We start from the raw sequence: 288,358 nt of genomic DNA, 5'->3' as shown, positions 1-288,358 counted from the left end.
GATGGAATTGAATGCGGTTTTTGACAAAAGCTCAACGCACTCCCTAAGGTGATGCCCTCACCATTGAGAATAATTCTAAATGGTAAGGAGCTTACCATTTTTCTTTTATTATTCTCTCTCTCATATACGTTAGACCCCTTACTCTCTCGACCTCATGTGAACCACTTTCTCTCTCATTCTGTCCCTTACACTTTGGAGAAGCCATGCTGTGGGGTGTGCAAGAAAAGATGAGTTGTTGATTATCAGTCCGGAGAGGAGCAAAAGAAGTGAGGAAGGACATTCGAGCTTCATTCGTCAAAGAGGTAGGGTGCACGATCTCTCTATGCATGTGCATAGTGCTATAGGGGCACATATAGGTGTAGATCATCTCATTAGATGCATAAAAAAAATTGGATGTGGCTACTATCAGCCTTAGTTAGGATTGAAGCAACCTATATTTTTAGTACTTGGTTTTCTATGCATTTGCGTGTGAGATTAAGCATGTAAAGTCTATTACAGCATGTAGATCTATTCATATTGCATGAATACATATTGTCTAGCATGGAAAAATATTTAATTGCATAGATCTACTCACACGACATGTATAAATGTCATATAATATGCAAAATGATATTACAACATGTAGATTTGTTCATATTACATGCATATGTATTGTCTAGCATAAAAAAATATTTAATTGCATAGATCTACTCACACGACATGGATAGATGTCATATAATATATGAAACGATATTGCAGCATGTAGATTTGTTCATATTACAAGCATGCGTATTGTCTAGCATGAAAAAATATTTAATTGCATAGATCTTTTCACACGGCATGTATATATGTCATATAATATGTGAAATAGTATTACAGCATGTAGATATATTCATATTGCAAGCATATTTATCATTTAGAATGAGGAAAAAAATATTCACTTGCATTTTGTATCTCAAAAATCGTGTAAAAAAATTGAAACGGTTTTATAAAATTGCAGAAATTCAAACAGGATAAAAACTTGGTGTGTTACTTCATGAATATATTATTTTTCTATACATGCATTAAATTCAAATATTAAACAACCATAACTGAATTAATGTCTATTACATCTCAAATTAAATTAATAACAGTCTATTTGAAATTAAATCTTATCCTTCACATACAAAGTTAGTTCACTTTCACTCCTTCAAAAATTATTCTTGAGTAAATATGAATCAAGCCAACTATACTAAGCTCATGGAACTTGCTTGAGGCCATATAATGCCTTCTTCAATTTATACACCGTCTATTCCTTTCCTGCAACAACAAAACCTTTAGGTTGCTCTACATATACATCTTCATTTAAATAGCCATTGAGAAGAGCTAATTTGACATCAAACTAAAAAACACTCCATTTCATTTATGTTGTAATAGCTAGAATTATTTGAATAGTTTCAAATCTAGCAACTCGTGAATACATTTCAAAAAAAGCTTTTTCATACTTTTGAACATAACCCTAGCTACTAGTCTTATTTATATTTTTGAATTTTTCCAACAACATCATATCTGATTCTATATACCCATTTCACCCCGGTGGCCTTTTTATCATGTGGCAAGTCCACTAATTTCCAAGTTCTATTCTTTTCTATCTCTGACCTTTCTTATTTCATTGACCTTTTTCATTCATCATTACATGCTTCATCATAATTTGATGGTTCACCAACTAACAGAGCAAAAGCACATTGTTTATAAAGCAACTAATCAGAATCAAATGTACTCTCTGTTGTACCTTGAGCTGGACTTTTCTGTACTTGACAAGTGCACGATAATTCATTCTCTGATGTTGACATTTCTAATTCATCTTCAATAAATGGCACATGTTGAATGTTATCTTCATTCCATTCCCAACAATTGTCTTTATCAAAAAGAACATCTCGCCTAATGATCAGTTTCTTAGAGACATGATTATATAAATGATAACCTTTTGTATCACTACTATAACCAACAAAAATGCATTTCTCACTTTTTCTATCCAACTTTGACCGTTCAAACCTATCAATTAATGCATAAGCTATGCATCCAAAAATACGTAAATTACTTACATTTGGCCTTTTGTTACACCATGCCTCATAAGGTATTCTATTTTGCACTGCTTTTGTTGGGGATATATTAAGAAGATATAAAGATGTTGTCATTGCCTTTGTCCAAAAGTCATTCGTAAGACTTTTTTCAATCAACATACTCCATGCCATCTCAGCAATACCATTTTGCTGAGGCATTTTTCTCACAGAAAATTGTCTGTGATTGCCATTTTTCTTGCAGAAAAGACTAAATTCATCGGATAAAAATGCACCTCCTCTATCCGAACAAAAGAATTTTTAGCATATACCCACTATCTTTTTCAACAAACACTTTAAATTCCTTAAATTTTTCAAAGGCATCTAATTCACGCGTAAGAAAATATACTCAACTCATACGTGTGTAATCATCAATAAATAATAAAAAATATTTACATTTATTCAATGACAATGTTCTCACTGGCCCACAAATATCTGCATGAAAAAGTTCAAGTGGTCTTCTTGCTCTCCATGTCTTTCCAATTAGAAAAGGCAACTTATGTTGTTTTTCATATACACAACCTTCACATACTTTGAGAGACACAAAAATAGATGATAATCCATGTACTGTATTTTTCTAACTTAATAACTTCAAGCCATTAAAATGCAAATGTTCATACCTTAGGTGCCACAACTTGGACTGATCATTAGCATTCACTGCTACAAATGCACAACTATTCATATTCAAAATTTCAATAGAAAACATTTTGTTCTGAAGCATATAAATTTTAGCAAGTAACCTAGTTTTCTTGCTTTTAATCTCACATATACCATAATGAAAATAAACCAGACAATCCTTTTAAATTAATTAGCCTACACTTAATAAATTGTGAGATAAACCAGGCACAAAGTAAACATCATGAATCAATTTCTCCTTACCCAACTTGGTTTTGACTGTAATTATATTGTTGCCTTCTTTTATCTGTATATCATCTCCCAACCATACATGCAACTTCACTGATTCATCGAGGTCTTTGAAAAATTCTTATTTTTACAATTATTTGCATTAATACAAGTAAGAAATAAGTTAGAATCCTCCTCTACAACATTTGCTTGCTGTTTAAGTTTTTCAAAGCAATTTGCTTCAATATGTCTGAATTTCTTACAGTGAAAACATTGTTTTCCTTTATAGCCTTGCTTCTGGTTGTTGTTGTCATCTTGCTTGTAGTAGTTTGGACTAAACCTTAATCGACCTCTTCCATGACCATGAAAATTGCCTCAAAATCTCTTTTGATCACTAGTGACATTACTCACTTTCTCTTTGCTAGAGATTTCTATTTTGGAATGAAATGCATGCTCAAGTGCCTTGTGTTCTGACCTGTTCATTTGAGTCTCATGTGCTAACAGAGATCCCATCAGTTCATTAAGAGAATAAGATATCAAATCTTTGGATTCTTCAGTTGCAATATATATATATATATATATATAATCAAATTTAGTAGTAAGACTTCTCAACACCTTTTCTACAACTTTTTTTATGAGAATTGATTTTTCCAAAAGATTTCATTTGATTAATAGTTACAAAAAGTCTAGAAAAGAAATCTTGCACAGACTCTCTTCCTTCATAGAAAAGGTTTCAAATTCTCGATGAAGAGTTTGTAATTTCATGGTGGTTACCCTCTTGTCTTCGTGAAATTCTTGCTTCACAGTCGTCTAAGCCTCTTTGGACGTAGTTGCATTGGCAGTTGGAAAATTTGCTTCGGTAACAGCTTGTTGCAATACTAGCAGTGCCTTTGCATCCTTCTTATGAGTTTTCTTATATGATTTCTTCACTTCTGTATTCTCAACTAAATCCCATAAATCTTGAGAGATAAAAAATGTTTTCTATCTTAATGCTCTAGAATTCAAAACATTCACCATTGAAAATAGGCACCAAAGTTTGTGAGAGATTAAGAGAGCTAGTACCAGATGACATTACCACTAGTACTGAACAAAGATTCAACTTGTGTTCCACACTCACACCTCTGCTTCAGCAGCAAACTTTCTTGAACGCCCAACCAAATCAAGCCTGGACCTGATGCCACAATCTGTTGGGAAAAACAACTTGAGAGCACACGTTTTTACACACGAAAAAATAGAACAGTCAAAACTTTTTATTTATCTTCATTTCACTCACACATACTACAACGTTCATAACATATTAATAAGACTCAAAACAAAGAATGTGGTTAAGCCACTAACATACGTAACATACCATATTCCAAAAAGCAAAAAAGCTACTACCTAAAACATAGGGAACCAATCCATATTGGATCCCACTACTTCATCAAAAACAGCAACAAACAACTCAGCAAACGGTTCCTTAAAAAATAGAAGCTATTTTTGCTCCACAATTTTTTACTTTCAAACTCCCTGACAAACCATATTGTGAAGCATCAACTTACACTGCTCCCCCTTGATGTGATAATCCAAACATATCAGGCCTAGCAGTTAGAGCGTGTCAATGGGATGTAGGGGTGAGTCAAGATTACCAAGATCCAAAGGGAACGAGTACCCCAAGTCCAAGAGGGCAGGCTGACCCGAATTCCCATGCATATTCTATGTCAGATCCAATACCAGTTCGAGAAGAGCCAACCGTGCGTAGATCTACGAGGAAAATGAGGGGGGAAAGGATGTGCGCTTATAGCCCGTATACTTAGGTTGTGTTATTCGGCGGCCCATACCCGAGATCTAAATGGGTGAAGATCTTATTCGCTCCAGATTCAGGCTTTTCCTATAAACTCAAGAGGGGACTCAGAGAGACCTTAGATTGGTTGTGATCTCTTCTTCTTTTCTCTCAAACACTCGACCCTTTTCCTTTTTCCCTTTAGCTTTCCATGTTACTGCTATTTTCCTTCATTTAATTGAATTAATCGTAGCATCTTTTGCATCCTCGAGTTGAGGGTGCATCAGTCAGGTATAACCCAATCCGAACCCACACCAGATCCACTAAGTTCCATGTTTGGCAATAAAAAAAGAGGTCCAATTAGCTATTCAGGTTGAATATATAAGGTCCCATTGGCAAATTGACTCGAGTATGGTTTACGAAATTTCATACGAGACAGAGTCCCAATTACGATCTACAAATTTTTATGTAAAAGACATGCAACAAACCTAAAAAAATATTATTTTATCAGTATGGTTTATGTTATTCTTGTAGACATTGAGTATTGCTTTGCCTTTGGTAGGTTTGATTAGACCCAATACCATGTTAAAGTAGGATTCTAATGCAGACCAACTCATTTTTGACTTTTCTCCTTTTTTTGTCCTTTAATCATGCTCATAAACGCTTAAGTATTGGATTCCCTAATCACTACTTAAATGTATAAGTATGATAGTTTACTTTTTTTTATTGCATTATATAGAAAATACTTAAATAAAAACTATTGTAGATTATACAATGTAAACACCCAAATTTTTTCAAGATGCCCAAATGATAACATTGTTGGAAAGTGCTTTCTTAGGTCTTAAAGGCAAAAATCCTAAAACCAAGTCATTTTCTATCTTAGTTTACAAAAAACCCTAAAAAGTCAAGTATAACCCTTAGAATTTTAGGAAATTTCTACCAAAATGTCAAAAATACTCAAAATACAACAAAATCCCCAATTTTTAGGGTTTGTCATCCAATAAGTTTTGTTGTTCGATAGGTTTACCGTCTAACAAGTTTTGTCGTCCAGCCAGTCTTATCCAACCTATCTTGTCCCCTTTTTGTCCATAAAGACAGTATTCAAATAATCTCATCAGCTTTAGGGATGGTACACTTAGTGTCATACAGCTTTAGGGATGACACAGTTAGTGTCATCCATCTTGGGGAATGACACAACATAGAAACATCTCATCCCCGTTTCACTCATCCTACTTGGGGGATGACACACCTCGTTTCACCCATCCAGCTTTGGGGATGGCAAAAGACTTTGTCGTCTTGTCTTCGGACTGTAAACTTTTTTGTTGTCCGCTACTCTGAATGTGTGGATAAGTCATTTGGCTTATTTATATCTCATCCCTAAACACCTCAACTTCTTTGTCACATTTCTAAAAAATGAGAAATGTTTTGTATGAGTCGTATCCCCATTTGGGGATAGACATGGACCCATTTGGGATGGATCCAAATCCGAGTCTGATGATCTGAATTCTGCTCGAAAACTCTATAAATAGGAGTTCACCCCTATAGTATGGTCATCTAAAAATTTTACGTTCGAGCACTGACCCTAGAGAGAACGAGCTTTAACCTTCCCATAACCCTCTCTTGAGTTGTCCTACCAGCGCAGAGGTGTTGCAATCAATTTTGTACCTACACAAGAGCATTGTTGGGGCCAAAGAAAAACTTAAAAGTTTAACGGACCCTCTAATTTGTCTATATCATTCACTTAGATTGGTTCTTTCATTCTAATTTTTTATTGTTTTAGAATGGATACATATACACTTTCGATATTTATTGCATATTTGAGCATTTCGATGGCGCAATTCGAGCAACAAAGATCTGGGTAAGTTGATCTTTCCCAACTCAAATTTTTTTATCAATAGTTCTTAGCGATCATGATGGGATGTCATTTTATTTTTCGATTTATCATTGTTAGATTTGCATTATAGGAGAAATGTTGAGCCATAGCAAGCCCAAAATCTCAATTTTTCATATCCATTATTCTGATTAGACGACAAAACCTCATTTTGCCCTCCTCTATATTTTGACATCCGGTGATGGGCTGGCCATCTGTAGACCCCCTTGGCTTAGCTGTCTGCAGGGTTTTCTTTTTGTGGGATTCGTTGTCCCGTAGTGGATTGTCGTCAGACAACATATTGTCTCCTGGTGGGTATTATCTTCCGGTTTTAGTCACCAGACTTTTGACATTTGGTAAACCAGCCATTTGGTAGGTAGTGCCATCCACTCTGTCTAGAGCATTGGCAGAACTCGTCATCCGCCAGACTTCTGTCATCTAGTAGGACAGTCGTCTGGTAAGTAGTGTCGTCCACTATGTATGCAGCCTCAGCAAAACACATTGTCCGCTAGAGTTTTGTTGTCTGGTAAACCAGTCGTCCCATAGATAGTGTCGTTCGCTCTATCTGTAGCATCGGCAAGTCCCGCCATCCACCAAACTTCTACTGTCTGGTAGGTCAGTTGTCCGATAAGTAGTGTCATCTGCTTTGTCTACAGCAGCAGAAGCCAAACTTCTATCGACTGACAGATTGGTTATCTAGTAGCTTTCGCCATCCGAATGACAATGTCATTAGTACTAATATGGTATAGATCTCATTGTTGTCTTCTTTTGCTTCCTTTTGATAGATATTCTATTTAGTTTTTTTTTTTTTCTTTAGTTGTTTCATCCTGAGTATAGGTTTCTCTATATTAAATGCATGTATAAATGATAGGCTTAGGGTTTCTCATATTTTAGATACTCTAATTGGAGAAAATTCATGTCCCCTTAGAAAATAGAAAAATATCACCTCCAACAAGTTAGGAGTCTTGATTGAGACATTGTTTGATTCATTGTGTGCTCCCTCTAGTTTTTATCCCCTTCTCTTTTAAGTTAGAGCCCCTCTTTTATTTGAGTTTTTCAAAAATCTTGTTCCATCATTTGGATCTCCGGATCCCCCCACTAGTACTCTTCAGTTGTTACCTTGGATATATTGATGGTAATGCCATTAGAGCTAGATAATTTTCATCAGTACCCTTAAGTTGTTAGCTTGGGTATAGCGGTGTGGATCCAAGTGGAAATCTCGAACCTTAAAACCCAAAAAGACCTTGCAAATCCATGAATATATCTTTCGAGGAGAACTAGGATACCCATTGTGAACCAATTGCTTGGGGTATAACGAATACATGATCTAAAACCCAAAAACACCAAATTCAATTCATCCTAGAGAAACCACATCTGGAGAATCCCACGTATGGGATGCTACTCCATATAATGTCAAACATCATATTCGATGAAGATCTGAAAGAGAAGATCCATACTAACATTACTGATGAGTCTATGTATAATCGAAAAAGGGGAAAGGGTTTGGTGTACCTTGTGTTCAACTCACGTCGATACCCTCATCGGTCATATAAAGTCCCCCAAGTGGGTTATAAGATGCGTAGTTTCGACATAGATGAGTCTACTAAAAGACGAATCTCAGATACCTCACATTTTAAATTTTGGCCCAAAGAAAGACACCCTCGTCACTCTCATAAAAGTCTTTATGCAGGTTACGAGATAGACAACTCTAGCACAGGTGAGCTCACCAGGAGACAAACCCCTAGGGCCTCCCATTTCAAAGCTTGGTCTAAAGAAAGGGATATGTTAGCACAAGCCAGACAAAACATGGAGAGGATGGAGGAGAAAATGATAGAGATTCAAAAGAAACTAGAACAAGAGTAAGAGTCCAAGAGTCAGAACACGAAGAAGCATGTACCTACAGGAAGGACAGGAGAGCCTAAGAGTCATATTTTGAGAAGGAAACCCACCAACATAGTGAGTCTCAAGTGTCTAACTAGGAGAAAAAAGTTTACAGACTTAGATGGGCTCACCTAGTCCAGACCACATCTCTGGAATCAAATAAGAAAATCAAGTCTCTAGAAGACATGATCTGAAACCTCAAATGTCAAACTAAAATATGTGAATCTGGATCTGAAAGAGTACTTTGTAGAGAATTCCTTGCTCGAGGGGTGTGATGAGGAAGATGAGGACATTCCCCCAAGTTTGTAAAGTTTAGTCGAGAGGAGGATTCAAGAACACACATAGCCTTGTTCATGAAAAGTGTAGTCAAATATCGACACAACGATAGGAAGCTAATCAATTGGTTCCCTAGAAGTCTAAAGGGAGATGCTCTGAAATAGTTCGCTACCATGAACCTTCAACAGATGAAAAATATCAGTGAAATTAAGTGTCATTATCTTAGACCAACCTGAGAGAAGGAAGGTCTAAAGTGTAATAATCAACTTGTTAGGGATGTTCTAATTTTTGAAGAAAGAACAAAAATTTATGCTCTTATATGATCAATCATTTATAGTTGTCATAGGATACCCACTCTATTATAAATGCATAAGTTTCACTGCATATCATAAAAAGTTCATTGCACGCATCAAAGAGTCTAGCCATAGGGATCTGGAGTCTAAGAAGTAAATAGAAAGATTTGCCCTCTCTTCGATGCTACCTAACCGAAGTATGTATGATTCTCCTCATTGGAGCAAAAAGCCTTGCATCTAAATTGATCATCTTAGGAAGGGTATCTCTGCCTTAAGGCCTTATTTGGGCAACTTCACTATATCCATAAACCTGTAAGAGGTGTAGGACTCTTCGGGCTTGCCCCCACAAATTCTCAAAAAGAAAATCGTTTATAAATGCATCAAAAATCAAAATGGGCCTAAAAGGCATGAAAGGGAACCATATTCCTCTTGTGTTATCATTGCCTGAAGCCCAATATCTTCTCTCTCTACTATAAATAAAGTGTTTTTTGAACTAGCCCGACCATGTTCGGAGTGACCCATGACGGTCTTCACATCCCACTTCTTTTTCTTTTCAGATGCTGGCACTGACCTCGTTTAGCGAGACCATTAAAAGGACTTGGCAATTCAATTGTCTCTACACTAGCACTGACATCACTCGACAAGACCATCAAACAGTCTTGAGTGGCCCGTAATGGTCTAAACAGTCTAACTCCTCTCTTCGAATGTTGGCACCAACCTCGTTTGGTAGGACCAATCACGATCTTGACAACTCAGTTTTTTTCCATAGTTGGCTTTGTCGGTGCGTTAATTAGGGACTCAACCGAGTTAACTAGAGATCAGAACAAAATCGAGTCAAAACATTGGGCGACGACATACACCAAAACTCTTGAGTCAACATCAAAACTTGAGTGGCATGTCCAAATCACGAGTCACAGTTTATGTTAAAGACTTAAAATGAAACATTTTGAATGTCGTAACCCCCCATTTTCAGTATCCCTCTCTCACGCGATTGTTTATCCCCTTCTCTGCTTCTCACAGCCCCTCTGCCCTATCTTCTGCAATCATCCCCCTCCAACCTCCACTCCACAGCAGTTTTCAGCACTGGTGACTAGGTTTCTGATGACACACTCACTCAAAGCGTAAAGGAGGTAACCTGGCAGCTCGACCCTCTTTCCCTCTCTCAACTCTCACTGGCCTCTCTCTTGAGGTCCATCCCCTCCTGCCTCCTCTACCACGTTTGTCGATGTCTGTGATTGTGTTTTTAGTAGAAGACACTGAAGGAGGTAACCTAATCTCTCTCTCTCTCTCTCTCTCTCTCTCTCTCTCTCTCTCTCTCTCTCTCTCTCTCTCTCTCTCTCTCTGTGTGTGTGTGTGTGTGTGTGTGTGTGTGGCATATGATTGAAGATCATAATCTCTTTCTCTCTGGCAGACAATCCAAGATCGAGATCTCTCTCTGTTATAAAAAATGAGTTTGCCTCTCTGGCAGGTAACCCAATTTTGCTTGAATTTAAAGGTTGAAAATAAAACTTTTTATCTCCCTTCGATTAGCTCATTACGACCTTGTCATTGGTACCTGAGTCAAGCCCAGATTCAAAGACATCGGTCTAAAAATTGAGCCTCAAACAATTTTTCTCTCTAACTTAGCCAAATTTTTTAAAATCTCATGAAATGATTAAGTATGAAAACACGTGATATTACATCCCTACCCCTTTAAAAGAATTTCGTTCACAAAATTAGAACATACCAAATAGGTGTGGGTATATATTTAAAATATGAAAAGTTATTAGAATTTTATACCTTAATCAATCCTACCCTCTTAGGATTGATCCTGAACACAATGATTCATATAATCACACTAAGACTTTTAAATTCACACCAAAAAGAGAATTGAACCATAAATGCAATCAATTATAAGGAATTCACATGCTTCAAATAAAAATATTAAATAGCCTTACTAGTGAAGAAGATTGCTCTGGAGCACGAGGCACGACTTGCTGACACTTCAGGACAGGACTCCCTTACCAAAATTTAAAAACTTAATGCTAAAAAGATGATAAAAGTATAAGATTTTGTGGTTGCTCTAATGCCAAACTTGTAACGACCCCAACTCATACCCATCAAAAATGCAGAAAAAAAATTAAAACCATTATGGAAATCTTCCCAGAAACCTAGGTCTTTACAGTTCCACTCCCAATTGGAAAAAACAACCAACCACAATAGTGCTTACAGTTATCATTCATACCAAACCAAACCTTCATTGAAATACTGATAAATAAGTCTAGAGACAATTGCATAAATGAAGGATTCAGAGTGCTAAAACAAATAAATAAAATAAAAAGGAAAATAAAAGAAGACTGAGCCACGTTGTTCATCTGTACTTTGTCTACCAAGTGTGTGACACTCGTAACTTTCCCAGAAGCCAGTCGCTTCACTGATTACCTGCAGCTGCAAAAAAACACAAAAAGAGAGAGTCAGAAATTTGAAGAATTTTGCGTACAGATCCCTTTAATGAAATAAATGAGCATAAATAACACAAATAAGATTTCATGCAATAATTTAGAGGAATGCAATTATGACAATTACATAATTCAGGTAAGCATTCATTCAACACAGAGCATTTATTAAGCATGAAGGAACATTAATCAATAACAAAAATTATCATAGTAAGCAAGATATTTAACATGCATTAGAAATTAAGCATCATACATTCACCAACATTTAACAATTAAGGGAATAAGTAAACATGCATCATCTAATGCATAGCAGAAATATGCATGATTTATGTGCAATGTATGAACACTTTATTATCTTTCTTTAAAGTCTTTTTTTCCACATGCATGCCCTATTAAATGCACACAATTTAAGTTCCTCTTTTTAATTACTGTTGCACACGGATATACCAAACGAGTAAGATTTCTCGAGGTCAAGTAGAGTTCTCAGGGTAACTTAGCACATAAATTATATTTTAATTACTGGGCTTCAAACTTAGCCCTTGACCGAATCACCTTCGAAATATTAGACATTCACATCTAATATCGGGACACCAGGGACCCTCCACGCCCATAAGTGTCACTTTCTTGGTATACTAAAACAACAGTTGTGTCGAACACACCACTCTCAAGTAAAGTGGTGGACTCTTCCTAAAACTGTGGCCAAGAGAAAGAACCTCAATATCGGGTTTAGGGGTAAACATTAATGCACACAAAGTTTTTGTATCCTTGTGGTTCCCCAAAACCGAATCTCTAACATTCTCATTCTTCTGATAGGAGATCTTAGAACGTATATTACACTGTTATTATTCATTATCTTTTTATTAAAAGCCAATTATTGAGTTTTGCAATTCAGCATGCAAAAGCAAAGGCAAAAGCTCGCATCTATCCCTGTGAGAACCATCATGAGACCCCGCCCGAGGAAACACATAGAACAGTGCAATCAAAATAAATATGGTTTTTGTGATGTATTTAAAATAAATAAAGGAGCAAAGCACAACTCGAGGCCCATCCAGCCCACGATGATTCATTCTGATCATCAATGCACTATATGCAAAAATTAGAATGATATGCAATACATACAATGATGTTAACATGTTTCCAAATGCACAATCATTCATACCAATTTGATAATGTGCATGAGCCACCATAATCATATGTATGTGTTTACCATCCACGTGCAAGTGTTTAAGTGTAGTCAATTTTGCATATGCTTTTATGCAATTCATATACTTATGATAAGTGCACACATTCACTTAATGCACATATTCATGTCAATGCATTCATTCACCCGTGAACATTCATGCAACTATATACATTTAAACCCACATAATTTCATGTATACTCAAACATTGGAAACCAACTTCATATTAACTTTATACATATGTCATATCCCATCAAGGCAAATGAAAAATCACATTCACAATACAAATGAGATTCAAAGTGCATATTTACCACATAAGCTGAAAGTCTTATGAAGAAGCCAAACTCATTCACTCTAGGTTTGCACATGTATTGATAACAACCTGGAAGTAACATACTATTAAACCATGTCATGTCAAGCTAGAACATGTGAATAAAGCGTTTCCATTTTTGGCATGTGCTCAACTCAAAATGCACACACACTTAGTTAAATCTGAAAAATTTTAAATACATCACAAGTCAAATATATATATATATACATATAAACATAAATATATACTCTTCTTCTTTTTTCTAGGTAATAAATTACAGCCCCAGCCGAGCCCCAATCGGTTGAGACTTGTAGGCCCAAGGCAAGGAGCGGGTGGCCCAGACATACCCCTCTACTAGTCCAGCCACTTGGCTGGACTGAACCCAACAGGGCCCGACCTGCGTGCTCCAGTGATATAATTTTTTTTTTAGCATACCCAGGCCAGCACCCACATTATATTTATCAACCTAAATTAGATTTACTAAGTAAAAACTTCATTTTTTAATCAATTTTGGATCCAGATTTAAGTAATTAAACTCCATATTTAAATCTACAATTAAATTAAACTTGAACTCACTTAATTAAATTCAGATTTTCACTTAATTTAAAACCAGATTTGATAAATCAAGAAAAGCTATGGTTTATTTAAATCCAAAACCAGATGTAGATTAATCAACTAAAAACTCAGGTTTTTATCAACTCTAACTCCAGATTTATTTATCAAATAAAAAATCACTTTTTTTTAAAATTTAATATTAGACTTAACTGATCCAAAAACTCAAATTTTATTAAATCTTCAAAACACAAAGAAAGTTAATCAAGAATACTCATATTTAACTAAACCAAAAATTGGTTTTTAACAAATCAGATAAAAACTCGAATTTTTATAATCAAATACAAACGTAAATCATGTTTTAAGGAAGAATTCAGGTACATGTATTAAATTCATATTTTAAGCCTTAAAATATATTTTTGATTTAAAGCCTATTCAATTTAAATCTAAAATCTAAAATCAAAAATACAAATTTAAGATCAACCTAAAAATCAGATTTAACTTAATCAATTAAAAACTCAAATTTTTAATTAATTCCAAAACTAGATTTAACAAATCAAGATAAACTCAGATTTTCTTAATTAACCACAATAAAAATAATCAACACGCATAGGCTGAGATGGTTCTCTATATTTTCCCTTTTTTGTTCTCAATCGTTTTTATTGATTTGGAGAAGGCATATGATAGAGTGCCTAGGGACGTTCTCTGGTGGACAATGATGAAGAAAGGTGTTTCTCTCAAGTACATTAGTATAATTAAGGATATGTATGAAGGAGTAGTAACCAATGTCCGCACTTGTGGAGGGGTGACAACCACTTTTCCTATAACGGTTGGGTTACATCAAGGATCTGCCTTAAGCCCTTTCCTATTTGTTATAGTGATGGATGAGCTTACGAGATCAATTCAAGAAAATGTGTCGTGGTGTATGTTGTTTGCTGATGATATTGTTTTGATTGATGAGTCTAGAGCTGGGGTTAATGCTAAGTTAGAATTATGGAGACAGACATTGGAAGCAAGAGGTTTTAAGTTGAGTAAGAGTAAGACAGATTATATGGAATGTCGGTTTAGTAAGCAACGAAGTAGTGATGGGAGTGTAGTGAAGCTTGGTGAGCAAGAAATACCGGTGGATGATTGTTTCAAATATTTGGGATATATCATTCAAAAGTATGGAGAAATTGATGCAGATGTACATCATAAGATAAAGGTTGGGTGGATGAAATGGAAAAGTGCAACTGGAGTGTTATGCAATCGTAGAATGACATTGCGGTTGAAGGGAAAGTTTTATAGGACGACTATTAGGCCCGCTTTACTATATGGTACAGAATGTTGGGCTGCCAAGAGACATCATATTCAAAAAATGAGTGTAGCTGAGATGTGTATGCTTAGATGGATGTGTGGAAATACAATAAAAGATAAGATTCGGAATGAAGAGATACGTAAGAAGGTAGGCGTTACACCCATTGAAAATAAGATGAGAGAGAATCGTTTACGGTGGTTTGGACATATTTGGCGAAAGGACTAATGATGCTCCAGTTAGAAGGATGGAGAAATGGGAAAATATATTAGTTAAAAGAGGTTGGGGTAGGCCTAGGAAGACTTGGATGGAGATGATAGGAAAGGATATGAATGCTTTGAACCTCACCGAGGACATGGCATTGGATAGAAATGATTGGAGGAGAAGGATTCATGTGGAAGACCCAGAATGATTTTCTTTGTTGGTTCATATCGCTGACCCCAATTGTTTTGGGATGAAGGCGTAGTTGTTGTTGTTGTTGTTCTCAATCAGTCCAAGATCCAACTTGCAACTGGGTTTCAGCGGATCTTCGGGTTCAATCCTAAACCCAACATCAACATACCCAAATCGATGAGGCTATCAATCCATCCAAAATAACCAATAAAAAGCCCTCAAAATGGATTTGAGATTCGGTCCAACGTGACCCTCAAAACTGACCCGGCTTCAGCTCAAGAAATCCAATCATGAACCATTAAACAAGCAGAACATCTAAAAAAAAATGGTACATAAACATGAGAAAAATGGGTACATAATAAATCCAGAAAAAACAATATGTACTTAACCTAAACAATAAAGATCTGTGTGTGCAACATTAAACTGACACATGAATAACTAATAATTTGTGCATGCATTATCAAACTAATATATGAACAACTAATAATTTGTGCATGCATTGTCAAAAAACAAAAAGATCTATACCGCACACTTGCGAAATTGTACATAAACATAGATTTGCAAAAATTGGTACAAGCTAAATCTGTACCAAAATATAACCTAGCAAAGATCGGTACATAAAAAAAATGATTGAACATGGACATATACTATCAATAAAAATTTGTACATGCTCCAAAAAAAATCCAAAATGCATAAACCAAACCCATTTTTTTTAAAAAATGTATAAAATAAAAAAAAATATGAATCCATGAAAGAGGATCCATAGATCCTCTTTTATGTATTATAGAGTAGACATATAGATCTACTCTTTTTTTTTTAAGGATTTACATCTAATTCTTGCATAGAATCGAACCGGCATTCGATTTCTCACTTGGATTCAAAAGAGGACACCCGTACCTTGTGCTTGAACTGGAGAGAATAAAAAAAATGATGATGAAAAAGGGTTGATGGTTGGAGAAGAAGGCTTCTCCCTCTTATTCTTCTTCCTTCTCTTTCCTCTCCTTCCCTTTTTTCTTCTCTCTCTCTCTCTCTCTCTCTCTCTCTCTCTCTCTCTCTCTCTCTCTCTCTCTCTCTCTCTCTTCCCCTCTTTCTTTCCCTTCTTATTTTTTTTTTATAAATTGAGGGAGAGGGGTGACGTTCCCCTTTTCTCCATCTCTTACAAAAAGGGTTAGAGAGTTCCCAATATGAGAACTCTCTCCCAAGGTGCCAAACTTGTTTTAAAAAAAAAAAAACTTATTGACTTTTTCCTAAAACTTTCCAATTCTTTTAAAACTCTTTCTCAAATCTTTTTAAACCTTCTTAGGTAAGTAGAAAGGCTCTTTTAAGAAGTACTACTTAGCCCTAAAATAAAAATTCAGAATTGATATTATTTAATTCAATAATTATTAATTAATTAAAAATATCTAAAAACTTCCAAAAATAACCAAATTAACCCAAAAGGCTTTTCAACCTTATTAAACTCCAAATTAAGACTTTATATTAAATTTAAAGCTGAAAAAAATGTTGGGTTTGGATTCAGATTTGGATCTGGATCTAAGATTCAAACCCATACCCAAAACAAAAATGGATCAAGAACTGGATCAAATCCAGATTTAAGTAGGACCTAAATATAACTCAAATCCATAACAATTCGGATCCTAGGCCTTGGATCCAAACTAATCCAACTCCGAATCCATTTTGACAAACTGCTCAATTTTCAGAAAAAACGCGAATTCTGGGCAAACCGATATTTAAATTCAGAAGAACAAAATATCATTACGCTCAGAATTTTGAGATGCATCAAACGATATATTACATGAATACTAAATTCTGAATTTTTCCTTAAAATAACTCAAATTTTGCTCAAATTTTGCTTGAATTTAAAGGTCAAAAATAAAAAATTTTATCTCCCTTTGATTGGCTCATTACGACCTTATCGTTGGGACCTGAGCCAAGCCCAGACTCAAAGACATCAGTCTAAAAATCAAGCCTTAAACGATTTTTCTCCCAAATAGCCAAATTTTTTAAAATCTCATGAAATGACTAAGTACAAAAATATGTGATATTACAATAAGGGTGGGCTGAAGAAAGTTACAAGTGACTCAACACTTGTATCAAGACTCAACCAAAGTAAAACAGACTCTAGACACAACTATACAAAGTAGGTCACAGGGGAACAGGCTCCCCCCTTCAAATCATGTGTTGCCCTCGGCAACATTTGTTGCATGGAAGACCCTGACTTCTTCTGGATAGCGGCTCTTCATTCAGAATGCTAGGTCCAATGTCGGTTCCACTGTCTCCTCCCACTACACAAAATACTTCTTCGTTTTGCCAAAGTAGTTGACCTTATGGCGAAGGATCTTGGTGAGATGTTTCTTGGCCCGTTGTGTTGTCGGAGCCCTCTGCAGGATAGGAGCGCATTATGGCACGCTATATTTTGGATCCCCCTCATCCGCATAGAATGGTTTTAGGTTGCACACGTGAAACATCGAGTGCACCTTGAAGTCTGGGGGCAAGTTTAGCTTGTCCTCCAGATTGCCCACTTTCTTGATGATGGTGAATGGTTCCTCGTACTTCTTGATCAGTTCGCAGTGTCGTCCACAGAAGATGCTCATGTGATCTAGGTAAAGCTTCACCAACACCTAATCCCCTACACGAAACTCAACAAGCCGACGATGTTTGTCCAACCATTTCTTCATCCTCTTAACCGCCTTGTGTAGAAACACCTTCGCCAGCTCAGTCTACTCATGTCAGTCTCGAACAAACTGATAAGTGAATGATGGCCTTCCCTTTTCCTATTTGGCTAGAGTATACGGGGTCAGCGGTTGCTGCCCCGTAGCTATCTCGAATGGGTTATGGTCTGAAGACTCACTATTCTGAAGATTATAGCAAAATTAGGCCGCGTCCAGGAGCTTCACCCAGTCTTTCTGATTGTCATTAATAAAGTGCTTGAGGTATTGCTCTAGCAGTCTATTGATGCACTCTATCTGTCCATCCGTCTGTGGGTGGAAACTTGTTAAAACTAGCAGATCAGATTTGAGTAGCCGAAATACTTCATGCCAAAATTTTGCCCGTGAAGCGAGCATCACGATCGCTCATAATGCTTCTTGGTACACTATAGTGCTTTACAACATGCTTGACAAACAGCCCCGCAGTTTTCTCTGTGAAGCACTCCTTCGAAGCTGGGATGAAGGTGGCGTACTTAGAGAAATGTTCCACTACCACCACCAGGATCGAGTTGAAGCTATCTACCTTTGGCAAACTAACAATAAAATAAATAGAAATACTCTCCCAAGGATGTTCTAGAATAGGTAGAGGTTCAAGGAGGCCGGCAGTCTTCTGGTTGGTCCCCTTGTCTTGCTGACAGACGAGGCATGTTTGCGCAAACCCCTCCATATTATCTCTCATTTGCGGCCAATAATAGCCGCGGTCATGGAGTGTTAATGTTTGCTCCTGTCCTGGATGACCGGCCCATAGTGTATCATGGCACTCCTTACGCAGTTTGTGGTGAAGGCTTCACCACTACAACATGAAGATGCATCCCTCTTTAGTCACGAGGAGGTCATCACATAGCCAAAATCATTGAGTATTTCTTGTCTATGCCAAGAAAACAAGGTGTTGTGTTGTCGTGTTTGTGATTGTTGCAAAAAAAATTCTTTCTTTTTGGAAAGAGAAACTCTCGCAAGGTCTACTTGACCTTTTACAGAAAAAAGATTTTGATAATAACTCGCCTCCATTTTTGAAATATGCAAAAAAAATTGGAAGACAAGGCTCACTCGTCGGTACGAGATTCAACTGTTCCTGACGCATTTACCAGAGGCAATTGAACCAAGGACCGAATTTATGTCTTTAACATGCTCAAATTTGCCTAAGAAATTATTCTAAGTCCTAAATGCACATAAAATCATGCTTGTGTTATGATTTTAATTTTGAAAATATGATGCATTCTTCAGAAATCATTTGGTTTTGAAAATACTTTAAAAATATTTCAAATTTGAATTCCAAGTGAATTTCGAAATTGACTTAGAAAATATTTAGAAAATCCTTGTGAAAATGCCATGAAATTGACTTAAAATTTTCCAAAATCATTTTGAAAAATCACATTGAAAATGAATTCAAAAATCACTCTCAAATTGTTTTGAAAATGTTTGGAAAATGAATTGAAAGTAACTTTTGAGAATAATTGAAAATAATTGGAAATGATTTTAAAAATTATATGAAAATTGAATGAAATGATTATTGAAAATATTTTGAAATTGAATTAGAATTAACTTTGAAAATCATTTAGAAATTAAGATTGAACTTGAAAATGAAATTTGAAACTGAAATTGAAATTTCTTGGCAGTTAAAATTGAAAATTGGATTCTGAAATGGAATTTGATATTGAAATTAGAGTTTGAAATTAAAATTTTGAATTGAATTTGAAATTGAAATTAAAAATTGAATTTGAAATTGGAATTTGAAATTAAACCTTGAAATTGAAATCAGAATTGAAGTTGGAGTTTGAATTGAATTTTAAAATTAAAATAGAAATTGAAGTTCAAATTGAAATTGCTTAGGATTTTGAAAATATCTTTGGAAAACACTTTGAATAATTTTGAATTTTGGAAATGATTTTGACAAATAACTTTTAAATTGAAATTCATTTTCAAAAATAACTTCAAATTTACTTTGAAAACCAATTTTGAAAATAGAAAATAATTTTTTAAAATCACTTGGAAAATACTTTGAAATTGAAAATATTTTGAATAATTTTGAAAATAGAAAATATTGAAATAATGTAATTTTATCCTAAATGATGAATGCATTACTTTATAAAAGAGTTTTGAAGGAATTTTAAAAAAATCTTTTATTTAAAACATTATCTCTTTTTTGTTTTTTGAAAAAGAGAATTGTTGTGACTTTACATAATTAAAACAAAATTAATTTTTCATATATCCATGTCTATGGCTACAAATATACTTCAAATTAATCTTTATTTGAATTCTAATAAAGAAAGAAATGCATTTTCTTGAAATATGATGATTTTTTAAAATGACCTAAGAGTGTAGATCAATTTTTGCTTTAATAAAGAATAATAAATTTAAATATTATTTGTATTCTGACTATGGCCATAAATACAAACTTTACTAAGTTTATTAAACTTTATTAAAGTGGTGCATGTGTCATTCGTGTTTCACCATGATGTATTTAAAGAAAAATAAAAAAATACAACAATTAATTATGAAAATTCAAAATTAAACTATATGTCCATTCATTCCTAAACCAAGCATAAAGTAAAATTCTCATTAATTGTTTAATTACAACCCTTGAATTAATAAAATAATTAAAAAAGGAAATAACAAAATGAAAATTCCTACAAAATGAACAAAGTTGTTAAAAATAAATGTAGGCTTTTATGGAATTTCCTTCAATTATTGGAAAATTGAAGAAAAATAGCCAAAATTAGCCTTTTATGTCCCAAAATTAAAGAAAAATTAAACAAAATAAATGTAAATGATGCATGACTTTTCAAAACATTTGAAAACAATGTTTTGGAGTTCAAATTTTTGAAATTGAGTTTTACAATATATAAATTCACTTTAAAATTTGAATTTAAAGTGAATTTAACTTTGAAATTAAGGATTTTATGAAAAAGGTATTGAAAATCATTGAAATAAAAAGCAAATAAACTCCAAAACTTGTTAAAATGAAGCTAGGGCATTTTAAGTTGATGAAAAATATTTTAAATTTGTTAAATATATGAATTATATTTGAAAATAAATTTTAAATTGTTAAAATGCCCAATTTAACTTCATTTTAAAAAAGAAAAAGCTTTTTATAAAATCGGTTTTGGAAAATGCAATGAATGAGAGGTTAAATAACCATAAAATTTATGAAAAATGATATGGAGACTCCTAACAACCTTAGAAATATTCCAGAATTGAAAAATTCAAGAAAATATTGGAGAAAAAACTGAATTAGGGTTTGTTATCCAATTAAAATAGGATTTTACAGAATCAGGATTTACAAGTAGACCTGTCAGAGCATTTTGAATGAATGAAGGCCTAAAACAACTCAAATAATACTCAAAATGAATACATATATTCAGAACACATCATAGAAGCATCTCTTTTTTATAAATCATTAAAATTATTTCTGAATCTTGAGATATGACTAAACCATTAGAGCATTACTTTTAGAAGCAGAAAATTGGATTTTTAACAGACAAGTTTCTATAATTTAGGTGTTTTAGAGGCTAAACCAACTCCATTTCTCTCAACTTTGTGGGAGAAGTTGACCAACACAATCAGAAAATAATTTTAATTTACATAAATGAAAAATAAATCCTGGTTTGGAAATGGTGACTTCATGAAGTCACTATGCCATCTCAGGAAATGGATCCCTTACAGAACTTGAAGAGTTTTGTAATCAGCTCTTGGTTTTAGCAGAATTAAAATACCAAATAAGCATGAAAGTTTAAAAATTTTAACATGGATAAACTAGACACAAAATGGAAGAAAACCTTTTTCACAAATTTCAAAAATGAGTTTTCATTAGAGAGAACAAATTTAAATAAGATGAGGTAAAATTTAAGCAATGCTTAATGATGTAAAGTAACACGTTCTGATTTTTTACCAGAATCAAATATGAAATGTCCATAAAAATTGCTAAAAAATTTAAGAGATAAACTAGATATGCAGAGAAAAAAGATCCATTTTACGGATCTAAAAAATGATCTCCCATTCAGAAGATTTGATCCAAGCAAGTTGGCTTAAAACTTGTGTAAAGTCTGATAAAGAAAAATGATGGGTTTCTGATTTTTTATTCAAATGCAATACGAAAAGGAAATAAAAATTTAACCAAATTATCATACATAAACTAGACATTTTAAGGAATAAATTCCTTTTTACAGATCTAGAAAATGATCTCTCATTAGAGAGATATGAATGCAACAAGTGGGTCAGAGCAATGTTTGTAATTGCAAACATACAGGGTTTCAACTTAAAATGCAAACAAAATAGAAATAAACTATAGAAATTGCTGAAATTTTGCAGAGATAAACTACACATGAAGATGATGAAAAGCCTATTTACAGATCTAAAAATTTATCTCCCATTCAGGAGATATGACTGACAAAATGGGTTAAAAGATGATCCATTAAAATAACATAGTATAATAGGGTTATGCTTTCCGATTAAAATCAGGTATGAAATGACCATAGAAATTGATAAAAATTGGCATGGACAAACTAAATTTAATGCTGGAGACACCAATGTTTACGGATCAGAGAGATCATCTCTGGTTTAGGAAAAATCACTCTGACAAGTCAGGCCTGATTCAAGGACAATTTGAATGGTCCAGAATAATAGGTCCCGAATCCTGATTTTTTATGTGGGTCAAACGACCTCAGAATATAATGAATTTTGGTGAAGATCCCAAAAACACATAAAGAAAGATGCAGTAAAAAATCAGATTAAAATAACATCTAATTATATGTGAATTGATCAATCTAAAATTGAACCATAATTAAAAATATCATCTAAACATGATTCAATAGAATAGAACCTCATTAATGAATTGATCTAATGATCAAGAATGAGATTTATCATTTCATATCATGAATGATGATGAAAATGATGCAAAAACAGAATTAAAATATCTAAAAAAATTTTGAAAGCATTGGGCCATAAATTAAAATTGATTTAGCCAATTGAATATGATATTTGATCTATAGAAGATCAAATTTCATAATTCTAATGGCTTTTGATAAAATAGAAATTATAAAATGCAAATCAAGCAAAGAAAAATTAACATTAGGGAAGAAGAGGTATACCTTACTTCTAGAGGGCTGGAGTTTCCTCTAAGTTGGTGCCAACTCCAAGAGAGGAAGAAGATGAGAGGGAGAGAGAGGGAGAAAGAGAGAATTCCAACTTTCAAGGGAATTCTCTCAATTTCTCAAGTTATGAAAATAGACTCCCCTAATGGGTCTATTTATAGGTTGAGTGAGGGGCACTTTGGGAATGAAAATTTAGATATTTTAGTTGGAATAGGGCTGAGGTGGCACACAAGGGGGAACCCCCTCCCCCCCAAATTTGAAAAGCTCATATGGGCAATGTGGGTATTTTTGCTAAGATTGGACATGTGGCACCCTTTTCAAGGGTGTGCACATGTGGGTTTTTAAAACTAAAGGGAGAGGTTTAAAATCAAGTGAAAATGAGGTTTTCAAAGCTAAAACAAAGGTTTAAAATAAAAATCCATTTTAAAATTTGAAAATTGTCAAATGGTGCCCCCTTTATAAAAGAGATTTTTTTCTTTTTTGATTTAAAAACTAAAAATGAAAGGTTTGAAGAATAAAAGTGAAATAAAAGATGGAAATAAAGGGGATTTGAAAATCAAATAATGGATCTCATTTGGATCTGAGATTCATTTGGATTTTTTTTCAAAATCTAAATTGAATTAAAAATTGGATCCAACTTAATTTTCAAAAGATTTTGTAAAAATGATGAATTTGGATTTGAAATCCGAGAATTGATTTTGAAAATTGAATAAAGATTGGGTTTTGAACTTGGATCTGGATCCAGTTTGATATTTGAAATCCAAATTGAATTGAGGAATTGAATCCAGATGGATTTTCAAAAGTTTTTCTCAAAACATTGGATTTGAATTTTGAAATGCAAGGATTTGGTTTAGAAAATTGGATAGAAATTGGGTTTTGAATCTAGATTTGGATCCATTTTGGTTTTTGAAATCCAAATCAAAGTTCAAAAGTAGATCCAGCTTTGAAATATCATTTTTTGAAAGAAGGAGAATAGTGGATTTATTTTGAAATAAAATGTTTAATTTTTTAAATTAAATTTTGAAAGGTATTTGGATCCGAGGTTTTGAAAAAGATTGGATCTAGATCTTGAAGGAAGATAAAAATAAAGAAAATGGATCCAAATGATGGTTGGATCCTGGATATAATCAAAGAAATGGAAAGTTTGGTCCTGAAATAGAAAATAGACATTAGATCCCACATTGAATCTAGTATCTGATTTGAAATATGGATTGGATCTTGGATATTGATAGAATACCAGATAAAAAACTCGATCTGAGTCTGAATTTGGGACTTGTCCTAGTTTGAAAATTGGTAGAAACGATGTTCTGAAGAACTTTTTTTTTGGTTTTTGCCCTACAGGGGTAGAAACACGGTACTGGACTAGTCTGAACTAACTTGAACTGGACAAAAATGGAATGAACTAAATTAAAAGTTATTTATACTAAGGTGAACTAAATTCGGAGCTAAAACACTAGCTCAACCGACTAAAGTCAGCTCAAATTGGACTGAATTGAGCTCAAACGAGCTAAAATGAGCAGAGATGAGCTAAAATAAAGGTCTGAGGATTAAGAAAGTGATTTTGAACTAGAACCGGACCATTTAAACTCTTGATGAACTCATATTAGACTCATGGGGATGGGATCTACTGGGTTTAACTGACTTAGGAACAGTTTGGCTAAAATTTGAGCTAAAAATAAGCTCATTTCACTTGAAATGAACTAAATTTAGCCAAAATGAACTGACACAGCTCATCGTGAACTCAGGAGAGCTAAAAATGACTAACAATCTAACTCTTCTAAACTTAAGATGAGTTTGGTTAAGTCTGACTGACTAAAGGGCTAAGGATGACTTAGGGGTAAAATTATAATTTTATTGACAAAATGAGGGCAGACTGACCTCTAGACTGGGGTAAACTTAGGGGTGAGACTCGACATTGCCCTGCAGAGGTTTGACATCTGCGAAAGGAATGTCCAGAATGGACCTAAAAAAAAATTGGGTGTTTACAGTGTCATGCTGCATACCTTTGCATATATGGTCCAACAATGGGCCCTTCAAGTGAACTTTAGAAAGCTTCGCCCATGCAACCACCAGTTCTACCTTGCGACTCAGGGTGTCAGCAACAACATTGGTCTTCTCCACCTTATACTCTAAAGCGAAGTCGAACTCAGCCAGGAACATTTGCCATCGAGCTTGCTTGGGCGTCAGCTTCTTCTACGTCTAAAATAGCTTATGGCGACATTGTCTATCTTGACGACAAAGTGGGCACTCAGAAAGTAGTGCCATCATGTTTTGAGGCAGTGCATGATAGCCATCATCTCATGCTCGTGCACAGTGTAGCACCTCTCTCCATCCTTTAACTTTAGACTCTCATAAGCAATCGGATGTCCCTTCTGCATGATAACTCTACCGATGATGAAGTTTAAAGCATTTGTGTGGACTTCAAAGGGTCTTGTGTGGTCTAACAACGGCAACACTAGTTCTCTCACCAGGGTCTTCTTCAAGCCTTCTAAGGCATCTTGGCAGGCTCCTATCTAGAGCCATACTCGATTCTTCTTCAGCAAATCCATGAGGGGCACAACAATGAGCGAGTAGCCTTCGATGAACCATCGATAGTAGTTTGCCAAGCTAAAGAACGACCGCAACTCTGACACTTTGCTTGGCGAACTTCATTCCTGGATGGTTCTTATCTTCTTCCCGTTTATGCACAGCAAACCACACCCCACGACGTAGCCAAGGAAGTTGATCTTCTCCTGGCCGAAGAGACACTTCTCTCGCTTGACACAAAGATGTAAACACCCCAAATTTTTTAGGTCCATTCCGGGCACCCTCCTTTCACAGATGCCAAACCCTTTTTGTTTTACCCCTAAGTCACCCTAAGCCCTTGTCAGTTAGACCCAACCAAGATCATTTTAAGTTCAGAGAAGTTAGAATGTCAATCATTTCTGGTTTCCTTGAGCTCACGATGAGTAGTGTCAATTCATTTTGGCTAAATTTAGTTCATTTTAGGCGAAATGAGCTCATTTCTAGCTCAAATTTTATCCAATTGTCTCTGAGTCAGTCAATTCTAGTAGATCCTATTCTCATGTGTTTAATTTGAGCTCATCAAGAGTTTGAATGGTCCAGTTCCAGTTTAAAGTCACTTCCCACATTCTTAGACCTTCATTTCAGCTCATTTCAGTCAAAATTGAGCTAACTCCAGTTAGCCTAACTAGTGTTTTAGCTCCAGATTTAGTTCACCTCAGTATAATTAACCTCCAATTCAGTTTTGTCCAGTTCAAACCAGTCCAGTACCGTGTCACTCTACACCCTTTAGGGCAAAACAAAAAATAATAATAATTTCTTGGTCATTCGCTCAGAACATCATTTCTATCAATTTTCAAGCTGGGATAATTTCCAATCTGGACTCAAATCAATTTCTTTATCTGATATTTTATCTATATCCGAGATCCAATCCATATTTTAATTTAGATATTAGATCCAATATTGGATCTGATATCCATTCTCTATCTTGGACCAGGATCTTTCATCCAATTTATTTTATTATCTATATCCAGAGTCCAATTTACTTTCTGAACCTAGATTATCTCATTAGATATCCAGGATCCAATCAATCATTTTTTTATCCATTCCTCAATTTTCAGGATGTATGATCCATTTTCATCTTGCTTTGGATCCAATTTATAATTCTATCTTCATATCCAGGATCCAATTTATTATTTTCATCATCTGGGATCCATTTTAAGTGTTTTCATCCTCAATCCAGGATTCTTTCATTATTTTCAAACATGGATTCTGACTTAAGATCCGAGATCCAAATCCATTTATCATTTTCAACTTTGGATCCAGATCGGAATTCAAACTGTCTTCTGATTTTAAATTTGGATTCAAAATAGATCTTTTAAATCCAAAACCCAATACTTTACATCAGATATTTTGAAATGTTTTCAGAAAAATATCTTTTTCAAATATATCAGATCCGGATCGAATTTCTGATTTGGATTTCATCAAGCTTATATTTTGAAAACAAATCTTAGATCCAATTTGATCCAAAAGACCCACTTAAGTGGTGTCACTTTTGAATCACCCCTTTCATATTAGTCTTGTTTTAAAACTTTGTTTTTCACCTTTATTTATTTGTTTTTAACTTTGATTTTAAAACTTTCTTTTAAAAATCCTTTTAAATGCTTTTAAAATCCAATGTGGGCTCACTTAGGTAGCGCCACATTAGGGTTCCTTTTATGGATTTAGTTAGTTTAAATCTAGAAAAAATCAAAACAAAGGTTAGTTAGAAAATCAAGACCAAAATTCCATTAAAAACCAAATTAGGAAAATCGCCCCCCCCCCCTTAACTAAATCCTAATTAGGCTAATTAGTTATGGAACGTCCTAGAAACCCTAGAATTTGCTATAAATAAACCCCTTAGGGTGGCACCATTCCCAAGGAGAAAACCAACCCCTCTTTTAGCATTAGCTCTCTCTCTCTCTCTTCCTTCTTTTTCCCCTAGCTAGCCGCCACCCACCTTTTTTATTTCTTCTTCATTGGAGTTGCAGCCAAAGCTTGGAGGTCTTTTCTAACAGGTAGAACTCTCTCTTTTCTCTTTTATTTTGCTGTTATTTTTGTTATATATTGCTGCAATCTCATTTTATTCCAGCCATCATGAAGATGGAACTCAATTTTTTCATAAAATTGAGTTCCTCTTCAATCGACTATAGCAATTGATTCATGCCTTTTGTTGTTTTGATTTTGGTTTTGTTGATTCTGTATTAGATGTTGTTTTAATCTTAGATTACTATTTTCCTTCATCTAAAATCCAACATTATTGCATCTATGCTTTTATTTTCATTTTATGCATGGTTAGATTAGATATTTTGATTTTGGCCTCATGTTAGTATCATCATTTTGGGGGGTTTTCCTTGTTTTTTTTTGTATTATTTTTTTATGGGTGATTCATGATTGTATCTCCATGAATCTGTAAAAAAATTTACTTTTTTTTGTATCTGATGTCCTATTTTAAAAATCAAGAGTCAGAACCTGTTATTCTGCACCGTCAGAATTTTTAACAAAATCAGTTGCAACTTGCCGAATCGATTTCTCTCTAATCGGAGATGATCTTTCTGATCCGTAAAAAGTGGTGTCTTTGTGATTGAATCTAGTTTATTCATGCAAATTTTTAGCAATTTATATGATAATTTCATATTTAAATTTTATTAAAAACAAGAATCCTATTATTCTACATTATCTAAGTTTGCTTAGACCTTAGTTCATTTTGTGAGAGTCATATCTCCCTAATGGAAGATCATTTTCCAGATCTGTAAAAAAGGTTTTCTTTATTTACATGTTTAGTTTTCCTCTGACAATTTTTAATAATTTATATGGTCGATTTCTATTTTATTTTTATCAAAAACTAGAACTATGTTTGTCTGCAACCTCAGGCGTTGATCAGGTACAGGATCAACTTGTCTGAATCATATCTCCCTAATGAATAATCCTTTTCTATATTTGTAAAAAGGGTTTTCTTCATTTACATTTTTAGTTTATCTCTACCAAGTTTTCGAAATTTCTATGATCATTTGCTATTTCATTTTTATTAAAAATCGTGATTGGTTACAGAACACTATGTTCTATAACTGGTTTATTTCCTGAGATAGAACAGTAACTTTGCAAAGTCACCACGCCCAAACCACAATAGATTTTCCATTTATGTAAATTGGAGTAGTTTTTTTATCTTTTCAAGCAACTTCTTCCACAAATTTTGGAGAAATTGAGTTGGTTTAGCCTCTAAAATACCCAAAAATCATAAAAACCTACTTGTTAAATTCAATCTCTTGTTTCTAAAATTTAATTCTCCAATGTTTTATTAATATCTCAAGATTCAGAAATGATTTTCATATTTTGTAAATAAATATGTTTCTCTGATGTGTCCTGAATTCATGGACTCAATTTGGCCTTGAATTGAGTTCTTTTATTCCTCCTTTAATCCACAACACCCTGATAGGGTTTCCTGTAAATTTTATTTCTGCAAAATCCTGTTTTAATTTGATAGAAGACCCTAATTTGGGTTTTTCTTCAATTATTTCCCAAACTTTCAATGCTAGATTGTTACTAAGGTTGTTAGGGGTCTCCATACCAATTTAAAAAAAAAATCATGGTCATTTAGCATCTCATTCATTGAATTTTTCAAAACCGGTTTTCTAAAAAGTCATAATTTTGCTAAAATAGGGGCAAATTAGGTATTTTCTCATTTAAGTTCTCAATTTTGAATATTATTTTCATGATTTAATATTTTGATAATGTTTTCAATCATGTTAATAAGGTTTCCAATCAATTTCATAAACTTTTGAGCTTCCATGTGATATATATTTCAAAATATCTTTTAGAGAACCCTAATTTTAAGGTCATAGTCTTAATTTAGGGGTATTTTAGTCATTTTGTCCCTAATTTCAAAATTTATTTTTCAAATTTGACTCATTTTGATGGTTTATCAAATCATGCATTCATCCTTTACTTCATTTATGATTTTGATTTTATGAAAATGATGAAAATGCTTATTTTTGGAAAATATTCTTCAATTTATGGATATTATTGGATAAATCTAGAAAATCTTACATTTTTCCACTAACATGTTTGCTATTTTTGCAAAAAAAGCTCAAGATGATATTCTTTTTTTTTATTTAATTATTCAATTATTCGATGTAAATTATAATCAAATATCAAAAATAGTAAAAATTTCTTTTTCTACATTAGATAGATTGCATTTGCATATAGTTTATTTTTCTAATATTAAATGTTATGGTTTGTCAAATGCATATTTCAAACTCTACAATGGTTAACGTGAATAGCATGTGCAGCTTCTTCTAAGAAGTTGATAAACTTAATAGAATTCGTATTTTTGGCCATAGTTAGAATACGAATGAAATTCACATTTATTAATTTCTTTTAAGTTACAAAACCCTACACTCTTAGGCTATTTTCAAAAACCATTTCATGTTTCAAAATTTTTTTATGATATTTTCAATAATATGTATTTAAAACATATTTATGGCCATAGTTATGGATATATGGCAAATTCATCTTTATTAATTTTTTTTAAAGCACAAAAATAAATTTCAAAATAAAGGAAAATTACAAAGGTTTTTCTTTACTCAAACTTTTCAAAAATAAGGAGATATTCCTCAAAATCGATTTTCTCAAAAATCATATAGATTTTTGTTTCTCAAAAATTGATTTTCTCAAAAATATCTCAAAAGCATTTTCAAAATTTTGAATTTTCCAAAATCTTCTTTTCAAAATAATTTTCAAGCAATTTCAATTTCAAGGCAATTTTGATTTCAATTTCAAAGTAAATTCAATTCCAATTTCAATTTCCAAGCAATTCCAATTTTAATTTCAAATCACTTTCAATTTCAAGATTACTTCAAAGCAACCTTAATTCAAGGTGATTTCAAAGTAATTCAAAACAATTTCAACTTCAATCACTTGAATTTTCTTTCTTAAAAGTCGATTTTCTCAAAATCATATGGATTTTTTTCCTCTTCAAAATTGATTTTCCCGAGATATCTCCTTTTTCAAAATATCTTTAAAGTAATTCTAAACATACATCACGATTTTTCAAAGTATCTCTTTTTAAAATAACTTCAAAACAATTTCTAAAATCATTTAAAAGCAAATTCAAAATAAATCTCAAAACAATTTCAGAGCAATCTCAAAGCCATTCTAAGCATGCATCATGATTTTCCTTGAAATTTTTTTCAAAGTCACATGTATGATTTCTTTTCTGCATTTTAGGACTTATAATAATAACTTAAGCATTTAAGCAAAGCAAGGCATACAGTTCAATCCTTGGTTCAATTACCCCTGGTAAAGGCGACAGGAACGGTTGGACCTCATACCGACAGGCGGATCCCATTTCCCAAATTTTCCCACATTTTTTAAAAATGGAGACGAGTTTTTCAAAATCCTTTTTTTTTCAAAAGGTTAAGTGGACTTGCAAAAGTAAAATTTTGCAATGATCACAAAAGGTCATTCTTCTTTAGCACCTAAAACATTGTTCGCAAATACCTGACATGTTCCTCTATGCTATTATTGTAGATCACGTTGTCATTAAGATAGACTACCATAAACTTGTCTAAGTAAGGGTAGAAGATATTGTTCATTAATATCGTGAATGTGGCTGGAGTATTAGTTAACCTAAATGGCATCACTAGAAATTTATACGCACCATAGCAAGTGACACAAGTTGTCTTTGGCTCATCACCATCTGTAATTCTCACTTTCCAAGAACCCGATCATAAATTCAGCTTCAAAAAGACAGAGGCATTGCCTAACTGATTATACAAGTCTGTTATCAGTGGCAACGAATACTTATTTTTCACCGTGACCTTGTTCAATACACGGTAATCTACACATAGCCTCTTGAAACCATCATGTTTCAAATGAAAGAGCACAGAAGCACCAAAGGGTGCTTTTGAAGGACGAACGATGCCTGCTTTTAACATCTCATCCAGCTGCCTGTTCAACTCTTTCAATTCAGTCGGTCTCATGCGATAAGGGACCATGGTAGGGGGCTTTCCTCCCAGAATCAATTCAATCTTGTGGTCAACCTTGGGCCTTGGTGACAGACGCTTCGGCAGTTTTGGGGGCATCACTTCTCAAAACTCCACCAACAGTTAAGCAAGGGTCAGTGGCACGACTGCTTCTACCTTCCCTTCTTTGGTGCACACAACAACTAGAAATGTCTGGTCTCCCCACTTGACACCCCTATTCAATTGCATAGCAGATAGCATTGATGACTTGCCTTCAATAGTAAGGCACTGCACTATGTGTGAAGAGTTTTACCCCATGATTGTCAACGAGTTAAACTTGTAGCATCATTATATTCTGGCTGCGAAGAAACTTCATGCCAAAATCATTCAAAAATCGTCAAGGGTCACCATTGAGAAGTTAACTTTGTCAGCCCAACTCCCAATTTGGATAGCCACATCCTTTGCTTCACCAAGGATGAGATTGGCCTCAAAGTTCATTGTCTTGATGGTCCTCTGCTTTGGCCTAGGCTTCAAGCCCAACCGCTCTGCCTCTTCCCGCGAGATGAAATTATGCATGGCCCCAGAGTCTACCATTGTCATAGTAGATTTTTCATTTGCAATGACTTCTAAATACATGAGTTCTTTGCTAACCGGTATGCTTTCAACTGCACAACTTCTGGCTGCGTTAACTGATTGCATAGCTCCCATCCTTGGTTGCATGACCTCGGTGTCGCTACTCTCTGCCTATACTACATTGGCCTATTCGTCGTCCTTCACGAGGCGCTTAGGACATTGCCTTGTGATATGCCTATCGTCACAGAACCAACAAGTCACAACCTGCCCTTTGTTGTCATTGTTGTAGTTCTTGTAATTCTGCTTCTTATCAAAATGGTGTTGGGTCGACGCCTCACCCTTGTTGTCGCGTTGATTCTCCTTCTTGCCTCTGTGGTCCATCTTCTTCCTAGCCTTTGTTGATGGAGTGAAGGTCTTGCCTTAAGTATCCACTAGGTACTCGGCTATCACATACGTATCTTCCAAAGTCTCGGGGTTGCTCCTTTTCACTTTGGACTGTGCCCATGGTTGTAGTCTCACAATAAACCAGTTGAGTCTGTCTTCATCTGGCATATTGGGTACGTTCAGCATGAACTTCTGGAACGTCCTTATGCAATCTATCAATGCTCTAGTGTGCTTCAATTTTGACACTATCTTATATGCTTGGCGTTGTACATTCTACAACATAAAGTAGTTTCGTAGCTAAATTTTGAAGGCCTCAAAAGTATCAATTACACATTGCCTTCTTTCTATGTCACTACGTTTCCGTCTTCACAGGCTATAGCATCTTCGTCAAGCAGAGTTGTTGCAGCCTTTACCCTGAGGTCCTTGGCCAGTACGTTCTGAATATCCATATAGTCTTCCATCTGGAACAGAAAATTCTCTATGGCCTTATTGTCTCTGGAACTATTGAACTTTGTTGGCCTCGACACATCTATCTTTGATGGCCTATCGCCATTTTTGCCATTTAGGGTCACCATCCGCTGTAAAATATGGTTCTTCAACTGAAGCTCCCTTACTTCAGTCTATAGGATGGTCATTGTCGTAGTCAGCGAAGTAACTTGTCCCATCTATAAGTTCACCTGCTCTCGCAGGCTTGTTATCTCATCGTTCATTACTCTGAACGACTCAACTGTGTGAAATCATTTTCTCATGTGAAGTCACATCAACCACCAGTCTATTGACAGTCTCGATCATCTGTTCATGTCCCCAAGGTGAACTCATCTCCTCGATCTCAGCAACTGCCTTACCTTTGGTGCCTCACAAGTTGTATTGGGGAGCCACGATGTCTCACTCACAAATCATGGCATGTCGGAACCTTTCTTGACACTAACTCTACAGTCCCTTCTTTAGCTCGACAATGGGTTCTGGTACAACTTGTCACGAGACTATTTCTTAAATAGGCTAGTACGGCGCGACGATCCTTCCTTACCGCCGCAAGCCTTTCCGGTCGCTCGCTTGCTACTGCGGAAGACTTGTGTATAGAGAGTGCAAGAGAGTGAAAGAAAAAAAATATAGATAAATTGCAATCACTTAAAGGTAATTACAACAAGGGTCAACAAAGAAAGCTCAACGCATTTGCATTCATTAAAAATTTGCCTGCAGGCTCATTACAGTTCAAATCTATGGGCAAACCCTTCAGGGTATTAATCCACCTAAACCAAAGTACAAGAGTGACCCAAAAAAAGTTACAAGTGACTCGACACTTACATTAAGACTCAACCAAAGCAAAACAGACTCTAGACACAACTGTACAAAGTAGATCACAGGGGAACATAGAGATTGTTTTTTTAAAATCAAAAGAAACAGTGCTTTTTTTATTTAGTTATAGTTGCTTAGATGATTTGTCAGGAGTTCATACAGGTTTGTCATGCTTTAGCACTGAGGACTCAACAAGCAGGTGTTCAATGTTTAGTTCGAAGTCCAGCAACTGGAAAAGTTCATGTTAATGCATAATTTATGTGGGCCATGATTTATAGATTCGGCACAAATAAATTTTATTCTATTTGTAATGAAAAAATATGAGTAAGTGAATGTTTCTCATTGACTTTTATTCCCCAATTCATGTAACCATGCAGTGGTTTTAACAAATATCGAATTTCCTGCTTTTTTAATGGTGGTAGGAAATGTCAAAAACTAATGTTACTCTTTGTCAAGTTGTTCATATAATTTTTCACAACAATGAGGTGGCATACTATTTTTATACTTGTCTAGTTTGCTTATAAGCTTGCGGCATCTTTTTTGTTTTATTCTTTATCGAGGCTATGTTTTTAAGCCTTAACAAAACTCCCTCTCTACCACCCCAGTAAATCTTTTGTGTATATATATACATAGAGTCACTAGAATATAAAGAACTAATGTGTGAACCACAATTTTTATGAATTTTTGTTTTTTTTTTCTTGAATCTAACCGTAGGGATGTGATCTACATGCTTGGTTTCATAAGCACATTCACTTGAATCATTCAATTTTGATGCATAAAAGAGTTTTTTTAAGGCTTTAAAATCAATAGCTCATATTTTTCATAAATATCCAAGCATTCAAAAATCATATTTTTTCATCAAAAATACAAGATCTAATGGTTGATTCATAGCAAATTCATCATACCAAGCACATCCACATGGTTAGATTTGCAAAAAAAAAGTGTTGGAAATGCCCATATATATATATATATATATATATATGTATATATATATATATATATATATATATAGATAGATGGGGGTAACTGAAATATGATTACCAACCAAATATGTTTACTGGTATAAACCAAGAATTTCATAGGGTTTTTTATTTTTTTTAGAAAAATTCACCATCGATGTGATCTTGGCACTTGGTTTTTATAGAAACAGACTCTTGAATCATCTGATTATGATGTATAAGAAGGATCTTTTATGGGGTTCAAAATCAATAGCTTAGAATTTTCATAAATATTCAAGCATAAAAAAATCATATTTCTTGAAAAATCATATTTCTTGATTCAATTACGACAGTCAATTCCTAACAAATTGACCACACCAAATGCATCTGCAGGGTTAGATTTGCAAAAAAAGATATGAAAATCTCAATTCATACCAGCAAACATATTTGGTTGGTAAACATATTTCAGTTTCCCTATATATGTATATACAGAGAGAGTTAAAACCAGTGGCGGAGCCAGGGGTGGGCATGGGTGGGCGGTCGCCCACCCCAGAATTAGAAACCGAGTTGAAATATGATATGACTCGGGTCTTCTTCTTCATTCCCCACGATTTGGAGGTTGCATTCTTTCCTTGCGAATGCTTGTCGAAGAAGATCAGAGCAGGGTCGTGCATGAGTGGAGATCACGCCTCCCTGCGATACAAAGTTGCTCTGCCTCGATGCTGTGGCGAGGACCGTCCCCTCCGAGAGAGAGCTGAGGAGGCACCTCAGTTGGAAGACCTTCGGCTTGCTGCTGGATCACCACCGAGAAGGAGGTGGCTCAACTACCGAAACAGGCTTTCGATCTCGATGTATGATCTTCACCACCATGGAAGCTTCGTGCCACTGCGCCACCGACAGAGGTCGATGATCACCACCCGAAGTCTGCCCACCCAACAAAAAACTTCTGGCTCCGCCACTGGTTAAAACTATCAGATTTTAAAGTTGACTACAGTTTTTTCATTTATTACATAAAGAAACGGCACATGAGATTAGAGAGAGCTAACTATATGTTGGTCATGCCATGGGCTGCTTTACTTTGCAAAAGGGAATGCCCACATAGTAACTCAAACACTGAGTAGGGTGAAACCTCCGTATCCATGCGCCTTAGACCAGGTAAGCGACTCATTGAGGTGTAAGAGTTAACTACAGTTAGGTGAAGGGAAAGTAACCCGAGTGGTTATCCAAACAACCATTAAAAAATTTTAGACATTTTATCTTACGCATTTGAAAGTTGACCACCTATATCTAAATTATTCCAAACACCGTCTTTTACTCTTTTTCAAATGGTATTTTCTTTGTAAATAACTGATGATAAATCAAAGTTTAGATATGCAATTTCTCCCTTGTAATTATTTTGCAGTCTCTGCTTAGTCCATGTTTGGAAGTGGAAAAAGAAATTGAACATTTCTGTAATAAATGTAATAAAATGTGAAAAATAGAATCTTCTCATGCTATTTCAAACAAGTGAAACAAAAAAATCCCATTTTGTCAGCCGTACATGTGAACTTTTCAGCACCTAAAAAGAAGAGAAATTGTAGTGAACTTTTTCTTATACATACGTTTTGTGCATTTCATATGAAAATTCTTACCGACATCACATTGGCTGGCTTCCTGTTGGTAAGACCCTAGAGGTCTCTCCCTGCCCACCGGGGAGAACACCCAGCTTCGACCTTGCATCAAGGGATGCCACTCATGGGTTTCAAACTTGTGATGTCCCATCAACTTGCTGACATTCACAAGTTGCCCCTACTAGGTGAGCGGAGCCCTTGTGGGCTTCACATGAAAATTCTTATTATGCAGATCTATCAAAACTTTTACCATTTCCAAACAGACTTATGGAGGTGCTTGCATGCTGCAGAAACGGTGCCATTTTTTGCCATGACCAAAACAAACACACCCCCACACACCCCTCTTTTCTGCAGAAAAAAATTCCTAACCAGAACAAACAAACACCCCCCACCGGAAGTCCTTGGGCACTCTATCTCAAAGGTCATTCCAACTATCCAGACTAAGATCAAGAATCCTAAGTTCACCCAACCTTTTCAAGAAGAATCACTTTGGTGAACAGTTGCACGGTCACACGCCACGATATCAGTCACACTTGGACAAGTAGACCTGTAAGTGCAACTATAACCTTGAACAAGCATCATGATTCATTGACAAGCTCACATTCTTTTTTACTTGAATTCATTGACCCCCCTCAAGAAATGACCTCACCTGAAACAAGGATCAGGCTGCCTAAATAATATCAATCATAGCCCTGCAGTACTTGCACCAAATAGCATTTTACAATAAGCATAGCTCCAATGCTGTGCACACTGCACATGAGGTAGGAGGCAGTTGCTTTTCTACTATTACATACATATGCTTAGTGCAGGGTTCCTTATACTTGCCTACCATCCAAACCATCAAATATGGAATAGACAACAGTAGAACAGTGAGCTATCACAGGTGATTCCAGTTTTCAGAAGCACTATCATCATGGTCACAGTTACTCCACTTTCTTGCAACTTGGCTACTCAAGGCTTGCTGCATATAAGAAGTGTAAGGTCTCAAGAAAACTAGATCCCATAAGATTAAACGACCTGCATACAGAATCTTACAAGGAAACGTCGTACAATTTCAGGCCCCATTGCTGCAAGATAACAAGTGTAAGCTCTCAAAACTCAAATGGACTATCAGAGGCATCCAATATTTCTGAATTTTCCGCTAGTAATAACATACGTAGAAATGGATAAAATTTCTAGATTTCTCAATTTGCATTAAAAGCACCATAAGGTCAGCTAATTCCAAAGAACAAACTTATGCAAGTCACTCTTCTATGAATGCAAGTGCTGATTAATTGATGCATTAAGTTGAATGTCAGGACCAAGCAGACATATGCTGGGCACAGTTCCAACTCAGTAAAACTTACATGTCTCTCCCCCTCTTCTCTCGGCATGCATGTTTTGATTTACACATTACTGACCGAGCATACATACATGCCTACAGCGTACATATGTTGGCAAACGAGCTTGGCCATGCAGCTTGCCGCATTATGAAACAATTGTCAAATTTTGCAAGAGGTGACCTCCCTCTAACATGCAATACATACAATACATGACAGAGGCAGCTTTGCCTCCGCAGCCTTTTAGGCCTTGACCCGATGAAAAAACGACAAGATAATGGCAAAATGAATAGAAGCCAATTCCATCTGAAAGTGCCAAGTATGCTCCCATTTGCCACTTTGTGCTATGTCTAGTAGAACTCCAATTTCCCTTCAATCTCCTTGCAAATTACCCTTGACTCTGCAGCCAAAGTCTTGCTTTGTGATATTATGTATCCTGTAAGCTGGTGCTTTTCTTTGGGCATATACCTCTGTGCCCCCTCCTTATCACCAAGAAGAACTGCTTCTCTTGCAGGAACCACGCTTTCCCACCAAAACTCCCTGAGAATCTCATGTATCAACTTCCAATAGCTATCATCCTTGAACACTCTAAACACTGTACTAGCTTTAGGCGTCCAGCAATACAAGTCCACCCACTCTCTGCCCATTATCTCAAGCAAGCCCTGCACCTGGGGTATATAGTAGTATGGGGCCTTTGTCCATGGCATGCCAAGTTCTGGCTTCCCATTATTGTAAGGACACTTGACCTCTAGTATCCCCACATCGGTAACAAGCCCATCAGGTGATCCACCCATCCAGCCAAATTCTTCCTCATTGGTATGCGTGGCAAAACCAAGAAGATCTACTTTGTGTCCAATGATGGTTTTGTACCTCTCAATTGCAGCTTCCTCATGAAGGACTCCCCATGTCATGGCAGAGGTGTTGGCCAAACTATTGACATCAGATAAAAATACTTTCTCACACCACAGCTCTGAGCGACAATTTCTCCAAAAGCCAAGGGCTGTACTGAAGGAGCTAGTAGTCAGTTTGTTTTTCCTCAGCTCAAACCACTCAGTCGAGCGTTGGGGGATGTTAACTGCAACTGCAGTGACACCAAAATTCCTAATTTGCAGAACTCGATTTTTGTTTCTTGGCACTGTATGATAGAGGAGCCGAAATGCTAGTTTGTGTGTCTTATTCATGTTCTTGACACTTGGATGAAAGGCCTTGCCGGTCAAGACTGATAGATACAAATAAACTGTGATAAGCTGATGCAAACAGAAATATTAGAAAAAAATCCATAAGCAGGTAACAAATAAATATTTGAAACATTCAACTTGTTTTAAGAAAACATACACATGAAATTTACAAGATAAATGAATTTAAACATGTTCAATGAAGAAGCGAATTTGAGATATGAAGGGAACTTTTTCTGAAATTATCAACAACCTCATGACAATAACTGATCAAGAAACATGAATGGGCTAATAAAAATTTCAGATTAAGTTTTTTGGGAAAACAATACAAAACAGAAGATATTTCCAGGTGGATGAGCAAGAAAGATTTGCAAGTTGAAAACATTTTATAATAATCAATGTGGTATAAAATACCAGAATAATGATCTAATCTGGTAAGAGATAAAATTACAAGAGCAGAAGCAAATGAAACAAAGAAGACAACCAATGCTGGAAGAATTGGGGATTGGAGAAAAGGACTCCTAAATGGAAATTTCCTCTTCAGAAGAGACTTGCAGTCTGGTGTTGATCAAGTGAACAAAAACAAATCCCTCCAAATTATTCCTCAAAGTCCCATGGGAGCTGAACGAAATCCACCTTTAAATCTCCATATCCTTCCAACTGAGTCGTAACAGAGCCTAAGAAGCTCTAACAAGTAGCTCATCAGTTCAAGTAAAGCAATAATCAGTCTTTATAATTGAACTGCTAATTTGTGCTTTAGAGAATAGCACAACTTGCAACTGGAACAACGAAATCTCTCAAATGATGTCACATTAAGTTGTTCTTCAGTTAGAATTTTGATGGTTTATGGTGTTCAAAAACTATAGGTGCTACTTTTAACAAGAAAACAGTGACTCTCGGAGAAGGGAACAAAGAAATAATTTCAATGAGAATGGCTGCTAAACCGTTTTCATGGAATTGTTTGTAATAGTCATTGATTAAAAGAGAAAAAAAACGTAAAAAACAAAAGATGCACAATTGCACACTATAAAGAAAGACCAGTGCATTAGCAGTTGTTAGCATGACATTACAGTTTTGATGCAAACTGGAGTGTAAATCCAGAGACATAGAAAGTAACATATTCTTAAGACTGACTCATGAGGAGCTGAAGGGGGGCGTTGAGGGAATCTGTGTAGGGCTGGTTTCTAAAGAGTCTATAATGACTTTCAGACTGCTATATTCTTCACCATGGCAATCGTTTGAAAAATGTGGCAATGGCCCACAGTATAAAAAATTGCAACAGCAGCCATGCTAGTTGTTGGACATAAATGCATGCATCGGGAATCAGATGAGCAGCAGATCTACTTCTAGACTTGGATCTAACTATAACATGGCCAAATTTAAACATCGTTAGCCATTTAACTCATGCAAACCAAGTCAGATCATGGTCAAATAATACACACCAGTCAACATGTCGGCCTGCCTAGGGTCTAGTCCTTACCTAACACATCTGGCAATCCTATTCTCATTACTTGCTAAGATAGGTTCTGCTTTTGGCTAGAATCTAGCACAATGACAACCCTCTGACATTTTTCATTGCTCTGGAGCAAAATACAGCCTCCAATGCATAAACCTTCTTTAACAAGCCGTGATGCAATAGAAGCCATTTCATTTTTTTTAAAAGCCCAAAAGGAGTAAACAGATAGCTATTAGCATCAAAAGTAAATAAACAGTAAAATAGAGATGATAGTTTGGAAAGACAGGATTTTGGTATACTAAAAGAAACAAGTAAATTAAACTTTATGTGACATCATCATAATAAGAAAAATATTAATAAACATTAGGGAAACAAAAAAATAAAATTGTCAGACACACTTCTTACACTGGAGTGAGCACTATCTAACCCCCACAAACCCGACCCCTTTCCAACAAGCCATTGACTCTATCTATCATGCCAACAATCCAAGAAAGCACATTCTGATACATCACTGTTACGTGTGCAAAGTGGGTGCAAGACAAGTAGTCACACGCTACTGTCCATGTAACAAATGCACAACTAAAGTAGGGGTTCAAGGAAATTTACTGAAATAAAGTTGTAATACATGAGCAAGTTTATATTATTCATGTGAAAAAATCATTATTATTCTATGGCAGTAAGTATACCTCTATTAAGGATATTGTAACTTTGCAATAAAAACAAATTTGGAGTGTACATTAAAGTGTACTAATTTGGATTGAACATAATGTAGGATCCTTTCTCCTTGTTGCTTGATTATCTGATCCCCTCGCAATTCCTCCTTAGTACATAAAGGAGGACCGTGTAAATAACATTTGCATATACTCTTCAGAAAATTAAGGCTGGCCAAAAGTTCATCATCACTAACTCAAGTAATGTTACCTTTCCCTTTTTCGTCCAGAGTTGCTACAGATCTAAATTTTGCACTGGTAGAGTTTGGAACTTTAAATGCATTTGTAAACAATTTATTTTGTCTTTAATTATTTTAAACAGAGTAAACTATTTATTTTTGTTTTTAACTATTTTAAACAGATTTAAATCTGTTTGGTGCATTCTTTATGTTCAACAACATAGAGAAGTTTAAAAATAGGGCTGCACTGAAAATCTATAAACTGTTGATATCAGGCTAAATTGACTTTGACCTTCCTAGCATTGCCCCACTTGGGTCCACCTTAATCTAACTTGCAAAGGGCTAGATGTGAATCAAGCTATGGCACCTTGATCTTATCCAAGTCCACAAAGATGCTACTTAGAGGGGTCAAAACTAACTCTTACACAAACAAGTCTTAGGAGAGCCCATGAGGCTGCGGTCATCTGGCTAGGTTGGCTGGTGACATCCCAAGTTTAAGGGGCGTCACAAGTTTGAAACCCACGGTATCCATCCCTCGCTGCAAGGCTGAAGCTGGGTGTATCACCTGGTGGGTAAGGGGGACCTGGGATTTATGTGTTAAAATGTATTTAATATATATATATACTGTATATTACATCAATACCCGATAGGGGTATTTTTGTAATTTCACATAGTTGTTTTAGAAAACAACTATTTTCTTTTCTTGATAAAATGTAATTTTATTTTTTGTTTTTTTTAATTCTTTTTTATTTCTTTTGAGGACCTAAAAGGGCTCCAACCTTAGAGTCGTTGGAGCCTCCAACAGTCACAAATGTGACCGTTGGGGGCTCCCAACGACTCTATGGGAGTCCCCTTTTGGCTCTCCTTTTGAGGCCTTTTGGCCATCCCTTTGCTCCTCTCCCTTTTGTATAAATAGGGGTGAACCCCTTGTATATTTCTCATTCTAGAGAGCTTTCTCTCTTCTCAATAAGAGGCTTTTTATATTGTTGCCTTCTTAAAGGCTTGTGCTTGTATTGTCCCTTTGTGGACTTGTGATATTGTCTCTTTTATTCATTGTTGTAAGTGCTTGTATGCACTCTTTATATTTCCGCAATATCTCATTACATGGTATCAAAGCCACTCGATTCTTGAAGGAAAGGTGTGGTTCGTGTATCTCATATTTAGTGAATATTTTCTCACTTCTTGGCAACATCATGGAGGCAAAGATTGACCTGTCTTTCAAGCGTGGTTTATGAACAATGATGAGCTTAAGGTATGTGCTAATATAGCTAAATTTCGTAGAGCCAATGAGGCTTGGTCCTTTATGAAGGGTATGTATACCCAAAAGGATCTTGCAAGAGCATACTTCTTGCAAGAAAAGATTAGAACCACCAAGCAAGGTGATTCTAGCATTCAAGACTATTATAGTACCCTAAACCCACTATGGGATGAATTGGCTCTCTTGGAGCCAAAATGGGTTTCTATGGAAGATATTGATTTAAGGCAAAAACAAATGGAACAAGAGCGATTGTTTCAATTCCTTTTTGGGCTACGTCCCGAATTTGAGCAAGTGAGATCTTCACTTCTCCATAGATCTATTTTTCCTCCTATTGAGGATGCTATTGCCGAAATCACTCAAGAGGAGACAAGGCTTGGCATGAGTAAGCATGTTGATGAAGTCCTTGCCGTATCAAAACCGGGTAACAATGTTAGAACCTATAAGCCTCCTCATTTTGGGAAACAAGGAAACTACAATGGAGGAAGAAAAATGATTGTTTGTCATTATTGCAATGAGCCGGGTCACATTAAACCCGCATGTCCAAAGCTTATTGGAACCTTCAAGCCTAAAGTGGCCTCTCTTGAAGAAACCACCACCAAAGAAGATGAAGGCAAGAACAATGACATCAAAGAAACTCTTGGACAAATATCTATGGCTCTCCAACAAATACTAAAAGTTTCTTCCTCCACATCGGATGCGGCTATTGCTTCAACATCATCACTCGGTACGTATTCTTGGATCCTTGACTCTGGAGCTTCTTTTCATATGACCCCTCATGAAAATGCACTTATTGATGTTTGCACCAATTCAAAAGACTCTTGTGTCTCTACGGCCGATGGAACTTTTTTAAAAATTTCAAGTATTGGCTCTTTTAAAGAATCTCAAAATTTTTGTGTTCCAAAAGTAAAAGTTGTTCCCAAACTAAATTTAAACCTATTTTCGGTTTCTCAAATTGCCGACCATGGATGTGAAATATCTTTCTCATCTAATGGTTGTTTTGTGCAGGATCTCCGGTCCGGCAAACGGATTGGGCAAGGGCATAGAAAGGGAGACCTCTATTATATGGACCATCTTGATCTCCCTACAAACTATTTTTGTTCTTATGTCCAAGAAAAAAATATGGAAACTTGGCATAAAAGACTTGGTCATCCAAGTTATTCCAAAATGTATCTCTTTCCTTTTGGAAACAAATTTTGTAAGGAAAAAGAAATTAATTGCAAAGATTGCATTTTTGGAAAAATGAAGTCTATTCCATTTCCAACTAGAACTTTTCTTTCATCAAGGCCTTTGAATTGGTGCATTCGGATGTTTGGGGGCCTTATCTGGTTATGTCTAAAGGGGGCTATTCATATTATGTTACGTTTATTGATGATTTTACTCGGTATGTTTGGATTTATTTCCTTGGTCATAAGTCGGAAGTATTTACTTTCTTTAAAGATTTTCATAAAAAGGTTCAAAATCAATTTCAAAATAACATATCTATTTTAAGATCCAATTCCGGTGGCGAATACTTATCTCACGAATTCCAAAACTATTTCACCCAAAATGGCATTTGCCATCAAAAGTCATGTCCTAGGACTCCCCAACAAAATGGCCTAGCGGAAAGGAAACATAGGCACATTATAGAAACCGCTAGAACATTACTTGTTTCTAAGAATATTCCAAAGAAGTTTTGGGCTGAAGCCGTTCTAACATCAACCTATCTAATCAATAGAATGTCCTCTTCTAAGTTAAAAAATGTTTCTCCCTATGAAAAACTCTTTAAATTTTCACCCGATTTCAATCGTCTTCGTATTTTTGGTTGCAAATGTTTTGTCCTATTACATAAAAGGGATAAGTTATCTCCAAAAGCAATTGAATGTGTTTTTCTAGGATATGGTGAAAATCAAAAAGGGTATAGATGTTATGATTTTAAGAATGATAAACTATATGTTTCAAAAGATGTAACATTTCTAGAAGAAGAAAACGGTTTTGATAAAATAGAAGAAACAAATGAAATTGATTATATATTCTTATATGATCTTATTGATGACATACAAGAAGATTTTCTTGAAAACATAGACGATACTCGTGAGGTATCCCCTCTTGACATAACACCCTCAAATGATAGTGATTCAAATATAAATATTCATGATAGTGATACCAATATAAATGTTTACTCAAGAAGAAATCAAGAAAATCCTATTAGTGCCCTCGAAAAATACTCTCAAATTTCTGAATCCACTGAGGAACCACAAGTTAGGCATTCTTCTAGAATTTCAATACCCCCAAATAGGTTTGTATCCTATGATTCCTTAACTCCCAACTATCGGGCATGTTTAATAACCCTACATTCTTATTTTGAATCGGCTCACTATAATCAAGCTAAATTTATACCTCATTGGGTTGAAGCAATGCAAGTTGAACTAAATGCTTTAAAAAAGGCCAATACTTGGGAAATAGTTAATCTACCCTTACACAAAAAACCTATTGGTTGTCGCTGGGTCTTCAAAGTTAAAACTAAAAGGGATGGCTCTTTAGAATGATACAAAGCTAGATTAGTTGCTAAGGGATACTCCCAAGAATATGACATTGATTACGAAGAAACATTTGCTTCCGTAGCTCGAATGACCAGTGTAAGGACCTTAATAGCTGTCGCATCAACCAAAAAATGGCCTATTTATCAACTTGACGTAAAAAATGTCTTTTTAAATGGAAGTTTAAGTGAAGAAGTTTATATGGATCCGCCACCCGGAATAAATATTAAGCAAGGTCAAACACTTCGGCTTTTGAAGGCATTGTATGGTCTTAAACAAGCTCCTAAGGCTTGGTATGATCGTTTCAGTGATATCATGATAAAGTTAGGATTTCACTCTTGTTATACTGACACTGCTCTTTTTGTTAAACATGCAGGTTCTAGTATCGTAATTTTGTTGCTTTATGTTGATGATATGATTATCACTGAGAATGATCAAAATAGTATTATTAATGTTAAAAATATGTTAAAAAATAATTTGATATGTCTGACTTAGGTTTTCTCAGATATTTTCTTGGAATTGAAGTTGCATATTCTCCTAGAGGATATATTTTATCACAGATGAAGCTTGCTGCAGATATATGTTCTAAGTCTGGGATTTCTGATGATAAGAAAGTAGAGACTCCTGAGGTTATTAATGCCAAATTGCGGTTGGAGGATGGGGTTCTTCTGGAAGATCCCACACCTTACAGACAACTCATTGGGTCTCTTACCTATTTAACCATCACCAGACCAGATATCACTCATGCGGTTCACTCAGTTAGCCAATTTCAGCATGCTCCTACAACTGTGCATATGAGTATTGTTCTCCGAATCATCCGCTACATTCGGAATACCATCAATAAAGGGTTATTTCTATCCTTATCTTCTTCCTTGAATCTTTTTGCTTATACTGATGCAGATTTGGGAGGTAATCCCAATGATCGAGTCTCAATTACTGGTTTTTGTGTCTTTTTAGGGGACTCTTTGATTACCTGGCGATGCAAGAAGCAACAGAAAGTTTCACTATCATCCACTGAAGCTGAGTACCGGGCTATGACAACCACGACAATGGAACTTGTATGGCTTCGCAGTCTGCTTAAAGACATGGGAGTTGATATTACCGAAGCCTCAAAACTATGTTGCGACAACAAGAGTGCCATCTATATTGCGAGCAATCATACTTTTCATGAGCGTACAAAACATATCGAAATGGATTGCCACTATGTTCGTGACGAATTCTTATGAGGAACTATTGCTCTTCCATATGTCACTTCAGAATATCAGTTGGCGGACTTCTTCACTAAAGCTCTTTCGGCTCCTCGCTTCATGTTTCTTCTTAGCAAACTTTCCGTCATTTCCCCGTAAAGTTTGAGGGGGGTGTTAAAATGTATCTAATATATATATATATATATATATATATATATATATATATATATATATATATATATATATATATTACATCAATACCCGATAGGGGTATTTTTGTAATTTCACATAGTTGTTTTATAAAACAACTATTTTCTTTTCTTGATAAAATGTAATTTTATTTTTTGATGAAGAAAGGTGTTTCTCTCAAGTACATTAGTATAATTAAAGATATGTATGAAGGAGTAGTAACCAATGTCCGCACTTGTGGAGGGGCGACAACCAATTTTCCGATAATGGTTGGGTTACATCAAGGATTTGCTTTAAGCCCTTTCCTATTTGCGATAGTAATGGATGAGCTTACGAGATCAATTCAAGAAAATGTACCGTGGTGTATGTTGTTTGCTGATGATATTGTTTTGATTGATGAGTCTAGAGTTGGGGTTAATGCTAAGTTAGAATTATGGAGACAGACATTGGAAGCTAGAGGTTTTAAGTTGAGTAAGAGTAAGACTGAATATATAGAATGTCGGTTTAGTAAGCAACGAAGTAGTGATGGGAGTGTAGCGAAGCTTGGTGAGCAAGAAATACCGGTGAATGATTATTTCAAATATTTGGGATCCATCATTCAAAAGTATGGAGAAATTGATGGAGATGTAAATCATAGGATAAAGGTTGGGTGGATGAAATGGAAAAGTGCAATTGGAGTGTTGTGCGATCGTAGAATGCCATTGCGGTTGAAGGAAAAGTTTTATAGGACGACTATTAGACCCGCTTTACTATATGGTACGGAATGTTGGGCTGCCAAGAGACATCATATTCAAAAAATGAGTGTAGCTGAGATGCGGATGCTTAGATGGATGTGTGGAAATACAATAAAAGATAAGATTCGGAACGAGGAGATACGTAAGAAGGTAGGTGTTGCACCCATTGAAAATAAGATGTGAGAGAATCGTTTATGGTGGTTTGGACATATTCGGCGAAGGCCTAATGATGCTTCAGTTAGAAGGTTGGAGAAATGGGAAAATATATTAGTTAAAAAAGGTCGAGGTAGGCCTAGGAAGACTTGGATGGATATGATAGGAAAGGATATGAATGCTTTGAACATCACCGAGGACATGGCATTGGATAGAAATGATTGGAGGAAAAGGATTTATGTGGAAGACCCAAAATGAATTTCTTTTTTGGTTCATATCGCTGACCCCAATTGTTTTGGGATGAAGGCGTAGTTGTTGTTGTTGTTGTTGTTGTTGTTGTTGTTGTTGTTGTTGTTGTTGTTGTTGTTGTTGTTTTAAATTCTTTTTTTATTTCTTTTGAGGACCTAAAGGGGATCCAACCTTAGAGTCGTTGGAGCCCCCAACGGTCACAAATGTGACCGTTGGGGGCTCCCAACGACTCTATGGGAGCCCCCTTTTGGCTCTCCTTTTGAGGCCTTTTGGTCATCCCTTTTGTATAAATAGGGGTGAAGCCCTTGTATATTTCTCATTCTAGAGAGCTTTCTCTCTTCTCAATAAGAGGCTTTTTATATTGTTGCCTTCTTAAAGGCTTGTGCTTGTATTGTCCCTTTGTGGACTTGTGATATTGTCTCTTTTATTCATTGTTGTAAGTGCTTGTATGCACTCTTTATATTTCCGCAATATCTCATTACATTACGCTGATGGATGGCACTAAGAGGGCACATGTCAACTGATAGTACCTTCAAACAATTAGACAATCGACAGTTTTCTTACTGGCTATCTGCACAAAAAAAGGCTCAGCAAGAACATAATAAAAACAACCTCATATATGACCTCATTGTGTCCTAGATGAGTCCATCTGCTCCCAACAAGGGCACATTTAAGCAAAAAAAAAAAGATTGGACAGACTATCCTAGTTCCGACCTTAAAACAGTCTAGGCATGACCAAGATTGACTTTGATCTGAAGTAGATTACCTATCTCAGAGTCAAACTTATGCGTTCAAGACATGCAATGGAAGCTGCTTGGATCTCACTGACTCTACATCAAAATTGACTTGGACCTGCACAGCTTGAGCTGAGATTAATGGCAGCATGTCAATGGATCAAATTTAAAGAGAAAATAGATGTACAAATGCGAGGGGGCTTTCAAATTTTATTCATTATACTTTGTCTTTTGCCATAGATAAGCCAACAAAGTACAGCCAACAAACAATAAAAATATTACGTAAGTAATGGCAGCAATAACTAGTAAACAGAAACAACAAAGATTAAATCAATAAGGTAAGCTAGTTTCCCAACCTTTATGACATGGGAAAAAATCCAAGCCTGACACTGCAATACCACTTGTCATGGAATTTGCTATTAAATGAATTGAACGGATTAACCCTGTTGAAAGCAACATCAGTGGTAACAAAACACAAAAAATCATTAGTATCATAATGTAGATTGATGACCAAAAGACACACTGCCAAACATGAAGGAGACATGAAAACAACTTTCCATCAGCTTCCCACAATGCAAACATAGATAATATCAGTGTTTTTCTATACATTCAAGCCATGTAACAGAAAACTGAAAGGTTATTATTGACAGCAGTAAAAGTCATGAATTCCAGACACAGCTCTTATATGGCCAAATCCATGTTTTCAAGTAAACAAGAAGCTAAACTTCTGGTCAGAAGATGTTTACATCAATGTTGTATCATAAGTACGATACATATCGTTACTTTTTGGAAATACAATACGATACACTCGTATCGTGATACGAGTGTATCGTACCCGTATCAGGTACAATAAGAAGAAGAACTTATTGGTTTTAATTAGTAAGGTTTTAATTAGTTTATTTTGCTTTTTATATGTTAATCTCATATTTTTTAGTACTTATTTGAGATTTTTTATTGCTTATTGGTTGTTGCTTTATAGGATATTATATTTTTCAATTATATAATTAGTTTTCCAGTTATGTAATCAGTTTTTTAGTTACTTTTATATGTTAATCTTATATTTTTTAGTACTGATTTGAGATTTTCTATTTCTTATTAGTTGTTACTTCATCAATAAAGCATTTCTTTATTTATTTGTATTTTTAGATATATTTTTTTAAAGTTTTCAAAAAAAAATTGAGGTTTACGCCTCGCCTCAGTTTTTGGTGGAGCGCCTCGCTACGCTTCAACGCTTTTCACAATACTGGTTGGGACACATCATAATGTTGTTGCATGCACATCAAGAAAATTGTCGGGTGCCTTGAAATGAAAATATCAGCAATTACTTGATGATCTGAGTGAAAAAAGACAAGAAAAAGATGAATGAAGAAGAAATGGGGTATGTGGAGCCCTTGGAGGATGTGTATTGCGAAGATGAGCTTCGTACTTCTGATCCTGCAACTCCTAACATAGGATAAGAAGTAGGAAGTTCTGCAGCAAAGGGAAAAGGTGTAGTTGGTTCCAACAGTAGTGTCGTCGCGGGTACAAAAAGAAGAGGAGTGTAATGAAATGGTGGTCTTCAACAAATGCACAAATAACTCACAAACAAGTGTCTATTGGAGACACTACAAGCATGACCCTTGAAAGGGGTATAAAGAGAAGAACACTTGAAAAATAAATAATACTTTATTCATGAACAAAATGCTTAAGAAGCATAGTTATTTACATTGAAGGGGTTCACCCCTATATATACAAAACAATGGGAGAGAGAGGAGAGCTCATTTTGAGCTCTCCAAAAAGAGACGTTGGATTCCAACGTCTCTTAATATAGCTGTTGGACTACAGTCCAACAGCATTTATTATTATAGCTGTTGGACTACAGTCCAACCGCTACTTGCTGGATCAAAATATCTAGTTTCTATTGAACTAGATGCTAAAAAAGAAAATAAAAAATAGAAAAAGAAAATATAATAATATTAAATAATATATATATATATATTGCAGTTTACATTTTAACACTCCCCTTCAAACTTACGGTACAATGAGCGAAAGTTTGTCTAAGAGGAAGTGAAATCTGGGAGCAGCGAGAGGCTTGGTGAAGAAGTCTGTTAATTGATATTCTGATGTAACATATGGCAGATCAATGGTTCCATGTAAGTATTCCTCTCTGACATAGTAACAGTCCATCTCAATGTGTTTAGTGCGCTCATGGAATGTCCGGTTGCTTGCAATGTAGATCGTACTTTTGTTGTCACAGCACATCTTTGAAGCTTGTGTTGCTTTAGCTCCCATATCTGCTAGCAATCGTCTGAGCCAAACAACCTCCATAGTGGTGGTTGCCATGGCTCTGTATTCAGCTTCGGTGGAGGAAAGAGAGACTTTCTGCTGCTTCTTGCACCTCCACGAAATTAAGGTTTCACCTAAGAACACACAAAAACCAGTAGTTGAGTGTCTATTATTGGGATCACCTCCCCAGTCAGCATCAGTATATGCAATTAAATTTAATGAAGATGAAGCAGACAAGAAGAGTCCTCGTGAAAGGTAGGATTTTAAGTATCTAATAATACGCAAAATCGCTCCCATGTGCACGGAGGTGGGAGCATGCTGAAACTAACTAACTGTATAAACCGCATGAGTTATATCTGGCCTAGTAATGGAAAGATAAGAAAGAGCTCCAACAAGTTGTCTATAAGGAGTAGGATCATCAAGAAGTTCTCCATCATCAATTTTCATTTTAACATTGACAACTTCTGGAGTGTCTACTTTCTTATCATCTGTAATTCCAGACCTGGAAACGATATCAAGAGCAAATTTAGATTGAGATATCAAATACCCCCGAGGGGAATAAGCAACTTCAATGCCTAAAAAATATCTTAATAAACCTAAGTCAGTCATTTCAAAGTGAGTTTTAAGAAGAGATTTGATATTTGCAACTCCCTGTTTGTCGCCTCCGGTGATGATCATATCGTCCACATAGAGAAGAAGAATAATGATGCATGCATCAGATTTCTTAACAAACAAAGCAGTGTCAGTTAAACAAGGTTGAAAACCAATATCAAGCATAACATGACTAAATCGGTCATACCAGGCTTTTGGAGCCTGTTTAAGACCATAAAGAGCTTTTTCTAGACGAAGAGCTTTACCCTTAGGGATACTAATACCAGGTGAGGCTTCCATGTATACTTCTTCAACGAGATTCCCATTCAAGAAAGCATTTTTGACATCTAATTGAAAGATAGGCCATGTTCTAATGGAGGCCAAGGCTATTAAAGTTCTAACAGTGGTCATACGGGCCACAGGAGCAAATGTTTCTTCATAATCGATGTCATACTCTTGAGCATATCCTTTTGCTACTAAACGGGCCTTATATCTTTTCAGGGTCCCATCACTTTTGGTTTTGACTTTGTATACCCACCTACAACCTATAGGTTTCTTACCCGGAGGAATATCTTGTATCGTCCAAGTATTGGCCTTTTCTAGTGCATCCAATTCTATTTTCATGGCTTCTATCCATTTTATATGATTTTTTGCTTGAGAATAGGATGATGGTTCAACATATGATTGTATTAATGTAATGGCGGCCCTATACGTGGGTGAAAAAGATTCATAAGACACAAATTTTTCTGGAGGTTTAGAGATTCTAGACGTTCTTCTAGGTGAGACTTCAGAGTATTTTTGTAATGCACATGGAAGATTTTGCTCTCTACGTCTTGAATATTGTAGACTAACATCCCTATGGATTTGCTCTTCATTATCATCATTTTCAACAACAATAGGACTTTGATCATTGTCAAGGTCACATCCAACATCACATTCATTGGATTTTGAAGTTGGATCAATTAAAAACGAGTATTCAGTGACATCCTTGGATTTTTCAAATTCAAAGAAACTTTCTTTTTCCAAAAAAGATACATTTCTTGACACATATAATTTGTCATTTTGAAAATCGAAACACCTGTAGCCTTTTTTATTATCAGCATATCCTAAAAAGGCACATGGGATTGCACGAGGAGAGAGTTTGTCATTTCTGTTGGTGAAAACAAAACATTTGCATCCAAAGACTCTTAATCTAGAATAATCTGGAGTTAAATTAACAAGCTTTTCTATTGGAGTTGTATTCTTTAATGAGGAAGATGGCATCCTATTAATGAGGTAGGTGGCAGTTAGGACCGCTTCAGCCCAAAAACTTTTTGGAACTTGATTTGCAATTAGCAATGTCCTAGTAGTTTCCATAATGTGCCGATGTTTGCGTTCGGCTAGGCCATTCTGTTGTGGAGTGTGTGGACATGATCTTTGATGTGTAATACCATGTAAATTGAGATAGTCTTTGAATTCGTTGGACATAAATTCTTCCCCTGAATCAGTGCGAAAAACAGAAATATCATTTTGAAACTTATTTTTAACCATTTTATGAAATATTTGGAAGTTAGCAAAGACATCAGATTTATGTTTAAGAAAATAAATCCAAGTATGTCTAGAAAAGTCATCAACAAAAATGACATAATATGTATAACCACCTTTGGAAATAACTGGTGCGGGGCCCCAAACATCCGAATGTATTAACTCAAGTGGTCGTGAGGAAACAAAAGTTCTACTAAGAAATGGTAACCTTTTCATTTTGCCAAGAATGCAGTCTTTACAAGAAAAATTTTCAGAATTACAAAATTTTTCCAAACTTGGAAAATATTGAATTTTAGACATATGAGGATGGCCAAGCCTTTTGTGCCATAAATCCAATTCTAATTTCTGAATATTATAACAAAATGCATTCTTGGGTAATTCCAAAAAGTCCATGTAATAAAGTCCTCCTTCTCTATGGCCTTCCCCAATCAGCTTCCCTGACTGGCGATCCTGTACCCAACAACCATGAGAAGAGAAGGAGATATTACATCCATAATCAGATATTTGCGAGACAGATAAGAGATTCAAATTAAGTTTAGGGATATATCTAACTTCTGGGATAAAAAATCTTTTGGATTTTTGAAGATTTTCAAAACATCCTATTCCTTTTACTTCGAGAGATGTGCCATCGGCTGTAAAAACCTTTGACACACTTGAGTCATTTTTAAGACATTCGGATAGACTATTAACATTTGGGGTCATATGAAAAGAAGCACCAGAATCTAAAAGCCAAGGAAAGTTACCTGGACCGGAGAAAGATGCAACTGCCGCTCCAGTTGAGGCTTCGGTTGAGGAGGATACCCCTTTGAGAAGAGGTTGAAGGATTTCCATCAGTTGAGCCATAGACACAGGTGCATCTTGATCTTTTGACTCAGATACAACTCTTTTTTCTTCTCTTCTTTTTAACTTTGGACATTGAGGCCTATAGTGCCCCAGTTCATGACAATGATGACAAATAACTTTTCTTTTATCAAAGCCGCCGTTTTGCCTCCAAAATGAGGCGGCTTGTAAGTACGAGTATGATTCCCCGGTCTAGATACAGCTAAAACGGAGTCATCATCAACTTTTGGAGTACTTTTTCTAAGTCTATTTTCCTCCATAGTGAGCTCTTCTATAGTATCAACAATAGAAGGAATTTTTCCACGATGTAAAAGGGCCGATTTGGTGGATTCAAACTCCGGCCTTAGACCATTCACAAATTGATAGAAATGTTCCATATTGAGTTGCTTTTGGCGAAGCTCGTTGTCTTCGGCACAATGCCATTTGGGCTCAAGAAGAGCCAACTCTTCCCAAAGTTCGGACAACTCATTATAATATTCTCGAATAGTTTTATCTTTTTGGGTCATTGTCCGAACTTTATCTTGTAAATTGCATACATGTGCAATATCTTTAAGGGAATACATGTTTTTGAGGTATTCCCAAGCCTTATCGGCATGCTCAAACTTAGCTAGACTAGAGCATTTTTTAATGTCTATGCTATTGATGAGCCATGACATAATTTTTGCATGCCCTATCCTCCATTCTTTCCATTTCTTTTCATAAGTGGCTAACGCCTTACTCTTCATAATCGAAGCCCACATTACATAGTTAGTATCATTTAGCTTCATAGGAATGATGGTGATCTTATCATTGTCATCCATCTTTTACAAGGGTAAGAGAGGAATAAATAGGAGGAGAAAGAGAGAAAAATAAAAAGAAAAGAAAAAGAGTAGACAAAGGAATAAGAGAGGATACAAAACCAATTTTTTTTGTAGCACAAGTTCGCCTTTCTTCAAACAAATCTTCTTGAGCCAAGAACAAGGTGATGAAACACCTTTTGTAAATGTGGCACGAAAATCGAGGCGGAAGCACTTCAAGATCTAAGGATTTCGTAGCTTTGATACAATGTAATGAAATGGTGGTCTTCAACAAATGCACAAATAACTCACAAACAAGTGTCTATTGGAGACACTACAAGCATGACCCTTGAAAGGGTATAAAGAGAAGAACACTTGAAAAATAAATAATATTTTATTCATGAACAAAATGCTTAAGAAGCATAGTTATTTACATTGAAGGGGTTCACCCCTATATATACAAAACAATGGGAGAGAGAGGAGAGCTCATTTTGAGCTCTCCAAAAAGAGACGTTGGATTCCAACGTCTCTTAATATAGCTGTTGGACTACAGTCCAACAGCATTTATTATTATAGCTGTTGGACTATAGTCCAACAGCATTTATTATAGCTGTTGGACTACAGTCCAACAGCTACTTGCACAGTCAAGTTCCAACAGGAACTTGACTGGATCAAAATATCTAGTTTCTATTGAACTAGATGCTAAAAAAGAAAATAAAAAAATAGAAAAAGAAAATAATAAAAGAAAATATAATAATATTAAATAATATATATATATATTGCAGTTTACATTTTAACAAGGAGGAGAAGAGAGTTCTTCGAGAGAAAGTAAAGCTAGAGGCTCTAATAGGAGACTGCCCTTTGGGCGCAACCCAACATTTGTAATACTATGACTCCTCAACATTTAGTCGAGCAGGCGAATATCGCAGTTGGAAGATGGTTCTATGATGACTAAATTCCTTTCAATGCGGTAAATTCCTTTCATTTTCAGGCCATAAAAGATGTCATAATCAGTATCGAGTCTGGATATAAAATGCCTTCATATCATGTTTTGAGAGAAAAAGTTTTAGATATTAATGTAAAAGAAATGAAGGCATATTGTGATGAAATGAGGCAATCATAGAGAGAAATTGAGTGTAGCATAATAGCAGATGAGTGGGCAAACAGAAAGTCAGGGACCTTGATAAATTTTCTTCTCTATTGCCCCCAAAGGAACTATGTTTTTGAAGTCAATTAATCTGTCTGATATGCCTAAGACTCCAGATGTATTGCTCAAAGTTTTAAATGAGGTTGTACAACAGATTGAACCTCAAAATATTATGCAATTTATTATTGATAATACAGTAACTTATAGGACAGCAGGTAAAGAATTGGTAGAAAATTTTGGGTCATTCTTTTGGACCCCGTGTGCCCATTGCATAGACCACTTCCTTGAAGACATCGACAACATGGATGAGATAAAGCAGACAGATGAATAATGCTAAGAAATTACTATATTTATTTATAATCATGCATGGGTTTTGAGCCTAATGAGAAAGTACATTGGTGGTGCTGAGTTGATTCGTAATGCAGTTACTAGATTTGCTACAATTTTTTTATAATGCAAAGTCTAATAAAGAATAGAGTTGCACTAAAAAAAATGTTTTCATCATACAAGTGGAATGCATATCCCCATGCACACCAAAAAAAACACAAAAAAATTGTATATATTGTATTAAGAAGTGAATTTTGGGATTCATGCATAAAGTTGTTAAGAATGATTATACCTACCTTTGGTGAAGGTGCTTCGATTGGTTGACAGTGAAGACAGACCATCTATAGGTTATCTCTATGAGGCCATGGATAAGGCAAAAGAAGTCATTAAAGATAATTTAAGAGAAAAAAAATTATACATACATATATGGAACATCATTGATCATAGGTGGACTGAGCAACTTCATCAACCTCTTCATGCTGCAGCATGTTATTTAAATCTTGCATTTAGATACTCCCCTACGTTTAAAATGGACAGAAAAGCCAACAAAGAAATTTGGATTGCATCAAAGGGTTGAACCCTGATTATAGCATTCAAAATCAAATTCATAAGGAAATAGAAACTTATGATAATGCATTGTATGCCATGTCACATAGGTGCATGTACGATGATACAGCACTTTAAAAAAACTTGGGTGCGGGGGTGCGAGAGTATATATATATATATATATATATATATATATATATATATATATATATATATATATATATATATATTTTCTTCTCAAACAAACTTGGCTCTGAATACCTAGACCGATTCAAACCTGGGTTTACTTTGACCCAGGTCTGAATCCAACTGATTCAAAGTAAACCCAACAGACCCAGGTCCAGATATAGGAGAAGAAAAAAGCAAAAGGTGTAAATTTCAACAAAAGATAACACTTTTCCGCTCTTCACAACAAAAATATTAAAAAAAGGGAAACCTGAGGCGTCAGCTATTATTGATTTAAATTTCAAAAAGAAAAAATATTAAAGGCAGGCAGGTTACAGCTAGTTGAGGATGACAAGTGTCAGTTGATGTGACAATACAAGGGCCATGTATCTTCCTTTGACATTTTTTTTAGATAACTCTATCATTCTCTATCTCTCTATTCCAACGAGATGAAAAAAGAGGAGGACAGCCCCAACCCTCTCTCTCTCTCTCTCTCTCTCTCTCTCTCTCTCTCTCTCTCTCTCTCTCTCTCTCTCTCTCTCTCTCTCGTGATGTGTTTGTCGCACTGGGTGCGGCACCCGCACCCACGTTGCGTCGCGTTGACGCAGGTGTGAGGGCCCTTTTGTCGAGTCCCTGTGACATAGATTGTATGATATGGGAAGACCTATAGCAGTACGAACCTGTGTCACGATGCGTTCAGGTAATTTATTTTGTCTATTTCAATTTTAATTTCATATTGTTATTTAGTTATGATGTTTTGTATTATTGAATTTGTTATCGTTTTATTGATTTCTCATTTTTTCATTTTTTTCATAAGTGGTGGGCTAGGTTTGGAAGTGATGTTCTAAATTGAAGAGATTTTGTCATTCATATTCTTAGTCAAACATGTAGTGCAAGTAAATGCGAGAGAAACTGAAGTGTCTTTAAGCAAATTCATACAAAAATAAAAAATAGATTAGAGCATAAAAGGCTCAATGACCTCATCTACGTTCGGTACAACTTACGACTGAGGCAGAGGTATATAAAATTATAAAGTTTATTTTCATTTTCATGTGTTTATTTAAAGTTTTTTATATCATTCAAAACCCAACTAATTTCAATTTTTCATGACATTCTTTTAGGCAAATCGAAAAGTTATCGTCAAGAGGGTACAAAGAGCAATTCGATCACATCAGTTTGGAACATTTTGATGAATTGGATGCATGGGTTGAAAAAGAAGCAAGGATTTTTTTGAATGAAGAAAACATTTAGTGCATTAACATGGAAGGAGCACAGGAGATAGATGATGAAGACCCCATATATCTTGGAGATGATGTGAATGTCGAAGGAGGAGAAGAAGAAGAAGAAGATAATGATGATGCATGATTACGATTATTGAGGTTTTATATAATATAATTTAAAAAAACTTGGTTATTTAACACTTAATAGTTCATGCACTTGGTTATTTTGTTTTTGTTTATGTAATATGAAAGTATGAGTCTTGTGGAATGTTCTTAATTGCAAGATATTTAATATTTTGCATTATTCTTGTGAGATATGCATGCAATATTATCTATGATTCTATATTAGTCGATGTTTAATGATGTCTTATGCAACTCATAGAGGCATAAATGCTTCATATGTGATTTTATGGTTGTATTTTGTGCAATTCATCATATGTTTTTTTTAGAATTTTTGCTAAATTTTTCTGATTTTTTCTTTTTTTTGGATTTTGTTGAATTCTTTATTAAAAATTTACGATATTTTACGATATGATATGGGCTTAATTTGGGCCCGACCGATACGGGTAACGATACAATACTTACAACCTTGGTTTACATTGCTAAGTTATTCCAAAACATTGAACAAGCTGCTTCAGTCATTGTCTAGTACCTATAAAGAATGAAATAAGTTGATTCTACAATAAGGTCCAGACACAGCTGAAAGAAAATTTATTCATTCATATAAAAAGTTTCAAGACAAAGAACAACAGCATCAGCAACAACAAGAAAAAGTTGTAAAAAACAAGCCTCCATGGTCAAGAAGGAAAAAAATCCCAAGGACATTTTCAGTTCATCATGACTACTGTGAAACAAAAAAATTATCAGATCAAACATGAAAACAATGAAACAAGTAAATAAATGATACTTCTGTAATCTACAGAATGAAAACTAGTATGAAGTTAGAACAAAAGGGTGATTAACAGTCATGATAAGGAAGAATTGGTATAATGACTACACTGTCATATACAAAATGTCCTTTTCCTGGTCTCTCGCATGCATGCACACGAGATGAGGAGATAAAATTTTCCAAATGGACATCCTAAAATTTTTCTTTTCACCAGATGACAACATTTCCTTGTAACTAACAATATCAAAAGAATCACAACCTACACATGCTTCAGTCGAAATTATCATGCTAATACCATATTTTCACGCCAGACATTTTCTTCAAACATTGTTCTCATGTCTACTGAAAAAACAGCAGACTACTTATCAAGTCTATCAGTATGTCACTAGCCCACCTCAAAGAACAAAACACTTTGAAAATTGCGAAAAAAAAGGAAAGAAAAAGGGAAAACATACTAATTTTATTTTACAATATTTGGCAGAGACTGGGGACAGGCCTTGCACTAAAACAACCATTCTTCTTTCACAAAATCACCGTACATTCAAGGTCACAAACCATCATGAATCAGGATTTCTACTTCCTTATCCACTATGTACACTATTCAAAAATCATGTGAAATAAGGAAAGAAAAAATGGAATGTGAACACATGAAATCTAAACTAATCCCACTTTATTATGATCGAGACCCTAGAAAAAAGGCTGAAGCCGCTGAACCAAATACAAGATTCAATTTTTGGAGATATGAAAAAGTAGATGTAAAAGACACATTAATTGAGATAAGAAAACATGAGATAATTTCTCAGTAGAACCCCTAATGGCCCCAATTCCATGTTACAACGATTTGCAAGAAATGGAGCAATAACGCAAAGAAAAATAAAGTTGCAGGAACTTGGAAACCTAGAAATGGAAGCCAAATGACATGAATGCAGCACACAGAGAGAGAAAGAGAGAGAGAAAGGCTTGGCCAAGGAGCGTCTTCTTCTAAGTCTTTGCATGACACACTGAAAAATCTGGTTTTCTAAAGCCTTGATAATAATAAAACTTGGAATAAAACCACTTGGTTTTGTTATTTGGGTGATAGATTGCTAACCTGCAAGTAACCTGGTTATCGAAAAAATGTTGTTTTGATGATAATTAACTTGGTTTTATGAAATTTTCACCAAATAGCATAACACTTTATTTTCTGAACAATCATGATACAATTCGACATATTTTCCCTCTTCTCTATTTCTTTCATACGCATATACACACATTCATATTGATAAAACGACTACAATTCATTCATGTATCCACATAGATTAATTATATTTTTTCATCAACTAAATTGAAACGTTCAACTCTTTTTAGCTCAGGTAAAATCAAAGGTCACATAATTTTCAACTCATTAAACTAAAAAATTATGTGCATTTCCGCTCAAAATAAGTTTTGCAATTGGGCTATGGAAAGCATCATACTTAGGCATAAAGGACTCTAAAATACTTCAACGGTTCAACCTACTCATATTAAGCAATCAGGATTAATTAACTTACAAATAGTCATACAATAGACCAAGGAGTGCCTAGCATGGAAATTTGTGCAATAACCAGGCCTAGCAAACTAACTTCAAAGATTATCCAGAATTTTTCATCAGAATTCAAATGAAGATTGGTATAAAGCACAAAATAATGGTTTGCAGTCATAACCTCATCAAATGCCAGCATGACACTAACGTTCAGGCTCAGGTTTTACTAACCAACATTTTCTACAACAAAAAATAACACTTTGTAGCCAATATTACAAAGAGAGCATAAGGAAACAACAGGAATCTGGAATGAATCCATTATTCCATTGGTGAACTTCCCCTTTTCCAGCCAGCCACAGAGAGAGATGGAGAGAGAGTACCTGCGGGGCTCAAGGAATCTCACCGGCCGGTGCCGGAGGAAGCCGAATTTAGGGCAAGCGGCGGGTGAGCCTCCCCTTTTGACGAACCGTTCTCTATCCGCTGCTCCTCTGCACAAAGAGAGAGAGAGAGAGAGAGAGAGAGAGAGAGAGATTAGGGGCGGAAAACGGGTCGGATCTGGTCTCTGAGATCCACGAGCATGGTATTCTGGTCGGATTTGTCTGAAATTTATGTCACAAGGACACAAACATATGGCCACGACCCGACATTTCGACACGCAACGCAACTTTGCCGCATATCTCATTTTTTTTTTGAAAAACAGGGTACAAGGACACGGTTTTTTTAATTTATTAATTAATAAAAACTATTTTTAATGGTTTAATATACAACAATATGAAAATATTTTTCATGTTTTATTAAAATAATAACTTTACAAGGCAACAAGCACCATGACCTATCAGCTATGTCACCGGGATACGAGAAAGGCCCAACACATGACTTGAATTCGATGCAGGGAATCTTTTTTAATCAATAAAACTATTCTTATAATATTTTAATATATAAAAGATATTTTTGCTAAAATATAATTAAAAAGCATTAACAACATATTTTGAAAATATTAAAATAATATTCACAAATGTCAATCAAGTTTGCGTGTCATGTCAACTCATTTCTACCCATGATACACAACCTAAATGCAGTGTCATGGTGACATTGTCAGCGTGTCACAGTGATGCAGGGGCAGAGCTGGATCAGGATCCATCCACAAAAAAGAAGAAAGGCAAGAAATAGTGAATCCAATATCGGATTTGCATCACATAGTGTGTCTGATTGTGTCATCAGAGACAACTAAAATCAAAATGGCATGCCCTTGTGAAATAGTCTGAAGCATCCCATACGGATTCGAGAATGGATCCAGATTGGATAGAGAGAGTCGTCACCAACCCGACTTGGTTTTCGGCCTAACTGGTTTATATGAACTTTACTCGACCCAAGATCCATTTGTGTGTGGGTGCAAGATGTGTTCAACTAGGTCTTACAATTCACTTTGTGACAATTCGAACTAATGAACCAAAGTGTAGAAACGTATAAAGGTCAAACTCGGTTTTAATCTGGAACCTACTGAATCTGACCTAATCCGATCTTGCTTAATGGATTCGGATTCTAAATCAGATTCAGATGGAAAAAGATACCAATTCTGGATCCAAATTAGCTAATTGGATATGTTTATGTGTAATGGTATGAATTACCCATTGGGTTCAGATCTGATTTAAACTCATACTCGGGTTTGGGTGCAAAGCTCCATGCCAGATCTGGTTGTTAATTAGATGCTAATTTCTTTGCTGAATCTGATTAATAGGATTTGGATTCAATTAGATATCCAATCCAATCTATATTCATTTATATCTCCAACCAAGCGCCTGCTTTTTGGACAAGATGCAAATGAATCGGATTGCTATTGGATTTTTAAGTTGAATCCAACACATTGTTTTAAAAGGTCTATGTTAAAATAAAATTATACATTCGAATTGGATTTGGACTGACTTGATGGAACAATTTTTGGAGTAGATTCAAAATTTAATTGGATATAATGATTGACCTAGGTCTAATTTAATCCATTCACACTTTTTACATGTAAATCCATTGTTTTCATCCCTTATTTATCAGATCCAGTATTATCATTTAAAATTAAACATCTGATTGATTACAACTCTACTACAATGGGTCTAATGCAAATCTTGACCTTGATTCATGTTTATAATACCACTTAACATTCATGGACCAATGGTAAATATTTTTTTTATTGGCAAACTAGAGTTAGGCAGACCCGAACTAGTTACAATGATTCACTAGCAACACAATTGTAATCTAGAAGAAAACCATTCCGGTGGTTTGTCCTTCAAACATTGTTTGTTGTTTGCTACCAATGACTCCTAGCCTTTCTAGCTGGAGAGAAGCATAATTATAACCTCTGTGAGCCCAAACACATCTACAATGATCAAAATGCATAAAAATGTGTAACATTCACTTTTCCTTAGCCATTATTATTGGCCAAACATGGTGTCACATGCACCCACACAGCTAGCTTGGGCTGGGATGGTATGAATATAATAAACGAATGTAATGGGGATAGTTGGGAGCGCAGTCTATATAAGGTCCAGCCCAAGCCTCTTGGTTCATAATTTCATGTATTTGCTTAATGCAAATTGTAATGCATTCACCTGTGAATTCTCTTTGAGAGTATGTCCTATTCTAAAAGGGTTAGTCCAGTGGTTAGACCCTTACAACTTAAAGATTTCACTTGTTTTTTTCTTAATCATCCCTAACCTCCCTAGCCTGTCACTCTAACCAACCCAATTCAGTCCATCTCCTTATCTCTCTCTCCCCGAGATAGCCGACCCCTTATTCCTTCTTCTTTGTTTTCCATGCACTCTAACCACATCGTCTTCTTCATTTTCAGAGTGAATGCATCATTTGGTATCAAAGCAGCAAGATCCAAGGTGTTGGTCTTCACATCAAAAATCACCAAGCAACTCTACTGACTAGAGGAGCTCGCTCGTTGAAGAGATTGGAGAATATCTACATCCAAGAGCTCAAGAACTTGTACCATATCATAATTCATGTGAAGATCAACTTGGGAAGGACTAAAAAATTGGTGAGATAAGATTCTAACTCATCTCTAGTGGAGAAAGCTTCAAGACTTGGATCCTTGGACGATTTTTATAAAAAAAACTTTGGTTCTGATTTCAATATCATTTTCGGTCCTACATATGTTGAACTACAGTAGATTGGGAGTGTATTGAAGTGATTTCTGGAGTTATTAGAGATTTCTCACTCTTGGGTTAAATCTTGGCTCTCTTTACGTGTTTGAATGGCCACCTTTGTTTAGTAGTATAGCTTGGGCTATTTTTTTTAGGAATTCTCGTAGTTCTCAATTGAATTCAATTTTGGGTCCAAGATGTGTAAAAGAGCATAGAAAGAGATTTGAAGCATATTAGAATTGTAAATTGCATGATTGTTGGGTGAAATTCTTGATTAGAGCCAAGTCTTGCTTAGTCACCTTCATGTTGAGCTTCTAAGTGGATTATTTTTATTGGAAATTCATATGCTCTTGTTGGAATTTAATTTTGGGTCTCATATATGTCAAAGTTTACGCCATTACATATTAATTGAACTGTGATTCATGGGTGTCTGATGCTGAAGTGAGATTTGGGTCAAATCTTTATTGAACTCACGTGGTTCTTACAAAACCCACATTTGAGATCTCAAGATCTTGATCTTGTTTTCATAGGATCTGAAGTTTGTTTGAATTTTATGTTGTTATTTTTTGTTTTTTGTTGTCAATTGAAGTATATTTGAGTGTGGAGAAGTTTTGGAACAAAGGAGTTGAATTGTTGATGCCATCAACTATCACAAGCAGTAAGTAAAGTAAAACAAGTAACTAAGCTCGAGAGCAATTAACTATAATAACATCACCAAAGTATATATCTAACTGTAGTGTGAGCAGGTTATATTTTGTTCTGATATTAACTGGTCATGCGGGTATGCATATGACATGAAACATAAAAACAATCGAGATTAATCTGAGGATCTATTATGATATTTGATTTATAATACTTTGGATGACTAACTGAGTCTGCTCCTAAAGGAATGGCTAGTGACCAAGAGAGTAAATCCTCAAAGGCATAAGTGGCCTATGGATGCATTCAACTTTTGCAGAAGTGACAGGCAACTACCATCTAAGATAATTATGGTAGCCCATTTTTTCCTATCTCTGATGACTAGAAAAGTCGAGTCATCTGTCTGTAAGGTGGTCGTTAATGACCTGTCCATCAGAGTTTTTGTATCATCCATCATCTCTCTTGATGAACCATGTAGAACAAGTACAATGAAGGTTTTTTAACCAACACCCTATTCTACATGCTCTGGTCCATTAGACTCACTCGAGCATCTTGCCTGTAAATGCACATAATCAACATTTTGTGAATTCCAACAATTATGCTCATTGCACGTCACGAGGTTCATCAACCTACCGTTCTACTCATCGTAGTGCAACCCAACGTCACTCTCCAAAGTCGCGACTACGATGATAGACAAGGGTTACCCAAAGGCACCCCCAGCATGAAACAAGTAAGTCCAAGCATGTCTTTATTCTCGAGAACTCTAAAATCCCCGTAAGGCACGTTGTCTCGAGATCAAAGCATTGATACCCCCAACATCCTGTTGTTTGGCCTTTGAGAGGTTCTATCGATTATTTAATCGCTCTCTTAGGATTTCAATTTCAGTTTGACGTTTAGGTTAATAAAATACCAAACATAATAAACCCCCGAATGTTCTTTTCTTTTACGGTTGCCTTGGCCTACGAGTACCTGCGAGATAAATCAAGAGAAACTTAAATTAAACTTTTCATGTGTTTTAGTCATATGAAAGATTATGAGATTCTGTATTTGATCATATGATTCCTCATTTCATGCTAATTCATGAGTCAGAAATATAATATGCAATTGATTGGTTTTTTGTTACATGTTTAAATACATTATGCTTTATCTTATGCTTTACTTGTCATTAATGAAAGTGTACTAGGATCGAGGCAACGAGCACTAGAGGGGGGGTGAATAGTGCTTTTAAAAATTGTTTGCGAAATATTGAAGGTTTTTGCAATTTGAAAAATAAACACACAAAGAACGAAAGATTTTATTCTGGTTCGGTCTATCCCGACCTACATCCAGTCCCCAAGCAAAACCCGCTTGAGATTTCCACTATCAACCTTGTTAACTATAAGATCACACAGACCAAAACCGGTTCCACTTTCAGTAACAACCCTACTGAAAGCAAACAACTCCTTTAAACCAAGGAGTCCTTCTTTTTACAGAAAATAAGTAACAACTTACAATACAACCTATGAGCCTTTCTTTTGAATGTAAATGAGATGCAATTGACTTTTGAGGTTATAGAAATACTCTACTCACGAATTCACTATCTCTCAAAGAAATTTGAGTGAAAAACTGAAGTGAAAATATCAAGTGAGTGAGAAAACAAATACTTGAATGAATAGGAGTGAAAAGCAAGAAGTAAATGATTCAAATCGATTGAATTTAAGTTATTTTGAGTGTAAAATGCACTCATATTTATAGTTAAAAGATTTCATACATTGAGAGTATGAAAGAGTGTCAAAATAGTCTATTTTGAATAATCAAAACGTTTGAAAAATGAAAAGACACGCCTTTTTAAAGTTTCAGAAAAACGGCAAAATTAGTCAACTGAAACATCAGTTAGTCGACTAATAGTTAGTTATTAGTAGACTGACGGTTATCATCGGTCGACTGATCTGTTAATCGAGCTGTTTGAAAATCTGAACTTTTGAAACTTAGTCGACTAGAGAAAAATTAGTCGACTGATAATATCATCAGTAGACTAAAAAACCTTTCAGTCGACTGCTGCTAAAATCTTCTGAAAAACAAACATTTTGTCTGGTCGACTGGTAAAAGCATTAGTCGACTGCTGCTAAATTTTTCAGAAAACACATGTTCTGTTCAGTCGACTGATAAAACCATTAGTCGACTGCTGCTAATTTTCTAGAAAACAGACATTCTGTTCAATCGACTGATAAAACCTTCGGTCGACTAATTTGACAAAAATGACTTTTTAGAAAATATGGTGCGAAAGGATTAGTCGACTGGTAAGTCTATTGGTCGACTAATAAACACGAAAATTTAAGAAAAGAGTTTTCTAAAAAGATTTTCATGAGGGGTTCTTTTAGAAAAGTTTTTCTAAAGACTTTTAGGTAAAATGCAACCTAAATATGCACTCTAAGTAAGGCTCTTACAAGAATCTAAGACTTTTAATGAATTAAACATTTGCACACTAGTCTTCAAAGATTCTTCATCGAATTCTTCAATTTCTTCATAGCCTTAGCTGAAATGCAGTTGATTCCACTTGCTCATCATCAAAACCTTGTACTTGAAGTATCATGTATGACTTCATTGTCATAACAATCTCCCCCTTTTTTATGATGACAAACTTAATCAAAGATGAAGCATTTAGATGCATAGATGGAGATTTTACTCCCCCTATCAATATGCTGCAAAACATTAAAAGTTAGTACTTTCAAAGCACATATATCACATATTGATTGGTTTGCATTTTCATTCATCATTACTTCATGCATTTATAAGTGCATTCATTCAAAGCTTACTGTTTCTCTTAATTTGGCATTTCTTTTGCAAGATCTCTTGCAATTTTAATCTAATGTTATCTTTTATCTTTTTCTCCCCCTTTGTCAGAATCAAGAAGAGTAAGGACAGAAATAGCATAAGCAAAATAGAGATATAAGTTTAAAATATTACAACCCATAAAGTATGAAAGTTTAGACAATAAAGATCAGAAAAATGAGTTGATCAAATCTTTGATTGAAGTAATCTCTTTCTGAATCAAAGATAATTGTTGAGTCACATCTTCACGAAAAGTGTGTTGATGCAGCTCCAAAGCTTCCAGTCTCTGCATAACTTCATCATTGTCTTGACTTGTAGAAAAATTCTTTCTTTTTGCATGAGATGAAGGTGTCGCAGAAGGTGAAGGATCAGAAATTGATGGTTCAGTAGGATCAGATGGTTCAGTTTGATCAACATTTAAAGGAGGCAGATATTTAATTTTCATTCTTTTAAAAATTGTTTGATCAAAGAACTTTTTTTGCTCAATATATTTTTCATTTGTTAAGGGAACTTTGAAATGTCTAAAAATATGAGTTAGAAGACATCCATAAGAAAGAAATGGTTTTTGTTTCCACAAATTTGTAAAATACACATTGGCCCAATTTACAGAAATATTTTCAAATAAAACATAAAGAGTCGTAGATAGATCTGTGAAATAGTAATCAAAAGAACCAGTTTTAGGTAGAACATTGTGGGCAAGGATTCGTCCAGCAATGCGTGCACGAGTTTGAAGATTAGTATTTTTGAAAGGAGGGCAGTGAGGTGCACCTGGAAGAAGAATTTGTTCAAAAATTCTTTCATCATTTAGTTCAACAGTGTTGAAAATAGTGTCTGGAGGTGGAATTTCTATAATTTCTCCATCAAACTCGATTTCAACATCATGAACAAGAGAAGAAAGAACTCCAGTTTCATGATCAATTTGTAAATTCGTGTAAAACAAATAAATCAGAAAAGGATAGTGAAGGGTATCTGCATAGGCATCAAAAAAATGTGAAATTACAGGAAATAATTCTCTTATGTTGTAACGAGAAAACAGGTGAAACAGTACATTTCGACCTGGTAAAATAGGTAGTGCAGAAATTGATCTAAAAGTATCATATAAAAGAGGATTTTGGAGTAATCCGAGTGAAAAACCATGTCTTGAAGAAGGTGTAGGAGGAGGAGAACCTAAACCTTTTGCCACAAGGGGATTCCGGCAATGGCTGAAGATACACTATCACAGCAAGAGTGTTCCGGCGTGTTTTGAAGATGCGCCAATTACTGCAAGAGGATTTCGGCATTTTAAGATCACGACCAGAAGATTCCAGTGTCTCCCTGTCACGGCAAGAAAATCCCGGCGAAGATAGGATCGAATGGCACTTCGAGGGTTTTTTGGAAGGGAGAGAGAGGAAAGAAACCAAAAGGGGGTTTTCATTTTAAGGGTTTCATTCCTTTAAAATAAAAACGAAAAGTTGTAAAAATGAAACGATGCCTATTTTTAAAAAAAAAAATGGGTGTTTTTTTTTTTAAAAATCCAAGGGGTATCGGGTCCCTTCATTTAAAACTTTTTTTTTTAAATTTTAGTCGACTAAAACTTTATCGATCGACTAAGAATGTGCGACTCATTCTAAAAACATCAGTCGACTAGAAATATATCGGTCGACTAATATGGTGCGATATATTCTAAAAAATTTAAAGCATCAGTCGACTAAATTTTTATCGGTCGACTAATATAGTGCGATTTTGAGATTTTGTTCAAAAATTAGCATTTTTATAAATCCAAAAATGAGCAATTACCTAGTTCTCTCCTAATTCTCATAAAATCTTCATTTTTAAGAGGTTTAGTGAAGATATCAGCATGTTGTTCTTTAGTGGAAATAAAATTTAACGAAATATCTCTTTTTAACACATGATCTCTTAAGAAATGATGTCTAACTTCAATATGCTTAGTTCTTGAGTGTTGAACAGGATTTTTCGAAAGATTTGTAGCACTAGTGTTATCACAATAAATAGTTGTTGTGGAGTAATTCAAACTAAAATCTTTTAAGGTTTGTTTCATCCATAGTACTTGTAAACATGTTAAACTAGCCGCTATATATTCTGCTTCAGTTGTTGAGAGTGACACTGAATTTTGTTTTTTACTAAACCAAGAGACTAAAGAATTTTCTAAGAAATGACAAGTTCCACTAGTACTCTTGCGATCAGATTTACTTCCTGCAAAATTTGCAACACTATATGAAACTAAATCAAAAAAAGATGATTTTGGGTAAAACAAACTGAAATCTGAAGTATCTTTCAAATAACGAAGAATTTGTTTTACGGCAGTTAAATGAGATTCCTTTGGATTAGCTTGAAATCTTGCACACATACAAACACTAAACATAATATCAGGTCGACTAGAAGTTAAGTATAATAGAGATCCGATCATACCTCTGTAGAGCTTAGTATCTACACTTTTACCATTTTCATCTTTATCAAGAGAAGTAGATGTACTCATAGGATTCCTTCTTGATTTCGATGAGTCCATCCCAAATCTCTTGAGAAGTTCTTTTGTATACTTAGCCTGATTGATGAAAATTCCTTCTTCAGTTTGCTTTATTTGAAGTCCAAGGAAGTAGTTTAATTCGCCCATCAAGCTCATTTCAAACTTTTCCTGCATAGCTTTAGCAAATTCTTTACAAAGAGAATCATTAGTAGAACCAAATATTATGTCATCAACATAAATTTGCACGATAAAAATATCTGAATTAAGATTTTTAATTAATAAAGTGGATTCTACCCGACCAATGGAAAAACCAGATTGTTCTAGAAAATTTCGTAGTCTTTCATACCACGCTCTTGGTGCTTGTTTGAGTCCATACAAAGCCGTTTTCAATTTGTAGAATTTTTTTGGATATTTCTCATTTTCAAAGCCTGGAGGTTGCTCTACATAAACTTTTTCATTGATGTGTCCATTTAAGAATGCACTCTTAACATCAATTTGATATAACTTGAAGTTTATGTAACTAGCAAAAGCAAGCATCATTCGAATTGACTCTAATCGAGCCACTGGTGCATAGGTTTCATCAAAATCCATGCCTTGTTCTTGATTATAGCCTTGTGCTACTAGCCTTGCTTTGTTACGAATGACTTCACCATTTTCGTCCAGCTTATTTCGGAAGACCCATCTTGTTCCAATTACTGGATGATCCTTTGTTCTATCAACTAGATCTCAAACATCATTCCTAGTAAATTGGTTAAGTTCTTCAGACATGGCTGAAAGCCAAAATTCATCATCACAAGCCTCATTGATATTCTTTGATTCTAATTTAGATATAAAAGCAACATTTGCAATATATTTTTCTAATTGACTTCTAGTTTGGACACCACTCTTTATTTCACCAATAACTTGTTCATGTGGATGATTAGGAACTTTTTTCCAAACCGGTTGAAGAGGAATATTTTCTTGAGAAATACTCTCTATCAAGGGTTCTTCTTGAAGTATTACTTCTTCTCCTTCACTTAGAGGTATAATCTGCTCACAATTCTCATCAAATGCAACATGTAAAGATTCTTCAATACAAGATGTTCTTTTATTGAAAATACGATAAGCTTTACTTCTAGAAGAATATCCAAGAAATATTGATTCATCTGATTTTGAATCAAACTTATCAAGATTATCTTTGGTATTTAACAAGAAACATTTACTATAAAAAAATTTGAAATATGAGATCTTTTGTATATGATCATAATACAATTCAAAACATGTTTTATGTAAAATTGGTCGAATAAGAACATGGTTTAAAACATAACATAATGTATTTATTGCTTCAACCCAAAAGTATTTTGGTAAATTTTTATCTTGAAGAATGGTTCTAGCACATTCTTGCAAAGTTCTATTCTTTCTTTCAACAACTCCATTTTGTGGAGCCGCTCTAGGAAAAGCAAAGTTGTGAGATATACCATGTAAATCACAAAACTTTAGAAAAGATTCATTTTCAAATTCACCACCATGATCACTACGAATTTTAATTGTAGATGTAGATTTTTCATTTGTAATTCTTCTACAAAGTTTAGAAAATTCCGAAAAAACATCATTTTTGCTTTTTAGAAAAATCACCCATGTAAACCGATAATAATCATCTACTATAACAAAAGCATACTTGCTACCATTCAAACTTTGAATTTTAGATGGTCCAAATAAATCTAAATGTAAAAGTTCAAGAGGACGTTTTGTTGAAACTATATCTTTTGCTTTAAAAGAACTCTTGATTTGTTTACCCCTTTGGCAAGCATCACATAAGTGATCTTTCTTATATGGTATTCTAGGTAGGCCTCTTACAAGATCATTCTTGTATAACTTTGAAATAATTTTAAAGTTAACATGTCCAAGTCTCTTGTGCCATAACCATTGAATTTTATTTGAAACAATAAGACATTTTTCATTAAAAACGAGTAATTCATCTAGATATAGTTCATACACATTGTTTCTTCTTTTACCTTTAAAAATGATCTTTTTAGATTGAAAATCATAAATTAAGCATAAATCATTTTCAAAAGAAACATGAAAACCTTTATCACATAATTGACTAATAGATAATAAATTATGCATTAAACTATCTACTAAAAGAATATTTTCTATCAAGGGAAATTTTGGATTACCAATATTACCAATACCTATTACTTTTCCCTTATTATTGTCACCAAATGTGACGGTTCCTCCATCCTTATTTTGGAGGGTGGAAAATAACTCTGGCCTTCCAGTCATATGTTTGGAACAACTGTTGTCCAATATCCATTTGCTCCTTATGTTGTGTACCTACAACAAAATTAGAAAATAGAACATTTGACCCCTTTCTATTTTCGGGTCCATGAGAGTTAGTCTTAGGAACTCATATCCATTTGGATTTTGGTTTCCTTTGATAATAAATATTCTTTCTATAAAAGAATTTATCATGTCTAGAATAATCATGTTTAGGCTTATAAGTATTATAGTTTCCATGATTAGATGCATTTCTATTAGAACTAGAAAGTTTAGTTCTATGAACAAATGGTTGAGAATAATGTCTTTGATTTTTCACCACATAGTTTGGTCTATTTTGAGTATCAAAGAAGCTATATCCCAATCCGGTTTTATTAACCGAGCATCTTTGAGAACCAAGAAGTTTTTCTAGATTCTCTTGACCATTTGTGAATTTGGTCACTATGGAAAGAAGATCATTTGGTTTTTCTTTTAGACTAGATATTTTTTTTTTGTAAGAGATTGGTTCTAACTCCAATTTCTTTTATCTCAAATTCTTGGCAAGAGTTTTCCTTCTTGAGATCTTCTATCTCTTGAAGTAACACTTTATTTTGAGAGTCAAGAGTTAAATTTTCAGTTTTTAACTCTTTATTTTTAGAACTTAGACTCTTAAATTTAGCATATAAATCATTGAATGCTTCTAACAAATCATCATAGTCAAATTGACTTACCGAATCTTCTTGTGCTACAAAACACATGTTAGCAACTTCTTTATTTAATTCTTCATCGGAAGAGGAGTCACGATCATCCCAACATGCTTGAAATGCATTTTTCTTCTTGAATTGGTCCTTGGGCTTGATTTTGAGAAGAGGACAATCTTTCTTGATATGTCTTGCCTTTTTGCAGTTAAAGCACTTGACTTCATTGGGATTGGAAGAATCTGCTTTCTTTACCTTTCTTTGAAATCTTCCCTTTTTGATGAATCTTCTGAATTGCCTTGTGATGAGGGCAATATCTTCATCTTCATCTTCTTCTGAATTTTTTGAGTCAGAAGTATCCTTAAAAGCAAGAGATTTCTTCTTGGGCTCTTCTTCTTGTCTGTCTTGAAGTTGGACTTCATATGCCATAAGGTTACCAACCAAATCTTCAAGAGTGAGAGTGTTAAGATCATTTGCTTCTTCAATAGCAGTGGTTTTTCTCTCCCATTCAGGAGTTAAACACCTTAGGATCTTTCTGACTAAATCCACTTGTGAATATTCTTTTCCAAGGTATTTTAAAGTGTTAGTTATATCGGTCATTCTAGTTATCATGTCCGATATAGATTCATTTTGCTTCATTTTGAACAATTCAAATTTATGAACTAAAGAAGCAATTTTAGATTCCTTTACCTTTGACGTACCTTCGCGAGTCACGAGAAGAGTATGCCAGATTTCATTTGTTGTAGAGCATTGAGAGATGCGATTGAACTCTACCTTGTCAACGGCACAATATAATGCACTCATCGCCTTGGCATTCAGTGAAGCAGTTTTTTTTTCTTCATCGGTCCATCGGCTGAAATCGGTTGATGGAGTTTGGTACTTATCTGAAACAACTCTCCAAATATCGAGATCCATGGATTGCAAGAATATTGTCATTCTCACTTTCCAGTATCCATAGTTTGTTCCGTCAAAGAGAGGAGGACGAACAGAGGAGCATCCTTCTTTGTGCTGAGATGTTGTAGTTGTCATGCTAGATGATGATCAAATCAAAATAATAGCAAACCTGGCTCTGATACCAAATAAAAGTGTACTATGATCGAGGCAACGAGCACTAGAGGGGGGTGAATAGTGCTTTTAAAAATTGTCTGCAGATTATTGAAGGATTTTGCAATTTGAAAAGCAAACACACAAAGAACACAAGATTTTATCCTGGTTCAGTCTATCCCGACCTACATTCAGTCCCCAAGCAAAACCCGCTTGAGATTTCCACTATCAACCTTGTTAACTACAAAATCACACAGACCAAAACCAGTCTCACTTTCAGTAACAACCCTACTGAAAGCAAACAACTCCTTTAAACCAAGGAGTCCTTTTTTTTACAGAAAACAAGTAACAACTTACAATACAACCTATGAGCCTTTCTTTTGATTGCAAATGAGATGCAATTGGCTTTTGAGGTTGTTAAAATACTCTACTCACAAATTCACTATCTCTCAAAGGGATTTGAGTGAAAAACTGAAGTGAAAATATCAAGTGAGTGAGAAAACAAATACTTGAATGAATAGGAGTGAAAAGCAAGAAGTAAATGATTCAAATCGATTGAATTCAAGTTATTTTGAGTGTAAAATGCACTCATATTTATAGTTAAAAGATTTCATATGTTGAGAGTATGAAAGAGTGTCAAAACAGTCCATTTTGAATGATCAAAACGTTTAAAAAATGAAAAGACACGCTTTTTTAAAGTTTCAGAAAAACGGCAAAATTAGTCAACTGAAACATCAGTTAGTCGAATAATAGTTAGTTATTAGTAGACTGATGGTTATCGTCGATCGACTGATCTGTTAATCGAGCCGTTTGAAAATCTGAAATTTTGAAACTTAGTCGACTAGAGAAAAATTAGTCGACTGATAATATCATCAGTAGACTGAAAAACCTTTCAGTCGACTGCTGCTAAAATCTTCTGAAAAACAAACATTTTGTCCGGTCGACTGGTAAAAGCATTAGTCGACTGCTGCTAAATTTTTCAAAAAATACATGTTCTGTTCAATCGACTGATAAAACCATTAGTCGACTGCTGCTAATTTTCTAGAAAACATACATTCTGTCTAGTCGACTGATAAAACCTTCGGTCGACGAATTTGACAAAAATGACTTTTTAGAAAATATGGCGCGAAAGGATTAGTTGACTGGTAAGTCTATTGGTCGACTAATAAACACAAAAATTTAAGAAAAGAGTTTTCTAAAAAGATTTTCATGAGGGGTTCTTTTAGAAAAGTTTTTCTAAAGACTTTTAGGTAAAATGCAACCTAAATATGCACTCTAAGTAAGGCTCTTACAAGAATCTAAGACTTTTAATGAATTAAACATTTGCACACTAGTCTTCAAAGATTCTTCATCGAATTCTTCAATTTCTTCATAGCCTTAGCTGAAATGCAGTTGATTCCACTTGCTCATCATCAAAACCTTGTACTTGAAGTATCATGTATGACTTCATTGTCGTAACAATTAAATATTCAATTGCATTGTATACTTGTTACATAGTACATCTACAAAATCATAGTAGCTTCCTACGCAGACTAGTTGTAATCTGATTCAAATTACTTTACTATTTTTCAGGCAAAGAATAAAGAAACTAGAACGGTTGTGGGATGGTGTAAGGGTCATGACACATGATTTATTGTTGTTCCCGGGATGTTTAGAATTACTTGGTTAATTTCAATTATGTTATTATGATGTTCAGAACCCTTGGTTTATATTTTAACTTTTATTATAAATAGAATGGATGGTATATGCTTTGATTTTTCCTGTGACGTGCCTGAGATGCTTAACCTGGTTTAATTGAAAATTTTCTGTTGTTATATATATAATTTCTTAATATTTGAGTTAGATTTTGAGGCATTACAGCTAAAGTATGATCAACTTATTTTAAGTTGGATCATATATTCTTTAATTGAGCCCATCCATACTCAAATTGTGGGTCTCCAATCTGCTTATGTTGTGTGGTCAGCTTTAAAGCGATCTTATGATGCTCAAACTAGATCATTTATCATGCAACTTGTGGTCAGCTTTAAAGAGATCTTATGCTACTCAAACTGGATCTCATATCATGCAACTTAAGTCACAGTTACAAGATTTAAAAAAAGAAAGCAAATCTATTGCAGCAAGCTAGCGCCATTGCTCATCAACTGACTGTTGCTTCCCAACCAGTTGATGAAGAAGGCATGATCCTCCAAATTTTGAGAGGTCTATCTAATGAATAGTTGGCATTTAAGACATCTATAGAAACTCGAAAAGAGTCTATCACTTTGGAGGAGTTACATATCTTACCCCTACTTTATGAAGCTTGAATAAAAGAGTATGATAATGTTACCTATGATACATTTGGATCATCTGCAAACTTCTCTGTCAGACAACCTAGTCGTGGCAGAGGTGGTCATGGAAATAATAGAGGTCATAGTAGGTCTGGTGGTAAGTTTAATAACAATAATCAAAGAGACAAACCTTGACTTGGTGTGATCTGTCAATACTGCAATAAGCTTGGTCATTCAGCCCGTCAGTGTTATCAAATTGCAAATCTATCACAAAATCAACCTACCTCAAATTTCTCTGTTGCTCTTCATGTTGCACCCCATACAAATTCAGTTACATATAATAAGGAACGATGGTATCTAGATACAAGAGCTACTGATCATGTCACCAATGACATCAATAATTTATCCATCTACAATGAATATCATGGCCTTGATTATGTAAAGATTGGTGATGGTTTAGGTTTGTAAATTAAATGTATTGGTTCTTCTAAATTTCAACATGATTTACTTATGAAAGATATATTACATGTGTCGAGCATTATAAAAAATCATTTATCAGTTCAAATATTTTGTAAGGATAATGATGTCTTCTTTGAATTTTCTGCTAATCGGTGTTATGTGAAAGATCTTTTCAACATGAATTGTCTTCTTCAAGTAACAAGTAAAGAGTCTTTACAAGATCAATATTAATAAGGCAACTAAAGAAGCTCATGTTGGTCAGAGGGCATCCGTTGGTCAGTGGCGCAGAAGATTCGAGCACCAAGCTTTACATGTGGTTCAACACATTTTAGCCAAGTTTGATTTGCCGCATGAAAAACTTTATAATAATAATGTTTGTGAGGCATGTGTGAGAGGCAAAATTCATAATTTACCTTTTAATCAAGCCTCTAACATTCGTTTTGGTCCTTTGGATATTATTTATTCTAATGTGTGGGGTCCGGCCCCGGTGACTGGTAATAATGGTTCTAGATATTACATGGTTACTCAAAAATTCACTTGGCTTTATCTACTCAAGTATAAATCTGAAGTTGCTAACATTTAAAAAAAAATTAAATGCTTGTTAAAAATCTTATGGGAAGAAAAATAAAGTATTTTCATATTGATTGGGTGGAGAATATCAGGAACTCTCTAAAATTTTAGTTGAGTAAGGAATAGATCACAAGATATCTTGTACAGATACTCATGAGCAAAATGGAGGTGCTAAATGAAAACATAAACATATTGTCGATACTAGATTGGCCATGATGGCCCAAGCTGAAATACCAACCAAGTACTGGATGTTTGCTTTTAATATTGCAGTCTATCTCATAAATCACATTCCCTCTAAGATTTTTTCTTGTATTTTACCTTTGAAGAAATTGTTCAATCATGATCCTTGTTAGACAAGTCCAGCGCGAGCCAACTAGAATTTGAAATATCAACCAAGTACTCTAGTTGGCTCATTCTTGTGGCTAGCCAACTAGAGTTCGAGCTCATAATAAGCCCTTGTTAAACAAGTCCAGTGCGAGCTGGCTTCTTTATTGAAAAATACATGGTTTCTTTATGGAAGAAATATGATTTCAAAAAAATGCATGTAAAATACTTTTAAAATATATGTTTTACTACCTCATAATCTTATACTAGTCGAATCGATCAGCTTGTCGAGCGTATTTTACAAATTAGAACAAGCTCTTCATGATACGGACATGCGCCAACTATGAGTAGCTGGGCTTGTTTCCCCGCCCTACTTTTCACGTCCAAGTAAGATTCAGGTTGGATCCTTTATCAGTTACAAACATACGTGAATCCATACTAGTCACGTGACCAGATTTTTGTACATCATATACGATAAAAAATCTAATCGGCAATATTATCGATGCCAGAGATGGCGAAACGTGTACCCTGTCCTTGAGGAAGCAATTAAACGAAACCCTTCTCTCTCTGAGTTGTCTTCCGGCAAGATCGTCCCCCCCTTTGATCTTATCCCACTCCGAGCGGAGACGTCCTCCCGCATCGGTGCATGTACGGTCTCTGTGTGTGTGTGCCTCTGACCCAAAAAAATGTCTGAGGTTTGTGATTTTCTGGCCGACTCTCCCAATTTGTCTTCCCTGTCAGAAAAGGGACTCAATATGGTCCTTTTTTTGGCTAGTTCTCTTAGCAGGTTTGACCGACCGAAAAAGGGCTTCGAGCTGGCTCTTTTCCAGTTGGCTCTCTAGAACTGTCTAGCCCAACAGAAAATGCTTGTTTGATCTAGCACAATGCAACCAAATTTAGAGAAGGTGACCAAAAAAAGACCTCGAAATGGCCCTTTTCCGGCTGGCTCTCTCAGTGTCTCCGACTAGATCAGTTTGATTTGGTTGATTAAGTTGGTGGTATCTTGCTGTAGTTATGTTTGGAATCAACCAGATCAGTTTTGAGTTTGTAGGGCTTAGGAGCGGCGGCACCAGGAATCGACCAAGATGTATTTCTTCTTTTCTCATATTAGTCATGTAAGATGTGAGATAATATGAAGCCCTGGATCAAGTTCATTATCGAACTTGTTTTTTGCTTTTCCTATGTGGATGAAGATTGTTGTCTAAGGAATCAGTTACCAACATGATATGAACCACTCCGTGGGTAGAGTGGCACAACTTTAGAAGTGCTGATTCACAACTTTCTTCAATAAGCTGGAGTTGCACCATTTGCATTGCAACGAATATGCTTTAGAACCATGAATTAAATGCATTTTTTTATCAGCTTGGCTCACGATGGCTAGTTGGTTTATGTTAGATTTGGTTATACCACCATTCGCATCGAGTTTGCACAAAGTCAACCTGGATCGAAAGTTACATGGTGCAGTAAATAACTAACTTTTTCTGCTTGACAGGAACTAGACGATGTCTTATCTGCTCTGGGTACAACAATAGGGTACCAGTTGCGCTGAAAAGCCCCTGCCCCATTTTAAACCATCTATTGTTTGTACGTTCTTTTGTAAGTATCATGTTTTTATTTCAAGCTGTGCATACATTACCATATGTAGTGTTTTCCATATGTAAGACTGATCATTTGATGTGTTAAATACTAAGGCCATAAATGAGAAATGTGGATTTTAGTTATCATTTGGTGTTCTTGCCAATTATTCTTCTTTCAGTTGCTTTTCTTTGAATGGAAAGGCATGTCTTGTTAATTCCTATATATTTTGGATATTATGATAGTGTTGGACACAAAAAACACTCATAATTATGCATGTACTGATGCTTACAATGAAAAACTGAAATGCTTATGTGATTGACATAATTGAGTGTTTTTGGGAGAGGGACCCTTCTTTTACACATGATTAATGTTACATGTTATTTTGGTAAAAGAATTTTCAAATCAGGTTACTGTCATCCAAACGGAAACTTTCAGACAATTAGGCTACATATAAGTTAACAACTGACATCCAGACAGCAAAACCAGAATCCTAGTGTGCCCTAATGCAACCTTTTTATAGGTGTGGCACTAAGGAAATGGGTCTTGGTCCTTCTTATTACACGCATTTGGTCCACAATTGGACCTAGATCCAGAATGACACTCGGGCTCCATCTCTCACCTAATTGACCTAAAAGTAGGAACATCATCAGGTTTTCAAGGTCTTTTGTAAACTAGGTTTTACACCAGGTTTTCTCAGCCTGTCATTCAAATGGGGCCTTAAAAGTTTTTTGGCATGGGCTCTCTGTATATGTTACTGAGAGTTTTTCTGGCACCAATCTCTCTCTCTCTCTCTCTCTCACACACACACACACACACACACACACAGGTGCCTGTCTTTAAAGACGAGAAGAGGGATGCCCCTTTTCGTATCCAAGGTCCCATGGAGCTTGTGTGTGGAGGGATATGCTATAATAAACTGTAATCCATTAGTGGGCCCTTATAGGCTTGTTTGATGGCTTGTCCGAGGTGTGATTTGGGATGGCACGATCCCAAATCACTTCCTCGCTAACAACCATTGGGCACGGCCGTGCCTCTGGAATGGTGTTCCACCATTCCACCTCTTGTCAAAACATGATGGGTGAACAGTTGAAAAAAAAATGCAGCGGGTAATACCCCCTCATGTTCTCGCTGCCCTAACTATTGGTCTTCCTCCCCTCACTCTCTCTCAACCCTCCAGGGAGCGTCCCTTTGGCCTGTCTCCGAGGATCCCTTTGGTGTCCTCTCCAAGCTTACTGCCTCTGCCCTAGGCTGCACGTCTCTCTCTCTCAATCCATATTTTGTTTTGGTATTTGGATCCAATTCAAGATCCATATTTGGGGCAAAAATTCATGATTTTTGACATACATTTATAATTGGATCCAATACGATACCAATTCTAACATTTGTATATCAAAAATATGGTTTGTGTATTTGTTTTAGATAGGTTTTATACTTTTTCGTATTTAGATACAATTTGAGATCCATATCCAGGGCTAAATTCCATAATATACATGTTAAAACATGGATAATGGTAGGGCAGATCGGGTTGTACGATCTAAAACAAAGTTATTTGACCCATTATCCATGTGTGTCCATGTTGTCTGCACAATGTAAATCAAACAAACATAAGGAACACAACTTTCGTGTATGGTCAAGCAAACGTTAGAGGGATTATAATCGTTACAAAATAGATATAATATGTGTTCTATCTGTTTTGTTTGTTCACTCCATTGAATCTTGGACAGACCATTAAAAAGCCCTATGATTGCACTCCTGCATCGCCGTATCTAGGGATGACAGTAGACCAGGGCAGAGGTGGGGGACAATGTCTCCACCCTCGCCCCATCTCAAAATTTTGCGCTCCATCCCCACACGTGTTTTGATTTTAACCTCCATCCTCACACAGGTTTTGAGTTTAACCTCCATCCCTGGTCCATTTCTCGTTTCATGTCCTACATCCCCGGTCCAAACGAGACAAGGCGTGCCCCGTTTTCCCAACCCTTTCGCCGCTTCTGCCTTCCACTGTTAGAGGAAGGCGAGGTAGGAGGAGAGAAATGTGCGCTCGTGCAGCTCGTTAGGGAAAGAAGAGGAAGGAGAGAGGAGAGATTCGAGAAAGGGTTTCATGTATATATATATATATATCTATCTATATATATATATATCTCTATATATATATATGTGATCTTATAATATGTATAAAGGTATAATAGTAATTTCCTTAACAGGGATAGGGAATGAGGCGGGGTGGGGCGGGGCGGGAGCAAGAGTAAGTCCATCCCTGCACGGGTTTTGATTTTAAAATCCATCGGCCAGCTTATGCTCCTTCGTAAAGGGCTTGTGAGTGACTTAGGGGATAAAACACTTTATTATACTGTTTTTGTTTATATAAAAGCACACTATTATGAATCTTGTAACTTGTTAGCTTAGTTTTGTTGTTTAATATGTATATTATGTCATAGTTTGCTTTTTTCTTGTGAGATATGCAAGCTATTCATAGCATATTATCTTGATTATTTAATGCTTGAGGTCTTATGCATGCCATTCATTGCATATAATTGTTTTGATATATGATATTGTAGTTTTATCCTATACAATTCATCATTGTTTCTTGTGTAATGACTTTTTTATAGAAAAATTCCTCATTATGTTTTTTTTAGATGTTTTATCTAAAACATACAATTTTTTATGATATGATACGATACATCTCTTATTTTGAGCCCGGCCGATATGGGTTACGGTACTCAATTTACAACCTTGGTCGCTGCTTAATATGGTTGTGAAGCTTGTAGTTTTGTTTCTCTTTAAGAAGCCATAATATATTAAAACAACCTAATGATGACATATTTTTCTCCAAAGCCTATTTTTCAAGGTTTATTCATATGGTGAATGAGGTAAAATGCTTGGCAAAATTTTCCCTTATGTGCAAGCTATACTTTCAGTTTGTGTAATGGTATGTTGAAATTTTAGTTCAGTTGGGTCATGTTATCTAAGCTTGCTTTAGGCATGAATACTTGTATCTTGTTAGATGAAAAGATGACTTTGAATGTACTAAATCTTGTTTTCACTTGTAGTTATGATGCTCACAAGTATATGATGTTTGTTGTTTTTCATAAAATGGCCCTTGTCCTTGCAGAAGATAACAATGGAAGTGGTGAGGGTCATTCTCACATGAAATATGTTATTGATTTGGAGGGTAGTTGTTTGGTTCCAAAAGTTGGTATGGAGTTTGATGATCATGTTCATGCATATGAGTTCTACAATATGTACGCTTGTGGTCAAGGATTCAGTGTTCAGATTGGTTCTTGGGATAAGAATAGTAAGGGATAGATAACACGCAAGGCATTTCTATGTAATAGGCAAGGATATACCCCCAAAAATGGTGGTTCTTTTAGAGTAAGAACAAATGGAAGATGTGGTTGTCTTGCACAAATGATTGTGAATAGAAGACTAAATGGTAAATTACATGTGTCACAGTTTGAAGCTAAGCACAATCATCTCGTTGTTAGTCCTAACAAAGTGAACACATTATGGTCCCATCGAAGAAAAATGCAACCAAAATTGCAGATTCGACTGATAACTCGAGTGTGGGGCTTAAGGATGCACCTATTTATATGAGAAAACAAAATGAAGATGTTAAGGATCCAACACATTTACCATTGGAGTACAAGAACTACTTGAGGAAAAAGCATTCCATTACCCCAAAGTATGGTGATGCAGTATCTACATGACAAGTCTACAAATGACCCTTCATTTTTAATAGGGGTGGCAATCGGGTCGGTTGGTGGGTCGACCCGGCGGGTTGGCGGGTCAGCATACCTCAACCCGAGCCCGACCCGTTTATTAAACGAGTCGGCTGTGGCAAACACGAACCTGACCCGTTTATTAAACGGGTAACCCGACACGACCCGCCAACCTGATTAATAAACGGCTTGAGTAAGGTAAACGGGTTGGTGGGTTAGTGGGCGGGTTGGCAGGTTGACGCACCCGCCTAACCCATTTATTAAACGGGTCAGCCGGGTTGGCGGGTTGGCATACCCCTAACACGAACCCAACCCGTTTAATAAACGGGTTAGGCGGGTCGACCCGTTTATTAAACGGATTAGTTTAAGCCCAATCCGAACCAGCCTAAAAGGCGGGTTGGTGGGTCGTGTCAGGTTTTGCCACCCCTAATTTTTAAGTGCAATACAACTTGATAAAGATGAATCCATAACAAACATATTCTGGGTAGATTCAATGTCAAGGGTAGATTATGATTGCTTTGATACTATGTTGAGAGCCAATAAGTCTGGTTGGCTTTTTGTACTATTTACCGGTGTAGATCATCACAAACAAAGTGTTATCTTTGGTACAACACTGTTATACGATCAAATCACTGAATCTTTTGAGTGGTTGTTCCAAACTTTTAAAGGGACCATGAAAGGAAAACATCCAAAAGTAATATTAACTGATCAAGATCAAGCAATAACAAATGCTCTGCTCAAGGTGTGGCCTAACACATGCCATCGGTTGTGTGTGCGGCATGTCTTTCATAGTGGTGCAAAACACTTGGGTCATGTATTTAATAAGAGAATTGACCTTAGGAATGACTTTAGCAATTGTTTGTTTCATTGTGATGATCATGATAGTTTCTTATCTGCATGGCAGAATATGTTGGATGAACATAATCTTGTGGGCAATGCATGGTTGACAGACTTGTTTAATGAAAAAGAAAAATGGGCAGTAGCTTATGGACAAGACAAGTTTTGTGCTGGCGTGAATATGACTGAAATGAATGAAAGCATTATCAATATTTTGAAAACATACTTTGTAATAACCACGAATTTTATCAGATAAAGAAACTTGAAATTTAAGTACTTAAGTTGAAACAGGGATATCTTTGTTATTTGATTTGTTTATTCATGTTCGGGTCTCAGATATTTTATTGGGATCTTCAATATCGGATCCATAATATCCTGTTTGGATCTTCGATATTCCATTTGAATCTTAGATTGTCGGGTCACTAAATTAATATTTAATGATAGATTGTAGTCAAATGGATCAGATCTCTGGTTTTGGATCCTCAATAACATGGTCAAATTCGATTTGAATCTAGGATAAATTGAGTGAATCCGCAAGGTTTAAACTGGATTTTAATAAGAAAATTTTTATATTGGGCCTGCAATACTTTAGTGGGATTGCTATAAGCTTATGCAATGTTTGGATCCACAATATTTCTTTTTGGACCCTGGACATCGAAGATTTAATATGACAAGGATCCAAGTAAATTTTTTATGTTTAGATCCACATTACTTTAATTGGATCTCGAATACCAAATATTTTGAAATTTTAATAGAGATTGCACATTGGGAACTATATGGCCCAAATAAAAATTTACTTTTGGATCCATGGTACTCTATTCGAAATCGTACCGAAAATTTTATAACGTTTTGATCCCTTGGATGGATCCGGATAAGCCCAAAATTTTGGAATCCAAAAGATTCACGGGTCTCGGGTCAAGAGTTTGGTCAACCCAAACCCGCACATGTATGCGCATTAAAAATACAATGAGGAAGGGATAATAACCTGTGTTAAAAACAATAAGTTAAGTTAAAAAAAATGTAAGGTTAAAAGAGAGGATTATGCAAACCCTAAAAAGGGTTTGCTTTTGAGTTAAATGAGAGAGGGGATGTGTGTTTTCATGTAACCGCTGGAGAAAAATGGGGGTAACTGACCCCTTCTCTCTCTTCCCCACGATCTCTCATCGTTTCCCCGATTTTCCTTCCCATTTCTCTTCTAACTCACTCTTCCTCACCTCTTTAAAATCTCTCTCGTTACCTCATCATTCTTCCTCTCCCTCTATCCCTTCCTTGCACGATTTGGAAGAATGACACCCGGCTTCACCAAAGTGCGATAGTAAAGAGGAAGAACGGCGGTCAAGGTAGGATTTCTCATGATTTTACAGAAGTGTTGTGCGTCAAGTATGTGATATGATGGTTCATCTGAAACTTTAACTGGTTTAAAAAAATCCCTATACTGCGGTTTTTTCTGTTTTTCTGATTTTTTATGTAATGCCCCAAAATTTAACCCAAATTTTTGTGATTTTTTTTTATAACGGTGAAAACCTTCACTTCATTGGGTTAAGCGTTTCAGGCACATCTCAGGAATCATCAAAGCTATAACATTCATTTTATTTATAATAAAATGTAGAATCAGAGTTCTCAATGACAATATTAGCAAGAACCAAAATCTATCCTTAAACCACCCAGAAACACAATAAACCAAACATCCTGATCAGCACCCCATCCCGCAACCTCTCTAGATATTCTACTCTTTACCTGAAAAACTATAAATTAATTAGAATCAGACTAGAACCTGTCTAAGTAGGAAAATATCATGATTTTGTAGGTATAACATGTGACAAATATACAATGTGTGTGAATAGTATGATATTGAGCATAGAAGCAGAAAGTAAATAACTTGAACTAAATTACTGCAATAACAAATTTTAAGTATCTAACTAGCATATATGAATAATAGTAGGCTCAAATCAAACTCACAAATATACATAATTTATTTCATGCTAATTTAAATAACCACATGCTAAAAGTAACTAATAACAGGTTATCATGCAAAACCGCCGACCCCTTGTTCAACTGATGTACACAAGACACTTTTATTTAATATTTTTCTTGAATTATCTTGCGGGTACACACGGGCCAAGGCAACCGTAACAGAAGAGAACATTCAAAGGTTCATTATACATTGGTATTTTATTGACCCAAACGTTTTAACTGAAACTGAAATCCTAAGGGAAGAATTGAATAATCGAGAGAACCTCCTAAAGGCTCAAATAGACAGGATGCATCCCTAACTTTTGCAGAAGAATATGAAGCTACCACCTAGGACAACATTGGTAGTCTGGGTCCCCTAACTCCGAGAATTGGGGACCAACTAGCCATTGCCTCTTGAAGCAAGAAGCACATGTCCCCAGAGTTGTGTACCACTTACCCTTTCCAAGGTAAGCCCAATTCTGAGTGGGTTGCTCTTTTTATTAATTTATATTTTTTAATGTGTCTGGGTTTTCTCTGATCGGAACCCAGTCACTCAAAGACACTGGAGTTCCCTAAAATTTGATTCCTACTACCAGAGTAGTAGATCCCCAACCATTCATACCTTTAAAAGGTATAACAATCAGACTTTGTCCATTTGATTGTATAGACCCATTTGGAGTACTCCGCTACCTTTAAACTATCAAGCATGAATGCCCCGATACCTTTAAATCAGTCAAACAAAAGAGTTAATTTAAGTTTTACTTATGTGCAATTGATATTGCACACGGGCTTAGCAACCCATGTACCCCACCACATTGCCTATAAGGCATAGGGTCCCAAACAACCTGCTCATGGGAGTGGATAAAACATTGTCTTACTTCTTAAATTAACCCATTAAGTAGTCTGATACTATTAAATCAATTAGGTTCAATAGTTTATTTATATGTGTTCAGGTAGTTTAACTTTCTTAGTTGGGTGCACCAATGACACCTTGTTGGTGTATTTTAACCTCGAGCATAGACCTGGGCAACCCAATGTACTCGTATTCTTAAGATATACTACACTAGTACATGTCATGGTTCATCTAGGTGGTTTCAAAGTCAACGAAAAGATAAACCATTCAGTTATGAGATTGAGGATAAATGGATTCACTTAATGAGTGATGGTAGTAATTCTGGAGTATTCAGATGTTATAATGCCTCCCTCGTAATGCATGTATAAGTACCATTTGTTACAACATGATTTCAGTACAATATAAAAGCATATGTTATGCAAAAGAAAAATGGTTAGAAATCCATACTCATAGCTCTAGTTTCTGCAAGGTATTCCAGCTTTTCAGAACTAGGAATTCAACAATTTACATAATATTGATAAACATCCTACAACTTCAGAGATATAGCAGCTCATAAAAAAAATAAACATATGAGTTTTATAAATGCAATAATAAACCGATATAGGAATATATTTTTATGCAACAATTGATATGGAAGTATACAATTCATACGCAGTGTATCATGAATCCCTCATGGTCATTACATAGTATGCATAGGTATCATTAATGTATTAATAGATGTGATTTAACTCAAGCAAAATTTGGTACTTTTTTTTTAATATACACAGAAGATACTAACTAATGTAACACAAAAATTATGTTCTCTCTCTCTCTCTCTCTATATATATATATATATTCTCATTGACTGTAATATAGAAGACACTGACTGCAACAACCACTTTTCTTTGTCAGGGGATTTAACACCAGAACAGGAAATATTTGTAAAAGAACACACATACATGCATTGTCATTATCGATACTTCACAAAGAACTTTTAACAATGTATGCACACAGACCCTGTTTCAAGAGCATACACAACAGTCGGTTTTATTACCATAAATCTCAATACTGAAAATCAACTAATGCAAAAACGTAACCATCTGCTCTTGCTGTCAGTTAACACAAAACAACAAAAAGAATTCACAATAATGACATGTGCTCATCGATGTTAACCCAAGGGATTTTTTTTTTCACTGTATGCACAAATACAACAATTACACATGAGTCATACATAACACAACCCATCCCCTATATTATTTTTTTTGCAATAGCCATAACATTCAAAACACTATCGCATCTACACAGGCTCAATCCATGCCGATGGGCTATTAAAATACAGAAATGCAATTCAAATGAACATCAAAAGAAATAAAGCAACACACAGATGACTGTTAATCATGCAAAACATGGAAACCCTACCTTCTAATCGAAAATCCCCAAAATAAATTTTGATAGCTTTAACAGTAACACATTTCATGCTTGAAAAGAAGATACTCCTACAAAACTCATAAAATCCCTATTATCAGAAATCTGAAATCCCCAAATCGAAGATCTGGGATTTTTTGGCAAACCTAACCCCATTTTTCTTGATTTGGGGCTCACGGCAAGCCCACTACATTCCTAGAATTTAGGGCATCCACTAAAATCACCATGAAAACCCACATTGCATGCTTGAAACGTAGTACACTTGCAAAAGTGCAGTAAAATCCTACCTTTTATTGAATCTTTTTCCTCTTTTGTAGTGCTCTTGAAGAGTCGTGAATCCGAGAAATCCCTTCCTTGAACTGTGAACGAGAGAGAGGGAGAGATAACAAGAGGAAGGGGATGGGGGTCTTATGGTGAGTGTGAGGGTCAGTGAGAGAGAATCAGGGAGGAAATTGTGGGGGAGTGGGGGTCGGTTACCCCAACTCTCTAGCGGCTGCATGAAACCGCAACACCCCTCTTTTGTTTTTTTAAAACCTTTAGGGTTTACTTAAGTAAACCCCTTTTTAACGTACGTCCTTTTTTTATCGTGCTTTCATTTTAACGCACCTATGGATGAAAGTTTTGTTCGCCCGAACCCATGACCCGCGACCTACTTATTGTTTGGGTCCACTCTTGAGCCTATCCGGATCCATGGATGGATCTAGATCTTCTTTTAGATTTTTAAGGTGTTAATATTTAAAATTTTGAATAGGGATCCAGATTGAATTACTATGGATCCATTTACGTTATCCAAAAATTGACATAACTTATTATGGATCTAGGATCCACTTTATTTATAAATCCCTATAAGAGATCCGAATCTAAGGATCCAAGGTTTTTTTATACTATAATTTGGAATTATGGATCCAAATAAATTATTCATGGATCCAAAATACACTATTATAGATTCCAAGTGACTTATAATGGATCCAAGTAACATTTTAATTGGATCCCTACCCTATTTACTTCTACGATATTCAGGATCCAAATGGAGTAATATGGATCCAAACATTGCATAGGCTATTACGGGTCCCAATAAAGTGTTATAGGTCCGATATAGAATTTTTCTTATTAAAAATCTGGTTTAAACTTTGTGGATCCACTCCATTCCTTCTGGATCCAATATCAAATCTGACCATGATATTGAGGATCCGAAACCAAAGATCCGATCAATTTCACTGAAATCTATTAATAAATGTCCATTTAAAATGTTTTTGATCCGATATCTAAGATCTAAATGGAAAAATTGAAATTTTGAACAAGATATTTAGGGATCCAACATTGAAGATCCAAACAAAATATCCAAGATTCAAATACGAATAAACAAATAAAACTACAAAAATATCCCTGTACCAGCTTAAGGACACAATTTCAAGTTTATTTATCTGATAAAAATCACGGGTATTACATTTTATTTGTCTAATAAAGTGTATGAGGTATGAGTTGTTTGGGAATGATGTGAATATATGATCTGCGAGTGTTTTTTGAAACTTAAAAAAAAAATCCTGGGTACGCGTAGGTAATCCGACATAGTAGGTTTATATGAATGTATGTTGTGCTTATCATTTTTTGCTCATGTTTCAAGCTCTTTGGATTCAATAAGGGTAATCAGCCATATTTATAGTATTGGTTAAAATATGATTTTTTGAGTCTTAGTATCTCCATCAGCCATCTTACCGTTTATCATAAAATGAATTTTTCTTTTGGGTGTCGATTTTCCTGTAGGAATATCGAATTTTTGTTTGAGTTTGTTATTATTATTTTCTTGGTTGTAGCATCACCATGTGGTCAAAAGGTAGCATATTGAGTATCTTATGTTGTTATGATGCAAAACAAAAATTATATTTGTCGACTTTCAGGAAATCATGATTTTCTTTCATTACGCTATGGCTTATTCCTTCTCAGTTGCAAAGGAAAACACAGAGCATGAATGCTTATTTAAGTCCGTTTGTTGATGTGTGGCTTCATTGTAACATACGTAAGATTCATATTTTTAATGAGATAGTACAATATTCAAGATTTCTAGACTGAAAATTTATAAGCAGATTCATAGACTCAAACGATCATGCTAGACTGTACATCAACAAACATATGCGTGCATAGGTAAAAAGCTGCCCCAAAAAGTTAACCTTAAATGTTGTCTGCTATCCAATATGGTGCAATATTCATTTGAGGGTATCAACAAAAATGAAAGAACTGAAAATATATTTGTGACCCTAATTGCCTGTATATTTTAAATACTCACTACAATATAGGCAGATAGGTATTTCTGTTAGCAGATTATGTAATTGATTTTAGTGTATTCTATACCAGTATAAGAAGGAGAACTTTTAATTTTAATAAGAACAATACAATGATATAAGGTTCACTGGGTTTACAAGTTCCCATCCTTAGATTGTCAAGTTTCCTTGTGTTTGCCTTGTAATACTACCCTGAAACGACTTATCCTAGACCCAAGTCACAGTTTCAAACTTGCTTAAATATTAAATATGTTCATTTAAAATTCTATAAAGTAGGTTTTGCTATTCTAGTGTTCAACATTTATAAGCACTTCAAGATATTCATGATATGCATAATTCACCTCTAGCATTTTTTTTTGTAAATGGTGCACATGGGACTTTCAATATAATACTGATGACTTAGCGATAGGGGAGTTGTGACATTTGTGATTCTTGCTTTTATTAAACTTTATAATTTCATTAATGCTTAGTGACTATTGAATTAAGTTAACTATGATTCATGAAGGGGGGGGGGGTCTTAATCGAACTGGTAATGTAAGTAAATCATAATGATGACTTGTGAACATCAGTTATACCCTTTTATGTAAACCGATGTCATGGTTGATGTTGGCACATTATGTTCAAGCCTGAAAATTAAAGCTTCTGCATTGGCCCCTCAAGCTTATAAAGCTAATATATAAGTAAAAAAAAAAATAAATATCTTAATTTTTGCCTGACTGGTTTAAAGGTATCAGGGCATTCATGCTTGATGGTTTAAAGGTACCAGAGCACTCTAGGTGAGTCTACACAATTAAATGGATAATGTTTGGTTAATATACCTTTTGAAGGTATAAATGGTTGGGGGCCTACTACTCCGGTAGTAAGAATCAAATTTTAAAGAAACTTCGGGAACACGTTTCTTGCTTCGAGCGACAATGAATCGTTAGTCTCTAATTCTCGGAGTTAGGAGACCCGGACTACCAATGTTGTCCTACGTGGTAGCTCCATATTCTTCTGCAGAAGTTAGAGATTCATCCTGTCTATTTGGGCCTTTGGGAGGTTCTCTTGGTCATTTCAACCGCTCCCTTAGGATTTCAGTTTCAGTTAGACATTTGGGTTAATAAAATATCAATGCATAATAAACTCTTGAATGTTCTTTTCTGTTACGGTTGCCTTGGCCTGCGAGTACTCGCGAGATAATTCAAGAGAAACATTAAATCTTACTTCTTAGTAATAAGATAAAACATTGTGAACTTTATACTTGAACTTGTTAACTTGTGATTAAAAAATTAAACATGTGATTAAGTATTTAAACCAATGTTTACTTATCTGATTAGATGTTAATTCCTGTTATGCTTTTGTGAGTTAGGATTGTGATATGCAATAATTTAGATTCATATTACTTATTTCTTATGCCATGCTTAATATCATGCTTTACTACCTATATTTAATCATACATGTTGCATACTTGTTACACAATACTTCTGCAAAATCATAGTATTCTCTTACGCAGACTGGCTGTAGTCGGACACAAATCACCTTATTATTTTTTTCAGGAGAAGAGTAAAAGATCAACAGTGGTTGCAGGATGATGTGCGAATGAAGATATATAATCTATTGTGTTTCTGGGATGTCAAAAGTTAATTTGGCTATTATTCATTATGCCAATCAGTTATTCAAAAACTCTGACCTTATGTTTAAACTTTTTATTAAAAATTAAATGAATGGTAATCGCTTTGAGGATTCCTGTGACAGTTCTGAAATGCTTAGTGTGTTTAAATTTGATTATTTCTGCTGCCTTGAAAAAAAAAAAAAAAATTGGGTTAAATTTCAGGGTGTTACACACTTAAATTCAAAATTAGATCTTTTAAGTTTTCTTAAGAATTATGAGGAGCTGATAGATGATCAAAGGGATGCTGAATTAAAGGAGGATAATAAAGTGAATGAAACAACTCCAGCGATGTTGTATACACATTTATTAAGAGAAGTTGTAAAAGTTTACACATCGAATATTGTTGAAATGGTTAGAAAAAAGGTATTGAGGGCTTTTGGACTGTGATATTGATTGTTTGAGTGGAGTTGAACAACTTTTCATGTATAAAATCACATCTATGCAGACTGTTATAGAACATGTTGTTAGCTTTGACTCATCCTATTTTACAGTTACTTGCAGCTTCAGAAAGTTTGAGTCCATGGGCATTTTATGTTGTCATGCTTTGAAAGTGCTTGATCATGCCAAAGTTAAACAAATTTCAGAATAGTACATACTGAAAAAGTAAACAAAGCATGCCAAAATTGGTGTAAGAGATCATTCTCTGTTCCAGATAGATAATGATAAGAAGTTAGTAGTAGCAACTCGTTGCAATCTTATTTATGATACTTTGATTAAGATTGCAACAAGGGCTTCAAAAAGTGGGGATCCATGCTAGTACCTTGAAAGTCAATCCATAGTGATTATGAAAGAAGTGGAGAGCATGTTGAAAAAGGATATAGAGTAAGATGCATTTTAGCAACCTCACTCGAGTTTCAATTTATTTATGAATGATGAGTTTCTTCTCTTGCTCAACAGTACAACTGGACAAATATTACACAGACGTGAATATCATAGAGAGATATAGGGAAAAGCTGGTGGAAGAAAAGGAAGGACTCTTGCAATCAAGGCTGCCATAGGATAAGAACATGCTTGAGAGAAGAAAAAGTCAAAAAGAAGAAAATTTTAGTAGATGTGGCATTTGTTAGTGTACAAAGGACATCGCTAATACCTCCAAGGTGTGTGTGTGTGCATGTGAAGTGCAGTGTGTGAAAATCTCTATAAAAAAAGATTTTGTGTATAAACACAATACTAGAAACATAAAGTGCACAAAGGCATAAAAGGGGGCATAAAAGGAGAACTCTCACAAGTGCACAAAGGCATGGATACAAATGCACAAACGTAAAAAAATATCAACTTCAATATCTTTGGTCCTAAAAGGGGGCTTTACAAAAGTGTTATTTAAAAGAGGGTAACACCCCATATTTATAATACAAGGGAGAGAGGGAATGAGGGAGTGTTGGGCTCCCAACGGCTCTAAATAGAGTTGTTGGGAGTCCAACAACTCTCTCTACTTTATGCTTTTTTGACTTTGGTCAAAAAAAGCGTAAAGCCAAATAAGTCCAAAAATAAACTAAAAAAGAAAAAGAAACATAACCTTGTTAAATAAACTAACCTAATCCTAACTAAACTTAAAAGTAAGCTAAAACTATGAGATTACATATTAAATTATGTTACATTATTTAACACCCCCCTCAAACTTAGGGTGACATAACCGAAATTTTGCCAAGAAGGAAGTTAAATCTTGGAGAGCACAGTGCTTTGGTGAAGAGGTCTGCTAGTTGGTATTCTGATGTAACATATGGAAGGTCTATGGTTCTTCTTAAGTATTCTTCATGAACATAGTGGCAGTCCATCAAAATGTGCTTCGTGCGCTCATGAAATGTATGATTTTTGACAATATAAATTGCACTTTTATTATCACCACATAGTTTTGTGGGCTCTTGAACTTGAATATTCATATCTTTCAGCAAGTTGCAAATTCAAACAATCTCCATGGTAGTAGATGTCATGGCTCTATATTCAGCTTTTGTTGATGAAAGTGAGACCTTATGTTATTTTTTGCATCTCCAAGAAATTAAAGATTCCCTTAAAAAAATATAAAAATCAATGGTGAAGTGACGATTATTTGGGTCACCTCCCCAATCAGAGTCGGTATAAGCAATTAAATTCAATTCAGAAGAAGAAGGTAGAAATACCCCATTGTTTATTGTACTCTTTATGTATCTGATGATGCGGAGAATGATGCTCATATGAACTGTAGTAGGTGTATGTTGAAACTGACTATCAACATGTACTGCATGAGAAATATCTGGCCTCGTAATGCTGAGATATGTTAAAGATCCAACCAGTTGCCAGTAAGGTGTGGCATCTTTTAGAAGAATTTCATCATCAATCTTCATCTTTAAACCTACTATTTTAAGAGTTTCACAAACCTTGTCATCTGTGATTTCTGATCTGTCAAGAATCTCACAAGAAAGTTTAGTTTGAGAGAAAAAATAGCCTCTGTGAGAATAGACAACCTCAATTCCCAAAAAATATGTCAGAAATCTTAAGTCTGACATTTCAAATCTTGAAGTCAGGATATATTTAATGCTCTTGATTCCTTTGGCATCATCACCTGTTATTAACATATAATCAACATATAACAGTAATATAACAATTCATGCATCAGATTTCTTAACAAACAATGCAGTGTCATTATAACATAAAGTAAAACCATTTTCAGTCATTACATTGTTAAACCTATCATGTCAAGCCTTGGGAGCTTGTTTCAAGCCATAAAGAGATTTACGAAGACGAAGAACTTTATTTTTAGGAATTTTCATACCAAGTGGAGCATCCATGTAAACTTCTTCATTAAAATCACCATTTAGAAAGGCATTTTGACATCCATTTGGTAAATATTCTATTTTCTAATGAAAGCAATGGTGATTAGACATCTAACAGTAACCATATAAGCTACTGGAGTAAATGTCTCTTCATAGTCAATCCCGTATTCTTGACTATACCTTTTAGCTACTAGACGAGCTTTATACCTCTCAAGAGATCCATCACTCTTGGTTTTGACTTTGAACACCCATCTGCATCCTATAGTTTTCTTTCCACTCGAAAGCGTTTAAATTTTGCAAGTGTTGGCTTTCTTAAGAGCTTTGAGTTCACTCTCCATGGCTTCTCTCCATTCAATACATCGTTTGGCATCTTCAAATTTTTTTGGTTCAAAATATGAGTGAATGACACTTAAGCAAGCCCGATATTTAGGAGATAAAGAATCAAAAGATACGAATCTAGAGGGAGTTCTTCTAGTTCTCTCGGTTCTTCTAGGGTTTGAATCATGTGGGGGGATAGATTCGCTAGGTTCACTATATTGCTCAATAGCACTTCTAAAGGTGCGTCTATCTCTATGAGTATAGGTGATAAGGTCTCTAGTTATTTTTTCTTCTTGAGAGGTAGTAGGGTTAGAGTTATTATTGATTTCAACCACTTTATTGTCACTGTTATATGTTGATTCATCATCACTAGAGATATCATCATCTTTAAATAAAAGATCAAAGAGAAAGGAATAGTCGACATTTTCTAAATGAGATTCATTCTTTTCAAAACCACTATCATTTTCCAAAAATATTACATTCCTTGAGACATATAACTTATCATTTTTAGTATCATAATATCGAAACCCTTTTTGGGTGTCGGAGTAGCCAAGAAAACTACAAGGAATGACTTTATGTGTGAGTTTATCATTCTTATCTGTAAGGACAAAGCACTTACAACCAAAATCTTTCATATAGAGTTTCAAAATGAGAGATTTTATCTAAATTTTTGGATGGAAGATGATTAATAAGATAAACCGAAGCAAGAGCCGCTTCGACCCATTTTTCTTTTTGGAATATTTTGAGAAATAAAAAGGGTTCTAGTGGTTTCAATGATATGCCTATGCTTCCTTTCAGCTAACTCATTTTGTTGTGGGGTCTTAGGACACGATCTTTGATGGACAATACCATAGTCTTCAAGATATTTCTTAAATTCATTAAAAACTTATTCACCTCTGAAATCGGTCTTAAAAATCTTTAAATTACTATTAAATTAATTTTTAATTATCATATGATATGATTTAAAACATGAAAACACTTCGTGCTTATGTTTAAGAAAATATATCCAACAATATCGAGAAAAATTATCTACAAAAATCACATAATAGGCAAAGCCTCCCTTGGATATGATGGGTGTCGGTCCCCAAACATCCGAATGAACAATTTCAAAAGGTTTTGTGGTAAACATAGATCTTTGTTCAAAATGATACTTTTCATTTTTCCAAGAATACAATCATTACAAGAGAAAGTACTTTTATAAAGATTTTTAATAAACTGCAAATAGGATAACTTGGTGATGTTGGGATGACCAAGTCTTTTGTGTCAAACTTTTATGTCTTTATGTTGGGCCACATTACAAAAAGGAGTTTTAGGGATTTAGAGAGAATCCATATAGTACAAGTCTCCCTTCCTAGAGCCTTCCCCAATCAACTTTTCAAACTCGTGATCCTGTATTAAACACTTATTAAATGAAAATTGAATGTCACATCCAAGGTTCGAGAGCTGAGAGACGGAAAGTAAGTTCAAATTCAATTTAGGTATAAATCTAATTTTGAGAATAAAGAAATTTTGAGTTTCAAAGTTTTCGATCCCCTTAATTTCAAGAGAAGTGACATCCGCTGTTGAAACAAAAGATGGTGACAAACTTTTAGAATATTCGAAAAGAGAATAGATGTTTGGAGACATATGAAAAGACACATCTGAATCTAAAAGCCAAGAAGTTTTACCTGGAGAAGAAGGAGTGGATACGACAATACCAAAAATAGCTCCCTTAAGAAGAGGTTGAAGAGCTTCCATAATTTGATTTAGAGAGGGAGAATTCCACTTGTAGATTCTTCTTTTTGTGGTTGAGATGTGTTTGCCATTGCAAGTAGTTTTTTCCATTTAGGATAAACCGGTTTGATGTGACCGGGTTCCTTGCAAAAGTAACACAATTTTGCTATTGTCCCTTCTTTTGCCTTGACCACTATTGTATCCTTGATTTTGGTTTTTAAAGTGAGGGGGTTTATATGTCCTCAAGTTGTTGTCAAGCCTAGACACGACATTAGCTCCATCACATTCATCTTGATTTGTGGGCATTGCAAGAACACTTGGATTTTGCTTGCTAATGCCCACACGAGTTTCTTCTCCACTTAACTTGGTAATAACATATTCAATGAAAGAAGATGTGAAAGAAGATAAAAGAGAGGACCAAATTTGTTCAAATTCGGGTCGAATACAATTTAGGAAGTTAAAAAAGTGATCTTCATCTAATTGCTTGTATCTAAGTTCAATAGCTTCGCCACTCCACTTGGGCTTAAGCATGACAAACTCATCCTAAATAGAGGATAATTCGGCAAAGTACTCACGAATAAACATCTCATTTTGTTGTAGGGTCAAGGCTCTCTTTTCAAGATAGTACTTGTGAGATAAGTCTCGTGAAGTATACATCTTCTCAAGATAATGCCAAGTTTCGGAGGCTTTCTTGAATTTGATGATGTTGGCATTGATCTTAGTTTCAACGGATGAGAAGATCCAAGATAGGATCTTGAAGTTTCTCATTTTTCACTCCTCATGTTTCTTTTAATATTCTTCAAGAGCCTTTTGTCTTTCTTCTCCTTCAAGAATTTTGATTTCTCCTCTTTCAACCATCGTAATTTTTGGTTTGAGTTTCATTATGGAACCTTGAATATATCCTTAAAGCACCTTTCCTTTAATATGAGATTCAATATTTTTTGGCCCATACATGATAATTGAAACCATTGAGCTTAAAGCCAAGAGAGAAATGTGAGTCTTTTTCACCCATTAAAGAGATAAGACAAAGGAGAAAAATATGTACCACAAAGAGATTTTAACTCTTACTTGTTGTAGTAATCTTATAAAATATTTGATGAAGAGAAGCCTTCCGCCAATCTCGAAAAAATTGAAGGCACATTTTTTGAGACACTCGATATTGTGAAGAGTCACAAGATTTTCTTTCCCAAGCAATCCTGCTCTGATACCATGTAAAAATCTCTATAAAAAGAGATTTTGTGTATAAACACAATACTAGAAACACAAAGTGTGCACAAAGGCATAAAATGAGAACTCTCACAAGTGCACAAAGGCACGAATACAAATGCACAAACTTAAACAAATATCAACTTCAATATCTTGGGTCCCAAAAGGGGGCTTTACAAAAGTGTAAGTTAAAAGGGGGTAACACCCCATACTTATAATACAAGGGAGAGAGGGAATGAGGGAGTGTTGGGCTCCCAACGGCTCTAAATAGAGTTGTTGGGAGTCCAACAGCTCTCTCTACTTTATGCTTTTTGACTTTGGTCAAAAAAGCATAAACCCAAATAAGTCCAAAAATAAACTAAAAAAGAAAAAGAAACATAACCTTGTTAAATAAACTAACCTAATCCTAACTAAACTTAAAAGTAAACTAAAACTATGAGATTACATATTAAATTATGTTACATTATTTAACTGGTGGAAGAAAAGGAAGGACTCTTGTAATCAAGGCGGCCATAGGATAAGAACATGCTTGAGAGAAGAAAAAGTCAAAAAGAAGAAAATTTTAGTAGATGTGGCATTTGTTAGTATACAAGGCCATCACTAATACCTCCAAGGTGTGTGTATGTGTGCATGTGAGGTGCAGTTCGTATATTGACTTAAAATTGTTTATTATTGATATTTTCGGATCATATTGCATTTCTCTACTGACATAAAGAGTTATTTTTTCTGTTCCTGCATGTGAAAGGATGCTACGTACAGTCACTTGGTGATCTAGATTTCCACCTAACAAGTAATGCCCTACTGGATATTTAAGCGGTGCACATAGAAATGCAGGTTGATTTTGTGCTAGCCTTTTTCAAAAATGTTGTTTTTCATTTGATGTTTGTTGTTTGTTTTCATAAGAGAGGTGTATGTGATATTGTTGGAGCAAACCTAGAAACCTTAGCTCAATGTGCTCATGCTGTTGACGGATCCACCAAAGCTCATTTGGAGTTTTCCTACCATCTCATGGAAGGCTACTTTAACATAAATGTTTTACTGAATCTAATGGATAACATTATATTTAATCAGTTAATCCATAATTGATCCATATTGTAATATGGTTTTGCAAATTGTGTACAAGAGAAAATTCATAAACAAGCTAGCTGACAATTTGATGCACATATAATAAGTATCATTGTCTAAAATTTTCTATCGTTTCATCATTGAAATTGTTTAGTTTCAACATTCAACTTCTTCTTTTGTCTATTTGTTATTTGAAATCATTGATAACCAAGAACTGGAACTAATTTAGTGATATTTGGTGCATTTCACTATAAATATTGGATAATGATCTCGAATCCATTTTGTTGAAGTCCTTGTTAGATGCTACTGAAAGTTATCTAAATCTGCTGTCAACGAAGGCCTGGGATAAATTTTTGTAGTCAGTAGCGCTTACGTGAGATAAAATTACCTAAGTGGGCTTCATGATATTGGAGAAGATATCTTGGAACCATAACCTGTTTTTCATGGCAGTTAGGGATGTAAGCAATTCGGATTCGGATTGGATGTGGCCAATACCATATTCAACTAAGTGGATGTTGGCTAAATGGATTCATTTATCTGTCAAATATGCATATTTTTCAGATTCAGTTGCAAAAAATGAAAACCATATCTGCATCTGATTATAACTGGATATTGTTTTTGGCTTACCAAGTGCAACTAAATGAAATTGAATTTGGTTAGATATCAAATAAAATCCAGTTCATTGACATCCCTAATCGCAGTCTTTGTGGGGCTTTCTTGTTGCAAGGATTTTTTTTTTTTGATAGGTGGTCATAATTCTGGTGCTCGTTTAGAGTTTGGATTTTGACCTTTATGATTTTATCTATTTCTGTTGCTGTTTTCTAATGCAAGTTTGGATTTCATGTTTTGGTGTTGATGCTGCTGTTCAAGATGGCATTGCCAGGTGATGGTATGTTGATTTACCAGGTGATGGTACGTGATCTGTTCATTAACCTGTAATCATCAATTATCTCTTTGCAGGTTTGCCTGGCCGTTTCTAAGTGCCCAAAATTTCTGATTTCTTAACCATATGCCACAGTTATATCGGTGCTTAAACTCATCTTAATTCTTTCCTGTAAATTTTCTTTTAGTACGATTATTGCCTTAACCAAATAAATTTTTTAGATTGTTCAGACCTCCTACCATTAGGAGGAACCAATCTCTCTCTCTCTCTCTCTCTCTCTATATATATATATATATATATATATATATATATATATATACATCAGTGCTAAATAAAACATGTTAAATGAGTTTTTCAATTTTTTGGTTTTTTTCCGTGCTTCCAACCCGAGAAATGTCTTGGGGATGGTCGATTTGCTAGGAATCAACACCTGGATCACATTTTTTGATAAAAAAAAATGATATTTGGAGCTTTGAAATTTTAGATAGATTTTGGACTGTTGATTTTTTGAACCTTATAAAAAACCGCCCATGTATTGGAATTGAACACTTCAATAGCTGATCCCTATAAAATCAAGTACATAGATCACATCTGAATGGTCATAATTTAAAAATATAGCAAACTCCTACCCCAAAAAACCTATTTTTCAAGGAAATATTACCTTATATATAAGTCTGCATTCTAGTTTTTTAAACGTTTGTTTTTTAAATCTTTAAGTTGCTTTTAGAAGCTTGATTCAAGTGGATTTTGATTCGATTTAGACCAATTTGTTTGTTTGTTTGTTTTTGAAATATGAATTTGGTTGAAAAACCGATTATGATACCATTGGTATGAATGCTAGAGGCTAGTCATATAGTTTCATATCTAAACCCAGATCTAAATGTCGTTAATGTGAATCATACAAGTAAATGTCATCCTAATAAATTGCAAAATGCTCTTCTAGAGCTAGTAAATTGAGTTGAATGAGTCGAACTTGAACGGTTCTAGCTTGGTTCATTCTTGTAATAGTGAGCCAAGCTGAGTTTGCGCTCATACTAAGCCCTCGTTAAACAAGTCTAGTTTGAGCCAGATTCTTTATAGAAAAAATACATTGCTCCACGACCGGAAGAAATAGGATTTCAAAAAAATATCTTTAAAATACATCGGGTTTGATCTAGACTCGACCAGTAACAACCGGGTATAGTTTATCTTATAGTGGATGATATAGGACCCGGTCCAAACCTGGTAGCAACACCTGAAAGACAGATCCAGGTTTGGACTCACTGGATCCGACCCGTTGACAACCGTGACTGGATTTTTTGTGCGTCATATGTGATCGGCAATCTAATCTGGAATCTGATGGATGCAGGAGATAGGGAAACGTGTGCCCCGTCCCTGAAGCAATTAAACACGCACTCTCTCTCTCTCTCGCTGAGTTTGTTCCGTCAGGATCGTCCCTTCCTTCTCTGTGAGACTGTGATCTTCCCGCTCCTCAGATCGCGTGCGACGTGCTCCCGCATCGATGCATGTACGGTCTCTCTCTCTCTCTCTCTCTCTCTCTGGCTGGAAAAGGGACTCGGTATGGTCCTTTTCCAGCCGGCTCTCTCAGCATGTCTGGCCTGCCGGCCAGAAAAGGCTTGATCTGGCCCTTTCCTTCCATTCTCTCGGTCTCTCTTGCCGGCCATAAAAGGACCCCGGGCTGGCCCTTTTCCGGCCCGTTCTCTCAGTGTCTCTGGTTAGATCAGTTTGATTTGGTTGATTAAGTTGGTGGCATCTCGCTGTAGTTATGGTTGGAATCAGCTGGATCAGCTTTCCCCTTGTCCTCATATTAGTCATGTAAGCTGTGAAATAATATGAAACTCCTAATCAAGTTCGTTGTTCAATTTGATTTTTGCTTTTCGTACGTGGATGGAGATGGTTGTCTAAGGAATCAGTTACCAACATGATATGAGACACTGTATGAGTAGAGTGGCACATCTATATGATTTAGAAGTGCCGATTCACTTGTTTTCTTAGATAAGCTGAAGCTGCACCATGTGTATTGTTCCGAATATGCTTTAGAACCGTCAATTAAACATGTTTTTTGATCAGCTTGGCTTAAACATTTGCACGATGGCTAGTTGGTTTGTCTTAGATTTGGTAAACCCACCATTCACATCGAGTTTGCACAAACTTAACCAAGATTGAAAGTTATATGGTGCAGCAACCAACTGAATTTTGACAGGAGCTAGACGATATATTATCTGCTCCGGTTACAACAATAGGATACCAGCTGCGCGGAACAAGCCCTGCACTATTTTAAACCATCTATTGTTTGTGTTCTTTTGTAAGTAGCGTGTTTTAATCTCAAGCTGTGCACACGTTACCATATCTACTGTTTGCCACAATACTGTGCTTGCCATATGTAAGACTTACCATTTGTTGTGTTAAATATTAAGGCCAGATATGTGAATTCTGGTTGTCGTTTTGGTGTTCTTGTTTACTATTCTTCTTTCTAGGTTGGTTTTGTTTGAATGGAAAAGCATGTCCTATTCATTCTTACTTTGGACATGATGATAGTGTTGTGCGCTGAAGTGTTCATAATTGTGCTTGTAGTGATGCTTAAAATGAAAAATTGAAATGCTTATCTTAATAACATAACAAACTCAGTTTTTCTCTGGGTGAAGGACCCTTCTTTTATCCATGATCAGTGTTATCAAAAGCGTGCCTTGAGGCGCAAAAGGCATGCCTCGCCTTGAGGCGCGGCCCTCCTTGCCTCAAGGCGCAAGCCTGAGGCACAAATTTTTTTTTTTTACAACAAGATGTCTGAGACATGATCAACAAGATTTTTGTATGTTAATCTCATATATTTTCCAGTTATTTCAGTTATGTAATTAGTTTCTTAGTATATTACTATATTTTAACTTTTGTTGGTTAATCTCGTATATTTTTCAGTTATTTAAGTTGTGTAATTAGTTTCTTAATATATTTTAACTTTTGTTGGTTAATCTCATATATTTTCCCGTTATGTAATCAGTTTTTTAGTTACTTTTATATGTTAATCTCATATTTTTTAGAATAATCTCATATATTTTAATTTTTGTACGTTAATCTCATATATTTTCCAGTTATTTAATCAGTTTCTTAGTATATTTGAACTTTTGTTGGTTAATCTCATATATTTCTCAGTTATGTAATCAGTTTTTAGTTACTTTTATATTAGTTACTTTTATATGTTAATCTCATATTTTTAGAATAATCTTATATATTTTAACTTTTGTTGGTTAATCTCATATATTTTCCAGTTATGTAATCAATTTCTTAGTATATTTTATCTTTTGTTGGTTAATCTCATATATTTTCCAGTTATGTAATCAGTTTTTTAGTTACTTTTATATGTTAATCTCATATTTTTTAGAATAATCTCATATATTTTAACTTTTGTTGGTTAATCTCATATATTTTTCAGTTATGTAATCAGTTTCTTAGTATATTTTATCTTTTGTTGGTTAATCTCATATATTTTTCAGTTATGTAATCATTTTTTTAGTTACTTTTATATATTAATCTCATATTTTTTAGAATAATCACATATATTTTAACTTTTGTAGGTTAATCTCATATATTTTTCAGTTATTTCAGTTATGTAATCAGTTTCTTAGTATATTTTAACTTTTTTTTGTTAATCTCATATATTTTTCAGTTATGTAATTGGTTTTTAGCTATGTCACATGGGTGTGGGTGTGGGTGTGGGTGTGGGTGCGGGTGCGGGTGCGGGGATGCGGCACTTCCAAAAAACCTGGGTGCGGGGGTACGGCAGGGGCAAAAATGTAAAAAATAAATAAATTATATATATATATAATTTTGAAGTTTTAACAGTTTAACATTTAACAATTAACATTGTCATAATAGCATTCATCATGCATGCAGTATATCAACCTAAATATCAAATTATCAATCAAATAAGTAAAGCAATTATATAAATCAACCTAAATATCAATCAAATAAGTAAAGCATAAAAGAACTAAATTACATACCAAAGTATATCCTGATGAAGTAATGGATGTTAATAATTTTCTTCTTCATCATCAAATGCATCATTAGAAGAAATACTGGACTCAACTAAATCCATGTTTGTTATGTTGAAATCATGCTTTCCCTCGAAGTCATTCTCTTCTGGGTTTACATCCCAAAATTTGGATGTTTCTTGTTTGCGTTATAAACTCAATTTGAAAATGTTAAATTCAATACACGTATATTTAAATGAAAAACTAAGAAATAATCAAATAACTAAGAGAGCAAATTAGTACCTTTATTCATCATTGGTTCGCGAAAGTAATCGAAGATTTAAATGAACATATATTAAATCCTCTGCATGCTTGCTGGTGAGTTTGTTTCTCTTCATGTTGTGGATTTGAGAATATGTGCTCCAATTTCTTTCACAGTAAGATGAACTAGCAAGCTGCGATAGCAATCTTAATGCAAGACGTTGGAGAAGAGGTGTTTTTGATCCAAATGTTGACCACCATGTGATAGGATCTATATTATTTTCTTCTCTCGCGAATAATGCCAATCCATATAATCTCGAAGATGAAAATTTTTCAAGCTCTTGTGTGACTTGATGTAGAAGATATGCTTCTGAAAAAAGTCTTGTCATGCACATATTTCTATGTCTTGATAGCTATGGGTCTAAATTTGGAGGGACGTGACCAATACCACCAGCCTGCCACTTATTTGTATAATATTTTGGATTAAGAGAATGTGTCATGCAATGCAAATGAGTGTTGCTCTTATCCCATCTTCTGACTAAAATTTAATGAATATGATTAAAAAAATTTGAATCATCCAATGCAGATTTTTTTTCTTCATGCTTGAAAACTATAGCTTGTATTTTTTCAATCATATTATCTCACATTTCATAAACGCTGTGAAGCATGAGCTCATCCTTATCAACTTCTCTTAACATTTCCCAAATAGGTTGCGTAAATTGAAGGAAGTATACCACTCTGTCCCAAAATTCATCATCAAGAATGAATTTTTTAATTTCTTGAGCCTTGATATCATCATCAGCACGATAGAATGCCCAATTTTCATCTGTCACCATGTTAATCAAAGCATTCTTCACTCTTTTAATCCTCTTCACCATCACAATGATGGACACAAAAACGTGTTTCAACGACCTTAAACAATTTCAAGTCAGAATGCCTATTAAATATAGCATTAGCACGATGGTGGTTAACAACAAAATTCCTAATGCTTTTGACATTTCTTTCTAAATCTTCAATCTATAAACATAAAGCATATGCTTGTGACTTTTCTTCTTCTTTGGGATTGCAGATGCTCTTTAGGGCTAGATTTAAGCTGACAGGGAGTCCAAAAAATATGAGGATACTAACTCTCCAAACTCAATGCTGCACTTTTACAAACTGGAGCGTTGCCTGTAATGATTTGTACCACTTTCTGATCACCCACTTCTTTTATCACTTCTATAAACAATCCCTTCAAATACTCTGCATTTTTATATTCCCCAGATGCATCAACTGCTTTCAAGAATATTGGGTCACTAAGCGAACAAGCAATGAAATTGATTAATGCCACTTTTGAATATTTGTTCATCCATCAGACACAATAGAAATTCCATTTTGCTTCCATGAATATTTTTTAATCTCCAGCAACCTCTCCACATTGGCAAAGCTTTGGTGAAGAAGTCCGCCAACTGATACTCGGTAGGAACATATGTCAGTTGAATGGTGCCCCGTAAGAACTCATCACGAACATAATGACAATCCATCTCGATGTGCTTTGTTCGTTCATGAAAGGTGTGATTGCTGACAATATAGATTGAACTCTTGTTGTCGCAACACAACTTCGAAAGAGTTGAGAATGAGTCACCCATATCTTTAAGCAAACTTCTTAACTATACAATCTCAGTGGTGGTAGTGGCCATTGCACGATACTCTGCTTCTGTAGAAGAGAGAGAAACTTTCTGTTGCTTCTTACACCTCCATGAAATAAGTGACTCTCCAAGAAACACACAATAACCTGTGGTGGAAATACGATCATCGGGGTTACCCCCCAATCAGAGTCAGTATAGGCAAGTAAAGTAAGAGGTGAAAAAGAGGGTAAGAATAATCCTTTAGTTATGGTGTTTTTTAAATATCTGATAATCCTCATGACTGCGGCCATGTGAATGGTAGAAGGAGCAGTTTGAAATTGGCTTGCACTATGAACCGTATGAGAAATATCAGGCCTAGTGATTGATAAATATGTTAGTGACCCAATCAACTGACGATAAGGCGTGGGATCTGCTAAAGGAGTGCCATCACTGACTTTCATCTTAGTGTTGATCACTTCTGGAGTCTCTACCTTCTTGTCATCTGTCAGCCCAGATCGAGCAATGATGCCGGAGGCAAGCTTCATCTGAGAGAGAACATACCCCTTGGAGGAGTATGCAACTTCAATTCCTAAAAAATACCTTAGAAAACCAAGGTCAGACATATCAAAATTTTCTTTGAGAATATTTTTAATAAGGTCAATACCCTTTTTTATCATTACTTGTGATAATCATGTCATCAACATATAGCAACAAAATTGTTATGTATTCATTAGAAGTTTTAACAAACAAAGTAGTATCAGTATAACATGAGGAAAAACCATTATCGAGAACTACTTTGTTAAAAAGATCATACCAAGCTTTTGGGTCTTGTTTAAGACCATAGAGAGCTTTATTTAACTTCAGAATATTTCCTTTACCAATTTCAAAACCTGGCGGAGGACCTATAAGAACTTTTTCACATAGAGTTCCATTTAAAAACGCATTTTTAACATCAAGTTGATATATCGGCCATTGCTTAATGGAAGCTAAGGCAATTAATGTTCGCACACTAATCATTCTAGCTACTGGAGCAAAGGTTTTTTCATAATCAATCCATATTTTTGGGCGTAGCCTTTTGCAACCAGACGAGCTTTGTATCTTTCTAGAGATCCATCACATTTGGTTTTGACTTTGTACTCATCTACACCCAATTGCATTTTTTCCTAATGGTTGACGAATAATGCTCCAAGTTTGGGCTTTGTTAAGAGCCTCTAATTCAATTTTCATGGCTTCAATCCAATGTGGATGATCTTTAACTTCTTTAAATGAAGTAGGCTCATGATATGAATGTATCAACATGAGACAAGTCCTATAATTATGTGAAAAAGATTCATAAGACACAAATTTTTGTGGTGGCCTACTATTACGAGAAGATCTCCTAGGTTGATTGTCATCAATAGGTTCTTCTAAAAAGAGGTTTTGAGAATATCTTTCAAGGGCAGGTTGATGTTCATTTCCTAACCGCAGGGTATAGACATTTATATCATTAAGGTTCTCATTTTGAGAAACATTACCATGTTGTGGTATATCATTATGATGTGAAATGCCATCACAAGTATTATCACAAATAATTGCATCTGAGGACTCAATTCTAAGCAAGGTTTTAAAACCCGTGACTCGAAACTCGACTCGTTCTTTATTGACTCGTGACTCGGCGGGTCAATTCGGTGACTCGGACCGGGTTTTGTTAACTTTTGATTTTAAAAGAAAAACAATATATAATTTGTCTGAAACCATGTTTTTGAGTAAACATAGTCTCCAAACGTCTGTAAGAATATAAAAACAACTGCAAAGAGCTATAGAGGTTTGCTTGAATAATTGAATTTGATATCTATACAAGCACTTTGACTAATTCATGACTTGAATTAGAGGATTTGGTCACCATGAGTTCAGTCTGCTACTACCTAAGGTTCCTAAAATGGCCAATCATATATGCTAGCTTGTTTTAAAAGTTTTAATTCCCTCTCTAACAAATCCATAAATGTAAAACAGGGATATATGTGCATATTGAAAGTTTACAGAATGCCCAATATCAACATAAATAAGCAATTTTCTCATGTATAAAACTATGCAGAAAATATATTAATGGCACAACTATAAAAAGACTACTAATATTTGAATATGTACAATGCTTATTCACATAACAAATGGATGATGAAACCTAAATGTGACTTCCCATAGGCACAGTTGACCCGCCATATATGGTGAGAATCATTTCTTTAAAATATTTGCTAGAATAAGTTGATAACACAGGGTGAACAGTAGTTCGAACAACATGGTGATTTTATTCTATGGATTTAAATGCTTTTTTATCTTTAAATGATTTTTATTTTCTTTTTTATACAAAATCTGGTGGTAACCCTTGTTAAAATATATGTACTTATATATTTCGAAACTGTAATTTGAAACTCAAAAAACAAATTTCAAACATCCCAAAACTTGCCCAAGTCAGGCCGAGTCAAGCCCGAGTTTTGGCAAACCGAGTTTGCCTTGCCGGGTTGACTCGCTGGAGGGGCGAGCCGAGCCGAGTCAGCCGAGTCAACGAGTTGACTCGGCGAGTTTTAAAACACTGATTCTAAGAGCTAAGTCAAATATGAAGGAATAATCAATGTCTTCTCTAGATGTGTGGATATCAAAACCATTTTGTTCTTCAAGAAAGTTTACATTTCTTGACACATAAAGTTTATTATTTTGAATATCATAGCATCTATAGCCTTTTTTATTTTCACCATAGCCAATGAACACACATTCAAGAACTTTGGGTGATAATTTATCTTGTCCTTGAACAAGCACAAATCCTTTACATCCAAAGATCCTTAGTCTATTAAAACCAGGAGTAATTTAATAGACTTGCCCAATCCGCTTCACGGACCGGAGATCCTGCACATAGCAATGAGTAGGTAAAAAAGTGACATCACATTCAAAATCGGTAATTTGAGAAACGGAAAAAAGATTTAAATTAAGTTTTGGAATAATTCGGATTTTGGGAACAAAAAAATCTTTGTTTTGGTCATAAGTTTTCTCAATGTTTCTAATGTCTTCAACATCCAAGGATGTTCCATCGGTAGTGAAAACATATGATTTGAATTTATTAAGACTTGGTTTTGACAAAAGTGATGCATTTGGAGTCATATGAAAGGAATCACTCAATTCAAGAATCCAAGAGGTCATACTTGAAAAAGAGGAGATGGCGGCATCAGAAGTGGAGGGTGAGGATGATGATGTAGAGGAATTCATCTTTATAAATTGTTGAAGAGTTTCGGTAAGATGAGCGATGGACTCCTTTATGTCTCCATCCTTCTTTAAATCTTCATTTGTGTTTGGAGGAATTTCACCAACGAAAGCCACCTTCTTCTTAAATTTGGGGCAATCCGGATGAATATGACCCGATTCATTACAATTATGACAAATAATTTTTCTTCCTCCACCACCATTATTCTTCCAAAAATGAGGTGGTTTATATGATCTTACATTGTTGTCGGGCTATGTCACATGGGTGCGGGTGCGACACGGGTGCGGCACAATTTTAAAATTTTTGGACACGGGGACTCGGCAAAAAAAAAAAAATATATATATATATAATTTTATTTTATTTTTAAAATGCCACAGCTGACACAGTCTGTGTGTCTGTGCACAGTCACAGGCACAACACTGTGCACAGTCTGTGACTGTGCACAGTCACAATCACGCCGCACAGTCACAGTCTGCACTGTGCCTTTTTTTATATATATTTTTTTAAATAAAAAATATAAAAAATTAGTTTTTTAGGGACATTTTTGGACTCGGTCAAAGTTGACCGAGTCCAAAATGTGGACGGACTCAGCCTGGACTCGTTGATCGAGTCCGACTCGGCGTTGACCGAGTCCGGGCCGAGTCCGAAGCCGCACCCGTGTCGGGGCGTGTCGACTCGGGTGCGGCACCTCCTTAGCTGAGTCCGTGTGACATAGTTGCCGGGTCTAGACACAACATGAACTTCGTCAACATCTCTTTTCAAGGCCAGACGAGTTTCTTCTTGACATAAGTCGGCCAAAATGTCACTTAGAGGAGTAGAAGCCCTATGAAGAAGGGATTCTCTAAGTTGCTCAAATTCGGACGAAGTCCATGAATAAATTGGAAAAACCTCTCTTTTTCCATTTGCTCTTGCCTCATGGCAATAGCATTACCTTCCCATTGAGGTTCGAGAATAACAAGTTCATCCCATAAAGAAGATAGGGCACTATAATAGTCCCTAATACTCATATCACTTTGCTTGGTAGCTCTTACCTTTTCTTGTAGAAAGAAATGCCTAGCAAAGTCTCTTTGAGTGTACATGCATTTTTTAAAGAACCAAGCTTCATTAGCCTTCTTGAACTTTGCAAGATTTGCACAAATCTTTAATTCGACATTATTCATGAACCATGCTAGAATTTTAGCATGCTCACTTTCTCAATCTTCCATTTTTGAAGAGAAGTCAAGAATAGCCTTTTCTTTTTTCTCTTCGTTTAAAGCTCTTTCCTCATTTCTTTCAAACTTAGTTAACTTCAATTGTGGTTCCGGAATGGTCCCACACACATAACCCCAAAGTTTTTTACCTTTGAGGTTATTTTTCATAGCGGCCGCCCACATTCGGTAATTTGGTCCCATCCAATTTGAATGAGAGGTCGATTTTTGCATTCTTGTTGGCCATTTAGAGAAAAAGAGTTTGAAAGCAAGAAAGATGAGTGATATTACTTCTCAAGAGAGGATCCGATGAAGCTTTCTTAACCAATGCTCTGATACCATGTAATGAAGTGCCAAATGAGTGAGGCGATATCTCCAAGAGCAAGCACGAAAGCACGCACATACACAAGAAGCCACTAATGGGCAAGATTGCAACAAACCACAAAAAGTGGTGCCCCATCTCAAATTTTTGCCCTCCTTCCCCGCACGGGTTTTGATTTTAACCTCCATCCCTGGTCCATTTTTCGCTTCATGTCCTCCATCCTCGGTCCAAATGAGGCAAGGCGGAGCCCGTTTACCTAGTACTTTTGCCGCTTCCGCCTTCCACCGTTTGAGGAAGGCGAGTAAGGAGGAGAGAAATGCGAGCTTGTGCAACTCCGTAGGGGAAGAAGAGGAAGGAGAGAGCATAGATTCGAGAAAGGGTTTCATGTGTGTATATATATAGGATCTTATAATATGTATAAAGGTATAATAGAAATTTCCTTAACAAGGATCGCGAATGGGGCGGGGCGGGGCAGGGCAGGAGCAAGAGTAAGTCCATCCCTGAGTCCATCCCCGCATGGCTTTTGATTTTAAAATCCATCGGCCAGCTTATGTGTAACGCCCCAAAATCCAGGACTTATAACTTTTTATCAAAAGTTTGAAAGCTTTATAATCATTCATTTATCAGAGTTTTTAAATAGTAATTCAACAAAAAATAGTGTTTAAAATAGCAAGTCAATGTACCTTTAGCGCATTATAGCGCAAACTTTCTTTCACAACAGATTTGAAACTCCGTACATTTAATAAACCAAATAGATTATGAAATGCACTTTATAATAATTTAAGACTTGTACAAAGAAAGAGTTTTCTAGCAATCCTTTATGCAAAATTACCAAACTGTCCTCAGGAGCGAAACGTCAGGGTATGAGTCTCATCTTTATTTCATCACGCCATCGTGCCATCCCAGTTCGTACAAACATAATCATGACCGGTGCCCATAAAATGTGTCAGTTTCACGAAAAACTGGTAGATGCACAAGTGAGACAATGTAGAACAAAATTAAGTACTTACATTTAATTCTATCATGCTTACCAGTTTAAAGCAGATAAGCAATGTAACTCTCAAAAATAGCATAACGATTCATTCAATCGTAAGTTGTGAACTACCAAGCAACTAACAGGTCTTATGATCCATCAACTAGTGTGAACAGACTTATGTTTCAATATTAACTGGCCTGCGGGTACGCGCAGACGCGAATCGTAGAAACAACTGAGACTAGTTCGGGCGTCTGTTATCTTATGTATTTTCAATAACTCGAATAGCTAGTTGAGTTCGCTCCTAAGAGGATGGCTTTTGGCCGAAAGAGGATTCCTCAAAGGCAGTTAGTTGGCTACAGATGCATCGAACTTCTGCAAAAGTCCATGGGATCTACCACCTAGGATAATGTCTGGTAGTCCCTTCCCCTAACTCTGATGACTGGGGAAGTCGAATCTTTGCCCGTGGGGTAGTTGTTAACAACCTGTCCATTGGAGTTTTTGTATCGATCCATCCTCTTTCTTGACAGAAATAAAAGGCGAATGGGTGTGTCGGGCGTTGCTTAACTGATGACCCATTCTACATGCTATGGACTTTCAACTATTCGAGCATCTTGCTTGTGAAGGCGATCTATCACCATTTTGTGATTTCAAACACGTGTCATTGCACGTTCGAGGTAAACATAGACCTTTCATCCTACTCATCGCAGTACGCAATGTACCTGTTTAAAAATACAATCACGATGAGATGGGTCAACTTATTGTGAGTCTGAAAACATCACCATTGTGATTTTAAACACGGGCCATTGCACATTCGAGGTAAATATAGACCTCTCATCCTACTCATCGCAGTACGCAAAACACCTGTTCAAAAGTACAACCACGATAAGAGGGGTCAACTTATTGCGAGGGTGAAAACACCACCATTATGTAATTTCAACATTGTGCTAGCAACACGATTTAAGAACGCATGATCGTCTCATCCAATCATCATAGTACTAACATGTCGTACATGTCAAAAAGTACAACTACGATCAGAGGGATACAAGTTTCTCATAAAGAAACCTCAACTTTAACGTGTTGTAAAAGAAACGATGAAATCATTTTAATTTACATTTAACATGCTTAGGTTCTTTAAACCAACATGAACATCTTGCTTGTAACGGCAAAACATCACTATGTAACCGATTTCTACAAAGTGCCCTTTGCATGCTTCGAGGTTACACGAACCTCTCATCCAATCATCGCAGTATAAACATGTCGTGCCTGTCTAAAAGCATGACTATGATGAAAGGGGTATTGGTTTCTCAGAAGAAACCCCAACTCGATGCAACAAATATTTAGTTTGACTTGGCATGCTCAAGTCCTTTAAACTACTTGAACAACATTGTGCACTTTGCACGATACAAGATCGCCACGGATCTCTTATCCAATTTATCGCAATATCAGCATGATGTGTATGTCTTGCGATACTGTTTAAAGATACAAATTTCTTAACAAAAACCCCGCCCAAACTCATACCCTTGCCCCTAATTGGGGTTATCCGAGTTATGTCAAAAACATAAAGAGACTTAGCAAAAACACTACTCTCAAATACGTTGATTTGGGAGTCTTGGATGCTATTTCTCAATCAAAGAGGCTCTCAAACTTTACTTTGCAAAACTGTATATTTGGAAAACTGAACTCATGAATAGCGATTGTTTTATTAAGAATTTTAGCACTGACGTACAAACCCGCATCTTTTGAAGAAGAGCATAATTAGAGTATGCTGAACCACATATCTTATTTTGAACATGATTTATCTTTCAAACCGTGAGTACAACATTGTGCAACTCGAACGAGGCGAGATCGCCCCAAATCTCTCATTCGTTTATCACAGTATCCGTATGTTGCATATTGAAATGAAATGGGGATCTTCGAAACACGAGCTTTGATTAACAAGAGCAAGTGTCAAGAATGACACTAAAGCATAACCCTTAAAAAGGGTATAACTGGAAACAAAATAAAAATAAAAATGTATTCTTTATTGATATGAAAAACCAATTGCTTAAGAAGCATTGGAGTGAAATACAAGAGGGGCTGCACCCCTTTATATACACAGCTGAAAGAGGACTCAATAGAGCTGTTGGGCACAGTCCAACAGCTCTATTTAGAGCTGTTGGAATGTGTCAGTCCAACAGCTCTATTGCTAGTCAAGTCTGGACAAGACTTGACTAGCAACAGTCATTCTAGTTCAAACTGAACTAGATGACATAAAGACAAAAAATAAAAATAAAGGAAAAAAAATACAGAAAAGAAAGAAATTAAAAATGTATTTATATATATAATAATATAATATTATTATATATACATATATGTACAGTTTTACATTTTAACACTCCCCCTCAAACTTACGGTACAATGAGCGAAAGTTTGTCTAAGAGAAAGTGAAATCGGGGAGCAGCGAGAGGCTTTGTAAAGAGGTCTGCTAACTGATATTCTGAAGTGACATATGGCAGATCAATTATCCCGTGTAGATATTCCTCTCTGACGTAGTGACAATCCATTTCGATGTGTTTGGTGCGTTCGTGGAATGTTCTGTTACTGGCAATGTAGATCGCACTTTTGTTGTCACAACACATTTGTGAAGCCTTTGTTGCTTCAACTCCCATGTCAGCAAGCAGTCGTCGGAGCCAAACTACATCCATGGTCGTGGTTGCCATGGCTCTGTATTCAGCTTCGGTGGATGAGAGAGATACCTTATGCTGCTTTTTACACCTCCACGAGATTAATGATTCCCCTAAAAAGACACAAAAGCCAGTGGTTGAGTGTCTGTTATTGGGATCACCTCCCCAATCAGCATCAGTATATGCAATTAAATCAAGAGAAGAGGAGGAAGATAAGAAAAGTCCTCGTGAAAGAGAGGACTTGATGTATCTGATAATACGCATGACTGCTCCCATATGAACAGAAGTAGGAGCATGTTGAAATTGACTTGCTGTATGAACAACATATGCTATATCTGGTCTGGTAATGGATAGATAGGAAAGTGCCCCGACAAGCTGTCTGTAAGGAGTAGGGTCTGCAAGAAGTTCTCCATCATCAATCTTCATTTTAACATTAACAACTTCTGGAGTGTCAACTTTCTTATCATCAGTAATATCAGACCTGAAAACAATATCAAAAGCAAATTTAGTCTGAGATAATAAATATCCTCTAGGAGAATAAGCAACTTCAATGCCTAAAAAATATCTCAACAAGCCCAAATCAGTCATTTCAAAATGAGATTTAAGAAGTGTTTTGATTGTTTCAACTCCCTGTTTATCGCTTCCGGTGATGATCATATCATCCACATAAAGAAGAAGCACAATGATTCCTGCATCAGAATTCTTAATAAACAAAGCAGTGTCAGTTAAACAGAATTGAAAACCAATATCAATCATAACACGACTAAACCTATCATACCAAGCTTTTGGTGCTTGTTTAAGTCCATAAAGAGCTTTTTCTAAGCGAAGGACTTTACCCTTAGGAATACTTAGACCAGGAGGGGGTTCCATATATACTTCTTCAACTAGCTTTCCATTTAAAAAAGCATTTTTGACATCCATTTGAAAAATAGACCATTTTTTGATAGAAGCTAAGGCAATGAAGGTTCGGACAGTAGTCATACGAGCCACCGGAGCAAAGGTTTCTTCATAATCAATCCCATATTCTTGGGCATAACCTTTGGCTACTAAACGGGCTTTATATCTTTCAAGAGTACCATCACTCTTGGTTTTAATTTTATAAACCCATCGACATCCTATAGTTTTCTTCCCTGGAGGAAGATCTTGAATATTCCATGTACAAGCCTTTTCAAGTGCATCTAATTCAACTTTCATGGCTTCTATCCATTTGATATCATTTTTTGCTTGAAAATATGTGGATGGTTCTTCATATGAGTGAATTAATGCAATAACTGCCCTATATGTGGGTGAGAAAGACTCGTATGATACAAACTTTTCTGGAGGCCTCGAGATTCGGGATGATTGTCTAGTTGGAATGTTAGAATATTTCTCAAGTGCACATGGAGTATTAGACTCTTGTCGCCTGGAATATTGAATACTAGTATCTCTATGAACTTCTTCATTTTCAACATTAAGATCAATAATTCTTGGATCATCATCAAAGTTACAATCAAGGTCATATTCATCAGATGTTGATGTTAGATCTAGCAAAAAGGAGTACTCAGTGACGTCTTTTAATTTTCTAAAATCAAAGAAGCTCTCCATTTCAAGAAAGAAAACATTTCTAGACACATATAGTTTATTATTTTTGAAGTCAAAACATCTATAACCTTTCTGGTTTTCAGCATATCCTAAAAAGGCACAGGGAATCGCACGAGGGGAAAGTTTATCATTTTTGTCAGTAAATATGAAACATTTGCACCCAAATATTCTTAATCTAGAGTAGTCTGGAGAAATGTTCATAAGTTTTTCAATGGGAGTGATATTTTGTAACGAAGAAGATGGCATCCTATTAATGAGATAGGTGGCAGTTAAGGCAGCTTCTGCCCAAAAGTCTTTAGGGACTTGATTTGCTATTAATAAAGTTCTAGTGGTTTCTATAATATGACGATGTTTTCGTTCTGCCAGTCCATTTTGTTGAGGTGTATAAGGACAAGATCTTTGATGTGTGATGCCATGCAATTTAAGATAATTTTGAAAATCTGTGGATAAAAACTCTCCCCCTGAATCTGTGCGAAAAATAGTAATATCATTTTGAAATTTGTTTTTAACCATATTATGAAAAGTTTGAAAGTATGAAAATACTTCAGACTTATGTTTGAGAAAGTACATCCACGTATGTCGAGAGAAATCATCGACAAAAATAACATAGTAAACAAATCCTCCTTTAGAAATTACTGGTGCAGGACCCCAAACATCCGAGTGTATTAATTCAAGTGGTCTTGAAGAGAAAAAGGTTCTGTTCTGAAATGGTAATCTTTTCATTTTGCCGAGAATACAATCTTTACAATCAAATGATTCAGAGTTACAAAATTTCCCTAGATTTGGAAAATGTTGGATTTTGGCTATATGTGGGTGACCAAGTCTCTTATGCCACAGTTCCAACTCTATTTTTTGAATATTATAACAAAAAGCTTTCTTCAGGCATTTCCAAAAAATCCATGTAATAGAGTCCTCCTTCTCTATGGCTTTCCCCAATCAGCTTGCCTGACTGGCGATCCTGTACCCAACAACCATGAGAAGAAAAAGAAATATTACACCCATAATCAGAAATTTGAGATACAGATAAAAGATTTAAATTTAATTTGGGAACATGTCTAATTTCTGGAATAAAAAATTTTTTTGTTTTATAAATTTTTTCAAAATCTCCTATTCCTTCTATTTCAAGAGAAGTCCCATCAGCAATAAAGACCTTTGACACACTTGTTTTATTTTTAACACATTTGGATAGACTTTGATTATTTGGGGTCATATGAAAAGATGCACCAGAGTCAAGAAGCCAAGAAATTTTACCTAAATCAGAAAAAGATGAGGCTGCTGCGCCGGTTGAAGCTTCAGATGAGGAAGAGGCACCTTTGATGAGAGACTGAAGGATCTCCATTAGTTGGGCCAGGGAAACTGGTGCATCCTGATCTTTAGGCTCCGATCCAGCAATTGCAGCTCTTTTTTCTCTCAGCTCCTTAAGCTTGGGACATTGTGGCCTGTAGTGTCCCGGTTCATGACAGTGATGACAAATAACTTTCTTCTTATCATAGTCACCATTTTGTCGGTTAAAGTGAGGAGGCCTATATGATCGAACATGATTCCCTGGTCTAGACACGAGTAAAACGGAATCATCTTCAATTTTTAAAGAACCTTTCCGGAGACGATTTTCTTCCATTGTTAACTCTTCAATAGTTTCCACAATAGAAGGAATTTTTCCCCGGTGAAGTAGGGCCGATTTAGTGGTTTCAAATTCCGGCCTTAATCCAGTGATAAACTGGTAAAAATGTTCAACATCGAGTTGTTTCTGACGAAGCTCGATGTCTTCGGCACAATGCCACTTTGGTTCTAAAAGGGAAAGTTCTTCCCAAAGTTCGGACAACCCATTGTAATATTCACGAATAGTTTTGTCTCCTTGTGTCATCATTCGAACTTTTTCTTGGAGGTTGCACACGTGTGCAATATCTTTAAGGGAATACATATTCTTAAGGTATTCCCATGCCTTATCGGCATGATCAAATTTGGCAAGACTTGAGCATTTTTTAATGTCAACGCTATTGATAAGCCATGACATTATCTTCGCATGAGATATTCTCCATTCTTTCAATTTCTTCTCGTATGAGGCAATAGCCTTGATTTTCTCTTCTTTCGATAGAGGGACGTCTTTATCTCCCTCCTTTTTAGTAAGAGATAGCTTAGGTTCCGAATCGGAACCATCCACAATCCCCCATAAGCCTTTTCCCCATATATGGTGCTTCATGATTGAAGCCCATGTTACATAGTTCGTATCGCTTAGTTTCATAGGCATGATGGTGACTTTATCATTGTCATCCATCGATTACAAGGAGAGAAAGAATAGGGATAGAAGAGAAACAAGAAGGAAAATGAGAAAGAAAAAAAAAAAAAACAATACAACAAGATGTGAAATCTTCTCCAATGAAGTGATAAAACACTTCTCTTCAAGTGGCGAACACTTTTGCAAACGGGCATGGAAACCGAGGCAGCTTTTCCTCAAGATTTAGTACTTCCGCGGCTTTGATACCATGAAATGAAATGGGGATCTTCGAAACACGAGCTTTGATTAACAAGAGCAAGTGTCAAGAATGACACTAAAGCATAACCCTTAAAAAGGGTATAACTGGAAACAAAATAAAAATAAAAATGTATTCTTTATTGATATGAAAAACCAATTGCTTAAGAAGCATTGGAGTGAAATACAAGAGGGGCTGCACCCCTTTATATACACAGCTGAAAGAGGACTCAATAGAGCTGTTGGGCACAGTCCAACAGCTCTATTTAGAGCTGTTGGAATGTGTCAGTCCAACAGCTCTATTGCTAGTCAAGTCTGGACAGGACTTGACTAGCAACAGTCATTCTAGTTCAAACTGAACTAGATGACATAAAGACAAAAAATAAAAATAAAGGAAAAAAAATACAGAAAAGAAAGAAATTAAAAATGTATTTATATATATAATAATATAATATTATTATATATACATATATGTAGAGTTTTACATTTTAACAGCATATACCTCGCGATACTGGTCTCGATAAACAGAGATAAGGGTTTTTTAAAAGAACCATCCCAGAACACAAGTTCGTGCCCCTTATCGGGGTCATCCGAGTTATATCGGATACACGAAACCGAAGTTATAAAGCATATCTCCCAAATACTCTGATTCGTGAGACTGGATTGCAATCTTGTAATAACGACTTTCAAAACCTGCTTAACAAGGCCACGCATTTGGAAACACAGATTCACTTTAGGAATTCATTTTTTAAACAAAAATGCATAAGTGCGACTCATGTCGTTTTTAAACAAACGAGCGAAATAAGTTACGCTCCAAACTATACTTAAGCAAGTGCAAGTGCAAGTGCAAGTGCTAGTCAGCAGGGAAAAACGCGGTTGTGCACAATGCAGTGCGACAGCAGGATGCAAGAAATCCTTAAAGTGCGAAGATGCGCATTGAGCGTAAGAGTGCGTAACCTTGGTCAAATAGACGTATCAAGAATTGAAAATGTAAGCAAGGCTCGTTACTGGCCTTGATGAATGGGATACGAGTTTCTCAACAGAACCCCGCCAAGAAGTTCGTTCGAGCCCCAATTCGGGGTTACCCGAGATGTGTCGGATGCACAAACTGAAATAGACAAGCATCCCCTTTCCAAATACGTAGATTTTGGTAGTCTTTGATGTTTTGTCGTAACTCCCAAAAATTCTCAAGTCTACTTTGCAGGACTGCTCACTCGAAAAGTCGGGATCCTTGCCAGTGATTCCTCTCCTTAGTCGATGATGTATCGTTTAAGCCCCCGACTCATCTCTTATCGTAAGAGGGAGAGTGGTAAATGCTTGTGCATACTCCACGAGGATGCATCTAATAGTGCATGCGATGAGCGAAAACATGAGCGTCATGTGCAATGGCAAGGCAGTAACGACACATTTGCAAAAGCAGGAGCCTGGGCGCAAAGTGCGACGGCAAAGTAAAGACTGAAAGCAGGGGTGCAAACACAAAGCCTGTGCGCAAAGCGCGGCGGCAAAGGAAAGACTGAAAGCAGGAATGCGTAAGCAAAGCTTAGGCGCAATGTGCGGCGGTAAATTAAAGACTGAAAGCAGGAATGCGTAAGCAAAGCCTAGGCGTAATGCGCAACGACAAAGGTAATTGACAGAAAGCAATGCTTGATCTGCAAAATTGTGTATCAAGCTAAATAAATGCGTAAAGCAAGAAAGCCTGTGCACTAAAGTGCGACGATAAAGTAAATAACATAATGGAAAGGACAAGGATCGCAAAACTGCGTCCTTAAGTTAAAAAACATACTTCTATATATATATATATTTAATTGCTTTAATTTCTATTTTTAAATATTTTAGCTTACTTCAGTTCATCCAAAGTCCATTGTGCGACTTTCCCCTACCTTGAGGGTTTCGGGGTCGCGTTTGCCTTTGTGTGTACGTAACGAAGGGCTCGGGCTGCAGCGCGCAAGCGGGATCCACCGTGCAAACTGCGAAAGAGCAAAGCATGAATATTCTAACATAGAAAGACGCGTCGGCACTCGCTAGAGGTGGACCTAAGGAAAAGAAAGAAGGGGGAGAGGGGCAAGGGGCGCAACCCCTGCTCGCCTGTTTGCCAGAAAAGGAAAAAGAGAAGGGAAGGGGGTTGCACCCCTTCATGTTTCTAACTGTCAACAAGGAAGGGGCGCAACCCCTTCCCCGATGGTTGAAAAACAGAGGAAGCAAGGAGGCGGAGGCAGGGGCTTCGCCCCTGCTAGCTGGAAAAGCAAAGAGGTAGGGGCAAAGCCCCTGCCTGACATCAGTGAAAAGGGAGGCAGGGGCGGCGAAGCCCCTGCTTGCCGAAAAATACAGGCGACAGGGGCATCGCCCCTGCCGGTCTGCTGAAAAAGAAGGGCAAGGGCAAAAAGCCCCGGCCGACCGAATATGTACAGGCGACAGGGGGCGTTGCCCTTGCCAGCCTATCAAAAAATGAGAGGCAGCGGCTGGAAACCCCTGTCGACCGATCAAAACAGGCGGCAGGGGGCATCGCCTCCCTGCCGGCCCTCTAAAAAGCGAGAGGCAGGGGTAAAAGCCCCTGCCAACCAATTGGACATCGGCGGCAGGGGGCGTCGCCCCTGCCGACTGAAAGAAGGAGGAAGAGGACAGAAGAAGAAAGAGAGGGGAGTCGGGGGCCGACGACAGGGACTGAGGTCGTCGGTGTCAGCATCGACAAACGAGAGAGGGAGCTGCGGGTGAGGGGGTTCGTTGAACAGGAGCTCACCGAAGGGGAGCTCGCCGGAGGTCTGCTGGCCAGAAGGAAGGTGAGAGTGGATTGGGCGAGGGTGAGAGAGGAGACGAGAGGGGGGTGAGAGGAGGCGGTGAGCTGGGTGTCGAGGTCAGGGAAAGAGAGAAACCGAGAGAGAGTTGAGAGAGAGGGGGAGGGTTTCAAATGAGAAACCCTTCCCCTCTTCGTGCTTATTTATAGGCACGAGGGGGGGAAGGTATCAGGTTTGGATCCGGGTCGGATCCGGATCCGACCCGGGTCCAACAATTTTTTTTTCCGGGAATTTACATTATGCTACTTTGTAAAGGGCTTGTGAGTGACTTGGCGGATAAAACACTTTGTTATACTGTTTTTGTTTATATAAAAACACACTATTATGAATCTTGTAACTTGTTAGCTTAGTTTTGTTGTTTAATATGTATATTATGTCATAGTTTGCTTTTTTCTTGTGAGATATGCATGCTATTCATAGCATATCATCTTGATTATTTAATGTTTGACGTCTTATGCATGCCATTCATTGCATATAATTGTTTTGATATATAATATTGTAGTTTTGTCTTATACATTTCATCATTGTTTCTTGTGTTATGATTTTTTTATAGAAAAAATCGTCATACTTTTTGGCTTTTTTAGATGTTTTATCTAAAACATACAATTTTTTATGATATGATACGATACATCTCTTATTTTGAGCCCGGCCGATACGGGTTACGGTACTCAATTTACAACCTTGGTCTCTGCTTAATATGGTTGTGAAGCTTGTAGTTTTGTTTCCCTTTGAGAAGCCATGATATATTAAAACAACCTAATGATGACATTTTTTCTCCAAAGCCTATTATTCAAGGTTTATTCATATGGTGAATGAGGCAAAATGCTTGGCAAAATTTTCCCTTATGTGCAAGCTTTACTTTCAGTTTGTGTAATGGTATGTTGAAATTTTAGTTCAGTTGAGTTATGTTATCTAAGCTTGCCTTAGGCATGAATACTTCGATCTTGTTAGATGAAAAGATGACTTTGCAAGTTTGCATGTATTACATCTTGTTTTCTCTTGGAGTTATGATGCTCACAAGTATATAATGTTTGTTGTTATTGTTGTTTTTCAGAAAATGGCCCTTGTCCTTGTAAAAGATAACAATGGAAGTGGTGAGGGTCATTCTCACATGAAAGATGTTATTGATTTGGAGGGTAGTTGTTTGGTTCCAAAGGTTGGTATGGAGTTTGATGATCATGTTCATGCATATGAGTTCTACAATATGTATGCTCATAGTCAAGGATTCAGTGTTAGGATTGGTTCTTGGGATAAGAATAGTAAGGGAGAGATAACACGCAAGGCATTTCTATGTAATAGGCAAGGATATACCCCCAAAAAAGGTGGTTCTATTAGAGTAAAAACAAATGCAAGATGTGGTTGCCTTGCACGAATGTTTGTGAATAGAGGACCAAATGGTAAATTGCGTGTGTCACAGTTTGAAGCTAAGCACAATCATCCCGTTGTTAGTCCTAACAAAGTGAACACATTATGGTCCCATCGAAGAAAAATGCAACCAAAGATTGCAGATTCGACAGATAACTCGGGTGTGGGGCTGAAGGATGCATCTATTTATATGAGAAAACAAAATGAAGATGGTAAGGATCCAACACATTTACCATTGGAGTACAAGAACTACTTGAGGAAAAAGCGTTCCATTACCCCAAAGTATGGTGATGCAGGAGCTGTATTGCAATATCTACAAGACAAGTCTACAAATGACCCTTCATTTTTAAGTGCAATACAACTTGATAAAGATGAATCAATAACAAACATATTCTGGGCAGATTCAAGGTCAAGGGTAGATTATGATTGCTTTGGGGACGTTGTTTGCTTTGATACCATGTTGAGAGCCAATAAGTCTGGTTGGCCTTTTGTACTATTTACCGGTGTAAATCATCACAAACAAAGTGTTATCTTTGGTACAACACTGTTATATGATCAAACCACTGAATCTTTTGAGTGGTTGTTTCAAACTTTTAAAGGAGCCATGAAAGGAAAACAGCCAAAAGTAATATTAACTGATCAAGATCAAGCAATAACAAATGCTCTGCTCAAGGTATGGCCTAACACATGCCATCGGTTTTGTGTGCGGCATGTCTTTCATAATGGTGCAAAACACTTGGGTGATGTATTTAATAAGGGAACTGACCTTAGGAATGACTTTAGCAATTGTTTGTTTCATTGTGATGATCATGATAGTTTCTTATCTGCATGGCAGAATATGTTGGATAAACATAATCTTGTGGGCAATGCATGGTTGGCAGACTTGTTCAATGAAAAAGAAAAATGGGCTGTAGCTTATGTACAGGACAAGTTTTGTGCTGGTATGAATATGACTGAAATGAATGAAAGCATGGTCAATATTTTGAAAACATACTTAAATTCAAAATTAGATCTTTTGAGTTTTCTTAAGAATTATGAGGAGCTGATAGATGATCAAAGGGATGCTGAATTCAAGGAGGATAACAAAGCGAATGAAACAACTCCGGCGATGTTGTATACACATTTATTAAGAGAAGCTGCAAAAGTTTACACACCGAATGTCTTTGAAATGGTTAGAAAGGAGGCGTTGGGGGTTTTGGACTGTGATATTGATTGTTTGAGTGGAATTGAACAACTTTTCATGTATAAAATCACATCTATGCAGACTGTTAAAGAACATGTTGTCAGCTTTGACTCGTCCCATTTTACAGTTACTTGCAGCTGCAGAAAGTTTGAGTCCATGGGCATTTTATGTTGCCATGCTTTGAAAGTGCTTGATCATGCCAAAGTTAAACAAATTCCAGAACAGTACATACTGAAAAGGTGGACAAAGCATGCTAAAATTGGTGTAAGTGATCATTCTCTGTTCCAGATAGATAATGATAAGAAGTCAGTTGTAGCAACTCGTTGCAATCTTATTTATGATACTTTGATTAAGATTTCAACAAGGGCTTCAAAAAGTGGGGATCCATGCCAGTTCCTTGAAAGTCAATCCATAGTGATTATGAAAGAAGTGGAGAGCATGTTGGAAAAGGATATAGAGTAAGATGCATTTTAGCAACCTTACTCGAGTTTCAATTTATTTATGAATGATGAGTTTCTCGTCTTGCTCAGCAGTACAACTGGATAGATATTACACAGACGTGAATATTATAGAGAGATATAGGGAAAAGCTTGTGGAAGAAAAGGAAGGACTCTTGCAATCAAGGCTGCCATAGGATAAGAACATGCTTGAGAGAAGAAAAAGTCAAAAAGAAGAAATTTTAGTAGATGTGGCATTTGTTAGTGTACAAAGGCCATCGCTAATACCTCCAAGGTGTGTGTATGTGTGCATGTGAGGTGCGGTGCGTATATTGACTTAAAATTTGTTTATTATTGATATTTTCAGATCTTATTGCATTTCTCTACTAACATAAAGAGTTATTTTTTCTGTTCTTGCATAGGAAAGGATGCTACATACAGTCACTTGGTGATCTATATTTCCACCTAACAAGTAATGCCCTACTGGATATTTAAGCGGTGCACATTGAAATGCAGGTTGATTTTGTGCTCACCTTTTTCAAAAATGTTGTTTTTCATTTGATATTTGTTGTTTGTTTTCATAAGAGAGGTGTATGTGATATTGTTGGAGCAAACCTAGAAACCTTAGCTCAATGTGCTCATGCTATTGACGCTCAATGTGCTCATGCTATTGACGGATCCACCAAAGCTCATTTGGAGTTTTCCTACCATCTCATGGAAGGCTACTTTCACATAAATGTTTTACTGAATCAAATGGATAACATTATATTTAATCAATTAATCCATAATTGATCCATATTGTAATATGGTTTTGCAAATTGTGTACAAGAGAAAATTCATAAACAAGCTAGCTGACAATTTGATGCACATATAATAAGTATCATTGTCTAAAATTTTCTATTGTTTCATCATTGAAATTGTTTAGTTTCAACATTCAACTTCTTCTTTTGTCTATTTGTTATTTAAAATCATTGATAACCAAGAACTGGAACTAATTTAGTGATATTTGGTGCATTTCACTATAAATATTGGATGATGATCTCAAATCCATTTTGTTGAAGTCCTTGGTGGATGTTACTGAAGGTTAACTAATTCTGCTGTCAAGGAAGGCCTGGGATAAATTTTTGTAGTCAGTAGCGCTTATGTGAGATAAAATTACCTAAAAGGGCTTCATGATATTGGAGAAGAGTGTGAAAATCTCTATAAAAAGACTTTGTGTATAAACACAATGCTAGAAACACAAAGAGTGCACAACGGCATAAAGGAGAACACTCACAAGTACACAAAGGCATGGATACACATGCACAAAGGCATGAAAAAATATAAACTTTAATATATGAAATCCCAAAAGGGGTTTACAAAAGCATACCCAACCTAAAGGGGATCACCCCTATTTATAAGACCTTGGAGTCATGAGGGGGCTCCAATATATACATTGGAGCCCCTCCAACGGTTAGAAATGTAACCGTTGGAGGATGCTCCAACCTATGTATTTGGGCCCCCATGTTACATCATCATTAAATGAAAGGAAAAGGACAAAAAATAAAAAAAGGAAATACAAAAAGAAAAATAAGAAAACAAAATACAACGTATTCTCAAATGAGAATATGCGTAAAATATGTGAATTTACATAAATACTCTTATCGGGTTTGAGATATATATTTATATATATATATATATATATACTTAGATAGATACATATACATATATATATATATATGTATATGTATCTTTCTATATATATATATATACATGAATATATATAAACGATACACTACATTTTAACACCCCTCCTCAAACTTAGGGTGACACAACCGAAAGTTTGCTAAGAAGGAAGTTAAATCTTGGAGAGCACAACGCCTTGGTGAAGAAGTCTGTTGGTTGATATGTTGATGTAACATAATGAAGGTCAATGGTTCTTCTTAAATATTCTTCACGAACATAGTGGCGGTCCATCTCGATATGCTTCGTGCACTCATAAAATGTGTGATTTTTGGCAATGTAGATTGCACTTTTATTATCACAACATGATTTTGTGGGCCCTTGAACTTGAATATTCATATCTTTCAACAAGTTGCGAATCCAAACTATCTCCATGGTGGTAGATGCCAAGGCTCTATACTCAGCTTCGGTGGGTGAAATCGGTATTTTCTGCTGCTTCTTGCATCTCCAAGAAATTAATGATTCACCTAAAAAAATACAAAAATCAGTGGTGGAGTGACGGTTATTTGGGTCACCTCCCCAATCAGAGTCAGTATAAACAATTAAGCTTAATTCAGAAAAAGAAGATATAAATACTTCTTGTTTACTGTACCCTTTATGTATCTGATGATGCGAAGGATGACACTCATATGGACTGTAGTAGGTGCATGTTGAAATTGACTGACAACATGTACTGCATGAGAAATATCAGGCCTAGTAATGCTGAGATACGTTAGGGATCCAACCAATTGCTTATAAGATGTGGGATCTTTTAGAGGAATGCTATCATCAATCTTCATCTTTGAACTCACAATTTCAGGAGTTTCACAGAGCTTGTCATCTGTGATTCCTAATCTCTCAAAAATCTCACAAGCGAGTTTAGTTTGAGACAGAAAGTAACCTCTGTGAGAATAGACAACCTTAATTCCCAAAAAATATGTCAGAAATCCTAAGTCTAACATTTCAAATCTTGAAGTTGGGATAGATTTAATGCTCTTGATTCCTTTGACATCATCACATGTTATTAACATATCATCAACATATAATAATAATATAACAATCCCTGCATCAGATTTCTTAACAAACAATACAGTGTCAGTATAACATGAAGTAAAACCATTTTCAGTCATTACATTGTTAAACCTATCGTGCCAAGCCTTGGGAGCTTGTTTCAAGCCATAAAGAAGTTTACGAAGACGAAAAACTTTATTTTTAGGAATTTTCATACCAGGTGGAGCATCCATGTAGACTTGTTCATTAAGACTTGTTCATTAAGATCACTATTTAGAAAAGCATTTTAACATCCATTTGGTAAATATTTCATTTTCTAATGGAAGCAATGATGATAAGACATCTGACAGTAACCATACGAGCTACTTGAGCAAATGTCTCTTCATAGTCAATCTCGTATTCTTGACTATACCTTTTAGCTACTAGACGAGCTTTATACCTCTCAAGAGATCCATCACTCTTAGTTTTGACTTTGAACACCCATCTGCATCCTATAGTTTTCTTTCCACTCAAAAGCGTTTAAAATTCCCAAGTGTTGGCTTTCTTAAGAGCTTTGAGTTCACTCTCCATGGCTTCTCTCCATTCAATACATCGTTTGGCATCTTCAAAATTTTTTGGTTCAAAATATGAGTGAATGACACTTAAGCAAGCCCGATATTTAGGAGAGAAAGAATCAAAGGATACGAATCTGGAGGGAGTTCTTCTAGTTCTTTTGGTTCTTCTTAGATTTGAATCATGAGTGAAGATAGATTCGCTAGGTTCACTATATTGCTCGATAGCACTTTTAAAGGTGCTTCTATCTCTATGAGAATAGGTGATAGGGTCTCTAGTTATATTTTCTTCTTGAGAGGTCGTAGGGTTAGAATTATTGTTGATCAGAATCACTTCATTGTTACTGTTATATGTTGATTCATTATCACTAGAGATATCATCATCTTTAGATAATAGATTAAAAAGAAAGGAATAGTCGGCATTTTGTAAATGAGATTCATTTTTTTCAAAACCACTATCATTTTTCAAAAACGTTACATTCCTTGAGACATATAACTTATCATTCTTAGTATCATAACATCGAAATCCTTTTTGGGTTTCAGAATAGCCAAGAAAAACACATGGAATGGCTTGTGATGAGAGTTTATCATTTTTATCTGAAAGGACAAAGCACTTATAACAAAAAACTCTTAACCTATTATAATCGGGTTCTTTTTCATATAGAATCTCAAAAAACGAGACTTTATCTAGATTTTTGGATAGAAGACAATTAATAAGATAAACAGAAGCAAGCGCCCCTCGACCCAAATTTTTTTTGAAATACTTTGGAAAATAAGAAGGGTTCTAGTGGTTTCAATGATATGCCTATGCTTCCTTTCGGCCAAACCATTTTCTTGTGGGGTCTTAGGACACGATCTTTGATGAACAATACCATAATCTTCAAGATATTTCTTAAACTCATTAGAGAGATATTCACCTCCGGAATCGGTCCTAAATATCTTTAAATTACTATTAAACTGATTTTTTATCATCATATGATATGATTTAAAACATGAAAAAACTTCATGAGAAAATATATCCAACAATATTGTGAAAAATCATATGAAAAAATCACATAATAGGCGAAAGCTCCCTTGGATATGACGGGTGTCGGTCCACAAACATCAAAAAGAATAATTTCAAAAGATTTAGTGGTAAACATAGATCTTTCTTCAAAAGTCATACTTCTCATTTTTTCAAGAATGCAATCTTTACAAGAGAAAATACTTTCACAAAGATTCTTGACAAAATGCAAATAGGACAACTTGGTAATATTGGGATGACCTAGTCTTTTGTGCCAAACATTTATGTCTTTATGTTGGGCCACATTAGAAAAGGTGGTTTTAGGTATTTGAAGAGAGTCCAAGTCTCTCTTTCTAGAGCCTTCCCCAATCAACCTCCCAAACCGGTGATCCTGTATTAAACATTTATTAAATGAGAATTGAATGTCACACCTAAGGTTTGAGAGTTGAGAGACGGAAAGTAAGTTTAAATTTAATTTTAGTATAAATCTAATTTTAGGAATAAAGAAGTTTTGGGTTTTAAAATTTCCAATTCTCTTAATTTCATGAGAAGTGCCATCCGCGGTTGAGACAAAAGATGGTGACGTATTTTTAGAATATTCGGAAGGAGAAAAAATGTTTAGAGACATATGAAATGATGCATCTGAATCTAAAAGCCAAGAAGTTTTACCTGGAGGGGAAGGAGTGGATACGGCGACACCAGAAATAGCTCCTTTAAGAAGCGGTTGAAGGCCTTCTATAATTTGATTTAGAGAGAGAGCTCCACTTGTGGATTCCTCTTTTTGTGGTTGAAATGTGGTTGCCATTGCTAGTAATTTCTTTCATTTAGGACAAACCGGTTTGATATGACCTGGTTCCTTACAAAAGTGACACACAATTTTGCTATAGTCCCAACACTTGGATTTTGCTTGCTAATGCCCATATGAGTTTCCTCTCTTAATTTGGTAATGACATCTTCAAGAGAGAGAGAGGTGAAGGAGGATAGGAGAGAAGATCTTATTTGTTCTAACTGGGGCTTTAGCCCCATTCAAAAAGTTAAAAAATCGATCTTCTTCTAATTGTTTATAACGAAGCTCTATGGCTTCACCACTCCACTTGGGTTCGAGCATAGCAAGTTCATCCCAAATGGAGGAGAGTTCAACAAAGTACTCCCTTATAGTCATCTCCTATACTTATGGGACAAGTCCCTAGAAGTGTACATCTTCTCATGGTACTCCCATGCTTGAGAAGCCTTTTTAAACTTTATAATGTTGGCGTTGATTCTTGTCTCAACGGATGAAAAGATCCATGACAAGATCTTGAAGTTCTTCATTTCCCGCTCCTTATGTTTTCTACCATACTCCTCAAGAGCCTTAGTTCTTTCATCTCCCTCAAGAATTTTGATTTCCCTTTCTTTAATCAAAGTAATTTTAGGCTTCGGTTCCGGAATTGAGCATTGAACGTAACCCCAAAGCCCTTTTCCTTTAATGCGAGCTTCTATATTTTCGGCCCACACGTGATAATTGAAGCCATTTAGCTTGAAACCAAGAGAAAAATAAGAGTCTTTTTCACCCGTTAGAGAGAAAAGATAAGATAAAAGATGAGATAAAAGAATACGTACCACAATAAGATTTTAAGTCTTGTTGTAGTAATCTTCTAAAATATTGGATAAAGAAGAGTCTTGGAAGAACTACACCAATTTCTTTCTCCAAGTGACCTTGCTCTGATACCATGTGAAAATCTGTATAAAAAGAGTCTGTGTATAAACACAATGCTAGAAATACAAAGTGTGCACAAAGGCATAAAGGAGAACACTCACAAGTGCACAATGGCACAGATACAGATGCACAAAGGCATGAAAAAATATAAACTTTAATATATGAAATCCCAAAAGGGGCTTTACAAAAGCATACCCAAGCTAAAGGGGATCACCCCTATTTATAAGACCATGGAGTCATGGGGTGGCTCCAATACATACGTTGGAGCCCCTCCAACGGTTAGAAATGTAACCGTTGGAGGGTGCTCCAACCTATGTATTCGCCCCCCCCCCCCATGTTACATCATCATTAAATGGAAGGAAAAGGACAAAAATACAAAAGGAAATACAAAAAGAAAAATAAGAAAACAAAATACAACATATTCTCAAATGAGAATATGCGTAAAATATGTGAATTTACATAAATACCCTTATCGGGTTTGATATATATATATATATATATATATATATATATATATATATATATATATATATATATATATATATATATATATATATATATATATATATATATATAAGATACACTACATTTTAACAAAGAGATCTTGGAACCATAACCTGCTTCTCATGGCAGTTAGGGATGTAAGCAGTTCGGATTCAGATTGGATGTGGCTAATACCATATTCGACTAAGTGGATGTTGGCTAAACGGATTCATTTATCTGTCAAATATGCATATTTTTCAGATTCAGTTGCAAAAAATGAAAACCATATCTGCATCTGATTATAATTGAATATTGTTTTTGGCTTACCAAATGCAACTAAATGAAATTGAATTTGGTTGGATATCAAATAAAAACCAGTTCATTGACATCCCTAATGGCAGTCTTTGTGGGGCTTTCTTGTTGCAAGGATTCTTTTTTGGATAGGTGGTCATAGTTCTTGTGCTCGTTTGGAGTTTGGATTTTGACCTTTATGATTTTATCTATTTCTTTTGCTGTTTTCTAATGCAAGTTTGGATTTCATGTTTTGGTGGTGTTGCTGCTGTTCAAGATGGCATTGCTTGAGACAGCTGGTGCTGTGGCGGAAAATTTAGGATTTGGTGTTTTTGCTGTTTGATATGGCATTGCTTGTGCTGGCTGTTGCTTCTCCTGCACCAAATTACAGGAATCGTTGCTTCTGTGCTGAAAATTCTGCGAGTTTTTAATCAGCAGCTGCTTAAGATGACATTGCTCACCGTTGACAGCTTGGATGATCTTAATGCTTTTGTTGTGAGAATCCACAAGATGTTACAAGTTGGTCCGTGTATTGATAACGATGAGATTGGTGTGCAAGAGAGACCAGCATCTTCTTTGACCGGAGAGCAAGAGGTCTTGCATCATGCTGTCCTACATCTTTACGATGTTCAGCAGCGACCTTGTCGTGGGCCTGAAACAGGTGAATGTGCTGCAAATCTGATGTTTCCCAAACTCGGTAATTACTCTCATCTGTTTCACTAAAATATTGATTTACCAGGTGTTGGTATGTGTCTGTTCATTAACCTGTAATCATCAATTATCTCTTCGCAGGTTTGCCTGGTGGTTTCCAAGTGCTCCAGATTTCAGATGCCTTAACCATATGCCACAGTTATATAGGTGCTTAAACTCATCTTAATTCTTTCCTGTAAATTTTCTTTTAGCACGATCCTTGTAACAATAATCAGTTTTCCATTTTTTTTTTTGTCTTTTTTGTGGCTGTTTAGTAAATTTTTGACGATTATTGCCACCTTGGTTGTTGCAGGATCTATTGCTGTTAAAAGATGAGGGTGGAACTCCGAGTGTGCAACCAAGGCCTTGGTTTGCTACTTTGAACCAAGTTGATAGTCTCTTGAACCAAACTAATACAAGCTGTTCGCTCTCTGAATTGATCATTTGTTGTAATCATGGCATGATTCAAATTCTATATATATAGTTCCTTTTTGTTCAATTTTGAAGCCATTAGCCATTCTTGAAGGAAAGTTTTTTGAGATTTGTGGCCTTTTCATACTTTGAAGAATTGGCTGAAACGTGTGAAGATACAAATCTTGGTGAGTTCAGAATCACAGTTATGAAATGAGGAGGCCTTGGACTTGGCTAGGCCTTGTGTTAGGTCTATGACAGATTGCAGTTGGCATGAATCACTGCAAAAGATGTGACCTTTTCTTGCAAGTTTTATATGGAAAAGCTGTACCTGCAGATTCTATTTTTTCCTGATTATGCACCATCATCAAAATTGGTGATTATGGCATATTTTACTACACCTGTTTTCTTGGCTGCCGCCTCTTTCGTGTGGTCTGAGGGAAGCTACACATGATCAAGTTGCCTTAAACAGTCAGCACCGAACAAGATAGCTGGACAAGTTGATGCACTGTCTTGATCAGATCTTAGGTTCAAATTCCGCTGGGGGAATAACTTTATGCCACTCACCCCAGAATAATTTGTATTCACCTCAATAACCCTTTCTTATATCTGGCTAACTGTCCATGAAAACAATAAATCTCTCTCTCTGAATAGTAACAACTTTCCTGCTGCCTCCCCTCATTGTATGTTTCATATTTTCTTTACCCCTTTCCTGCTGCCTTCCCTCATCGTATCTCACATGTTCTTCCTCTTTGGTTCCTTCCAAACAACATGCTAGTCAAAATATATAATACCCTTAACCACCAAGGTTGTTATCCATGTAGTCGTCGTGGTCCTGTATCAAGCTGAAGGCATGGGTCTGCCGTTGCTTTATCACGATTGAGACACGTAAGGCTTAATGGCCGTATTCTCAACCCGGAGTTTTACCTCGTGGGGAGGTAGGCCCATTAAATGAATGATTCCTGGTGAAGGTTTTTCTTCATCATCAATATATACGTGGGTTAACACCAAATTATATTGAACTATTGAGTTGAAAATCATACATTTTATATTTTTTTACAAATTAAATCTTATGGATCGTGACAAATACGGAGATTTTTTAAGGCTTTAAAAATGAACACCCTACAATGCACTAAAATTTCATAACTTAAAAAATCATAATTTTTAATCAAAATAATACTATCCAAGGCTTGATCCTCAGCAAACAAACCTTTTTGAACACATCTGTGTTGTCTGATTGAGTTGATAAAGCATGAGCTTATGATTTTTAGCTCAATAGTTTAGTATAATTTGGTGCCTTCGAAGGCACCAAATTTATATATATATATATAGTCACTAGAATACGAGAACTAGCAATATGGGCATTTTAAACACTTTTTTTTGCAAATCTCATCATGTGGATTTGCTTATCACGATGAATTTGCTAGGAATCAACCATTGGATAGTGTATTTTCAATGAAAGTGTGATTTTTGAATGCATGAATATTTATGAAGATTATGAACAATTGATTTTAAAGCCCTAAAAAAATCTCATTTATGCATCAAAATTGGATGATTCAAGAGCAGGTTCTTATAAAACTAAGCATGTAGATCACATTCATATGGTTAGATTCAAGAGAAAAGAACAAAAAATCCATGAAATCACGTTTCACATATTTTCAATTCTCATATTCTAGTGATTTTATAAATAAGTATTGTGCTGGTTCTTACCCGTTTTCTCATTCAGTCCGGTTAGACTTCTTCAAAAAGCATAACTTTTAGTATTTGTTCTCACATCTAACACCATAAATGTGATCTATAGGTTTTGTTTAGTGGGAACCAGCTTTTGGATCACCGGAATCCGACCTATATACATGTTTTTTCGGTGATTCAAAATCAATGGCTATGAAGACATCAATTTTTTTGGCCCATAAAACTACATTTTTTTTGCTCATAAAAATATATTTTTTTTGTTCAAAAAACATGATCCAAGAGTTGATATCCACTAAATCGAGAATGTTAAATATAGGCTCAAATTTATCATAAAATACTTCAAACTATGGGTCCTAAATGATCCAAACGAGAAAAGAGGACCTAATATGTTTGGTTCTCTCTCTCTCTCATATATATATAGGATTAATAGATATGTTAATTGGAAATATGTTAACCAGAGTTTAAACCAAGGCATTTTGACAGTTCTTTTGTAAATCTAACCCTACATATGCATTCAACGCGGTCCATTTTCTAAAAGTTGACTGTTGGATAATGTATTTTTTATGCAAATACGACCTTTTGAGGCTTAAATATTTACAAAAAAATTGAGTTGTTGATTTTCAAGCCTTAAAAGATCTTTCTTATACATCGCAATCCGAATAAAACCAAGCATCTAGATCACATCAGTATGGTGAAATTTAAGAAAAAAAACTATAAAAACCTCAGGTCATATTTCAATTCACATATTCTAGTGGCCTTTCTAGTTATATATATATATATATATATATATATATATATATATATATATATATATATATATATATATATATATATGAGAGAGAGAGACAGGGAGAGAGAGAGAAACCTATAAAATGGGCATGATGCTAAATGAAATATGCATTGTTTTTTTTTTAATTCTGACATGTGTTCAACATGATTGATTTACTAGAAATCAGCACTGGGGTCATACATTTTGCATAAAAAATAATATTTAGAGCCTAAAAAATTTATCAAAATTGTAGGCCATTGATTTTTTAAACCCCATAAAAACCTATTCATGCGTCATAATCAAATGCTCCAAGAAGTGATTCTTATAAAAACATGCATATTGATCACATCTGTATGGTCAAAATTTTGAAAAAACACTGATAGCATGTTTCATTTTGTAGGTTTTCATTTCTCTTTCTCTCTTTCCATATATATATATATATATGAGGAATGAAAACCTATACCAAACCTACCCACCACACATTTTATTGGATTTTTTGTATTTTTTTCAAAATTTCAACCTTACAAATGTGATCTATATGCTTGTTTTTATAGGAATCAGTTCTAGGAGCTAGGGATGGCAATGGACGGGGGCGGGGGACAAGGCCTCCATCTTCGCCCCGTCTCAAGATTAAAACCTCCATCCTCACACGGGGATGGATTTTAACCTCCACCCCCGCCTTCATCCCCGTTCCATGTCCTCCATCCCTGGTTCAAACGGGAATGAGGCGGGGCACCATTTTCCCGTAGTCTATTGCCATCCTTTAGAAGGACTGGGTATGGGGCGGGGCGGGGCTAGGCGGGGATCGTGGCGGGGATGAGGAGGGGCGGGGAAAAGTGTAAGTCCATCCCCAAATGGGGATGGATTTTAACCTTCATCCCTGCCTCCATCCCTGTTTCATACCCTTCATCCCCGGTCCAAACGGGGCGAGGTGGGGGCCCGCTTTCCATCGGTCCACTGCCATGAAAGAAAATTCCATTAGGATTTGGTTCATCCCACACGCACGCATCATGGACATCCTGCTTTTCTCTGCTATGTAGACATAAATTTACTATGGAGAGTCATGATCTTATACATAGTGTGAATATTCCACCAATTGAACCAATTGGATAAGGTTCAAAATGATCAATATGTGGAATCAAAACAAGTGATTGCTGAGATTCGCGGTAGAACATCCACTTTCTATTTGAAAGAAAGGGTTCAAAAACATCTTTATTCTGACCCAGAGGGAGAAATGCATTGGAGTACCGATGTGTACCATGCACCTGAATATACACACGGTAATGTTCATTTCTTACCCAACCCAAAACAAGTCATTTATGGATATCGGGAGGTCCATGCAAATCTAGTCTAGTGCCTTTTACTTGGAGCATTTGATTATGATGCAGAGATTGGTTTTTATAAGTTTCAAAAATCAACGGCGTACAATTTTCATAAATTTTTGAGGCTCCAAATACCATTTTTTCTATCCAAAATTCATGATCCAAATGTTGATTTCTAATAAATCAATCATGCTTAACACATTTGTACATTCAGAATTTAAAAAAAAATACCAATTTTTTTGTATTGGGTAGGTTTGACATGCTTTTTAGTGGGTAGGTTTTCATTCCTTATATATATATATATATATAGTGAAGCAGCTTGATGAGTATGTGCTTGAGCACCTGCTTCATCAAGCAGACTGTCCATCACACGGTTGATGGATGGTCACACACAAAAACAAAAAAAAACATCAAAAACCAGCTTTTTCGCTAAAACACCCTTTAGTGATGCTTTTTGTGCGCCACTATAGACATAGGGACATGCACGTTATTACAAAATTGTAATGATGCATGTGTCCTTTTGGATATTTAGCCCCATTTTTTGATCGCGCTAAAGTGTTTTTGGTGCAAAGTCATCTTTTTTAGCATTTTGAACGAGTTTTTTTGTTTGTTTTTGCGCATGACAGTCCATCAAGAGCACGATGGACAGTCCGCTTGATTAAGTAGGTGCTCAAGCAGCTACTCTCTCTCTCTCTCTCTCTATATATATATATATATAATTCCTAGAATATGAACACTGGGAAAGATAAGAACCAATTAGAATTGCTCTTAGTCGACTGATTAGATTCAATCAGTTGAGAGATGGTCCTCTTTTTTATTTGCCACCCAACAAAATGACCTCTCTCTCTCTCTCTCTCTCTTGCGAGGGTTTCTTGGTGGTTGGAGCTTGCTCCAAGCCCTCATTCTTGTCAAAAGTTGCTGGTCCCCAAAAGCCCTACTCGTTTGCACCTTCCCTTACCCTCAAACCCGATTCTCTCTCTCTCTCTCTCTCACTCACTTTTGGTTCCGGGCTAGTCAGAAACCTACTCATTGAAAACTTTTCTTAGTAATTTATACATATCATGTGTGATTTAAATTCTCTTTTGGTTTTGTTGGGATACAGACTTATAATAGGTTGGATAAGCTCAGTAGTCTAGGCTTGCATGGTTAGAGATTGGGTATTGGGCTCATGAATGCTAGGCTGGTTGGTAAGACTTATACATGATTTTTTTTTGACAAAAAATATGATTTTATGTGCTTTAAAAGTAAAAAAAAATTCTAAGCCATTGATTTTGAATCCTTATAAAAACCTATTCACATGTCATAATTTGATACCTACTAAACAAACCATGTAAATTACATTTGTAAGGTTTGATTACAAAAAAACTAAAGAAATGAAAATTTTAGATTGTTCACACTTCCGACCATTAAGAGAAACCAATCTCTTTTGTTTTCTCTCTCTCTCTCTCTCTCTCTCTCTCTATATATATATATATATATATATATATATATATATATATATGCGCTAAATAAAACATGTTAAATGAGCTTTTCGACTTTTTTGATGTTTTTTTGTGCTTCTAACCCTACAAATGTCTTGGGGATGGTCAGTTTGCTAGGAATCCACACCTGAATTACATATTTTTGATAAAAAAAAATGATATTTGGAGCCTTGAAATTTTACAAAGATTTTGGACTGTTGATTTTTTGAACCTTATAAAAAACCACCCATGTATCCAAATTGAACGCTTCGAGAGCTGATCCGATTATGATAACATTGGTATGAATGTTAAGAGGCTAGTCACATAGTTTCATATCTAAACCCAGATCTAAATGTCGTTAATGCGAATCAAACAAGTAAATGTCATCTAAATAAATTGCAAAATGCACTTCTAGAGCTAGTAAATTGAGTTGAATGAGTCCAACTTGAACGGTTCTAGCTTGGTTCATTATTGTAGTAGCGAGCCAGATTGTTTTATAGAAAAAATACATTGCTCCACAACTGGAAGAAATACGATTTAAAAAAAATACATGTAAAATATCTTTAAAATACATCTTTTTCTACTAACTGACAACCTTATATTAGTTGAATTGAACCAAGTACCTATTATTCATATTCAGCTTGCCGAGCCTATTTTAGGAATTTAAATAAGCTCTTCACGAACCCAACATCAGGTGAACTCATTTTCAGACCTACTTTTCATGTCCAAGTAGAATTTGGGTTGGATCCTTATTAGTTACAAACATACCTGAATTCATAGAAGGCCGGGAATTAGTGGTGTCAATGGGTCGGGTTTGATCTAGACTCGACCTGTACCAAACCCCATAGGGTTAGGTTTGGTGATAAAAAAGGTGGTCCGATTAAAAACCGTGTCAGACCCAAAGAATCCAATTAGTAAATGCAGCCAAGTATGGTTTGTGAAGACTCAGATCTGACCTGTGTTTTGATTAAGATCCGTGTTTTTTTAATATAAAAAAGTATTATTTTACCGAGTATGAACCAGATTTGGTTCATATAATCATTATAGAACCGGGTATAGTTTATCTTATAGTGGATCATATAGGACCCGGTCCAGATCTGGTACCAGCACCTCAAAGACAGATCCAGGTTGGGACTCACTGGATCCGAACCTGATCCGACCCGTAGACAACCGTCACTGGATTTTTTGTGCGTCATATGTGATCGGCAATCTATTCGAGAATGTGATGGATGCAGGAGATAGGGAAACGTGTGCCCTGTCCTTGAAGCAATTAAAGACACACTCTCTCTCTCACTCTGAGTTTGTTGCGTCAGGATCGTCCCTTCCTTCTCTGTGATCTTCCCGCTCCTTAGATCGCGTGCGACGTGCTCCCGCATCGACGCATGTACGGTCTCTCTCTCTCTCTCTCTGTGTGTGGCTGGAAAAGGGACTCGGTATGGTCCTTTTCCAGCCGGTTCTCTCAGCATGTCTGGCCGGCTGGCCAGAAAAGGCTTGATCTGGCCCTTTCCTTCCATTCTCTCGGTCTCTCTTGCCGGCCATAAAAGGACCTCGGGCTGGCCCTTTTCCGGCCCGTTCTCTCAGTGTCTTTGGTTAGTTCAGTTTGATTTGGTTGATTAAGTTGGTGGCATCTCGCTGTATTTATGGTTGGAATCAGCTGTATCAGCTTTCCCCTTTTCCTCTTATTAGTCATGTAAGCTGTGAAATAATATGAAACTCCTAATCAAGTTCGTTGTTCAATTTGATTTTTACTTTTCGTATGTGGATGGAGATGGTTGTCTAAGGAATCAGTTACCAACATGATATGAAACACTGTATGAGTAGAGTGGCACATCTATATGCTTTAGAAGTGCCGATTCACTTGTTTTCTTCGATAAGCTGAAGCTGCACCATTTGTATTGCTACGAATATGCTTTAGAACCGTCAATCAAACATGTTTTTTGATCAGCTTGGCTTTAACATTTGCACGACGGCTAGTTGGTTTGTCTTAGATTTGGTAAACCCACCATTCACAACGAGTTTGCGCAAACTTAACCAAGATTGAAAGTTATATGGTGCAGCAACCAACTTACTTTTGCGGCTTGACAGGAGCTAGACGATATATTATCTGCTCAGGTTACAACAATAGGGTACCAGCTGCGCAGAACAAGCCCTGCACTATTTTAAACCATCTATTGTTTGTATGTTCTTTTGTAAGTAGAATGTTTTAATCTCAAACTGTGCACACGTTACCATATCTACTGTTTGGCACAATACTGTGCTTGCCATATGTAAGACTTACCATTTGTTGTGTTAAATATTAAGGCCAGATATGTGAATTCTGGTTGTCGTTTTGGTGTTCTTGTTTACTATTCTTTTTTCTAGGTTGGTTTTGTTTGAATGGAAAAGCTTGTCCTATTGTTTCTTACTTTGGATATGATGATGGTGTTGTGTGAAGTGTTCATAATTGTGCTTGTAGTGATGCTTAAAATGAAAAATTGAAATGCTTATCTTAATAACATAACAAACTCAGTTTTTATCCATGATTAACTGTTATGAGTTATTCAAAATCGGGTTACTGTCATCCAAATGGAAACTTTCAGTTAATTGGGTTACTTACAAGTTTACAACTGTCATCCAAACAACAAAACCAGGTTTTCACGGTCTTTCAGAAACTAGGTTTTACACCAGGCAATGTTGTGCGTAGCATAGCTCTCCACCAAACTATGAAGTGAGGTGTAAAACGTAAGCCTGCAAAATATATTTCAAAAAAATTACAAAAACTATAAAAAATATCTCAAAATACAAATAAATAAGTGAAATGCTTTATTGATGAAGCAACACTGTAACAACCAATAAGAAATACAAAATCTCAAATAAATACTGAAAAATATGAGAATAACATGTAAAAGTAACATTAATAAAACAACTTGGTCTATCTAAGTATCTAACGAATAAAATATAAGCATTCAATGAAAAATTAACAAAATCGCTAACAATCAAATTCCTCAACAACATCATATAATGCACACAAATTCATCTAAAGTTCTAAACAAACATTAAGCTAATTTTTTATGCATGCTTGCTTGAAAAATTAGTTCTATCAAACTAATAAAATCACACATAATAATCCATATATGCACTTAGTCTCACAAACAAAAAAGCAAACATTTTCATTTAGCAAAAAAATTATTTTTAATTTCCATGATGTAGCAGTCAGTTACTGTACATACACAGTCACATGCATATTTGCAAATAATCACACAAAATGAAAGCATCAATTTCACATATACGATTTTTATATAAACAAACTAAACAAATTGACATATACAATTTTTATATACAATCAATTAATTGAAAAAGATCCAGTCATTAATAAGAGGATGGAGGGAAGAAGAAAAAGGATGGAAGAAGAAGAAGAAAATTGGAAGGTTAGGAAGAACTGAAGAAGAAGGATAACAAAAGATGAAGAAGATTGGAAGAAGAACAAAAGAAAGTGGAGGAGGGAGAAGAATGGAAGAAGAAAAGAAAGGAGGGAAAAAGAAGAAAAAAGAGAGGAAGAAGGGAAGAAGAAAGACGTGAAGGAGAAAAATGGATATATATATATATATATATATATAGAGAGAGAGAGAGAGAGGGGTACCTGGTGCTCTCCTTATTCTTCCTTTTGACAGGGGAGAGAGGGGGGTTTGACCTGACCCATCGTGCCTCCCTCTTTTTCTTTTTTTTGCGTATTAGATTTGGGTCAAATTAGGGCTTTGACCCCCATTTGCCCCAACCAGTTTGAGGCATGCAGTCAATTACTATACATACACAGTCACATGCATATTTGCAAATAATCACACAAAATGAAAGCATCAATTTCACATATACGATTTTTATATAAACAAACTAAACAAATTTTCATATACAGTTTTTATATACAATCAATTAATTGAAAAAAATCCAGTCATTAATAAGATGGAGGGAAGAAGAAAAAGGACGGAAGAAGGAGAAGATTGGAAGGAGAGGAAGAACTGAAGAAGAAGGATGACAAAAGAAGAAGAATACTGGAAGAACAAAAGAAAGTGGAGGAGGGAGAAGAATGGAAGAAGAAAAGGAAGGAGGAAAAAAGAAGAAAAAGAGAGGAAGAAGAAAGACGTGAAGGAGAAAAATGTATATATATATATACATAAAGAGAGAGAGAGAGAGAGAGAGAGAGAGAGAGAGAGAGAGAGAGAGAGAGAGAGAGAGAGAGATGGTAGTACCTGGTGCTCTCCTTATTCTTCCTTTTGACAGGGGGGGGTTGACCTGACCCATCGTGCCTCTGTCTTTTTTTTTTTTGAATATTAGATTTGGGTCAAATGGGGGCTTTGACCCCCATTTGCCTCAACCAGTTTGAGGCGTGCGCTTGAGCCTAAGGTGCACCTTGCCTCAAGGCCTATGAGGTGCACACCTTGGGCTTTTTGCGCTACACATGTGTGCCTCAAGGCACAAATGCCATTTCCTTGAGGTGAAGCATGATTTTTGCGCCTTGAGGCACGCTCTTCACAACACTGGCACTAGGTTTTCTCAGCCTGTCATTCAAATGGTTCTTGAATGAAAGAAAAAGATGAACAAAAGGGGGGCGGTATTGGTAGGTTTAATGAAAAATCATGAAATAAAGTAAATAAAAATTAATAAAGAAAAGGAAAAACTTACCTTGACGTCAATGGGGAGGCTGCTGAGGAGCTTGGAGAGGAGGAAGGCAATAAGGGAAGTTGGAAAAGCATAGGGGGCGACCCCCCATGTGGGTATTTATAATTTTTTTTTCTTTTTAGGGTTTGGCTTAAAGAGTTCCATTTTGGTTGGAATTATGAAAAAATCCAACTCTAGGGAGGTCGACCCCCTATAGAGTTTTAGTTTTAATAAAAGTTTTGACTAAAACCCTAATGAAGTTCTAAAGAAGTTGGGAAACTTCCAAATGTGGCACCACCTAGGTGGGCCCCACACTTAGTTTTTAAAACAAATAAATAAAGATTTTTTAAAAAAGTTTAAAACAAAAGATACAAAATAAAAGTCCTAATTAAATTCACGTTTTGGCTTTTGACTTTTCAAACTCCAAACTTAATTAAAACTCTAACTAAACCTAATTGGACTTAAATACCCTCAAATGTGGCAGCACCTATGTGGACCCCATTTGGTTTTTAAAATTGATTTTAAAAAGTTAAAATAAAGGGGTTAAAAACAAGATTTTCAAGAAGCTTTTAAAAGACACCTACATTTGTAAAAAATTTTGTATTTTGAAATAGATAAAACATGAAATAAAATAAAATTGAATAAAGATGAAAAAATTAGGGTTGGCGCCCCCTACAGGGTGGGCCCCACTTAAAGAAAATTAAGAAAATTGAAAATTGGTTTAAAAATCAAATTTAAAACTAATCCAGATCGTTTTTCTAAGGAAATGTTTTTGAAATAAGGAATGTAAAGTCCGGGGGGTTGGCCAAATGGAAAATATCGATTTAAAACCCAGGTTTTTGAAATTGATTTCGAAAGAAAGGTTTTAAAATCGGGTATGGATCTAATATTTTGAAAATAAGAGTGCTGGATCTCGAAAATGATATGCAATGATATGAAATGCGATAAAATGCAATGAAATGACATGAAATACAATGCAATGACATGCGAAATGCGAACCCTGGATGATGGATTTGAAGTCCCAGACCCTTGGCAGAGACAAAGAATTGAAAATTCCTATCTAAGGATAGAAATTGGGTATTGGATATCAGATCTAATCCAAATGCGAATTGGATCTCGGATATAACTAAAATTTCGGAGGAGTTGATCTGAGCCCAGACTGGCGCTTGTATCAGCTTGGGAAAATGATAGAATTGATATTCTAGATAAAATGATCGAGAAATGATTTTGCCTCCGCAGGGCAAAGAGTGACACTGAAAACGAGGTTTGAACTGATTTGAATTGGTTTTAACTGGGTTTTAGGGTTTCTAAACTCAGATAAACTAAAAGACACTGACGCAACTAAATTCCTAGACTTGATGATTGAAAAATGATACAATTCTCAGAGAAATGGTGAGAAATGAACACTGGAGTGAAGTGGATTACGAAAATATACTGGGTTTGAGTTAAAATGAAGGTCAGAAATACTGAGATAAACTAAATCTGGAACTCAAACACTAGCTGGACTGACTGGGATTAGCTCAATTTCAATTGAAATGAGCTCTAAGACTGTGAGAAATGAATTTGAACTGGAACTGGACCACTTGAACTCCTGTTGAGCTCGAGCTAGACTCAGGGGAATAGGGTCGTCAGGAAATTACTGACTCTAGAACAATTGACTTGGATTCGAGCTAGAAATGAGTTCAAATTCGGCTAAAATGAACATAAATGATCAGGATTCACTCATCGTGAGTTAGAAATGACAGACATTCTAACCGTTCTGAACTTAAAACTAAGTTTGGTTGACTTTAACTGACGGAGATCTAAGGTGACCTAGGGGTAAAATGGTAATTTTATTGACAAAAAGGGGGCAAAATGACACCTAAACTAGAATGGACCTAGGGGTAGGTTGACCTATGGGGATTGGCATATGTTAAAGGGGATGTCTAAGAATGAATGAGAGAGTGAGGGGAGGAAGAACAAGAGTTAGGGCAGCAAGAACAGGACAGGGTATTACCCCACCCGCTTTTTTTTTTCAACTGTTCACCCATCATGTTTTCGACAAGGGGTGGAACGATGGAACACCATTCCAGAGGCACGACCACGTCCAACGGTTGTTAGAGAGGGCGTGATTTGTGGTTGTGCCGTCCCAAATCACGCCCAGACAAGCCATCAAACAAGCCTATAAGGGCCAGCTCATGGATTGCAGTTTATTATATCGTATCCTTTCACACATGACTTCTACTCTTGCAGCTCGAGATCAAGTTCCATGGGACATTGGATATGGAAAAGGGGCATCTCTCTTCTCGTCTTCAAAGACAGGCACCTGAGAGAGAGAGAGAGAGAGAGAGAGAGAGAGAGAGTGAGAGAGAGAGAGAGAGAGAGAGCCCATGCCAAAAAACTTTTAAGGGCCCATTTGAATGACAAGCTGAGAAAACCTAGTTTACAAAAGACCTTGAAAACCTGATGATGTGCCTATTTTAAGGTCAATTAGGTGAGAGATGGAGCCCGACTGTCATTCCGGATCTAGGTCCAATTGTGCAACAAATACGTGTAATAAGAGGGACCAAGACCCATTTCCTTAGTGCCACACAAATAAAAAGGCTGCATTAGGGCACACTAGGATTCTGGTTTTGCTGTTTGGATGATAGTTGTTAACTTATATGTAACCTAATTGTTTGAAAGTTTACGTTTGGATCAGAGTTACCGGAAGCACCTAGGTAAGTGGGGAAGCGCGAAACGTTGCGCTTCCAAAATGCGTAGGGAAGCGCCATTTTTTAATGGGAAACACGCTTCTCTTTTATGGGAAGCACACTTCCCATCACGCTTCCCCCATTTTTTCAATTTTTTTGTATTTTTTATTTTTTATTTTTTATTTTTATTTTTTTTCGCTTCCCCCTCGTTTCCTAGATCGCTTCCGGTTCGCTTCCAAGACGATTCCCGATTCGCTCCTAAGTGGTCCCATGCTTTCTGCTTCCTAAAATTTTGAAAGTGCCTCGCTTCCCGCACCCGCTTCCCCTATCGCTTTCTTCTCCTGCTTCCTCAACTGGCAACCATGGTTTAGATGACAGTAACTTGATTTCGAAATTCTTTTACCAAAATAACATGTAACATTAATCATGTGTAAAAGAAGGGTCCCTCACCCAAAAACACTCAGTTATGTCAATCACATAAGCATTTAAGTTTTTCATTGTAAGCATCACTACATTCACAATTATGAGCATTTCCTGTGTCCGACACTATTATATTATCCAAAATACATACGAATTAACAGTATATGCCTTTCCATTCAAACAAAAGCAACCAAAAGAAGAATAATAGGCAAGAACACCAAATGATAACTAAAATCCACATTTCTCATTTATGGCCTTAGTATTTAACACATGAAATGATCTGTCTTACATATGGAAAACACTAGATATGGTAACGTGATAAAAACATGACACTTACAAAAGAACATACAAACAATAGATGGTTTAAAATGGGACAGGGCCTTGAAATGATTGTATACTTTAACCATTTTCGAGGTCATTGTTAACTGCTTATATCAACTACAAAATATATTATTAATTTAATAAAAATAACATGTGAAAAAATATCATCTATATACCCTTTATACATGCAATTAACACAACTACCTACAACAACCACTCTAAAAACTAACTACTTACAATAACCCTATTACCCCTATTAAATGTTTTTGCACAATCAACCCCAACCTTATTACACTAATTGAATGCTTGTGCACAATCAAACATAAATATGAAAACAAGTTATATAAAACCATCAAATATTAAATAAAAGACAAACAAATAAATATAAATCAAGTGCAACACCAACAAATACATATATCTATGAAAAAACTTAAATATAGTAAAACCTAAACGAAAAATCTAGTGTCAAATATTAAATAAAACACAAGCAAATATATATAATTCATTCAGGCCAACATCCAAACACAAATACTATAAGGCTATTAAATATATATATCTACAAAAAAAACTTAAGAATGTAACAAAACAATATATATGGATCTCAACTTTCGACCTAACCGGAAGACAAGAAAGTTGATAGAAAGAATGTCGCAACCTCGTCAAAATGTTGCAATATGAACCTTATAGGAATTGTCACAAATGGGAGAGGAAAAAGGATTAAGTGATTGACATAACTGAGTGTTTTTGGGTGAGGGACCCTTCTTTTACCCATGATTAATGTTACATGTTATTTTGGTAAAAGAATTTCGAAATCAGGTTAGTGTCATCCAAACGTAAACTTTCAGACAATTAGGTTACATATAAGTTAAGAGCGGTCATCCAAACAGCAAAACCAGAATCATAGTGTGCCCTAATGAAGCCTTTTTATTGGTGTGACACTAAGGAAATGGGTCTTTGGTCCCTCTTATTACACACATTTGGCCCACAATTGGACCTAGATTCAGAATGACACTCGGGCTCCATCTCTCACCTAATTAACCTAAAAGAAGGCACATCACCAGGTTTTCAAGGTCTTTTGTAAACTAGGTTTTACACCAGGTTTTCACAGCCTGTCATTCAAATGGGGCCTTAAAAGTTTTTTGGCGGGGGCTCTCTCTGTATTTGTTACTGAGAGTTTTTGTGGCACCAGTCTCTTTCTCTCAGGTGTCTGTCTTTGAAAACGAGAAGAGGGATGCCCCTTTTCCATATCCAATGTCCCATGGAGCTTGATCTCGAGATTCAAGAGTAGCGGTCGTGTGTAGAGGGATATGCTATAATAAGCTTTAATCCATTAGCAGGCCCTTATAGGCTTGTTTGATGGCTTATTCAGGGCGTGATTTGGGACAACACGACCACAAATCACGCCCTCTCTAACAATCGTTGGACGCGGCCGTGCCTCTGGAATGGTGTTCCATCGTTCCACCCCTTGTCGAAAACATGATGGGTGAACAGTTGAAAAAAAGAGCGGGTGGGGTTATACCCCCTACTATTCTCGCTGCCCTAACTCTTGTTCTTCCTCCCCTCACTCTCTCTCAGCCCTCCGGCGAGCGTTTCTCCTGCCCCTCTCTGAGCATCCCTCCAGTGTCATCTCTGACCTTACCTCCTCTGCCCTAGGCTGCACGTCTCTTTCTCTCTCTCGATCCATATTCTTTTTTGGTATTTGGATCCAATTCAAGATCCATATTTGGGGCAAAAATTCATGATTTTTGACATACGTTCATAATTATATCCAATATGATACCAATTATAACATTTGTATATCGAAAATATGGTTTGCGCATTTGTTTTACGTAGGTTTTATACTTTTTTCGTATTTGTATCCAATTCGAGATCCATATCCAGGGCTAAATTTCATCATATACATGTTAAAACATGGATAATGGTGGGGCAGATCGGGTTGTACGATCTAAAACGAAGTTATTCGACCCATTATCTATGTGTGTCCAAGTTGTCTGCATATTGTAAATCAAACACCGGACATAAGGAACACAATTTTCCTATATGGTCAAACAAACGTTGGATGAAGTATAATTGTTACAGAACAAACATAACATGTGTTTTATCTGTTTTGTTCGTTCATTCCATTCAATCTTGGACAGACAATTAAAAAGCCCTATGACTGCACTCTTGCGTCGCCATAGCTAGGGATGGCAGTAGACCAGGGCAGAGATGGGGGACAAGGTCTCCACCCTCGCCCCATCTCAAAATTTTGCCCTCCTTCCCTGCCTGTTTCCCCAGTCCTTTTGGCGCTTCCGCCTTCCACCGTTAGAGGAAGGCGTTGAAGGAGGAGAGAAATGCGAGCTCGTGTAGCTCCGTAGGGGAAGAAGAGGAAGGAGAGATTTGAGAAAGGGTTTCATGTGTGTGTATATATATAGGATCTTATAATATGTATAAAGGTATAATAGTAATTTCCTTAACAGGGATCAGGAATGGGGTGGGGGCGGTGCATGAGCAAGAGTAAGTCCATCCCTGCCTCCATCCCCGCACGGATTTTGATTTTAAAATCCATCGACCAGCTTATGCTCCTTCGTAAAGGGCTTGTGAGTGACTTGGGGGATAAAACACTTTATTATACTGTTTTTGTTTATATAAAAACACACTATTATGAATCTTGTAACTTGTTAGCTTAGTTTTGTTGTTTAATATGTATATTATATCATAGTTTGCTTTTTTCTTATGAGATATGCATGCTATTCATAGCATATCATCTTGATTATTTAATGTTTGATGTCTTATGCATGCCATTCATTGCATACAATTGTTTTGATATATGATATTGTAGTTTTATCTTATACAATTCATCATTGTTTCTTGTGTTATGATTTTTTTACAGAAAAATTCCTGATTCTTTTTTTATTTTTTAGATGTTTTATCTAAAACATACAATTTTTTATGATACGATACGATACGATACATCTCTTATTTTGAGCCCGGCCGATACGGGTTACAGTACTCAATTTACAACCTTGGTCTCTGCTTAATATGGTTGTGAAGCTTGTAGTTTTGTTTCCCTTTGAGAAGCCATGATATATTAAAACAACCTAATGATGACATTTTTTCTCCAAAGCCTATTATTCAAGGTTTATTCATATGGTGAATGAGGCAAAATGCTTGGCAAAATTTTCCCTTATGTGCAAGCTTTACTTTCAGTTTGTGTAATGGTATGTTGAAATTTTAGTTCAGTTGGGTTATGTTATCTAAGCTTGCTTTAGGCACGAATACTTGTATCTTGTTAGATGAAAAGATGACTTTGCATGTATTACATCTTGTTTTCTCTTGTAGTTATGATGCTCACAAGTATATGATGTTTGTTGTTATTGTTGTTTTTCAGAAAATATGGCCCTTGTCCTTGTAAAAAATAACAATGAAAGTGGTGAGGGTCATTCTCACATGAAAGATGTTATTGATTTGGAGGGTAGTTGTTTGGTTCCAAAGGTTGGTATGGAGTTTGATGATCATGTTCATGCATATGAGTTATACAATATGTATGCTCATAGTCAAGGATTTAGTGTTCGGATTGGTTCTTGGGATAAGAATAGTAAGGGAGAGATAACACGCAAGGCATTTCTATGTAATAGGCAAGGATATACTCCCAAAAAAGGTGGTTCTATTAGAGTAAGAACAAATGGAAGATGTGGTTGTCTTGCACGAATGATTGTGAATAGAGGACCAAATGGTAAATTACATGTGTCACAGTTTGAAGCTAAGCACAATCATCCCGTTGTTAGTCCTAACAAAGTGAACACATTATGGTCCCATCGAAGAAAAATGCAACCAAAGATTGCAGTTTCGACAGATAACTCGGGTGTGGGGCTTAAGGATGCATCTATTTATATGAGAAAGCAAAATGGAGACGGTAAAGATCCTGCACATTTACCATTGGAGTACAAGAACTACTTGAGGAAAAAGCGATCCATTACCTCAAAGTATGGCGATGCAGGGGCTGTATTGCAATATGTACAAGACAAGTCTATGAATGACCCTTCTTTTTTTAGTGCATTGCAACTTGATAAAGATGAATTGATAACAAACGTATTCTGGGCAGATGCAAGGTCAAGGGTAGATTATGATTGCTTTGGGGACGTTGTTTGCTTTGATACCATGTTGAGAGCCAATAAATGTGGTTGGCCTTTTGCACTATTTTCCGGTGTAAATCATCACAAACAAAGTGTTATCTTTGGTACAACACTGTTATATGATCAAACAATTGAATCTTTTGAGTGGTTGTTTCAAACTTTTGAAGGAGCCATGAAAGGAAAACAACCAAAAGTAATATTAACTGATCAAGATCAAGCAATAACAAATGCTGTACTCAAGGTGTGGCCTACCACATGCCATCAGTTGTGTGTGCGACATATCTTTCATAATGGTGCAAAACACTTGGGTCGTGTATTTAATAAGGGAACTGACCTTAGGAATGACTTTAGCAATTGTTTGTTTCATTGTGATGATCATGATAGTTTCTTATCTGCGTGGCAGAATATGTTGGATAAACATAATCTTGTGGGCAATACATGGTTGGCAGACTTGTTCAATGAAAAAGAAAAATGGGCAGTAGCTTATGGACAGGACAAGTTTTGTGCTGGTATGAATACAACTGAAATGAATGAAAGCATGGTCAATATTTTGAAAACATACTTAAATTCAAAATTAGATCTTTTGAGTTTTCTTAAGAATTATGAGGAGCTGATAGATGATCAAAGGGATGCTGAATTCAAGGAGGATAACAAAGCGAATGAAACGACTCCAGCGATGTTGTATACACATTTATTAAGAGAAGCTGCAAAAGTTTACACACCGAATGTCTTTGAAATGGTTAGAAAGGAGGCGTTGGGGGTTTTGGACTGTGATATTGATTGTTTGAGTGGAGTTGAACAACTTTTCATGTATAAAATCACATCTATGCAGACTGTTAAAGAACATGTTGTCAGCTTTGACTCATCCCATTTTACAGTTACTTGCAGCTGCAGAAAGTTTGAGTCCATGGGCATTTTATGTTGTCATGCTTTGAAAGTGCTTGATCATGCCAAAGTTAAACAAATTCCAGAACAGTACATACTGAAAAGGTGGACAAAGCATGCTAAAATTGGTGTAAGCGATCATTCTCTGTTCCAGATAGATAATGATAAGAAGTCAGTAGTAGCAACTCGTTGCAATCTTATTTATGATACTTTGATTAAGATTGCAACAAGGGCTTCAAAAAGTGGGGATCCATGCCAGTTCCTTGAAAGTCAATCCATAGTGATTATGAAAGAAGTGGAGAGCATGTTGAAAAAGGATATAGAGTAAGATGCATTTTAGCAACCTCACTCGAGTTTCAATTTATTTATGAACGATGAGTTTCTCCTCTTGCTCAGCAGTACAACTGGATAGATATTACACAGACGTGAATATCATAGAGAGATATAGGGGAAAGCTTGTGGAAGAAAAGGAAGGACTCTTGCAATCAAGGCTGCCATAGGATAAGAACATGCTTGAGAGAAGAAAAAGTCAAAAAGAAGAAAATTTTAGTAGATGCGGCATTTGTTAGTGTACAAAGGCCATCGCTAATACCTCCAAGGTGTGTGTATGTGTACATGTGAGGTGTGGTGCGTATGTTGACTTAAAATTGTTTATTATTGATATTTTCAGATCTTATTGCATTTCTCTACTAACATAAAGAGTTATTTTTTCTGTTCTTGCATAGGAAAGGATGCTACTTACAGTCACTTGGTGATCTAGATTTCCACCTAACATGTAATGCCCTACTGGATATTTAAGCGGTGCACATTGAAATGCAGGTTGATTTTGTGCTAACCTTTTTCAAAAATGTTGTTTTTCATTTGATGTTTGTTGTTTGTTTTCATAAGAGAGGTGTATGTGATATTGTAGGAGCAAACCTAGAAACCTTAGCTCAATGTGCTCATGCTATTGACGGATCCACCAAAGTTCATTTGGAGTTTTCCTACCATCTCATGGAAGGCTACTTTCACATAAATGTTTTACTGAATCAAATGGATAACATTATATTTAATCAGTTAATCCATAATTGATTCGTATTGTAATATGGTTTCGCAAATTGTCTACAAGAGAAAATTCATAAACAAGCTAGCTGACAATTTGATGCACATATAATAAGTATCATTGTCCCAAATTTTCTATTGTTTCATCATTGAAATTGTTTAGTTTCAACATTCAACTTCTTCTTTTGCCTTTTTGTTATTTGAAATCATTGATAACCAAGAACTGGAACTAATTTAGTGATATTTTGTGCATTTCACTATAAATATTGGATAATGATCTCGAATCCATTTTGTTGAAGTCCTTGGTAGATGCTACTTAAGGTTATCTAAATCTTCTGTCAAGGAAGGCCTGGGATAATTTTTGTAGTCAGTAGCGCTTATGTGAGATAAAGTTACCTAAAAAGGCTTCATGATATTGGAGAAGAGTGTAAAAATCTCTATAAAAAGAGACTTTGTGTATAAACACAATGCTAGAAACACACAGAGTGCACAACGGCATAAAGGAGAACACTCACAAGTGCACAAAGGCACGAATACACATGCACAAAGGCATGAAAAAATATAAACTTTAATATATGAAATCCCAAAAAGGGCTTTACAAAAGCATACCCAACCTAAAGGGGATCACCCCTATTTATAAGACCTTGGAGTCATGGGGGGGCTCCAATACATACGTTGGAGCCCCTCCAACGGTTAGAAATGTGACCGTTGGAGGGTGCTCCAACCTATGTATTTGGGCCCCCCATTTTACATCTTCATTAAATGAATGGAAAAGGACAAAATAAAAATGGAAATACAAAAAGAAAAATAAGAAAATAAAATACAACATATTCTCAAATGAGAATATGCGTAAAATATATATGAATATATATATAAAAGATACACTACATTTTAACACAGAGATCTTGGAACCATAACCTGCTTCTCATGGCAGTTAGGGATGTAAACAGTTCGGATTCGGATTGGATGTGGCCAATACCATATTCGACTAAGTGGATGTTGGCTAAACGGATTCATTTATCTGTCAAATATGCATACTTTTCAGATTCAGTTGCAAAAAATGAAAACCATATCTGCAGCTGATTATTATTGGATATTGTTTTTGGCTTACCAAATGCAACTAAATGAAATTGAATTTGGTTGGATATCAAATAAAAACCAGTTCTTTGACATCCCTAATGGCAGTCTTTGTGGGGCTTTCTTGTTGCAAGGATTCTTGTTTGGATAGGTGGTCATAATTCTTGTGCTCGTTTGGAGTTTGGATTTTGACCTTTATGATTTTATCTATTTCTTTTGCTGTTTTCTAATGCAAGTTTGGATTTCATGTTTTGGTGTTGATGCTGCTGTTCAAGATGGCATTGCTTCAGACAGCTGGTGCTGTGGCGGAAAATTTAGGATTTGGTGTTTTTGCTGTTTGATATGGCATTGCTTGTGCTGGCTGTTGCTTCTCCTGCACCAAATTACAGGAATCGATGCTGCTGTGCTGAAAATTCTGCTGAGTTTTTAAGCAGCAGCTTCTTAAGATGACATTGCTCACCGTTGGCAGCCTGGATGATCCTAATGCTTTTGTTGTGAGAATCCACAAGATGTTACAAGTTGGTCCGTGTATTGATAACGATGAGATTGGTGTGCAAGAGAGACCAGCATCTTCTTTGACCCGAGACCAAGAGGTCTTGCATCATGCTGTCCTACATCTTTACGATGTTCAGCAGCGACCGTGTCTGTGGGCCTGAAACGGGTGCATGAGCTGCAAATCTGATGTTTCCCAAACTCGTAATTACTCTTATCTGTTTCACTAAAATGTTGATTTACCAGGTGATGGTATGTGTCTGTTCATTAACCTGTAATCATCAATTATCTCTTCGCAGGTTTGCCTGGTGGTTTCTAAGTGCCCCAGATTTCAGATGCCTTAACCATATGCCACAGTTATATAGGTGCTTAAACTCATCTTAATTCTTTCCTGTAAATTTTCTTTTAGCACGATCCTTGTAACAATAATCAGTTTTCCATTTTTTTTTGTCTTTTTTGTGGCTGTATAGTAAATTTTTGACGATTATTGCCACCTTGGTTGTTGCAGGATCTATTGCTGTTAAAAGATGAGGGTGGAACTCCGAGGGTGCAACCAAGGCCTTGGTTCGCTAGTTTGAACCAAGTTGATAGTCTCTTGAACCAAACTAATACAAGCTGTTCGCTCTCTGAATTGATCATTTGTTGTAATCATGGCATGATTCAAATTCTATTTATATAGTTCCTTTTTGTTCAATTTTGAAGCCATTCTTGAAGGAAAGTTTTTTGAGATTTGTGGCCTTTTCATACTTTGAAGAATTGGCTGAAACGTGTGAAGATACAAATCTTGGTGAGTTCAGAATCACTGTTATGAAATGAGGAGGCCTTGGACTTGGCTAGGCCTTGTGTTAGGTCTATGACAGATATTGCAGTTGGCATGAATCACTGCAAAAGATGTGACCTTTTCTTGGAAGTTTTATATGGAAAAGCTGTACCTGCAGATTCTATTTTTTCCTGATTATGCACCATCATCAAAATTGGTGATTATGACATTTTACTACACCTGTTTTCTTGGCTGCCGCCTCTTTCGTGTGGTCTGAGGGAAGCTACACATGATCAAGTGGCCTTAAACAGTCAGCACCGAACAAGATAGCTGGACAAGTTGATGCACTTTCTTGATCAGATCTTAGGTTCAAATTCCGCTGGGGGAATAACTGCATGCCACTCACCCCAGAATAATTTGCATTCACCTCAATAACCCTTTCTTATATCTGGCTAACTGTCTTTCATGAAAACAATAAATCTCTCTCTCTCTCTTATATATATATATATATATATATATATATATATATATATATATATATATATATATATATATATATATATATGAGGAAACCTACCTACCACACGTTTTATTGGATTTTTTGTATTTTTTTCAAAAATTCAACCATACAAATGTGATCTATATGCTTGTTTTTATAAGAATTAGTTCTTGGAGCATTTGATTATGATGCAGGGATAGCTTTCTATAAGTTTTTCAAAAATCAAGGGCCTACAATTTTCATTAAATTTTGAGGCTCTAAATGTCATTTTTTCTATCTAAAATTCATGATCCAAATGTCGATTTCTAATCAATCAACCATGCTGAACACATTTGTACATTCAGAATTAAAAAAAATGCCAATTTTTTTGTATTGAGTAGGTTTGGCATGCTTTTTAGTGGATAGGTTTTCATATATATATGAGTAGAGCGCAGCAGCTTGATGAGTATGTGCTTGAGCACCTACTTAATCAATCAGACCATCCATCACACGCTTAATGGATGGTCACGCACAAAAACAAAAACAGGTTTTTTTCACTAAAACATCCTTTAGTGATGTTTTTTTAGCACCACTATAGACATAGGGACATGCGGCGTTATTACAAAATTGTAATCATGCGCGCATCCTTTTGGACATTTAATGGCATTTTTTGACCGCTGCTAAAGCATTTTTGGCCCAAAGTCATCCTTTTTAGCATTTTAACGAGTTTTTTTTTTCGCATGACAGTCCATCAAACACGTGATACGTGATGGACAGTCCGCTTGATTAAGTAGTGCTCAAGCAGCTACTCTCTCTCTCTCTCTCTCTATATATATATATATATAGAGAGAGAGAGAGAGAGAGTTCCTAGAATATGAACACTGGGAAAGATAAGAACCAGTTAGAATTGCTCTTAGTCGACTGATTAGATTCAATCAGATGAGAGATGGTCCTCTTTTTTATTTGCCGCCCAACAAAATGACCTCTCTCTCTCTCTCTCTCTCTTGCGAGGGTTTCTTGGTGGTTGGAGCTTGCTCCAAGCCCTCATTCTTGTCAAAAGTTGCTGGTCCCCAAAAGCCCTACTCGTTTGCACCTTCCCTTACCCTCAAACCCGATTCTCTCTCTCTCTCTCTCTCACTCACTTTTGGTTCCGGGCTAGTCAGAAACCTACTCATTGAAAACTTTTCTTAGTAATTTATACATATCATGTGTGATTTAAATTCTCTTTTGGTTTTGTTGGGATACAGACTTATAATAGGTTGGATAAGCTCAGTAGTCTAGGCTTGCATGGTTAGAGATTGGGTATTGGGCTCATGAATGCTAGGCTGGTTGGTAAGACTTATACATGATTTTTTTTTGACAAAAAATATGATTTTATGTGCTTTAAAAGTAAAAAAAAATTCTAAGCCATTGATTTTGAATCCTTATAAAAACCTATTCACATGTCATAATTTGATACCTACTAAACAAACCATGTAAATTACATTTGTAAGGTTTGATTACAAAAAAACTAAAGAAATGAAAATTTTAGATTGTTCACACTTCCGACCATTAAGAGAAACCAATCTCTTTTGTTTTCTCTCTCTCTCTCTCTCTCTCTCTCTCTATATATATATATATATATATATATATATATATATATATATGCGCTAAATAAAACATGTTAAATGAGCTTTTCGACTTTTTTGATGTTTTTTTGTGCTTCTAACCCTACAAATGTCTTGGGGATGGTCAGTTTGCTAGGAATCCACACCTGAATTACATATTTTTGATAAAAAAAAATGATATTTGGAGCCTTGAAATTTTACAAAGATTTTGGACTGTTGATTTTTTGAACCTTATAAAAAACCACCCATGTATCCAAATTGAACGCTTCGAGAGCTGATCCGATTATGATAACATTGGTATGAATGTTAAGAGGCTAGTCACATAGTTTCATATCTAAACCCAGATCTAAATGTCGTTAATGCGAATCAAACAAGTAAATGTCATCTAAATAAATTGCAAAATGCACTTCTAGAGCTAGTAAATTGAGTTGAATGAGTCCAACTTGAACGGTTCTAGCTTGGTTCATTATTGTAGTAGCGAGCCAGATTGTTTTATAGAAAAAATACATTGCTCCACAACTGGAAGAAATACGATTTAAAAAAAATACATGTAAAATATCTTTAAAATACATCTTTTTCTACTAACTGACAACCTTATATTAGTTGAATTGAACCAAGTACCTATTATTCATATTCAGCTTGCCGAGCCTATTTTAGGAATTTAAATAAGCTCTTCACGAACCCAACATCAGGTGAACTCATTTTCAGACCTACTTTTCATGTCCAAGTAGAATTTGGGTTGGATCCTTATTAGTTACAAACATACCTGAATTCATAGAAGGCCGGGAATTAGTGGTGTCAATGGGTCGGGTTTGATCTAGACTCGACCTGTACCAAACCCCATAGGGTTAGGTTTGGTGATAAAAAAGGTGGTCCGATTAAAAACCGTGTCAGACCCAAAGAATCCAATTAGTAAATGCAGCCAAGTATGGTTTGTGAAGACTCAGATCTGACCTGTGTTTTGATTAAGATCCGTGTTTTTTTAATATAAAAAAGTATTATTTTACCGAGTATGAACCAGATTTGGTTCATATAATCATTATAGAACCGGGTATAGTTTATCTTATAGTGGATCATATAGGACCCGGTCCAGATCTGGTACCAGCACCTCAAAGACAGATCCAGGTTGGGACTCACTGGATCCGAACCTGATCCGACCCGTAGACAACCGTCACTGGATTTTTTGTGCGTCATATGTGATCGGCAATCTATTCGAGAATGTGATGGATGCAGGAGATAGGGAAACGTGTGCCCTGTCCTTGAAGCAATTAAAGACACACTCTCTCTCTCACTCTGAGTTTGTTGCGTCAGGATCGTCCCTTCCTTCTCTGTGATCTTCCCGCTCCTTAGATCGCGTGCGACGTGCTCCCGCATCGACGCATGTACGGTCTCTCTCTCTCTCTCTCTGTGTGTGGCTGGAAAAGGGACTCGGTATGGTCCTTTTCCAGCCGGTTCTCTCAGCATGTCTGGCCGGCTGGCCAGAAAAGGCTTGATCTGGCCCTTTCCTTCCATTCTCTCGGTCTCTCTTGCCGGCCATAAAAGGACCTCGGGCTGGCCCTTTTCCGGCCCGTTCTCTCAGTGTCTTTGGTTAGTTCAGTTTGATTTGGTTGATTAAGTTGGTGGCATCTCGCTGTATTTATGGTTGGAATCAGCTGTATCAGCTTTCCCCTTTTCCTCTTATTAGTCATGTAAGCTGTGAAATAATATGAAACTCCTAATCAAGTTCGTTGTTCAATTTGATTTTTACTTTTCGTATGTGGATGGAGATGGTTGTCTAAGGAATCAGTTACCAACATGATATGAAACACTGTATGAGTAGAGTGGCACATCTATATGCTTTAGAAGTGCCGATTCACTTGTTTTCTTCGATAAGCTGAAGCTGCACCATTTGTATTGCTACGAATATGCTTTAGAACCGTCAATCAAACATGTTTTTTGATCAGCTTGGCTTTAACATTTGCACGACGGCTAGTTGGTTTGTCTTAGATTTGGTAAACCCACCATTCACAACGAGTTTGCGCAAACTTAACCAAGATTGAAAGTTATATGGTGCAGCAACCAACTTACTTTTGCGGCTTGACAGGAGCTAGACGATATATTATCTGCTCAGGTTACAACAATAGGGTACCAGCTGCGCAGAACAAGCCCTGCACTATTTTAAACCATCTATTGTTTGTATGTTCTTTTGTAAGTAGAATGTTTTAATCTCAAACTGTGCACACGTTACCATATCTACTGTTTGGCACAATACTGTGCTTGCCATATGTAAGACTTACCATTTGTTGTGTTAAATATTAAGGCCAGATATGTGAATTCTGGTTGTCGTTTTGGTGTTCTTGTTTACTATTCTTTTTTCTAGGTTGGTTTTGTTTGAATGGAAAAGCTTGTCCTATTGTTTCTTACTTTGGATATGATGATGGTGTTGTGTGAAGTGTTCATAATTGTGCTTGTAGTGATGCTTAAAATGAAAAATTGAAATGCTTATCTTAATAACATAACAAACTCAGTTTTTATCCATGATTAACTGTTATGAGTTATTCAAAATCGGGTTACTGTCATCCAAATGGAAACTTTCAGTTAATTGGGTTACTTACAAGTTTACAACTGTCATCCAAACAACAAAACCAGGTTTTCACGGTCTTTCAGAAACTAGGTTTTACACCAGGCAATGTTGTGCGTAGCATAGCTCTCCACCAAACTATGAAGTGAGGTGTAAAACGTAAGCCTGCAAAATATATTTCAAAAAAATTACAAAAACTATAAAAAATATCTCAAAATACAAATAAATAAGTGAAATGCTTTATTGATGAAGCAACACTGTAACAACCAATAAGAAATACAAAATCTCAAATAAATACTGAAAAATATGAGAATAACATGTAAAAGTAACATTAATAAAACAACTTGGTCTATCTAAGTATCTAACGAATAAAATATAAGCATTCAATGAAAAATTAACAAAATCGCTAACAATCAAATTCCTCAACAACATCATATAATGCACACAAATTCATCTAAAGTTCTAAACAAACATTAAGCTAATTTTTTATGCATGCTTGCTTGAAAAATTAGTTCTATCAAACTAATAAAATCACACATAATAATCCATATATGCACTTAGTCTCACAAACAAAAAAGCAAACATTTTCATTTAGCAAAAAAATTATTTTTAATTTCCATGATGTAGCAGTCAGTTACTGTACATACACAGTCACATGCATATTTGCAAATAATCACACAAAATGAAAGCATCAATTTCACATATACGATTTTTATATAAACAAACTAAACAAATTGACATATACAATTTTTATATACAATCAATTAATTGAAAAAGATCCAGTCATTAATAAGAGGATGGAGGGAAGAAGAAAAAGGATGGAAGAAGAAGAAGAAAATTGGAAGGTTAGGAAGAACTGAAGAAGAAGGATAACAAAAGATGAAGAAGATTGGAAGAAGAACAAAAGAAAGTGGAGGAGGGAGAAGAATGGAAGAAGAAAAGAAAGGAGGGAAAAAGAAGAAAAAAGAGAGGAAGAAGGGAAGAAGAAAGACGTGAAGGAGAAAAATGGATATATATATATATATATATATATAGAGAGAGAGAGAGAGAGGGGTACCTGGTGCTCTCCTTATTCTTCCTTTTGACAGGGGAGAGAGGGGGGTTTGACCTGACCCATCGTGCCTCCCTCTTTTTCTTTTTTTTGCGTATTAGATTTGGGTCAAATTAGGGCTTTGACCCCCATTTGCCCCAACCAGTTTGAGGCATGCAGTCAATTACTATACATACACAGTCACATGCATATTTGCAAATAATCACACAAAATGAAAGCATCAATTTCACATATACGATTTTTATATAAACAAACTAAACAAATTTTCATATACAGTTTTTATATACAATCAATTAATTGAAAAAAATCCAGTCATTAATAAGATGGAGGGAAGAAGAAAAAGGACGGAAGAAGGAGAAGATTGGAAGGAGAGGAAGAACTGAAGAAGAAGGATGACAAAAGAAGAAGAATACTGGAAGAACAAAAGAAAGTGGAGGAGGGAGAAGAATGGAAGAAGAAAAGGAAGGAGGAAAAAAGAAGAAAAAGAGAGGAAGAAGAAAGACGTGAAGGAGAAAAATGTATATATATATATACATAAAGAGAGAGAGAGAGAGAGAGAGAGAGAGAGAGAGAGAGAGAGAGAGAGAGAGAGAGAGAGAGATGGTAGTACCTGGTGCTCTCCTTATTCTTCCTTTTGACAGGGGGGGGTTGACCTGACCCATCGTGCCTCTGTCTTTTTTTTTTTTGAATATTAGATTTGGGTCAAATGGGGGCTTTGACCCCCATTTGCCTCAACCAGTTTGAGGCGTGCGCTTGAGCCTAAGGTGCACCTTGCCTCAAGGCCTATGAGGTGCACACCTTGGGCTTTTTGCGCTACACATGTGTGCCTCAAGGCACAAATGCCATTTCCTTGAGGTGAAGCATGATTTTTGCGCCTTGAGGCACGCTCTTCACAACACTGGCACTAGGTTTTCTCAGCCTGTCATTCAAATGGTTCTTGAATGAAAGAAAAAGATGAACAAAAGGGGGGCGGTATTGGTAGGTTTAATGAAAAATCATGAAATAAAGTAAATAAAAATTAATAAAGAAAAGGAAAAACTTACCTTGACGTCAATGGGGAGGCTGCTGAGGAGCTTGGAGAGGAGGAAGGCAATAAGGGAAGTTGGAAAAGCATAGGGGGCGACCCCCCATGTGGGTATTTATAATTTTTTTTTCTTTTTAGGGTTTGGCTTAAAGAGTTCCATTTTGGTTGGAATTATGAAAAAATCCAACTCTAGGGAGGTCGACCCCCTATAGAGTTTTAGTTTTAATAAAAGTTTTGACTAAAACCCTAATGAAGTTCTAAAGAAGTTGGGAAACTTCCAAATGTGGCACCACCTAGGTGGGCCCCACACTTAGTTTTTAAAACAAATAAATAAAGATTTTTTAAAAAAGTTTAAAACAAAAGATACAAAATAAAAGTCCTAATTAAATTCACGTTTTGGCTTTTGACTTTTCAAACTCCAAACTTAATTAAAACTCTAACTAAACCTAATTGGACTTAAATACCCTCAAATGTGGCAGCACCTATGTGGACCCCATTTGGTTTTTAAAATTGATTTTAAAAAGTTAAAATAAAGGGGTTAAAAACAAGATTTTCAAGAAGCTTTTAAAAGACACCTACATTTGTAAAAAATTTTGTATTTTGAAATAGATAAAACATGAAATAAAATAAAATTGAATAAAGATGAAAAAATTAGGGTTGGCGCCCCCTACAGGGTGGGCCCCACTTAAAGAAAATTAAGAAAATTGAAAATTGGTTTAAAAATCAAATTTAAAACTAATCCAGATCGTTTTTCTAAGGAAATGTTTTTGAAATAAGGAATGTAAAGTCCGGGGGGTTGGCCAAATGGAAAATATCGATTTAAAACCCAGGTTTTTGAAATTGATTTCGAAAGAAAGGTTTTAAAATCGGGTATGGATCTAATATTTTGAAAATAAGAGTGCTGGATCTCGAAAATGATATGCAATGATATGAAATGCGATAAAATGCAATGAAATGACATGAAATACAATGCAATGACATGCGAAATGCGAACCCTGGATGATGGATTTGAAGTCCCAGACCCTTGGCAGAGACAAAGAATTGAAAATTCCTATCTAAGGATAGAAATTGGGTATTGGATATCAGATCTAATCCAAATGCGAATTGGATCTCGGATATAACTAAAATTTCGGAGGAGTTGATCTGAGCCCAGACTGGCGCTTGTATCAGCTTGGGAAAATGATAGAATTGATATTCTAGATAAAATGATCGAGAAATGATTTTGCCTCCGCAGGGCAAAGAGTGACACTGAAAACGAGGTTTGAACTGATTTGAATTGGTTTTAACTGGGTTTTAGGGTTTCTAAACTCAGATAAACTAAAAGACACTGACGCAACTAAATTCCTAGACTTGATGATTGAAAAATGATACAATTCTCAGAGAAATGGTGAGAAATGAACACTGGAGTGAAGTGGATTACGAAAATATACTGGGTTTGAGTTAAAATGAAGGTCAGAAATACTGAGATAAACTAAATCTGGAACTCAAACACTAGCTGGACTGACTGGGATTAGCTCAATTTCAATTGAAATGAGCTCTAAGACTGTGAGAAATGAATTTGAACTGGAACTGGACCACTTGAACTCCTGTTGAGCTCGAGCTAGACTCAGGGGAATAGGGTCGTCAGGAAATTACTGACTCTAGAACAATTGACTTGGATTCGAGCTAGAAATGAGTTCAAATTCGGCTAAAATGAACATAAATGATCAGGATTCACTCATCGTGAGTTAGAAATGACAGACATTCTAACCGTTCTGAACTTAAAACTAAGTTTGGTTGACTTTAACTGACGGAGATCTAAGGTGACCTAGGGGTAAAATGGTAATTTTATTGACAAAAAGGGGGCAAAATGACACCTAAACTAGAATGGACCTAGGGGTAGGTTGACCTATGGGGATTGGCATATGTTAAAGGGGATGTCTAAGAATGAATGAGAGAGTGAGGGGAGGAAGAACAAGAGTTAGGGCAGCAAGAACAGGACAGGGTATTACCCCACCCGCTTTTTTTTTTCAACTGTTCACCCATCATGTTTTCGACAAGGGGTGGAACGATGGAACACCATTCCAGAGGCACGACCACGTCCAACGGTTGTTAGAGAGGGCGTGATTTGTGGTTGTGCCGTCCCAAATCACGCCCAGACAAGCCATCAAACAAGCCTATAAGGGCCAGCTCATGGATTGCAGTTTATTATATCGTATCCTTTCACACATGACTTCTACTCTTGCAGCTCGAGATCAAGTTCCATGGGACATTGGATATGGAAAAGGGGCATCTCTCTTCTCGTCTTCAAAGACAGGCACCTGAGAGAGAGAGAGAGAGAGAGAGAGAGAGAGAGAGTGAGAGAGAGAGAGAGAGAGAGAGCCCATGCCAAAAAACTTTTAAGGGCCCATTTGAATGACAAGCTGAGAAAACCTAGTTTACAAAAGACCTTGAAAACCTGATGATGTGCCTATTTTAAGGTCAATTAGGTGAGAGATGGAGCCCGACTGTCATTCCGGATCTAGGTCCAATTGTGCAACAAATACGTGTAATAAGAGGGACCAAGACCCATTTCCTTAGTGCCACACAAATAAAAAGGCTGCATTAGGGCACACTAGGATTCTGGTTTTGCTGTTTGGATGATAGTTGTTAACTTATATGTAACCTAATTGTTTGAAAGTTTACGTTTGGATCAGAGTTACCGGAAGCACCTAGGTAAGTGGGGAAGCGCGAAACGTTGCGCTTCCAAAATGCGTAGGGAAGCGCCATTTTTTAATGGGAAACACGCTTCTCTTTTATGGGAAGCACACTTCCCATCACGCTTCCCCCATTTTTTCAATTTTTTTGTATTTTTTATTTTTTATTTTTTATTTTTATTTTTTTTCGCTTCCCCCTCGTTTCCTAGATCGCTTCCGGTTCGCTTCCAAGACGATTCCCGATTCGCTCCTAAGTGGTCCCATGCTTTCTGCTTCCTAAAATTTTGAAAGTGCCTCGCTTCCCGCACCCGCTTCCCCTATCGCTTTCTTCTCCTGCTTCCTCAACTGGCAACCATGGTTTAGATGACAGTAACTTGATTTCGAAATTCTTTTACCAAAATAACATGTAACATTAATCATGTGTAAAAGAAGGGTCCCTCACCCAAAAACACTCAGTTATGTCAATCACATAAGCATTTAAGTTTTTCATTGTAAGCATCACTACATTCACAATTATGAGCATTTCCTGTGTCCGACACTATTATATTATCCAAAATACATACGAATTAACAGTATATGCCTTTCCATTCAAACAAAAGCAACCAAAAGAAGAATAATAGGCAAGAACACCAAATGATAACTAAAATCCACATTTCTCATTTATGGCCTTAGTATTTAACACATGAAATGATCTGTCTTACATATGGAAAACACTAGATATGGTAACGTGATAAAAACATGACACTTACAAAAGAACATACAAACAATAGATGGTTTAAAATGGGACAGGGCCTTGAAATGATTGTATACTTTAACCATTTTCGAGGTCATTGTTAACTGCTTATATCAACTACAAAATATATTATTAATTTAATAAAAATAACATGTGAAAAAATATCATCTATATACCCTTTATACATGCAATTAACACAACTACCTACAACAACCACTCTAAAAACTAACTACTTACAATAACCCTATTACCCCTATTAAATGTTTTTGCACAATCAACCCCAACCTTATTACACTAATTGAATGCTTGTGCACAATCAAACATAAATATGAAAACAAGTTATATAAAACCATCAAATATTAAATAAAAGACAAACAAATAAATATAAATCAAGTGCAACACCAACAAATACATATATCTATGAAAAAACTTAAATATAGTAAAACCTAAACGAAAAATCTAGTGTCAAATATTAAATAAAACACAAGCAAATATATATAATTCATTCAGGCCAACATCCAAACACAAATACTATAAGGCTATTAAATATATATATCTACAAAAAAAACTTAAGAATGTAACAAAACAATATATATGGATCTCAACTTTCGACCTAACCGGAAGACAAGAAAGTTGATAGAAAGAATGTCGCAACCTCGTCAAAATGTTGCAATATGAACCTTATAGGAATTGTCACAAATGGGAGAGGAAAAAGGATTAAGTGATTGACATAACTGAGTGTTTTTGGGTGAGGGACCCTTCTTTTACCCATGATTAATGTTACATGTTATTTTGGTAAAAGAATTTCGAAATCAGGTTAGTGTCATCCAAACGTAAACTTTCAGACAATTAGGTTACATATAAGTTAAGAGCGGTCATCCAAACAGCAAAACCAGAATCATAGTGTGCCCTAATGAAGCCTTTTTATTGGTGTGACACTAAGGAAATGGGTCTTTGGTCCCTCTTATTACACACATTTGGCCCACAATTGGACCTAGATTCAGAATGACACTCGGGCTCCATCTCTCACCTAATTAACCTAAAAGAAGGCACATCACCAGGTTTTCAAGGTCTTTTGTAAACTAGGTTTTACACCAGGTTTTCACAGCCTGTCATTCAAATGGGGCCTTAAAAGTTTTTTGGCGGGGGCTCTCTCTGTATTTGTTACTGAGAGTTTTTGTGGCACCAGTCTCTTTCTCTCAGGTGTCTGTCTTTGAAAACGAGAAGAGGGATGCCCCTTTTCCATATCCAATGTCCCATGGAGCTTGATCTCGAGATTCAAGAGTAGCGGTCGTGTGTAGAGGGATATGCTATAATAAGCTTTAATCCATTAGCAGGCCCTTATAGGCTTGTTTGATGGCTTATTCAGGGCGTGATTTGGGACAACACGACCACAAATCACGCCCTCTCTAACAATCGTTGGACGCGGCCGTGCCTCTGGAATGGTGTTCCATCGTTCCACCCCTTGTCGAAAACATGATGGGTGAACAGTTGAAAAAAAGAGCGGGTGGGGTTATACCCCCTACTATTCTCGCTGCCCTAACTCTTGTTCTTCCTCCCCTCACTCTCTCTCAGCCCTCCGGCGAGCGTTTCTCCTGCCCCTCTCTGAGCATCCCTCCAGTGTCATCTCTGACCTTACCTCCTCTGCCCTAGGCTGCACGTCTCTTTCTCTCTCTCGATCCATATTCTTTTTTGGTATTTGGATCCAATTCAAGATCCATATTTGGGGCAAAAATTCATGATTTTTGACATACGTTCATAATTATATCCAATATGATACCAATTATAACATTTGTATATCGAAAATATGGTTTGCGCATTTGTTTTACGTAGGTTTTATACTTTTTTCGTATTTGTATCCAATTCGAGATCCATATCCAGGGCTAAATTTCATCATATACATGTTAAAACATGGATAATGGTGGGGCAGATCGGGTTGTACGATCTAAAACGAAGTTATTCGACCCATTATCTATGTGTGTCCAAGTTGTCTGCATATTGTAAATCAAACACCGGACATAAGGAACACAATTTTCCTATATGGTCAAACAAACGTTGGATGAAGTATAATTGTTACAGAACAAACATAACATGTGTTTTATCTGTTTTGTTCGTTCATTCCATTCAATCTTGGACAGACAATTAAAAAGCCCTATGACTGCACTCTTGCGTCGCCATAGCTAGGGATGGCAGTAGACCAGGGCAGAGATGGGGGACAAGGTCTCCACCCTCGCCCCATCTCAAAATTTTGCCCTCCTTCCCTGCCTGTTTCCCCAGTCCTTTTGGCGCTTCCGCCTTCCACCGTTAGAGGAAGGCGTTGAAGGAGGAGAGAAATGCGAGCTCGTGTAGCTCCGTAGGGGAAGAAGAGGAAGGAGAGATTTGAGAAAGGGTTTCATGTGTGTGTATATATATAGGATCTTATAATATGTATAAAGGTATAATAGTAATTTCCTTAACAGGGATCAGGAATGGGGTGGGGGCGGTGCATGAGCAAGAGTAAGTCCATCCCTGCCTCCATCCCCGCACGGATTTTGATTTTAAAATCCATCGACCAGCTTATGCTCCTTCGTAAAGGGCTTGTGAGTGACTTGGGGGATAAAACACTTTATTATACTGTTTTTGTTTATATAAAAACACACTATTATGAATCTTGTAACTTGTTAGCTTAGTTTTGTTGTTTAATATGTATATTATATCATAGTTTGCTTTTTTCTTATGAGATATGCATGCTATTCATAGCATATCATCTTGATTATTTAATGTTTGATGTCTTATGCATGCCATTCATTGCATACAATTGTTTTGATATATGATATTGTAGTTTTATCTTATACAATTCATCATTGTTTCTTGTGTTATGATTTTTTTACAGAAAAATTCCTGATTCTTTTTTTATTTTTTAGATGTTTTATCTAAAACATACAATTTTTTATGATACGATACGATACGATACATCTCTTATTTTGAGCCCGGCCGATACGGGTTACAGTACTCAATTTACAACCTTGGTCTCTGCTTAATATGGTTGTGAAGCTTGTAGTTTTGTTTCCCTTTGAGAAGCCATGATATATTAAAACAACCTAATGATGACATTTTTTCTCCAAAGCCTATTATTCAAGGTTTATTCATATGGTGAATGAGGCAAAATGCTTGGCAAAATTTTCCCTTATGTGCAAGCTTTACTTTCAGTTTGTGTAATGGTATGTTGAAATTTTAGTTCAGTTGGGTTATGTTATCTAAGCTTGCTTTAGGCACGAATACTTGTATCTTGTTAGATGAAAAGATGACTTTGCATGTATTACATCTTGTTTTCTCTTGTAGTTATGATGCTCACAAGTATATGATGTTTGTTGTTATTGTTGTTTTTCAGAAAATATGGCCCTTGTCCTTGTAAAAAATAACAATGAAAGTGGTGAGGGTCATTCTCACATGAAAGATGTTATTGATTTGGAGGGTAGTTGTTTGGTTCCAAAGGTTGGTATGGAGTTTGATGATCATGTTCATGCATATGAGTTATACAATATGTATGCTCATAGTCAAGGATTTAGTGTTCGGATTGGTTCTTGGGATAAGAATAGTAAGGGAGAGATAACACGCAAGGCATTTCTATGTAATAGGCAAGGATATACTCCCAAAAAAGGTGGTTCTATTAGAGTAAGAACAAATGGAAGATGTGGTTGTCTTGCACGAATGATTGTGAATAGAGGACCAAATGGTAAATTACATGTGTCACAGTTTGAAGCTAAGCACAATCATCCCGTTGTTAGTCCTAACAAAGTGAACACATTATGGTCCCATCGAAGAAAAATGCAACCAAAGATTGCAGTTTCGACAGATAACTCGGGTGTGGGGCTTAAGGATGCATCTATTTATATGAGAAAGCAAAATGGAGACGGTAAAGATCCTGCACATTTACCATTGGAGTACAAGAACTACTTGAGGAAAAAGCGATCCATTACCTCAAAGTATGGCGATGCAGGGGCTGTATTGCAATATGTACAAGACAAGTCTATGAATGACCCTTCTTTTTTTAGTGCATTGCAACTTGATAAAGATGAATTGATAACAAACGTATTCTGGGCAGATGCAAGGTCAAGGGTAGATTATGATTGCTTTGGGGACGTTGTTTGCTTTGATACCATGTTGAGAGCCAATAAATGTGGTTGGCCTTTTGCACTATTTTCCGGTGTAAATCATCACAAACAAAGTGTTATCTTTGGTACAACACTGTTATATGATCAAACAATTGAATCTTTTGAGTGGTTGTTTCAAACTTTTGAAGGAGCCATGAAAGGAAAACAACCAAAAGTAATATTAACTGATCAAGATCAAGCAATAACAAATGCTGTACTCAAGGTGTGGCCTACCACATGCCATCAGTTGTGTGTGCGACATATCTTTCATAATGGTGCAAAACACTTGGGTCGTGTATTTAATAAGGGAACTGACCTTAGGAATGACTTTAGCAATTGTTTGTTTCATTGTGATGATCATGATAGTTTCTTATCTGCGTGGCAGAATATGTTGGATAAACATAATCTTGTGGGCAATACATGGTTGGCAGACTTGTTCAATGAAAAAGAAAAATGGGCAGTAGCTTATGGACAGGACAAGTTTTGTGCTGGTATGAATACAACTGAAATGAATGAAAGCATGGTCAATATTTTGAAAACATACTTAAATTCAAAATTAGATCTTTTGAGTTTTCTTAAGAATTATGAGGAGCTGATAGATGATCAAAGGGATGCTGAATTCAAGGAGGATAACAAAGCGAATGAAACGACTCCAGCGATGTTGTATACACATTTATTAAGAGAAGCTGCAAAAGTTTACACACCGAATGTCTTTGAAATGGTTAGAAAGGAGGCGTTGGGGGTTTTGGACTGTGATATTGATTGTTTGAGTGGAGTTGAACAACTTTTCATGTATAAAATCACATCTATGCAGACTGTTAAAGAACATGTTGTCAGCTTTGACTCATCCCATTTTACAGTTACTTGCAGCTGCAGAAAGTTTGAGTCCATGGGCATTTTATGTTGTCATGCTTTGAAAGTGCTTGATCATGCCAAAGTTAAACAAATTCCAGAACAGTACATACTGAAAAGGTGGACAAAGCATGCTAAAATTGGTGTAAGCGATCATTCTCTGTTCCAGATAGATAATGATAAGAAGTCAGTAGTAGCAACTCGTTGCAATCTTATTTATGATACTTTGATTAAGATTGCAACAAGGGCTTCAAAAAGTGGGGATCCATGCCAGTTCCTTGAAAGTCAATCCATAGTGATTATGAAAGAAGTGGAGAGCATGTTGAAAAAGGATATAGAGTAAGATGCATTTTAGCAACCTCACTCGAGTTTCAATTTATTTATGAACGATGAGTTTCTCCTCTTGCTCAGCAGTACAACTGGATAGATATTACACAGACGTGAATATCATAGAGAGATATAGGGGAAAGCTTGTGGAAGAAAAGGAAGGACTCTTGCAATCAAGGCTGCCATAGGATAAGAACATGCTTGAGAGAAGAAAAAGTCAAAAAGAAGAAAATTTTAGTAGATGCGGCATTTGTTAGTGTACAAAGGCCATCGCTAATACCTCCAAGGTGTGTGTATGTGTACATGTGAGGTGTGGTGCGTATGTTGACTTAAAATTGTTTATTATTGATATTTTCAGATCTTATTGCATTTCTCTACTAACATAAAGAGTTATTTTTTCTGTTCTTGCATAGGAAAGGATGCTACTTACAGTCACTTGGTGATCTAGATTTCCACCTAACATGTAATGCCCTACTGGATATTTAAGCGGTGCACATTGAAATGCAGGTTGATTTTGTGCTAACCTTTTTCAAAAATGTTGTTTTTCATTTGATGTTTGTTGTTTGTTTTCATAAGAGAGGTGTATGTGATATTGTAGGAGCAAACCTAGAAACCTTAGCTCAATGTGCTCATGCTATTGACGGATCCACCAAAGTTCATTTGGAGTTTTCCTACCATCTCATGGAAGGCTACTTTCACATAAATGTTTTACTGAATCAAATGGATAACATTATATTTAATCAGTTAATCCATAATTGATTCGTATTGTAATATGGTTTCGCAAATTGTCTACAAGAGAAAATTCATAAACAAGCTAGCTGACAATTTGATGCACATATAATAAGTATCATTGTCCCAAATTTTCTATTGTTTCATCATTGAAATTGTTTAGTTTCAACATTCAACTTCTTCTTTTGCCTTTTTGTTATTTGAAATCATTGATAACCAAGAACTGGAACTAATTTAGTGATATTTTGTGCATTTCACTATAAATATTGGATAATGATCTCGAATCCATTTTGTTGAAGTCCTTGGTAGATGCTACTTAAGGTTATCTAAATCTTCTGTCAAGGAAGGCCTGGGATAATTTTTGTAGTCAGTAGCGCTTATGTGAGATAAAGTTACCTAAAAAGGCTTCATGATATTGGAGAAGAGTGTAAAAATCTCTATAAAAAGAGACTTTGTGTATAAACACAATGCTAGAAACACACAGAGTGCACAACGGCATAAAGGAGAACACTCACAAGTGCACAAAGGCACGAATACACATGCACAAAGGCATGAAAAAATATAAACTTTAATATATGAAATCCCAAAAAGGGCTTTACAAAAGCATACCCAACCTAAAGGGGATCACCCCTATTTATAAGACCTTGGAGTCATGGGGGGGCTCCAATACATACGTTGGAGCCCCTCCAACGGTTAGAAATGTGACCGTTGGAGGGTGCTCCAACCTATGTATTTGGGCCCCCCATTTTACATCTTCATTAAATGAATGGAAAAGGACAAAATAAAAATGGAAATACAAAAAGAAAAATAAGAAAATAAAATACAACATATTCTCAAATGAGAATATGCGTAAAATATATATGAATATATATATAAAAGATACACTACATTTTAACACAGAGATCTTGGAACCATAACCTGCTTCTCATGGCAGTTAGGGATGTAAACAGTTCGGATTCGGATTGGATGTGGCCAATACCATATTCGACTAAGTGGATGTTGGCTAAACGGATTCATTTATCTGTCAAATATGCATACTTTTCAGATTCAGTTGCAAAAAATGAAAACCATATCTGCAGCTGATTATTATTGGATATTGTTTTTGGCTTACCAAATGCAACTAAATGAAATTGAATTTGGTTGGATATCAAATAAAAACCAGTTCTTTGACATCCCTAATGGCAGTCTTTGTGGGGCTTTCTTGTTGCAAGGATTCTTGTTTGGATAGGTGGTCATAATTCTTGTGCTCGTTTGGAGTTTGGATTTTGACCTTTATGATTTTATCTATTTCTTTTGCTGTTTTCTAATGCAAGTTTGGATTTCATGTTTTGGTGTTGATGCTGCTGTTCAAGATGGCATTGCTTCAGACAGCTGGTGCTGTGGCGGAAAATTTAGGATTTGGTGTTTTTGCTGTTTGATATGGCATTGCTTGTGCTGGCTGTTGCTTCTCCTGCACCAAATTACAGGAATCGATGCTGCTGTGCTGAAAATTCTGCTGAGTTTTTAAGCAGCAGCTTCTTAAGATGACATTGCTCACCGTTGGCAGCCTGGATGATCCTAATGCTTTTGTTGTGAGAATCCACAAGATGTTACAAGTTGGTCCGTGTATTGATAACGATGAGATTGGTGTGCAAGAGAGACCAGCATCTTCTTTGACCCGAGACCAAGAGGTCTTGCATCATGCTGTCCTACATCTTTACGATGTTCAGCAGCGACCGTGTCTGTGGGCCTGAAACGGGTGCATGAGCTGCAAATCTGATGTTTCCCAAACTCGTAATTACTCTTATCTGTTTCACTAAAATGTTGATTTACCAGGTGATGGTATGTGTCTGTTCATTAACCTGTAATCATCAATTATCTCTTCGCAGGTTTGCCTGGTGGTTTCTAAGTGCCCCAGATTTCAGATGCCTTAACCATATGCCACAGTTATATAGGTGCTTAAACTCATCTTAATTCTTTCCTGTAAATTTTCTTTTAGCACGATCCTTGTAACAATAATCAGTTTTCCATTTTTTTTTGTCTTTTTTGTGGCTGTATAGTAAATTTTTGACGATTATTGCCACCTTGGTTGTTGCAGGATCTATTGCTGTTAAAAGATGAGGGTGGAACTCCGAGGGTGCAACCAAGGCCTTGGTTCGCTAGTTTGAACCAAGTTGATAGTCTCTTGAACCAAACTAATACAAGCTGTTCGCTCTCTGAATTGATCATTTGTTGTAATCATGGCATGATTCAAATTCTATTTATATAGTTCCTTTTTGTTCAATTTTGAAGCCATTCTTGAAGGAAAGTTTTTTGAGATTTGTGGCCTTTTCATACTTTGAAGAATTGGCTGAAACGTGTGAAGATACAAATCTTGGTGAGTTCAGAATCACTGTTATGAAATGAGGAGGCCTTGGACTTGGCTAGGCCTTGTGTTAGGTCTATGACAGATATTGCAGTTGGCATGAATCACTGCAAAAGATGTGACCTTTTCTTGGAAGTTTTATATGGAAAAGCTGTACCTGCAGATTCTATTTTTTCCTGATTATGCACCATCATCAAAATTGGTGATTATGACATTTTACTACACCTGTTTTCTTGGCTGCCGCCTCTTTCGTGTGGTCTGAGGGAAGCTACACATGATCAAGTGGCCTTAAACAGTCAGCACCGAACAAGATAGCTGGACAAGTTGATGCACTTTCTTGATCAGATCTTAGGTTCAAATTCCGCTGGGGGAATAACTGCATGCCACTCACCCCAGAATAATTTGCATTCACCTCAATAACCCTTTCTTATATCTGGCTAACTGTCTTTCATGAAAACAATAAATCTCTCTCTCTCTCTTATATATATATATATATATATATATATATATATATATATATATATATATATATATATATATATATATATGAGGAAACCTACCTACCACACGTTTTATTGGATTTTTTGTATTTTTTTCAAAAATTCAACCATACAAATGTGATCTATATGCTTGTTTTTATAAGAATTAGTTCTTGGAGCATTTGATTATGATGCAGGGATAGCTTTCTATAAGTTTTTCAAAAATCAAGGGCCTACAATTTTCATTAAATTTTGAGGCTCTAAATGTCATTTTTTCTATCTAAAATTCATGATCCAAATGTCGATTTCTAATCAATCAACCATGCTGAACACATTTGTACATTCAGAATTAAAAAAAATGCCAATTTTTTTGTATTGAGTAGGTTTGGCATGCTTTTTAGTGGATAGGTTTTCATATATATATGAGTAGAGCGCAGCAGCTTGATGAGTATGTGCTTGAGCACCTACTTAATCAATCAGACCATCCATCACACGCTTAATGGATGGTCACGCACAAAAACAAAAACAGGTTTTTTTCACTAAAACATCCTTTAGTGATGTTTTTTTAGCACCACTATAGACATAGGGACATGCGGCGTTATTACAAAATTGTAATCATGCGCGCATCCTTTTGGACATTTAATGGCATTTTTTGACCGCTGCTAAAGCATTTTTGGCCCAAAGTCATCCTTTTTAGCATTTTAACGAGTTTTTTTTTTCGCATGACAGTCCATCAAACACGTGATACGTGATGGACAGTCCGCTTGATTAAGTAGTGCTCAAGCAGCTACTCTCTCTCTCTCTCTCTCTATATATATATATATATAGAGAGAGAGAGAGAGAGAGTTCCTAGAATATGAACACTGGGAAAGATAAGAACCAGTTAGAATTGCTCTTAGTCGACTGATTAGATTCAATCAGATGAGAGATGGTCCTCTTTTTTATTTGCCGCCCAACAAAATGACCTCTCTCTCTCTCTCTCTCTCTTGCGAGGGTTTCTTGGTGGTTGGAGCTTGCTCCAAGCCCTCATTCTTGTCAAAAGTTGCTGGTCCCCAAAAGCCCTACTCGTTTGCACCTTCCCTTACCCTCAAACCCGATTCTCTCTCTCTCTCTCTCTCACTCACTTTTGGTTCCGGGCTAGTCAGAAACCTACTCATTGAAAACTTTTCTTAGTAATTTATACATATCATGTGTGATTTAAATTCTCTTTTGGTTTTGTTGGGATACAGACTTATAATAGGTTGGATAAGCTCAGTAGTCTAGGCTTGCATGGTTAGAGATTGGGTATTGGGCTCATGAATGCTAGGCTGGTTGGTAAGTGTGACACAGTTTAGGTGCTAGGTACTAGTGGACTATGGAAAAAATGGTCCTTATTTATAGTTTTTTCTAATGTATACAAGTTCTAATCCTATGAATGATGGGCACAAATGATTTGATGAAATTTAATTGATTACTCTTCCCAATTGGTAAGAGGTTTTATAGCTTAGGGGGTATTACTTTTGGATGAAGAGATAAACTAGAAGACCTTTTTAGGATTCAGATTAGGGACTTGGTTGAATAAACATGTTTTGCAAGTTTTGAAGAAATTTCTAGGGGCTCATCTCCTTTCTACATGCAAATGTGAGAACCAAATGACGATAAGTTATCTTAACGAAAAGTCAAGCGATGATCGTGACAAATGTGTCTCGAGGATAAACCCTTGACGACAAGTGTACCATCTGCTCAATGCTAATGACAATTTATATTGCCTTGACAACAGATTTGTTAGCATATGTCAGTTTGTTTTGGCTATATCTTTCCAACTAGGTGTTCATTTTGGATAATTTTTGATGTATTGGAAAGTCCTCTACTTTAATCCATCATTTAGACCGGTCAGATTCAAACGTTTTGGTGGTTGGAAATGCACCTAAAATCGAATAGGACAAAAAAACATGGTTTTTAGCTAAACAAGTCACGAACAATCCTCAAATTGTCTTTTGAATAAAATTTTGATGATGCCATATTGAAGGCTAAAAATAAAGTTGAAGTTAGAACAACTTCAAAATGAGCTGAAAACACTGAGCTTTGACATATAAATAATTGCTCAAAGTTGAGGTGTCTACATTGGTCCCCCCTAATTGTCCATAAAATGGAGTCAATATTGATTTTCAATGTTTCAAGCTTTGTTTGATAAATCTTAACCTACAAATGTGCTCAACATGATTTTTTTTTATGAAAAATATGATTTTATGTGCTTTAAAATTAAAAAAAATTAAACCATTGATTTTGAATCCTTATAAAAACCTATTCACATGTTATAATTTGATACCTACTAAACAAACCATGTAGATTACATTTGTAAGGTTGGATTCCAAAAAACTAAAGAAATGAAAATTTTAGATTGTTCACACTTCCTACCGTTAAGAGAAACCAATCTCTCTCTCTCTCTCTCTCTATATATATATATATATATGTGTGTGTGTGTGTGTGTGTGTGTGTGAGAGAGAGAGAGAGAGAGAGAGAGAGAGAGAGAGAGAGAGCATATTAAATGAGTTTTTCAACTTTTTTGCTATTTTTTTGTGCTTCTAACCCCACAAATATCTTGGGGATGGTCAGTTTGCTAGGACCTGAATCACATATTTTTGATAAAAAAATGATATTTGGAGCCTTGAAATTTTACAAAGATTTTGGATCGTTGATTTTTTGAACCTTATAAAAAACCACCCATGTAACCGAATTGAACGCTTCAAGAGCTGATCCCTATAAAATCAATACATAGATCACATCTGTATGGTCAGCATTTAAAAATAAAGCAAAAAAGCTCCAAAAAATCTATTTTGCACGGAAATATTACCTTATATACAAATTATGCATACAAGTTTTTTAAACGTTTGTTTTTAAAATTTTTAAGTTGCTTTTAGAAGCTTGATTCAAGTGGATTTTATTTGATTTGATTTAGACCAATTTGTTTTTTTTTTGAAATATAAATTTGGTTGAAAAAACGATTATGATAACATTGGTATGAATGTTAAGAGGCTAGTCATATAGTTTAATATCTAAACCCAGATCTAAATGTCTTTAATGTGAATCATACAAGTAAATGTCATCTAAATAAATTGCAAAATGCACTTCTAAAGCTAGTAAATTGAGTTGAATGAGTCCAACTTGAACGGTTCTAGCTTGGTTCATTCTTGAGCCAAGCTGAGTTTGAGCTCATACTAAGCCCTCGTTAAAGAAGTATGGTTTGAGCCAAATTGTTTATAGAAAAAATACATTGCTCCACAACTGGAAGAAATACGATTTCAAAAAAATACATGTAAAATATCTTTAAAATACATCTTTTTGCTACTAACTGACAACCTTATATTAGTTGAATTGAACCAAGTACCTATTATTCATATTCAGCTTGCCGAACCTATTTTAGAAATTTAAATAAGCTCTTCACGAGCCCAACATCAGTCGGCCATGAGTAGGTCAACTCATTTTCAGACCTACTTTTCATGTCCAAGTAGAATTTGTGTTGGATCCTTATTAGTTACAAACCTACATGGATCCGTGTTTTTTTAATATAATTTTTTTTATTTTACCGAGTATGAACCAGATTTGGTTCATATAATCTTTATAGAACCGGGTATGGTTTATCTTATAGTGGATCATATAGGACCCCCGTTCAGACCTGGTACCAGCACCTCAAAGACAGATCCAGGTTTGGACTCACTGGATCCGAACTAGATCCGACCCGTTGAAATCCGTGACTGGATTTTTTGTGCGTCATATGTGATCGGCAATCTAATAGGGAATGTGATGGATGCAGGAGATTGGGAAACGTGTGCCCTGTCCTTGAAGCAATTGAACACACTCTCTCTCTCTCTCGCTGAGTTTGTTCCGTCAGGATCGTCCCTTCCTTCTTTGTGATCTTCCCGCTCCTCAGATCTTGTGCGACGTGCTCCCGCATCGACGCATGTACGGTTTCTCTTTCTCTCTCTCTCTCCCTCTCTCTCTCTGGCTGGAAAAGGGACTCGGTATGGTCCTTTTCCAGCCGGTTCTCTCAGCATATCTGGCCGGCCGGCCAGAAAAGGCTTGATCTGGCCCTTTCCTTCCATTCTCTCGGTCTCTCTTGCCGGCCATAAAAGGACCTCGGGCTGGCCCTTTTCCGGCCCGTTCTCTCAGTGTCTCCGGCTAGATCAGTTTGATTTGGTTGATTAAGTTGGTGGCATCTCGCTGTATTTATGGTTGGAATCAGCTGGATCAGCTTTCCCCTTTTCCTCATATTAGTCATGTAAGCTGTGAAATGATATGAAACTCCGAATCAAGTTCGTTGTTCAACTTGATTTTTGCTTTTCCTATGTGGATGGAGATGGTTGTCTAAGGAATCAGTTACCAACATGATATGAAATACTGTATGAGTATAGTGGCACATCTATATGCTTTAGAAGTGCCGATTCACTTGTTTTCTTCGATAAGCTGAAGCTGCACCATGTGTATTGCTACGAATATGCTTTAGAACCGTCAATTAAACAAGTTTTTTGGATCTGCTTGGCTTAAACATTTGCACGACGGCTAGTTGGTTTGTCTTAGATTTGGTAAACCCACCGTTAACATGGAGTTTGCACAAACTTAACCAAGATTGAAAGTTATATGGTGCAGCAACCAACTGACTTTTGCTGCTTGACAGGAGCTGGACGATATATTATCTGCTCCGGTTACAACAATAGGGTACCAGCTGCGCGGAACAAGCCCTGCACCATTTTAAACCATCTGTTGTTTGTATGTTCTTTTGTAAGTAGCATGTTTTAATCTCAAGCTGTGCACACGTTACCATATCTACTGTTTGGCACAATACTGTGCTTGCCATTTGTAAGACTTAGTGACTTACCATTTGTTGTGTTAAATATTAAGGCCAGATATGTGAATTCTGGTTGTCGTTTTGGTGTTCTTGTTTACTATTCTTCTTTCTAGGTTGGTTTTGTTTGAATGGAAAAGCATGTCCTATTGATTCTTACTTTGGATATGATGATAGTGTTGCGCGCTGAAGTGTTCATAATTGTGCTTGTAGTGATGCTTAAAATGAAAAATTGAAATGCTTATCTTAATAACATAACTGAGTTTTTTTTCTGGGTGAAGGACCCTTCTTTTATCCATGATTAAGTGTTATGAGTTATTTTTTGTAAAAGAATTTCAAAATCAGGTTACTGTCATCCAAATGGAAACTTTCAGATAATTGGGCTACTTACAAGTTTACAGCTGTCATCCAAAAAACAAAACCAGGTTTTCACGGTCTTTCATAAACTATGTTTTACACCAGGCACAGCTCTCCACCAAACTATGAAGTGAGGTGTAAAACGTAAGCCTGAAAAATATATTTTAAAAAAATTACAAAAACTATAAAAAATATCTCAAAATACAAATAAATAAAAGAAATGCTTTATTGATGAAACAACAAATAAGAAATACAAAATCGCAAATAAATACTGAAAAATATGAGAATAACATGTAAAAGTAACATTAATAAAACAACTTGGTCTATCTAAGTATCTAACGAATAAAATATGAACAGTCAATGAAAAATTAACAAAATCACTAACAATCAAATTCCTCAACAACATCATATAATGCACTCAAATTCATCTAAAGTTCTAAACAAACATTAAGCTAATTTTTTATGCATGCTTGCTTGAAAAATTAGTTCTATCAAACTAATAAAATCACACATAATAATCCATATATGCACTTAGTCTCACAAACAAAAAAGCAAACATTTTCATTTAGCAAAAAAAATATTTTTAATTTCCATGATGTAGCAGTCAATTACTGTACATACACAGTCACGTGCATATTTGCAAATAATCACACAAAATGGAAGCATCAATTTCACATATACGATTTTTATATAAACAAACTAAACAAATTGACATATACAATTTTTATATACAATCAATTAATTGAAAAAAATCCTGTCATTAAGAAGAAGATGGAGGGAAGAAGAAAAAGGCCGGAAGAAGAAGAAGATTGGAAGGAGAGGAAGAATAGAAGAAGAAGACTGGAAGAAGAACAAAAGAAAGTGGAGGAGGAGAAGAATGGAAGAAGGAAAGGAAGGAGGGAAAAAGAAGAAAGAAGAGAGGAAGAAGAAAGACGTGAAGGAGAAAAATGGATATCTATCTATCTATCTATCTATCTATCTATCTATATATATATATATATATATATATATATATATATATATATATATATATATATATATATATATATATATATAGAGAGAGAGAGAGAGAGAGAGAGAGAGAGAGAGAGAGAGAGAGAGAGAGAGAGAGAGAGAGAGAGAGAGATGTACCTGGTGCTCTCCTTATTCTTCCTTTTGACAGGGGAGAGAGAGGGGCCATCGCGCCTCCCTCTTTTTTTTTTTGCATATTAGATTTGGGTCAAATGGGGGTTTCGACCCCCATTTGCCCCAATCATTTTGAGGCGTGCACCTCAGCCTGAGGTGCACCTTGTCTCAAGGCCTATGAGGTGCACGCCTTGGGCTTTTTGCGCTACACATGTGCGTCTCGAGGCACAAAGGCCCTCTCCTTGAGGTGAGGCATGATTTTTTCTACTTGAGGTGAGGCATGATTTTTGCGCCTTGAGGCACGCTCTTCACAACACTGACACTAGGTTTTCTCAGCCGGTCATTCAAATGGGGCCTTAGGGTTTTTCTGGCAAGGGCTCTCTCTTTACCTCTTACTAAGAGTTTTTCTGGCACTAGTCTCTCTCTTACTCTCACTCACAGGTGTTTGTTTTTGAAGACGAGAAGAGGGATGTCCCTTTTTTATATCCAAAGGCGCGTGGAGTTTGATCTTGAGGTGAGAGAGTTGCAATCGATCTGCGTGGAGGAACATGTTACAGTAAACTGTAATCCATGAGAGGACCCTTATCATTGCACTCCTACCCACAAGATGATAGCCTCCTCTCTCGTTTGGCCAATCCTCCTCTCTCTAGCACCAGCCACTAGGTGTCGGCAGCATGGGCACACTGTTGATGTGGTTGAGCTTGTTTCCTGGTTCAGTCTCAGCAACCCATCAATCTCACTGTCTGCCACTAATCCTCTTTTCTTTCTCTCTCAAAGATTCATTGTGGCCAAACATTGTAGTTACTAGTTTCTCGAGATAGTTTGAGTCTTGTTTTTACTGGTAATTAGCACACAACAGATTGCCCATGTAATACGACACCAAAATCGAGTTGAATTCATAGAGATGCTCTCACAGTCATCTTAACTGTGGCTCCATATTGCGTATTTTCTTTCTTATTACAGTGGTTGTGATGCTTTGGAAAGATACATGGTTATTTTATTTCTAAAAGTTCCATCTCCTTGTTGTGTACTGAGTTGAAGATTGTGGTTGCACGTTGGTGCAATCCTCACTTTATGACTTTTTTTGTTCATTTTAACCTTTTTTATCATAGATATTGTTTTGGTTAGTCTTTATTCTTTAGCTCAGTACCACATATACGTTTGCTACCTGTTTAACATTTTCTTTTGATTATTTTGTTTACAAATTTTACCACCAATTGAGAGCTATATTGCAAACTTCTGTACGGGCACCTGATTTTATTATAGGCTGTTAGTCTGTCATATCCTAAGAAAAGAAAGAGGATGAGCTCTTCTTTCCTTTATTGCTTTGGAGCTGTGCTAGATGAAAGTGACTGGAACAGGTTTGAGCAAACTGGTAAAATAAGTTTATTTGAGTCTCACAATATACAATTCAATGCCTACATGGGTGTTGGTACATGTTTATGCTTCTGGTCTTAATTTTTTATTAGTTCCAAATTAGAAAATCTTGTTCACAGCATCTAGATGCATCATAACGTGCATGTAAGAAAGTGGCCCTGCAAATTTCTGACACACGTATTCTTGGCATATTTTTATGTTATTGCCCTACTTATTATTGAAATTCTTTTTGGCTCTACACACTCAAGTAAATAAAAGTAAGTTTTCTTAATAAATGTAGTATACTTAAGATTAATTGTTAGGTGTAGATTGAACCCTAGATCCGTTAAGCCATTGAACAATAATAAGAGCCCGATGAATCTCATTGGCCCATAAGTTTAATTTTGAATGCAGTTAGATATTAAGACACATCTATGGATGGCAAATGACCAAGGCATCTTAGCATGCTGCACTCAACACTATCTTCTTGGCAAAGGTTGATGAGTTTCTTGTGGAACAGTAATTTTCCAGTTTGATGTATATGCATTTTTAAAGTGTAACAAATTTTCTATTTTTATATTTCTTTGGACTTCTTTCAGTGTTAGGTTTGTGTATTTGCGATAATATACTTGTGCATATTTGTGTGTGTGTTGCTATTACTTAAGGTGGGTTTTGTTTTCAAAACACTATTTTGTCTTTTATTTTGTTTCAAATTGATGTACTAAAATTAATAACAAACAACAAGGGATGTAAATTTATTTTGGATTTAGTAGTGTCTCTGTTAAATATGGTTATGAGCCTTGTAGTTTTGTTTCCCTTTGAGAGGGCCATAATACATTAAAACAACCTAATGATGACGTATTTTGCTCAAAAGCCTATTATTCAAGGTGCATTTACATGGTGAATGAGACAAAATGCTTCGGCGAATTCTCCCTTATGTGTAAGCTTTACTTTCAATTCGTGTATGGTACCCTGATTTGGGTTATGTATCTAAGCTTGCTTTAGGCATGAATAGTTTGTATCTTGTTAGATGAAAAGATGATTGTGCATGTATTGAATCTTGTTTTCTCTTGTAGTTATGATGCTCACAAGTATATGATGTTTGTTGTTGATTCTTGTTATTGTTATTTTTCAGAAGATGGCTCTTGTCCCTGTAGAAGGTAACAATGGAAGTGGTGAGAGTCATTGTCACATGAAAGATGTTGACTTGGAGGGTAGTAGTTTGGTTCCAAAGGTTGGTTTGGAGTTTGATGATCATCATCATGCATATGAGTTCTATAATATGTATGCTCATAGTCAAGGATTCAGTGTTCGGATTCGTTCTTGGGATAAGAATAGTATAGGAGAGATAACACGCAAGGCATTTGTATGTAATAGGGAAGGATATACCATAAAAAAAGGTGGTTCTGTTAGAGTAAGAACAAATGGAAGATGTGGTTGTCTTGCTCGAATGATTGTGAAGAGAGGGCCAAACGGTAAATTGTATGTGTCACAGTTTGAACCCACACACAACCATCCAGTTGTTAGTCCTAACAAGGTGAACATGTTATGGTCGCATCGAAGAAAAATGCAACCAAAGGTTGTAGATTTGGCAGATAACTCCGGTGTGGAGCTCAAGGATGCATGTACTTATATCAGAAAGCAAAATGGAGATGGTAAAGATCCTGCACATTTACCATTGGAGTACAAGAACTACTTGAGGAAAAAGCGTTCCATTACCTCAAAGTATGGCGATGCAGGGGCTGTATTGCAATATCTACAAGACAAGTCTATGAATGACCCTTCTTTTTTTAGTGCAATGCAACTTGATAAAGATGAATTGATAACAAACATTTTCTGGGCAGATGCAAGGTCAAGGGTAGATTATGAATGCTTTGGGGACGTTGTTTGCTTTGATACCATGTTGAGAGCCAATAAATGTGGTTGGCCTTTTGCACTATTTACCGGTGTAAATCATCACAAACAAAGTGTTATCTTTGGTACAACACTGTTATATGATCAAACAATTGAATCTTTTGAGTGGTTGTTTCAAACTTTTGAAGGAGCCATGAAAGGAAAACAACCAAAAGTAATATTAACTGATCAAGATCAAGCAATAACAAATGCTGTACTCATGGTGTGGCCTAACATATGCCATCAGTTGTGTGTGCGACATATCTTTCATAATGGTGCAAAACACTTGGGTCATGTATTTAATAAGGGAACTGACCTTAGGAATGACTTTAGCAATTGTTTGTTTCATTGTGATGATCATGATAGTTTCTTATCTGCGTGGCAGAATATGTTGGATAAACATAATCTTGTGGGCAATACATGGTTGGCAGACTTGTTCAAGGAAAAAGAAAAATGGGCAGTAGCTTATGGACAGGACAAGTTTTGTGCTGGTATGAATACAACTGAAATGAATGAAAGCATGGTCAATCTTTTGAAAACATACTTAAATTCAAAATTAGATCTTTTGAGTTTTCTTAAGAATTATGAGGAGCTGATAGATGATCAAAGGGATGCTGAATTCAAGGAGGATAACAAAGCAAATGAAACAACTCCAGCGATGTTGTATACACATTTATTAAGAGAAGCTGCAAAAGTTTACACACCGAATGTCTTTGAAATGGTTAGAAAGGAGGCGTTGGGGGTTTTGGACTGTGATATTGATTGTTTGAGTGGAGTTGAACAACTTTTCATGTATAAAATCACATCTATGCAGACTGTTAAAGAACATGTTGTCAGCTTTGACTCATCCCATTTTACAGTTACTTGCAGCTGCAGAAAGTTTGAGTCCATGGGCATTTTATGTTGTCATGCTTTGAAAGTGCTTGATCATGCCAAAGTTAAACAAATTCCAGAGCAGTACATATTGAAAAGGTGGACAAAGAATGCTAAAAATGGTGTAACAGCTCATTCTCTGATGCAGACCGATGGTGATGGGAGGTCAGTTGTAGCAACACGTTGCAACCATATATATGGTACTTTGATTAAGATTGCAACAAGGGCTTCAAAAAGTGAGGAGGCATGCAAGTACCTTGAAAGTCAAGCCATAATGATTATGGAAGAAGTGGAGAGCATGTTGAAAAAGGATATAGAGTAATATGCATTTTAGCAGCCTCACTCGAATTTCATTGTAATTATGAATGATGAGTTTTTCATCTTGCTCAGCAGTCTAACATGACAGATATTACATAGAATGACTTCCAAAGACAAGTATATGACTATCGTACAATAAAGGAAAAACTGGTGGGAGAGAAGGAAAGACGTGCAATCAAGGCTGCTGTAGAATAAGAACATGCTTTGAGAGAAGAAAAAGAAGAAAATTTTAGCAGTAGATATGGTATTTATTAGTGCACAAAAGGCACCTTGAATCCCTCCAAGGTCTGCATGTGTGCGTGTGAGGTGCGTATATTGGCTTAAAAATGTTTATTATTGATATTTTCAGATCGTATTTCATTTCTATGCTAACATAAGAGTTATTTGTTTCTGTTCTTTCACAGGAAAGGATGCTACATACCAAGTCACTTGGTGATGTATATTTCCACTGAACAAGTAATGCCCTACTGGAAATTTAAGGGGTGCACATGGTCGGTGTTGTGAAAAGCGTTGAGGCGTAGCGAGACGCTCCACCAAAATCTGACGCCTCGAGGTGCAAAGTGTAAGCTTTTTTTTATTAAAACTTAAAAAAAACTATAAAAATTATCTAAAATTATAAATAAATAAGAAATGCTTTATTGATGAAGCAACAACCAACAAAAAATAAAAAATCTCAAATAAATACAGAAAAAATATGAGATTAACATGTAAAAGTAACATTAATGCAACAACTTGATCTATGTAAGTATCTAAGAAATAAAATATGAGCAATCATTCAATAAAAAATTAACATTAACAACAAAATGCATATTAGCACTAACAATGTCATGTCATAATTAGAAAATGCATGTTAACATTAACAACCAAATGTTAATATATTTATCCAAAACTCTTCAAAATGAAAGTGTTAACATTCATAATTACAACTCAAAGACCCCCAAAACATATAAATGGCCATAGCTCTATAATATGAATTAGGGCCTAGGATCTTCTTGTGTCTCGTCATCATCAATATCTAAGTCTTCAATGTCATATATCATCATCTAAGGAATCTATATAAATAGGTTTTCCTTCATCTTCATTCTCTGACTCTTCATCATCTGCACTTTCTTCCTCCACCTCCTCGGTAACTTCTTTTGTTTTTCTTTTTCCTTCAATAAAAATTCATGTATTAAATACTTATGTCATGTAATTAAAAAAATACATTTATATTCATAACAAGGTAAAAGGAATATAGCTTTACCTCGATCTCTTGAAAACCTGGCTTGCCTAGAACCACTTTGTAAATCATGAGGTGAAGTGACTTTTTCAATAGGCACATGCTCAATGGCATTTATGTCGAAGTTTGGATCCAACCATAAATCCTCCAACCAATTGGGATCACTAGGCTGTTAAAATGTAAAACTGTACATATATGTATATATAATAATATTATATTATTATATATATATATAAATACATTTTTCATTTCTTTCTTTTTTGTAATTTTTTTCCTTTATTTTTATTTTTTGTCTTTATGTCATCTAGTTCAGTTTGAACTAGAATGACTGTTGCTAGTCAAGTCCTGTCCAGACTTGACTAGCAATAGAGCTGTTGGACTGACACAGTTCCAACAGCTCTAAATAGAGCTGTTTTAGAGCTGTTGGACTGTGTCCAACATCTCTATTGAGTCCTCTTTCAGCTGTGTATATAAAGGGGTGCAACCCCTCTTGTATTTCATTCCAATGCTTCTTAAGCAATTGGTTTTTCATATCAATAAAGAATACATTTTTATTTTTTTTGTTTCCAGTTATACCCTTTTTAAGGGTTATGCTTTAGTGTCATTCTCGACACTTGCCCTTGTTAATCTAAGCTCGTGTTTCGAAGATCCCCATTTCATTTCATGGTATCAGAGCTGCGAAAGTACTAAATTTTGAGGAAAAGCTGCCTCGGTTTCCGTGCCCGTTTGCAAAAGTGTTCGCCACTTGAAGAGAAGCGTTTTATCACTTCATTGGAGAAGATTTCACATCTTGTTGTATTGTTTTTTTTTCTTTCTTTTTCATTTTCCTTCTTGTTTCTCTTCTATCCCTATTCTTTCTCTCCTTGTAATCGATGGATGACAATGATAAAGTCACCATCATGCCTATGAAACTAAGTGATACGAACTATGTAACATGGGCTTCAATCATGAAGCACCATATATGGGGAAAAGGCTTACGGGGGATTGTGGATGGTTCCGATTCGGAACCTAAGCTATCTCTTACTAAAAAGGAGGGAGATAAAGAGGTCCCTCTATCGGAAGAAGAGAAAATCAAGGCTATTGCCTCATACGAGAAGAAATGGAAAGAATGGAGAATATCTCATGCGAAGATAATGTCATGGCTTATCAATAGCGTTACATTAAAAAATGCTCAAGTCTTGCCAAATTTGATCATGCCGATAAGGCATGGGAATACCTTAAGAATATGTATTCCCTTAAAGATATTGCACACGTGTGCAACCTCCAAGAAAAAGTTCGAATGATGACACAAGGAGACAAAACTATTCGTGAATATTACAATGGGTTGTCCGAACTTTGGGAAGAACTTTCCCTTTTAGAACCAAAGTGGCATTGTGCCGAAGACATCGAGCTTCGTCAGAAACAACTCGATGCTGAACATTTTTACCAGTTTATCACTGGATTAAGGCTGGAATTTAAAACCACTAAATCGGCCCTACTTCATCGGGGAAAAATTCCTTCTATTGTTGAAACTATTGAAGAGTTAACAATGGAAGAAAATCGTCTCCGGAAAGGTTCTTTAAAAATTGAAGATGATTCCGTTTTAGCCGTGTCTAGACCAGTGAATCATGTTCGATCATATAGGCCTCCTCACTTTAACCGACAAAATGGTGACTATGATAAGAAGAAAGTTATTTGTCATCACTGTCATGAACCGGGACACTACAGGCCACAATGTCCCAAACTTAAGAAGCTGAGAGAAAAAAGAGCTGCAATTGCTGGATCGGAGCCTAAAGATCAGGATGCACCAGTTTTCCTGGCCCAACTAATGGAGATTCTTCAGCCTCTCATCAAAGGTGCCTCTTCCTCATCTGAAGCTTCAACCGGTGCAACAGCCTCATCTTTTTCTGATCTAGGTAAAATTTCTTGGCTTCTTGACTCTGGTGCATCTTTTCATATGACCCCAAATAATCAAAGTCTATCCAAATGTGTTAAAAATAAAACAAGTGTGTCAAAGGTCTTTACTGTTGATGGGACTTCTCTTGAAATAGAAGGAATAGGAAATTTTGAAAAAATTTATAAAACAAATTTTTTTTTTATTCTAGAAATTAGACATGTTCCCAAATTAAATTTAAATCTTTTATCTGTATCTCAAATTTCTGATTATGGGTGTAATATTTCTTTTTCTTCTCATGGTTCTTGGGTACAGGATCGTCAGTCAGGCAAGCTGATTGGGGAAGGCCATAGAGAAGGAGGACTCTATTACATGGATTTTTTGGAAATGCTGAAGAAAGCTTTTTGTTATAATATTCAAAAAATAGAGTTGGAACTGTGGCATAAGAGACTTGGTCACTCACATATATCCAAAATCCAACATTTTCCAAATCTAGGAAAGTTTTGTAACTCTGAATCATTTGATTGTAAAGATTGTATTCTCGGCAAAATGAAAAGATTACCATTTCAGAACAGAACATTTTTCTCTTCAAGACCACTTGAATTAATACACTCGGATGTTTGGGGTCCTGCACCAGTAATTTCTAAAGGAGGATTTGTTTACTATGTTATTTTTGTCGATGATTTCTCCCGACATACGTAGATGTACTTTCTCAAACATAAGTCTGAAGTATTTTCATACTTTCAAACTTTTCATAATATGGTTAAAAACAAATTTCAAAATGATATTACTATTTTTCGCACAAATTCAGGGGGAGAGTTTTTATCCACAGATTTTCAAAATTATCTTAAATTGCATGGCATCACACATCAAAGATCTTGTCCTTATACACCTCAACAAAATGGACTGGCAGAACGAAAACATCGTCATATTATAGAAACCACTAGAACTTTATTAATAGCAAATCAAGTCCCTAAAGACTTTTGGGCAGAAGCTGCCTTAACTGCCACCTATCTCATTAATAGGATGCCATCTTCTTCGTTACAAAATATCACTCCCATTGAAAAACTTATGAACATTTCTCCAGACTACTCTAGATTAAGAATATTTGGGTGCAAATGTTTCATATTTACTGACAAAAATGATAAACTTTCCCCTCGTGCGATTCCCTGTGCCTTTTTAGGATATGCTGAAAACCAGAAAGGTTATAGATGTTTTGACTTCAAAAATAATAAACTATATGTGTCTAGAAATGTTTTCTTTCTTGAAATGGAGAGCTTCTTTGATTTTAGAAAATTAAAAGACGTCACTGAGTACTCCTTTTTGCTAGATCTAACATCAACATCTGATGAATATGACCTTGATTGTAACTTTGATGATGATCCAAGAATTATTGATCTTAATGTTGAAAATGAAGAAGTTCATAGAGATACTAGTATTCAATATTCCAGGCGACAAGAGTCTAATACTCCATGTGCACTTGAGAAATATTCTAACATTCCAACTAGACAATCATCCCGAATCTCGAGGCCTCCAGAAAAGTTTGTATCATACGAGTCTTTCTCACCCACATATAGGGCAGTTATTGCATTAATTTACTCATATGAAGAACCATCCACATATTTTCAACAAAAAATGATATCAAATGGATAGAAGCCATGAAAGCTGAATTAGATGCACTTGAAAAGACTTCTACATGGAATATTCAAGATCTTCCTCCAGGGAAGAAAACTATAGGATGTCGATGGGTTTATAAAATTAAAACCAAAAGTGATGGTACTCTTGAAAGATATAAAGCCCGTTTAGTAGCCAAAGGTTATGCCCAAGAATATGGGATTGATTATGAAGAAACCTTTGCTCCGGTGGCTCGTATGACTACTGTCCGAACCTTAATTGCCTTAGCTTCTATCAAAAAATGGTCTATTTTTCAAATGGATGTCAAAAATGCTTTTTTAAATGGAAAGCTAGTTGAAGAAGTATATATGGAACCCCCTCCTGGTCTAAGTATTCCTAAGGGTAAAGTCCTTCGCTTAGAAAAAGCTCTTTATGGACTTAAACAAGCACCAAAAGCTTGTTATGATAGGTTTAGTCGTGTTATGAATGATATTGGTTTTCAATTCTGTTTAACTGACACTGCTTTGTTTATTAAGAATTCTGATGCAGGGATCATTGTGCTTCTTCTCTATGTGGATGATATGATCATCACCGGAAGCGATAAACAGGGAGTTGAAACAATCAAAACACTTCTTAAATCTCATTTTGAAATGACTGATTTGGGTTTGTTGAGATATTTTTTAGGCATTGAAGTTGCTTATTCTCCTAGAGGATATTTATTATCTCAGACTAAATTTGCTTTTGATATTGTTTTCAGGTCTGGTATTACTGATGATAAGAAAGTTGACACTCCAGAAGTTGTTAATGTTAAAATGAAGATTGATGATGGAGAACTTCTTGCAGACCCTACTCCTTACAGACAGCTTGTCGGGGCACTTTCCTATCTATCCATTACCAGACCAGATATAACACATGCTGTTCATACAACAATTCAATTTCAACATGCTCCTACTTCTATTCATATGGGAGCAGTCATGCGTATTATCAGATACATCAAGTCCTCTCTTTCACGAGGACTTTTCTGATCTTCCTCCTCTTCTCTTGATTTAATTGCATATACTGATACTAATTGGGGAGGTGATCCCAATAACAGACACTCAACCAGTGGCTTTTATGTCTTTTTAGGGGAATCATTCATCTCGTGGAGGTGTAAAAAGCAGCAAAAGGTATCTCTCTTATCCACCGCTGCTGAATACAGAGCCATGACAACCACGGCCATGAAAGTAGTTTGGCTCCGACGACTGCTTGCTGACATGGGAGCTGAAGCAACAAAGGCTTCACAAATGTGTTGTGACAACAAAAGTGCGATCTACATTGCCAGTAACAGAACATTCCACGAACGCACCAAACACATCGAAATGGATTGTCACTACGTCAGAGAGGAATATCTACACGGGATAATTGATCTGCCATATGTCACTTCAGAATATCAGTTAGCAGACTTCTTTACAAAGCCTCTCGCTGCTCCCCGATTTCACTTTCTCTTAGACAAACTTTCTCTCATTGTACCGTAAGTTTGAGGGGGAGTGTTAAAATGTAAAACTGTACATATATGTATATATAATAATATTATATTATTATTATATATATAAATACATTTTTCATTTCTTTCTTTTCTGTAATTTTTTTTCTTTATTTTTATTTTTTGTCTTTATGTCATCTAGTTCAGTTTGAACTAGAATGACTGTTGCTAGTCAAGTCCTGTCCAGACTTGACTAGCAATAGAGCTGTTGGACTGACACAACTCTAAATAGAGCTGTCCAACAGCTCTATTGAGTCCTCTTTCAGCTGTGTATATAAAGGGGTGCAACCCCTCTTGTATTTCATTCCAATGCTTCTTAAGCAATTGGTTTTTCATATCAATAAAGAATACATTTTTATTTTTTTTGTTTCCAGTTATACCCTTTTTAAGGGTTATGCTTTAGTGTCATTCTCGACACTTGCCCTTGTTAATCTAAGCTCGTGTTTCGAAGATCCCCATTTCATTTCATAGGCAACACTGGATCTTCCTTCTCCACAATCCACTCATCGTCTGAGTCTATATGATCTAGACATATAGGGTCTTTGGTAGCCCTCCTCATATTTCTCTCTCTTAATTTCATATTGTACATTAAAAAAATAAATGCATTCATCTTCTCTTGTTCAAGTCTATTCCTTCGTTTTGTATGCACCTATAATTTCAAATAATTGATAATCAATTATAAGATAATTAAACTTATAAAAATGTATTTAAAAAATAAAATACAAAGTCACAAACTAATGAGAAAATGCTCCAATTCCTCTCATAGCCAGATGCACTGCACGTCAAATTTAGAATTCAAATTGCAAAATTCATCAACTCAGGATTTTTGTGCCCAAATGAGCTTCACCAATCAGCTGCATTCAAATAAAACAATAAAAAAAATGATAAAAATATTAAGAATGTTATAATTAACAAAAACGTAAAAAAATATTGACAAATAACAACATAATTACAAACTTACCAGAACTTTTTAATTTTCTTGTTGTAACAGCTGTCTCTTTGCCAAACAACCCCTTTGCCTTTTTAAATGCATCGATTTGTGTTGTAATTTTCAACCGAATATTTGCATCATAAACCAATTTTTCAACACAATCATAAAGCCACTCATTACTTCTCCATCCGGGTTGAAGTTGTCAGCATAATGAAAATGTGGATTTAAATAATAGGCAGCTGCATGCAATATGAAGTTGCAAGTCCTATCGTCTATCAATGATATCTCAAATAGGTTTATATTTTCTTTCAACCTTATCAAGATTTGAAGCAATTTCTTCCTTTGCTCTATCCATTGCCTCATACAAAAATCCCAAATCTGGTTCATCTGCATCAACTAATTGCATCACTTTCACGAGAGACAGTGTAGCTTTAATTGCATATGATATGGCAACCCAAAACTTATGATCATTAAGAACAATATAAGAAATGCTTTTAGCATCAAATTTCTTATATTAATTAGATGATCTAAAATTTGAAGATAAGAACATCGACTTTAACTCCTTATAACATCCAATACTATGAAGTGTGAGATATGTTATGGCAAAACGAGTGATGGCAGAACGTAAAAGTTCTTTCTTCTTTGTGAACTTTCTCATTAAATTTAATACCCATGTATGACTATAAATGTATCTTGTAAATTTTTTTTGCCTTTTTCACAATATCTTTAAAAATTGATATATTTCCAATATCTTCTAACGTAAGATCCAAGCAATGCGCTGCACATGGTGCCCAAAAACATGTTTTTCTTGCTATTAACATATTCCCAGCTGTCACATAATTTGGTGCATTATCTATAATGAATTGCACCACATTACTTTCACCAACTTCTTTAACAACTTCTTCAAACAACTTACACAAATTTGCACCAGTTTTTTCCATATCGCTGATGTCAACGGACTTAAAAAATATTGTCCCAGATGAGTTGTTCACAAGAAAATTAATTAGGTTTCTTCCTTTTCCATCTGTCCAACCATCTGTCATAATGCTACAACCAACCTTTGACCATTCATTTTTAAACTCTTTTAAAATTTCGTGAGTACAATCAGTCTCGTCTTTCAAAATCCATGTTCTGATCTCGTGATAAAAAGGTGGGTTGAATCTTTGCCCATAATTTGCAATAGCTTCTACCATTGCACCAAAATATAGACTATTGCAAAGATTAAATGATAAGGCATTTGCATAAAAAAATCTACCAATGACACAACATGCATTTTTTCTTTCATCCCTTTTGAAAGCAGTGTTTATTGTGGTTTGTCGTGCTTCTTTGTTTACAAAGAGGTCCATAGGACCACCTATGCTTGTTTTTGCATCACTACATGATCCATTTGTTTCTTTATTCACATTATCGCCGGTTGATTATCCAAAATAAATACTTTTCTCGATATCCAACTTGTTTTGTTCTTTCTCTTGTTTCTTTTGCTTATGATCCTTTAGATGATTTTGAAAAAATCTTTTCACATCAGGTGGTACTGCTTCGTACAATGTTTTGTGCCAGCTAAATGATGCTTTAACCTATAGATGCCTCCCATAGTAATTGCAAATTACATGTCCTATAAGTTTGGGATCTTTAGTGGGATTTGGAACTTTAACTCCATGATCCCATCCTACATCTTTTCTCATTGTTCAACTGCAAAAATACATATAACAAAATATATATTAACACAAAAATTAGATTCATATTCAACAAACGCATGAAGTCAGTGAGAACTAAAAAAATATTAGTTTATTTATTTTTTATTTAGGAACCAATTTGAATTACTTGCCACTAAAAGGAGAATATAGAAAAATCTAACAATATATTCAATGTGAATGATAACAGGTCATGGGCAAAGCTAAGTAAATGGGCAAAGATTCAATGTGAATGATAACAGATCATGGGCAAAGCTAAGTAAACCCTACCAGATTACACATGTAGTGAGCATTGAAGTTGCAACTCCGACCTCAATGAATGTGAATACATAAGGTCAATTCAAATATAAACAAATTTTATGAAATAAAAGACATAGTTACAATGCAAAGATTCAAAGTTTTTCCCCTTGCAGTAAGGGGGTCTGGGGGCTCCCCCCGGCACGGGTCTCGCTGCGCGGTCAGCGGTCAGGGGGGGCATAGGGGGGCAGCGCCCTCGGAAGTTTTTTTTTGGGGGGGGCTGTCAGCGTTGTGTTGGGACGTTGCCAATCAATTAATTTGAAATAAATTTCTTACGCTAGTTCGTTGGCTGACTTGGTTAGTTTTTCCTTCTTCCAGGTCTGACTAAAGCATCATAGGTGGCACAGGAAAGTGTTGAAAATGAGAGACCCAATCATTGTTTCGATCGGTTGGAGGCGTTATCAAATAATGCATCTGTATGCCATTGAAGACCAAAATGGTCGGCATCGTGTGCTGAAATACACTCCAAAACATATGCACTGCCTAGCCATGTTTTGGGGACCTCTGGCTCCACCAAATGCTGGAGTCGTAGCTGTCCAAAATGTATCAAACAATCAGGTCCGATGGTATATGATGATCCTTCCAGTTTCTTTATCTTATTTTTTAGTAATGAATCCCATAGAAATTTTTGAGGTACATCTTCCATAAAGTGAACTATAGTTCATGACCACCACCGAGTGAATTGTATTGGTCCTATTGGATGCTTGGTCATGAGTCATGGCGTATAGCTGACATAGAGAATCTGGTCTGCACTGTGCTGCCAGTACTGAGACTGGGTGGGTTGGTGGTGCTATGGTTTGGGGAAGTCAACTTGATTTGCAAAAGTTCCATTGAACCTTGTTAGTGCTGTTGACTAGATTCACTTGTTTCGTTCCTGCACTATGCTTTGAGCACTCTTTCAAGACTTGCTGTTACTAGTTCCTATCTACTTACATATGTAGAGCATCCCAATATGTATACATTTGCTTCCACTCTAACTGAAATTTATGCTGATCATATATTGGAGAGAGAGAGAGAGAGAGAGAGAGAGAGAGAGAGAGAGAGAGAGAGAGAGGCAACATACCTATTTTCTGGGCTCGACCACGAGAGAGAGCCTGCGTGTGAACGACGAGAGAGAGAAGCTGCGTGAGAATTGTCTCAACTTGGTTTGAGAAAAGATAAAAAAATCTATTCATGATTAGCCCTAATCACCCTTAAGTAGTGATTAGGGTCAATAAAGAAAATTACAAAAGAGACCATTAAAAGTTAAAATATAAACAAGACCACCTGATAACTTTTCTAATTTCTAATAAACCCCTCATGATAATAACTCTCAACACTCCCCCTCAAGCTGGAGCATAGATGTCAATCATGCTCAGCTTGTTACAACACTTTGAGAATTTTGCGATAGGAAGGGGTTTGGTAAAAACATCTGCTACTTGATCTTCCGAAGAAACATGAACATTTGATATATTTCCCACTTGAACCATATCCCGAATATAATGGCAATCTATCTCAATATGCTTAGTCCTCTCATGAAATATAAGATTATTAGTAATATACGTGGCTGCCTTGTTATCACACATCATCTTCATAGGCAGAGAAGCCTTTATGCCCAATCCAGTAAGCATAGATTTTATCCAAATCATTTCAGCAGCAGTTTGTGCCATGGCCCTATATTCTGACTTAGCACTTGATCTTGCTACTACAACTTGTTTTTTGCTTCTCCATGAAACTAAGTTGCCACCAACAAAAACACAGAACCCTGTAGTAGACTTTCTGTCATCAACAAACCCTCTGCATAATCAGCATCAGGATACACAACCACATCAAGATTTGCCTCTTTTGTAAACAATAGACCTTTTCCTGGAGATGTCTTCAGGTATTTAAGAACCATCATAGCTGCCTCCCAATGAACTTCTCTTGGTTTATCCATGAATTAACTCAACTTGCCAACAACAAATGATATGTCAGGCCTAGTTAGAGTAACATAGAGAAGTTTACCAATGAGAGTCCTATAGGACTTACTATAAACTGCCTTAGATTGCTCGTCATACAAGAGTAGTTTAGGATTCATGGGAATAGTGGCTGGTTTTGCACCTAGCATCTCCGTCTCCTGTAAAAGATCAAGCACATATTTTCTTTGAGAAAGAACCATACCTTCTCTATTTCTTGCTACTTTGATTCCCAAGAAGTACCTGAGAGGACCCAAATCCTTTGTAATAAAGTATTTATGCAGATATGCCTTGGTGCTTGAAATCTCCTGCTTATTATCTCCAGTTAAAATTATATCATCAACATAAACAACCATAATCACAAAACCTTTAGAGCTATTCGTTATGAACAAAGAATAGTCTGATGGTGACCTCTGGAAACCAAATTTAGACATCACCTCAAATAATTTGTAAAACCATGCACGCAGGCTTTGCTTTAGGCCATATATTGCATTTTTCAGTTTGCACACTTTGCCACACTCCCTTTGTCGTTCGAAGCCAGACGGTTGTTGTATGTAGACCGTCTCAGATAGATCCCCATATAGAAAAGCATTCTTCACATCAAGCTGAGTCATACTCCACCCATGATGAACAACCACAGAAATAACTAAGCGTATAGTGCCCATTCTGGCTACATGAGAGAAAGTCTCAAAGACGTCCACCACATATGTTTGGGTGTAGCCTTTGGTGATTAGACGAGCTTTGTCTCTCCAAAGTGCCATCAAAATGATATTTAATAGTGTACACCCACTTACAACCAACAATGTTTGCATCAAAAGGAGAATTAACAAGCTCCCAAGTCCCTTGAGGAATCAAGGCGTCCATTTCTTCTTGCATTGCTTGTTTCCATTGAGGATCTAATAAAGTCTGTTGATGATTGATAGGACTGGAGATGGCAGATAAATCAGATAAAAAGTTTTGCATGGTCTTTCCAATCCTTTCTGTGGACACAAACTTTGAAATTGGGTGCAGAGTACACTGCCGCGTGCCTTTCCTGAGGGCTATGGGCAAATCATTTTCAATCTCAGGATATGCTCTACGATCATCAGAATAAGCAATAGAATCATGAACATAATCAGGATCATTGACTGCAGGAGAAGAAGATGATGAAGGGCCACGAGAGGAGGCTTGACGGCGAGTATACACCAATGGAGGATCATGGAACCGAGTTAAAGATGGATCAGAACATAATGAAGGCAACAAAGGAACTCACTCCAAAGGAATGGGTAAAGGAAAAGATTTGGACATATCAGGATTCACATGAGACGCACACATCGAGAAGGAATGGTCTCAAAGAATGTGACATTCGCACTGATATACTCTTTACGAGCAATGGGGTCAAGACATTTGTACCCCTTTTGGTTTTTTGGATACCCAAGGAAGACACACTTAGTTGCCTGTGTCCCTAGTAGGTCCAAGTTTTTGCACAAAACAAACACAACCAAATACCTTAGGAGCAACTTTGAACAAAGAACAATCAGGATAAAGCTGTCTGATAGGAATTTGGTCATTAAGAGCAGTAGAAGGCATTCTGTTAATAAGGTAATAGGAAGTAAGAAAAAGGGCATCTCCCCAAAAAGAAGTTGGCATGTTTGTTTGAATCATAAGGGTTCGAGTTACTTCCAAAAGGTGCCAGTGTTTTCTTTCAGCTACCCCATTTTGCTGGGACGTATGGACACATGAAAATTGGGGGCAAATCCCATTATCCCGATAAAATTATAATGGTTTGCTAGATTTGAATTCAAGAGCATTATCAGTGCGAACAATTTTAACAATGGAACCAAATTGAGTCTTTATTTCAAGAATAAAAGATTGGAGAATACACAGGACTTCAAATCTCTCCTTTATTAAAAAGACCCATGACACTCTAGAGTAGTCATCAACAATGACAAGGTAATACTTGGACTGAAACCTATTAGGAACCCGACTAGGCCCCCAAACATTAACATGAATTAGATCAAAAGGACTTTGACTAGAACAACTCTGACTTAAAGAAAAGGAACTACGATGATGCTTGCCCAACTGACATGCTTCACACTGAAAGGACGCTATAGGAGAGACCTGAGGAATGACTCTTTGAAGCTTGGAAAGAGAAGGATGACCCAATCTGAGATGCCATTGGTAGGAATTAGAACTCGATTCCACACACGAAGTTGCTACTCTAACTAGTTGTGTAAGATAGTAAACACCTCCCTCCTCATGGCCTCCACCAATCTTCTCCCCAGACATCAAATCCTGAAATACACAGGAACCCGGGTCAAATATAACTCAACAATTTAGTTCTTTTGTAAGCTGGCTTACGGATAATAAATTCTTAGGAAACTATGGGGCCCGGAGAACATGTTGAATCCGTAATGTAGGAGTAAGATACACATCTCCTTGCCCCACCATTGGGGATAATCTACCATCTGTCAATTTAACATGACGAGGGAAAGATGTATGAACCAGTCTAGAGAAACTATGTGAATCTCCACAAAAGTGTCGAGAGGCGCCAGAATCAATAATCCATATCTTACCCCCATCATCCACCTGAGTACCCGCAGAGCATGCCACATCAGTCACTACAATAAAGGCAAACACAGATGCAGAACTCTGAGAAAGAAGTTGATCATATTCTGCACGACTGAGAGAATTGTATTGGTTGAAGAAGTAGGCACAAGTTCAGTGATGGAAGAGACAACCTGAGTTGTTGCTTTGGGGAACGATAATGAGCTCTGAGGGCGACTTCTAGGGTTCTTATCCCAACACCGATCCTCAAGGTGCCCCTGCTTGCCACAATATGTACACTGAAGCCTGCTACGACCTCCATTGCCTCTTCCACGACCTCTGCCTCTGGAAGAACTAGGTAAACCATGCCCTCGTCCACTAGTGACAACAAGAGCTGAAGTCTGAGAGTCCCCATGAGGCGGAGGAAGGGTAACATCAAGACGGCTTAACCGGTTGTAGGCATTAGCTAGAGTAGGGATCTCAGAGCCAGTAAGCATTTGCACCTTGGCTACTGAGTAATCAAGAGATAATCCTGATAGAAAACGAGCCACCATAGTCTGTTCCTGATGGGTTTTATGATTAGTGCAGCAGGGAGGACAAACAAAGTTGAGCCTTTTATAGGCTGATTTAATATTGGGAAAGATTCTGATCACCGTGCTGCAGCTGAAATATCTCTTGCTCAACTTGCAAAATTCTACTGACATGTTTGTCTTGAGAGTACGTGTCACGTAATGAATCCCACATCTCCTTTGCAGTAGAATAGTAAATTAAGCTGTCTGCAATATGTGGCTGAACACTGTTCATAATCCAAGACATAACAATGTCATTATCTTCCTGCCATGTGGTACATTTCCTAGTTTTCTCTGTCGGTTCATTTTCTAACAGAATATGTTTTCGACGATGTCCTGACACAGACATCATAAAAGTCCTCGACCACCTTTCATAATTATTGTCGTCCAACTTTACGGACAACCCATAAGAGAAGGGATTAACAAAAGCTTTGTACTCTGCAGACACTGCAGACCTTTGTTCACCATCCCTAGACTTTATTTCAGCCATGGTATTCACCGTTGACAGTAGCTAGCCAATGAGCAGGATAATAATAATAACTAGAAAGTAATCACAAGCAATCTGATAGTAAAGAAATAGATTCCAGCTCAAATAAAATCCTGATGCAGTGGAGGGAGGTCGGCTGCGACAATCCGGTTTGCTGAAATGGTTGGCACTATCCTCCCGACTGTGCAACATGCAATAACAAGTGGAAAGACAGCCACCCAAAACTTGGTGTTGTCTGGTTTTCTTTATTTCAATGGAGCCTCAATTAAAGAGTTGATGAAAACAATTGGAAAGAAGAACTAACAGGGCGTAAAAGCAAACAACGCAAGCTAATGGAATAAACAAATGTCAAAAGAAAAGAAACTGCTGAAAGAAAAAAAAGAACTGCAGTTGCGATTTCATTGTTCTTTGTCCTTCACGAAACCCTAGGCAGGGTATTAATAATGCCTGGCAAGATCTGGGTCTCAGGTCCAGTCCTTGGACCCGAGACAACTCATTGCCGCTGTACCCGTTGCTGCTGGTGGATCTGGGCGTTGGCACTGTGCAGTGTTGCTTCCCGCCTGAGCTCGCCTTGAATAGCTATGCAGGGCACCACGTCCTTGCGCTGGGGCACCAGACTCACGATCGGATCCATTATTTAGGTCCGATCATTTGTCCCATGGGAGTCCTAAAAATATTATTCTGCAACCATTTTGTCGGGGCCGACTCTCAGGATGTGGTCAAAACATAACAGATGGTTAACAAATTTTCGATGCTGCCATCAAACTCTACGACTTTCATCTCGTCATCTCCCTCAACAAGTGACTCACCCTCGCTCTTACTATCAGACACTGACTCAACAATGTCCTCTGCGAGATGGGTGTTCTTGCTCACAGTGGGGCACTTGGACGCAACATGACCTAACTCTTGACACCTAAAACAACGAATGGTAGACTCACTGGGCTTACCTTTGGATTTGGTGTGGTACGCGGTTTCGGACTGATCGGGCTTGCTAGGGTCGACTCTAGGGGTGGACTTTGAGTCTTCTTTTACATGAGAGCTTGCTCCTCTGGTTGGGAAACTCGACTTGGGTTGACTGGACTGATCACTACGGGATGTCCTATGTTCCTGCCTCCTTTTCAATTTTTCTTCCACATTCATGGCATAACTGCTTGCTTGATCTAATGACTCGACTGTGATACAACTGAAGTCGTCAGAAATATCAGGACGGAGACCAGAAATATACCTCGTGACCTGCTGGCGGGCGGTCTCCTCGATCTGCACTCGTAGAGAAAGATGATGAAACTCAGTAATGTACTCCGCCACAATACTAGTGCCTTGACGCAGGGTCAGGTACTCCTTGTAGGCCCTCTCAACGTGATCTAACGGCACAAACTTAGACTGCATCAACCGCTGCATCTCTTCCCAAGTCAGTACACACTCTAGTCCCTGTCGCTCCCCGACCTCTACAATTCAACCCACCATGTCTGCGCTAGGCCTCTCAACCGAGTAGAGGCTAGGGAGACACGACGGTGCTCAGCGACACCGTGGTAGTCGAAGAAGAACTGGACGACATAAGACCAGTTGAAGAACTGCTTCACATCGAACTGACCTGCGAACTCTGGAAGCTCCAGCTTCACCCCGTACGTGGAGGGGCGCTCTGGTGCTCTCTGCTGATGGGCCTCCACCATGCTTGCGGGGTACTCGTTCCAAAAAGTATCATCATCCCACACTGCTTCATCATCGCGGTTCTGCTCGCATGGCTGCTGGTGCTGATGTACTCCGACGACGTGTGGTCGGCGCTCAGGTCGCGTCGGTCCCTGCTGAATCTGCCTCGGTCTGGCTTGCCCGTAGGCGGGAGCCATCTGTGGTCGGCGTTGTGGCACCAGGATGACAGGAGGTCCAAAGTAAGGTGGATGGGTTTGCCGGGTCTCGGGCTCTAGGTGGGTAGGAACGAGATAATATGGGTCTGGGTTATAGGTTGGATTGGGGTAGGGGCAGTGGGTCAGGTTTGGTACGGGGTTCTGGATCGGGGACGGGTTAATGGGTTGGTTCTGGTTCGGGTTAATATTGGGTTGATTCGCCCGATTGGATATGGATCAGGTCTATTCCTAAACTACTCGTCGGACCCAAATTTGGGTAGGCTGGATCGGGAATCGAGTTGTGGGGATAAAAGGCTTGGTTTAAACTCGATCCACGATCCATATAATTATGGGTCTGGTTTTGACCCGGCTCAAATTGAAACTGGAGCTCCGTTCGGGTCCGATATGGGCCTGGGTCGGCTGAGGATCTGAATTGGGGATCAAAATGAATAGGTTGGATCTGGTTCGGGGCGACCTGCGAACCAGACCCAACTGGGTAGGTCGGGTACATGAGCTCTAGGCATGGACCCGCTCCCTGGGACCCAAAGGATGATCCCTGGGATTCGGGTCGGGGCCCCGATATGAGGGTCCGGACCCACCCACAGGGTACCGCCACCCCTTGCATGCGGAGGGCCTGAGACAACGCCCCCATGTGCAGGCCCGGGTTAGTGGACCGGGTCGGTCCCTGCTCGGGCGGATGTAGCTGGGCCAGCAGCCGGGCCCAGCATCACGCTGGGACCTGGCGAGCCAAACCCAGGCTGCGGCACAGGTGCTGGGGCACGAGGCCAGGCCTGCGCACCCCAGCTAACGCTGGGAGGCGCGGCCAGAGCCCCGTGCTTGGCCTGGTAGGCATTGAGGGGCTGGTTTGCAGCCGTACTCGAGTCTGTCGATTGGGGAAGTACCAGGTTCAGGGCGGTGATGCAACCACGAGGATTCGGTTGGCCGAATTCGGCTGCAGCGGCAACTATTTGATTTTTCGCACTGTCACCCACTTTCGCTCCTGTTTTCTGCATGGAGGCTGCGCGCGCTTCCCCGGACGACTCGATGGTCCCGAGCCGTTCGTTGAACTCGTCCATGCGTCTCGACAAACCCGCGACCTCTTTGCTGATGCGTTGCAGATTTTCCTGAATCTGAGTTACATCGTCAAGCACTCGTAGTACTGGATCTTTAACAGTGGTTCCCTTCCGATCTTTTCCTCTGGTAGGATCATGCCTCGCCTCTTGAGTCATCCCGCTGCCGAAGGAGGACGCCTGCGCTCTGATACCACTTTGATGCAATGGAGGGAGGTCGGCTGTGATGATCTGGTTTGCTGAAATGGTTGGCACTATCCTCCCGACTGTGCAACATCCAATAACAAGTGGAAAGACAACCACCCAAAACGTGGTGCTGTCTGGTTTTCTTTATTTCAATGGAGCCTCAATTAAACAGTTGATGAAAACAATTGGAAAGAAGAACTAACTGGGCGTAAAAACAAACAACGCAAGCCAATGTAATAAACGAATGTCAAAAGAAAAGAAACTGCCGAAAGAAAAAAAGAACTGCTGCTGCGATTTCAATGTTCATTGTCCTTCACGAAACCATAGGCAGGGTGTTAATAATGCCTGGCTGGATCTGGATCTCAGGTCCGCTCCTTGGACCCGAGACAACTTGTTGCCGCTGTACCTGTTGCTGCTGGTGGATCGGGGCGTTGGCACTGTGCAGTGTTGCTTCCCGCTTGAGCTCGCCTTGAATAGGTACGCATGGCACCACGTCCTTGCGCTGGGGCACCAGACTCGCAATCGGATCCATTGTTTGGGTCCGATCGTTTGTCCCATGGGAGTCCAGACCCATGGACCCGCTCAGGTCACTCTGTGTAAACTGGGCCCGGTCCTGCTCTGCCTCAAATCCCTGTCTTGCAATATATATATATATATCACAGACGCCACCAGCAAGATAATAAATCTGATCACCACTATAAAAATTAATTTCAGCTGACAAATTGATTTCAGATCTGAACTTCGACAAAAAATTTAATCAGATCTGATTAAATCTGATTCCAACGACAGCAAGCACTACAGATTTAACGCCTACCACATCAACACGACCCTGATACGAGCAAATCTGATTCCAACGACAGCAAGCACTACATATTTAACGCCTACCACATCAACACGACTATGATACGAGCAACAGTCAGTCAGTCACACCATTCAGATCTGATCCAACATCAACGCTCCATGCTACACGACATCTAGTTACTGCACGATCTCAAATCTGCTCCACCCAATCACAGAATAATTGCTGATCTGATGCAACACGATCATGATGTCAGATCTGCTCCACCCAATCACCACATGATGGTAGATCTGATGCACCACGATCCATCAATATTACTGAGGCGTCATCAATAAGGAGCAAAAGAGGAACACACGATCTAGGGTGTCTAATCAGATCTGCATATTGTGCTTGAGAAAAGATAAAAAAATCTATTCACGATTAGCCCTAATAACCCTTAAGTAGTGATTAGGGTGTAATGAAATGGTGGTCTTCAACAAATGCACAAATAACTCACAAACAAGTGTCTATTGGAGACACTACAAGCATGACCCTTGAAAGGGTATAAAAGGAAGAACACTTGAAAAATAAATAATACTTTATTCATGAACAAAATGCTTAAGAAGCATGGTAATTTACATTGAAGGGGTTCACCCCTATATATACAAAAAAGTGGGAGAGAGAGGAGAGCTCATTTTGAGCTCTCCAAAAGAGACGTTGGATTTCAACGTCTCTTAATATAGCTGTTGGACTACAGTCCAACAACATTTATTATTATAGTTGTTGGACTATAGTCCAACAACATTTATTATAGCTGTTGGACTACAGTCCAACGGCTATTTGCACAGTCAAGTTCCAACAGGAACTTGACTGGATCAAATATCTAGTTTCTATTGAACTAGATGCTAAAAAAGAAAATAAAGAAAAAAAGAAAAAGAAAATAATAAAAGAAAATATAATAATATTAAATTATATATATATATATATATATATATATATTACAGTTTACATTTTAACACTCCCCCTCAAACTTACGGTACAATGAGCGAAAGTTTGTCTAAGAGGAAGTGAAATCTGGGAGCAGCGAGAGGCTTGGTGAAGAAGTCTGCTAATTGATATTCTGATGTAACATATGGCAGATCAATGGTTCTATGTAAGTATTCCTCTCTGACACAGTGACAGTCCATCTCACTGTGTTTAGTGCGCTCATGGAATGTCCGGTTGCTTGCAATGTAGATCGCACTTTTGTTGTCACAGCACATCTTTGAAGCTTGCGTTGCTTTAGCTCCCATATCCGCTAGCAATCGTCTGAGCCAAACAACCTCCATAGTGGTGGTTGCGATGGCTCTGTATTCAGCTTCGGTGGAGGAAAGAGAGACTTTCTGTTGCTTCTTGCACCTCCACGAAATTAAGGTTTCACTTATGAACACACAAAAACCAGTAGTTGAGTGTCTATTATTGAGATCACCTCCCAGTCAGCATCAGTATATGCAATTAAATTTAATGAAGATGAAGCAGACAAGAAGAGTCCTCGTGAAAGAGAGGATTTTAAGTATCTAATAATACGCAAAATCGCTCCCATGTGCACGGAGGTGGGACTATGCTGAAACTGACTGACTGTATGAACCGCATGAGTTATATCTGGCCTAGTAATGAAAAGATAAGAAAGAGCTCCAACAAGCTGTCTATAAGGAGTAGGATCATCAAGAAGTTCTCCATCATCAATTTTCATTTTAACATTGACAACTTCTGGAGTGTCTACTTTCTTATCATTTGTAATTCCAGACCTGGAAACGATATTAAGAGCAAATTTAGATTGAGATATCAAATACCCCCGAGGGGAATAAGCAACTTCAATGCTTAAAAAATATCTTAATAAACCTAAGTCAGTCATTTCAAAGTGAGTTTTAAGAAGAGATTTGATATTTGCAACTCCCTGTTTGTCGCTTCCGGTGATGATCATATCGTCCACATAGAGAAGAAGAATAATGATGCCTGCATCAGATTTCTTAACAAACAAAGCAGTGTCAGTTAAACAAGGTTGAAAACCAATATCAAGCATAACATGACTAAATCGGTCATACCAGGCTTTTAGAGCCTGTTTAACACCATAAAAAGCTTTTTCTAGACGAAGAGCTTTACCCTTAGGGATACTAATACCAGGTGGGCCTTCCATGTATATTTCTTCAACGAGATTCCCATTCAGCAAAGCATTTTTGACATCTAATTGAAAGATAGGCCATGTTCTAATGGAGGCCAAGGCTATTAAAGTTCTAACAGTGGTCATACGGGCCACAGGAGCAAATGTTTCTTCATAATCGATGCTATACTCTTGGGCATATCCTTTTGCTACTAAACGGGCCTTATATCTTTCCAGGGTCCCATCACTTTTGGTTTTGACTTTGTATACCCACCTACAACCTATAGGTTTCTTACCCGGAGGAATATCTTGTATCGTCCAAGTATTGGCCTTTTCTAGTGCATCCAATTCTATTTTCATGGCTTCTATCCATTCTATATGATTTTTTGCTTGAGAATAGGATGATGGTTCAACATATGATTGTATTAATGTAATGGCGGCCCTATACGTGGGTGAAAAAGATTCATAAGACACAAATTTTTCTGGAGGTTTAGAGATTCTAGACGTTCTTCTAGGTGAGACTTCAGAGTATTTTTGTAATGCACATGGAAGATTTTGCTCTCTACGTCTTGAATATTGTAGACTAACATCCCTATGGATTTGCTCTTCATTATCATCATTTTCAACAACAATAGGACTTTGATCATTGTCAAGGTCACATCCAACATCACATTCATTGGATTTTGAAGTTGGATCAATTAAAAACGAGTATTCAGTGACATCCTTGGATTTTTCAAATTCAAAGAAACTTTCTTTTTCCAAAAAAGATACATTTCTTGACACATATAATTTGTCATTTTGAAAATCGAAACACCTGTAGCCTTTTTGATTATCAGCATATCCTAAAAAGGCACATGGGATTGCACGAGGAGAGAGTTTGTCATTTCTGTTGGTGAAAACAAAACATTTGCATCCAAAGACTCTTAATCTAGAATAATCTGGAGTTAAATTAACAAGCTTTTCTATTGGAGTTGTATTCTTTAATGAGGAAGATGGCATCCTATTAATGAGGTAGGTGGTAGTTAGGACCGCTTCAGCCCAAAAACTTTTTGGAACTTGATTTGCAATTAGCAATGTCCTAGTAGTTTCCATAATGTGCCGATGTTTGCGTTCGGCTAGGCCATTCTGTTGTGGAGTGTGTGGACATGATCTTTGATGTGTAATACCATGTAAATTGAGATAGTCTTTGAATTCGTTGGACATAAATTCTCCCCCTGAATCAGTGCGAAAAACAGAAATATCATTTTGAAACTTATTTTTAACCATTTTATGAAATATTTGGAAGTTAGCAAAGACATCAGATTTATGTTTAAGAAAATAAATCCAAGTATGTCTAGAAAAGTCATCAACAAAAATGACATAATATGTATAACCACCTTTGGAAATAACTGGTGCGGGGCCCCAAACATCCGAATGTATTAACTCAAGTGGTCGTGAGGAAACAAAAGTTCTACTAAGAAATGGTAACCTTTTCATTTTGCCAAGAATGCAGTCTTTACAAGAAAAATTTTTAGAATTACAAAATTTTTCCAAACTTGGAAAATATTGAATTTTAGACATATGAGGATGGCCAAGTCTTTTGTGCCATAAATCCAATTCTAATTTCTGAATATTATAACAAAATGCATTCTTGGGTAATTCCAAAAAGTCCATGTAATAAAGTCCTCCTTCTCTATGGCCTTCCCGAATCAGCTTCCCTGACTGGCGATCCTGTACCCAACAACCATGAGAAGAGAAGGAGATATTACATCCATAATCAGATATTTGCGAGACAGATAAGATATTCAAATTAAGTTTAGGGATATATCTAACTTCTGGGATAAAAAATCTTTTGGATTTTTGAAGATTTTCAAAACACCCTATTCCTTTTACTTCGAGAGATATGCCATCGGCTGTAAAAACCTTTGACACACTTGAGTTATTTTTAAGACATTCGGATAGACTATTAACATTTGGGGTCATATGAAAAGGAGCACCATAATCTAAAAGCCAAGGAAAGTTACTTGGACCGGAGAAAGATGCAACTGCCGCTCCAGTTGAGGCTTCGGTTGAGGAGGATACCCCTTTGAGAAGAGGTTGAAGGATTTCCATCAGTTGAGCCATAGACACAGGTGCATCTTGATCTTTTGACTCAGATTCAACAGATGCAACTCTTTTTTCTTCTCTTCTTTTTAACTTTGGACATTGAGGCCTATAGTGCCCCGGTTCATGACAATGATGACAAATAACTTTTCTTTTATCAAAGTCACCGTTTTGCCTTTCAAAATGAGGCGGCTTGTAAGTACGAGTATGATTCCCCGGTCTAGATACAGCTAAAACGGAGTCATCAACTTTTGGAGTACTTTTTCTAAGTCTATTTTTCTCCATAGTGAGCTCTTCTATAGTATCAACAATAGAAGGAATTTTTTCACGATGTAAAAGGGCCGATTTGGTGGATTCAAACTCCGGCCTTAGACCATTCACAAATTGATAGAAATGTTCCATATCGAGTTGCTTTTGGCGAAGCTCGATGTCTTCGGCACAATGCCATTTGGGCTCAAGAAGAGCCAACTCTTCCCAAAGTTCGGACAACTCATTATAATATTCTCGAATAGTTTTATCTTTTTGAGTCATTGTCCGAACTTTATCTTGTAAATTGCATACATGTGCAATATCTTTAAGGGAATACCTGTTTTTGAGGTATTCCCAAGCCTTATCGGCATGCTCAAACTTAGCTAGACTAGAGTATTTTTTAATGTCTATGCTATTGATGAGCCATGACATAATTTTTGCATGCCATATCCTCCATTCTTTTCATTTCTTTTCATAAGTGGCTAACGCCTTACTCTTCTCTTCTTCCGTTAGAGGAACCTCTTTATCACCCTCTTTCTTGGTAAAAGATAGTTTATGTTCCAAATCGGAACCATCCACTATACCCCATATACCTTTTCCCCAAATGTGGTACTTTATAATCGAAGCCCACATTACATAGTTAGTATCATTTAGCTTCATAGGAATGATGGTGATCTTATCATTGCCATCCATTTTTTACAAGGGTAAGAGAGGAATAAATAGGAGGAGAGAGAGAGAAAAATAAAAAGAAAAGAAAAAGAGTAGACAAAGGAATAAGAAAGGATACAAAACCAAAATTTTTTGTAGCACAAGTTCGCCTTTCTTCAAACAAATCTTCTTGAGCCAAGAACAAGGTGATGAAACACCTTTTGTAAATGTGGCACGAAAATCGAGGCGGAAGCACTTCAAGATCTAAGGATTTCGTAGCTCTGATACCATGTAATGAAATGGTGGTCTTCAACAAATGCACAAATAACTCACAAACAAGTGTCTATTGGAGACACTACAAGCATGACCCTTGAAAGGGTATAAAAGGAAGAACACTTGAAAAATAAATAATACTTTATTCATGAACAAAATGCTTAAGAAGCATGGTAATTTACATTGAAGGGGTTCACCCCTATATATAAAAAAAAGTGGGAGAGAGAGGAGAGCTCATTTTGAGCTCTCCAAAAGAGACGTTGGATTCCAACGTCTCTTAATATAGCTGTTGGACTATAGTCCAACAACATTTATTATAGCTCAGTCCAACAGCTATTTGCACAGTCAAGTTCCAACAGGAGGATCAAATATCTAGTTTCTATTGAACTAGATGCTAAAAAAGAAAATAAAGAAAAATAGAAAAAGAAAATAATAAAAGAAAATATAATAATATTAAATAATATATATATATATATATATATATATATATATTACAGTTTACATTTTAACATAGGGTCAATAAAGAAAATTACAAAAGAGACCATTAAAAGTTAAAATATAAACAAGACCACCTGATAACTTTTCTGATTTCCAATAAACCCCTCACGATAATAACTCTCAACAAGAATAATACGAGAGAGAGAGAGAGAGAGAGAGAGAGAGAGAGAGAGAGAGAGAGAGAGAGAGAGAGAGAGAGCAAAAATAAAAGCTTAGGCCCCCCAACCCTAATTAGGGTCGGGCGTTTTATGTTTATACCCCAACTTTTAGTCAAATTAGGGCTTTGACCCTCATTTGACCAAAATCAGTAAAGGCGTATATGCCTCATTTTGAGGTGTGCGCCTCAAGGCGTATGAGGCGCACACCTTTGGGTTTTTGCGTTTTATTCATGCGCCTAAAGGCACAAAGCCCCTCGCCTTGAGGCGAGGCGCGTTTTTAATAACACTGCACATGGTAATGCAGGTTGGCTTTGAATTAACCTTTTTTGAAGATGTTTTCCATTTGATATTTGATGTTTGTTTTCATAAGAGTTGTGAATGCGATATGGTTGGAGCAAATTTAGAAACCTCAACTCATTGTTTATCTCGTTTGGATTCTTCCAACCATCCCATTGAAAACTACTTTCACATAAATGTTGCATTGAATTAAATGGACAACATTGTACTTGATCAGATTTATGGTTGATCCATACCTTAATACAACCCCCCGCCCCTGGCTGGCCTCCAGTTGGTAAAACCCTTGAAGTCCCACCTGCCCATTGGGGAGTACACCCAGCTTCAACCTTGCGGCAAGGGATCCCTTGGGTTTCAAACTTATGATGTCCTGTCAACTTGGTGACATTCACAAGTCGCAAGATGATCTGAGCCCTTGTGGGCTTTGTCAATTCAAATAGTTGGTAACCAAGAAATGAAACTAATTTGCATATGGTGCAGTCACTATACATATAGAATAATGTTCTTGAATCTGTATTTCATATTTTGGTGTTGATGCTGCTGTTCAAGACGGCATTGCTAGAGACAGCTGGTACTGCTGTGTCTGAAAATTTACGATTTGTTGCTGTTTGATATGGCTGAAAAAGCGTGTTTAGGGTCTGATTATCATATCAGACCCGAGTTCCTTGTTTGTTATTAATGTTCGGTTTGTATAGCTTTTTTATATTCGGATCTGGATATTATACCAGATCCTGATCCATGCTGTAAACTTACACAAATACATTGTTTAGGTCACGATTTCTGTATTGAAATCGTGACAGCCGCAGCCTCTCTTCTCCTCTTCTCTTCTCTTCTCTTTCTCACAAGACAGGTACAAAAGAAAAACTCACATGGTATCATAGCCAAGATTCACGTAGGGTTTGAAGTGGCTTCCAAAAGGTGCGACCTGACTATTTCAATCAAGAAAGATTCTTATTCCTTCCACCTCTTCTCTTCGTTTTTTTTTTGAAAGGCGTGAATCCCTAAAATCAACCCATCTGCTTCTTCGTCTGGAACATTCAGATCTGGTTGTGCTTTTGCACCAGATCTGAATCACTTCACCTTCTGCATTCACGTGAATCCCTAGTTTCACCTGAATCCCCAAAACCGACCCATCTTCTTCTTCGTCTGAAATACTCCACCTCTGCATATTCTTATTTTCTCACTTGAACCAAAATATTCAGATATGTGCGTGAGATTGCATCAAATCTGAAATATTAAGTCTCTGATTGATTTTCCTTCTATATACTGTCCAATTTTTTTTCTATATCAGATTTCTGATCTACATCTAATCCATCTAGTGACTGCAGGCCATTCCTCCTTGTTATCAATCTGATATTCGTATATCCCATCCTCTGTTGATATCATACTCATTTGTGTTCTATCTGAAAACATAGTCAAGTTTAAATTCAGTTCAACGTGAGTTGTTCAGAGCTTCTTATCGTGTTAATCACATGGTTGCCAGTTGAGGAAGCGGGAGCGGGAAGCAATACGGGAAGCGGGAGCGGGAGCGGGAAGCGAGACACTTTCAAAATTTTAGGAAGCCGGGAAGCGTGGGACCACTTAGGACCGATTCGGGAAGTGTCTCGGAAGCGACCTAGGAAGCGTATCGGAAGCGACCTAGGAAGTGTCTCAGAAGCGAGGGGGAAGCGAAAAAAATAAAAATAAAAAATACAAAAAATTGAAAAAACAGGGGAAGCGAGGGGGAAGCGTGATGGGAAGCGCGCTTCCCATTAAAGGGAAGCGCATTCCCCATTAAAGGGAAACACGTCCCCCATTAAAGGGAAGCGCGCTTCCCAAAAAAGGGGACGCTTCCCCCCACACTTTGGAAGCGCGACGTTTCGCGCTTCCAAAGCACGCTTCGGCGAAGCGCGCTTCCCCTTTTAGGTAGGCGCTTCCGGTAACCCTGGTTAATCATAAACCCCATAAATATAACAATTTTTTTTGGATCTGGTTCTTTTTTTGAATTCGAAAATTTCTGATCACTAATTTCTCGAAAGTTGCACAGCCGCAAAAAAAAGAAAAAGAAAAAGGAGAGGGCGATCAACAAATCTCTCTGGCTGTAGACTGGGCACTTCGTGAATACTTTCCTGTTAAAATTCTTTTCTTCATGGATCTTCACTCTTCTCCATCCAATCTTTGTTGGAGTTTTCTCAATCAACTTGTTTCTGAAAAGTTAATCACCTCAAACTTCTTGATTTGGAAGAGACAAATCATTTCTTTTATAAGGAGTCAAGGTCTCTTAGGTTACCTGGATGAAACCACTGTGGTCCCGCTAGAATTTGTTGCGAGAGAAGAAAAAGATGACAAAGGGGTAAGTTCAGTTGTGTATGTCAAAAATGTAGAGTACCTCAACTGGGAAAGGAAAGATCAGTCAGTGGTTGCGTACATCACTTCTACCCTGTCCCAAGAGGTCCTTGTTGCAATTCCCGACAATTGTACAGCTCTGCAACTTTGGGAGAAATTGGTTCAGACATATTCACAAGTTTCACAGGCGAGAATGGTTTTTCTCAAGAAGGAATTTCAGATGCTGAGAAAAGATTCCATGACCATCGTGGAATATCTGAACAAGATGAAGACTATCACAGACCAACTTGCAGTTATAGGATGTGCGGTGACTGACAGTGATATAGTGCAACAGACTCTGAGTGGATTGGGATCCGACTACAATATGATCGTCACTTCACTATTGTGTCTGCCTGCCCTTCCTGCCTTTGATGAGTTATGAGCTAAATTGGTTCAGTATGAGATGATTCTGAAAGGTTTTTCTGAAGAAACTCATGTTCATACAAGTTCCCAAGCAGTTTTTGCCACAGGGATAACTTACGGTCGAGGACGAGGGCGAGGAGGACAAGGACGAAGTGGTCACGTAGGACGTGGATTGCTCCCCACTCCAAATATGCCGATTCATGCTCAGGGACAAAAATCCATCCCTACTTACTTCCTTTGTAACAAAAGGGGGCATGTTAAGGCGAATTGTTGGCACAATCCAGAAAATAAAAGAAAGACTCCACAGGCAGAACCCAAGAGTAAGTCTACCAGTATTAGTAACAGTGGAGTGATTAAAGATCTGCTCATATCCGCCTTGTCAGAATTGAAATTAAAGCAGAATGATCAAGGCACTTGGTTCGTTGATTAGGGGCAACAACTCACGTGACTGGTGATGCAGGTAAACTTTCTAATCCTATTCCTTATTTTGGCAAAAGTAAAATTGCCACTGGAGATGGATCCCACCATCCTATTTCTTATATTGGAAAAACTGTCATTCCCATGTCACATTCTACTCTTGAGCTTTCTGATGTCCTACGTGCTCCCAACATCAAGAAAAATATTGTCTCTGTTTCTAAACTTGTTGATGATAATCATGCTTCAGTCGAATTCACTTCCTTCTCTGTGCAGGTTAAGGACCTTTGCACGAGGGAAGCATTCGCTAAAGGAAAGAGACGAGGCAATATGTATGTTTTTGAAGAAGCTCCATGTCGTTCCGTCCGTCCTGCTCACTTGGATTCCAAGACTTTGGTTTTAGTATTTATGAATGTAATAAGCCTTTCTTATGTCATAGTCGATTAAGACATTGTGGGTGTCATTTTATTGAGAAACTTCTTTCTAATAATCTCATTCCAACAGAAAGTCTCAATGTGGATGGGAAAAATCAGAAGTGTTCCAGTTGTCTTTTATGCAAAAGTCATGTATTGCCATTTCATTCCATTAATAAGAGAGCTTCAAAACCTTTTGAGGTAATATGTTCTGATGTATGGGGACCTGCCCCAGTTGTCTCTAGATCTGGAAGCAGATACTATCTAATCTTTGTCGATAGCTATTCTCGTTACACCTGGATATATTTCATAAAAAATAATTCGAAAGTTTTTCCTTTGTTTCAAAATTTTCTTTCTTTAGTAAAAAATCAATTCTCTGAGTCCATCTGATTCTTTCAATGTGATGGAGGTTGGGAGTTCTCATCTAGTGACTTTATTTCTTTTCTTCAAAATAATGGGATAGGAAGAAGGGTGTTTTGTCCACACACTCCTCAACAAAATGGGATTGTTGAGCGAAAACATAGGCATATCATTGAAAGTGCCATGAGTATGCTCCATGACAGTAATCTTCCCATCACTCTGTGGACAGAAGCCTTTCATTCTGCCGTATATGTGATAAATAAGCTGCCTATGGTTGTCCTGAAAAATAAGTCTCCTTATTATTGTCTTTTTGGAGCTCATCCTAGTTATTATGATTTGCGTGTCTTTGTGTTTGTTATGTGCACATTGATCGGTCCCTGAGAAAAAAGTTTGAGGACAAGGCTCAGAAGTATAGATTTGTGGGATATGCAGACTACTACAAAGGATATAGGTGTTATGATCCTGCGAATAGGCGTATCAGAATCTCAAGAAATGTTATCTTTGATGAACAAAATTTCGATCACAAAGTTGGCACAATGGATATCCTTGATTGAATTCTGAACTTTTTGCTAGTTTCAATGAAGTCTGTTCTCCAGATTGTGGACAACGGGAATAAGAAACCTCTGAGACTATTGACACGTCGGGATCACAGAATGGGGAAGAAATACCATTCGTACCGGGCAAATACAAGGGCATTTGCTATACTCGGCAGAGAACGACAATGCAAGATCTTTCAAATCACACCTCAGCAGCTGCACCTACTTCCCCTCATACTTCTGAGGTCAGAAGATCCAATCGCGTACGGCACCCTATTGATAGGTGGGTCAGCTATAACAATTTCTCCTTGGATTTTCAGCTCTTCTTAACTGCCCTGAGTAAAGAAGATGAACCTATCATATACTATCAGGCAACCACTTGCTCCAAATGGGTAGAAGCTATGAATGATGAAATGCAAGCTTTACATGAATGTGAAACCTGGGAAATCGTTCCCAGACCACCTGACAAAAATGTTGTTGGATGCAAATGAGTCTACAAAATAAAGTATAAACCAGATGGAACCGTTGAACGATACAAGGCAAGACTAGTAGTAAAAGGGTTTACTCAAGGAGCAGGACAAGACTATGATGAATCTGAAAGGATCCTCTGAAGCCTCTCATGGGAATTCCGGAACACAAGATGTGCTGGCTATGAGAATGAGTTATGGTCGAGGAAGAGGAAGTTCTTTTCGAGGAAAAGGAGGCCAAGGGAGAAATAACTATGGAGGTCGTGACATACTTCCAACACCCAATATCCAGAGACAAAGACCCATTCCCACCTGCTTCCTATGCAACAAGAAAGGGCACATTAAAGCAAATTGTTGGTTTAATCCTCAAAACAAAGGGAAAGCTCCACAAGCAGAGGCTAGGAAGGATGGAGAAGTAAAAGAGTTGTTGTTGGCAGCCTTGGCAGGATTGAATATGAAGCAAAATGACAAAGGAATTCGGTATGTCGACTCCGGAGCAGCTACTCATGTTACAGGTGATGTAGGTAAACTCTTGACTCTTACACCTTATGTTGGAAAGAATAACATAGTCATAGGAGATGAATCTCATCATGCAATCTCACATACTGGAAATGCCATTATACACATGTCAAAGTCCTCTCTTAAACTTCCAAGTGTCATCCATGCTCCTAATATTCAAAAGAACATTGTTTCTGTTTCAAAACTTGTTGATGATGCAAATGCTTCGGTTGAATTTACTCCCTCTTCTGTTTATGTCAAGGATCTTCGCACGAGGAGGACATTCGCTGAAGGAAAACGATGGGGCAACATGTACATCTTTCAAGTAGATCCTTCTTCCATTCATTCCAACTATTCATCCTTGAAGTCTCACCAACGTCAAGTTTTTTATTCTGATTTTATATTTACTGTTTCTGAAAGGAATAAGCCAAGACTTTGGCATAGTCGTCTTGGCCATTGTGGTCGCCATTTCATTGAAAAACTTGTCCTGAATAATCTTATTCCTAAGTCCAGTCTGAGTTCAGAAGTCGTTGATACAAAATGTTCTAGTTGTCATCTATGTAAGAGTCATGTTTTACCTTTTGCTTCCATCAATAAAAGAGCTTCAAGGCCATTTGAGGTCATTTGTTCAGATGTCTGGGGTCCTGCTCCAATTACTTCTTTTTTTGGCAGTAAATACTATCTTATTTTCATTGATAGTTACTCACGTTATACTTGGATATTTTTTATGAAGCACAAATCAAAAGTCTTTGGATTGTTCCAGAAATTTCACTCTTTTGTTCAAAATCATTTCTCTACCAACATTCTTAATTTCCGGTGTGATGGAGGAGGTGAATTCTCCTCGAGTGATTTTGTTAATTTTCTTCAACATAATGGGATAAAGAGAAGAGTGTCTTGCCCTCATACACCTCAACAAAATGAGATTGCTAAGAGGAAGCATCGACATATTGTTGAGACTGCAATGAGCATGATGCACGGGATCAATCTCCCTGTATCATTATGGACTGAGGCCTTCCACTCCACAGTTCATGTGATAAATCGATTGCCCATGAGTATCTTAGAAAATAAGTCACCATACTTCTCTCTTTTGGGCATACAACCTGATTATCATGAATTACGTGTGTTTGGGTCTGTTTGTTATGTTCACATTGACAGCTCACTCAGGCACAAGTTCCAAGATAAGGCTTTAAAATGCAGGTTTATAGGATATGCAGAAGATTACAAAGGGTACAGGTGTTATGATCCCCTGAGTAAGCGTGTCAAAATATCAAGGAATGTTATTTTCGATGAAATGAACTTTGCTGATCAGGATACTAATTCGACTATGGTTGATACTGATAACTCAAGCTCCAACATTGAGGTGTACTACCCATGGTTAAATTTAGAACTCTTCTCCAATGGTAAAGTAGACTGTCCAGAAAATTGCAGTCAGAAGGAGCCACATGAGGATTCAGACAATGAGATTCAAACGGAGGAAACTGTCACATATGACTTGGAGCCAACAAGGTATAAGGGTATTGTGTACACCCGGCGAGAGAAAGAGCCCTGATTCATTCTTTGTACGAATACGGATCCATCTGGATCATCCGTTTCGCAGCATATGGATATCAGAAGATCCTCACGGATTCGACATCCGCTTGACAGGTGGGTAAGTTATAAAAATTTTTCATTGGATTTTCAGTTATTCTTGACATCCATAAGTAAAGAGGATGAGCCTCTCATGTTCTATCAAGCTGCGAGCTCTAGAAGATGGGTAGAAGCAATGAATGAAGAAATGGAGGCCTTACATGAATGTGGGACATGGGAGATTGTACTTAGACCACTGAACAAAAATGTTGTTGGGTCAAAATGGGTGTACAAGATAAAATATAAACCAGATGGGAGCATCGAAAGGTACAAGGCTCGACTTGTAGCCAAGGGATTCACACAAGATGAAGGCCAAGACTTTGATGAAACTTTTAGTCCTGTAGTTAAAATGGGGACCATCCACATTGTGTTGAGCCTAGCCATTAAACATGGATGGACATTGAGCCAACTGGATGTAAAAAATGCTTTTCTGCACGGGGATTTAAAAGAAGAGGTCTACATAGAACAACCCACTGGATATGCAGAAAGAGATGCCAAAAAATATGTATGCAAATTAAAGAGAGCACTCTATGGTTTGAAACAAGCTTCTCGTTCCTGGTTCGACAGTTTTTCTCTAGAAATACAACGGCATGGCTTCTCTCGGTCTCTTCTAGATCACTCATTATTTATTCACAATGAACAAGGAGTTACTACTCTTCTATTGATATATGTAGATGACATCATCATCACAGGGAATTGTAAAAGTCACATTGAGCAGGTGAAGAAGTTATTAAATCAGAGATTTAAGATGAAAGATTTGGGAGAGCTGCAATATTTTCTTGGGGTAGAAGTTGATAACAAAAATGATACACTTACCCTTACTCAACACAAATATACGTTGGACATTCTCGGCAGAGCAGGCATGACAGATTGTAAGCCGTTAACAACTCCAAGTGTCATTCATCAGAAATTGAGTTCACAGGAAGGGGATATATATGGAGATCCCACTAAGTATCGCAGTTTAGTTGGCATGTTGCAATACCTGACTTTTACTAGACCCGACATAGTATATTTGGTTAATCAGGTATCCCAGTTTATGCATGAACCTCGTGTGTCACATATGGAGGCAGTCAAACGTATACTTCGCTACCTAAAGGGTACAGTGGGTGATGGGCTGGTATACAAAAACAAGAATTAGATCCAGGCGGGGGCCATGAGATCGTCACTTATGCTGATGCTGATTGGGTGGGTGATCCAGACGAACGACGATCAGTATCCGGTTATTGCAGCTTCATTGGGCCAAACTTGGTATCCTGGAGCAGTAGAAAACAAAAGGCGGTTGCTAGATCAAGCACTGAGGCTGAATACAGATCGATGGCCACTGCCACGACCGAGGGTACATGGATAAGACATCTCCTGACAGAAATGGGAGAACCGATTGCTCGGTCACTGTTGTTGTGTGACAATCAAAGTGCCATCAACATGTCATTCAATCTCATTCACCATAGTCGAGCAAAGCACATTGAAATTGATCAACATTTTATTAGGAAAAATGTTGAAGACAAAGAGATTGAGCCTATGTATGTGCCAACTGAAGAACAAGTTGGTGACATCCTCACTAAAGGGTTGACAAAGGATAGATTTTGGTTTCTGAAGAACAAGTTGTTCATGGTCCAACACCATGCACAACTTGATTGAGGCTGAAAAGAAGTCATCGTTATCTTCATTATGTATGTCTGACCCGATCCATTTATGTAATGGATCGGGTCCAGACCCAGTTCATGTATAATGTAAATCAACACTCTGTTAAGGGGTATTTTCGTACCCTAGTGTTTTACATCTTTATTATTAATAGAATGAGAGGGCAGTCACGATGGACTGAACCCCCTTTCTCTGGAATCTCTCTATCTCTCTCTCACTTTCGATGATAGGGTTTCCTTCTTACAGAAACCTTCAACCCAGTGGTGAGAATGGAAACAATTCGAATTATTCTTTCCTTGGCCGTTGAACATGGATGAAAGTTGAGTCAACTTGATGTAAAGAATGCATTCTTGCATGGGGATTTGAAGGAGGAAGTCTACATAGAACAACTCCCCTGGATATCAAGAGCAAAACTGCAAAACACATGTGTGCAGACTAAAAAGAGCTATCTATCGCCTAAAACAAGCCTCTCGTTCTTGGTTTGACAGCTTCTCTCTTGAGATTCAAAAGCATGGGTTTTCACGCTTTCTATTGAATCACTTATTATTCATTTTTAGAAGTCAGGATGTGATCACCCTATTATTAATTTATGTTGATGATATAGTTATCACAGGAAACTCTGAAGGTCACATCAAGGAAGTAAAAAACCTATTAGGTCAAAGGTTCAAGATGAAAGATCTCGGGGCCTTGCGCTACTTTCTTGGCATAGAAGTCGATAGCTAGGCTCATGGCTTGACCCTTACTCCGCACAAGTATACAATAGATGTTCTCAGCAGGGCAGGTATGAAAGATTGCAAACCTTTAGCCACTCCAAGTGTGCTCCACCAAAAATTGAGTACTCATGATGGAGACTTGTGTGAGGACTCCACTAGGTATCGCAGCCTAATAGGGATGTTGCAGTATCTCACATTTACTCGACCTGATATTGTTTATTCAGTTAATCAAGTGTCTCAATTTATGCATGCACCACACACCAGGCATATGGAGGCGGTTAAGAGGATACTCAGATACCTGAAAGGGACCGTTGGAGATGGGTTGATATATTCCTTACAATCGTCTGACAAGGATGTGCATGAACTCACTGTATATTGTGATGCAGACTGGGTAGGAGATCCTGATGAGCACAAGTCTACGTCAGGATATTGTGTCTTGATTGGAAGAAATTTAGTCTCTTGCAGTAGTAGAAAACAAAAGACTGTTGCTAGATCAAACACTGAAGCTGAGTATAGATCCATGGCTGTTGCTACTGCCGAAGTCATCTGGGTCAGGCACTTACTAACTGAAGTAGGAGAAACGATCTCTCCGTCTACCTTGCTGTGTGACAATCAAAGTGCTCTCAATATGTCATTCAATCCAGTACATCACAGTCGCGCTAAGCATATTGAGATCGACCAACATTTTGTGAGACAAAAGGTTGAAGAAAAAGAGATCAAGCCTGAGTTTGTCAATACTGAAAGACAAGTTGTAGATATTTTTACAAAAGGCTTGACAAAAGATCGTTTTTTGGAAGCTTAAAGGCAAGTTGTTCATGGTTCAAAACCGTGATCAACTTGAGGGTGGGGTGGGGTGAAAAAGCGTGTTTAGGGTCTGATTATCATATCAGACCCGAGTTCCTTGTTTGTTATTAATGTTCAGTTTGTATAGCCTTTTTATATTCGGATCTGGATATTATACCAGACCTAGATCCATGCTGTAAACTTACACATAAATACATTGTTTAGGTCACTATTTCTGTATTGAAATTGTGACAGCCGCAGCCTCTCTTCTCCTCTTCTCTTCTCTTTCTCACAAGACAGTTGCAAAAGTAAAACTCACAATGGCATTGCTTGAGGTGGCTGGTGCTTGTTCTGCATCAAATTATAGGAATTGGTGGAGGCATTAAAAAATTTACTTTTTAAGCTGCTGCTGCTGCTTAAGATGATGTTGCTCACCTTTGGCAGCCTGGATGATCCTAATGCTTTTGCAGTGATGGTCCACAAGATGTTTTAAGTTGGCCTGTATATTGATAAGGTTGAGTTTGGTGTGTGAGGGAGACCAGCATCCTCTTTAAAATGACCAGAAGGCAAGAGGTCTTGCATCATATTGTCCTACATCTTGTATGATGTTCAGCGGCTACTGTGTTCAGGACCTGAAATGGATGCATGAGCTGAAAATCATGTTTTCTGAACTCAGTACTCGTCTATGTTTTACCAAAATGTTGATTTACCAATTGATGGTATGTATCTGTTCATTAACCAGTAAGCATCAATTATCTCTTTGCAGGTGCCCCAGATTTCAGATGCCACAAGCATATATCACAGTTGTACAGGTGATTAAACTCATCTTAATTCTTTTCTTTAATTTTTCTTTAGCACCATGCGTGTAATCACATTCTTAATCGTTTTCCATTTTCTCTTTCTTTATGTGGATGTTCCTTTAAGTAAATGCACCACGGTTATTGCCACCTTGGGAGTTGCAGGATCTATTGCTGTTTACAACTATGATGGAGCTCCGAGTTAAGGCCTTGGTTTGCTCGCTTGAAACAAGTCGGTAGCCTCTTGAACCAAACTAACACAAGCTATTCGCTCTCCAAATTGATCATTTGTTGTAATCATAGCATGAATCCAAATCCATGTATATAATTCCTTGTAGTTCAATTTTGAAGCCATTGAGATTGCAGGATCTTTTGCTGTTTACAACGAGGGTGGAGCTCCAAATCAAGTTCTTATTTTGCTCGTTTGAAACAAGTCAGTATCCTCCTTAACCAAACTAACACAAGCTGCTCGCTCTCCAAATTGATCATTTGTTATAGTAATAGCATGAATCCAAAGTCTGTATATAATTCCTTGTAGTTCAATTTTAAAGCCATTAGGAGTTGCAGGATCTATTGCTGTTTTATGAGGATGGAGCTCGAGTCAAGGCCTTGGTTTGCTCGTTTGAAAGAAGTGAGTCAAGGCCTTGGTTTGCTCGTTTGAAAGAAGTCAGTAGTCTCTTGAACCAAACTTATACAAGCTGTTGGCCCTCCAAATGATCATTTGTTGTAGTCATAGCATGAATCCAAGTCTATGTATCTAATTCATTGATCAATTTTTAAGTCATTGACCATTCTAGAATGAAAGATTTTTTCGACGTATTGTGGTTTTTCATAACGTGAAGAATTGGCATTGATCCTAAGATCTCTTGGTTAAGATAGTGCATCTCTAAGTGGTCCATCTATCAAGTAGGCCTCCAAACCTGATTCTGGTTGTATCTTACCCAGAAGGAGCTAGGTTCACAGACCTAACTGATACAACCTTGTTCTTCGCCAGGCGAATTTTGTGCACAGATCCTAATGGTGCATGGTCCAGTGCACCACAAATCCCATTCATCCATTGCATTATTGTGATCCCAGGCCTATGGGTGTGATACGTCATAGCTGATGTGTAACAATGTCACATGAACCTTGAACTACATGCCATTCATCCCCAGAATATCTGCTTTCACCTCAACAACCCATTCTTATATCAGATTTAGTATCCTTCATGAAGACAGTTCTGCATAGCAAATGCATCTCTCTCTCTCTCTCAAAAGCCTAACAGTGGTACCTTTGCCGCTGCCTCCATTCATCGTCTGTCTCACATTCCCTTCTTTTGGTTCATTCAGCATACTAATCAAAATATATTGCCCTTAAAACTCTGCACGACAGATGGGTAGGATATGAGTTAGTTTATGTTTGATCCAATTCCAGATTCAATTTTAACTAGTTGATTCGGTTAAAATTGAATGGATCCAAATTTGGGACTAAATTAGATCCAATGAATTATAGTTGAATCTGGATTGGAATATTATATGGTAATAGTGATCTGGTTAAAAAGAAAAAGCTGGAAACAATGATACTGCACGTAAAAAAAAGTACAAAGATTGGATTTGACCCGACCACGTGCACATATCTGATAAAAACGTTGGAAAACTTTGTATTTGAATCGGAGAAAGCTCAATCAGATAGCGGCAATTTGATCCGATGATCCGAATTAGACGTTTGGATCTTGTTTTAAGATCCATATCTAAGAATGAGATGCCTGGCTCGGAATGGAACACCAACTTTACCTGATCCATTCTCGCTTCTACCTCAAAATCTAATATTTCTAACAAAATGCACACGAGCCAAGCTTTGGCTCGAAAAGGTCAGCTCGTTGCTTTGTGTACAAAAGCTTGGCTTGAACCTGGCTCAGCTCAAATCAAGCCGATTTGATTTATTTGGAAATTGAAATGAGTGCATTGAGGCAAGGATTTGAACCTCAGAGCTCACACGAAACAACCAACACCCTACCCACCTCAATGAAGGCTCTTCTTATGCTCATTATTCAACAAAATCTCTACATATCTTAAAACTAGCCACTATATGACTATCGGTGAGCTTAATCCGGTTAATTGAGCTTAATCGGGCTAATCGAGCTTAATCAATTACTTACTCGAATGAGTCCAAGCTGGGTTTAAACTAGTCAAGCCTGAGCTGAGCCCGAACGAGCTTGGCTCATTGTGCAGCCCTACTCTCAAAGGAACAAGGGCTTTGCTAATTTAGCCCTTCAGCCCACGAGGGATCTGCTCATCTGGAAGGAGTCACTCATATGCTAGACGTCGTATGTTTGATGGCACATCCTATGTGTCGCACGGGACGCTGCTGCTATCAAACCTTGGAAACACGCATCCGTCACGTCCTATTTTATGTGTAATTTTTGCTCTACCCCTTGTTATGGTGAGAACGGGGGGGGGGGTGTTAAAAAAAAAACATGGGTGAGGGGTCTCTCTCCTGTGCAGGCCGAGCGAGGCCACCAACGGTCAAAAATGCCACCGGCGACCAGCCATGCCACCTGAGACCACCCATGGTTCTCTCTCTCTTTTCCCCTTTTCTTCTTTCTTCCTCTCTCTCTCTCTCTTCTTCTTCTTCTTCATTTTTCTTAGTTCTTCTTCTTCTTTGTTTTTCTTCTTCTTCATTCTTCTTATTCTTCATATTGTGTTCTATTATTTAGGTTTTTTTTTTAATTTATTAGTTTTTTTAATCAAAAATTTTAAATTAAGTCTTTTTATAGTTAATTTGATTAGGTTTTTCTTTGATTTGATTAAAGTTTTTCTTTGATTTTTTATGATTAGGGCTTTGAATCAATCTTTTTTAAAACTTTTATTGTTAATTTGATTAGGGATTTTTTTCTTTGGTTAGGGTTTGAATTGGAATATTTTATTTAATTTTTTGGTTTTTTCTTATAGTTTAGGTTTTTTTGTTTATTTATAATTTATATTATTTTCTTTGGTGAGTGTTTGAATTAGGGTTATTTATTTATTTAATTGTATGGTTTTTTCTTATAGTTTAGGTTGTTTGGTTTATTTATGATTTATTTTATTGCATTTTAAGATTAGTTAAATTGATTAGGGCTTTTCTTGTATTTGATTAGAGATTTTTTTTCTTTGGTAAGGGTTTGAATTAAGGATTTTTATTTAATTTTATGTTTTTTCTTATAGTTTAAGGTTTTTGGTTTATTTATGAGTTATTTTATTGTATTTTAAGGTTTTATAATTTTATTAAGTTTTTTTTTATTTTCTTTGGTTAGGGTTTGAAATAGAGTCTTTTTTATTTAATTTTATGGTTTTTTATAATTTAGGGTTTTTTTGGTTTATTTATGGTTTATATTATTGCATTTTAAGCATTTATGATTTAATAAGATTTGATAATTTGATTATTTTTAGTTAATTTTCTTTTAGGGTTTGATATTTTTATGATAAACTTTCATAATTAGATGTAATTAGATGTGATATGACATTGATTAAATCATTTTTATATAAAAAAATATCATTCCTTGTTTTTCTCAAATAACTCAAATTGTAAACATGTTTTAGTTTTTAGATCCAATCTGAGATCCATATCTGAGGATAAAATCTATAATAGACATGTCAAAACACTCATATGACCATCATACGATCGAAAACGACGTTATCTGATCCAGTGTTCATGCAGTCCGTGCACAACATAAAACAAATGTTGGACACAAGGAGTACAACCTCTTGTTTAGAAACAAACATTAGACTTGGTACAATTGTTACAGAATGAACAAAACAAGTTGTTCGTTCGGTGGCTTTGTGGTATTATCATATCATATTAATCATGAGGTCTATGGTTCGATTGTTGGTACGAGAAGGGGAAGAATAAAAGAAGGAATGAGGTATTTCAAAGTACTTTTTTGATATTTTTTTTGTTTCTGCCCTATATCTTATTTACACTTCTCTCTTATTTATCTAATTCATGCAAAACAAATTATTAACTGATATATTGAAATTTATTCGGACAAACTATTTCAGAATTTGCAAGGTGGAATTCAAGAAATTAATAAACAAGTACCTCAGCTTGGGCACATGCTCTTTTTTATTTTTATTCTTTGTCCTGCTTTTTTTTTATTTCCCCTGGCTGTCAACGGGTCAGGTACCGGACCCATCAAGGTGTACCTGAACTTCGCCCAAATAAGAAAGGGTTGTGTTCGGGTTATGTGGGTTGCAAAAAATGAAATCTCAAACCCGATTCAGTACAATTCTAAAATTTTCCTTTCACTTAAAATACATGAAAAACACTCGGGATGGATGGCGTACTCGGCAAAAAAAGTTGGGTCAGGTTGGGTACCCCGCAAAAATCATAACCCAAACCCAGCCTGCATATTGCTCAGGTAGGGTTTGTGTCGACCTGAGTATACTCGGGCCGACACTTTTTACACCCATACACGAGAATTGAGGTTGGGGTCAGGTATGTGGCACAAACTCCACCTATTGACAGCCCTATTTCATTGTAACGCCTAAACATCATGGAAACAAATTACCCTTAATGATTAATTATTCATTTAATACACTACAAACAATTTTGATATTTAGCAATGGTCAAAACTGTCACTAAAACACACAAAATCTGTCACTGTAGCACTAACGACCATCACTATAGCCTTCATCACTAAAACATCTAGCGAAGTAATTGACTGTGACTATTGTACAGCTTTAGTTACGGTACTTTCCGTTGCCATTAGCTGTCACCTTTAGCAACAACTTTAATCGTCACAGATCCCTTTATTAATTAGTGACAACTTAGACTGTCACTAAAGGTGTTTCATTGAGACAAATAGTGACAGCTTAAGCCGTCACTAATAGACACATGCTAACAAATATATAAATTATTAGCTTATATCAAATTCAGTTGGGTCCATTACAAATGAATCATGTTAATGACTTAATGAACAGATAAGCAAGCAGAATTATGAGCTGATTACAGTTCCAGGAGACAATATTTCATCAAAACTATCTACACCGAACATACCAGCTATGAACATGACAAAACTACACCACCAAAGCACTTTCATCAACCACCAACTTTTCGACCTTTTTTACTGTGTTTGAGTTGAACAATTTCTAAAGCCTTCTGAAATGATCATGTATGACTCAAACTACCCCATACCCATGGAAACTTACCTTCATCTATAAATCAGAATACAAGCCGACAATATTTTGCATGAGCGGATGGAACTGCATTTCATTTTTTGTCACTATGGCTGATGCATTCATGCAGACAAGAATAACAATAAATTTTAGACACCTAGTAAGTATATGCTTTCATAATGCAGCAAATCATTCAAATTTCAATATGGTCATTCTCATGACCCTATTTTTTTACAATTAGCTTAAAACATGATCATGTATATGTCATAATTGCAAACATGCACCACAAGATTTTCTTTGAAAAAGAAATGTGGCAAAAATGTTGGGACATCCCTGTGTATTTCAGACCCATGTACATGCATAATTCACTTTTTCATAACCCGTGTAAAATATTTTAAAATTTTCATCAAAGACCATATCCATTAAACAACTGGTTTCAAATTGATTTCACTGAATCTTTGATTTAGTTTTAGCTTGAATATGTTTTCAAAAATTTAAATAAAAATTAGTTGAGGATGCGCCCCTGATCCAGGGACATAAATTTAACCAAAAAACAATATGTAATATGTCCTACACAATTGGATCCCAAGACAGGGCAGAATCTGTAAACCTTGACTGTTTTGTACTCCCGATTTGAAAAATCAGTCAAAATTTTAGATTTTAACAGATTTTTTTTGAAAAATATACAAGATTATTCCCTGACATGTCACAAACACGTTGGGGATATTTTCTCCAATTTTTTAAACTGATTACCATTTTAAAATAATTTAATTTCAGAGTCGGGTAGAATCTGTCCCTAACTAGGACAGGTTTGAATATATTTTAATAAATAATTTTCATGGGCCAAATATGAGTTTCAAAAATTCTGAAATTTGAACCCCAAACAAGGGACACATAGATACTATTCTACAAAAATTGGTACATATAAACTTGACTTGATTAAATCTCAATTTGGTTATTCAATAACAAATAGGTTTAGACATAACAAAACTATCTGTTTTGTTTTCTATTCTGGGTACACCCTGATCTCGGATTTATTAAAATTAATTGACAATCTCAAAAATTTTAAAACTTCAACCAAAGATATTATACATGCCAAAGTCCCTTAAAAAAATTATCAAGTCCAAATTAAACTTATAACAGACAATCACAATCACAAATTTTGTTTCTTATATCCGGCAGTTCCCAAATCCAAGATTTATTCCAATCAGGATATACATCCAAAAATCCTGAAAATGTTACCCAAGCTTGAGCACAAATTAGGAAACTCCTATAAAAAAATGTAACATCATGAATATCTGAAAATCCACAAACTCTATATTTTTATATAAAGATGCAGGCTTTTACTTGTTATTTATGATTTAATATTATAGAATATTAAATTATGAAGAGATGGACCCTAAAATCATAAAAATCGGGTTTAGATCGGATCCGATTTGATGTAGGGGCAAGATCAGAATTTTTTTGACATAGGACCTGCCCAAAATTTTAAAAAATGGTGAAGTCTTAATTTTGCAAGGGATAAATTAGGTAATTGATTAAAATAATTTACTTTTATTGGGCAACGACACCATTGTAAATAAATTAGCAAAAAGGGATAAAATGTGCATAGTAAATGCATGAAGGGCAATTGAGTAATTTGGTAGGAGCAACTATCATAAATAAGGGCAGCTCAGCTCCCACCATTTTATTTGGTTTTGACATGTATTATCCTACTCTAAGATGGGTTAAAGAAGGGGGTTTTATTTAAATCTAAACTCACTCGCTCTCATTACGCATAATCACTTTCTCTCATATTTTCTCTTCTCACTCTCCTTCATCTACCTCACCTGCACTACACTTTCACTCTGATCTCACCTCATTCTCTCACACTCATCCCATTTGAGTTGCAATTCGAACTTAGGATGTTATTGCTTATAGTTGGCAGATTTTCTGGTTCTTGCATTAACAAGGTGTGATCTTTCTACTCCATGAGCTCTAGGGAAAGTAAAAATGCAGATGTTTGTTTAAAAAGCATGCTAGATTAGATGAAATCTTGGCATGTTGAAAAGTGTTTAATTGTGTATCATGCATGTTTTCTATTAAAAAACTCATTGCAATGCTATAGAGTTTGCTCAATCATGTTTTAGTTCAAGCTTTTCATAATTTCACATATCCAAGATGGTTGTATACTTAGAAAAGGGTGTTTTAAATTCGTGCATGTGTTTTTAGTGGATATGAAGTTTAATGTCATTTTAATCAGGTTTTCTTGTTGAAAATAATGTTGGAAATGTTCATATCGTATTTTAGAAAGAGAATCCATGAATTTCCATTGATTTTTTTTTTGTTGAAATTTAGATTTCAGTTTGACCCTGTTTAGGGTTGACTCTTGCTGGCCAGGAGTTTGTATATGCTTGCTGCTCTGTCCCCGAGGGTCGACCCTTGTAGATAAAGGGTCAACACCTCATTTTTAGAACTCTGTTGGGCATTTTTGAAGATAGAAAATCAATCCTTTTAATAAAGAGTAGACTCCTGCAGGCAAAGAGTCAACCCTATAAAAGAGTCAACTCCTAAGACACCCGAATAAGTTTTTATTAGAATTTTGACTTCAGGTATGAGCTGTTAAGCTTGAGCTTCTATGTGAGTAGGATATAGCTAAAGAATCATTGTGTATGGACTGCAGTACCTATATTTAGTATTTTTGGAGCCATTTTTTTATGATGAGACACTTATGTGAGTGTAGGTGATCTAAGAGAAACCCATTTAGTATATTGATGCAGATTGCATGTTGTATGATGCATTTGGGATATAGAATCCTACAGATTCCAGTTATGGGCATTTCAAAACTGAAAATTTCAAGGTAACTGAAAGGGATATGTGTACGTGCTGTTTGTATTATAGAGTAATGATCCTACGGGTATCTTGTTACAAGAGCATGCTTGGGTGTTGACCCAGAGTACCAAGAGGGTACTATATGTTGCATAATGGATTAATATTTAATAACAAGCTACACTAAATGGTTGTTTATGCTTGTTGGGTTTTCTTGTAGCTTGAGCTAGCTTGTCAAATATGAACAAGCCTACACCATTCATGTGAGAAATTTTTTGGGATAGTTGAGCGAGCTCCTATCATGTGGATCTAAAGGATTTGTTCCCCACTATGAGGCTTAGGGAACACTAGACTCGGATACTCGAGGTATAGGTGGAGCTGCAACAATATGCCTAGTAGTGTACACTACGTTAACTATAGGGAGAGGGATAAGGTCCTAAACTCTAGGTCTCAGGGAAAAAAATGCCTTAACGAAGGGTTACAGACTTTAGAGAAAACATTAAAGTAACCATATGTGTTTTGTAAATGAAATGAATGAATGAACACCCATTGAATTGTCCGGTGATGCCCAAGTGGCCAGGAGAGTGGTGCCCCTTTGGATAAGTATAATTAAATTAATAAATATGGGTAGAGCATGGCATGTAATATAACAATAATTAAATGAAAAGAGTTAATAAAATATTCATGCATGCAGGTAGACATGGCATGAGTTTCTGTGTTCGATGTATGGCGCACCTGAGGGTTGAATCCTGAGTTGGGCGAGTCAACTCCTCTTGGCTTATATTGGTGTTGCATTCTGCATTGAGAGTCAACTCCTCTCTTGTTATATATTATGTTTTACTTTGAGAGTTGATTCTCGAATGTATTAGAGTTGACTCCTTAGTTGTTTATGATTGATGGTTTTGTTGAGCTGAGAGTTGACTCCTATGTTGGGAGAGTCGACTCCTCTTTTAGTTTTGAATATTATGTCAATTTTTGAGAGTAGACTCCTAGATGTATCTGAGTCGACTTCTCCTTGTCAGTTGAGGGTTGACCCTTAAGTTGAAAGAGTCTACTCCTCTCGAGTTATTCCTTGTATGTGTTTTTTTAGTCCACGAGTCGGCCCCGAGGTGGGGCGAGTCGACTCATTTGAGTTTCTTCTCTTGAATGATAATTCTCTTAAAGGTCGACTTTTAGATGAGTAGTGGATCAACTTTTTTGACTTAAGAAAATGATCTTTAAGCAAAGTGACATTTTTAAAGGAACTTGATCTCGTGCTACTACCTCGCGACATTTATGCGAGTAGTTAGTTCACACTGAGACTGTGGTTTATCCCTCCCCACAATTATTACTATTTTTTAAGTACTCAACAATAGGCATATAGGATACGTGAGCAGCTCATGGACATTAGTGGACGTGACCCTAGAACTGTTTTTGTGGTTTTTGGAAACTTTGTACATTTTGTAAATGTGGGTAACATTTTGTATAAGTTACATTTTGTGAAATAGAATGACCATTATGTTTTACAAAAGTGTGCAATTGTCTTGTGATTTTTGGATCCTGGTTTGAAACTTGGATTTGAAAAGGGATTTTAAAGTAAGAACAATCTTTCATAGTGTATTAGAGAATAATATTTTATTATAAAAAAACTTGGTAAATTTTGGGGTGTTAGAAAAAAAATTAGTGTTAAATCTCCCCCTAGTCCGTGCTCTAGACATCTGCAATTTCAAGCAGAATTTGCGTGATTTCAGGTCATAAATTCTACCAAAGTATTTATATATGTAGCAAGAATCCAGTAGGTTATGAAGAACCATACCTTCTTAGCATGAGAATTTAGGTAACCATACATTCTACCTATTGTAGGTTCCACGTCCCAAACTCATCGAAATTCCTCCATAATTGTTCAAACCTATCACAAATTGTTTGGCTATGGCCAAAGTTTAAAGGCTAAAGAGGAAACTACCCTCCCCCTTGTCATCGAAGGGAGGAAGAAAATATGTGAGAGATGGAGAGATTAAGAAAGTTAGAGAGAGAAAAGCAAGAGAGAGAGTTTGGTATTTAAATAAGGAAGGGGTGACTTACCTCTGGTGTCTTTCAAGGAGGAGAGGGAGAGAGAAAAGGGAAAGGTTGGGTGGCAGCCTCCTATGGCCCCTTTTTAAAAAAAAATTCTCATACCCCCTTCTCACTTCCTATATTTGCAAATACCCCCTTTCCTTTTTTTCAGATTAACCTTCAACATTTTCTTTATTTACTAATGTGTCACTGGGTTGAATTGGTTTGGACGAAGATACAAATCAAACAAAAGATCCAACCCAAAATTTATTTGGACGAATTTCTTGGGTTTGGATTACCCCTAGATCCAATGGAACCTTAGGGGGTCAAACCCCACGTAATATATTTGTGTTTGTATACTTCTGTATTTCGTACATGAGCAAATATAAAATTATTTACTTTTAATCACTACACAATTTTCTCACTCATGGTATTGTGTCTTCAATTATTTAAGGTTAGAAAATCGAGGGTATTACAAACTAAGTGTGAGCTCTGAAAGACTAGGTGAGACGAGATCTAGACCTAGATTAGACTCATGTTGGCGAAGCTGGGCTGAACTCACGTAGGTAGAGTCTATGTCGTAGGCTTTAAGAAACTAGGCTGGATGGTAGGTGCAGTAGAGTTTCTTAGGTTCTAGATGTTGAACTAGAGAGTCGGCCTCTATTTATAGTTTTTCTAATGGGTTTGAATCCTAATCTCATGGATTTGAGATCCAAAGATCTAGATATGCTCATGAATGATGTGATAAGATCCTATTAGTTGGAGGTTTGAAGGTCTCTTTATGATTGACCAGAGTTACCATGATTAGGGGCTAAGGTTTTTGGGATGATGATATAGATAGGATAGGTATCCCGAGACTCCAAAATGTAGTCTAGGTTTAATGAATACGGTTTTTGAGTCTTAGGGAAAGAGGTTTTTAGAGGCTTATCTACAATTGGTGTGTAAATAACCACAACATGAAAGTACTAATGACACTCTAAAATGCTAATGATATACTAGGATTTGTTAATGATAATTCATCATTTTAGGACCCTCCTAATGATGCATCAAAAAACTGTTAACGACAATCCAAAACTTGCTAACGATAATTGGATGGTCGTTAGCAGTTTCCTAACAACAATCCCTAATGTCGTTAAAATATGCGTGATAGGTTAACTTGTTTTGACTATAACTTTCTATCAGAATGTTATATAGAGATATAGTTTGGTGTGTTGAAAAGATAACATCATCAACTTTAATTTAGTGTCTAAGTAAGAAACCAAATTTGATTTTTTTTGTGGTAAAAAAATTACTCAAATTAAGCTCTACTAGAAAAATAGAATTTTTACTGAACAAATCACATTATTTTGGTCATAACTTTTGATTTTGATGTTGTATTGACCTAATTTTTGTTTTGTTTAAAAGATAAAATCATATAGTTTAATTTATATTTTGTACAAAAATCTTAGGGATACCATTTTAAAGGCCAAAAATAAAGTTGAAGTTAGAATATATCTAAAATAAGATGAAAACATTGGATTTTGGCATGTGACTCCTGATATGAAATGATTATGTCAAATTTGGGGTATTTATGCCCCCACCTAAGCAACTCACTATTTGAAGGGCCAAGTATCACAAGCTCTAACCAATGTTCTTTGAGCCTTACAAGATCCAAAAGAGGATAAGCAAGGTAGCCTACCACCTAAAGCTATCCTGGAAGCACAAGTCAACCCTATTTTTCATGTATTAAGACTCAAAAGATACATTAGAGAACCAACTGAAGGAGGTCCACTCCCACTTGATCTTGGTGACCTCTCACAAGTAGTTCCCCGAGATGATCCTCCAAAGAAGAAGGAACATCATAGATGGATGGCTCAAGAGGGAGGTTTTGGTCCAATGGGCTGACATGAGAGCTAAGGCAGCTACTTGGCAGTTGGAGGAACACAATTTTCAAAACTACAAGCCTTAAGGTCAAGGCCCATTTCAAAGAAGGGGAGAATTGTTATGACCCAAGGCTAAATAGGGTCAGCAAGCATAGCCGGCTAGCCTAGTTTGGGAGAATAGGCTAAGGTGGCAAGCATAGATGGGTTCTAAGGAACATGGGCAAGGATTGTGGGAATTGTAAGGGGTAAATGGGTAATTGTAAGGCCTGAGTTGGCATGGGAGGTTAGCTAGGTTGAGGTGGCATGAGTGGCTAGCTATGGGTCTATAAATACCAAGCTCTTTCTCTCTCTCAATGAGAATTTGGTCTCTAAGCTTCATTGGCTAGAGAATTGGTTCCAACCACATTGGTTAGAGATTCCCTTTCTCTCTCAACCGCCTAACCAACCCCTCTCTCTCCCCTCAATACTCACTCTCCTTTGTTTCTTCCCTACTATCCTACCCACCTTTCCTACACCTATCCTTCATTTCCCTAGTGCTTCCACCATTGTTGGACTTTCAAGGCGGTTTATAACATAAACCCATTGCCAAAGGAATGTTCACTTGGAGCAAAACTTATTTAGGTTGATGATTTGTAATGTTTGGGTAGCAATCGTGTAAAAGTTTGACTAAAGAGAAACAAAGCTTAAGTAAAAGAATGCAGTGTCAACTTTGAAAAATTGAGATTCAACCTCTTTCTAAAAAGGAGAATCATCTCTTTGGAAAACTATTGTAGAGAATTCTTGTTTTTAAGAAAGTTAACAAGTGAATCCTTATTTTCTTATAGTAGTCTTAGCCTTTAAGCAACTTACATGTAGTCCTAAGAAAAGTAGCTAGCTTTCTTAGGTATTAAGAAAGAGATGGGTTTTAGTAAAGAAAAAGGGTTTGCTTGGGGGTAAAGGAATCCTATCTATAAATATGTGATAGGAGGGATGTATGTTTTTTAGACAAACTAGGAGCATTAGAAGAGTCATAATAAGTGGCTTTGGCTTTCGGGCTGCCTATGTTGATCCGTGCTTATCGCCAACCTACCAGGCTTATGAAGAATTTTTTTCGTGTTTTTCTCAAATCTATCTGTGCGGATGTGTTTCACATGTTTGATTTTATAGGAATGGACTATTGGATTGTCCGATTCCAACATGTGTAGGTTTTTATAAGGTTTGAAAATTGATGGTCAAAATTCATGTTTTTCATCAAAAAACAAATCTAGGTGTTGTTTTCTAGAAATTTGATCATGCCAAATGCATCTGCAGGGTCAGATTTGTAAAAAAACCCGTTTGCTCATGGTAACCTCCTGACTTTGGTATGATCAACACTATATATATATATATATATATATATATATATATATATATATAGAGAGAGAGAGAGAGAGAGAGAGAGAGAGAGAGAGAGAGAGAGAGAGAGTTGCATAATTGTTTTCATGGACAACAAATTTGATATAAGAATGTGTCATTGAGGTGAATGCAAATTATTTTGGGGTGAGTAGCATGCAATTGAAAGCAAACTTAATATCCAAGGTTGAGTAGCATTCCAATACCAAGCATGAGGTGACACTATAAAGCATTTGCCATGAGGATCACCCATAAGCTTGGAACTACGACCACGATCCAATAAGGTTATTAGGATAGGCTCAAATGTGATTTGCGGTGCCGACCGACCATGCCTAGTTGTTCTTGCAATTTCTCGATGGAATTTTATCGAAAATATTTTGAGAAAATATCAGTCTACTAAAAATATTATAACTAAATATATAATATAAAATAATAAAATATTTATGAATGGTTTATACGATTTTAAAATTATGAACACTTAAACAAAAAGCACAAGCCTCACGTTGAGAAGGAGAGAGACCAGTCCTTTTGTAGACTGTTTTGTATAGTATTAGTACTAGAGAAACGGGCCGTCCTAACGACGGACAAAAGAAATAGTTCTTTAATAAAAAAAAAACCTTTTAGTATTTTGTTTAGTCTCTTTGGTCTTTCTTCACTCTCTTAGTTTTTCTTTCTTCCAAGTTTCCGTTTTTGATAACTTTAAATCAATTTATTCATCTTTGACCTTACAGTAAAATGAGTATTTTTATCCAATTTTGCTTTAAATGCATTTTAAAAATAACAAAGATTGGCCACAAGGGTTCCGCTGTGAATGTCACCTTGATTGGACATCACAAGTTCAAAACTCACAGGTGGCATCCCTTAACGCAAGGTCAAAGCTGGGTGTACTCCCCAATGGGCAGGGAGATACCTCAAAGGTTTTGCCAACTGGAGACCATCCAATGTGTGGTCAGTGATTTGGGGGGGGGGGGGGGGGGGGTGTTTCCTTTAGATTATCCAAAAAAATTGACATAGATTATTATTTAAATATTTATTTCTATGCATTCAAGCAATTGAATGACCCAAAAGAAAGGATCATAAATAAATTAAACCACCATCCAATTTACATCAACATCATCATCAACAACAACAACAACAACAATGCCTTCATCCCAAACAATTGGGGTCGACGATATGAACCAAAAAGAAAATCATTCTGGGTCCTCCAGATGAATCCTTCTCCTCCAATCATTTCTATCCAATGTCATGTCCTCGGTGATGTTCAAAGCATTCATATCCTTTCTTATCATCTCCATCCAAGTCTTCTTAGGCCTACCCCGACCTCTTTTAGCTAATATATTTTTCTATTTCTCCATCCTTCTAATCGAAGCATCATTAGGCCTTCGCCGAATATGCCTAAACCATCGTAAACGATTCTCACTCATCTTATTTTCAATGGATGCAACACCTACCTTCTTACGTATTTCCTCGTTCTGAATCTTATCTTTTAGTGTATTTCCACACATCCATCGAAGCATACACATCTCAGTTACACTCATTTTTTGAAAATGATGTCTCTTGGCAGCCCAACATTCCGTACCATATAGTAAAGCGGGTCTAATTGTTGTCCTATAAAACTTTCTTTTCAACCGCAATGGCATTCTACGATCGCACAACACTCCAGTTGCACTTTTCCATTTCATCCACCCAACCTTAATCCTATGATTTACATCTCCATCAATTTCTCCATTCTTTTGAATGATAGATCTCAAATATTTTAAACAGTCATCCACCACTATTTCTTGCTCACCAAGCTTCACTACACTCTCATCACTACTTCGTTGCTTACTAAACTGACATTCTATATATTTTGTCTTACTCTTACTCAACGTAAAACCTCTTGCTTCCAAAGTCTGTCTCCATAATTCTAACTTAGCATTAACCCCAACTCTAGACTCATCAATCAAAACAATATCATCAGCAAACAACATACACCACGGCACATTCTCTTGAATTGATCTCGAAAGTTCATCTATCACTATAGCAAAAAGGAAAGGGCTTAATGCAGATCCTTGATGTAACCCAATCGTTATAGGAAAATTGTTTGTCACCCCTACACAAGTGTGGGCATTGGTTACTATTCCTTTGTACATATCTTTAATTATACTAATGTACTTGAGAGAAATACCTTTCTTCATCATTGTCCACCAGAAAACATCTACTCTATCGTATGCCTTCTCTAAATCAATAAAAACCATATGCAAATCTTTGTTCGCCTCTCTATATCTCTCAATAAGTTGTCTAAGAAGATGTATAGCTTCCATAGTTGATCTTCCAAGCATAAAACTAAATTGATTCTCTGATATCATGGTAACCTTCCTCAACCTATACTCAATCACCCTCTCCCAAAGTTTCATAGTATGACTCATGAGTTTTATACCACGATAGTTTGTGCAATCTTGTATATCACCTTTATTCTTATAGAAAGGCACCAAAGTACTCTTCCTCTACTCATTAGGCATCTTATTTGTCCGCCAAATCTTGTTAAAAAGATTTGCCAACCATACTAAACCTTTCTCACCCAAGCATTTCTAAGCCTCGATAGGTATACCATCCGGGCCAACTGCCTTTCTAGATTTCATATTCTTCAAAGCCTCTACAATTTCTTTCTTTTGAATCTTGCGCACGAAGTCACGATTTATCTCATGAAAAAGAATGGAGAAGTCTCCAAGATCGTGGGCATGACTTCCATTAAATAGCTTATCAAAATAATCTTTCCATCTCTCTTTAATCTCCTCATCTTTAACTAAAACCCTTTGCGCTTCATCTTTGATACATTTAACCATACCCAGATCCCTCAATTTCATATCTCTCATCTTTGCAAGGCTATAAATATCCTTTTCGCCCTCCTTGGTATCCAACTTGTCATAAACCTCCTTATATACCTTATCCCTCGCGTGTCGAACTATTTTTTTAGCTTCATTCTTTGCTACCAGATACTTCTCCAAATTCTCATTATCCCGACTCTTACTTAGATTTCTATAACACTCTCTTTTAACCTTAATAGCTAATTTGACATCTTCGTTCCACCATGATGTATCCTTACCTAGCGGTGCACCGCATTTAGACTCACCCAAAACCTCCATCGCCACCTTTCGCATGCAACCCACTATCTTATTCCACATTGATTCTGCATCCTCCTTGAGACACCAATTAGCTTTCCTAGCTACCTGTTCTACAAACATTCTTTGTTTAGCTCCTTTTAGTGCCCACCACTTAATTCTAGGATCTATCCTGTCTATCCCCTTTGTGGCATTTTCTAATTTTAAGATCTAAAATTAAGACTCTATGTTGTGTAGCTACACTCTCTCCCGATATAACCTTACAATCGATGCAACAACCCCTATCTCTCTTTCTGAGTAGGAAAAAATCTATCTAACTCTTATTAACCCCACTTTTAAATGTTACTAGGTGAGACTCCCTTTTCCTAAACCACGTGTTGGCTAAGATCAAATAATAGGACAAACCAAAATCTAAAATCCTTTCTCCACTTTCGTTTCTTTCTCCTATACCATAGCCTCCATGTATACTCTCAAATCTATCCCTACTAATGCCTACATGTCCATTAAGGTCTCTGCCGATGAAAATCTTTTCTCCATGAGATATCCCTTGTACTACTCCGTCTAAATCTTCCCAAAATTGCCGCTTAATGGAATCGTCTAAACCGACTTGAGATGCATAAATACTAATAAAATTAATAATATCTGTACCTACTACTAATCTAATAAGTATAATCCTATCCCCCTTCCTACGGACCTCAACTACATTATCTATAAACTCACGCCTAATAACAATCCCAACTCCATTCCTATTCCTATGTATTCATGTATACCAAATCTTATATCCCCAAGGTTGTATCACTTTTTCTTTCTCACCTACCCATTTGGTCTCTTGTAAACATAAAATACCAATCTTTCTCTTACACATAACATCTACTAACTCTACCAACTTACCAGTTAAAGACCCTATGTTCCAAGTGACTAACCTAATTGTATGGTCTTGAACTATCTTTTTTACCCTCACCCATCCAACAAAGTGTGGGAACCCTTGCCTATTTGACCCCACTTCCGGGCACCGGTTTGACGCATTGCTTCTGGGCAATGTCCTAGCTACCCTTGCTATCACTACCTCAAGGCCTATAGAGTATAGAGCGTCACTTAGTAGGGAACGCCCCAACGAAATTCACATATTGGTTCATATTCATAGGATGTGACTACATTTTTACGCTGACTGTCACTGGCCTACCGCAACCCTCCTCTGTTATCCGGGCTTGGGACAGACAGTGTATAACTAAACAGTTATGCACATGATAAAAAAATGCAGCCTAAAAATGTATAAAAAGCAAGTTTTTTTTTTGAAAAGAAATGACATGAAAACGCCAATTTACATCAGAGTTGAAAAATATTGTGATAAGTTCCGATGGGCTTAGGTTCAAGGAATGAGCTTTAGGTGGGTTAGGCTATGTTTGGGTAAGTCAAAAAGTCAAATTTGGTGACAGGCTTGGGTAGTTCTGGTAGGATTCAGAAATAAATTTGATACACCCAACTGAGGAGACAAAAAAATCCCAAAATTTAGGAGATGATTCTAGACACCTCAATGAACATTCATACCAAATTTCAGGGTCAGAGAATTTATGGTTTGAGAATTAAAATTCTTAAAAAATTGCAGCTCGAGTTTGAGTTTCCTGCATGTTAGAGTGGGTTTGGATAAAAACAAACACGAATTGTAAAATCGATATAAAGACTGAGATATGATAAAATCCCGGTCTTTGAAGGGTTTGATTTAGGTATCCTAAAGAATCTTGGGTTAAAATCTTAGGTCTAAACTAATTACGGTTTGGGTTGGGCAGCCTCTGCAAGTCTGACATAATTTCAGGTTTATCAGAAAATAGATTCTGCCCTGATTGGGATTTAGGAGAGGTTTAGGGTTAAGGAGGGTTTAGAAAGTGAGTTTTAAGGACTTACACGGTTTTAGGATGGTGTCCTAACCCTTGTGAAGGGATTGGTCCGTCCGGGGCAAGCTCAAGAACCACGCTTGGTTCGAGTCCACCAAAGAGTTGATGTAATCCAACATGATCACTACATAAAATTGACTTTTTCCATTTGTTGGGATAAAGTATTGGTGACACGGATTTTTAAGTCCTTGCCTTCGGATTGAAATTTGTACACCATCTTGGCAATCCGTTAGTGTTGACGATGGGTTGTAACACCTTGCTTCATGGGATGCTTAATGCTTTTGTGGTTAGTGCGATTTACAAAGTGCTTCTCAAGAAGATATGTTCTCTTTCCTTCAAGTGCCAAATTGATTAGTTTCTTCATGTACATCGGCAAGGCTTTGACACATTTGGCAAAGGTTATAAAAGCCACTAGGTGGCCTTCTCACATTAAATGGGTTCATTTTCCTAGGTTGCATGTCCCAAACTTCATAATGTACACCTTGAAAACTTTACACAAGGTAAACACGGGGGCCTCACACATGGCTTTCTTGAGCACTTTGAAAGGGAGCTCGGCTTCGTCCAACCAAGCAAAGATGTTCCTTTCCAACCTTGCTTTCAAGGGGGCAATAATGTTTTCATCCTTCATTTCATATCCTTGACCCTCCACGATAGGTCCAAGGATCCTTCTCATGGCTTTGAGGGGTGCGGGCTTAGGCCAAGATTGCATGGCCTTGGTCATTTTGGTTTCCTCATTAACATTTTGTCCATCCTTAACATGGCCATGGTAAGACATTAGAGGATGTCCTAAATTATAGGGGGTTCATTGAGCCATGAACTTATGTTCCTTGCCAGGGATATCCGGTTCTTGGGAACCATGTAGGGAGGTGGTAAGTTTGGCAAACATATTTCCAAACTCGACAATAACCTCCTTTGTTTTCTTTTTCTCCACTTTGAGCATGTTAAAGGAGATCTTTCAAACAGATCTAGAGGCTGTGAGAGCCTTATCCCATTCCACTTCATCTCCTTCCCCCTAGGTAAATGATACTTGTTCTTATGGGTGACTTAGTTGAACATCCTTTAATCGATGTACAACCTCATTGAATCATCCTTATAATATCGGTGCTCCTTGCTTGAAAAACCTAGGCTCCTCTTAAGCTTGGTTGGTGTGAAATCATGAGAGAGAGAGAGAGAGAGAGAGAGAGAGAGAGAGAGAGAGACCCCCAATATATATGCTATGAGGGATTTGAAAAGCTGAGCCAATTTTCAGGGAGGGAGACTTCCTTCTCATTATCAATGCCTTCCAAGCACAAGTCAGACCAATAAGACGAGGAGTGTAAAACTGAGACAAACAAAAGATTTCATAGAAGAGAAAGTAATATCAACTACAATCACAAATTTTCCTTTCCTTTGAGTATGTGGTAGCAGAATTTCCAAACCGCCAACCTCATTTCTTTTAGTCTGCTACCAAAAACATTTTTTGCATTTGCAAATAAATCAATAACTCTAGGCACAGATCTTACATGGTTGAAAAAATATGTTGAAAAAATATGCTTCACTTAGTGGATCAGTCAGACAACTGAGCTTAAACCAGGTTCGCTCGAAAGCACATGGCTACGCAATAGCTGCCGCACTTAGGATCAAATCCTTGGTGCAATGGGTACTCATGCAACTATGCTCTCAACTAAGTTTTCGTCTTCTCACGAAAATTAGTCCGCATTGGATGAGACCAATAATCTCGACATGAACTCTTGACTAGGTTGGGTTGATACAGGCTTGATGTACGCTCGAATTGGGCATGAATTATGTAGGAAAGTGACTACGAATCCTAAATATGGATCCAGATTGCAATCGAAGTTAGATCCTAAAAGTCAACCAGATCTGGATATTAAAAGCACTTCGAAAGAACAAGAAAAGAATGAGAGAAAGCTAATAAGCTCTTAAATAGTAAAGCTCGAGAGAGAGAAATGAGAGAGGGCTAAGATTTATATAGGTCCCAACCCCCCAACCAACATAAAAGCCTTTAATAAGCCCAAACAACTAGTCATAATGGGCCATGGTTGCCAAATGGCTAGCCATGAATGCCCAAACGGCTAGCGCAAAGAGAGCACCAAAAAAGGATAAAAAAAGGCAATGGTTGGGTCCAAAATAACCCTAGTAGGGTCAAGATTGTCTTGAACCAAGTCAACAATCGATGGTTAAGGTAAGGGGCAGTTTATAGATCGCTATAATCATTAAAGCCCCATGCAAAAACGTTAGGCTTGATCGCTACAGATCTGGGTTAGGTCAAGGTAAGATCTAAAAGAGATAAATGCTAAGTCAATGCACATTTAAGGTTTGGTCAATGGGCAAAACTGTACTTAAAGATTAAAATCGTTTCAAGTACTAAAAAGAAAGGTCAAAAACCAAACCAAATAAAAAACTCTAAAATCCAAGATCAAAGGTCCAAGGTCCAAGATCCAAAGTCCAAAGAAATGTACAAGCCCAAGATCTAATGCCCCTTGAGGGTATATAAGGACAAGGGAGGTTCCTGCAACTTTCAATATGTGACTAAACATGCAGGAAAGACTAAAAACCTATGAACTTAGAAAAAAAAAGAACAAAATGCATAGGAAATTTAGGAATAGTTTTGAACCAAAACCTCAACAAAATATTGACAAGAATGAGGATAACTCTAGCCATATGTTACCAAAATTGACTCTCTCTTTCCCAAATAGGTCCTAACTTGAACCAATCTGAATTATTTCAAACACACTAAGCATATATACAGTCCCCTGATTCCACAAACAATTTCATTTGTTCACTTAATCCATCCAACGTTCTGTAGATTTCCTTAAACTGTGGGTGTGAATCATCTCCAACCGTGAACTCATGAACTACATTATTCAACTCAATAGAGCTACACCCAGGGTTCTTGCCGAATCCCCTATCCTTCATCAATTTCCTGACATGGGCCACGTCATCCCATCTCTCTTCAGCAGCATAGATATTAGATTTTAATACAAAAATCCCACTGTTCGATGGGTCTAACTCAGACAGCTTTTTCATCAACTTCTCAATGCGGTCAGTATCTCTATGGATTTGACATGCAGCTACCAGTGTTCCCCATACAACAGAATCAGCTTGGAAAGGCATACTGTAGATCAGGTCAGTTGCTTCATCCAATTTTCCAGCCCGACCAAGCAAATCAACAAAACAACCATAATGCTCCATTTTTGGTTCAATTCCATACTCATCCCTCATGGAATAAAAATAGTAGCGACCTGCATCTACCAAACCGGAGTGACTACAAGCACTTAGGACAGCAATCATGGTAATGTCATCAACTCTAATTCCCTCCCTTTGTGCCTCTTGAAAAAGCTGAATTGCTTTCTCACCTAGCCCATGAATTGCAAGCCCTAAAATCATAGCATTATAGCACGATATGTTTTTCGACTGAATCTTATCAAATACCAACCACGCATTCTTGATGTTCCCGCATTTTGCATACATGTCTATCAGTGCAGTGCTAACAAAAATGTCTATCTCAATACGACTTTTCTCAATATACTCATGAATCCACCTACCCATATCAAGAGCTCCTAAATCTGCACAAGCGGAAAGCACCGAAACCACTGTCATCTTGTCAGGCTTTACACCATCCATCTGCATAAGGCAAAATAACTCAACCGCCACTTTTGAACACCCACTACGCAGATACCCACCGATCATCGCGGTCCAAGACATGACATTTCTCTCAGGCATTTCCTCAAACACTTCTCTAGCACCGCTCATAAAACCACACCGCGCAAAACCCATCAACATCGCATTCCAAGTCACAATATCTCGTCGATGCATTTTCCCAAACAGTTGGTACGCAACCTCAACATCACCACATGAAGCATACATATCGACCAAACCGGTCTGTACATAGACATCAGAACCAAAACCCAACTGCAAAACCATGCCGTGAACAGCTCTACCCTCTCTAATGGCGGACGATTTTGAGCACGCCTTAAGAACGAAAGGGAACGTGAAATTGTTGGGCACGAATCCACCGGAGATCATTCTGCAGTAAATCATCAAAGCCTCATCGTGGGCATTGTTCTCAACGAGGCCCCTGATCATGTTGTTCCAAAGGAAGGTGTTTGGTTCAGGCATTTCGTCGAACACTTTGCGTGCGTACGCAATGCGGCCAGCACCGAGGCAAGCAGAGACGAGCTTGGTGATGACATAGTTGCTGTGGTGGATTTGGTTTCTTATGATGTGGGCATGAATCTCTTTGAGCTTTCTAAGGGTGGTGTGAGTTTGGAGGAGGGAGAAGGCCTGATCTTCCAAGGCTTTTGTGGGGTTTCGGTTCATGACAGTGAGAGTGAGAGCCATGGGTGGTGGCCCGTTGAAAACCAATGCAGGTGGGGAACGAACAAACTTAACAAGGCCATCATACCCACCAACGGGGTCTCCGCTTGTCGGTAGGAGCAGCTAGTGCACGTCACCTTGTGTTGGGACGTTGCAGGTTCAAAACCCAATGATATAGTACTGGCAGGGCTGCCTAACCCCAGCTTGCTTCTTAAGAAAAAAAAAAAAACCATCATACCGGTAATCAGAATAGGTCATATTGTATATGACCAATGGTAGGTAATATTCACTTTCCACCGCACATCTTCACTTGTGGGGGCTGGTAAACCCGAACTCTCGTGTCTCAGCTCTAAAAGAACTCGTTAATGGGCCCCGCCGCCTCCCTGTGAGGTAAAACTATCCACTCTTACGTGTCCCAACCATGATACGTCATGTTTAATATCTTTCCAGTTCAAAACATAGTACTTACAACTTTGTAAAAATGTATTTATGAACATAAATGAGCTAGTTTGAGCTTGGCTTGGCACATGTAGAGTCTAAATTGTATTATTTTTATTTAAAAAAACGTATTGGTTTCGGAAGTATTTTATTTGTAATTTTGGGAGAAAATAACTCGAGTTATTTTCGTCTCAGATATTTTTCTAAATTATCGCAAAAACGACGATATTTGTTATACTGCCTGCCACCTCTTCTGTCCTGCCACTGCAGGACACATCCTGACCGTCGAAATAAATCCATCGGACGTCAGGACGCAAGAATCAATCTTTCATTTCACTGCTTTCACCTTTTTCCCGCGCATTTGTGAGTTTGTGAAATACCAAAAAATAAAAAGAAAATTTTACAAACACGCCTATGTTTTATGTTATTTATAAACACTGCTAACTTTTAAAATATTACAAATTCATGCCTAACTGTTAAGAATTTCTTTACTAAGTAGGCCTGTATTGATAATATCTCAAAATCTAGGCCGTCCATATAACTAAATGAAAAGTTGGGTGTATTTTCTGTAATTTAGAAAAAAATCTTCCAGTGAAAAACGGAATACGGATCCCATCATTTGAAATAGGATGGATTCCACCGTACATTCAATCCTAGCCATCCAGCAAAACATCTACTGTTGATTTGATGGCTACGATTGAATGCATGATGGAACCCCATCCTATTTCAAATGATGGGATGCGTGTTCTGAGAAACGGCGTCTCTCTCTCTCTCTCTCACTACCACCGAAGAACTCATTCCGGCCATCTTCCGGTTACCGGATACTCGATCTCTTGCCGGAGAAGACGACTCCGACGACCGTAAACTCGATCTCTGATTCGGGAAGAAGAAGATCTACTGGCTCGCAACTCGGTTCATCCTCCGGCAACCGGAAAGTTGCTCTCCGGCGGCCGTCCCCACCCATCCCTTCCCAATTTATTCACCGGCTTCCGTCGTCTGGCCGCTCTCTGGCCACCACCGAACCAAACCCGCTCTCTAACTGCCGTCACGAAACAAAACCATCACCATCCACTCCGGTTTCCTTCCCCACCTCTTTATCTGCTCCCGTCGGCCGGCCGCCTTCCGGCCACTACCGAATTGAACATAATTTTACTTCAAAGTGAACAATTCTGGTTTTCCGGTATGCATTTTTTTCTCCCATTGTGTTTTTTCTCCCACTTTTTCTAGTCAACGTGATTTCATTAGTTTGGTATCAGTTTGGGATTAAGGTGGGTGGGAGAAGGTATGATTTCCTTACATCAAAATCCAGACTTAAGACCCAGAAAGGCACTCGGATTCCGGACTCTTTCCGTTTCCTTCACCCTCTCTTTCCTCATGCCGAGATAAGTCAGACGTACCCAAGGGTTCTTTGGTCAACGAGACCCCATGAATAATCCCTTTTTCCTCACAGAGTAAATTCAATCATAGCACAACTTCCCTTTTCAGGCCTTCCTTGGTTCGGTTTTCTATAGTTTTCTGTTGTGAGTTTTTCGTTTTCCGCTCCAAAATGTTAGTTTTCTTCTGAAATTTTGAAGGAAAAAAGCTAGGGGAGCTCAGCAAATCTCTGTTTTCCTTTGTGGGCATTTGTTAATTTTTTGAAGGGGGCAAGTAGGAAGCAAGGTATCGAGATTAACGGCAAATTCCCTTCTCTGTTGGTAGTGGATGTTGTAAATCTGTGAGTCCCTTCGCCTTAACAAGGTATTGAGATATTATTTGCTACTTCAAGCACTGTACTGGCCAACTACATCCAATGGGCTATACTGTGATTACTGAATCATCGGCAGGTGCCCCTCTGTGACCTGTATGACTCACAGCTACGGTACTGCAGTATACTTTTTGAGCTCATTTTCTCTGGCACTACAATATGTGGCCATGGAAGAGTCCAGGTTAGCACTAGCTTTACTGATGACTATACCCCAATATTGCTCAAAGGTGTTTAGCCCTACCCTTTTTCTTCCACGCACCAGCAAGTCAGATCCCCTCCTCTTCCAGAAAAGTTCTATTGTCTTCTTTGAGAAGCGTATTGGCATACTTATCTATGGCATGATTCAGCACTATACAACAAAAACACCCTTAATGTTCCATCTGTGGGTTAATAGCTTGAAGCGACCATAACCCATTAACATGCACTTCTAGTTTTCTGCATGCATCACGTATCATTGTCTCTTTTTTATAGATGGGAGATAAGTTTGAAGAGGATGGGAGTCAGCCTGTTTATCTTTTCATTCTCCTTTCATTCCAAACTAAAAGCAATCAACTAACATTTATTTCCTTTTGATGTTTACCAATCTTTCAAAGGTTTCAACTCCTCTCCGGTTTGATTTTGTTCCTGCAGACTTAGCACTAGAAGTAAACAACTAGCACAGTGACTCTCTCTCTCACACAAATTTTTTTTTTTTAAAAAAAAAAAAAATATATATATATATATATATATATATATATATATATATATATATATATATATATATATATATATATATATATATATATATATATATATATATATATATATATATATATATATATAAAGGTCTGCTTGCGTCCACATGATTGAACATCTTGGTTCCATGTAGATTTGAAGGACTCCAGCATGCACTTACATGTTCCATTTAATTGCATTGACTATGTCATCTGATTTCCACTTTTAATATCGATTGGGGACTCCATTTATTCCACTGATTTAGTGGCCTTCATTTGATTTTTTTTTCATTTGATAGTAGGGATTTTGGTCATTGTGTATTAGATTTGTGCTTATTCTGTGCATATAGAGGCACACATTTTAAGTTATGTCCATTTGATTGTGTTAGATCTCAAAGTGAATTCATGCCCACTATAGAAAATATAACTAGGTCAAGTTCCTAGTAGGCTTTGGATCCTGTCTTTCTTGGTGGGTTTTAATAGGCGCAATCTGTGAGTTATGTTGCAAAATGATTAAAAAAAAGTAGTCAAATTCATTTTTTGTTTTATTTGTCTGTTTATAATGTGTATTAAGAATTTAAAGCCAAGAATAAAGGGGCAATGATCTTTGGTAGTATCAATTACGGTGGTTGTGTTTTGTTTTTGTATTTACTTTGTGCATGTGCATATCAATTGATTTTCTTTGGGTGCTTTCTCTGTGTATTAGGTAGCAAAAACTCGTAGATGGGGGTGGGCAACCATTCTACCAAGCAAGGTGATTAAATTAGTTTTAGGTCGCATTCTGACATGGAAAATGATGTACTGATGGATGAGATGAGTTCAGATGATCATAAGCATGGTGTTGAAGTGATGGAATTGGGTATGGAGATAGGGTACTACAGAAAAAATGATGCAATAATAGATGGGGAAAATGTTTCTGGTAGTGAAGATTCAGATGTAAATGATGGGCATGATGATAGTGGTATTAAGAGCTATTGCCCAAATGTACCATCAGAAATTAGACCTCTAATTGGTATGGAGTATAAGGATGAAGATGATGCTTACACTTTTTACAATGATTATGCTAAAGTGGGTGGATTTAATATTCGGAAAAATCATTTAAAAAGAAGCAAAGGCAAAGTATATGCACGACAATTTACTTGCAGCAGGGAGGGTTTTAAGAGACTCAACACTTCAGCAGGTAAGTATGGAAATGCTGAGGCAAGGTGTGGATGTAAAGCAGAGATGAACATTCGCATACACAAAAGAACTGGAAGGTGGTTTTTGAAAGGTTGGAAAGAAGAGCATAATCATCCTTTACATGGCCATGACAACACAGAGTTTCTTAAATCAACCAGCAAATTGACCAAAGTTCAACAAGCATCAAAAGCACACTTGAGAAAAATTGGTCGAAGTGAGTGCAAAAAGGACACTCAAATTGTCATTGATTATTTCAATAAAAAAAAGGCAGATGATCTAGGTTTTATTTCTTTGTATGAGATTGATGATTGTCAACAACTAGGTAATTGTTTCTGGGTTGATGGTAAGGCAAGACATGATTATCATCTTTTTGGAGATGTAGTCACTTTTGATATTTCTTATAGAAAAAATAAAGCTTCAATGCCATTTGCTCAATTCACTGGTGTAAACCATCATGGTCAATCTATTTTGTTCGGTTGTGCATTATTAGATAGTGAAACCAAAAGGTCCTTTGAATGGTTATTTCGGGAGTGGTTAAGTGCAATGGATAATAATCCTCCGCGTGCTATTATAACCGATCAACATTCTGCAATGAAAGCGGCAATATCAGAATTGTTTCCATTTTCAGATCATATATTTTGTAAATGGCATATTTTGGATAAAATCCTAGATACATTAGGTCCTATACAGGGATCACACCCAGGCTTGAAGGCTAAGTGGGATCAATGCATAAAAGATTCAAAGACTGTGGAGGAATTTGAAAGGCATTGGAAAGAAATGATAGAAAAATTTCCTATTCTTAATAGCATTGAATTTGTGAATCGATGCTGGAATGAAAGAGCAATGTGGGTTCAACCATATTGGAAGGATACATTTTTGGCTGGCATGTGTAGCTCCCAACATGATGAAAGCATTAATAGTTTATTTGGGGAGAAGGTTGACAGGTGTACTCCCTTGCATATATTTGTTAAAAAATACGAAGAGGTTGTAGAAGGGCTTCGAGATAATGAAAACAAAATGAATGCAAAAATGGAGAGTGAAAAGCCAAATTGTATGACCCATAGCACCATCGAAAAGGATATGGCAGAAATTTTTACTCCAAATATATTGGAGAGATATCAAGAACAACTTGTTGGTTTGGTGAATTGCATTCCAAAAGTTGTTGAAATTACTAATGGTAGAAAGTATGTTCTAACAGATGAGTCAAAGGGCCGTAGAGAATTTGTGCTGACCTATGATGAAGTCTCAAAACAAATATCAAAATGTGAGTGTTGCTTGTGGGAAATTGAGGGCATTGTTTGCCGGCATATTTTTTGGGTACTTAGAGCAGAGGGTTTCGAGAAATTACCACCAGAATATGTATTAAAAAGATGGACAAGAGATGCAAGAAATGGAGATGCAGCACATAATGCAAAGTGTTTTTTATGTAAAGGTCAATTACAAAATTCTCATGTTCAGTGGCAAAATCATTTAAGTTTTTGTGCAAACAAGTGTGCCTTTTTGGGATCACAATCTCAACCAACTTATGCTTTTGTGTTGGATGGTCTAAAAAAATTGATTGATGCAGCAACAGAAATGAACAAAGTAGAAGAGCTCAAAGTTCAAAATAGTGGTAAGAGTAATGATAAAGAAGTTATTGAAGGAGAAACTCGTGAGGAGATATGTGGTGGTTCGGTAGAATCAAGCAGTCAATGCCAAGGGCAAAGTTCCTACAATAATGTTGCTCTTGTGGATCGACAACCTATAAGCACAAATGGAAGTGGCAATGGATTCAAATCTAGCATTGAGCTTGCTAAGCCATCAATGATGTGTGCAACTAGTCGTCAAAAGGGTCATGATACCCACACTTGTCATTTGAGCTTCAAGTTCAGGCAAGAATATAATGGTCTATGATTTTTATTCTTTAAATTCATAAAGTTTGGTATGGTTTATGTTTTTTATTCTTTAAATTCATAAAGTTTGTTAAATTATGATATTATGCATGTCTTTTATTTTTTCAGAAACTCTTCAATTGAACCTAGACTCAGTAAGCCCCCTAGGGCATGTAAGTATTGCAAGGGAGTTGGGCATGATAGAAGAAATTGCCCAAAGATAAGAAAAATAGGTAATTAGCAGTACTTCTATAGCTATTTTGAATTGTATTTGAAACTGAAGCTTTACGTTTTTTTTTTGTTAGGTAAAGCGCAATTTGCTCCATCAACTATGTTGGTAGCGAATCAAGAGGTATTTGATATTTCATATGCCTTCTTCATGCCTGAATAAAATAAAAATAAAAATGATCTTGCTCGTCACTAATATTGCTTATTATTGAATAACTTTTAGGTTGATATACCAAAAACTTTTGAAATGTTTTGAGTTGTTTCTTTTGTTGATATTTGATGGTTTTCTTTACATTTCAATTAGTATTGCTCTTGCGGTGTAACTATTAGTTGAAAGTCACTGAAGTGTTCTCAATTTTGCAGAGTATGGGCCATCAACAAATTATAGAATAGGAAGCTCAAGTGCCTCAAGCTGATGGTATGTAATGTGGACATTGAAATCAATTTAAATTATATACATTATTAGCTTTTCTCATTAATGCTTAATATGAAAGGAAATTATCCCTGTTATGTGATTTTATCTTTTCCACTAACAATGGCTGATGCCTCAAATGGCCAATTATAAGCAGAAAATTTTGACCCTCTTTGACTTTGGACCATTTGATTCACAACAATATTACCAGTTCATCCACGCAAGACATCTATGATTTCAACTTGATTTTGAAGAGGGTACACCAGAAAAACTGAAAAATCTGAGTAGGATTGCATACTGGTTCTCCTTGAACTGTATTCATGAGTACCATAACCATTTAACGGTTGCTTCTGGAAATGTCCATACGATTAGAGCAGCCAAAATAAGCAAGTTCCCCTGTATCTCCGAGGAGCACAATTACCATTTAAAGGCTGCTGCTCAAAATATCAATGCAATTAGAGCAGCCAAAAGAGGCAAGCACTTTGTCCTTTGAAAAAATGGTAATTTTATCACCATGATATGGTTATTTGATTGAGTTATTTAACTAGATTAAAGGATTAGATTTGGTCCTTAATGCCTGTACATGTCTAAACATAATCTTTCAGTTTGTTATCCTTTTAATGTCACACAATCTGTTAAGAAAAGATTAAAGCGGTCTCATACTATAATCCTTGAATGAACTCTAGGTGTGCGTCTTCTATGTATTTTTTGACTGTTTCTTGGACAATAGCTCAAACTTATTGGCAGATTATATTCGTCAGTCTGCATATATGGAACATTACGATCTTTTGAAATGTAGAACAGTAAATTCTTATTCTTGTGCTTAATCTGAAAGTACTGAAACAATGGTTTGATGGCCATCTCCATTCATGACATTCTTGCCCCAGCTTCATGAAATGCTCGATTTTTAGCAGGCTTCTCAAAGTTTGTGCAAAAGTGCTTATTTGTTAAGGTACTTGTTGAGCATTTGCCATGTTATAAGGCCCCTGTTATATTCAAAGATTGCAGTCAACTTACATGTACCAAGTTAAGCAAAATGATGCTTCTAATAGTTATTGAATAATGCAGTTGCAGAAAAATGGGCTTGGTTGAACAAATATCGATTACCAACATCAGTACGTTGGTGGCAATCTGAAATGCCACTGGTGGGGATTTGATCCACAAATTAAATTTTTGGGTTCGACTTGGGGTCTTCAAAATCAAAATAGAATTCAGTAAGGATCATTATCGCATATCAATTTAGATCCAATAATGACGAACTACTAACAGTAGTATATAATAAAAGGTTTCCCCCAGAAAACCACGTCCAAGTCCTCACATTTACTACCCAAACATCTAATTAACACCACAAATCTAAGATAGCAATTTCAGACAGTTTGTATTTTAAAGCAGTTTGATAAAATTGTGCCCTTCTCCAAATGGGTACATTGATTACATGGCTATTCTCATTCTACTTCTTTCCTTGATTTTTAACTTGCTCAAATGGCTCAGATAAAAAAATTATGTCAACTTTTCTCCATCCTTGATTTAAATCAGCGAGACTGAGCAAGGATGGAGAACAGTTTTGATGCATTTTTTTTTGTATCTGAGCCGTGACTCAGCGTTTTGGACGAATAACACTGGTGACCACAAAAGGGGGAAGGTACCGACCCCTTCATCTCAGGCTTGACTTTCACAGGGTGTGCGAGTGCCTCAGTAAGTGCGTGGGTGTTGGTGACCTCACCCAGGGTTTAACTAGCAGGGGAGAGCGGGGCCAGGAAGTGACTCGGTTCTGAGCGAAGGTTCCTCGTCATAAAAAAAAAAAGCACTGGTAGGACAAATTTTTTTTAGCTTGATACATTTTTTCAGGCAGGCCATCCATGTCACAAGGACACGCTATTTGGGGTGCCGTGTCTAGCAGACATGTGATGGCACTCTGGCACGATTGTGGATTTATATGGGTGTTATTTTATCATTTTTATAGTTTTTAATAACTTTCAATAATATTTTAGTAAAAAACAATCTTATATGTTAAAATATAAACAATTATTTTTTTTTATCAAAAATTAAAAGTTCTGATTTTCTAAAAACTTACCAACTCACATTTTTCAACTTATGTTGGGTGTCGGATCCTACCCGTATCTCTGTGACATGGCAGGCCATGGGTGCCAATCTCACAGCTTCCAAGTTGCTCAATGATCTCGCTTTTTTTTTTTTTTGGAGAAGGCAATGATCTCAGTATGCTAAAACGAGATCCATTTTAATCATGTAGGCCTTGATACATGCACCCACATTGAATTAGGGATTTTTAAGTTTGATCCTCTGAGGTAGTACCAGACCCGATTGGAGTGACAAATTTACACAATCTGAAAAAAAAACTATTAATTGGGATTAACCGGGCTGTCAGACTCCTAAGTAGTTGAGATTGCCTAAGTAAACATGCTTATTACCAAGCTTGAGCTTAGCTTATTGATTACATAAACGAGCCTAAACTGAGCTTTAACCAAACTGATCAAGCTCATAATGAACAACTTGGCTATATGCACAAGACCAGATAGAGGTGCAAATGGTTCATGATCAGCTGGATGTGCCGTTCAAGTAAAACAGTTTTCATCAGACATGGATCTTAATTTGAGATCGACACACGAATGCTCAAATCAGATTCTAACTTATGTATATTATCCAAATACAACTCTGGGTCAAAATTAACAATTTATGCTGGTTTGGTGTTTGGATCCAAGTCAAATTCGATTCGGTTGTATTTTTGCATGTAAAACCCTGTTTTTAGTGGATATGGTATTGTCATGTAAATTTTGGAACCAATTGATGTGCTTTTTTTTAGATATTTTAAAACTGGACACTTCTTTCACACTTCCTAAACTTTATTCACTACCTAGAAGTAGAAGGCTTGCATCTATCAAATAGAATTCTTTTTTTTTTTTCTGAAGGCAAGCTGAGGTTGATCGGACCCCCACCAGACGTACCACTGGGGTTTTGGTCCTGCAACGTCCCACCATAAGGAGATGTGCACTGACAGCTCCTACCAACAACACAGAGGCCCCTGTTGGTTATCAATAAGAATTCTAGATATTGTAAGGATGCGTTCAAATACTTTGTTGGAGAATTCACATGGAAAAGAGAATCTCAGATAATTATCAAGAAAGAGAATTCTCAATCTCAAGATTTCTAGCATTTGGATAACTTGAACATAAACATTCATTTTCTTTAAGAATCACTACAAGAATTTTGTGGATTAGCGATGGACTCTATCCATCGTTAATTCATCGCAAATCCGTCGCTACTTCGTTTAGCGACGGATTGCCGATGGCTTAGCGATGGATAACGTCTGTCAAAATTTCTTGGTTGCTAATTAGCAACAGAACTGACCTGTCGCTACTTCCATCGCTAATTGACGACGAATTAGTGAATGTCATGATCTGTCGCTAATTCATCGTTAAATAAAGACTGATTTGGTTTTACGACAGATACATATCCGTCGCTAAAATTTAACGATGAATATGTTTCAGTCACTAAATTATGTCACCAATTTATCGACGTGGGTCAGGAGAGAAGAGAGCGAGAGACAATATACCTGCATACTCACCGACGAAGGGGATCCGACCACGGGTCGGCTGCGGAGCGAGGCTACCGAAATAGGAGGACGGTCGGCGACAAAGTTGTTGAGAAACTCTGTTTTGATGTCACACAATATGATACACTGTCGTATTTAATTTTATATAATATGATAATATGTCATCTTGAATAATGTTATATCATGACTGAATATGTTTTGCCATAAATCTAACAAGTATTTGATGCAAGGATATCTCACCCAATAAGGATGGAGACTTCCTGTTCAAGTACAACTATGGTGCAATCATACTCCTTGAAGAAAAAGCTTGATGAGCCATGCATTCCTAAAGTTCAAATAAAGAGATCGGCTACCTCAAGATGAAGACTTTTTTTCTTCTTTAGAGTCATATGTAACAGAACCTTCAGGAACTTGCATATTGCATATTACATACTCATTCATAAACACTATATCATAAAAGTATACGATATTTTCAAAAAGCTCCTTTTTGAAAACCAATAATTGTACCTTCTTACAACCTTTTATGAAAAAGATATTTTGTTAGGTAATAATTGTACCTTACACTATATACAAGACAACATGAAAAAAGAAATGTAGAAAAAAGACAAAAACATAAAATCGGCTACATAGAGAAAACAAATATAATATGTTTTTGAAAAGACTCTAGTTACCTTCTTTAAATAAATGTTTCTAATATAAGAAGAAGACAAAAACATAAATCGGCTACACAAAAGAAAAAAAAATAAAATATGTTTTTGAAAGGACTCTAGTTACCTTTTTTCATAACCATAGAATGTCGACTTACTTGAAGTCATCATTCTCTCTACAAAGCATTAAATGCCTTCTGTAACAAATCCTTTCTAAATATCCTTCTCAAAGAATGTCGACCTTCTTTTTGGTCCTCATTCTCTCTGGATACTTTGAAATACACAACATAAAGAAAACACTTGACATGACTATGTACAAATAAATATCTCAAAGCACTCATAGTACTTACACTCATTTAAAGTAAGGAAGTACTAATGTACCTCAAATCATTAATTAGAATAAAGACAAAACTACAACCCAACGTTCAATGTACTATTGTAAGAAATAGACTTTTTACATAAAATATGTATTACCTAAAAATAATACAACGACTAGTGTACCCTCTATTTCACCTTTATGGAAAAAGCCATTCTCGAACTTCTCTAAAAGATGTTTTTGAAATGACCTAACATTTCACATTTCAAAAAGTTACAATTCCAAAATGTAACGACTACTTTTTATAAGCTATATAAACACACACAAAAAAACTATTCAGACAATGGAATGGAATAGACGTGTGAGCTTACAAAGAGAAAAATTCCTATTCGATATTTGAAAAGAGAGCCTTGAAAAAGAAAGAGAAAAAGAAAAGAAAGAAAAAAGAAAAAGTCAAGTCCAGCTCTTTGACAAAGAGCATCCTCTTAGTGACAAACAGAACATTCTGAGAATCCTTTATTCGTGCATTCATATCATTCTGAAGGTTCTATAGGAAGTATTGTAACTCTGTTATTCACTGTTTTCCTTCTTTGTTGAAAGAAGTAGACCTCTGTGAAATAGGGTGTTGCCCTTCTCTGTTGAGAGAAGAAGACCTCTGTGAAAGAGGGTGTTGCCCTTCTCTGTTGAGAGAAGAAGACCTCTGTGAAAGAGGGTGTTGTCCTTCTCTGTTGAGAGAAGAAGACCTCTGAGGAAGAGGGTGTTGTACTATTTATCCAGTGACTCGGATGTTATAGTGGAAAGCTCAAGTGGTTTGCTTGGGGACTGGATGTAGGTCTGGGTACTGATCGAACCAGTATAAATTCTGTGTTTTATGTGTTGTGCTTTATTGCCTGATTATTTTATTTTATCGATCTTTATCATATTTCACTATTCACCCCCCCTCTAGTGGAATTTCATTTGGTATCAAAGCAGGTTTGCTGGTTTCGACGTAACAAGTCTTCCAGCACAAATGACATCTACCTCTTATGCTCGTGATATTGAAGGTCAACACGCATCTCGTCCTCCTTTCTTCAATGGCTCCAACTATGGATACTGGAAGTGCAGAATGACTATCTTTCTCAAATCCATAGACTTTGCTGTATGGAAAATTGTTGAGCATCCATACACATCTCCATCCGCAGACTATAACTTATGGTCTGATGAAGAAAAGAAAATGGCAAACCTAAATGCAAAGGCTATGAATGCCTTATATTGTGCCATTGATCAGAATGAATTCAACAGAATATCTATATGTGAATCTGCATATGACATTTGGCATTCTTTGGAGGTTATTCATGAAGGAACCAACAAAGTAAAAGAAGCCAAAATCTCATCTCTTGTTAGAAAATATGAGTTGTTCAAAATAAACAAAGATGAACGCATCACAGAGATGTTTACCAGATTCACCAACATCACCAACGATCTGAAATCTCTGGGTGTAACATATTTCCAGACAGAAAAGGTGAAGAAAATCTTGAGATCTCCCACAACTGATTGGGAGAAGAAGACTACAGCTATTGAAGAAGCTCAAGATTTATCTAAGCTTACTTTGGACGACTTAATAGGCAATCTTATGGCCTATGAAGTCCACATGAAAGAAAGAAGGGAAGAAGAGCAACCAGTAAAGAAAACTCTAGCTTTCCCAGCCCTATCTGAGAATGAAGACTCAGATAAAGAATCAGAAATTGCGCTACTTACCAGAAAATTCCAGCGCTTCATGAGAAGGAACGTGCTTTCAGTGTAATAAGCCAGGCCACTTAAGACGTGACTGTCCCCTTCTCAAAAGAAAGTCCAAGACTGAGGAACCAAAGAAGAGGTTCTTCAAGAAAAAGGCTCTGCATGCTCAATGGGATGATTCAGAACCATCCACTAGTGAAGAGTCAAGTGATGATGAAGCCGAAACTGCAAATATGTGCTTCATGGCAAACGAAAGTTCAGTAAGTGAAATCTCTGATTTTTCTTTTGAAGAACTTCTAGATGCTTTTCAAGAACTATTTGAAGAATCTAGAAAATTGAGTTTCAAAAATAAAGATTTAAGATCTGAAAATCTAAAGCTTTTCCAAAAGAATGAAAAACTCAGCAGTGAAACTTCTGAGTTGAAAAAGGAAAATCTTATGCTTATGTCTGAAATTTCTTCTACTAGCTCCAAAACTAAAAATCTGCAAGTAGAAATTTCAGAGCTAAAAAGTAAAACTGAGAACCTCATGAAAACGGTTTTGAAGTTTACTAAAGGTAAAGAGAACTTGGATAAACTCTTATCCTCTCAGAAAGTCTCTTTTTACAAGAATGGTATTGGCTACTCTCATTTCAAAAAGCCTTCTTGTATGAATCAAAAGACCACGTTTGTGAAAAGTTCATCTGAACCAAATAAGGAGTATTATAATGATAATCTTCTTAACTCCTCTAAAGATATAGACAAACCCAAATCCAAATGGATATGGGTTCCAAAGTCTAACAAAAAAGGACCCGATTGGGTACCAAAAAAGAGATTTACTTAATGTTTTGCAGGCTCCAAAGAAGAAGAACAGATGGATACTAGATAGTGGATGTTCAAAGCACATGACAGGACATTCAGACCTTTTTGTTGTTCTTCATCATAAAGAAGGAGGAACCGTCACCTTTGGAGATAACAACAAAGGTTTGATAATTGGTATTGGTAATATTGGTAACATAGATAAACCTCTTATCAAAGACGTTCTCCTTGTTAAAGGCTTAAAACATAACCTACTAAGTATCAGTCAAATGTGTGACACAGGTTATAATGTTAGCTTTAATCATGATGCATGCCTCATAGCAGACACCAATGAAAACATCATCTTAAAAGGTATAAGAAAGAATAATATATATGAACTATACCTAGAAAACATCACAGAACATTGCCTCATAGCTAATAATGACACTCAACATCTATGGCACATGAGAATGAGTCATGTCAATTCTAAATACATGTCTAAATTAGCTAAAGATAAGTTAGTATGTGGGTTACCCAAAATATCTTTTAAAAAGGATTATTTTTGTGATGCATGTCAATTAGGAAAACTGTCAAAATCATCTTTCAAATAAAAAAATATCATTTCAAGTAAAAGACCTTTAGAGCTTCTCCACCTGGATCTTTTTGATCCTTCTAGAGTAGCTAGTCTTAATCATAATAGATATGCTTTTGTCATTGTAGATGACTACTCAAGATTTACTTAGGTAATATTTTTGAAAAACAAAAGTGATACGTTTTGTCAATTTGAAATTTTATGTAAAAAATTACAAAATGAAAAATCGTGTTCTATTGTTAAAATCCGTAGTGACCATGGAGGAGAATTTGAAAATGAACTCTTTGTAAATTTTTGTAACTTGCATGGTATTTCTCATAACTTTGCCTTTCCTAGAGCTGCACCTCAAAATGGTGTAGTAGAAAGAAAGAATAGAACCCTTTAGGAATCTGCCAGGACTATGCTCCAACACAATAATCTTGCTAAATCTTTTTGGGCAGAAGCTGTTAATACTGCATGCTACATAACAAATAGAGTTCTCATTAGACCCTTATTAAATAAAACTCCCTATGAACTATTCTATGACAGAACTCCAAGAATAGACTATTTCAAAGTCTTTGGATGTAAATGCTTTATCCTAAACACAAAAGATAGCCTGGATAAATTTGATGCTAAATCTGTTGAAGGCATATTCTTAGGATATTCAAGTCATAGTAAAGCATACAGAGTTTTCAATAAGAGTTACAATACTATTGAAGAATCTATGCATGTTAGTTTTTGTGAATCTATTGATCAATCTGTTCATAAGCAAACTAATGATGATGATGTTGAAAGTACAGATTTATTTTTAGATAACACAGCTAAGTCTAATGAAGATGATCATCAAAGAACATTTGTCGATATCAAAGATCATCCTTAAAAGCAGATTTTGGGAGACCTGACAAAAGGGGTTCAAACTAGAGCTCAGCTAGAACGAATTGCAAACATGACATTCATTTCTCAACTTGAACCAAAGAAGATTGATGAAGCCATCATTGATGAGTTCTGGATGCTAGCTATGACTGAAGAACTGAATCAATTCCAAAGAAATGAAGTTTGGGATCTTGTACCTAGACCAAAGGATCATCCAATCATTCGGACAAGATGGATCTTCAGAAACAAGCTAGACGAAACAGGTAATGTTATAAGAAACAAGGCCAGACTAGTAGCTCAAGGATACAACCAGGAGGAAGGTATTGATTTTGATGAAACATTTGCTCCTGTTGCTAGACTTGAATCTATTAGAATGTTTCTAGCATATGCAAGCTATATGGATTTCAAATTATATCAAATGGATGTTAAAAGTGCTTTCTTAAATGGTTTTATAAATGAAGAAGTTTATGTAAAACAACCTCCAGGATTTGAAAATGAACAATATCCAGATCATGTTTTCAAACTCAAACGTGCTTTGTATGGTTTAAAGCAAGCACCTCGTGCTTGGTATGATAGACTTAAAACCTTTCTATTAAAAACTGGTTTTTCTGTTGGCAAAGCAGACTCTACATTATTTGTTAAAGTAGTGAATAATCATACCCTAATTGTTCAAATATATGTCGACGATATCATCTTTGGATCTTCTAACAACACTCTTTGTGAAGATTTTTCTAAGTCCATGCAGAAAGAATTCAAAATGAGTATGATGGGAGAACTCACCTACTTTCTTGGACTGCATATTAAGCAAACCAAGGATGGAGTTTTCATCAATCAATCTAAGTATGCTCGTGAACTTCTGAAGAGGTTCAACATGAACTCAACTGCTTCAAAATCTACTCCTATGAGCACTACTACTGTTCTGGACAAAGATGAAGATGGTAAGTCTGTTGATACAAAGGTATATCGAGGTATGATAGGATCACTTCTTTATTTAACTGCTAGCCGTCCAGATATTATGTTCAGTGTTTGCTTGTGTGCTAGATTTCAGTCAAATCCAAAAGAATCACATCTTAAAGCTGTAAAAAGAATAATGAGATATTTAAAAGACACAGTTGATTTTGGATTATTCTATTCAAAATCCTCTACATTTGATCTAATCTCATACAGCGATGCTGACTTTGCTGGAAGTAAATTTGACAGAAAAAGTACAAGTAGAACATGTCATATGCTAGGGTACTCACTAGTATCATGGTTCAGTAAGAAACAAAACTGTGTATCCTTATCAACTACTGAAGCCGAATACATTGCTGCCAGCCTAGCCTGTACCCAAGTTATCTGGATGAAACAAACCTTAAAAGATTTTGGTCTAAATTTTGAAAATACAACGATTTTCTGTGATAATACTAGTGCTATAAACTTATCTAAGAATCCTATTTTACACTCACGAACAAAGCACATTCAAATAAGACACCACTTCTTAAGAGAACAAGTCTTAAACAACATAATTAAACTAGAATTCATACCCACTAATCAACAGTTAGCAGACATATTCACTAAACCATTGAAACATGAAGACTTTACACAAATTAGAAGATAACTAGGTATATGCAAACTAAGTGACTTATAAATTAATCACACTTATTATAATACTTCTTAAGTTTTATTAAAATCTTATTTTAAATAGCTTTTCTTCTTATCGATTTTTGTTAGTCAAACTAGGTTTCCATATTCACGTACACTTTAAACTCTTATAAGACACATTTTTTATGTCTTTCAACTTGTCATCTTTCAAGTACACATCCATTATGACTCCTTGTCCTATCTCCTTTCACTCATATCCATAAAAACTAATTATATTAAAAGCTATCATAACATTATTCCCATCACTCATCTCATAACTCCTTTATTATTTTTGTCCTTTTGTGAAAACTTCTTTTACGATAAATTGATCCACCTTCTACATGATAACATATTAGTTTATGAGAACTCTTGCTTTTCAAATTATTAGTTAAAATCGAATGATTACTTTTGGTCTAGTTGCTATGTTCTCACGTAAAATTTTACTATATCATTTGATATATCATAGATTACGTACACTCTATTATATCTCACGTAAATTTTTACTATTTCATCTTTTATATCATAGCCTAATAAACTATCTATTATCATCTCTTCATGCTTTACATCTTTTACAAAAAGCATCATAAAAACACTTGTACTCCACCCATTAGTACCTTTAGTACTTTCTCTCTCTCTCTCATACGAATTGAGCCTCCATTTTTGTCAATTCTTGTTTGTGACTCCTTTACTAGTTTAAAACTTAACTTTATTCTTTAATAACTATGAACTTCCTCAAATCGAGTTTCTTTAAAAATATGTTTATCAAATAAACATTAATTCATGTCAATCATAACTTTATCTCATGTATTTCATCTCATATCAATCATGATTTTTTATTCCTATCCTACTCGAAAATCCATATATGTCATCTCACTTTTCTTTATATCTACTTTTACTCCTTCCACGCATATCCATAAAAACACTTCTTATATAAAGAATTATTACTCTTCTCTCATGAATATTTTTTTGTCTCATCATCTCTCTTACCACTATTCATAGTCAAAGTGTGTCCTTCTCATATTTACGTATACTCATAAAAATTACAAATATGAAAACACATTAATCATGACACATTTTTTTTAATTCATTCTTTTCTTTAAAAAATGTCATATCTTTCAAAGTACACATCACATGATCACCCTATGACCTATTTCCATAAAAACTATTTCTATATTAAATAAGCAATCATGACATTTCTTTCCATCCGTGACCATGACTCTCTCTTATATTGTATACCTCTCTAAAATCGAGAATCATTAAAGTCTTGTCTCCAAGCAAAACTTTATTTATTCTAACTCTACTTTATGTCATATCTAAATCAAGTAAATGTTGTCCTTTATAACCTTTCTCTTTTCTCTACATATCCGTATAATCTTTTTATGTCTTTCACTCTCCTTTCACGCTTATCAAAAACTATTATTTCCTCTCACTCATACCCCATGGGTTGTCCTATTCTAAACTCTCCATTCACGTATTAAGAATACTTCTACATAAAGTAAAAAGTTGCTTGTTTTATTAGGCCATTATTTTTAAAAAAAAAATCATTCACTCTTTTTAATTCAACATGACACCCCATACTCTATTAATGGCTTCTCTCACTAGTCGATAAACTCACCCATAGTAAAATATATATATATACTAATTATTTCAAAACTATGTCCTTCTCAATACAATATAATACACTATCTTCAAACATTGATTTGATTTGTCATTCACAAGTCTCTTAACTTACTACTCACGGATTTCCTTATTTGACTAAAGTCTAAAAATCACTCACTTCCAATGTCATTCAAAACCTATCAAAATTATTTTCATTCCTCTATTTAATGGATTGGTTCAACACACACCAATTCCACTCGTATCTATCTATCATCCTACAAACTATTACTCACTTCAAGCTCGCCCTTCTTAGTCCTCATTTTTCCTTACAAACTCTTGCAATGGCCTCCTCCTCCAACAATGTGATTACTGCAGCAGATTTAAGGTATCCAGATCTGTTTCACAATTACAACTTACTATGCTGTCGCCCCATTCATGAAGGTAAATTGGTTAACTTCGATGACTTCATGCTATTTGACTTAGACAACTATCTTCCCGAACTCAAACCTCTACTAGGATCTTCATCCCAAGCTGCCTTTTATCCCGAACTAGTTCGACTGTTTTATACCAACTTCTCTACTGATCATGAACAAACCTCAATCACCAGCAAAGTCCGAGGAAAGCTGATGATTTTCGATGCTTCCGACCTAGGTAGAATTCTTAACCTACCTTCCATCGGAACCAACCTTAACACCATAGTACCAATCGAACGATCGATACTTCGAAAAATACTCCTCTGCACCAACTGCTACCAACTTCCATGGCACATGAGGAATCTCCAACCTCATGCTCAACTACTTGCCCAGATTCTTCTCCACAACATCTATCCCAAGCTTCTCCGCCAGGGATTAGTTCCTCGAAAAATCTCTCTTCTTATCTACGCAATTTTTTCTTCTATTCCGATAAACTGGTCATCCATTCTTTTCGACCTTTTTATTCGTTATCAAAAATTTGAGCCTCTTCTTTTTGGGTGTTTCATAACTCCCATTCTCAAATACTTCAAAGTACCCCTTCACAACGAAGTCATCCTCCGTCCCTCTCAAGTCCTCGATGATACCACCTTCAATCTAAGGTCCCTGCACATGCCCGGCTCTGATGAAGCAGATCCAACATCCTTCTTCAATTACTTTTCTGCAATGATGGATATCGAGCACTCTCAGGATCGTATCCTTCGCAATCAAGCCCTGTTGCAGCAGACTCGCAAGCGGAATCGTGCCGACCGAACACATTCACCTCCTCCATCTTCGAGATAAACTCATTTTTTTTTGGTCTGTAATAACTTTTACATTACTTTTGGACTGTAATATTTGGTCTGTAATAACTCTCTTTACTCTGATCCCTTCCTTTTTGTCTATGACAAAGGGGGAGAAAACCTGTCTCCATTATTGGAGAAATACTCTCTTTAAACATTTTTCAAATATTTTATCATATTATTATTTCTATGCTTAATGTCTTTTTGACAGGGGGAGCATATTTTGTCATCATCAAAAAGGGGGAGAATGTTGAGAAACTCTGTTTTGATGTCACACAATATGATACACTGTCGTATTTAATTTTATATAATATGATAATATGTCATCTTGAATAATGTTATATCATGACTGAATATGTTTTGCCATAAATTTAACGAGTATTTGATGCAAGGATATCTCACCCAATAAGGATGAAGACTTCCTGTTCAAGTACAACTATGGTGCAATCATACTCCTTGAAGAAAAAGCTTGATGAGCCATGCATTCCTAAAGTTCAAATAAAGAGATCGGCTACCTCAAGATGAAGACTTTTTTTCTTCTTTAGAGTCATATGTAACAGAACCTTCAGGAACTTGCATATTGCATATTACATACTCATTCATAAACACTATATCATAAAAGTATACGATAGTTTCAAAAAGCTCCTTTTTGAAAACCAATAATTGTACCTTCTTACAACCTTTTATGAAAAAGATATTGTCATGTAATAATTGTACCTTACACTATATACAAGACAACATGAAAAAAGAAATGTAGGAAAAAGACAAAAACATAAAATCGGCTACATAGAGAAAAAAAATATAATATGTTTTTGAAAAGACTCTAGTTACCTTCTTTAAAGAAATGTTTCTAATATAAGAAGAAGACAAAAACATAAATCGGCTACACAAAAGAAAAATAAATAAAATATGTTTTTGAAAGGACTCTAGTTACCTTTTTTCAAAACCATAGAATGTCGACTTACTTGAAGTCATCATTCTCTTTACAAAGCATTAAATACCTCCTGTAACAAATCCTTGTTAATATCCTTCTCAAAGAATGTCGACCTTCTTTTGGTCCTCATTCTCTCTGGAGATTTTGAAAAACACAACATAAAGAAAACACTTGACATGACTATGTACAAATAAATATCTCAAAGCACTCATTGTACTTACACTCATTTAAAGCAAAGAAGTACTAATGTACCTCAAATCATTAATTAGAATAAAGACAAAACTACAACCCAACGTTCAATGTACTATTGTAAGAAATAGACTTTTTACATAAAATATGTATTACCTAAAATATTACAACGACTAGTGTACCCTCTATTTTACTTTTATGGAAAAAGGCATTCTCGAATTTCTCTAAAAGATATTTTTGAAATGACATAACATTTCACATTTCAAAAAGTTACAATTTCAAAATGTAACGACTACTTTTTAAAAACTATATAAACACACTCAAATAAACTATTCAGACAATGGAATGGAATAGACGTGTGAGCTTACAACGAGAAAAATTCCTATTCGATATTTGAAAAGAGAGCCTTGAAAAAGAAAGAGAAAAAGAAAAGAAAGAAAAAAGAAAAAGTCAAGTCCAACTCTTTGACAAAGAGCATCGTCTGAGTGACAAACAGAACATTCTGAGAATCCTTCATTTGTGCATTCATATCATTCTGAAGGTTCTATAGGAAGTATTGTAACTCTGTTATTCACTGTTTTCCTTCTTTGTTGAAAGAAGTAGACCTCTGTGAAATAGGGTGTTGCCCTTCTCTGTTGAGAGAAGAAGACCTCTGTGAAAGAGGGTGTTGCCCTTCTCTGTTGAGAGAAGAAGACCTCTGTGAAAGAGGGTGTTGCCCTTCTCTGTTGAGAGAAGAAGACCTCTGAGGAAGAGGGTGTTGTACTATTTATCCGGTGACTCAGATGTTATAGTGGAAAGGTCAAGTGGTTTGCTTGGGGACTGGATGTAGGTCTGGGTACTGACCGAACCAGTATAAATTCTGTGTTTTATGTGTTGTGCTTTATTGCCTGATTATTTTATTTTATCGATCTTTATCGTATTTCACTATTCACCCCCCCTCTAGTGGAATTTCAAAAGTCACCGACATGGGTCAAGAGAGCGATCGAGGTTGCCGGAGAGGGAGGAAGAAGAGGAGGTCGGCGAGGGTCGCGGGGGGGGGGGGGGGGGGACTCCGACGGCTGCCGACCGGAGGCCGGATGGGAGAGGATAGAGGGCGAAGAGGGATTAGGGCAACGGTAAGAGGGGAGGCACAGTCGGGGAGAGAGAGAGAGGAGGAAGGCAGAGAGGGTTCGACCCTCTGTGCCCTTTTAAAGGCACGACGAGGCTGTCAGAGAGGGAGGAAGAAGAGGAGGTCGGGGGGGGGGGGGAACTCCGTCGGCTGTCGTTCAGAGGCTGGAGGTCAGACGGGAGAGGAGAGAGGGCGAAGAGGGACGAGGGCAGTGGTGAGAGGGGGAGGCGCAGTTGGGAAGAGAGAGGAAGAAGATAGCAAGTGTTCGACCCGCTGTGCCCTTTTAAAGGCACGACAAGGCTGCCAGAGAGGGAGGTGCAGTTGCCCGACAAGGTTGTCAGAGAGGGAGGTGGTTTTGCCGGCGAGGTAGAGAGGGTGGGACAGACACGGAGTGGGGGTCGTCGACGTTGGGTGGCCGAAATATGGTGAGCGGGAGAGACGACCCAACCGAGCGAAAGGGGTGACATAGGGGGAACAACGAAGGGAGGCCGGAGGGATGTGGATGGCGAGGTCTCCGGAGGGAGCTGTCGGTGGGTCGCCGGAGAGCGGGGGTGGAGATGACGAGCAACGCGACGACGGTCAGCGAAAGAGAGAAGAGAGAGAGAGAACATAGTTAATTTTGTGCCCTAGCGGCATCGTTTTACATAAAAAATTAGCGACGGAAACATTCTGTCTCAAAATTCGTCAGTACTTAGCGACGAAAATTTTTTGTCGCTCATCTGTCACGAAGTTGTGACAGAGTTTGAGACAAAATGTTTTCGTCACTAATTAGCGGCGGATTTTGAGACAGAATGTTTTCGTCGCAAATTCCACAACTAATTCTAATTTTAAGGACGACTAATTTTCTCTCGCTAATCCATCGCAAAATTGCGATGAATTATATCTGTCGCAAATTTTTGTTGCTAATTAACGTTTTTCTTGTAGTGAATTGATATTAGTTTTTTATTTTAACATGAAATTGATGTGAGACTTATGGAATAAGGTAGAAAAAAGTTATAATCATAATCCGTTAATTTGGATCTATACATTATTAAATTCAACTTGATCCAAGTGATAATAGCAAATTCAGATCCAATATATATATATATATATATATATATATACAAAAACCCATAAGAGTGGATGAGAAAATGTCAAACGCGTGCCGACCTGATTGTTTTAGCAGCGGTCGTTGACCAATGCTAATGCTTTGGGGCAGAAAAACAGCCTTTAGCCGCGGGAGCGTTTCCATCGCAACAATGGACGATTTGCCCATCCATTGTTACGGCTCTCTCTCTCTCTCTCTCTCTCTATATATATATATATATATATATATATATATATATATATATATATATATATATATATATATTCAAACCAATGTTGTCAGTATCGGTATTGGCCCTCAACCGTTTGGCCAATGATTCAGGTGAATCGGCCTATACAAATTATCAAGTGAATCATTCTGAATGGGCAAAAAAATTATTTTGTGTCAATCAGAACGTGACATGTGTTAAAACCATTAAAATATTATTAAAATAATTAATTTTAAGTCCTTTTTTACATTTACTAAAAAATAGCCGATTCGGCTGGTTAGTATTCGTATTCAGGTCAATACTGACAACATTGATTCAAACGCAGCCTAAATGTTTTCCTCCTCCAAAAGAAAAATTGTCCTTTGTTTTTAGCATTTTTATTTTCAATAATAAAATCTATACATATAACGGACATTTGTGACAAAATACGTAAAAAATCATTTAAAAAAAGGAACACATGTTTTTAACTATATCTTTATATTAATTTCTACTCGGTTTTTCTCCTGTTTCTTGCATACTTGGTGCTTCATGCATCGGTTCTAAGACCAACTTCTTACTCTGGCTACTTCGGTATATAGTTTCATGAATTTTCAAATTTCAATACATGAAATAAAAATCTTGGAGATTTAAAATATTAGGGATTTTTGGCCAGTCGGGGACTCTATAATAATGATTAATTTCCCAAATCATGTAGTAAAAATTGAAAATCCAACCAAATCATATTTCTTGAATTTCATACTTACCCTTCTTTGGAAAGCATGCACGCGCACAAGCATTTTATTGCATGGACAACACTGTGTAGTAACAGTCCTGTCTAGGTACTCCTGGCCAGGCGCAAAGGTGTCCTGGACATATTCAGTTTTTGTCTAAAGTGTGGCATTCAATTTTTTTTTTTGGGGGTTTCTGTCCAGATGTTCTGAACACCACTGCTCCAGGGTGAAGGGTGGAACACCGGGGACACCAAAAATGTTGTCTGCTGGACACACAGGATGCCATGTTCCAGGCGATCGCCAACAGCCATGCATCCCTCCTGGATATGGATCCAGACATGCATCCAAAATTAGTGGTAAATCACAATTGACTCCTTTTTTCAAAATTTACCTGTGAAATGAACCAAACTAGGGCATACCCACATCGAGGCCCAAACCAGGTCTCATTGCAGTTCAGTCGTGCTTCAAACTCCGAACCATCAGCTTATTAGACACGTTGCCCAAGTTCAAATCTCAACCAAAGTTTGCTTCAAATGCTACTCCAGCAACCCACCCAAGCGGCTAGTTGGACCCACTAGTTTGAGTAAATTCAGCAAAAAAGAAAAAGTTGCAACTTATATAGTGCATATGGCCCCAAAGTATATAGTGCATATGAACCGGGTCTGACATATCCTCTAATTCGAGATTTACTTGTTTCCTAATGCTGCATGTAGCTGGATAATGAGATGTTGCTCCTTCCTCTAATTATGTTGGGTCTAAAATGATTCATCCATCTTATTCTGCATGACTTGCCACACCTTAAAAGGCCTGCAAAAGCATTTACAAACAATCAGAATACTCATGTTAAATGAGTGGGGATGCAAACAGGTGGATTCTTGGGGTCCCGTGTAAGTACTAAACACCATGCAGATGCACGTGCATATCCATATTCTAGAAAACTGGCAAAGTTGAGGGGTTGTAGCAAGAATCTCGCCAGAATTGAGAACACCACTAGCGGTGACTCATCCTATAATGTCGACTTATCTATAACGGCGATATTTTTTTGTCACCGTTATAGCATGTAACAGAGAGAATCAACTTACTGTTGTAGTCTATAATGGTGAAAAGTCAGTTTTAAGCTATGATGGTGACAATTATATCGACGTTATAGGTTATAACGATGACATAGTGTTAAGGCCTACAAAAATGTAGCCGTAATAAGCTTTAAACCTGTAAAAATACATTTTTATATAAGTTAACATTTTTTTAAACATTACATTAAACAAAATGAAAAATACAATTCAAATATACACTTCAAACATCCTCAGACATACATCCATTTAAATATAAACATACACTTCTCCAACCTCCTCAAACATACATTCAAATATAAACATACACTTCAAAAATATATTCAAATATTCATCTTCTCTAACCCCCTTAAACATTCAACTTCAAGCATACAATTAAATATAAACATACACTTCAAAAAACAAACATTATCTAACCTCTTCAAACATTCATCTTCTCCAACCCCCACAAACATTCAACTTCAAACATACATTCAAATATAAATATACACTTCAAAAAATAAACACACTTCAAAAAACAAACATGCATCCTCTCCAACCTCCTTCCCCAGATCTTCTCTAAACCTACAACAAATAAACTTTTAAAAATAAACATACATCATATCCAACCCCTCCCCTACAACCTCTTTAAACTTGCAACAAACACACTTCACAACTATCTGACAATTAAAAAAAATCATAAAAAATAATTATGACAATATTAATGATGACGATAGCAGTATGAGAATCCAGTCTAATAACTTATAGATATTTTAATCACATTATAATTAAAGGCTTGATAATGCTTTCGCCTTTTCTTACCCTTCCACGAGAATCTAAAAAAGAATAAAGATAACATTAACAAAATATCTTGTCATGTTCAAGAGAATATAGACTTCAATTCAATAAATATATATACAAATATATATATCAATTTATATATAAAAAAATCAGTTTCATTATAATAAAAATTAATATAGGGCAAACATCCTCAAACATACATCCATTTAAATATACACTTCAAACATCCTCAAACATCCTCAAACATACATTCATTAAAATATAAATATACACTTCAAATGTAATGTCCCAAACTTATATAAAAAAATTTATTTATTTTTTTTAAACTGGCAAAGGGCTATAAAAGCCATTTGCAAACCCGAATAAACTTGGACGAGTTACAATTAAACTTCAACACACACATGATTGAAATAGAGTTCTAAACAAACCATTCATTAATTTAACATTCAATTATAATAAAATTAGAGTCTTAATATATGATTAAAATATCTAAAATGCCTAAGAGCCAAGACATAAGCCAAGTATTCAGGAAGAGAGTGATGACGTCCATCGTGACACCACCACAAACATACCACATCACCAACATACTCATTGCCTAAAAAATGATAAAAGTAAAGGGTTAAAATGTGCCTAAGTAGCTAACACTCTACCATATAGATAGGAAAATAAATTTCAAATACACAAAGTATGTAATGCACATACCAATCAAGTATATACATATTTGAGCATCCAGTAAATTAATAACATTAACTTACTTTTTAACACAATACATGTATTCAAACTTGTCAGTAATCAAGATCATGCACTATTGAATATAATCATTTCATACATCTCGACATGTGGAACATATGAAACATGTGAACCTCATCTTTAATGCATTGTTTCTTTTTTTTTTATCCTGTAAAAGTACACTTTCAGGGGCTCAATTTTGATGTAACCAATCTGATGGGGGTTCGTTATGCTATGAATTTTATTAACCCCATGGACTCAGAAAGATCTGCAAACTCTCACTGAATCAACCAACAACTGAGAGACACTTCAGTGGTCCACAAAATCTATTCCTACCCCACAAGATCATGAATCTACCCTTGGCCTTATCAGGTAGTCTTGGTTCCCTATGCCAAGAATAGAGAATGGAGGAGACACCTCGCTTTCCAAGTTAGTAACTTCTTTCCTCGACCATGTGTATTGTCTACCCTTTCTAAGGTAGACATAGGTTTGAACGAGGTTAATTAGTGTTGATTAATTAAACTCACAAGTCAACTCAAATGTCTCAACACCAAGGGTCTTCAACCCGATCCTCCCTCAGGATGCATTTATAACAACACAATTCAAACCAATCCCTCGGTAATATATCTCGGTTTTGGGATATTCTCGAGCCAGACTCATAGTAACATACTTCTCTCAGAAGTACCCTTGAGCTGAAGCTTCCTCGAGGTTTAAGAATGTATGTACATGTATTACAATTATTCATTACAGGGTGTACACAAACATCACAATGGTTCCACCGAACTTAAGCTCACTCTCGAGCCATGTGCGCGTAGGGTCTCTCATAACCCATGTCCAATCCCACATACTTTACTTATATTTTTCAACACAATGCATGATGCTCATACCTATACATAAACCATTTATGCATCATTCACGCAATTTATCATCATACATGAATTATCTAATCACAATTCATCCCATTAAGTAACATGAAATTCAATATAATCATCATGCATACACTTATCATGCAATCACATATCAATTTTACACATTTTATAGGCTGCACATGGATTCATACATTAACTATGTGCATGTGAACATGATAGACATCAAATCGCATATGTTCACAAGCATTACTTAAAAACAATAATGAGGAGAAATCATGTTTCTGTTATAGGCTCTTCCATGGCTCATACATAGCTCTGACAGTCAATCAAAAATTCTACGTAACACCTACAAGTGTTTTCTAATATTTTTAATTTATAAATCCAAAAAACCTCTTATATTTTTACTATAGTAATTCTTGAACTAAAATCATTTTTTCTGTTAACAGGCATAAGTGCATAATTATGCTCCTCGAAGAAAGAGTGATTCAGTATCTTATTTAAAGGCTTATAATTTTTTAAGTGTTATGATAATATTTTTATTTGTTACATTTCAACCAAATCTATTTTTGTTGAAAAGCACCATGCTAATATTTTTAAATTTATTCTGGAGTGAACCCCTATCAGGAAATTACACAGGTCTTGATTTCTTGTAAGTAACAGATTCTCACCAACTTAGATGAAGTTCTGATACTTACTGACAAGAGTTATAATTGTTTCTTTATTTTTCAGAGGATGTTTAACATTTCTAACAACACATGTCCAAAAATCATTGTAAATTCATAAAACCAATTTATTAAAATTTTCATGGTAAAATATACTAAATCTGGTTTTGCACACAGGCCAAATTTTCTAGTTTGTGTTACATAAATAATAACCCTCAAACGATAGACTTTTTGGCTAAACATTATTTACTGAGACTTTGTGTACATGTCTACAAGACTCCCGTAAAAAGATTTCATCAAAATCTAATTGGTTTGAGCGTTATGATTTTCCTACCGACATTGTTTAGTTAAAAAAATACAAACAACATATAACTATTTTTTGAATTTAACAATATACACAAAAACATGTATGTAAAAACATCTAATCATAGATTTATAAAAATGATATATACGTAATCAAGCAATCATGATGTTATAACATAGAATAGAAATTGATTCATGCATTAACACATAACCAAAATCATGGTTTTACTAAGATCTAAAGCATATCTTTGAAAAAACACTCTTTTATAAAGTGTCATAGAATTTAATAGAACATGTTTTATTTTAAATCTAATAAAACCTTATACACATCAAATTTGATAGCTTAACTCATTGAATCATGAGTACAAATCAATAAACAAGCATATTAAAAATCGACTTGCATCTAACTACTTGACTATATGATTTTCCCCAAAACCATTTTTGGTAAAACAACGAATTGGATCTTATTTAAAAAAAAAATGATATTTTTGAAATATATCAGCATGAAATATGTCAAGTTTAGACATTTAAAACCTCTCTATTACAAGATCTATAGCTGCTTCATCATGGATCACCATTGATCTTGATTTTGCATTTTCTACGTACCCGAGATCCACTTTCGAGCCTATACGACAGAGGTACCTACCTCAAATGCGAAGTCCAACAGATTAGACGTCTCCTTCACTCTAAGAATCCTTGAATTGCAACTCTAATGACGGTTGAAACTTCCTCTAAAGTTTAAAGAAGAAGAGAGACTAAGAGAGAGGGAGAGAGAAAATAAATAGAAAAAGAGAGAGATAGGGTGGGACACCCCGCCCTTGACTCCCCCCTTTTAATAAAGTTTGAGACTTGCCTTAGCAGTCCAAAAGGTTAGGTATGGAGGTCTGGTGGACCCCTCCCCTTCCTTGTCTATTTTTCCTTTCCAAAAACCTCAAACAAACTATTTCAAAACTTGCATTTTTTATGTATTTTTTCTTCTTCTTCCTTCTTCTTTCTTTTCCTTTTTTTTCCTTTCTTTTATTTTTGGAAACTAAGGTCCATCCAAGAGGGTGTCGACCCACCTTGGGGGAGTCCCACACTCCCTGATTAACTTGCTAAATCAAATTAATTAATATATTTACTAATTTCTTTTAAAAATCTAATATTTCTAAATTAGATATTGGATCCATAATAAGTCTTATATTTCATGCCAAATTCAAATTTAATAAATTTTCAAACCTAATTTGAATCCAAACCCACGTACTAAATCCAAATTTAAGTAAAATTAATTTCAAACCCAAATTAAATTTAAATTCTAGTTAAATTTTAATTTACATGAATTTAACTACAGGTTAAATTTAAATTTCATTTTAACTTTAGATAAAATTCTAATTCTCTTGAGATTAAATTTCAAATTTATGTACACAAACCAACCTAGTTCATGCATTCAACATGATTGATTTACTAGAAATTGACACTTGGATCATGCATTTTGGATGATAAAAACAATATTCCAAGCCTTTAAAATTTATAAAAATTGTAAACTGATGATTTTTGAACCTTATGAAAACCTATCCATGCATTGGAATCAAATGATTGAAGTATCAATTTCTAGTAAATCAATCATGTTGAACACATTTGCAAGGTCAGAATTTAAAAAAAAATGTTGAAAATTGACGGTCCCAAGCAACCTAGTACCATCTAGATGCAGTAGCGTAGCTTCCCACTACCCTATATATACATGATTGGGCGTATCATCGAAAACCCAATCAGTTGAACAGGGGTCGGGCATGCTCAGTATGCGCGAACCCTTTTTTTGTGTTTTTTTGACATTTAGTGGCATCAAAAAATGACCCTTTAGCGGCAGTCCAAGACCGCTCTAAAGGGTCCTTTTTGCAAAAATTAACGCACGCTGCTGATTGCACGGGCATTCAGTAGCACACGTTTGTCTGACAAATGTCGAATTCTTTGTGAGTTGGACATTATACCCTACTCTCTCTCTATATATACTTAATTTTTTGTGCTGCATTTATTTTTCATACGTTTTGGAAAATAATCAGCTACAAGGTTATATGGAGAACAAGTACACAATAAACTGCTTCCTATGTTGGTGAAAAGTACAAGGGATTCAGCCTTTCAATGGGCACGAAGAATATGATTCATAATGAGAAACATGCCTTTGACTTGAGCTTGATTTCTTTTCTAGATGAATGCCATGATTAATTGCCAAAATATTATTGTCACATTAATTGATATGTGTTAACATGGGGTTTATCAGAAATTACACTCTAGGGTAATAGGGATGATGATGACACATGATGATGTATAAAGTTTATGGGGCCACCAATCATCATAACATCATCATTGGTCCTTAGCGATGTTCCATCTCCTAGGCCAAATGGCACCGTCTATACCACAACTACCTCAATGGTATGCACCATAAAATAGGGTTGAGTCCTATTGAACCATCTCTTCAATTAGGGGTGGCAAAACCTGACACGACCCGCCAACCCGCCTCTTAGGCGGGTTCGGGTTGGGCTCAAGCCAACCTGTTTAATAAATGGGTCGACCCACGTAACCCGTTTATTAAACAGGTCGGGTTCGGGTTGGGGGTATGCCAACCCGCCAACCCGGCTGACCCGTTTAATAAACGGGTTAGGCGGGTGGGTCAACCCGCCAACCCGACCTGCCAACCCATCCACCTGCCAACCCGACTCGTCAACCCGACCCGCGAACCTGAGAACCCGTTTACCCGACCCAACCCAACCCATTTATTAAATGGGTTGGCGGGTCGTGTCGAGTTACCCGTTTATTAAATGGGTCGGGTTCATGTTTGCCACAGCCGACCCATTTAATAAACGGGTCGGGTTCGGGTTGAGGTATGCTGACCCGCCAACCCGTCGGGTCGACCCGCCAACCCGACACGATTGGCACCCCTATCTTCAATACTGTGACTTTTAGTCACATGATTTCATTTTTAAAGTTCATATGAGTTGAAGGCGTGTTTGCCTTCCAGGGTATGCTTGGATTTGATCATGATCATAAATTCTAATATTCATATTGGGAAGAACATTCATCATCTTCTTGTATATGTCCCACTTGATGCCTAGCATGCCAATGAATGTTGAAGATCCATTAAAAACTTCAGAATTTCCTAGTTTTTCTACTTTCCTGCTGACAATAAATTCAGAAAATACCGAATTCTAAGTAGGAAAAAATTGAGCTTGAATGCTGATGAAAACCACATTCACAAATTTTGGTGTTTCTGTTGGGAAATGGAACAACTAATGCAAGTCATGAATTTCCTTATCTTTTAAACTACTTGTCATTGTGCATGTTTGTTACTTTTGTTTTATTTTTAGTTAATATATTAATAGGATTAGGACTCCTGCTTATTCATACAGTAACAAAAAGTAGTCAACTTGACCGAGGTGGTATCCCATGCGGTATGCAGGGTCCTGTGTCAAGCTGAATGCCCAGGATCGAATCCTTCTACCACATGGGGCGGCTGTTGTTCCGGTAAGGGTTCGCCTAAACCCAGCTTGCCTTAAAAAAAAAGGAAAGTAGCCAACTTGACTCAGAAAAAATCAAGTTCTATATAAGATTTCAAACGGTTCAGATTTGGGTCAGATGTGCTAAATATCAAATTCTTCTAATTAGATGTGGATAACCCGATTTGGATGGTTAAAAGCTCATACCAAATTTGATTTTTTTACATGTAAGCAGATGCAGATATTCATCAAATCCAGATATCTCGGGTGCAAAAAATCAAAATCATATTTGCATCTGATTATAACCAGATATAGTTTTTGCTTACCAAATCTGACTAAATGGAGTTAAGATTCGGTCAAATATCGGATAAAATCTGATCCATTGACATCACTAATTTCACTTAGTATAACCGGACTTAGGAGTCAAATGAGATAGGGGATGGTTAGGTCGCACTATGGAAACCAAGGGATTTTTGGTTCAAATCCCCACAAGGGTTATCCCCCAACACCTTTTCTGTTAAAAGAAAAAGGAAAAAAGAGGACTTAGAAGCCACCCAAATAATGTGCTTAAAGCTCAACTGAATCATATTGGATTGCCCCAAGTTCCGAATGTGTCATTTTCATACAAATGTAATTTATTTATTTTTCAACAGAAAAAGGAAAAAAATTTAACGACTCCATTCTTTTTCTCTTATACAAAACAAACATGGGAACCTTTCTCAAATAATGTCTAGAAAACCCCATTTTCTTGAAGGAAAAAAGTCAGCCTAACCACTAAGAATTTGGATTTTTTCTAGAAAAAAATTGTTCCTTTGCACTGTAAAGATCATGGGATCACTACCACCATTAATATCATCATCACCGCCATCATCCTTATCATCAACATCATCATCTCACAACTGTTATTTTTTTTTTTCATTTATTACACGAGAAACTGAACTCAAGATCAGAGATTTGACCACACTATTCATATCTTGTTGTACCTATGGCCCCTCTCATCCCCCGATAAACTTCTTACTTCACTTAAGGGATTGGGGTGCTTATAGGAATGTTCCTTATCAAAAAGTGTACTTAAAAAAAAAAACTCTTTCGGACAAAAAGTCTTTCACGTTTTAAAGGGTCAGAAAAACTATATAGTTTTTGCACCTTGTATCACCTTTCCTACATCTTTCTCACTTTGAGCACGTTTGAAAGAGAAAAAAACTTTCATAGAAAACAAAAGTTTTGCCTATGAGGGTTTTTGATATGAAAAGTTTTTCAAAAAAGTTTTTTTTTCGCTTGTTTGTGTAGCATGAGAAAAAAAGAGTGAAAAATGAGAGAGAGGAGGAGGGTGGTGGGTGGCCGTGAGATGAATGGTGATGGTGAGATGGTAGGTGGTGGTGGTGGTGAGATGCATGGTGGAGAGTGTAAAAATAAATTTTCTCTTGGTAGGAAACATTTCTTCAATCTTTATGGAGGAATGTTTTCTATCAAAAAGTGTACTTTTTACAAAAACTCTTTTATAGAAAAAGTTTCGCTCAATTAAAAGGGTCGGAAAATCCGTATGGATTTTTTCATTTTGCATCACTTTTTTTACCTCTTTCTGGCTTCCAAACGTGCCCTTGTTCTGTGATAGAGTTGGATAGCATCATCCTTGGATGAAAAGTTCAAACTTAGAATACAGATGCTATACTCAAGGGATATTTGTTAAGTACTGGATCTGATTCATGCGTAGTGATGCAAATATCTATACACTTAAAGATGGATGAAGTGCAGTCTTGCGCAAACTATTAATATAGTTATTTATATGCCATGTGTTATTTTTTTTATGACAAGGAACCCTCATCGAAGCAAGAAAAACTCAGGGCGGAGCCCCACAAGTACCCAGCCTTATTTGGTGCACCTCTTTGAAAAGCTACAGACACACTTGTGTGCCAGTAGAGTTTGATCTGATGACTTCATCTGGGCACTGGCACTCACAACCTCCCCCATTGGCCAAAAGTGGTTACATGCCATGTGTTGTTGTCTACATGTCATTTACAAATTGGTTTAACTGTTTGTTATTAAGGGAAGAACTGATCCCATTATGAGAGAGAGATCAGTCTCTTTGGGATCTGGTCTAAAAAGTACGACTAAACCTGATCCAATTTTATTCCAGTTTGGATTCAGATTTTGGTATGGCTAAAATTTAAAGCCTATATGAGTTAACGGATATTAGTGTAAATCTGTTAGTGTTCAAATGGTTAAGTCTTGACTAACCCATTTTTTATCAAGTCCAACAAATAGACCCACCAAATCCAGTTTGACTTGGGCTCATGTTTGGGTTCAATTATGACTGAAAATTGTAGACCCATATGGCTTAACATGTTTACGTAAAACAAAGGTTAGTTCAAAAATGGTTGGGTCTTAATTTGGTTCATGTTTTGGTTGTTAGGCCTAGATATTATTAAGATTGCATTGCAGACTTGTATGGGTGAATCGTTTTAAGTCAAAATTAGGTTGAGTATAAATAAGTGGGTTTGTTTAAATACAAGTTTGTTCTATTAATATTTTAACTATTTTAGAGTTAGAAAAGGAGCCCTTTTAGATTAACAATAATTATATCTTTATATCATAATCAGAGTATGCATTATGTTTTGTGTATTGGGTCCAGGATGGGATTCAAACTCAGTTAATTTGAGTAGAAAAATAGGCCATGTATAAAAAGGTTTTGAGCACACATCGTGTTTGGGCACGAGTTGGTATGACTATAAAGTACATATAATCATTAGGGTTGAGTGTAAAAACCGAAATGGGACTAATTGGTTTTGGGTTTATATATTTTATATTCAGACCCGTCTTTTAAACAATTCTAGATTTTAAATTCAACCCAGATCCATGGGTCTATCAAAATCAAGTTGGATTGGGGCATGGTTTGGTTCAGGCATACCTGACTCAGTTATACCTCTACTTTTGACATAAAAACAATAATTATTAATACAAACCAACTAAATGACAGATAATTCAAGTTAAAAAGTGTAAGTATGTGTGTATATGTATGAGTATGTTCCATAGTGACAAACGTTTTTATAGGTAATTTCTTGTTTTTCAAAAACTCATGAGAAATTGAAAAAAAATCCATAAATCTTGTGTTTTTTTTTGGCAAAATCTTGGCAATAAAAAAATTAATTAAAAAATATAAATTTTTTTTATAAGAAAATATTAATAAAAATTATTTAAAAATAAAAATACATGATTTTTTTTCAAGATAAATAGCTGTTTAAAACATAAATATTACGTTTAAATCATGGTATTTATGCTTTTTTTATAAATCTCGTGATATTTTGTAAATCTAGCAAGAAATTGCCGTTTTAAACTTTCAGGCAATTTATCACGACATTATCGCGAGATTTTCATAAATCTCGCGATATTTGTCACACTGGTATGTTCATGTAATTGCTAAATGTACATGTATATATATGGCATGTTAGTAAGTACATACCGTTTTTTAGTGCTAAATGAGTTTTCTGGCATTTCTGTTGTTTTATTTTTTTGTGATCCTAACCTCATGGAAGTGTTAGGAGTATCAATTTCCTAGGAATCAACATCTGGAGCAATGTTTTCACTATCGGTAATCGTTTGACCAACCATTCAGGTGAATCAGCCGATACCAATTCTCAAGTGAACGATGGATGGCTAGTAAGATTCGGTCAAATATCAGATAAAATCTAATCCATTGACATCCCTGGTTTCACTTAGTATAACAAGACTTAAGAGTCAAATGAGATAGCTGGATGGCACCTTTAGTATTATAAGAAAAAACAAAAAAGAGGACTCAGATAAGCCTCCCAAATAATAAGCTTAAAAATCAACAGAATCATGTTGGATTGCCCCAAGTTCCTATCTGTCATTTGCTTAGAAATGCAATTTCTTGTTTTTTTTTCAGCAGAAAAGGGAAAATTTTAAGGACTCCATTATTTTTTTCTCATACAAAACAAACATGGGAAGCTTTCTCAAATAATATCTAGAAAACCCCATTTTCTGGAAGAAAAAAGTCAGCCTAACCACTAAGAATTTGGATTTTTTCTAGAAAAAAATTTGTTCCTTTGCACTCTAATCAGTGAAAACGTTTTCCATTTTACATGAAATATGTAGAAAAGTTTGCTTAGGTGAAAAAATACCTGGTAAACTTTGTTCTTATGAAGCCCTAGCATTTTTCATCCGGTCGGTGGGGTAACCATAGTTGCTACATACAGATATGAGACCAGAATAGTTATGAGGTACGGATATTGATATGCAAGTGTTTAATTGTTTTGTGGTATGTTTTTACTTTAAGTACATATTAATATAGTTTTAAGAAATTTGCATATGAATATCTAGTAAACATTGTTGTGGGTTCATAACCACACTTTGTTACTTGCTCATGACTACAAAAACCTAATGCAATACAAATAAAAAATAAAAGTGATGTAGGATTCCCACGGATGAAGTCATGCAAGATTATTTGCACTTCACAATTAAATGGATAAATGAGAAACATGGGATCACAACCACCATTAATATCATTCATCATGCCATCATCCTTATCATCAACATCATCATCTCACAACTGTTAATTTTTTTTTCATTTATTACACTAGAAACTGCACTCAAGATCAGAGATTTGACCACTGGTCGTATGAAAGAACCATACGGTTTTTTCACCTTGTATCACTTTTCCAACATCTTTCTCACTTTGGGCAGGTTACTATGATGATAATATCCCAAGTAACATCATGATGTTATTTAAAAAGAAAATATTTTAAAAATATCACAATTTTATTCAAATATATTAAAAAACCCTACAAAATGGTGATGTAAATTTAGCTTAACAAACAGCTCCCCAGTTAGCTCCGGTCAAATACCGTTTAACCTTGACGAAATGATGCTTTTCCCCCTCTTTGATGATACCATTCTAGATAAATCAAACCTTCCACACAATTTCTTGGCATCTGACAAATCGGCTATAGTAGAATTGAATTAAGGGGGTTACTACAATCTAGAAAAGAAGCATCACCTAACATGGTCTGAACTAGAAGTATGACTAATTATTTCCTCTCTCGCCGTTGGATGCTCGGATCAGCTTGGGCTGGTTTGATTTAATCAATCGCCCCTGCAATGATAAAAGCATCAACTATATTCTATGACTCGAGTTGTTGGGCTATAAATGACCTCAAATCATCTCTCAGTATCTCTTGGATCCCCGCCACACTGTTAACATCATGCAGGATCTCATCTATATGAAGCTATTAATGGAGTGTACATAGACAAAGTAAGAATCTTGATGCAGCCCTGCATACGAGAGAAAGCAATCACTCTTGGGGTATTAGGGGTCACCAGCATTGTCTCTACCTTTACCGGGGCACTCTCTAGAATCCAGTGCCATGTTTGCATTAGTCACAGGTGGGGATAAGCATTCACAGTTGGAAAAGTAGCTGTGATTGTTGGTCACAAGATCAATCTTGTGACCAACTTTTACAATATTTGAGGCAAAAATAATCACAGCTGGTAATCACAATCACAACTTGTGGTTTTCTCATGTTTCACTAACCTTGAGAAAGTACTGTGATTGTGATTTACATTTACAGGATCTTGAGAAAATCTAACAGGGTATTGCAAACAAGTTAGTGTTTGAAGGTCCTTCATTCTAAAGTTAGAAAACATCACCTCCAATCCAACGAGACTTTCTCTGTTGCACAGGTCATGTTGGGGGTTTCAATTAGGAACCACTAGACAAAAGAGGGGTAGTACTGCTCAGAGAGAACATTTTCTCATCGAAAAGCAGCTACCTCAATTTAAGCTACGGCAAACCAAAGGAAAGAGGGAAAGAGAAAAATAGGGGTATTTGTATCATTTTGATGACCACTTATCTATGGTCAACCATGATGAATTCATAGCTACTTCAGCTGCTGTTTGACAGAAAGATGAAATTGTGGTAACGTTATGGAAATACACGCAAGGCAAGGATGCTTTTGCCTTTGGCTTAAAAGGCAGGGATGATTATGAAAAAACCCCAATAGGCATGGACTCGCACCTTTTTCCAAAATCCGACAGAAAAAAAGTATTAGACGAACCTTCTCCAGAGAAAGTAGTCTGACAATGGAGAACACCCTTTTTCTATGCATAAGTTTTCAAAAGAAGGAAAACTTCTCCGTATTTCAAATCATTCCAAATTAAAGAACATGTTACATGTCTTTGAATAAAATAGTGTAGATAAATTTGTCTCTTGGACAAAATTCTCGAATGGATAAATTGTCTATGCAATTAAATAAACCATAAAAAGTTGTACATATTTTCAGCTTGATGATGCTCGTGAGCTATACGATTATATATAAGAGTGATGCCATCATCACATTTTATAAAAGCTCACCTCACACCACCCCAAATAAAGAAAACAAAACATACATAAACCCTGAATCTTGAAGACGGAAGCATCAAAGAATTTAAGCATTATGCATATCAATTCAAGTATCATCTCGTTTCTTTGAGGTATACCGAAGATTTTACAGAACCAAGATGTTCATTATCTTCAAAATGTCAATACCTCATCACCTTTTCTCCTTTTAAACCTTCCACAGGAGTAGAATCATATGCATATGTGGGAACTAAAAATCTTGAAACAAAATGAGAAAGAATGGACTCATACCTTGTTCAGTGGGAAGTCTAAATCAAACAAGAAACAGAAGACGATGATCACAGCACTAAACATGACACTGTCCTATCTCTTAGCCCCAACTCCTTCCCTCACCAACTTCTCCCTGACCGATTGCAAGCTCTCAAGCCTTATTCCTTCACGGAAACGGGCAATAAACTTATCAGCTTTAACATTAACATCTGGACTTGGGCAAATGAGTACTGAATTTCCATTCCCTACCCCGCCTCTTTCTTCATCCTTGCTCTGTTCAGCTACACCCTCACGCACCCTCCTAGTTTCTCTTCGTCTTCGAGCATGCTTCCTCTGCATTATTATGCTCTGTCCTGCCACTGCAAACGGAGGTGGTGGCGGAAGTGGAGGAAGAGGACTTGAGCAGAAGAGCACTGAATTTCCACTCCCAACCCCACCTCTTTCTGCATCCTTGCTCTCTTCAACTACACCCTCGTAGACCCTCCTAGTTTCTCTTCGTCTTCGAACGTGCTTGCTCTGCATCATTATGCTCTGTTCCGCCATTGGCATCGGAGGCGGCAATGGCGGAGGTGGAGGAAGGGGAATTGACCTCCCACTGCTACCGCTGCTACTGATGCAGCTGCTGCAGCTACCAACTTCGATTTTGTGCTTTTCGTTTGCTCTGGTCATTGGTGGCAATGGAGGCCTTGAGGTCGAAGAATCCTTGTTACACGCATTCTCCATTCTTGTTTTCTCCCTCTTCCTGGTGGAGGACGCTTGTTTGGCGCTGCCCCAATGCAGAGGGGTGGGTGGTGGTGGTGGTGGCGGGATCGAGACCGAATGGGCCCTTTGCTTCTCTATCTTGGCCTCCTTCTGCAGGTTTGCAAACCAGTGATGGATGAAGGACGGCGGTGGCGGCAATGGGGGAGGGGCCGGAATCTCGGCTACGTGGTCGGTGCTCTTGCTCTTCTTCCTCTCCTTCTTGTCCTTCTTCCGGGAACTCACAGAAGCAAAGGCCATGGTGGGAGCGTCCTGGGTCCTGTGCCTGCTCCTTCTCTTTGCCTTCTCCTCCGGTAGTTCGATTGTATCGCAGCGAACGAAATGCGGTGGCGGAGGTGGAGATGGTGGCGGTGGAAGAGGAGAACGTCTTCTTTGGATAGCAGAGCCATCACCGACGGTAATGGTTTTGGAAGCAGGAGGAGGAGGGGGGGTAGGAGATTTCAGATCGCCCTCTACGAAATCATGGCCCCTCTGGAGGGGCACTTCCTGCGGAGTCCAATCGACGCCCGAATCGAACTCCTCCCTCTGTTCCCTGCCATCTTCGGAAAACCAAGTTTTTTTCAAATCCGGCGACGATGGAGCTTCCTCGCGGTATACAGCGAGACGGGTAGTCTCGTTATGATGTGGATTTGATCCCTGAAAGACATTGAGGTTGTAGCTTTCGTCTTCGTGGTGATTTCGGCCGTCGGCTTTTCCGGGAAACTCGAAGAGCTTAGCAGCGAAGCGATCGCTCTGTTGGTGATGGTGGTAGTGGCCAGAAGTGGTAGTGTTTCTGCTGAGGATTCCAATGAGAATAGCGAAGAGAACGAGGAGAAAGTTGAAGACATCCCACGACTTGAAGAGGAGGGCTCGCCGGAGGAGATGGGCGAGAGGGGAGAGAAGGGTCGGGACGTATGAGATGAAGACGGCCGCTACCACAAGAGTGGGAACGAGGGTCAGTGGAGAAAGAAAGATGGCGAATATTCCGGCATGATTCCGGCGATTGTGGCGCCTCTGCTGGTGGAAATCGTGGTTGGTCTCCACCCAAAAAGGAGGCGCACCGCCGCTCTCCGCTTCCATGGTGGTGGTGATGGTGGACAGGAAGGAGAGAGAGAGAGAGAGAGAGAGAGAGAGAGCATGTGAGTGAGTGTCCGTGACCACCTCAATTACGAAAATAACCTTGAGGGGGTAATTGGTCATTTTGGTGTTGGAAGATTATTGCTCCAGTACTCCCGTCTCGCGAGGGTTTGTCAACGAATATCGGAATCTGTTTACATGTAAAAAAACCAGATTTGACGTAGCCTTTTCTCATCCCAATCCAAAATAGAGTCTGAATCCAAATATCCAATATCTAACTAAGTCAGCTAATTCAAGTGTACGCAATTGACTCATCACCATAGACAGTTTAGAAATAATGCAAATTCTATTCAAGAGTTATCCGTTCCTATCTAACATGGAAAGGCCATTAGATCAAATGATAAAGACATTGCTGAGAACATCTAGATATCACTAAGATTGCTGACTCACATGGGTTTAGTAGGTTCATGTATGAATTAGTCAAGCATAAAAAAATTGTGTTTTAAGCAGACTTACCTCTTTAAATCAGGCCTAAATCCAAAGCCAACACAATTTGATTCAGGTTCTGGTGTTGATTCCGAGTATAATTGAAATGGTAGATAGGGATGACAGTGGGGGAGGGGCGGGGGACAAGGTCTCCACCCCCGCCTGCCTTAAGATTAGAACCTCCATCCCCGGCCGGGATGGATTTTAACCTCCACCCCCGTTTCATGTCCTCCATCCCCAGTTCAAACGGGGATGAGGCGGGGCGGGGATATTGCAGGGAAAAGTGATGGGGATGGGTCGGGCGGGGAAAAAGTGTATGTCCATCCCCGAACGGGGATGGATTTTAACCTTCATCCCCGCCTCCATCCCCGTTTCATACCCTTCATCCCCGGTCCAAACGGGGCGGGGCCCGCTTTCCCCCGGTTCACTGCCATCCCTAATGGTAGACTTACATTGCTTAAAGGGCCGGCTTCTTTGATATTTGAGGCCACCGCCTAGGGCCTCAAAAAAGAAAAAAATATATAGCTGAGGGCCTCCAATGAAATATGGCACATGCATATTAATCACGCTGAGGGCCCAACGAAGAAAAAAAATATGAAGAAATATGGGACTCCAATAAAATATGCCTAGTGCCTCAACTCCTCTTGAGCCGCCGCCCCTGATTGCTCAAGTGTTTAGGTATAAATAGTCCCATTTTCTAATGGAAAGATGATAACAATGTTATATATTAAAAAACTACTATAAACACTAGTAAGTTGAACTCCTCTTAAAGCCCTGTCAAAAACCTGGTTTTGCCTCAAACTTAGGTTTTTGGCAAACCTTGCTTACAAAAATCCTATCAAGTGAACTGTTTGGATGACCAAAAAACCTAGAAACCAGGATTTTGGTCACCAAATCGAAAAAACAAAAACAAAGAGGCTGGCCATTTTCCAGCCACCCACAGGCCAGAATGTTGTGAAAAAAAATGAAAAAATAAAAAGGGTGTCCGGCCACCTACCAGCCGGAAATGGCCGAGATGGTGTCACCCTTCCTGACCAGCATCATTCTGGCCATTTTCCGGCCAGTGGCTGGCTAGAAAATGGCCCGGATATAAAAAAACACAAAAGAAAAAAGGGGAAATGGTGGTCGGCCATTTTTCCACCGGTCAGAAAATGGCCTACCATTCCTTGTTTTTTCAAAAAACGTAAAAACTAACTTTTTCAGCCATTTTCTGGATGGTCACCAATGGGAAATGGTCAGACTGATATTGCCTGGAAAGGGCGGTACCAGTCTGGCCAGCAACAAGCCGAAAATGGCTGGACACGTTTGGGTCTGTAGGAATATTGGAGAGAGAGAGAGAGAGAGAGAGAGAGCATAAACCAGTTTGTAAACCTGCCACCCCTCCCCCACTTTTTCACTAGGGTAGGTTTGGACAAAACCTAACTTGAAAACACGTTTTGGTACGGTACCCTAACACACCAAAACCTGAGTTTTGTGCAAAAAATTCGGTTTAAATCCAAAACTCTCTTTATAACTAGGTTTTGTGTGTCATCCCAACGGTGCCTAAAAGGAGAAAATATGGGTCACCCTTGTGGTTTCAAGCTCCCTAATTGGAAATCATTGGGATGTAATTTTGACCAAATCTTTCGCTTGAAAATTCAAAATATTGTATACCATTCATGCAACGTCTTATAATTTAAAACCCACAAAACACAAATTTATTTTAAACACTACTAAAAGTATTTGTTTTAACCTGGGTAAAACTTTGAGTGGGTTACATGTATATATTAGGATATCATTGATGAAAACTATTACAAACTAGTTCAACCATAACCAAAAGACTCGATTCATCAAGTTCACGAAAACTACTATGACATTGCACGTCCAAAAGATTTCACAAAAAATTCATAATGCTTATATTTGGACCGAAAATTAGCCTTTGGAATGTCTTTAGCCCTAATATGCAACTGGTAATCGAAGGTCAATCTTTGAAAATACTTTAATTGTGCGCAACTGATCGAACATATCATCTATTCTTGACAAAAGGTACTCGTTCTTCATCATTACCTAATTCAATATTCTATAATCAATACACAACCTCATTCTTAGCACAAAAATGATGGAGCGATTGTCACCTACATTATTTCTATACTTTCTCAAGAAGTGTTTCTTCACATTCCCATAGGCATCTTTGTGCAATTATTGTGGGATACTCTGAATCACTGGGTTGAACAAATATCCACATCAAAATATATCATTTGAAGTCAAAATTTGGTGAGCTTCAAAGAAGTAGTTTACATATTATGGAATTTCTTAACAAAATCATTATAGATCACTTAGCATCCATTGTCTGCCTCATTCCTTATGAGGATATATGTGCTCAGACCTTGCGAGGCCTTGGATCTGAGTACAACATGTTTATTGCCATATACATCGGACAAACTCTCATGCTTAACTTTGAAAAGATGCACATCATGCTTCTTGAGTTTGAATATGTTTTCGACATCTCTTCTAAGCCAGAAGAACAACTAGTTCAGCATGAAGTCATGTATGATGCTAGCAAATGACTCATAATCTTCATAAATATTTAAGCATTAAAAAATCATATTTTTAATCAAAATATACATCCAATATTTGATTTTTAGCAAATTCATCATGTCAATTACATACACATGGCTGGATTTGCTAAAAAAAGTGTTGGAAATGCACATATTTTTAGTTCTTATTCTAGATCTCATATTACATTTTTCATAGAAATATATATTTACCAAATTCGATATAGATTGGACTTAGCTTTGTTGAATCCAAGTCAGTTGTGGATTCAGATTTAGATCAGCCATTTAAAGTCCATATTCAGATTGGATCAACAATGATTTGGCCTGTATCTAGGCCTAGTAAACAAATCAAGCAGCTTGTGACTCAGCTCAGTTCAGCTCGTCATGAATTCATTCATGGTCAGTTTTCGTAGCTGATGAACCGAGCCATGAGCAGCTCATTTAGTTTAAATGAGTCAAGCACAAATCCAGGGTGTTAAGCTCGGCTCGGCTACGCTTTAATGAACCCATAATATCATAGTAGATTGGCATTCTGGGCCAGGTTTTGAAATGGAAAAAAAGGTCAAAGCAACTATCTTAAAGAATTATGCAAAATTAGAAACCACCTCCAGGATCAAAGGCCTAGACTCGCTGGCTTTGCCTGACAATTACGGTCACTGTCCTGGCAGCATAAAACTCTGTGGGTTTGCCCCTTGCTCTCATGGAGTCACCATGCTTCAGCTTGCGCAAGGAGTGATGCCCATGAGATTTGAAGCTAGACCACCTGCTTAGAAGCCTAGGTTTCATCCCACTAAGACAAACCCCTTTCGGGCTGAGAAGATGCTTAGTTAATCTTTTCAGAGCTTTCTTCCATAACTACAAGTGGTATAAAAGGGTGGTTGTTTGCTTTAATATTTCTTCATATATATATATATATATATGTGTGTGTGTGTGTGTGTGTCTTTTAAAAAAACTATTTTATTTATATGTATGTTTATTTTTATATATTAACTAATTTGTATTTGTTTTTGTAATACAAAAATTGATATAAACCTTACCTATATAGAGAGCCCGGAAAATGGATAGGGAATTTACCATGCTATTGTTAAGATGTAAGTGTAATAGATGTAGCATGATCGATTAGAGAAGGTGGCTTTTGATGTTTAAGGTTCACATCTCTCTCATTATACTCATTATATTTAAGCAACTAGTGTTAAGCTCGACTGGCTTGGGGATGAGTAGTGCTGTAGCTCAGCTCAGCTACGCTTGAACCTGAGCTCAGTCCACTGGTTACTGAGCCAAACCTAAACGCAATCTGTTTGGATTATTTGGCCCTTTGACCAGGCTCTAGTATCAGACTTGTTGGCACTCCTAGTCATAGTATGGGGCTCGCCAAGCCTAACTTAGGTCGATGACACCTAAAACCAAATTGAAAGCTTTGTTTTGAGTGCTAAGCAAGGTTTTGGTAAACCTGGTTTGTGTGCAAAACTGGATTTTCAACTCGGTTTTGCAAAACACCCTCTGCCCTCTTTTTTCAACTGCGTTTATGAGGTGAGGGGAGACAGTATCAATCTATCCATTTTCCAATCTATTGGTGACCAAAAATAGCCGAAACAGTAGTTTTTTTTCAAAGTTTTATGGTTAGCTGGCCATTTTTCAGTCAGGTGTTGGCTAATTTCAACTTTTTTTTTTGTTTTTTCGCATTTGGGGTTTGTATTTTTTTTGGATAGACACAAGGAAGTAGCGTAGTTGGAACGGGCCTCGATTGTTAGATGGGCAGTTGGGGTTCAATTCCCGTGGGCGTCATTCCTCTTGCATGAACCAAAGCCAGAGGTGCGTCCTAGATTACACCCCTCTGGGGTGGTTTTCCCTTCCATATATGAAAAAAGTGATTTGTTAAGTATTGGATGGTGATGGTGATGGTCATGGTGTTGGTGAGATGGGTGGTGGAAAGTGTAAAAATAATTTTTCTCTTGGTAGGAAACATTCCTAACCCCATGGTTAAATGTTTTCTATCAAAAAGTGTACTTTTTATAAAATCTATCTTAGCAAAAAAGTTTCTCTCGTTTAGAAGGGTTGGAAAATCAGTATGAAATTTTCATTGTGCATCACTTTTTCTACCTCTTTCTCACATTGAAACATGCCCTTAGTCTGTGATAGAGTTGGATAGAAATTTGTTTAACTTAGAATATTGATGCTGTAATTAAGAGATATTTGTTAAGTATTGGATCTGATTCATGTGTAGCGATGCAAACATCTATACTACTTAAAGATGGATGGACGGCAGTCTTGTGCAAACTATTGATATAGTTATTTACATGCTATGTGTTATTTTTTGATGACAAGAAACCCTCGCCGAAGCGATGAAAACTCTGGGTGGGGCCCCATGACCATCCTGCCTTATTTGGTGCACCTCTCAGAAAGCTATGGACACACTTATGTGCCAGTAGAGTTTGATCTAACGCCTTCATCTGAGCAATAGCCCTCACAACCACCCCCATTGGCCACACAGGACGAACCATTACATGTCATGTGTTGTTGTCTACATGTTATTTACAAATTTGTTTAACAATTTGTTATTGAGGAAAAAACTTATCCCATTATGAGAGAGAAAGATCAGTCTCTTTGGTGTAACCGGGTCTTGTCAGACCCATTTTTGGATCAGGTCTAAAAAGTACAACTAAACCTTATCAAAGCTTATTCGAGTTTGGATTCAGATTTTGGTATGGCTAAAATTTAAAGCCTATATGAGTTAACGGCTATGAGTGTAAATCTATTAGTGTTCAAACGGTTAAGTCTTGACTAAACCCATTTTTTATCAAGTCCAACAAATAGACCCAACAAATCTACTTTGACTTGGGCTTGTGTTTGGGTTCAATTATGACTGAAAATTGTGGACCCATGTAAAGAAGTCGATGGCCCAGAGAAAATTCTATTATTTTACTTGAGTGTAAACATTTACATATACATAACATAGAGTGGCAAATCCTTTGATAATAGGGATTGATATGGAAACAATGAATTTACAACAAGATATGCAATCTTGCCAAATGAGACTTGCTGCGAGTATGAAGCAATTAAGATCACACATGATTTGATCATGCGTGATCTTTTCAATACAACTTGTCTTCACCAGATGTCATGCATGATCTTAGTTGTGATCACAGCTGTACCCAGAATAGCTATACCCAGAATATCAATCCTTATCACTTTGCTGAGGAGTGTAGATATGTGACTCCCAGCTTGCTTATGAGAATTTGAAATTGATCTCGTCCAAGGGCCTTTGTGAACACGTCTGCACGTTGTAATTTTATAGAAACATATTTAGTGCATATGATCCCTGATTACACTTTTTCACGAATAAGATGATAATCTAGTTCGATATGCTTGGTTCTCTCGTGAAATACTGGGTTTTCCGCAATGTAGATGGCAGATTGATTGTTGCAATATAATATCATTGGGCCTTTATGAATGATTCCAAAATCTTCTAGAAGTGTTTTCAGCCAAACTAACTCGCACGTTGTTGTTGCCATGGACTGGTATTTTGCTTCGGCAGAAGAACTCAAAATGGTGACTTGTTTATTACTTTTTCATGAAATTGGACTAGTGCCTAACATAGTGAGGTAACCAGTTATGGATCTTTGAGTCATCGGGCAACTAGTCCAATCTGTGTCACAGTAGATTGATAACTTAAGTTCACTTTTGGTGGGCAGCAAAATTTCATGATCAGGAGATAATTTTAAGTACCGTAAAACCGGAACAACAACATTGTAATGGGGCACTCTAGGCTCCTGCATAAACTGGCTTAATATGTGAATCGAGTAGACAATATTTGGTCGAGTCGATATTAGGTATATTAGACGCCCTACTAGTTTCCTATAGCGAGTAGGATCTTGAACAAGTTCTCCATCTTGCACATTTAACTTCAACTTTTGATCCATCAGAAAATCAACTATTTTTGCACCCATAAGTCTATAGTATATCGAGTACATATTTCTTTTGGCTCAGGAAGATTCCTGATGGTGCTCTAGCAATTTCAATTCCCAAAAAAATATTTTAATCAGCCCAGATCTTTAAGCTGAAATTGAGAATTCAAAAAATGTCTGACCCAAGATATGGTATAGCTATCATTCCTTGCCACAATAATGTCATCTACATAGACTAAGATGACTACAATTTTTTATCCCACTTTCTTGATAAAAAATGTGTAATCATATGATGCCGGCATAAAATAAACTTCTTTGAGCTTAGATATGAGTTTATTGAACTAATTTCTGGATGATTGTTTTAATCCATAAATTGATTTGTTTAATTTGCAGATACAATAATGCTCCCCTGACGGTTGTATCCTTGTGGCAAATCCATATAAACTTCTTCTTGAAGCTCTTCGTGTAAAAATGCATTGTTAACATCTAATTGGTAAACCATCCAATTATGAATCAAGGCAAGAGTGAGTACACAATGCATGGTGGTGAGTTTGGTCATCGGTGCAAACGTCTCATGATAATCAAACCCTTCAACTTGGGTGTATCATTTGATGATCAGATGGGCCTTATATGTAAGACTCGTAATTTTTCAGATAATTTCTGAATAAAATTCATGAGACATTTACCGGTAAAAATATCATTTTTTCTCAGAATGCGAAACAAACCGGTTCCTGCGAACCAATTATACTTAGGATGTTCGTCGCTTCACGAATATATGCTCAAACACTCTGGAAGCCATAACTTTCTACCTGAACGAAATCAAGAGATTTGTACGAGCCAACTTTCTTAGTTATGTCAATACGAAGATAATGGCCTACTCAGAATATTTTGAAAAAAATCACCGAAAACCTGACTTTTTGCGAGACCCGCG

The 288,358-nt window shown here is 36.6% G+C and overlaps 7 protein-coding genes and 1 pseudogene across 14 annotated transcripts; 6 read left to right on the top strand and 2 right to left on the bottom strand.

Annotated features, from left to right (window-relative positions):
• Positions 1 to 37,442: 37,442 nt before the first annotated feature.
• Positions 37,443 to 60,412, bottom strand: LOC149842884 (Restriction endonuclease, type II-like superfamily protein). 3 transcript variants are annotated; one of them, XM_089999503.1, is made up of 4 exons: positions 60,301 to 60,409; positions 48,486 to 48,572; positions 48,162 to 48,247; positions 37,443 to 38,808 (listed from the first exon to the last, which is right to left on the bottom strand). In XM_089999503.1, exon 4 carries the CDS (start codon positions 38,768 to 38,770, stop codon positions 37,940 to 37,942), a length of 831 nt encoding a protein of 276 aa, XP_089855629.1. In that variant the 5' UTR covers positions 38,771 to 38,808; positions 48,162 to 48,247; positions 48,486 to 48,572; positions 60,301 to 60,409; the 3' UTR covers positions 37,443 to 37,939. The 3 variants fall into 3 exon arrangements, with proteins under 3 accessions (XP_089855629.1, XP_089855628.1, XP_089855630.1); XM_089999502.1 differs by lacking the exon at positions 48,162 to 48,247 and having other exon boundaries at positions 60,301 to 60,412; XM_089999504.1 differs by lacking the exon at positions 48,162 to 48,247 and having other exon boundaries at positions 37,443 to 38,836; positions 60,301 to 60,320.
• Positions 60,413 to 97,614: 37,202 nt separating this feature from the next.
• On the top strand, positions 97,615 to 130,772 carry LOC149842883 (protein FAR1-RELATED SEQUENCE 5-like). Of its 2 annotated transcripts, XM_090001622.1 has the most exons (7): positions 98,776 to 98,857; positions 100,129 to 100,287; positions 120,891 to 123,139; positions 123,244 to 123,337; positions 129,835 to 130,254; positions 130,350 to 130,415; positions 130,561 to 130,772. In XM_090001622.1, the coding sequence occupies exons 2-3, from the start codon at positions 100,282 to 100,284 to the stop codon at positions 122,844 to 122,846; spliced, it is 1,962 nt and encodes a 653-aa protein (XP_089857748.1). In that variant the 5' UTR covers positions 98,776 to 98,857; positions 100,129 to 100,281; the 3' UTR covers positions 122,847 to 123,139; positions 123,244 to 123,337; positions 129,835 to 130,254; positions 130,350 to 130,415; positions 130,561 to 130,772. The 2 variants fall into 2 exon arrangements, with proteins under 2 accessions (XP_089857749.1, XP_089857748.1); XM_090001623.1 differs by lacking the exons at positions 98,776 to 98,857; positions 100,129 to 100,287; positions 120,891 to 123,139; positions 123,244 to 123,337 and adding an exon at positions 97,615 to 97,666.
• A 6,439-nt stretch (positions 130,773 to 137,211) lies between these two features.
• Positions 137,212 to 152,269, top strand: LOC149842882 (protein FAR1-RELATED SEQUENCE 5-like). Its single transcript, XM_090001621.1, has 6 exons — positions 137,212 to 137,285; positions 147,317 to 149,545; positions 149,672 to 149,765; positions 151,340 to 151,760; positions 151,856 to 151,921; positions 152,065 to 152,269. The coding sequence occupies exon 2, from the start codon at positions 147,322 to 147,324 to the stop codon at positions 149,272 to 149,274; it is 1,953 nt and encodes a 650-aa protein (XP_089857747.1). The 5' UTR covers positions 137,212 to 137,285; positions 147,317 to 147,321; the 3' UTR covers positions 149,275 to 149,545; positions 149,672 to 149,765; positions 151,340 to 151,760; positions 151,856 to 151,921; positions 152,065 to 152,269.
• Positions 152,270 to 155,696: 3,427 nt separating this feature from the next.
• On the top strand, positions 155,697 to 167,988 carry LOC149842881 (protein FAR1-RELATED SEQUENCE 5-like). The gene is made up of 2 exons (XM_090001620.1): positions 155,697 to 155,783; positions 165,815 to 167,988. Exon 2 carries the CDS (start codon positions 165,820 to 165,822, stop codon positions 167,770 to 167,772), a length of 1,953 nt encoding a protein of 650 aa, XP_089857746.1. The 5' UTR covers positions 155,697 to 155,783; positions 165,815 to 165,819; the 3' UTR covers positions 167,773 to 167,988.
• A 7,190-nt stretch (positions 167,989 to 175,178) lies between these two features.
• On the top strand, positions 175,179 to 218,469 carry LOC149842880 (protein FAR1-RELATED SEQUENCE 5-like). 5 transcript variants are annotated; one of them, XM_089999501.1, is made up of 7 exons: positions 175,179 to 175,250; positions 175,963 to 176,066; positions 180,104 to 182,358; positions 182,457 to 182,605; positions 217,877 to 217,922; positions 218,035 to 218,139; positions 218,274 to 218,469. In XM_089999501.1, exon 3 carries the CDS (start codon positions 180,107 to 180,109, stop codon positions 182,054 to 182,056), a length of 1,950 nt encoding a protein of 649 aa, XP_089855627.1. In that variant the 5' UTR covers positions 175,179 to 175,250; positions 175,963 to 176,066; positions 180,104 to 180,106; the 3' UTR covers positions 182,057 to 182,358; positions 182,457 to 182,605; positions 217,877 to 217,922; positions 218,035 to 218,139; positions 218,274 to 218,469. The 5 variants fall into 5 exon arrangements, with proteins under 5 accessions (XP_089855627.1, XP_089855625.1, XP_089855626.1 ...); XM_089999499.1 differs by lacking the exon at positions 218,274 to 218,469 and having other exon boundaries at positions 182,457 to 182,614; positions 218,035 to 218,150; XM_089999500.1 differs by lacking the exons at positions 217,877 to 217,922; positions 218,035 to 218,139; positions 218,274 to 218,469 and adding an exon at positions 191,518 to 191,635 and having other exon boundaries at positions 182,457 to 182,614.
• A 20,368-nt stretch (positions 218,470 to 238,837) lies between these two features.
• Positions 238,838 to 241,823, bottom strand: LOC149842879 (putative pentatricopeptide repeat-containing protein At5g59200, chloroplastic pseudogene; annotated as a pseudogene).
• Positions 241,652 to 245,969, top strand: LOC149842878 (protein FAR1-RELATED SEQUENCE 5-like). The gene is made up of 3 exons (XM_090000752.1): positions 241,652 to 242,039; positions 244,023 to 245,910; positions 245,954 to 245,969. The coding sequence occupies exons 2-3, from the start codon at positions 244,103 to 244,105 to the stop codon at positions 245,967 to 245,969; spliced, it is 1,824 nt and encodes a 607-aa protein (XP_089856878.1). The 5' UTR covers positions 241,652 to 242,039; positions 244,023 to 244,102.
• An 80-nt stretch (positions 245,970 to 246,049) lies between these two features.
• Positions 246,050 to 247,085, top strand: LOC149842877 (uncharacterized). Its single transcript, XM_090001619.1, has 4 exons — positions 246,050 to 246,366; positions 246,496 to 246,599; positions 246,672 to 246,718; positions 246,958 to 247,085. Exons 1-4 carry the CDS (start codon positions 246,071 to 246,073, stop codon positions 246,985 to 246,987), a joined length of 477 nt encoding a protein of 158 aa, XP_089857745.1. The 5' UTR covers positions 246,050 to 246,070; the 3' UTR covers positions 246,988 to 247,085.
• Positions 247,086 to 288,358: the final 41,273 nt, after the last annotated feature.

This window comes from Nuphar pumila, chromosome 3, assembly GCF_984573655.1.
Source record: "Nuphar pumila chromosome 3, dmNupPumi1.hap1.1, whole genome shotgun sequence".
Classification (NCBI taxonomy): domain Eukaryota; kingdom Viridiplantae; phylum Streptophyta; class Magnoliopsida; order Nymphaeales; family Nymphaeaceae; genus Nuphar; species Nuphar pumila.
Note: the sequence above shows the minus strand (reverse complement) of the source record. Positions and strands in the feature narration are given on the sequence as shown.

What these genes read in the sequence shown, in the direction of transcription:
- LOC149842882 (XM_090001621.1), top strand. Translation starts at nt 147,322, where the DNA reads ATGGCCCTTGTCCTTGTAAAAAATAACAATGAAAGTGGTGAGGGTCAT.
- LOC149842877 (XM_090001619.1), top strand. Translation starts at nt 246,071, where the DNA reads ATGAACAAAGTAGAAGAGCTCAAAGTTCAAAATAGTGGTAAGAGTAAT. An exon ending in CATTTGAGCTTCAAGTTCAG is followed by an intron (nt 246,367 to 246,495) that starts GCAAGAATATAA and finishes TTATTTTTTCAG; the next exon opens with AAACTCTTCAATTGAACCTA. An exon ending in TGTTGGTAGCGAATCAAGAG is followed by an intron (nt 246,719 to 246,957) that starts GTATTTGATATT and finishes TCAATTTTGCAG; the next exon opens with AGTATGGGCCATCAACAAAT.
- LOC149842878 (XM_090000752.1), top strand. Translation starts at nt 244,103, where the DNA reads ATGGAAAATGATGTACTGATGGATGAGATGAGTTCAGATGATCATAAG.
- LOC149842880 (XM_089999501.1), top strand. Translation starts at nt 180,107, where the DNA reads ATGGCTCTTGTCCCTGTAGAAGGTAACAATGGAAGTGGTGAGAGTCAT.
- LOC149842881 (XM_090001620.1), top strand. Translation starts at nt 165,820, where the DNA reads ATGGCCCTTGTCCTTGTAAAAAATAACAATGAAAGTGGTGAGGGTCAT.
- LOC149842884 (XM_089999502.1), bottom strand. Translation starts at nt 48,537, where the DNA reads ATGACAAGTGGTATTGCAGTGTCAGGCTTGGATTTTTTCCCATGTCAT. An exon ending in TTTTTTCCCATGTCATAAAG is followed by an intron (nt 38,809 to 48,485) that starts GTTGGGAAACTA and finishes TGTATCTATCAG; the next exon opens with TCTTGACCGGCAAGGCCTTT.